General features: G+C 40.2%; 4 protein-coding genes and 2 long non-coding RNA genes across 8 annotated transcripts in view; 4 read left to right on the top strand and 2 right to left on the bottom strand.

The window, feature by feature from the left end:
- Positions 1 to 3,290, top strand: part of CPB1 (carboxypeptidase B1) — a 36,286-nt gene extending 32,996 nt beyond the window's left edge. The window contains exons 10-11 of the mRNA XM_055569398.1: positions 1,310 to 1,394; positions 3,103 to 3,290. Of these exons, the coding sequence (XP_055425373.1) occupies positions 1,310 to 1,394; positions 3,103 to 3,290 (273 nt within the window). The remainder of the gene's footprint in view (positions 1 to 1,309; positions 1,395 to 3,102) is intronic.
- LOC129644059 (uncharacterized) overlaps positions 1 to 96,503 on the bottom strand; it is a 202,455-nt gene extending 105,952 nt beyond the window's left edge. For both annotated transcript variants that reach the window (XR_008710718.1, XR_008710717.1), the window contains exons 1-6: positions 95,876 to 96,503; positions 62,059 to 62,166; positions 11,640 to 12,063; positions 11,416 to 11,546; positions 10,002 to 10,148; positions 8,248 to 8,409 (exon numbers count right to left, since the gene is read on the bottom strand). This is a non-coding gene — a long non-coding RNA (uncharacterized LOC129644059). The remainder of the gene's footprint in view (positions 1 to 8,247; positions 8,410 to 10,001; positions 10,149 to 11,415; positions 11,547 to 11,639; positions 12,064 to 62,058; positions 62,167 to 95,875) is intronic.
- On the top strand, positions 13,034 to 45,073 carry CPA3 (carboxypeptidase A3). Its single transcript, XM_055569396.1, has 11 exons — positions 13,034 to 13,110; positions 13,208 to 13,283; positions 16,344 to 16,468; positions 24,809 to 24,911; positions 25,021 to 25,122; positions 26,486 to 26,587; positions 28,731 to 28,841; positions 29,909 to 29,999; positions 31,354 to 31,556; positions 33,227 to 33,311; positions 44,533 to 45,073. Exons 1-11 carry the CDS (start codon positions 13,043 to 13,045, stop codon positions 44,718 to 44,720), a joined length of 1,254 nt encoding a protein of 417 aa, XP_055425371.1. The 5' UTR covers positions 13,034 to 13,042; the 3' UTR covers positions 44,721 to 45,073.
- Positions 89,751 to 90,466, top strand: LOC129644060 (uncharacterized). The gene is made up of 3 exons (XR_008710719.1): positions 89,751 to 89,888; positions 89,988 to 90,171; positions 90,399 to 90,466. It is a non-coding gene; the product is annotated as an uncharacterized LOC129644060 (long non-coding RNA).
- Positions 96,504 to 148,565: 52,062 nt separating the features above from the next.
- On the top strand, positions 148,566 to 188,555 carry GYG1 (glycogenin 1). The gene is made up of 7 exons (XM_055569395.1): positions 148,566 to 148,767; positions 151,454 to 151,589; positions 153,539 to 153,713; positions 154,003 to 154,165; positions 167,071 to 167,197; positions 184,728 to 184,947; positions 187,695 to 188,555. The coding sequence occupies exons 1-7, from the start codon at positions 148,581 to 148,583 to the stop codon at positions 187,866 to 187,868; spliced, it is 1,182 nt and encodes a 393-aa protein (XP_055425370.1). The 5' UTR covers positions 148,566 to 148,580; the 3' UTR covers positions 187,869 to 188,555.
- Positions 188,556 to 201,451: 12,896 nt separating this feature from the next.
- Positions 201,452 to 264,037, bottom strand: HLTF (helicase like transcription factor). Of its 2 annotated transcripts, none has more exons than XM_055569394.1 (25): positions 263,820 to 264,037; positions 262,484 to 262,691; positions 253,219 to 253,385; positions 249,974 to 250,107; positions 249,342 to 249,439; positions 247,803 to 247,877; positions 247,448 to 247,639; positions 244,346 to 244,441; positions 238,444 to 238,519; positions 237,132 to 237,222; positions 235,449 to 235,531; positions 235,319 to 235,363; positions 234,352 to 234,438; positions 226,972 to 227,069; positions 222,416 to 222,559; positions 220,914 to 221,052; positions 220,095 to 220,230; positions 218,396 to 218,575; positions 214,232 to 214,356; positions 213,588 to 213,766; positions 212,307 to 212,432; positions 211,886 to 211,998; positions 211,361 to 211,541; positions 205,709 to 205,789; positions 201,452 to 203,720 (listed from the first exon to the last, which is right to left on the bottom strand). In XM_055569394.1, the coding sequence occupies exons 1-25, from the start codon at positions 263,837 to 263,839 to the stop codon at positions 203,568 to 203,570; spliced, it is 3,027 nt and encodes a 1,008-aa protein (XP_055425369.1). In that variant the 5' UTR covers positions 263,840 to 264,037; the 3' UTR covers positions 201,452 to 203,567. The 2 variants fall into 2 exon arrangements, with proteins under 2 accessions (XP_055425369.1, XP_055425368.1); XM_055569393.1 differs by having other exon boundaries at positions 234,352 to 234,441; positions 263,820 to 264,036.
- Between the last annotated feature and the right edge of the window lie 24,321 nt (positions 264,038 to 288,358).

Raw genomic sequence — 288,358 nt, 5'->3', positions numbered from 1 at the left:
AACCTCACAGTTTTTCAGGCATATGTACAAGACAATTATGTTGCCAAAGTATGAAATACAGCTAGTTTCATAGCCAGAATGAATTATGTCTAATTCTCCTGCAGTAAACAATCAGATTCACCAATCTGTATTCTCCAGACAGCTAAGTCAAGCCTTGCTTTTCAAGTGATTCAGTGCACACTGGAGACTTTACAGAACAGGAAGGAGCTGCAGGCAGAGCCCTTCTCCCTGAGGAACTGAGTGTAGGGGCCAGGAGGGCAACTTAAGGTGATGCTGCTTTTAAGAAAAAATAAATAAATTAGTACTTACTACTTTCCTTAATTCTGGGATTGAAATGTTCTGCATTTTGAAATAAAATAAGTGTTCTCTAATTTTTCACTCTAAAAAAAATCTCCCACCCTAACTACACTCCTCCTTGAAATTGTCCACTCTGGTGGCTCAGATGGTAAAGTGTCTGCCTACAATGCAGACACTGGGTCGGGACTATCCCCTGGAGAAGGAAATGGCAACCCACTCCAGTATTCTTGCCTGGAGAATCCCTCGGACAGGGGAGCCTGGCAGGCTATACTCCATGGGGCCACAAAGAGTCGGACACGACTGAGTGACTAACATGCAAATTTTACTCCAACAATGATTTAAAATAAATGTAAGTACCTAATTCTCAAATAATGTGGTAGAAAGAGTGCTTATCATCCTCAGAGTTTCAAAAATATAGTTACTGAGTAACCATTAAGTGGGCTTCCCAGGTGGCACTAGTGGTAAAGAACCTGCCTGCCAATGCAGGAGACACAAGAGACAAGGGTTCAGTCTCTGGGTCAGGAAGATCCCTTGGAGGAGGGCACAGCAACCGACTCTAGTATTCTTGCCTGGAGAATCCCATGAACAGAAGAGCCTATGGGGCTACAGTCCATAGGGTCAGATACGACTAAAGTGACTTAGTATGTACACACAACCACTGAGCAACACCCCCTGCATTAGGCCCTGGGAACACTGAGATAAAGGACAGGAAAAGTCACTGAGAACTTAGAGGGTAGCTAATGGTACTGACACAATATGACTCACTCTGTGTATGAGACAAAGGGAAGCTCAGCCTGGGCGCTTGGGGAGGCTGTTAGGGAAGACATCCTTCTACCAGAATCACTTGCATTGTGTGACTAAATTCACTGCAAAATGGGGCTGGGCACTGAATAAGATTAAGACACTAACCCGAATTATGACTTATACGTCTTCGACGTCTTAGAAATAATGGACAGGCGTCTGTTGGTCAGTGTGCACTTTATTTCTTCACTCATATACCACTCTTTTGCAGAACACCCTAGCTAAAGGTGCCGTGAAAAAACTGGCCTCGCTGTACGGCACCACGTACACCTATGGCCCAGGAGCTTCAACAATCTGTAAGTCTTGGCTTCAGAACTGTGCAAAGGCAACAGACGGTCCCCAGAGTCTTTCCTTTCTATCATTTAAAGCATGTGACTTTTGCCTGAATGTGAATGTGTTATAACACATGTAATCAGTTTTCTGTTTAGAAGACAAAAGGGGGCAGGGAATATCCCTTTCAACTCATGGACACATTTCTCTGTAAACATCTACTGAGCATCTACCCCCATGCCAAGTCCTCAAGGGGTGCCCATGGATAAAGGAAGCCAGGACAGAGAGAGAGCAAGAGGGAAGGAAAAGGGAAGGAGGGAGACCAGAGCAATCTTCCAAGAGCCCACAGCAAGGAAGCAGGAAGAGTTCATGGCCACACAGGTGCAAAGTGCTGAGACAGAAGGATGTACGAGAACAGAACACACCCAAAGACTAGCCAATACACCCCACAGTATCAGGAACGGTTTCCCAGGACGGTGACACAGAAGCTTTATCTGGAAGGACAATTGGTGGGGAAAAGCAATAGAAGGAAGGTTTTCTTGGCTAAACAGATTGAAGTTTCAAAGGGCTACTTCAGGCTTAAATTGTTTTCATGGGGCGCAAGCAAATGGCAAAAGAGTTAGTTATAGGCTGGCGCCCAGGGCCTTGGGTGCTACAGTGTGATTTCACTGAGAAGGAACATACTGCAGGTTCCATTTCTAATTTCTACATATATTTGCCTTTGCATGATTTTTTTCTGCCCCAGGCCTTAAAGGACCAGAAATATAAGGGAGAAAATGGCCAGCCTCACCATCAATGGCCTTCAATGCAGTTGGAGAGGCTCCAATCATGAGGGTTTTTTTTTTTTTTTTAAGCTCCATGTAGAATACAGTTTTCTGTATTCTTGTCCTTTATTAAACTTCTCTGTGTCAGATGGGGTATACTATTTTCTTAAGGGGGTTCTATTAGAAATAACTCATCTATTCACATACTGTGAACTTCATAGAAGCTTTATTCAGGCCAGTTCAGCGAGGTTTCTTTTTCCATTATACCATAAGCCCTTGGAGGGCAGGGGCCATGTCTTTCCTTTGTCCTAGTATTTCCAAAGTTGAGCACATGGCCTGCTGCTCAATGAAAACTCTACAACTGTGGACTGAATGAATGAATGAATGAGCAAGTGACTGAATAAATGAATGACACCATAACTGTCACTGAATGAATAATTGAATGATGTCCAATCTATGCCAGGCCATATGCTGGAGCCCAAAGAAACAAAAATGAAGACCCAGCTCTGCCCTTAAGCTGCTCCAGTTTCATCATTCAGTACAGTTTCAGCGAGGCTCAGAGTCCTCTCCTCTCACCAATTATCATGCAGTTTCCCTTATTTTTCTAGAAGATACACATTATTTTCCCAGGAACTATATATATGTTGTAAACAAATCACACACTATGTGATAGTTTACCACAGCATAGAAGCACACTGAGTATATAAATATATAAAACTGATTACATCCTGAAGTATTAAACACATCACTATTACCATGTAGAGCTAAGAGGTAATCTTACCAAGAGATAAGATTGGACTAATCTTTAAAACAGCCCCCATAGCTTTTGTGATCTTGATGACTAGAAAATTTCCCTACCTGTACTATTTTGTTCAATGAAACATTTGTAATTATAAAAGAAAGCTGGCATGATTTTAAATCTCTTTCCTAGATTTAAATTGTTTTCTCCCCTTTGATTTGCTCATTTCAGATCCTGCTTCTGGGGGCTCTGATGACTGGGCTTATGACCAAGGAATCAAATATTCCTTCACATTTGAACTCCGGGATAAAGGTAGATACGGCTTTGTCCTCCCTGAATCCCAGATCCAGCCAACCTGTGAGGAGACAATGCTGGCCATCAAATACGTTACCAGCTATGTCCTGGAACATCTGTACTGAGCCAGAGTGCTAAGAGCTTGATTTCTGAATATTCTCTCTGTTTCTCTTCTATCCTGAATTCCTACTTTTGTGGGCCTGGAGGTTTTTTTTCCAGATCCTCATCTTTCTTTTAAGCTTCTGGGTCTATTATGCTACTTGGATCTTTAATATTGATCATAATAAAAATGAATCAGGATAACTGAAAAACCTGACAGACTGTCTGCTTCTTTGGGGGGGAAAGATATGAACAAATGACTAAGCAAGCTGTGCACAACCAATGAGGTAGGTCAGCCTACAAGGAGTTGAAGTCATTGGGGTACTGACAATCACAGCAGATTGCAGAGATGTCCAGGTTATAGTGGGGGGCTGATGAGGAAGAAGTAGGAGAAATTTAGGACTGTAAGATATGGTATAGGTGAGATGATCCCATCATAGTTTAGGTTTCATGTCAGCTCATTCAAGTTATTTTCTGAGCTGTAGTTACTACATGCCAAGTACTTTGCTAAGCAACTGAGGACCGAGCAACACAAAAGAAAGAAAACATACCTGCCCTCAATGGTTGTATAGGCCATTTGAGATGACAGACATGAAACAAATAATGATTTAACTTATTATGTAAACTAAGATCATGGCATCTGGTCCCATCACTTCATGGCAAATAGATGGGGAAACAGTGGAAACAGTGGCTGACTTTATTTTTCTGGGCTCCAAAATCACTGCAGATGGTGACTGTAGCCATGACTGTAGCCAAGCCTACTCCTTGGAAGGAAAGTTATGACCAATCTAGACAGCATATTAAAAAGCAGAGACATTACTTTGTCAACAAAGGTGTGTCTAGTCAAGGCTATGGTTTTTCCAGTGGTCATGTATGGATGTGAGAGTTGGACTATAAAGAAAGCTGAGCGCTGAAGAATTGGTGCTTTTGAACTGTGGTGTTGGAGAAGACTCTTGAGAGTCCCTTGGACTGCATGGAGATCCAACGAGTCCATCCTGAAGGAGATCAGTCTTGGGTTTTCATTGAAAGGACAGATGTTGAAGCTGAAGCTCCAATACTTTGGCCACCTGATGCGAAGAGCTGACTCTTTTGAAAAGACCCCGATGCTGGGAAAGATTGAGGGCAGGAGGAGAAGGGGACGACAGAGGATGAGATGGTTGGGCAACATCACCGACTCAATGGACATGGGTTTGGGTGGACTCCGGGAATTGGTGATGGACAGGGAGGCCTGGCGTGCTGCGGTTCATGGAGTCGCAAAGAGTCAGACATGACTGAGCGACTGAACTGAACTATTATGTAATAGCTAGTGATTTAATTTATATTATTGATCTAAAGTAGAGGAGAAATCTCAGGAAGTGCTGAAAACTGTAGAACGATTATCTGGATGAATGGAGTATGATTTCTAGGCACTATTAACTATGCAGAAGCTATAAGAAGAAAGCCAGAAAGGGTGGAACTCAGAGAATTGAGGGAAGATGGGGCAGGTGTAAAGGTTGAGGAGAGAGTTAGGGATCATATCAGGCAGGTTTAGAGGTCAGGTTAAGGATTTGGAACACTGGTCTAAGAACAAAGAGAAGCATTTTGGATCCTTAGAAGATGGATCCAAAAAATACTGCTGCAATTTGTGTCAAAGAGTGTGTCTATGATTTCCTCTAGGAGTTTTATAGTATCCAGTCTTACATTTAGGTCTTTAATACGTCTTGAGTTTATTTTTGTATATGTTATTAGAGAACGCTCGAATTTCATTCTTTTACAAGTAGCTGTCCAGTTCTCCCAACACCATTTATTGAAAAGACTGTCTTTTCTTCATTGTATATTCTTGCCTCCTTTGCCATAGATAAATAAGTAAAGGAGAAAGGAACAAATGGGACCTAGCTAAGCTTAAAAGCTTTTGCACAGCAAAGAAAACCATCAAAAAACAAAAAGACATCCAATGAATGGGGGAAGATATTTGCACATCATTTGACTGATGAGGGGCTAATACTGAACATATATAAAACTCAACAACAAAAAAATAAATAAGTGGGTTAAAAATGGGCAGAAGAATGAAACAGACATTTCTCCAAAGTGGAAATGCAGACAGCCAAGAGAAACATGAAAAGATGCTCAACATCGCTAATCATCAGGCAAATGCAAATGAAAACATGAGATAAACCTCACACATATCAGAATGGCTAACATCAGAAAGAACACAAATAACAAATGCTGGCCAGAATGCGGAGAATAGGGAACACTCCCACACTGCTGGTGGGAATGTACACTGGTGCAGACACTGTGGAAAACAGTATGGAGGTTTCTCAAAAAACTGAAAATTGAACTACCATATGACCCAGCAATTCCATCCCTGGGTATATATCCAAACAAATATAAATGTGAAATGATACATGCTACCTCCGTGTTCACAGCAATACAATTTACACTTGCCAATATACTGTAGTGACCTAAGTGTCCACCAACAGATGGAAAAATAAAGAAGATGTGGTACATATATACAACGGAATAGAGCTCATTCATAAACATTAATGAAATTTTGCCATTTGCACCAACATGGTAGATATGGAGGGCATTATGCTAAGTGAAATAAGTCAGACAGAGAAAGACAAATACTGTCCAATATGACTTATATAAAAAATAAATGAAAAAATACAACAAACTAGTGAATAAAACAAAAAACTCATGAATAAAATAATAAAAAATACAACAAACTAGTGAATAAAACAAAAAATAAATGAAAAAATACAACAAACTAGTGAATAAAACAAAAAACTCACAACAGACTCACAACAGAGAACAAACCAGTGGTTACTAGTGGGGAGAGGGGAGCGGGGAGGGGTAATATAAATATAGGAGGAAAAGGTGGTTATTATGGGATGATATGAAATCATGTGTGTGAAATTTCTGAAACCTGTAAAACAGTATAGAATTTAAAGAATTTTTCATTCAATTAAAAAAGAGCAATAAGTGACTATCCTGGTGGTCCAGTGGTTGAATCCATGCTTCCAATGCAGGTACATGGGTTCAATCCCTGGTTGGAGCACTAAGAACCCACATGTCACAGAGCACGGCCAAAAATTAAAAATATAAATAAAAATTTTAAGAGAACAATGAGCAGCCACTGAAGATGTTAAATTGTAAATGACATGATCAGAGTTTTGGGTTTAAAAAAAAAAAACACCAGTCAGGCTACAGTGTGGAAAGTAAATTGCAAGTGAAATAAGAAGGTGCCAGGGACCCTGACTGAACCAGTTGGGCCTAAAATAAAAGAGGCAAAAATAATTCTTTGACTTGTATATCAAATATGACTTGAAATTTTCCAGAATTAAAACTGAACATGCTAATAATGGAGAGTATTGTTGTCGTTATTCAGTCACTCAGTCGTGTCTGACTATTTGCAACCCCATGGACTGCAGCACACCAGGCTTCCCTGTCCTTTACTATATCTCAGAGTTTGCCCAAACTCATGTCCATTGAGTCGGTGATGCTATTCAACCATCTCATACTCTGCTGCCCGCTTCTCTTGCCCTCAATCTTTCCTAGCAGCAAAATCTTTTCCAGTGAATCAGCTCTTCTCATCAGGTGACCAAAATATTGGAGCTTCAGCATCAGTCCTTCCAATGAATATTCAGAGTTGATTTCTTTTAGGATTAACTGGTTTGACCTCCTTGCTGCCCAACGGACTCTCAAGAGTTTTCTCCAACACCACAGTTCAAAAGTATCAATCCTTCATCACTCAGCCTTCTTTATAGTCTAATTCTCACATCCATACATGACTACTGGAAAAACCATAACTTGGACTATATGGACTTTAGTCAGCAAAGTGATGTCTCTACTTTTTAATACTCTGTCTAGGTTTTTCATAGGTTTTCGTCCAAGGAGCAAGCATACTGTGCAAAGTTCAAATTTTAAATATAATAATATGTATTTCGATTTTAACTTGGGGGGGCATTGCTTACTTTAAAATCATAAAGCAAAACATGACCTCATTGTTTTCCATGTGGAGTCAAGGAAAACAGGATTCCATATCTAGCATAATACACTAAAGTAGCTGTGACAGTGTTCTATTCAAAAACAAAATCCACTAGTCACTTGTTCGGAAGTTGTCAAGCCAAAGAATGATTAATTGCATTAATTGTCCACTAGATGGTAGCAGTGCAGCTGCTATAATTTGTGAGGCAATCCTCTTCAAAATAATTTAATAAGATCAATACTTCATTCATTTTTTAAAAAATAAATCATTTAAGTAGGCATAGCAAAGGAGAGACCCTTAAGTGCAAAAATAGAAGTTCCCACAAAGTTTTAGGCAGTACTGATGCTAACTTTAAAAATAGATGTCATTTAGCGAAATTATCTTTCCCCCATTCTATTTAAGTTCTATCCATGTGAACTGCAAGGATAACTCAACCACAGTTACTGGAGTGGAGTTACCTTGATGGAGGTGTATCATTCAATTCATAGACAGCTCCACAGGACACTCCCTCACCTTACCTTTAGCAGATAGCATCAACCTCTGAGGGATGCTGTGGCCCAAAGTTCAGTGCTTTAAAGCAGAAATTAGGAATCTATATGGGCTTTTCTAAAATTCCAAGGAATTTTTAAGAAGAATAAAGCATAGGAAAGCAAATAAAATCCATGTATCTGAGATTTCCTGCACTTGAGACATTTTGGCTCTGACTCTTGCAACTGAAAGTTAACAGCTGGCAGGTTAGCAGTGTCACTTGCCTGAGCCTTGTAAAGAATAGTAAAGACTGAGAGAAAAAGAGAAAGAGAAGTTTCTGCATTAAGCCTTCCCAGTGCAATGGTGCTGTATACCCTCCTGCCTGGCTGACCACAGGCTACTGCTTTGGCAGACCGGATGCTGCCCAGCCTTCCCTACACAGGAGCCCCTGACTGTGACTTACTGTGACTTACTCCCACCTGTGACTTACTCCCACCCTCAGGACCTAGGACAGGCTCCAAGCTCTTCCTTCAGTCCCCAGCTCTTACCTCTCCAAAGCAGCAATTAATCAACAGCATAGGAACAGCTCCCTGGCTCTTTCCTATCTCCGATGGTGTTGCCACAAGACTAGCAAGACTGGTTTTCAAGCCTGGAGAATGGGAGTTCTGCTAGAATCACATCTCATGTATTCATCTGCTTTGCCAGATAACCTATATGGATTGATCAAAGAGAGAATTTCAGGTGTAGAAGGAAGACAGGAGGAACCATGACAATTAATAAAGTTATTTGGTGGCTATATGGGGCTGTGAGGAGCCTCTTAGGTCATCTCATTTGAGCAGGTAGTCACCCCCCTCTAGCCTGATCTGCCACTGCCTGAATCACACATCCATGTATCTGTCCAGAAACACTGCCTTTTGTGCAACTAGTAAAGACATGTTTCTCTGCAGCACTCTACAGGGCAGTTTCAGTTCCATGTTAAATATACAATATCCATAACTAAAGGTAGCAATTCGTCCTTTCTGACATTTCCTTTATGAAATATTTAAAGGTATTCCATCAGTTTACTATATTTGATTTACAGACAGAAAATTATTTGAAGAATTCTAGTAAATCACATGAGAATGTTCACTTCCATTTTCTAGGACATTTCCTTTATGGTGATAATGTTTGAAAAATATGAAGAAAAGCATACTTTAAAAAATAAAGTGATATTTTTAACTGTGTCTAGACACACAAAAATCCTAGGAGTGCAAAGACCAAGAAAGATGGAAAATTACTGTTGTGTGAAGCATTCAACTTTAGATATCTTTTTAAAGAGGTTAATTTAACCTGTGAAACACCACATCACCTTACACAGTTAATCCTAAAATGATACAGTGTCCAACAACTACTCATCCTACTCCATAAATATGCCAGTTCAGTTCAGTTCAGTCTCTCAGTCATGTCCGACTCTCTGCGACCCCATGAATTGCAGCACGCCAGGCCTCCCGGTCCATCACCAACTCCCGGAGTTCACTCAGACTCACATCCGTCGAGTCAGTGATGCCATCCAGCCATCTCTTCCTCTGTCGTCCCCTTCTCCTCCTGCCCCCAATCCCTCCCAGCATCAGAGTCTTTTCCAATGAGTCAATTCTTCGCATGGGGTGGCCAAAGTACTGGAGTTTCAGCTTTAGCATCATTCCTTCCAAAGAAATCCCTGTGGTGGATTCATCTTGATACTTGGCAAAACTAATACAATTATGTAAAGTTTAAAAATAAAATTTTAAAAAATATTAAAAAAAAAAGAAAGAAATCCCAAGGCTGATCTCCTTCAGAATGGACTGGTTGGAACTCCTTGCAGTCCAAGGGACTCTCAAGAGTCTTCTCCAACACTGCAGTTCAAAAGCATCAATTCTTCAGCGCTCAGCTTTTTTCACAGTCCAACACTCACATCCATACATGACCACTGGAAAAACCATAGCCTTGACTAGACGGACCTTTGTTGGCAAAGTAATGTCTCTGCTTTTCAATATGCTATCTAGGTTGGTCATAACTTTCCTTCCAAGGAATAAGCGCCTTTTAATTTCACGGCTGCAATCACCACCTGCAGTGATTTTGGAGCCCAAAAAAATAAAGTCTGACACTGTTTCCACTGTTTCCCCATCTAAATATGCCAAGACCTCTCATAAATCTCGATGTAGCAATATAAGGTTGTACTGAACTATGCCTGCCAAGAAATGAAACTGGTTCTGATAAACAGCTCCAAAATATTCTTAAAATCCATAGATTGGGGAGGAATGGGAGGTCTTAAAGCATCACATACCTATGTCCTACTCCAGAAACAAGGAATTGTCAATATGCAACAGACGTTAAGAAGTCCAAGATTGTTTATCACCAAAGTCTTAAGAAAAACCAGGATTCTTCTAACCTTTACTCAGATCCCCAAATAAAAGTGTCCTTCCTAGTTGACCTGAAAAACAGACATAGAAGCCTTTTCTCTATAGTTTTGAAATGAATCAAACAGAAAAAGTTTTTAACATAGAAAATATATCAGAATGCTAGAATTAAGAGTGACTTCTATTTTCTTCTTTCAACTTCTCTGTATTTTGATAAATTATTTTTCCATGTGTATTTATTAATTTTAGAATCCAAATAAAATTCCAAAAAGCAAAAGCATTCCAAATAATTCCAAAATAACAAAAAGCAAAGCTAAAACATAAAATATTTTTTACTTGAAGCAATACACACTAAAACAAATACAGAGATATTTTTGCCTTATTGGACATGGCCACCACTTTAACCTTCCACCTGATATATGCTGATACTCATCAGTTCTGCAGCCTGATAATGGCCAGTATGTCTGTTTATAGAACTTGACAATTGTGTTAATACTTAGAGGATGGGCTTCCCAAGTGGCACTAGTTGTAAACAATCCACCTGCTGATGCAGGAAATGTGAGAGATGTGAGTTTGATCTCTGGGTCAAGAAAATCCCCTGGAGGAGGGCATGGCAACCCACTCCAGCATTCTTGCCTGGAGAATCCCATGGACAGTGGAGCCTGGCGGGCTACAGTCCATGTGATCACAAAGAGTCAGACATGACTGAAGTGACTTCGCAGGCATGCACTTGAAGGACACAGGCATGTTTTTTGTCCCTACCATCTACCAAATCCCTTACATATATATTCATCTCATTTGACCCTCATAACCACTTGTTAGGGTCCCATTTGCATGCCCAGGAAACTAAGGTCTGGAAGGCAGCATGCTCAAGGTAAAGTAGCTAGTGTTTGGGAACCACTCTGAGGTTACATTTGTCTAACTTCAAAGTCAAGTTCTTCCTTTTCCTCTGTTCTCTTGCTAAACACATCCTTAGAATCAATGGAGCAAGAATCTGCTCTGGAATTTTCTAGTGCTGATACACTTCTCCAATATCAACAACATGAAGACATTTGTAATCCCCTCTTCTTCTTTACCTGCAGGATCACGGCAAGGGGACCCTCCTGAGTGACAAGTCATACTGTACATCTCTCAGATGGAGAGGAATGAAGCTGTTGCTGCTGTATGTATAACAGGAGTACCTCCCCAACAGAATTATTTTTATAATAAAAATATAAAACTATGACTCTGAGAAGTTTCATTTATGATTGTCTATACATCTGTCAATGTGAAGAGGGAGTTTTAAAAGGAAATTCTAATAAGCTATCTGATCAGACAAATTCATTCACTATATTACCTTACCTATAATTGTGGGTAAAGCTGCTGCCTTCTCCAATCCATAATTAATTGAATTGTCAACCCAGGGATCAATACCAGATCTCTTGCACTGTATGCGGGCTCTTTACCATCTGAGACACCAGACAAGTCATTTGCTAAACAAGAAAATTTGCAAGTTACAAGTGAATATAATTGGAATATTTTCTTTGAATCTTTAAGATCCAGATTCAATTGTCTGACTCCATCACCTGCAATGATAGTTGCTGTTCAGTCACTAAGTTGTGTCCTACTCTTTGTGGTCTCATGGACTGTAGTGTTCCAGAATTCACTGTCCTTCATTATCTCCTGGAGTTTGCTCAGATTCATGTCCATGAAGTCACTGATGCTATCTAACTCTCTCATCCTCTGCTGCCCTCTTCTATTTTTGCCTTCACTCTTTCCCAGCATCAGGGTCTTTTCCAATGAGCCAGTTCTTTGCATCAGGTGGCCAAATTATTGGAGTTTCTGCTTCAGCATCCATCCTTCCAGTGAATATTCAAGGTTGATTTCTTTAGGACAGGCTGGTTTGATCCCCTTGCAGTCCAAGGGACCCTCAAGAGTCTTCTCCAACACAGCAATTTGAAAGCATCAATTCTTCAGCGCTCAGCCTTCTTTACGGTCCAGCTCTCATATCTGTACATTAAATAGTTCACACATTTAATATTTAATATGTCTCTATAGTGTTATATTATCCCCTAAGCAAAATGATACAATTGTTTGATTCCCTAGATTATTAAAAAAAATGTAAATATAAAAAGAAGACTATCAATTGTTTTGAAACATTAAAGTTAAGTCATAAACCTAAAAAAAAATAAATAAATAAAAATAAAATTTAGACAGTGAACATAACGTTTTCCAGATTACTTCTAATATTTTAGTATATTCAAAATAATTTGTAATATAAACATTTTTAATTTAACAACTTACAATGGGGCCTCAAAAGCATAGTTTTTGCCATCAAGGTTCTGTGGCCAGATACCCTAATTCCTCCAAGTTTCCAAGTGCAAATTTAAACCGATTTCTTCCATCATTTACATCAAGCACATGATAGAGCAGTATTTTAGAACAAAGAATTGGATTCAAAGGTCAACTCTGTGAACTTACTAACTGCTCCCCTGGGCAAAAGTGAAAGTGTGAGTCACTCAGTCGTGCCAGACTCTTTGTGACCTCGTGGACTATAGCCTGCCTGGCTCCTTTGTCCAAGGAATTCTCTAGGCAATCATACTGGAGTGGGTAGACATTCTCTTCTCCAGGGGATCTTTCCAACCCAGGGATCAATACCAGATCTCCTGCACTGTATGCGGGCTCTTTACCATCTGAGACACCAGACAAGTTATTTGCTAAACAAGGAAATTTGCCTCCCATTCCATCTGTACAATGGGAATTCTTACTTGTAAAAGGTATATGAGTAGCATGGAATTCACCTGTCACAAAGAGGGCAATTAGTGTTAACATTGCCACCCTACTCCCCTCCCCAACTAGAAAATGGTGGGGCGAAGGGGTGGGGGGCACATTCTATCCACCAGAACCCAAAGAGGAAACTAGCTGTTCATCCAGATAAGAGTTGAGACATAAAACCAGCAGAGTGTCTTTGGACAGGCAAAGAAGAACCATGAGGTTCCTCCTGCCTGTGGGTTTGATCGCCGCCACCCTTGCAATTGCTCCTGTCCGCTTTGACGGGTAAATCTCACGACCCTGTGTTCCAGACTGTGTTTGGGAAGAAAATGAGGAAATGCTTCTTTCCAGTTCACGAGTTTCACCTTTTGTGTTCTTACAGGGACAAGGTACTCCGTGTGAAGCTCCAGGATGAAAAACAAGCAAACATCATTAAGGACTTAGCCAAAACCAGCCAGGTAAAGCAAGTAAAGGGCTATCTTTATCTTTTCTATTTCCTAAAACCTTCTTCTTTTGCCTTTTATTTTTAACACCCACAGAGCTACCAAAGACAAAGATTGGGGGAAATGGTGATAATTGGATAACTCAACTCACTGCTAATCCTTTCGTTGTTTCTGTTTATTTTTCTCCAAATTACCACTTCTTTTTCCCATCCAAAAACTTTGCAAACAACAGCATTTTCTAGGTGGAATTGTGAAATAGAGAGACATTCCTGACCTTTATCATGGCCTCTTCTTCAACCTTGACAGTTCCTGCCTACTCCATTCTCCTTACTACCATCTGGATCTATACCAGTGGTCTACTTTCTGTGGCATAATCATAATTATGATTACATCAAGGTACTGCTTAACTGATAACATCAATGCACTGTTTGATAATACCAAGAAGTATCCCTTTCTAAGAGCAGATCCATTTTGAAAGAAAACTCTTAAAGTTAGCTCTGTCTTTTAAAATCCAACGGACTAAAGTAATCATTTTATCATTTGTTCAACTGCTCCTCTGTACAAGACACACTGTTCCAGCCACCTTGTTGTTATTCAGTCACTAAGTCGTGTCCAACTCTTTGCAACTCCATGGTCTGCAGCACACTAGGTTTTTCCTGTCCTTCACTGTCTCCCAGAGTTTGCTCAAATACATCATTTCAAATTCATTAGATTTTCAATGTCTGTGTCTCAATTTAACGTGTTCAAAACAGAAGAATAGAAGTTCAAAGACAGTAAATTAAACGACCAAGATGACAAGTCAAATTTAAACCCAGAATGGAAGCTGAGATCTGTCTAGTCAGACACTCCCTTATTTCCACATCAAATCAATCTGCCTATACTAATGCCCAGATCTTTCTCAAATCCATACTTTCCTCTTCATTCCCCTGTCACTGCCAAATTCATGTCTGCTCTATCTTTTTCAGGGACAACTTCAATAGACAATTACAATTTCTCTTATGTTCAGGGTTCTAGTCTTGCCTCCCATGAAGTCAAGTCCATACTGCAACCTGATTGCTCTAAAATTGGACACCTACATTCCTCTGTTTGAAGGTTTTCAGTGAGAGGTGGCCTAGTGTGGAAAGAGCATGGTCTTCAGAGGTTCAAATCCTAGTTTTACACTAGCTCTGTGTCCTTAGGCAAGTTACTTAACCTCTCTGGGCTTCAATTTCCTCCTCTGTGAAGTGGGGACATAATAATCATACCTACTTCCTAAAGCTACTATAAAGACTAAATGAGCTAATATTGGGGTAATGCTCAGCTGGCCTGGTCATAATAAGTACTGTAGAAGCATCTTCTATTGATATCGATGTGGTATTCCAAGAACTTCATAATCTCCAACCTCTGTACTCCACCCTCTTTCTGACCCTTCAAGCACTATTAATACCAAACACTCACCCACATTGGCCCTATACACCTTTTCTCGGGAGGAATGTATTTTCCTCTTTACTTGGCTAAATGCCACTTATTCTTCAAGATCCAGCTCAGGCAGTATCTCCTGGAGAAAGTCCCTCTCTGTTCATCAACTCTCATGACCCAGATGGGTTGCTTCTTGCGCTCCTAGAAGCAACCTTGTGCTTGCCCCTGGCATGGGTAAGCATGTTGGAAATGCACAGATGGCTCTGTCTTCCACATTAAGCTTCTTGCTTCTCTTTTATTAACTGCCACAACCCTGGCATCCAGCTCTGCACGTGATGCTTATTTAGTTCATGAAAGTCCACTGAGCCCTAAACTCTTGCACTGTGCCTCCCTCGGGGCTCAGTTGTAAAGCATCCACCTGCCAATGCAGGAGACTCATTTTTGATTCCTGGGTCAGGAAGATCCCCTGGAGAAGGGCATGGCAACCCACTTCAGTATTCTTGCCTGGAGAATCCCTTGGAGAGAGGAGCCTGGCAGGCTAGAGTCCATGGGGTTGCAAAAGAGTCGGACGTGACTTCGCAACTAAACAACAACAACAAATTCATGCACCACATAACCCTGTTAGGATAGAGAAATTGCTATTGTGATGGCCTAACTCACCTTTAAATCATTCTTATACCTCACAGATGTCTACTTTATACTGTAGCCTTTTGATCAAAACAAACCACAAATATTAGTTGGTTCCCAGCAGCCTTATACTGGAACAGGACTGACCTAGAAGTAGAGTGGGATTCATCTACATAACAGCCAAGCAGACTCAGCTATGCCCACAAGTTTGGCACGATGGGTGGAAAGTGAGCATTTTCTCTACATTTCCGAGGTTGGGAAATGATACGTTTTTTGGTTTCATGATTGAGTATGATTTTCAAGAATAAGAACTGGGAACTTCTCAAATTATTTTAATCTGAATTCTATCTTTACAGTCCTATTCACCAAATTTCTGAAATTCTCAGCTAGCAGAAAATAAAGAGAACGGAACCAGCAGTTGCTAAATATTGTGTGGCCCAGTTGTCATAGCTGTCTCATAACCTCCACAACACTCCCAATGGAGGGCTGTTAGCTCCATTTCTTAGGAGGAGGACTGAAACTCAAAGAGTTTTAGTAATCTGCCCAAGGACATACTGCTGGGAAAATGACAGGGCTAGAGAATATGTCTTCACTGGACACAATCTTTCCAGGAATTCCAGAGTTTACAGGGACATCTGGTTCTGAGGGAGGCCTGACCCAAGAGCAGGGGCAGGGGAGGGAGAAGCCACATATGAATCCATATTCCCAACCAGAGGCAGATGCTGTGGCTAAATCAGTTCTGAAACAACTCTAGCTGGTGGTAGAAGAAAACAGATTAACCAAAAGCTGATCATTCTTTTTGCATCTGAATATATTATGTCCAAAAAAAATGATCATTACAATAGCTTTTTTTCCCCCACTGCCTAATATTCAACAGTTTTTAAATATATTTGCAAAAATTTCATAGGTTTATTAAGAGAAGAGCTCATACTTCAGGCATGTTGAACCCTAAATTCCTTTCATTGCATATGACACATGGTCATTTATTAATAAATATGTGTTGCATGAGCAAATAAACAACTGTGACTAACACTGAACTCATCTGCACAGCTTGACTTCTGGTACCCAGACACCACCCACCATGTAGCTGCTAACATGACGGTGGACTTCCAAATCAGTGCAAAGGAATCCCAGTTTGTTCAGTCTGCGTTGGATCAAAATCAAATGCACTATGAGTAAGTCCTATGAAAATATTCAAATGCGTTAGATACTCAAAGTCTGCTGCTGCTGCTGCTAAGTCGCTTCAGTCATGTCCAACTCTGTGCAACCCCATAGACAGCAGCCCACCAGGCTTCCCCATACCTGGGATTCTCCTGGCAAGAACACTGGAGTGGGTTGCCATTTCCTTCTCCAATGCATGAAAGTGAAAAGTGAAAGTGAAGTCACTCAGTCGTGTCCAACTCCTAGCAACCCCATGGACTGCAGCCTACCAGGCTCCTCTGTCCATGGGATTTTCCAGGCAAGAGTACTGGAGTTGGGTGACATTGCCTTCTCCGACTCAAAGTCTGAGGAGCCTTGAAATTGAAAGGAGAGTATAATTTTATATTGGGGCCCCTCAAAATGAACACTCTATCTAAGAAATAACACTTATCGTTGCCTCCAAACAGAGTATGGAGGCCTGCTTATAAAAATGATGAGCTCAAACCAGGTACTCAAGTTCTATCTTATGTTTATTATGATCTGCAAGAATGACAGTTATGGTATCTGCCATCCCTAAAACTCAACCCCTGGTGAGGACAAAGAGCATGTGAGCAGGCATGGATGGTCTGGTCACACTCATTACTCCTGACAGGTAATCAGCCCGGAACTCAGCACTACTGATGACTACCAGCATTGCATTTTTTTTTCATTATTTAAACTTTTTATTTTATACTGGAGTATAGCCAAGTAACAATGTTGTGATAGTTTCAGGTACACAGCAAAGCGACCCAGCCATATACACATATGTATCCATTCTCCCGCAAACTCCCCTCCTATCCAGGCTGCCACTCCTATCCACTGCCACGACATTGAACAGAATTCCTTGTGCCCACACCAGATTCTTATATTCAGATTCTCCTGATACATAAAAAGAGACCCAAAGTACATTGTTTATCTTTGAGTCAGAGATGTGGGAATATAAAATTTATAATAAATAATTCTTTTTTTTTATTTTATTTTTAAACTTTACATAATTGTATTAGTTTTGCCAAATATCAAAATGAATCCGCCACAGGTATTACTCAGCCATTAAAAAGAATACATTTGAATCAGTTCTAATGAGGTGGATGAAACTGGAGCCTATTATACAGAGTGAAGTAAGCCAGAAAGAAAAACACCAATACAGTATACTAACGCATATATATGGAATTTAGAAAGATGGTAACAATAACCCTGTGTACGAGACAGCAAAAGAGACACTGATGTATAGAACTCATGTATAATAAATAATTCTTTATGAAAGAAATTCTTCCTCAGAGAAAGCAAAACAACACAGTAAAATAAGACTTAAATCTAAGAGGAGAGAATTCTCAAATGGCCTAAGATGCAGAAATGAGTCACTGTGGTCCCACAGAGAAATAAGAGGAAATTAGAAATTATCGAGCACTAGCCATGGGTCATGCACACACAGTCTGGGCCCTAGGGCAACAAATAAGAAGGGAGCTCAGAGATGAATATCACGAATCAATATATACTAGAGAAAATAAAGTGTGTTTTTATACTTTAAAATATTTAGCAGTTTGGTGTACTGAGCGGTCCTGTTTGAACTCCCCCAGCCCTTGTCATTCCAGCAGCACCCTTTACAGGAACCCCATCACTCAAAATTGCTACACCTTAGTTCTTTCTTTTTGATTTAATATTTCATGCCTCTGCTACCTAACAGTGCTGTTAGCTCAAAAAACCTTCTACTTCTGATTCAAAGATCCTACAGTGTCATATTAGAGAGCGGGATTTATTGCTGCTCATCATGACTTGATTGTATTTATTAAATTGCTACAATATCCCTAACAAATTTAAATACTATTAAAGGAAATGCATACATAGACAAGTAAACAAAAAACATTCTTGCCTATGGCTTAGAGTCACAGGTTATTATGTGTGATTACTGTTGGTCACTATCTTTGTTTTTGCCATTGTTTCAAGAAGGCTGTGAAACAAACGTGTAAGTTCATGTATGGTGAGAATATATTCAAAAGTAAGTTATTCCTTGGGGTTTAATCACTGTCATATCTGACTCTTTTGCAACTCCATGGACTATAGCTTGCCAGGCTCCGCTGTCCATGGGATTTTTCAGGTGAGAATACTGGAGTGGGCTGCCATTTCCTTTTCCAGGGGATCTTTCGGACCCAGGGATTGAACCCATGTCTCCTTCATTGGCAGGAGGATTCTTTCCCACTGAACCACCAGGGAAGTTAATATATTGGGAGAACATATTCAAAATTATTCATCTAAACATTTTTAATTAATACATTGATAAGTTTTTCTATAATTTTATAAACTGTACCATTAAAATTAGAAGCAGACACTTTATAAACGTAAGATCACAGAAATTAGTAGGGCATTATGGACTCTGGGCTTATGCTGAGGTTGATATGCTGTCTTGAATATTTCTAAAAGAAATCACCCCTCTACACTATATACTTCCTGGTGACCATCTCGTGAATCACTTGACAGCCAGACTTCTAAACTATGTGCCTTGATTTATACAATCTTCACTTTACTTCATTAATACAAACCTGACCCAGATTCCTTATGATCAACTAATTCTTACAAAGTATCTAGCCCAAGATAAAATAAATTTTAGCTAACTTTGTATAATTTGATTTGAACAGCAGGTTAAAAATAACGTAGTATATTTTCCTCAATATCCTGATACTGTAGACAGGAAGCTGACTGCTTGACACTGACTGTAGTTAGTGGAATAGATCACTGTGACAGGAGACGCCAAGGCAGGAGGCTGCCAGACATCCATTTTATCAGCCCTTATTCCTCTTTGGCCTTCTCCAAGCTTGGAACAAGTCTGACTCAAACAGACGTCTAAATCCAGATCCTCATAAACAGTGTGCTTTTCGTTTTGTCATATGCCACGTACTTTCTTTCTACTTACATCAAGAAGCAAAGTCTTAAACTACCTATAAAAATTAGTTTTATCTAATTAGAATATGATTTCTAGAAATTGGTCCAAATTAGCCACAGTTGTGGGAAAGCCACATAATCAGATAGTTACCTTCCTCGGAAATACAAATATGTAAAGTGATCTGTGCAGACAAGAACTATTTAAAATCTTGTCTCCGAGTACTAATTATATAGATAATTTTATTTGCATATTAATTACATGTGTTACTTGGTGTCAGTCAGTAACAGAAGTGGGTTCTAAGCACAGAAACATCTGGTTGGGCCAGACACCAGTTTGAATAAAACCACATTAAGAGGCTGGTTTGACACAATGATTTACTTAGACATCCTTCATTAGACAGTGCATAGAAACCACTATTTAGTTTAAAGCATCTGTGTGATATATTTTTTTTAATTTCCAGAAAATTAAATTACCAAGACAGATTTTACCTTAAAGTAGCACGTTTGCTCCCTTTCCCACAGAAAAAGAGCAACAGGATAACTAGAGACTGTCAGCAGTGGCACACACGTCAGCGGTGGCACCCTTTCCCTCCTGCTGAATAAAAATTAGTGCCTTAAAGTTTATTATCTAACATAGAAATATGCCTCCAATGTTGGGGGAAATCCATGTCCATAAGTGCCGAGTAGGATACAAGGTAATTCAACTAGGGAGTTCCTGGAGAGAATCGAGATTGTGCAGAAACCTGGAATCATGCTTTTTGAGTAGACCTGCCGTCTTTGGGGTCCCACAGAGTCGGACATGACTGAAGCGACTTAGCAGCAGCAGCAGCACCCTGCAGGAATGTGGGTATCAGGGAGAGGTAGTCCAAACCAATTTATCAGGCAGCATAACATGACTCTGCCTCCCTAAAACATCCTTCCCCACTGCACTTACACACACACACACACAAACACACATACGCACACTCCAAAACTCATGGTAACACATACACTGGCCCACAGTTCTCTATTCCTTTTTTTTTTTTATTGAAGTACTTTGAGTACAATATTAGTTTCAGGTGTATAGCACAGTGTTTCCGTATTTTCATAGATTATACTCCTTTAAAATTTATACCAATGGCTGGTTCATGTTGTGGTTTCATAGAAAACAACATTCTGTAAAGCAATTATCCTTCAATTAAAAAATAAATAAAATTTTTAAAACTTATTACAAAATAATGGTTATAATTCTGTTTTATACAGTATATTCTTACCTGTTCTTATAAAAGTAGTTTGTATCTCTTAATCCCATACCCCTATCTTTTCCCTCTCCCCACTACTTTGCTTTCTAAATCTGTGAATCTCTTTCTATTTTGTGATGTACATGTTCATTAGTTTTATTTTTTTAGATTCCATAAATAAGTGATATCATACAGTATTTGTCTTTTTCTGTTTGACTTATTTCACGAAGCATATTATTATCTAGATCCATCCACTTTGCTGCAAAAAGATAATCTCATTCTTTTTATGGCTGAGTAATACTCTCATGTATATGTATACCACATCTTCTTTATCCATTTGTCTATTGATGAACACTTGGTTTGCTTCTATATCCTGGGTGTATCTTTTCAAATTAGTGGGGGTTTTTTTCTGGGTATACACCCAGGAGTGGAATTGCTGAATCACATGGCAGTTCTAGTTTCAGTTTTGGGGGGAAGCTCCATACTGTTTTCCATAGTGTCTGTACCAATTTGCATTGCTACCAACAGTGGGAATGGACTCTCTGGACTCTCTATTATGTTCCATTGATCTATGTGTCTTTTTTTGTACCAGTACTCTACTGTTTTGATGACCTAGCTTTGTAGTATAGTCTGAAGTCAGAAAGAGTGATATCTCCAGCTAACCAAATCCAACAATATATAAAAAGGGTCATACATCATGATTAAATTGGATTTATTCAGGGTTGCAAAGATGGTTCAATATTTGCAAATTACTCAATGTGATATACCACATTGACAAAAGGAAAGATAAAAAATCACTTGATCATCTCAATAGAGATAACTAGGTACCTGCGGTCACCTAATCTATGACAAAGGAGACAAGAATATACAGTGGAGAAAAAACAGTTTCCTCAGCATGTGGTGCTACAAAAACTGAACTGCTACATGTGAAAGAATGAAATTAAAACATTGCTTAGTACCATACACAAAAAATAACTCAAAATGGATCAAAGACCTAAATGTAAGGCCAGACACTCTAAAACTTTTAGAGGAAAACATAGAGAGAACATTCTTTGACATAAATTGCAGCAAAATCTTTTTTGACTCACTTCCTAAAATAATGAAAATAAAAACAAAAGTAAATAAATGAGATCTAATACAACTTAAAAGCTTTTGCACAGCAAAGGAAACCATAAACAAAACAAAAAGACAACCCTCAGAATGGGAGAAAATATTTGCAAACAAAGCAACCAGCAAGGAATTAATCTTCAAAATATACACATAGCTCATCCAGCTCAATATCAAAAAATCAAATAACCCAGTCCAAAAAATGGGCAGAAGATCTAAACAGACATTTCCCCGAAGAAGACATACAAATGGCCAAAAAGCACATGAAAAGATGCTCAACATCACTAATTATTAGAGAAATGCAGTCAAAACTACAATGAGGTATCACCTCACACTGGTCAGAATGGCCAGCATCAAAAAATCCATAAACAATAAATGCTGGAGAGGGTGTGGATAAAAGGTACCCTCCGACACTATTGGTGGGAACGTAAACTGATACAGACACTATGGAAAATATTCATGGAGGTTCCCTAAAAAACTAAAAATAGAGCTACCATATGACCCAGTAATCCCACTCACGGGCATATACCCAGAGAAAACCATAATTCGAAAAGATATATGCACCTCAACACTCAGTGCAGCATTGTTTACAAAAACGAGGACTTGGAAGTAACCTAAATGTCCATCAACAGAGGAACAGATTAAGAAAAAGTGATACATCTATACAATGGAATACTATTCAACCTTAAAAAAGAACAAAATAATGCCATTTGTAGCAACCTGGACCTACAGATCATTATACTGAGTGAAGTCAGACAGACACAGAAAGACAAGTATCATATGATATCACATGTATGCAGAATCTAAGAGAAAGGGTACAAATGAATATATTTACAAAACATAAGTAGAGTCACAGATATACAAAACAAACTTATGGTTACCAGGGGATAAGGGGCAGGAGGGATAAACTGGGAGACTGGGATTGCCATATACACACTACTGTATATAAAGTAGGTAACTAATAAGAACCTGCTGCATAATGCAGGGAACTCTACTAAGTACTCATAAAGGCCTAATTGGGAAAAGAATCTTTAAAAAACAGTGGGCATATGTATTAATATATGTATAACTGATTCACTCTGCTGTATTCCTGAAATTAACACAACATTGCAAATCAACTATACTCCAATAAAAAAATTTTTTAATTAAATTGGAAGGAAACAGGTAAAATTATCACTATTTGCAGAAGATAAGATACTTTACATAGATAATCCTAAAGTCTCTATCCAAAAACTATTAGAATAAATGAATTCAGCAGTTGCAGGATATAAGATTAATAAGCATTATCTGTTGCTTTTTTATATGCTAACATGAACTATCAGAAAGAGAGTAAAAAAAAAAATTCTGCTTTAAATTGTATCAAAAAGAATAAAATACCTGAGAATAAACTTAACCAAGGCTGTGAAAGACCTATACTCTGAAAACCATAAAATACTGATGAAGGAAACTACAGATCCTATGCCCTTGGATTGGAAGAACTAATATTATTAAATTGCCCATACTACTCAGAGCAATCTACAGATTTAATGCAATCCCTATCAAAATACCCAGGATGTTTTTCACAGAACTAAAACAAATAATCCTAAAATTTTTATGCATCCACAAAAAAAAAAAAAAAAACATACACACACACACAAATTGCCAAAGCAATCTCCATTCCTACTAAAAGCAGCAGATGGAAGGAGCCATGAAATTGTTAAAATAAGATTCGTTTTGCCTCTTCTCTGAACTAACTTGCTCCCTGATCTTGAGACTCAGGCTTTCTGGAGAGCTGGTCAACTGAGCAAACTTCGTAGAAGCCTCAGTAGACTAAGAAGAGTTTAGATCTGACAGCAATACCCTGGGCTTTCCCTCCTTATGATGGATAACTGTTGTATAATGGTTCACAGCTAGAGTATTGAAGTCAGACATTTCTAGGCTCAATTTCAACTTCTGTATTTTAGTTATATCAATGTTGGAAATCTACCTAACATCTATGAAAATGGGAGTTATAATGGTACCAAATTAATAGTGTTGATGTAAAGATTAAGTGATAAAATGTAAATATCATGCTGAACAGAATGTCTGGCACATAAGAGAGACTCAATAAACACTGGCCATTTACATCATTAAATCCTCAGGGGTGATTATCCTTTCACCTACATTTAGGAATATTTTTTAACAAATTAAGTAAATCTTGGAGCGCTAAAATAATATTTAAGAGAAAGTATTTTGGTTCCATCTACTTAAACCTGGCTGCTGGTTAGTGGAAGGCCTCAGGAAAATAACATCTGGACATGGATCTTAATTTCCAGCCTTAGGCTTAATTTCTAGTTCCCATCAGCAGCAATCTGGCACCATTCTGATGTCCTCATGCAGCTGCATATGTGGGAAGGTCGTATTTCAGCTCACACGATTTTCTTTTGCCGCTGTTATCACAAGAGCTAAATTGATATGTGTAAGTCTAAAAATATTCTTAGATACGAGCTTCCTGTGACTAATTAATACTGCCATATGTTACCAATCAACCTCTGAGACCATAAAAAATCTCTCTTTTGCCTGGTTCCTCTGCTTTTAATGCAGGTGGAGCAAAAGCCACAAGCCCTCTTTAGAGTTTAAGACAATTAAATATGGCTGCAGGGACAACCCAAAATATAATCTCCAAACTTCTCAGACTTCATGTGAGTTTTAGTGCACAACAGGCGCCCCTTGATTCCAAATGTGTTGTCAAATTTTTCTTTCTCAAAAATCCCAGATTCATCCTAAGTCAAAAGCCAAGCATACAGAGAGTTAACTATAATATGCATAATAAAGTGCTTGTCAGTGATGTTAATGGGAATCAATATTCATGAGCAGTACATGGTCTCATGTCCTAAATAAACTCTAATTAGGAGTATACCTCACTTCTGTTCTTCCTCTAAACTCAGATCAGTCAATCAGCAAGAACAGCACAGCTCTAGATAAATGGGAAGATAGGAAGCCAGACACATGACATCATGACATATCTAAAAGACACAGTTAAAGAATCATGAAGAAACAGTATAAACTTGATCAAAGACAGAGATGAAGGAAGAGAAGATTTCTGCAAATGAAAGATAACTGTTTTTCTTTCCCCTGTAAGCGTGTATTTTATCATTTCCCCCTGTCAAACAGAATCTTGATTCATGATGTACAAGAAGAGGTTGAAAAACAGTTTGATGTTAAAGAAGATAACCCAGGCAGGCACAGCTATGCAAAATATAATAACTGGAACAAGGTATCGTATAAAACGCCTGCACTTCCAAAGAAAAAAATGTCACCCTCAACATTTGTTGTCACTTAGTTGTCTTTTATTCTAATCTCTCAAAACTGGTTTTGTTCCTAAGATTGTTGCTTGGACTGAAAAAATGGTGCATAAGCATCCTAAAATGGTCTCTCGTATCAAAATTGGAACTACTGTTGAAGATAATCCACTGTATGTTCTCAAGGTAAAAGTAATTCAAGAACTACTGATTCTTACTATTGTCCAAAAATATGAATCGAAGAGTTACTTTGTGACACAACTAGCTAGTTTTTATTTATTTGTTGTTTATTTTTGGCTGTGCTGGGTCTTCATTGCTGCTCCGGCTTTTTCTCCAGCTGGGGTGAGCAGGGGTACTTTTGTGGGTTTTTCATTGCAGGGCTCCCAGGCTCTAGAGCATAGGCTCAATAGGTGTGGCACAGGGGCTTCGTTGCTCCTTGGCACGTGGGATCTTCCTAGACCGGGGATCAAACCCATGTCTCCTGCACTGGCTGGCAGATTCTTATTTACTATGCCACCAGGGATGGCCCTAGCTAATTTTTAGACAATAAAAAGTCTTATTTCTTTGAAGAACATGTAAGCTTTAGACAACCATTCAAGAATAGAAGTGACAGATGGTTTTAGGTGGGACCAAGAAAGTCTATGAATAAACCACTTGACAGTCACAGTGGACAAAACCAGACAAGTTTCTTATCCTATATCTTTATTACAAGAGCATATGATGTCCTGGTGTATAAAACAGTTTTTCATCCATTAAAATTCAGGGAAATGGACAGCTAAATGTCAAGCAGAAAAGAAATTTAAGAATCATATAATTGTAGGAGTCCAGTACAGTAAGTGAGGCATTTTAACTGTGTTGATCGGGATTTCTGTCTATGACTGAGTTGACAACTGCCGTTCAGCTGCTGCTGGATTTCTGTACATCTGAAGACATTGCTCCCTAAAGCATCCTCTCAGTAACTGAGAAGCCCTTCCCTACTCTGAATTCCCATCCATTCATGCTCTCCAACCACTCAAAACAAATATAAATTCTCCAAATGACAGCCCTTCAAATATCCAGCTCTATTCCTCCTCCCCACCGCAACACAACCACAGAGTCTTTCCTACGTCTTGTTTATGAAGTAAGAAAAACAAAAGAAAATGGCAGAAACAGAAGCAACTTTATAATCTATATCGCAGACCAAAGGATGTTAGCAATAAAATAAGAAAAACAATAGATTGTGATTTTAAAATTAATTTATTTAATTTAATTGGAGGCTACTTTACAATATTGTGGTGGTTTTTGCCATCGACATGATTTTTTAAAACTCTAAAAGCCACTCTGACATGAAGAAAAATTTTTGAAAAATATACTGTGAAATAGATGATGCATTATTATTTTAAAGATACGTACCATGGTCCTCCCCGAGAAAAATAAGTGCACACACAGTGACTTATGCAACAGGAGACAGGTGAAATAATTGCTTTGAGACTATGATTGAGTTCTTGGACAACAAGAGATCAGTGTGTGAGTTCATGTAAAATAACATCTCAAATTTATTTTTTAAAAGATTGCAGGAAAGGATAAAAGAAGAAAGGCTATTTTTATGGACTGTGGCATTCATGCACGAGAATGGATCTCCCCAGCCTTCTGCCAGTGGTTTGTCTATCAGGTAAGCCAAGTGGAACATTCACACAATTCTCCTTTGACTGTCAAGTCTCCAGCACTTCACCGGGTGGCAACACCCCTTTACAAATGAGCGCAGGTCCACTTAACTACAAGAGCCCACATTTGGTGCTGTCAGGGAATAAAACACTCCGGATTTTACTCATCATTAAGGTTTTTTTTATAAAATTGACACCTTCCTTCAAACTTCTTGAAATCCAGACGATGACTTATTAAATTTTTTTTAAAAATTGGCTATAATATGGTTTATCCTATAGTTAAGTATGGAAAATCTGGAACTGTCTTTATACTTAAAATCTACAAAATTGACCTTACTTCAGTGAATTCAAAGCACAGAACACTAGTTCCCACTTAGATATTTAGTTGGCTACACACACTTTTGGAAGTTTCATACTTAAATTTCCTTTCCAAGTGAAAAATAACTCACTTTTTAAAAAAGTAAATCCAGTTTATGGGCTTCCCAGGTGGCATAGCAATTAAGAATCCACCTGCCAAGCAATGCAGGTTTGATCCCTGGGTTGGGAAGATCCCCTGGAGAAGAAAATGGGAACCCACTCCAGTATTCTTGCCTGAAGAATTCCATGGACAAGAGGAGCCTGGCAGGTTACAGTCCATGGGATAGCAAAAGAGTCAGATACAATCTAGTGACTAAACAACAACAAATCCTGTTTATAAGTTTGTTGTTCCTCTCACTCTATTTCTACTGTATTCTGATTCCCACGATCTTTTAACTCTCTCTTTTCTGCCAACTTTTGCATATAACATGCTGCTGGAATACGGCATCACAACCACTTTCAGGGCAAGTTTATTTCCACTAGGAATGAATCTGCCAATCAAACTGATATATCCCTGCAGTTGTTTTAGTTCTTCAGCTGAGGGCTCTGCTTACTTAAGCCATAAAGGAACACACAAGATAGGCCTATAAGAAATATCTTTTCTTGGGACTTCCCTGCGACCTAGTGGCTAAGAGTCTCAGCTCCCAGTGCAGGGAGCCCAGGTGCAAACCCTGCTCAGGGAACCAGATCCCACATACCACAACTAAAGATCCTACTTGCTGCAATTAAAACCTGACACAAATAAATAAACTTATTTTTTAATAAAAAGAAACATCTTGGCTCTAGTGCAGATAAACATGGAAGAGATTGTCCAAGAATAATGAGAGAATTTAGTTAGCCAAAAAAGGCCAAATAATCAGAGAAATTTCCATCTGATGTGAGAAAAGTTGACTGGTCAATCTAAATATTCTAATTTTTTTATTAATAGAGTGTTTTTCTCTTTAATCCTACTTATAATTAATTCATGAATCCTCTCCAGTATTTACATGTTCTTATGCTTGCACACTCAACCTCTATTTACCTAAAAATGTGAGGACACCACTGAGTGACTTTCACTTTAAAGAATATTCAGTCAAAAGTTATGGCCAACCTAGACAGCATGTTGAAAAGCAGAGACATTACTTTGCCAACTAAGGTCCGTCTAGTCAAGGCTATGGTTTTTCCTGTGGTCATGTATGGATGTGAGAGTTGGACTGTGAAGAACGCTGAGTGCCGAAGAATTGATGCTTTTGAACTGTGGTGTTGGAGAAGACTCTTGACGGTCCCTTGGACTGCAAGGAGATCCAATCAGTCCATGCTGAAGGAGATCAGCCCTGGGATTTCTTTGGAAGGAATGATGCTAAAGCTGAAACTCCAGTACTTTGGCCACCTCATGTGAAGAGTTGACTCATTGGAAAAGACTCTGATGCTGGGAGGGATTGGGGGCAGGAGGAGAAGGGGACGACAGAGGATGAGATGGCTGGATGGCATCACTGACTTGATGGACGTGAGTCTGAGTGAACTCCAGGAGTTGGTGATGGACAGGGAGGCTTGGCATGCTGCGATTCATGGGGTCTCAAAGAGTCGGACACGACTGAGCAACTGAACTGAACTGAACTGAGTCTGAATAAGTGTCAATTTTTCTGTCATCTATATGGGTCATTTATCTTTATGCAGTTTAGGTGAAATATGTTTGAAATAATGTGACCGTGGGCAAATGACTTAAGGAGTTGTTGTCATTACAATTATAACCACAGCTCTCCATATGGTAACTAAACTTTATACCAATACCTTAATTTTTTCCTACTCCTCCAGGCAACCAAAACTTACGGTAAAAACAAGATTATGACCAAACTCCTGGACCGGATGAATTTTTATGTTCTTCCTGTATTCAATGTTGATGGATATATTTGGTCATGGACACAGGTACTGATCTGTAATCTTCTGTTTGAATTTAGATAATATATTATTTACTGACTTTCATGCACATTGGGGCTTCCTAGGTAGCACTAGTCGTAAAGAATACATCTGTTAATGCAGAAGACAGAGCCGATGCAGGTTTGATCCCTGGGTCGGGAAGATTCCCTAGAGAAGGGCATGGCAACCCACTCCAGTATTCTTGCCTGGAGAATCCCATGGACAGAGGAGGCTACAGAGGCAGGCTACAGTTCATAGGGTTGCAAAGAGAGGGACACGGCTGAAGTGACTTAGCATGCATGCAAGTTGATTGTTAGACATTAAGTTTAAGGTTTAGCTAACCAATTAATTCCAATTCAAAAACTCAATTTAGACTAAGGACAGCATGATTTCCTGGTTACACAGGAGTCCTTGAAATAATATGAAATTTCTGCTCCTGAAGCTAATAATGGAGAAAAATAAAATAAAGCAGTAATTATAAAGGAAATGTATGTTACACAATATGGTGAAAGTATTTATAGCTAAGAATAAAAGTCACTTAGAGACATTATGAACATACTGACTTCAGAACCAAAGTCACTGTATTCAATCAATTTGGGACAGAATCTGAGGTGAAATAATTATATCAAAAAAATCAATAAAAGAGTGACACAGGTATCTGTCTTTTATGAGAATTCTTTATGCCCTGCTGTTGCTAAGATTAATTTTGAGATTTCAGACTGATACTATCACAAAAAGTTCTTTTCTGAAAATTATGCTCCAACAATCACAATTTGACCTGTATTATATCTGAATCTGTAAATGGTAAAAGGTGTAATGAAGTTAAAATTCAAACTACAGATAATTTCAGAACATCAAGGATTACTTTTTAATACTCAGAACTAAACAACCGTTTATAATAGTAATATAAAAACAGTGTTTCTGAAAATATAAGAAAAATTTATATTTTCTTTAATGAGTCTCAGGTTAACTAGATAAATTTCAAATAAAGCTATAGATACCTGCAGAGAGAATCTGAAATAATCAAACTGAAAAACGTAAACTTGTGTAAACACTTCCATCATTCAATCCTGTAGAACCGCATGTGGAGAAAAAATCGTTCCAGGAACCAAAATTCCAAATGCATTGGAACTGACCTCAACAGGAACTTTAATGTCTCATGGAACTGTAAGTAGCAGGCAAGATCTCAAGGGAAATAGCTATAAAGAGTGTTTAGACACCAAATTTAGTTAAACTATCTACTTATTTTAGGAAAGATAGGTATTCACTAAGCGTTAATATTCTAATCTAAAAAATGAAAGATACATGTCCATCCCAAACTTCATAACTATCCCATCTCCCCAGCTTTCCCCCCAGCAACCATAAGTTCGCACTGCTGTATTCAAAATGGATAACCAACAAGGACCTACTGTACAACACAGGGAACTCTGTTCAATGTTATGTGCCAGCCTGGATGGGAGGGGAGTTTGGAAGAGAATGAATACATGATATATACACACGGTTGAGTACCTTGCTGTCCACCTGAAATTATCACAACATTGTTAATCACTATCCCAATACAAAGTAAAAAGTTTAAAAATAATAATAATAATTGTAAAAGAAAGCTATAACTAAAAATAAATGAAAGATAATCACCACTACTTTAGAAGTATTATGAATGTTTTGTTGAATGGGAGGAAGTAAGGGGTAGGATTGTTTATAAAACCATCTCTTACTTAATATATCTAGTTTGCTAAAAATCAGGTGCAACCCAGAAATTCATCTGAACAGAGGTCTCAACTCCCTTCCTGCCCTGGTCTGATAAAATTTGACAAATACCAGTGGTCAGAACCAACAAATAGGCAGTTCCTCGAATGTTTAGTGAAAAGAAATATCTGGGGCAAAGAAAGTGGAAAGGTTTCATAGAAAAGCAGAGGCCTGCTACACCAGATGATATACAGCTGCTACACAAATATGATTTTATCTACACAAATATGATTTTATGATTTTACACTCATTCAAGGAGAAACTACCAATACCCCAATTCATAAATTTCTTCTTTATCTAATACTGTTGAAAATATCACCTCAGCATCTAATTATATTCTACCATAATGAATATGATAAAAGCATATATCCCTAAGTGAAAGCTGCCTGTGAAACAGATTAAAGAAACTCAGACTCAAAGAAGGCAATGTACACCAGCCTCCAACAAGTCAAATCTGAGGCTGAACTGGAACTGACTCCAGGCCCCTAGCTACTTCTGATGCATTATTCCCATGACCCTTAGAAACGGAAGGAAAATAAATAAGGCTAAGAGTAAGAATAACAAGTGGGCTAAGTCTGTCATACTCTGTGTCATGTGTTCAAAGTACTGTATAGTGTCTGTAGCACCAGGGACACTGGGGAAGCCCTATAAACCTGGAAGACTAAAATGTTAAAAAAAAAAAAAGTGAATCTATATCAAAAGAGGTAGAGGCTGTACTGGGGGGTAGGAGGAGAAGGAGACAGATTTTGATCTCAATCCTCCATGTCCTCTGCAGCTTTCCCTAACACCAATGATCCGTGTCAGGAGATCTATCGGGGTCCTGCACCAGAGTCCGAGAAAGAGACCAAAGCTGTCAGTGACTTCATTCGAAGCCACCTAAAATCAATCAAGGCCTACATTACCTTCCATTCCTACTCCCAGATGCTGTTGTTTCCCTATGGGTATACATCAAAACTGCCACCGAACCACAAGAACCTGGTATGTAGGGAAAAGCCTGCGGTTTATGCATTGGTACCACCACTGCCTTCCAGTCTGCTCATCATTAACAACTTGGGTTATTTTGAAAAAAATTCGCATTTTAATACCAAAGAAGAAACTAGTGAAGTCTACCTTAGAGTTAAAATCAGTCTTTAGTTAGTTTTTCATGTGATAAACATATATAGAAAATAAAACCTTTTGATGTGATTTTAAGATAAAGCCACTATGAAGAAAGGTCTAACCTACCAAAGTAGAATTCCATTACTATCCAGATGACTATGTAGTTAAATGTCATAACATAAAACATAAAGAGCAAGAGCCTAAGACAACAGCAAATACATCTTGCTATTCCTATCCCAAGACATCAGATTTAAGGAGAGTCATTGTATTTTTATCTTCTTGGAAATTATATTAATTAATTAATTTTAAGCTTCTGAACCAAAAAATATACTCTCTCCAAAATTTTGATCCACTTGGACTGCAAGGAGATCCAACCAGTCCATCCTAAAGGAGATCAGTCCTGAGTGTTCATTGGAAGGACTAATGTTGAAGCTGAAACTCCAATACTTTGGCCACCTGATACGAAGAGCTGACTCATTTGAAAAGACCCTGATGATGGAAAAGATTAAAGGCAGGAGGAGAAGGGGACAACAGAGGATGAGATGGTTGGATGGCATCACCGACTCAATGGACATGAGTTTGGGTGGACCCCGAGAGTTGGTGATGGACAGGAAGGCCTGGCATGCTGCAGTCCATGGGGTCACAAAGAGTCGGACATGACTGAGCGACTGAACTGAACTGAACTGAAGCATTCTTTTCCTTTCTATGAAAACTAGTTTGACCATGTTAGCTTAAAAAAAAAAAAAATTCTGCATATGAGAGATATTAAATATGTCTAACTGCTACAGAAGAAATAAAGCAGAAAACATTCAAAGTCCCAGATCCCATGGGGCTAGCAGATATAATATCCAGTAAAAGCTGTAATTATATTCTGCCTCAAAAAAATTTTTTTTAATTTTTTAGAGGTTACAATTGTCCTTCTGACTTCAGTCAACTGTTTTCAACATTTCATTCTGAGTAGGAGCAGAGATTTGAACCAGTAATTAAAACTTTCTGTGTATATACCATAAATCTACAGGTAATATGTGGTCCATATGTGATCTGACTTTGGGAAAGACAAATATCTGATGCCAAAAAAACCTCAGAGGAAAAAGAAAGAATATATTTTTTTAGAAGGAAGGCCAGAAGGCAGAAAGGAAAGAGGAAGGGAGAGAGGAAAGAGAAGTGAGTATAAAAGAAAGACAGAAACAGAAAATGAGAAATGACTTTACTGTATATAACTAATTTCACATTTAGAAGGCCTCACATTAACAACTGGAGAAGGAAATGGCAACCCACTCCCATATTCCTGCCTGAAGAACTCCACGGACAGAGGAACCTGGTGGGCTACAGTTCATGGGGTCACAAACAGTTGGACACAACTGAGCAACTTTAACTCACTCACATTAACAATATTTGTATCTTACTTTAAACAAATTTCTTAGTCATTTGTTTTATTTTTATCTTCAAATGTCAAATAACCAGTAAAACTGACCTTTTTTAATCCCCAGTAAATTAATTGCTTTTACATAGTATCCAGTTACTCCACTCTAACTTCCTTTTCTCTCCAGGCCAAAGTTGCAAAGATCGCCACTGATGTTCTATCAACTCCATATGAAACCCACTACACCTATGGCCCAATAGCATCAACAATTTGTAAGTTTTTCCTATTACTGTGTCATTTCCCCTACTTCTCTTTTACAGATATTAAGGAAAGCTAAAGAATTCATAAACTAGAATTAGAACATATAGAATTGCTAATTTAAACCAGTTTTAACAGGAGATTCTGAATTATATGTGAACTCAGAAGATAGATTCTACCTTTTGAGAGGATAAGATTTTTCTAGAAGCAAATTATACTGAACCTTTACAAGGTGACAAGGTCAACAGGAATAATTACATCAAGACAAATTTACAGTTTAATTCTTCCACCTTCCTATTCTCTACCACCACCACCACCACCAAAGCTGTGGCAGAGTCCACCTTTTTTTTTTTTTCAATCGTTTAGCTTTGACTGGACTCTTTCTCCCTTGGCCTTGTCCCTATGCAAGCACAGTCTTTCCCCTAGCTCCTAGTGAGTAAATAGGTAGGCCAACAGTTTCGGCCACTTTGATCATGTGAAAACAGTCTCCAGTGGCTCTCATCACCGTTTCCTACTGTGTTCAGCTGAAATCTACATGGTGAATTAAGAAAGGAGGTCCCAAGGTCCTAGTTCTGCTGCCTTTTTTTTTTTAATGTCTCAGAACCACTTCTTATTCTTCACTATTTTTAAACTTTCATTGTCTTTCCATTTTGTTAATTATAGATTTAAATTTCTTACAAGTCAGGCACTGTGCATAGCCCTTGATTTTCACTATCTCGGTTACTCCTCAAAATATTCTATGAGGTATGCAGTACTTGTAGCCAGCTTAATGGGGATACAAGCTCAGGTTTTAAAAAAAAAAACAAAGTCCATGATCTTAACCACTGTACATATACTCATTTCCCATTTGGTTTTACAGCTAAAATAACTAGGCTTTTCCATTTCCAAGCAATAAAAAGAAATTTATTTGGTTTTCACCAAAGACCCTTAATTCAGATCTTAGGAAGTGAGACCATTTCTTCTTCGATCCCACCGAACTTAGTTTGGAAATTCTTTAGTAAAAACCACCTTTTCTCCAAACTATTCCCAAGCTTCAGTCCTTATGCCCAAACTTTACAAGAAATTTCTAAGAAACTGCTCATATAGTCTTAACTTCCTAACAAAATTTAATTCCTCAAAAGCAAGGATTATACTTCAGAGGTCCTCTCAGATCATATAACCTCTAGTACAGGGCATGGAACAAAAGCAGAATTGATTCTCATAAACTTACTCAATGAAATGGTGTCATAACTTGTCCAAAAGAAGTGAACATGGATTGAAACCACAACAAAACTAGACTTGATATAGAGTGACCTATATTACTCTCTAGAGCCATGATAGCCAACATTTTTAGCACAAAGACTATTGCTTAACTTTTAAACATTTCATGGATCAACTCACCAGCACTAAATACAAATGATTATTTCCAATATACGTTTGGAATGTGCAGATTGAAAAAATAAACATGTGCATTCTGTGGGTTCCAGGTAATAACTCTACTTGGCCATACATTATAAACCACTTCCCTAGCCCAAGCTGAAAGAATAAACTGTAACTAAAAGTCTATATCCTCAACAATTGCTGTGGAATTTGAAAATGCTGCAGTCATCGCAGCATTTCTAGAGCCCATTTACTGGAGGTTCCCTTGGTGGAATTGGAAAAATGACTTAAAAAGCCAGACAAGTTCCATTCTTAGAGAACATGCATCAGCAATCACATATCAACCAGCTGTGAGCTTAAAAGGGCTGAAGAGAAAACACAGCCAATCGGCAGCATCCAAATAGATCTTGCTGCAACATAACCAGGCCAGGGATTCATTACACATACAAGTGGATAACAAGATTTCAAAACAGGTGATATGCCCAGCTATATGAGTGGACAAAAGTAAGCAAAGAACTGAAGGACAGAATCTCAGCCTACTTAGTGGATACTGGGAAGTAGCATGGCCATATAAACCAGCCAGGTATGATGTAAGAGTAATTTCTACATCATAATGAGGAAAAACACACAAATATTCTTGGCAGCAAAGAACAAAGGGTTGCGAACAGGAACAAACTTTGCAAATGGCAGCTAGGGCATCAAAGGATTATTACTCTCACACTTTCAATATACATACATGTATACACACACATACATACATACATGTATATACATATGTGTATATGCAAACATACGTGTATGTGATATGTATTTGCATGTGTGAAAATTATGAGCATACTAGAGCTATGCATTTGCATTGCATCACAATCATAATAAGCAAGAATTTATGGAGCCCCTGCCTAATAGCCCAGCACTTGGACCTTTGAGAAACAGATGAAAGACACAACAACTGCATTCAAAAAGTTTCCTTCTAACTGGGAGGAGGAGATACCTAAAGATAACACAGCTCCATGCTATCAGGTCACTTTAAATATGGGAGGATAAAGAGGAATTATTATTCTATACAACTGTGTTGTATTTTAAACTTTTTATTATATATTATAAAGATTTTTTAAGCAATTCAGATTTAGAAAGAATTACCTCTTCCATATACAGGCATCAGCAACTTGATAGATGTATAAAACTCTAAGGAGTCACTCCTTTAATAAAGCATTTGATTAAATGTTAATCAAATATTCATGAGAAGCAGGGGTAGCCAAGCAGTTGACTTGGTAAGAATAGAGAAGAGATGCACCCCACGATTAAAGTTTAGTCATTCCAGTATTCTAATTGTCATTTAACATGTTCCAGGATCTGGGGGAAGCAACTAGCATTTACCAGCATTTTTCTCTTTGATTTGATGGAGACAGAAAAAGAAGACTGAGAGAGCATTTTTAAAACCCAAACTGTGGAAAGATCCCTGGCCTCCAGAAGAACATAAATATATCTGCAATTTTAACCTAATAAGCAAATAAGTTCAAACTGTAAAATCTAAAACCAGGAGGATACCTAGATGATCTAATTTATGGTTCTCAAGCCTGACTTCTAATTAACATTATCTGAGGAGCTTTTACAATATGCAGATGATCAGGTCCTGTCCCCAGAGATTCAGATTTCATTAGTCCATGATGAGATCCAGGAATCTGAATTTTCTTAAAGTGGTTGAAGCAATTCTAAGATGAAACTAGGGTGGAGAACCACTGATATAAGCTAAACCCCTCATTCATAAACTATGAAATTGAGATATAGAAAGATTTGATCCCTTAGGGGCAAAATAGGGTAAAAAATAAGCATTCCAGATCACAAACTGTAAACCATGAAGCACACAAAAATTGATATTAAAAGATCATGAAATGCTTATATTTGCATACTGACAGCATAGCCAATCCTTTACCATCTTAGAAATAACTGAACATAGTGCCTGGTTAGCAAGAATACTTCACTGAATTGATGGAAACCAAGAAGTTTGCATCAATAATATCATCTGTCTATGGGTCACATCATGAATTAAAAAGTTAATTTCAAAGTGCCGTTCTTGTTGCCTTCCTACACATCAAAATCTCTAGCTCTGCTCTTGTTTCTCAACTCTAGAGTACTGTTCTCTATACTCTTTCAGTTCAGTTCAGTTGTGTCCGACTCTTTGCGACCCCATGAACAGCAGCATGCCAGGCCTCCCTGTCCATCACCAACCCCGCAGTCTACAAAAACCCGTGTCCATTGAGTCCATATTGCCACCCAACCATCTCATCCTCTGTTGTCCCCTTCTCCTCCTGCCCTCAATCTTTCCCAATATCAGGGTCTTTTCAAATGAGTCAGCTCTTTGCATCAGGTGGCCAAAGTACTGGAGTTTAAGCTTCAACATCAGTCCTACCAATGAACACCCAAGATTGATCTCCTTTAGGATGGACTGGTTGGATCTCCTTGCAGTCCAAGGGACTCTCAAGAGTCTTCTCCAACACCACAGTTCAAAAGCAACAATTCTTTGGTGCTCAGCTTTCTTTATAGTCCAAATCTCACATCCATACATGACTACTGGAAAAACCATAGCCTTGACTAGACAGAACTTTGCTGACAAAGTAATGCCTCTGCTTTTTAATATGCTGTCTAGGTTGGCATAACTTTCCTTCCAAGGAGTAAGCGTCTTTTAATTTCATGGCTGCAATCATCATCTGTGATTTTACAGCCCAGAAAAATAAAGTCAGCCACTGTTTCCACTGTTTCCCCCATCTATTTGCCATGAAGTGATGGGACCGGATGCCATGATCTTAGTTTTCTGAATGTTGAGCTTTAAGCCAACTTTTTCACTCTCCTCTTTCACTTTCATCAGGAGGCTTTTTAGTTCCTCTTCACTTTCTGCCATAAGGGTGGTGTCATCTGCATATCTGAGGTTATTGAGATTTCTCCCGGCAATCTTGATTCCAGCTTGTGCTTACTCCAGCCCAGCGTTTCTCATGATGTATTCTGCATATAAGTTAAATAAGTACAGTGACAATATACAGCCTTGACGTATTCCTTTTCCTATTTGGAACCAGTCTGTTGTTCCATGTCCAGTTCTAACTGTTGCTTCCTGACCTGCATACAGGTTTCTTAAGAGGCAGGTCAGATGGTCTGGTATGGCCATCTCTTGAAGAATTTTCCACAGTTTATTGTGATCCACACAGTCAAAGGCTTTGGCATAGTCAATAAAGCAGAAATAGATGTTTTTCTGGAACTCTCTTGCTTTTTCCATGATACAGAGGAGGTTGGCAATTTGATCTCTTGTTCCTCTGCCTTTTCTAAAACCAGCTTGAACATCTGGAAGTTCATGGTTCACATATTGCTGAAGCCTTGCTTGGAGAATTTTGAGCATTACTTTACTAGAGTGTGAGATGAGTGCAATTGTGCATTAGTCTGAGCATTCTTTGGCATTGCCTTTCTTTGGAATTGGAATGAAAACTGACCTTTTCCAGTCCTGTGGCCACTGCTGAGTTTTCCAAATTTGCTGGCATATTGAGTGTAGCACTTTCACAGCATCATCTTCCAGGATTTGAAATAGCTCAGCTGGAATTCCATCACCTCCACTAGCTTTGTTTGTAGTGATGCTTTCTAAGGCCCACTTGACTTCACATTCCAGGATGTCTTTACCACTCTACATTTTGAAAAGAAGAAAATCAAGACCCCCGAATTTGTAGCTCAACATCCAATATCTATCCACTAAGACATTTGAACTGAAATACAAGGGGCAATAGATGTGGGGAAAGAAGAATTTCAGTCCATGCCCATGCATCTAGAGCTTCAGCTCTTGCTGAAAAAAGAATTTTGACTCTTGTTGACATAAAAGTGCATGTTTTCGTTTAAAGCATATTGATATGTTTTTAAAAACATGCAAGGTAAGCCACCCGTGTCACTGTATGTGGATTTCTTTGGAATGAAACCAGATTGTTAGTTCAGTTCAATTTTATTTTGACTTGTTTTGAGTGTATTACAGTGAGTTCCTTGTGCTTAACATGCCTTGAAAAGAGTAGGAAATTTTCTTCTTATTGTCAATATTTTAAGAAAATGTTGTGAGCAGAACAAAAGATTACCTTTTGGTTAAGAGGACTACAGATTGACATATGGTGGGTAGGACACTACAATGGTTAGTCATACAAACCCTGAAGACGTGCAGCTTGGGTCTGATTCCTCATTCAAGCACTTACTAGCTATGGGTCCTGTTTTGTAATTGAAGTATTTTTTTTACTTACACTATTAGCATCAGGCTTAAAGTATATTAATTCAGTATTTTTGCAGATTAATGGTTATTACAGGTTATTATAAGATAATAGCTATAATTCCCTGTTATACAGTATATCCTCATCACCTATCTATTTTCTACATCTATGTTGTCTTTGAGTAAACTGCTTAATTTCTCTGTGCCAAAATTTCCTCTTCTATAAAACAGCAATTGGTGCCAAATCATAAGGTTTTGCTAGGAGTTAATGAAATGAGTTACCATACATAAAGCACTTAGAAGGGTGCCCGGTATTTAGCAAGTGTTTGTTATTATATTTTATAAATATATCCACATATTTTAGTGGGTACAGATGGAGATAAATAAAAGGCTAAGCAACATGTTCAACTAAGTTGTATAATAATATATTCTTAACACGTAAAAAGCTTTCAATGTTGTATTTATTTTATGTCTTAATATAGTTTTTGTTTGCAAATTTAAGGTTTCAAAGATACAAAAAGTGGTATCATAAAAGAAAATGTATTACACTCAATAACATCACACAATTATGAAAAATCACAAATTACATAAACTCTCAATCACCACCATTAATCTTAATGAGAGATGTCACATAAAGTAAATTTGTAAAAATGGAATATCTATATTCTTTAACTCTTTGAAATCACAGCAGTTTACTTAACTGCAAATGGGAGGCTGGTACAGCTAGAAATTGGCCACGTTTATTGAAATGTCTAGCACACATTGGAGAAGGAAATGGCAACCCACTCCAGTGTTCTTGCCTGGAGAATCCCAGAGATGGGGGAGCCTGGAGGGCTGCCATCTGGGGGGTCGCACAGAGTCAGACACGACTGAAGCGACTTAGCAGCGGCAGTAGTAGCACCTCTAAATCATCATGCAAGACACAACCCCTATTTTCCCTACCTCCATTGCTATAGAACTCTTACCTTTATGTTCTTTTTTTTCTAAACTTAAACTCAACTCTAGCTGAAAATGGCAGCCTTCTTGATTACTAAAGCTAGTGTATTTATCTCAGCTAACATGCTCCAAAAACTCCCTGCAACACTGAACCTTGTTGATATACCATTCTTGCCACTCCCTTGGCTTCCTTGACACCAAACTCACCTGGTTTGCCTCTTCCTTCTTCTTTTCTACTCTGTCTCTGCTGACTGCCTCCAAAGCAGCTATTTTCCCCAAAATAGATATTAGATATTTCACCAGGTTCTCTCTTCAGGCACCCCCTCTTCCTTCTTCTTTCCTAGAGAGGGAAGTGCTCTCTACCCTCACAGGCTGGAGCCTGCATTTGCCACCTAGAGGCTTCAGATGCCTAGCCAGGAGATCACCTTTCACTCATGTAGCAGTTACCTATAGGGATCAGTGGGAGCCCAGCAGCATCAGAGGAACCAACGAGATGAAAACAGCAAGTCAAAGGCTCTGAAAACTATATTAACACTGGAACCAGAAGTCACTAAAGAAGAATAGAGCCTGTATGCTAAACCTAAACAGGGTGACTGCCTGCTAAGATAGATTTCCATTAAGATTTGACATAGTAGCCAAAGTGTCTAAGATACAGTCAAAAAACACTTACCTTGACAAAAATGAAAAAAAAATCATAGCTCGAATGAAAAAAGACAATCAACAGATGTCAACACTGAGATGATTTCAGTGTTAGAATTATCTGACAAGAATTTCAAAATCATTATCATAAAAATGCTTCAATGAGCAGTTACAGATAGCCATGAAACAAATGATAACATAGAAAACCTCATCAAAGAAATGCAAGATATAAAAAAGAAGCAAATAGAAATTACAGAACTGAAAAACACAGTAACTTAAATTTTAACAACTCACTGCAGAGGATCAATAGCAGAATGAATATGATGGCGAGAAGAACCAGTTAACTTGAAGACAGAACAATCTGAAGAGAGAAAATAAGTTGAAAAAAAAATAAACAAAGCCTAAGGGACCTGTGGCATAATAACAAATGATCAAGCATTCATGTCATCAATTATCAGAAGGAGAGGAAAAAGAAAAGGTTGGAAAAAATTATTTGAAGAAATAAAGACTGAAATTTCCCAAATTTCCTAAACACATATACCAACATACTTAAGAAACGACTGAACCACAAACAGAATAAGTTCAAAGAAACTCACATCAAGGCACACCATAAGGAAAGTACTGAAAACTAAAGACAAGTAAAAACTCTTGAAAGCAGTGAGACAGAAATAATCTAAGGGAGAGAAACAATTCAAATGACAGCAGATTTCTCATTTGAAACCTAGAAGGTCAAAAGGAACGGATAACATTTTTCAAGTGCTAAAAGAACTATCGATCATAAATTCTATATTCAGCAAAGACATCCTTCAGAAATGAAGAGGAAATAAAGACATTCTCAAAAGAAAACTAAGAGAATGTGTTACCTGCAGACCTACGCTTTAAAGATGGGTAGGGAAAGCTCTTCAAATAAGAAATAAATAATAACAAAAGGCCTGAAACTGTGGAAAGGAAAGAAAAACAACAGATTAGGGAATGAATGAAGGATAAATAGACTATCTTTCTCCTTATGATAGTTGAATCAATATAACTCCATCTGATGTGAAGTTTAATATATGTAGAGAAGTAATTGAAACAATTACATTTTAAAAGTGGTAAGGGGGAAAGAATCTAAAGGCAAATAGGATTTCTATATATTACCAGACATGCTAAAACACTGATACCAGTAGATTGTGATAAATTATGTGTATATATTGTAATATATAGAACAACCACTAAGAAAATTATGCAAACTGATACACTCAAAAACAATATTATAAATACATCAAAATGGAATCCTAAAAATATTCATGTAACCAAGAATAAGGCAATAAAAGAAATAGAGGAATGAAAAATGGAGGGATCAAATAAAAATCAAATAGTAAGATGGTAGATTTAAGGAATATCAATAATTTACCTACATATATTAATTAAAAGGCTGAAATTGGCAGGGTGGGTTCAGAAAAATATGACAATACATTGGCTACAAGAAACCCACGTCATATATAACATAGATTGAAACCAAAAGGCTGAAAAAAGATATATCATGCAAACATTACCCAAAGAAGTGCTATACTATACATCAGATAAAGTAAATTTCAGAACAAAGAAATTTGATAGAAACAAAGAAGAATATTAGTGATAAAAGGATCAATCCACAAAGAAGACATAATGACCCTGAACAAGTGTGTGTAAGCCAATTTCACTTAGGATGCTTCTGCTAATTAATTTCCAAATCCACTTTCCCAGACACCTTCCTTTAAGACAGTAAATCAGAGAAAGGTGGCCACAACCCCTGGCTTTCATCAACCTCCCAAACTTTCCAACTCACATGTCAATGCAGAAGCAAGGCTTCACATATCCTTCTGTGTCAAACACTGTGTATTTGGCAGGTGCTGTGCACAGAACTGAGAGGGAAAAGCACACAAAGCCAACTATTGCCTCAGAGATCCTGCACAAGCCCCGCCCAGGAGTGCCCCTTACCTTCTACCCCAGGGCTAGACAGGGTTCTTACATTTTGTCAAGGCTGGACATCCAATAGTATTTCTCTGGCTGTTTCAGGCCACGCAGCTCCCCAGTGTTCTGCCACCGGTTCCCAGATCCCTAGTAGGAGGAACCTATCCCCTAACTGATGCTAAACATATCCTTTTGTCTTCCTTGCTTTACCCTTTCTTTTCCCCATCACTGCTCTCTCTGAATTTCTGTTCCTGTTAATAGCATGTGGATTTTTTCCAGCTACCCAGATTGAAATATCTATCATTTTCTTCAAATTCTGTGACTCTTCCATTCCGGCTTTTCTTACAACAAGCCCCACCAATTCTGTTCCCTGTGTGGTGACTCTATGCTAGTTCAGGCTTTCACTCCACAATACCTCCTAACTGGTCTCTTTCCAGTGCTGTTGGAAGTACAGCACTGAAATGGCTATAACTGGTTTCCAAACAAAACATTTTTCCTGACTCACCAGGCTTTCTGAACTTTGCCCACAAATTCTTGCTGTTCCTTTTTCTAGTCCAGCTGGATCTCACCCTGGTCCCTAAACCCTTCCATGCTTTCCATCCTTGTGGTTCACTGGCTAGAATGCCTTTCTTCAATCCCCATCTAGAAAAATACTAGACTTTCTTCAAGGCTCTCTCCAAATACAATCTCCATCATGAAAGTGGTATTTCAACAGGTATTGAGCATGAAATGTCATCCCCTTTACCAGGCCTAATCTCTTTCTTCCTCTGAATCTTTACAAGATACTGTACCTTTTCTATGATTCTTTAATAGTCTGCCACATCTCTGCTGCTGCTGCTGCTAAGTTGCCTCAGTCGTGTCCAACTCTGTGCGACCCCATAGACGGCAGCCCACCAGGATGCCCCGTCCCTGGGATTCTCCAGGCAAGAACACTGGAGTGGGTTGCCATTTCCTCCTCCAATGCATGAAAGTGAAAAGTGAAAGTGAAGTCACTCAGATGTGCCCGACTCTTAGCAACCCCATGGACTGCAGCCTACCAGGCTCCTCCGTCTATGGGATTTTCCTACTGATTTGCATATTTGACTTCTTTCCCCACCAACTCTAAGTTCCAAACACACCAATAGTATCTTCTTCATCTCTGTACCCTGTACCACCCACCCTCTACAGTTCCCAGTAAAGTCCATTGCACATATTAAAGGTTTGGTAAATACATATTGAATAACTTTAAAGCCAACCCTACCTCTCTAACAAAATATTCTTTCTCTAGAATGAATTCTCTAGAATTCATCACAACTTTGAATTCTTATCTTTCAAATCTAAAATGTTAGTATCAGTTAAACTCATTACTTTTTCTAAAACATAAGTAATTTTATATACAAAAAATATATTTTTTTCTATTATGTAAGTCAAAATGTACAAAAATGTATTTATAGCATTTATATACACTTATATAAAGCTTATATATAACCTCTAGATGTTTATATTTTTGGTCTTTTTAACAAATAATATTCTTAGTAAAATTTCACAAAAACTGACATAGAAATGTTGGATTAGGGGGATTAAACACATTCCTTAAAATAACCGATTTAAACTTTCTCCTAACTAAGAAATATTTTATCCTAGCAACATAAATGGAAACAGACCTGAACTATTAGAAGGAATCTAATTTCTCGAATCTTGTATGTATTGTCCTCCCTGTGGGTTTTCAGTGACCCACCCACTCCTGAGTTAGTCTCCTCAACTGCTTGCATTTGCTCAGACCACCTCCATCTATGACAACATGCACCCAGAAGACGAACTCAATTTAGACTCAAAATGATCCAAGCAAAATGTAATCCTGAATATACAGCACATATTTAAAGCATGTGGTGGATTCTAAAGCCATGATTATTTTTTACTCAGCACTGCAACCTCCTACACAGAGCAGCCTGGCGGGCTGTCGTCCACAGGGTCGCAAAGAGTTGGACATGGCTGAACACACAGGCGTGCACTACACTGTGCAGACCACTGTTCTCATTCATTACTGCAATTAATTGTACATATAATCATTTTTCATTGCTAATTTTACACCCGTGAATTTCTTTTTCAAAAAAATGTTAACATTTGTTTCTAATTAAATATTTACTGCTTATGTTTTACAGACCCAACATCAGGTTCTTCTTTAGACTGGGCTTACAACCTGGGCATCAAACACACATTTGCCTTTGAGCTCCGAGATAAAGGAAGATTTGGTTTTCTCCTTCCAGAATCTCAGATAAAGCCAACATGTAAAGAGACCATGCTAGCTGTCAAATTTATTGTCAAGTATATCCTCAAGCATACTTCATAAAGAATTGCCCTCTGTTTGGAATCAGCCAGTTGATTCTTCCCATGCCTTTCACTAGAAAGTCACATCTTTGCTTATACCTAGATTGGTTTCCATATCACCTGAACAGATCCTTTCTTGCTCACTTAAGTCCTATGTTATTTCTTTTTGCTTTTATTTACTCTCCATAACATCCTAACAAATAGCTTTAGGTGAAAGTTTAACCAAGTTAAGTTGTAACACAGCATAAAGTATTATTTTGAGTATTTTGAAAGGTAGTAGACTCTGGATCATGAGACGAAAATGAGAACCTTCACGTTCTTCAGAACCACTTTCACCATGTGGCTTCATCATTTCATGTGCCAATATAATAAAAATAAAACATATTCTAAAACTTACCTTCTGTTTTTTATAAATTATGTTCTCTACATTCCTCTATTAGTATTAATAATCATGCATTAATTCTTTCTATGCATTCTGTTAACACAGAAGAATATCTTCAATTTTTAAAAAACATTTTGCCTACATATATTTAATACAAGTAGACCATGTTTATATCTTCACAATAGCAAAAGGATGTTCTAGAAGGAAATAAAGTAGTTTATTTAGAAATGAATCTCAATGCCTTAAACAACCAATCCAGTTCTCATCAACATAATGTACATTAAATTCAAAACAGTTTAAAGTGTCATAATCAGAGGAATTACCTACCAAAACACCTCTTGGCAGTTACAGACAGTCAGAACGTCTGATCAGCTGTAATCCCTATCTAACAATGGACAGAAAAGAAGCCTGGAAATATACTACAAATTGGAAAGAGAAAGTCATGTCAACTAAGGTCAATTGGAATAACTTATTACCTTTATACGTCTATAACCATATTGCTTAAGATAGTGCTACAAAATACCTTTTCCCTAACTTTATTCTTCTATATCTCATCATATGATAACACTGGTATCCACATACTGGAAATTCAGAAAGAGATGGTCGACGAGAATTTAAGGGAGATGTAAGTAGAGAGTTCCTTGACTTTCTATAAACTTCTCAAAACAATCTGTATAAAAATTTAGAGGATCTTAAAAGATTCCGAGAAACCAGGTTAACAAATAATCTGAGACATTCCTTATGGCTCCTTTAAGGCCCCACAAAAGAAAGAGTGTCATTAAATCTATAAGGTGATGGTGTATCTGATAGTTAGAAGGTAGGTAAAAGTTTCCCATGCAAAACTGTCTAAAACCTATATGCTGCTGCTGCTGCTAAGTCACTTCAGTCGTGTCCGACTCTGTGCGACCCCAGAGACGGCAGCCCACCAGGCTCCCCCGTCCCTGGGACTCTCCAGGCAAGAACACTAGAGTGGGTTGCCATTTCCTTCTCCAATGCATGAAAGCAAAAAGTGAAAGTGAAGTCGCTCAGTCGTGTCTGACTCTTAGCGACCCCATGGACTGTGGCCCACCAGGGTCCTCCGTCCATGGGATTTTCCAGGCAAGAGTACTGGAGTGGGGTGCCATTGCCTTCTCCGCTAAAACCTATATAGGGAAACCTATATAAAACTAATAAAATTGCTCTACAGATAGAGGAGGAAAATGCTACAGAGACAAAAAAAGATAAAATATAAAGCCCTGATTATAAGACTAAACTGTCCTTTATAAAAAATATAATATCTATACATAAATATTTAGCATTCAAAACTGGCTCAGAACACAGGAATGTAAATGTGTTCCATTAAATTTGCCATATGAGAATTACACACTCATTCACAATTACTCAACTGATAAAGGACTGAAAGAAATCATAATCTTAAAATGTACATAAAATATTTCTAATTCTATTAGGCCTTAAGGTAGTAGAGATGGAGAAGGCGATGGCACCCCACTCCAGTACTCTTGCCTGGAAAATCCAATGAACGGAGGAGCCTGGTAGGCCGCAGTCCATGGGGTCGCGAAGAGTCAGACATGACTGAGCGACTTCACTTTCACTTTTCACTTTTATGCATTGGAGAAGGAAATGGCAACCCGCTCCAGTGTTCTTGCCTGGAGAGTCCCAGGGACGGCGGAGCCTGGTGGGCTGCCGTCTATGGGGTTGCACAGAGTCAGACACGACTGAAGCGACTTAGCAGCAGGTAATAGAGATAAGAGAGATAATCCCAATTGTTGAATATCATCCAGTGTTCACCCAGTTTATAAAAGGCATAAAAGTTTTACTCACCATTTTATTTGAGCCTTTATATAGCTTAATATTTCTTTTCTCAATTAGAAAGCATTTGAGTGACAAAAAATAAAAAATCCTTACAAGATCATTCATATCTTAATTAAATACCTTTTGCATGATATCTTAGATATTTGCTTGACTTCATGTGAATTGTGAAAATAAATATGTGAAGAAAATACCTACATTAAATTTTAAAAACTAAAATTTCATTGTATTTATGGAAAAGTTTGAGTAGTCAATAGTTGATTCTTCCCTTGTCATTTCTCATTTATCAGTAAAATGACTGTGTATCCAAGTTACAAGTAGAGCTGTCTCTTAAAGTATTCTTGACAATGTCTCACAAAAAATCTTCTAAATTATCATTCCTATTCTAGTGTTCATACCACCAAATTCACTCAAGAAACATTGTTTTCTATTCTGAACATTTTTATGGCAATGATCTAGTAGCTGAGACATCTGTCTTCATTACAAGAGAAAATGAAATATCTTACTGATTATTTTTAGTAGTGCAAATAAACTTTAGTTTCCAATGGGCATTATGACTTCAAACTGATTTTAAAATGCCACATCAGGGACTTCCCTGGTAGTTCAATGGTTAAGAATCCACCTGCCTATGCAGGGGACTCAAGTTCGATCCCTGGTCCAGGAAGATCCCACAAGCTTCTGGGCAACTAAGCCCAAGAACTGCAACTACTGAGCCCCTGTGCCCCAGAGCCCATGCTCTGCAACAAGAGAAGCCTCTGCGATGAGAAGCCCGTGCACCAATAGAGTAGCCCCGACTCACTGCAACTAGAGAAAGCCTGTGTGTAATCAAAATTAAATAAATAAACTTTAAAAAACAGTTCTAATGAGGTGGATGAAACTGGAGCCTATTATGCAGAGTGAAGTAAGCCAGAAAGAAAAACACCAATACAGTATACTAACGCATATATATGGAATTTAGAAAGATGGTAACAATAACCCTGTGTACGAGACAGCAAAAGAGACACTGATGTACAGAACAGTCTTATGGACTCTGTGGGAGAGGGAAAGGGTGGGAAGATTTGGGAGAATGGCATTGAAACATGTAAAATATCATGTATGAAACGAGTTGCCAGTCCAGGTTCAATGCACGATACTGGATGCTTGGGGCTGGTGCACTGGGACGACCCAGAGGGATGGTATGGGGAGGGAGGAGGGAGGAGGGTTCAGGATGGGGAACACATGTATACCTGTGGCGGATTCATTTTGATATTTGGCAAAACTAATACAATTTTGTAAAGTTTAAAAATAAAATAAAATTAAAAAAAAAAAAAAAAGAGCCATAACAGAAGTATCTTCCCCACCCCCAACACACTGGATACATTCTATAGCTACATAAGTACTCACTGGCTAAATAAATATGAGACTTACTGACAAGAGTTTGTTTCTCACTTAAAACAAACATTTACGCTTTATTTTCTCTAGATGAAATTCCCAAAGAAACGTGCAGGAGATCACTGAAAATGTACAAGTTCTCTTTATTCTCAGGTTCTGCTGACTTGTTCTTGCTAAGTGTTTAAATTATGCTGGTCATTCAAATGGATGAATGTTGGGTTTCTGCAGACATGGGAAAAGATCAAAGACAGAGAACTTGTTGATTTCACCATGTGGTTCTCAGTACTATAAACTAACCTTTTGCCTTTAACATAGAAAATGTAAATGAAAGTTTTTCTAAAAGAGAACATGCCAAAAACCTACAATGAAATATGGTAGTATTAAATTGATGCTAATTTCCCAGGACACAAATAATAAAAAGCAGTAGCAGTAAATAATCTCAGTTGAATACTCATTTATACAAATGTCTATAAGAAGTAATAACATCTAGAAACTGTGCCCAAGTTTATAAACTGCTACATGTGAGTTTGTGTGTTCAGTTGCTCAGTCATGTCCAACTCTTTTCAACTCCATGAACTGTAGCATGCCAGGCTGCTCTGTCCATGGGATTTCCCAAACAAGAATACTAGAGCAGGTTGCCATTTCCTCCTCCAGGGGGTCTTCCGAACCCAGGGACAGAACTCGTGTCTCCTGCATTGCAGGAGAATTCTTTACCGCTGTGCCACCAAGGAAGCCCAATTTAACGGTTATTGATCCTCAAAAGTTTATAAGCACAACTGAAAACAAAATCCAACATAATTTGAAAAATACATGCACACATAAAAGTAAAACTTAACTCCAATCCAGGGATCTCAGAGTTGCTATACGCAAGTATAGCAACTTGCGTCTCTTTTGTAGTTGTTTGTTACTATTGATTTTCTCCTTTTTTTTTTTAAACAATATTCAGAAAAAATACATAAATGTATATTAGATAGCTGGAAAATGTAAAACATTTCCAATTATCAAAAACAAGTAAATTAGATGTCCTGAAATTTTACAAAATAATTATAGCATGCCAATGCATTTGTTATAATAGGTGGCCTGAATGTCTCCCTGCTCTGAAGTGCCACCTACAGCTTCCCTAGTTGTTCTGACCCTAAGCTGGTGCTTGTTCAAATGTAATATATGGAGAGTGAAATTACCAAGATGGCCAAATAAGATGTCCCTCACTAACACGTCCCCCTCAACAACAATAATTTGACATCCATCCGGGGACAAAAGTGCCTCTGTAGGAGCAGCAGAATCCAGCTCCATATGCCAAGGGGAATAGACATACAGACCCCAGTACCAGCTGTGGACCCTGAATGGCCCATGAACTGGCTCTAGCCCCTCTTGGCCACAAACCAGGAGTCCCTATAGAATAGTGACTTGAATAATGAGCTACTTACTTTATGGAAGCCCAGGAGTTCAGTGTAGAAGCTCCAATATACCACCTGCTGCTGCTGCTAAGTCGCTTCAGTCGTGTCCGATTCTGTGCAACCCCATAGACGGCAGCCCGCCAGGCTCAGCCATCCCTGGGATTCTCCAGGCAAGAACACCAGAGTGGGTTGCCATTTCCTTCTCCAATGCATGAAAGTGAAAGGTGAAAGTGAAGTCGCTCAGTCGTGTCTGACTCTTAGCGACCCCATGGACTGCAGCCTACCAGGCTCCTCCATCCATGGGATTTTCCAAGCAAGAGTACTGGAGTGGGGTGCCATTGCCTTCTCCGAATATACCAGAGAGGGGGAAACAAATCCAAGACTGGAGACATTGGAGAGCAAAAGAAACAATCAACAAAATGAAAAGGCAACCTGTGGAAATAGAGAAGATATTTGCAAACCATCTACCATCTATCTGATAATAAGTTAATATCCAAAATATACAAAGAATTATACAACTCAAGAGCCAAAAAAAAAAATTAAATTAAAAAAATGGGCAGAGGACCTGAATAGACCTTTTCAAAGAAGACAACATTTCCATTAGTGATTAGCAACACTAACCATGAGGGAAATGCAAATCAAAATCACAGTGAGATATCACTTCACACCTGTTAGGATGGCCATTATAAAAAAGACGAGAGAAAAAAAAGTGTTGGCAAGGATGCAAATAAAAAGGAACTCTTGGACACTATTGTAGGAATGTAAATTGGTGCAGCAACTATGGAAGGCATATGGAGGTTCCTCAAAATATTAAAAAGAGAACGACCATATGATTCCCCTTCTCTGTACATATCCAACATGTGGTGAACCAAGGACCAAAGAGCAGATAAAACCAAGGAGAGTCTTGGAATGCAGGAACAGAAAAAAACAGACACTTATCATCTTTCCCTCCTCCATGTTGTAACTATTAATGGATTTCAGATCCTCCTGGAGAAATATCAATAACCTCAGATACACAGATGACACCACCCTTAGGGCAGAAAGCAAGGAAGAACTAAAGAGCCTCTTGATGAAAGTGAAAGAGGAGAGTGAAAAAGTTGACTTAAAACTCAACATTCAGAAAATTAAGATCATGGCATCTGGTCCCATCACTTCATGGCAAATAGATGGGGAAACAATGGAAATAGTGAGAAACTTTAATTGGGAGGGGGTCTCCAAAATCACTGCAGATGGTGACTGCAGCCATGAAATTAAAATACTCTTTCTCCTTGGAATAAAAGCTATGACCAACCTAGACAGCATATTAAAAAGCAGAGACATCATTTTGCCAACAAAGGTCTGTCTAGTCAAAGCTATGGTTTTTCCAGTAGTCATGTATGGATGTGAGAGTTGGACTATAAAGAAAGCTGAGCGCCAAAGAATTGATGCTTTTGAACTGTGGTGTTGGAGAAGACTCCTGAGAGTCCCTTGGACTGCAAGGAGATCTAACCAGTCCATCCTAAAGGAAATCAGTCCTGAATATTCATTGGAAGGACTGATGCTGAAACTGAAACTCCAATACTTTGGTCACCTGATGGGAAGAACTGACTCACTGGAAAAGACCCTGATGCTGGGAAAGATTGAAGGCAGAAGAAGAGGACGACAGAGGATGAGATGGTTGGATGGCATCACTGACTTGATGGACATGAGTTTGAACAAGCTCCAAGAGTTGGTGATGGACATGGAAGCCTGGCGTCCTGCAGTCCATGGGCTCACAAAGAGTTGGACACGACTGAGCGACTGAACTGAACTGAACTGAGCAGTATAACCTATCTCCCCTCCTATCCCATAGAGAGAATGTATTTGCCTTACTCTTCCCCTCACCCAGTATATGTGCCTCATCAAATCAGCAAATGACCTGTAAGACCCCTATCCCACTCCTTGTACCCTGGGTATAAAAGTGGACTAAGGACCCCTTGTTAACGTCAGATCTCCCTTGAGTTGGCTGGCTACTTTAACAGCATCTCCCACTCTCCATGAAAGTTTATTTCCCTCTCATTCTGTCTCATGTCAGAAAACTCTTTTCCAACCTGCACCCAGACCATGACGCAAAGAAAAAGAAATCAGGATCTCAAAGAGATATTTGCACCCCCATGTTCATAGCAGCATTATTCACAATAGCCTAGACACTGAAACAACCTAAGAGTCAAGCTATAGATGAATGGATAAAGAATAGTATTATTCAGCCATAAGAAAGAAGGAAATTCTGCCATTTGTAACAACATGTATGGTCTTGAAAGCACTATGGTAAGTGAAATAAGTCAGATAGAGAAAGGCAAATAATATATATCACTTATATGTGAAATATAAAAAGCCAAACTCATAGAAACAGAGTAGAATAATGAATGGTTTCTAGCCATGGGAGGTTGGGGAATGGGGAAATACTGGTCAAAGAGTACAAGCTTTCAGATTTAATATGAATAATTTCTAGAAATCTAACATATAGTATGGTGACAACAGTTAACGAAATTATTTATTATTTTTTTTTATAACTCCACTCGCTCAGCCCGCGGCGACCCCTCAGCTGGCGCTTTGTGGGCACCGAGTGCACCCCGGGGACCCCAAAATTATATTCTATACTTCCAAGCTAAGAGAGTAAACCTTAAACGTTCTCATCACAAAAAAAAGCAATTATGTGAGTGATGAAGGTGTTAACTAACCTATTGTGGTAATCATTTCACAATATATGTATATATCAAATCAACAGGCTACACACCTTAAACTAACATAGTGTTAGGTCAATTATATCTCAGTAAAACCAGAGGGAGAAAAAGAAAAAGTATTTGGTCCTTATAGATGCTGTGATATTTTTAATTGCACATGTTACCATATTATGAGACAACTTTACATACTTTCCCTAAAGGGAAAAAAAAAAACACTGAAAAGAGAGAAGAAGCAGTATTCTACCACTCCAGGAAGAAAGAACTTAGATAATTTAAGTTCAGATTACCTCTTGTTGCAAAGGATGCCTTCTTTTCATTCCACTAGTGACAAATAGAAAATTATTAGTGAAACTCAAATTAGGAGAAAGAAATATATTCAACCTTCTAAATTAGAAAGTTTTATTATGTAAAACCATTTCAAAAGCAATAAAATTTACCAAATAGTACAGCTAATGAATACATGGCAATTTTTCAGACTATCCTTTATGCTTCTTTCTCCTTTTTTCAACACAATTGTATCTCATGATTAAAATACCAAGTCACTTTTCTATAATGAGTAAAAATGAGTCATAATAGCATCTTGAAAATTTCGGCAGCATATAGGCTACTGACAGAAATTCCTTAGGCAAAGCTTTTGGGAGACTTCCTTGCATTTCATTGTCACAAAATCCATTATACCAGGACAGATCTCACCCTGCCTGAGTAACATCTATTTGAGGGTTATAATTTTGTCATAAAAATGTACTCTCACATGAACTTAGCATAAAAGGTCTCCGTCCAGAAAATAGGAATTGAAATGGATATATTATCACTTGAACTGCTTTTCTGCTCACTTATCCTTCAATTACAAGCCTTAAGTTCACTGGTGTCAAGAGAGGTTAAACCAGAAAAATGTAAAACAATTTTTGAAATATGTGAGGGGATTTGACACTTAACGTTCCAAATGCATTATTATTGCCATGGTATCACCTAAGTGTGCTACTGATTCATTTTACATTGTGGATTAAAGGCTTAAAAGACTGTTCATGAAACAAAGAAAAAAATCCATATGTATCATTTCATATATAAAAGAAACTGCAAGATCGCTGGTTTCTTTTCTAATTTGAAAAGTCTCCCTTTTCTTTTTTTTAATCTCTGCTTTGCAAAACAAATTTCAAGAGCAATCAAATTTAATGGGGCAAAGAGGGAGAAGGTGAGAAGGAAAAATCTGGGGTATTGTAATCATACTGGCAGTAATGATCATACGAGAAGTAACATTTGCATAGCATTGGATAATTTAAAAATTGCCCTCACTTGCATGTCTGCATTTGATCACAATTCCTCTATGAGACTGAGTTGGGGAGAAGCTAGGATTATCCCATTTTATGTATTAGAAACAATGGCTCAAAGTATTTAAGTGACTTGCATACAAAAAGTTATCACTTAAAACTAGACCTTCATACTTAAAATTCGAATTCTTTTTCTTAGACCACAACTGTCCTATGGTTATCACGATCTTAGAAGGCAGAGAGAGAAAGAGGTTGTCAAATTTGTGAGTCATCAATTTAGGTTCTAATTCTTGAACCTTGCCAAAGGTATATCATCTTAATGACCCATCAGACACTCTTCTAAATGGTTTAGACTTGAACCTGTACTGAAATCACCTCAGAAGTTTAAAGGACAGACTGCTGGGCCCCTCCTCCACAGTTTCTGAAACTAGATCTGGGTAGAACACAATAATGTTCACTTTTAAGAAATTTCTAGATAATGCTGATGCTGCTGGCCCAGGAATCACACTTTGAAAAACACTCTGCTGCTGCTAAGTCACTTCAGTCGTGTCCGACTCTGTGTGACCCCATAGACGGCAGCCCACCAGGCTCCCCCGTCACTGGGATTCTCCAGGCAAGAACACTGGAATGGGTTGCCATTTCCTTCTCCAATGCATGAAAGTGAAAAGTGAAAGTGAAGACACTCAGTCGTGTCCGACTCTTAGCGACCCCATGGACTGCAGCCTACCAGGCTCCTCCGCCCATGGGATTTTCCAAGCAAGAGTACTGGAGTGGGGTGCCATTGCCTTCATATAGGGTAATTATAAATGTTCTACAATAAAAATAACTCATCTTTCAATTACTGTTTTTCTCAATAATTATAGTGATCTTTATTGACATGTGCAGTTTATTTACAAAAAGTAATTTACTCACATGTCTTATCTCCAATTAAAATTGTAAAGAAATCAAATAGTTGAAATGGGGGAAATATTTCCATTTCACTTTCTATCTTTCCAAAAAATGTTTGTAAATAAGTATTTGAACAAAGATTTACACATTTCAAATCCATTACACATTAAAACAGTTTAAAATATAGGAACACATGTATACCTGTGGCGGATTCATTTTGATATTTGGCAAATCTAATACAGTTATGTAAAGTTTAAAAATAAAATAAAATTAAAAAAAAAAAAAAAAAAAAAAAAAAAAAAAATAAAATATACATAAATAAAATGTATAATAAAGAGTCCTTTGTTTGAAATTTCATTGATTCTACAGATTTTAAGATAACTGGCATCAATATATTTTTATTACTTATATCATATTTTTATTTATTAACGTATTCAATTTTTAAATGTTTAAACGCTTTTATGTTAAAGTCATGTCCAAATCCATTTTTAGAACATAAAAATAAGACTTCTGCCAAGGCCCAGATTCACTGTGGCTACATCCAACTGAGGAAAACTGGTTTGGTTTGGAGTTAAAAATTCCTTCAGCAATGACAGTAGCTTTCTTAACAGTAAAACTGAGCAAATTCTATGCTCAGTATCTGCAAAAGTCTTTTTGGAGTTAACAGCATTTGTTTCAGGGAAGACTAAGGGGAGGACTCCAGCTGACATGGTTCTTTGGCTGTCACATAAAAAGCTCAGACAGGACGATGGGATAATCTGAGGACTTTCTTATGCCCGGGCATCTCTTGATGTTGCCACTGGACAAAGCTCAATTGAATCTGCTCCAATTAATCTTTTACAAAGACAGAGAAATGAAGAAAGATAAGGAATACATGTCTGGTCATTTTTACAGAAGACTAGGAAAAAAGGGTCAGGAAGAAGAAAAGGAATAAAATCAGATTTTCCCTAGCTATTTCCTCAAACACCCACCCTCTCACGGGATTATTTAAATATTCTGCCTCTAAGTTTCATCTTAACCCAACTGTCCATTTCATTTGGTCTACAAAAAGCAAGCCTCTGAGATGAGTCACCTTTCCGCAGACTGGGGATCAGGGTAGCCTCATGATTCTGGTGTGTCCAGTGTATTTCTATTCACTACTTACTGGTTTTTTATTAAAATAACCTTACGGAAGTTAACGATCTTTTATTCCTTTATCTTATTCTAAACCAAATAGGCTTCTTACATATATTTTGAAAGACTAATAATACAGGAACATTTGAGCATACAACAGATGTAATGGAACTTAGAAGGACTCTGAAGAAGGACTCAAAGGCAGGTCTGAAGAGAGGTTTCACCACTTACTAGCATGGCTCATCTGTGAAATTCAGGTAATGCTACCTGTTATAAAGTTACTGTGAAGATTTCAAAAGAAGTATATAAAGCATGTGAAAGTGTTAGTTGCTCAGTCATGTCCAACTCTTTGTGGCACCATGGACTATAGCCTGCGAGACTCCTCTGTCCATGGAATTCTCCAGGCAATAATACTGGGGTGGGTAGCCATTCTCTTCTCCAGGGGGTCTTCCCAACCCAGGGATCAAACCCAGGTTTCCCATACTACAGGCAAATTCTTTACCGTCTGAGCCATGGGTGACCAATTGCTCTTATTTGCTCAAAAGAAAGACATCTCCTGGGATGTGAGCCTTGCATTGCTAAAACCAGGACTGTTCTGGGAAAACTGCGACAGTTGGCCACTGAAACACTTCTCAGGCAAAAGTAAATAAATATTAGGATGCCTTCCCCTGCCTCTCCAATTCTTGAGAAACATTTCACCAGATAAAATCTCTATCAATATTTATCAGTAGTTATCATTTTGCTATTAGGTGTTAACTACTTTACATGAACTGTAACAGTTGTTCTTTAAGTGAACACTTAGAGCGAAATACCATTTTAATTACCATTTTGACAGATGCCAAAATTGAGAGACAGAGCAACTGAATGCCCTACTCAAAGTCACAGAACTAAGAAATGGAACAACAGGCATTCAAGTCCTAGCAGGCACATTTTAAAATGTGCAGGCTGCACACTTCCTACTCAGTGTAGTCCTCAGACCAGTAGCCTTAGCATCACCTAGGAGCTTGTTAAAAATGCAGACTCTCAGCACCACACCCACCCTGGACTAACTGATCCACAATCTGTACTGAAACACTAATGCCTGAGACATTTACAGCTTAAATCATGAGCTTTAGATAACATGAGCAAATTTCTTCATTCCGTGCCCCTAATTTGTGAGGTCACAAATCTGAAGTCTAGAATCTCTAAAAGCCACACAGAGACTTAGCCAAGGAAAGTAAAGTTGAACTAAAGTAGAACTTGCATCTCCGGAAGTAGACAAATACACTAGGCACTCTTGAAACTGAAATAAAGCCAAATAGTGCTTTGTTAAAGCATGGGTTTAGGGAGATTCCCCCAAAAAACACATCTATTTAGAATAGAACCAAAACTAGACCTTTCTTCTGGTATAAGTGCATCAGGAATTGAAGAGAGCAAAGACCAAAATATCAAAGCACTTTGCAAAGGAACTTTGAGCTGATCTACTCTTTGTGCTGTGCAAGTTCTTGGCTTTCACATAAAACTGAAAATAGAAAGAAAATTCATAATTAGGAGTCTAGCTTATGTTTAGCACAGATTTAGACTTTTGAATATAAATATAAATTAACCAGTATTTAATGTTCTTTTCAAAAACAGGAACTCAGCAGAGATAGTCTATCAAGCACTCTTACAGAAAGCTGAAAGCACAGCAATAAAATCTCATTCCAGGCTGAAACCAGACACACAAAGTCAGAAGTGATGAAGTCATTATCATTTGCTAGATTAAAAACATTCAGTCTCAATAACAACTCAGACCCAGTTCAGAGCAACAGCTTCAGTCTATCAGAGTAAATATTTTATGTGCCAGAATATGTTGGGTACACAGTCTGTACCAAATTATGTGTTTAATTAGCTGCACTTCATCAGATGCCTTTATACCAAGGCCATCTCTTCTGTATGACATATTTCTTCCATATAAAAATGAATAAAATAGTCACTGAAAATAACTGCATTTAGGAAATAAGGCTATAGTTCCACCTTCAAAATTCCTTGGCTTAAATCTAAATATTTTTCTCACAGTGTTTCTTTTTAAAATAATTCATTAAATATCTTAGTTTTTCATTAATTTTAAACTGGACTTTTAAGGCTTTAGCTTCAGGTATCACATATTAGTCTGTATGAGAAAGGAATTGACATTTCTGGAGCTCCATGCCAGGCACTTTATATCATTTGATTTAATCTACCAACAGTGTTATGAGACAGGTATAATTAACCACCATATAAAGAGGAAATCAAGACTCAGAGAATCTAAGAGAATTACCCATGGTTCATGGTTTTCACTGGAGGGGCAGCATTAATATTTGAACCCAAGTCTGAGCCTCAAACACAATGCCTTCCAAAAGTGACCCTAAGTTCTTGTGGTACATCATTCAAGGCCTTTGGAGCTTGCAAGTGAACTGTTTCCTAACCAGTGAGAGTTTACAGACACCACAGGCTCACAAGGAATGAGCAAAGGGAAGGTTTAATGCTCCTCCCAGCCCCCTTAGACCCTCGGCTTCATCCCATGATAGCCATGGAAAAGCAAATGGTTACAGTTTTTTCCTGGAGATGAAGAGCGGGAAGTTTGGCTCCAGAAGGTACAGGTCCACCCAGGAGCTGGTCAGTGTCATCACTGGGCCAGGGACAGCAGTTTCCCCAGGAATCTGGCTGTCTCAAAGAGCAGGCTGCCAGGTTCCTGCTCAGATGGGTCCCACTGAATCTACGACCCTTATTTAGACTTTCCATACACAAGTAAGCCACCAAGCCTCTCCAAGGACACTGCTAAATAGGTCAGTCACCAACCTCTTTGGCAAACATACACTCAGACCTACATTCAAACCTCAATCCCACAACCAAGTTGCCTGCTCGTAAGGTCTATAGACTTCAACTAACTTACCAGACAATGTGGTGACCAGAGGGGAATAAGATCGAATTTTAAAATGGCATTTGCTTAGAAGGCCCAGGTTCCAAAAGAATGTGTCCTAGGAGTCTTTATCAACATCACTGCCCCAATTCAAAACCACTGCTCAGATCTGGGCCCCTTATGGAAATTTTCTTAAAGGTTCCAGTCTATATGAGCATCCTCCTTCGCAACTGCTCCCAGAGTTTGACTACCCCTTGTGCAGGGTTACTCCTGAGCATACAGCTATACTCCTGGAAATCAGCTGCTATTGAAGACTTCTTTTTTCTTCCCTGTAGGACCTAACACATCTACGCCATAGTAAAGGAGAAGACCAATGCTGGCTGCTTCAGCAGGGTCTCCAGGGATGGCAATGCCTATGTGGAGGGACCAGAGTTTAGAACCCAACGTGCAGAAGTGTGATGAGGAGTGAAGAGGCTCTGCTAAATGAACGCATGTCAACCAGACTCACTAGGGTCTGACTTCTACAGTGAGATTGCCAAATTATTAATTGACAGTGGGCCAATAGGGGTCTGGAGTGAACTAGAGAATGCAGAGTAGACACACTTCGGAGAGACAGGCAATATCCATCCCAACCAGGTGATGAAGAGGCAGAAATGTGAACAAAAGCTAGGGGAATACATGTCACAAGATTATGCTAAGTCTCAACCTTATGCATTTTGGCCTAGCAAGTATCACGAAAAAAAACAAAACCAGCAGAGCACCTCCCAGCAGCTATCGCTCTGTCTTCATCATCATTCTTTCCCTTTCTTTAAAACAATAAGGGTGCTTCTGCTTTTCTCCCTAGAAAAGCCTGGAAACTGGGGTGCAAGGGACAGTAAATATCCCCAGGGGTGACATTAATGCCCCTAGACCACCTGCCTTCAGAGACCACTTTCTAAATATGTTCTCTATGCACCCATGTCCTTGTCTCAGGCTCTGCTTTTAGGGGAACCCAAACTAAAAGGGAAATAAAGGCAGGAGAAATGGCCAAATCATCCAGAAGAGATGAAAGAGCTCATGCAAATAATCCATGCACCACCCAGGATTACCCTTAAGGCCCTAAGGATCAATTTGTCAGAAACTTTGCCGATTGGGAACAGAAGTTGCTTAATTTCTAGCAACATGTGATTCAACTGAGGAAATTAATAAAACTAGTTGTTTATTAGTCAAACAGAAAATGCTAAAGAAACCCCAGTGATGACACTATCACTGATAAAGGTGCTAAAGAGGTTAAGCAGCCTACCATGCAGGCTCCACATAACACTGAGCAGAGTTCCGAGTGCTTTACAGTAGGTCCTTGTCGGTTATCCATTTTAAATATAACAGTGTACATGTCCATCCCAAACTCCCTATCGATAAGGTTGGAGGAGAATGGATACATGTATATGTATGGCTGAGTCCCTTTGCTGTTCACCTGAAACTATCACAACATTATTAATCAGCTGTACACCAAAACAAAATAAAAAGTTTAAAACAAAAAAAGGAACCTAAACCTATAAAGCTATGCATAGTTGCCAATAACTGTATTTGTCATGGGAAGGCAAAGCTGTTGTTATACTTAACTTTTCATAGACTTTATTCTTTAGAGCAAATTTAGATTCACACCAAAATTGTGCAGAAAACACAGAACATTCCTATATAACTCCTGCCCCAACACATGCAGAGCCTCCCTCATCAATACCCTGCACCAGGGTTACATTCATGACCACTAGTGAACCAACACAGATACATCTCTGCCACTCAAAGTCCTTATTTACATTAAGGTTCACTCTTGTTGTTGTACATTCCATTGGTTTCATATTTAATTGCAAACTGCAAAATGATAATGACAAAAATAAGCTCTACCCCCAAAATGTTATGGTATGTGCTCAAGAAACATGAATGGTTTGCCACTGAGCTAGCTCAAAGTCCTCCAAACAGATTTATCCAGAAAATCTACCCAACCCATCAATTAGGTTAGTTCTTGAGACATTGCAGAAATGTGTATTAAGATGGGTAAAGAATAAGCTCATTGAGAAGGACAGAATCTCAGTTACTCCCAGTGGCCTAAATCCTCACAGACCATTCAAGTACTCTTTGAGGATATAATAGAAGATGAGTTGACATAAAATCCAGATTAACTCCAACCAGAATGGCAGAGCAGTTGTTAGCAGCTTGGAAGGAAAAAGACAGGAGATAATGACGGAGCACTCTTTTAAGAAATGATCTGTCACCAATGCTGATGGGTGGAAAAACACAGATACTGGGGCCTCTAAATGGATAAAAATGATTCACAAGAGCAAAATTCTGAATATGAGGTTATTTCAGGAATAACAGCAAATTGACAGTGCTCATATTTGCATCTTTATGTATGTACAACTGCGATATATGTTTTTTAGCACACATGTTTTTGAGAGCTGTCCAAATAAGTCTAATAATCTTTTTTCCAAAGTGTAGAATAAAAATCCTCAGAATTAAAAAATTTTAGCTTTTTAATGGTAGCTTTTTTCTTTCTTAGTGACACCATGGATGGCATCTTAACGTCAGTAAAATATAATAAGTGCTTACAAAATCAGGGAAACCACCGCTGCTTTCAGAAGTGAGAAGACTTAGCATCATGGAAAAACCTCTGCTGATGGCCCATCTCAGCTGCCCCCAGCACCAAAGCAAGTGATTGGGAAAAGTAGCCGGAATTCAAAGTAAATTCATGCTCTTTGCCCTTTACCTGCCCACCTGCTGACAGACAATGTCCTCTAATTTTCAACATTGCATATCCCAATTAAGTGTTTCTCATTAACAGAATCTGACCCAGTAGGCTAGGGGTTTCAGAAAATATTGCTCTTGGGTACTATGGTCTGAAATGTGTCCCCCCACAATTCACATGTTGACAGCCTACCCCCCAAATGTGATGATATCTAGAGACAGTCCCTTTAGGAAATAATTAGATTTAATAAACAAGGTCATTAGGGTGGGCCCCCCATAATGGAATTGGTGTTCCTATAAGAAGACACCAGAAAGCTTGCTCCCTCTCTCTACCCACCACATAAGGTCACTGTGAAAAGGCAGCAAGCCAAGCAGAGAGCTCTTACCAGAACTCAACCATGCTGGCACCCTGATCTCAGGTTCCCAGCCTCAAGAACTGTGAGAAATAAATGTCTGTTGTTTAAGATGGCCAGTCTATGGTATTTTGTTATGGCAGCCAAAGCCAATTAATATGAGAAGCTTCTCCCTCGAAATGCAATGCAATCGGTACCTTTAATATAAGGGCCAGGGATGAAGGTGAGTTAACAATAGACAATCTACACAGCTGCTTTGAGGCTCATGATATACAAGATCATTACTCTCAATTCTTCACTCACTTCCTAATAAAGTTACACATCCTCACTCTTTGCCATGTGACTTTTCACTGCCTCCCACTGCAGGCAGAGTATATATCCCAGCCCACTACAGTTGGGCTTGGCCAAGTGATTTGTATAGGACAACAGAATGTGAGCAAATGTGATGCAAGCAGAAGTTTTAAGTAAGTCTGTGTGGTTTGGCCTGCTGACTTACATTTCTGTGGTCTGCAATGAGAATAGCATGCCCCAGACAGCCACTGGTACTGGTGAAGCAGACGAGATCCCAATCCACAGACTTGAACCAACCTAAGCAACAGAAAACCTAGGGAGAAAAGGAATGTTTATTATTGTAAATCCCCAAATCTTTGACATTGTTATGCAGCAAAAAGTAATGCAGGGGTTAACACAGAGAATCTAAATTAGTGCTTACCACATAGTAACCATAATTATTTCAGGAATCCTATAAATTATACTGAACAATAAAAATGTAAGCAAGATATTCAAAGTCTCTGTTTAAAGAAAATAGCAGGTGTGAGTAGCAGGCCTTCACCGTGTAAAAATGGTACCTTTTTGCATTTTTCTAGATCAAATTAAATCTAGTTTGAGTACCAGGCTTCAGAGTTGGAAAGAAGCCTAACAGCTGTTCTTTTCAATTCCCAGCCGTTTCTTACATGACACAAAACCCCAGGACTTATATGGTTCTAAACAGAGGGGGAGAGTCATAATTTCAGACAACTTCTGGAAGTAACACTGACTGCAAAATATATTTTCTACATTTCTGGGAGATCTAAGACTTCAAACTATAAGAGTAATATGTGCTCTCTATATTGGTAGAATCTGAGGGAGTAAACATCACCCATTGCCTTAATTTATATTTATATTCCTAATTACTTAAATTAGAATTAGAATTAAGAGGATTTTACAGGGCTATTTGGAAGTAATAGTGGTTTAAAAAAAAGAGAGAAGATGGTCTATCACCATTTTAATTTAATGTATCCTTAAAAATGTAATCAGAATAGTGTAAAAAAGACAGAAGAGGATTTGTCTTAAGTGATATACAACAAGTCTGTGCATATGCAATTAAGTATACATCAGAATAAGTGTATAGAAAACCATTCAAAGAATAGCATCATTCTTTGAAGGGCAATTTGGCAATATTTATCAAGAGCCATAAAGCTTTCACATCCATGGACCTTGTAATCTCATTCTAAAAATAAATCTAAACCAATAAATCAAAAGAAAAAGATATATTTTTAAAGATGTTATACTTATCTCTAGTAGTAAGAAGTAAAAATAACCTAAATACACTCAAAAAATAATCTAATCATAACACAGCTTTAATAAATTTTAGTATATAATTTTTAGAATATTATGTACCATATTAAGAATAAACACTAGAGCCATTAAAATAAAAAGAACAAAGCAAAAGAAGTACACTCAATTTAATAATATTAAAAGCTTGCAGGATAAAAAAATGTTATTGTATATGGTTAAAGATGGGGGATGGAACACAAATAAAGAGCTTTGATATAGTATTTGATATTCTATGTTTATATTCTACACACTTTGTAAAAATAAAATCATGAGACAAAATTATATGTTACTTTGTGCTGGGGGAAAAAAAAAATTTTGGCCCCTAAAAACAAAAGCAAAGGGTGGTGGATCCATTTCCAGGTCCTACTAGGAAAGTGAGCAGGTAGTTATTGGATCTCACACCCAAGATCAACCAAAGACACCAAAAAAGATATAAGAAATCCTTGAAATAAAAGACAGAAGGCTGTTCTGAATTACTGCAAGACAGAAGGAGTGGCTTCAGCCAGCACAAGGAGCAGCCCAGTATAATGTAGAAAAATGTACTCTTGGGACAGGGAATGCCTACCCTACTTCTACAGCAACTCAGACTTGGTCCAAGTGTTCCTCCCCATCTAGGCAAAATCAAAGGTAGAAGCCGCTGTGACATGGTGCAAAAAAAAAAAAAAAGAATAAGGTAATGACTTTTAGAAGTTGTTACATTTAAGAAAGATCCCCACTAAAACAGAGGCAAAGAGCAAAACCCTGCTTTCTTTTTTTAGAGTGAGGAGTGACAGACTCAGTTTTTCACTGCCTGGACCTCTCCACACTAGGACTCATGCATATACCCTACTTTAACACCCTGAGCTGGTTGCAGTGGTAGACAGGGGTCTGGCCTTCCCATACATGCATGGCTTGATAAAGTGAAACATACCTCCAGGAAATACAAGCCCACTAACCAAGAAGATAAGATATTTAAGGAGTACAGTTATCTGTATTCTAGATTCCATCAGAAGCAAAAGGATTTAAACTTAATAATTTTAAATCACACTAATGAAATATATTTTTAAAAAAGAAGAATGTATCAATATGGTAAAAGAAAAATACATTATAAAAATAGTCAAGCAGATACTTTAAAGATAAGATTACTGTAGAAACAAAGAACAGAAAGATAAGATACATTTTTAAAAGGACTATGCTGAGAAAAGAAAGAAAATGCAGAGAAATTAGAAATAAAAAGAAGTCTATAGGTATAAAAAATAGACATAGAAGTGCTAAAATCCAAATAATATAAATCACAGAAAGAAACCTTGGACCACTGGACAAAACTCCGAGAGGGATTGTCAGAAGATCCTCTGACCAATCCTGAGGAAATCTGGTACACTGATGGAAGCAGATTTGTCTTGGATGGAAAAAGAAGAGCTGGGTATGCAGTAGTCTCCAATTTTGAGACCATAGAAGCTAAGCCTCTGCCACCAGGTACTTCAGCCCAATTAGCTGAGCTCATAGCCCTGACTCAAGCTTTAGAGCTGGGAAAAGGAAAAAGAATAGCCATTTACACTGACTCCAAGTATGCCTTTCTGGTGCTACATGTACATGCGGCTGTTTGGAAAGAAAGGGGCCACTTGACCACCCGAGGGTCCCCAATCAAATATGGTGATCAGATTCTTCGACTCTTGGAGGCGGTCCATCTGCCTATTGAGGTCTCAGTCTCCCACTGTAAAGGACACCAAAAAGGGAACACGGAAGTGGCACGAGGGAACCAAGCAGCTGATCAGGCAGCTAGGAGAGCAGCATTACAGAACCATGACCTAATAGGGATTGCCACCTTAGTTCCACAGACTAATTTGCCAGAAACTCCTTCATATACTGAAGGTGAGACTCTTAAAGCTAAGAGCGAGGGCTTCCAAGAAGATCATATGGGGTGGTTCCAAAAGGAGGGACTCCTTTTTCTGCCTGGAAACCTCCAATGGAAGTTGGTTAACTCCTTACATGCCACTACTCATTTAGGAGAAAAGGCCCTCCAAAGATTACTAGAAAGGTCCTTCCGAGGAACAGGCCTCCAAACAACTATAAGACAGGTGGTCTCCTCTTGTCCCACTTGCCAATTAAACAACCCCCAAGGAGCTCGAAGACCCCAGCTAGCCCAGCCCGTCCAACGACGTGGGGCCTACCCAGGAGAGGACTGGCAGATGGACTTCACCCAGATGCCAGTTTCTCAAGGGTATAAATACCTATTAGTTATGACAGATACATTCACAGGATGGATTGAAAGCTTTCCCACCCAGACCGAGAAAGCTGAGGAGGTAGTTAAAAAACTGCTCCATGAAAGCATTCCAAGATTTGGTCTGCCCAGGTCATTACAAAGTGACAATGGGACATCATTTACTTCTAAGGTCACCCAAGGAGTCTCGAAAGCATTGGGCATTACTTATTATCTCCATTGTGCCTGGAGGCCTCAATCTTCAGGAAAAGTAGAAAGAGCCAATCACTTCTTAAAATCAGCGATAAAAAAGATAACCCAGGAGACCTCCCTGGGATGTAAGGCAGCTTTACCAATAGCTCTCCTCTGCACCCGCATTGCCCCTAAGGAACAGGTTGGTCTTAGTCCTTATGAGATGCTATATGGGAGACCTTTTGTTTATGTCAATGACCTCTTCCTAGATCCAGAGGTTCAGACCCTGCAGTCTTATACCATGGCCATTGGGCAATTCCAACAGGATATACGCTTGTGGGGTATGAACCAGGACCCAAAAGATTCTAAGGAGTCATCACTATATGCTCCAGGGACTCAAGTCCTAATTAAAGTCTGGAAAGATGGGTCCCCAAAGGCTCAACTCCAGCCCACATGGAAGGGCCCCTACCCTGTAATACTTTCTACCCCCACAGCAGTCAAGGTACCAGGACATGACTCCTGGATTCACTACTCACGAGACAAGCCATGGAAGAAAACAGAAGAGGACACTCAATACACCTGTGAGCCCCTGGGAGATCTCAGATACCTATTCAGGACTACCAATGAGTGCCATTCTAATGAACACCCCCAAAATCTGGCTTCTGGGGATAAGATTTCTCAGGATAACTCTAAGGAGCCAACAGAGCTTGACAGAGACTGTACTCCAAGACAGACAGGAGATAGATCTTCTGATCCCTGAACAAGGAGGGACTTGAGCTATCCTGGCGAAGTGAATTTAAAAATGACTAATGTCCCTACTAGTCCTTGTTATGCTATATTGATGATGCTTATGATTATTCAATGTACTGTCAATTGTCTAACCTGTTTTGTCTCTGCCCAGGTCAACCAGCTACAACATGCAGTGCCAGTTCAACAAAGATATAGAACTACAGCTGACCACGGAAAATATCACACAACCTTGGACACCGCTATAAGGACTCTGAGGATTGAGACTAGCAAGAGGGGGAGGACCCAATACCCATCGCTGTCCCAGTTCAGCAGGAAGTAGCCAGAAAGACCTCGACGCCCCTATTCCCAAAGAATTGGGCCTCCCGTCTCTTAAGGGGGGAATGTTAGGTAGGTAGAATAGGGAAAAGGAGTCCAAAATGGCGGTGGCTAAAAGACAAGGAAGGTCAAAGGAAGGTCTGAGGACCAGAGTGAAAACTTCAGGCAGAACAAACAGCACTCCTGGCTAAGCCCAATTTGCATAGGGCAGGCCCAGGTGGAGGAAAAAACATATAAAAGGAGCCAAAGCGCTTTCTCTTGGACTCTCTCTCCCTTGTGCGTGCGCGCACTCTCTCGCTCTCGCGCTCTCTCTCTCTCTCTCTCTCTCTCTGGCTCTCTCTCTCCTGTGTGTGCGCTCTCTCCCCACCCCACCACCACGCACTCCTCCACTCTCTTCTCTTCAAGTCTTGGATTCTCCTGCTATCTTCTAAATAAAATGGAGCTGTAACACTGAAAAAAAAAAAAGAAAAGAAAATTTTTAAAGAGGGGTAAATATTTGAGGAAATAATGTAGATAAATATCCCAGATTTTTTAAAAGATAACAAGACTAAGATTGAAAACCCCTACAGAGTGCCAAAGAGGCGAAAGAAAAATTTACACATGATACTAAAATTTAAGAATAAGAGAAAATTCTAAAAGCTAATAACAACAACAACAACAACAACAAAATGTATGTGTTAGTCGCTCAGTCCGTGTCTAGCTCTTTGTGACCCCATGGACTGTAGCCTGCCAAGCTCCTCTGTCCATGGGGCGTCTACAGGCAAGAATACTGGAGTGGGTTGCCATTTCTTTCTCCAGGGTATCTTCCTGACCCAAGGATCGATCCAGGTCTCTTATACTGCAGGCAGATTCTTTACCATCTGAGCCAGCAGGTATTCTTCAAGAAAAGCAACATTGACTGCAAGAAGACTATAGGAGTAAAATTTACAAAATATTGAAGGAAAATAACTTAGAAATTTGCATTTCGTATCCAGCCCAACATAAGTCAAATGTAAAGGCTTGATAAACACGCTATGTCTGTTCTCTCAAAAAAGAGAGCAAACAAATACAAGAGATGCTGTGATGTATGAATAAAAGATACCCAATATCGGCTATGACCTTAAAGTTGGTTGCTATTTTAAGGAGAGGGCAAGAAAGAATTTTATTTTCAAGGTAAAAAAGAAACATATTCATAACAACCCATATTTAAAAGCTTAGATACTATCAGGATGTTGAAGGTTGGGCTCTCACAAAGGATGTGAATACACACTAAATGTTCTTTCTCAAAACGTAGTCCACCAAGCTGGTCTGTGAACTGTTCAGCAGTTCTTAACAAGAGAAACGAAGAAGGCAATGGCAACCCACTCCAGTACCCATGCATGGAAAATCCCATGGACGGAGGAGCCTGGTGGGCTGCAGTCCATGGGGTCGCACAGAGTCGGACACGACTGAAGCAGCAGCAACAAGAGAAAGATTTTGCATCAGACTATACACGAACCATGTCACCAACCACACTGCTCTGTTCAGAGCACATGATTTTCACATACTTTCTCAATGAAGGGAACAGTGCTTTAATTTACATTCAGATATGAGGTCCTTACCTTGCTAGATCAGTAACAAACAATTCCTGGATCAGCATTTTGAGTAGATAGAGCTATCAGTTTAAAGATGGGAGAGAAATGAAACAGGTGAAAAGAAATAGAAATGAAAGAGAAAACAGAAATAATAAGCCGAGATATTTAAAATTGGTCCGAGTATATTGGTAATTAGCATAAATAAATACCAATTAAAACTTTAATAGATAAAAATCACAATTTGGATTTTATAAAATTTAAAATAGGCTATTTATAAAAGATATACCTAAACCATAGGAAAACACAAAGGGTAAAAGTAAAACGATAGAAAATGAAATATAAAGCAAATACAACTAAACAAAGTTGTTGGAACTATATTAATAACAGATAAAATAAATAAAGTATATTACTAGGGACAGATAATTCAATTCACTACTTAATTCAATTTTCCAAAAAGATGAAGTAATTCTAAATACACAGTTACTAATAAAATTGCCTTAAAGCATATAAAGTTAATTTTATTGGAACTGCAGGGATAGAGTAATAAATCTACCATCATAGTAAGAGATTTCAGCATACCTCTCTCAACTTTTGAGAAGTCAAATAGACCAAAAAAAAAATCAGCAAGGATATACAAGATCTGAAGGACAGAACTAAAAATCTTAATGAACATACAGTGAATTCTGCATCCACAAAATAGAATCAAAATGTTGTTTTCCATAAGACTGTTCTATACATCAGTGTCTCTTTTGCTGTCTTGTACACAGGGTTATTGTTACCATCTTTCTAAATTCCATATATATGCGATACAGTATACTGTATCGGTGTTTGGGGTGGGAAGATTTGGAAGAATGGCATTGAAACATGTATAATATCATGTATGAAATGAGTTGCCAGTCCAGGTTCGATGCAGGATACTGGATGCTTGGGGCTGGTGCACTGGGACGACCCAGAGGGATGGTATGGGGAGGGAGGAGGGAAAAGGGTTCAGGATGGGGAAGACATGTATACTTGCGGCGGATTCATTTCGATATTTGGCAAAACTAATACAATATTGTAAAGTTTAAAAATAAAATAAAATTTTAAAAAAATGTTGCTTTCAAGTACATATGACTATTAATAAAATTTATCATGAATTCAGTTCAGTTCAGTAGCTCAGTTGCGTCCGACTCTTTGTGACCCCATGAACCGCAGTGCTCCAGGCCTCCCTGTCCATCACCAACTCCCAGAGTTGACCCAAACCCATGTCCATTGAATCGGTGATGCCATCCAACCATCTCATCCTCTGTTGTCCCCTTCTCCTTCTATACCCAATCCCTCCCAGCATCAGAGTCTTTTCCAATGAGTCAACTCTTCACATGAGGTGGCCAAAGTACTGGAGTTTCAGCTTCAGCATCATTCCTTCCAATGAACACCCAGGACTGATCTCCTTTAGAATGGACTGGTTGTGTCTCCTTGCAGTCCAAGGGACTCTCAAGAGTCTTCTCCAACACCACAGTTCAAAAGCATCAATTCTTCGGCGCTCAGCCTTCTTCACAGTCCAACTCTCACATCCATACATGACCAATGGAAAAACCATAGCCTTAACTAGATGGACCTTTGTTAACAAAGTGATGTCTCTGCTTTTCAATATGCTATCTAACTTTCCTTCCAAGGAGTAAGCGTCTTTTAATTTCATGGCTGCAGTCACCATCTGCAGTGATTTTGGAGCCCAGAAAAATAAAGTCAGCCACTGTTTCCACTGTTTCCCCATCTATTTGCCATGAAGTGATGGGACCGGATGCCATGATCTTCATTTTCTGAATGTTGAGCTTTAAGCCAACTTTTTCACTCTCCTCTTTCACTTTCATCAAGAGGCCTTTTTAGTTCCTCTTCACTTTCTGCCATAAGTGTGGTGTCATCTGCATATCTGAGGTTATTGATATTTCTCCTGGCAATCTTGATTCCAGCTTGTGTTTCTTCCAGCCCAGCGTTTCTCATGATGTACTCTGCATAGAAGTTAAATCAGCAGGGTGACAATATACAGCCTTGACGTACTCCTTTTCCTATTTGGAACCAGTCTGTTGTTCTATGTCCAGTTCTAACTGTTGCTTCCTGACCTGCATACAGGTTTCTGAAGAGGCAGGTCAGGTGGTCTGGTATTCCCTCTCTTTCAGAATTTTCCACAGTTTATTGTGATCCACACAGTCAAAGGCTTTGGCATAGTCAATAAAGAAAGCCTCAATGATTTTATAAAGATAAGTATGCAACTAGGTTAGACATTAATAATACAAATTTTTGATCCCCACTTATTTGAAACTTTATTTTAAACCCTGATCAATAACTCAAGGTTATAAAGAGGTCATAATGAGAATTTTTAAATATCTGGAATTGATTTAAAAGCTTTTAAACTATATAGCAAAATTCATGTGTTACAGTAAGAGAAGTAAACTGAGGGAAATTTATAGCCTCAAATATGAACATTAAAGGAAAAGATGAAAGCCCCCTAAGTAACAAATTAATTGCCCAAATTAAGAGGTTGGAAAAATAACAGGATAAAAACTAGAGAAAACACAAGACAAGGGATAAAAGAAAACAAAGATAAAATAGAGAAGACTAACAAGGCAAAAAAAAAAAGATGGCTATTTAGAAAAACTAACAAAATTAAGCTTTAGCAAAATTAAGTAGAGAGACAACACACACAAATGATTTTATAATACAAGCTAAGACAATTACTACAGAAAAAGAGGGGCTAGAATTATTTTAAAACACTCTACTTTCAAACAAGATGGGGAGTCAGGAACCAGACTGACTCACTTGCCAAAAACAACCCAAAAAAAAAGCCCAAAATAAAGAACAGTAACTTATATATTGGTTATTAGACAACAATTGCCACTGAGTAATGCCCGAGAGGGGAAAATTTGAGGGAGCCCCATAATTACCCCAGCTTACTGCCTGGAGAAAGTTTTCAAGGTGCTGCTCAGTAAGGATCTGTAGTATCGCTAACACATTATTAGTGGTAACATTAAATTTCTGAGACCACTATAAAAAAGAATTTAGCATTATTTTCTATAATTTAAGATTTACATAATCTGTAGCCTAACAATTCCACTCCTAGATCTATTTCAAGAGAAACTTTAGCACATGTAAGACAGGATGCATGTAAAAGATTGCTCACACCATCATTACTCACACTGGAAACATCACAAATACCCATCCACAGGCTACTGGATGAATAACACAGTATATATACACAGCAGGCAGATCTAATAAACTACACTGGGATATGCTGCCTTCTGGATGACTCCCAACAGTATGATATTAACATGAAAAAAAGTCCCTGAAGAATAAGTTCAGCATGAGACTCTTTCTGTAAAGTTAAAAATAAGTAAAATAAATTCTAAGTAAGTAGAGATACAAATAATCTATATAAAAAGAAAAGCAGCTTCCACTTCCAGGAAGATAGACTAGATGTATTTTTACCAAATCTTCCTATTAAGTACAACTACAAACCTTGGATATAATACACAAGACTAATATCATGCTGTATGTTACATGCCCACGACCTTTAATTTATGACTGGAGGCTTTTTACCTTTTGACCCCTCACCCATTTCAGCCACCTCCTCCCGCATCCAGAATATGTCTGGTGTATTGATGACCCCTGCAGCACCCAATGGTGTCCACCTGCTCACCCCAAAGAGACTGGTATAGAATTTTCACTGCTCAATCATATCTACTTACACAAGCTGTCTGGAAGTCAATAATGAAGACTGGTTTGCAAGTGCATCCACATTTTGTTGTATGGTGGACAAGTTGGCCATCCCTTCACCTCTGCTGGCTTTCAGGTACAGGGTGGGTATCCAAATGCAGATGGGGCCACGGTGGAGGCAGAAGCCTGGAACAGGGCAGTGGAGCCTCCAGGGGGCAAAAGGGGAGGGGAGCAGGAATGGAGGGGACCTATGGCCTGGCCACCTGTCACCCCATTCCACAAAGTATGCTACAGCAGAGAAGCCCACGAGAAGGCATAGCGTCAGGAAAAGGCAGGCCCAGAGGTGGTCACAAGTAGTTTGGCCACACATGCCGGCCAGTGGCCAGGGATCAAAAAGTTACCAGTTTCAGCCTAACAGAGCCAGAATACAGCCCAGGGGCCAGGCAAACTGGATAGGCAGCCAGGAAGGGATTCACGTCTTCAATGCTGACTCCAAACTCAGTGATGGCCAAGGCCACCTGTGTGGGGCGTGGTCCCCTCCAGCTCTCGGTTCACCTCTACGTGTTTGGAGATTAGAGGCAGCTCTACCAGATGGCCCTGGGCAGGGCCAATCCATGGCTGGTCTCTGGCTGGTGCTGGGCTTGGGTGCGGCTGCAGCTGGAATAGGTAGACAGCCAGGTCGATCAGGGCTGGGGTCCCCTGGGGCAGAGACACAACCAGGCACACCTGGCAGCTGGAACTGACCCGGAAAGAAACCAGGCCCTCAGAGCTTTCCCAGGCTCACCAAGACCACACGCAGCCGTGCCTTCCTTGCTCCACGCATGCATGCCTAGGGATCCTGCTCCTCTCCCTGGTTGCCCGTCACAGGGCAGGGCAGGGTGGCATGGTCCTGGTTTGTGGCTGCGATTCCTGCAGGGCAGTACTTCCTCTGCCTCCTCCCACATCTGCTCAGAAGAGTCTGAGCGCTCCAACTTCTTCCACAGAGAGTAGTACCCCACTCACGCCATGGACCACTTGTGTGCCTTGTTGCCCTTGATTGTATGGAAGCACTGGGGATTCACAGAAGCCATATTTAAGTTAAGCCTGCAAGGGACCTCAAGCACTGAAACCGCAATTCACCAGCACATCCTGCGCCTGTTTGCTCTCTTTCACTTTTTCTCCCTCTGGGAACTGAGACACAGCCTTCTCATTTCATCACTGGTTCGCCGCCAGGTGCAGCAACTTCCGTCTTGGGGAAGATATTTGGGTCCCAGAGCAGCTGGTCTTGGTTCTCAGAGATCGTCTCACCTTAACGGTTCAAGTACAGATCAATGAGGTCTACTTATACAGTGTGATGTATAGCATAGTGAATATAGTTAATAATACTGTATTGCATATTTGAAAGTTGCTTAAGAGTAGATCTTAAAAATAATCAGAAGAAAAAAATTGTATGACTATGTGTTGATGTGTAATAATTAGACTTATTATGGTGATCCTTTCACAGTATATCCAAATATGGAATCATTATGTTGTACACCTGAAGCAAATGTCAACTATTCCTCGGTTTTAAATACATATGCATATAGACATACATGCAAACATCAGAAGACCCAAAGTGTGGAGAGAAGAAGGCGGATCATATGCAGATGTTGAGACACAAGGAAGGATATGCTGATGAGTTCCCTAGGTTTTCTTTTTTGCTTTATGTGTACCAGACTTCAAGCTGCGGAAACCAACAATATAGAAATACCAATAGACACAGAGTAAAAAAGCCCCAACAATAGCCTACTCTCCCTAATGAAGGAACCAGGAAAGAGGCAGCTTAACAAGACAGAAAATTTTTAATCACTCAGTCATGTCCTACTCTTTGCCCTCCAGTCTCCTCTGTCCATGGAATTTTCCAGGCAAGAATGCTGGAGTGGGTCACCTTTCTCTTCTCCAGTGGATGTTCCCAATGCAGGCTTCAAACCCAGGTCTCCTGCATTGCAGGCTGATTCTTTACCATCTGAGCCATCAGGGAGACAGAAAACTTTTAGGCAATTAACACTCTATTTCAGCAAAACACTACATAAAAACTGAGGCCTGACCCATGCCAGCAAAGACTGAGAGGGGAGTCTAGGCTTTTATCCCCCATGCTCCCACACCCCACACCCAACCCCACCCACCCCCATCAGGCTATAACAAAGAACTCTAAAATACCCACAAATATGGTGTCAAAGACAGTGCAGTAGGGATCTAAAACTTTCATCTCCACATGAGGTAATGAGGTCTCCCAGTGGGTTCAGTGGGAGACAACATGGGAACCAGGATTTCCCCTGGAGCCAGGTGCTCACAGAAGGTTCCTTCCTCTCCCCACAGTGGTGGGTCAAGCCTTGGAGAGATTTAGGACTTTATCCGCTACCCAGCAGTGAGGAGGCCACTCCTGCCACCACGGAGTCAGTGGAGGCCACATGAGGAGCAGTAGTGAGGCACTCATGCTCCTCTCTGCCTGGGAAGTATCAGTGGGGGCCTAGGAAAAAGCCAGAATTCCCAGTTTCGGCAGAACCCCAGCCCTGGGTATCAACAAAGGTGAGGTGAGGAACCTGGACTTCTGCATCTACCTGGCAGTAATGAGACAGTGCCCTCCTTTACCCCGTCAAAGAGGTGTCAGGGGAAGCCAAATAAAACAGAAGATTTAAACAAGAGCCAGAATCTCATAATACCCCAAATGTCCAGGTTTCATTTGAAAGTTACTCAGCATATCAAAAACTGAGATGTAGAACTAAATGAAAAAAGACAATAGTTGAAAAGACAGAGACAAAAGAAATGTATTATCTGATAAAAAAGAGTAAAGCAACCATGATTTTTTTTTAATGTTTCAGTGAGTGATTAGGAGCACACTTGAAACAGATGAAAAATAGAAAATCTCAGCAAAAAAAAAAAAAAAAAAAAAAACAGAAAATATCATCAAAGAAGCAGAAGATTAAAAAGAAGAACCAGTGGAAATTTTAGAATTCAAAAAAAAAAAAAAGTTTGACTAAATAAAAACCTCAGTAGATAGGATCAATAGCAGAATAGATAGACAAGTAAACAATAGAATAGAGTAAGTAAAAATTACCCAATCTAAACAATGGGAAAAGCTGACTGAAAAAATTAACCGAATTTAATACCAATTCTAAAAGTCTCTTCCAAAAAAAGGCATAGACTAGCAGAGGAGCAGATACTTCCCAATTCACTGATGAAGCCAGTAAGGCCTCCCTGGTGGCTCAGTGGTAAAGAATCCGGCTGCCAATGCAGGAGATGCAAGAGACACAGGTTCAATCCCTGGCTCAGGAAGATGCCCTGGAGTGGGAAATGGCAACCCGCTCCAGTATTATTGCTTGAGAAATCCCATGGACAGAGGAGCCTTGCAGGCTACAGTCTACAGAGTCTCAAAGAATCAGACCCAACTTAGTGACTAAACAACAACAAAGGTTATCTGTTCTCACCACGCTTATTCCAGATAGTACACGAAGGTCTAGCCTGCAATAATGCAAGAAAATGAAATAAAAGCATACAGATAAGAAAGGAAGATATAAAAGTGTCTCTATTGCAGAGGACATGATTGTCTATATAGAGGATCCCAAGGAATTTCAAAATCTCCTATAAATAAGCAAATTCAGTTAAGTTTACAAAATATAAGATAAACACAGAAATATCAATTGTATTTCTATATACTTACACCATGAATATATGTGGACACTTAAATTTAAAATATATCATTAAAGTTGCATAAAATAAATTAAGTGTAAATCTAACAAAATATGTACTGGACTTGTATGCTGAAAACTATAAAACTAATGAAATAAATAAGATCTAAATAAGAGTTATACCAAGTTCTTGGATTGGAAGATTCAGCCTTCTCCCCAAATTGATATACAGGTTGAATGAAATTTCTATCAAAGTCCTAGACAAGTTTATTCTAAAGTTTATCTGGAAAGGTGAGAGAACTAGAGTAGCTAGTCTAGGTAAATTAGTATACACTTATTGGAGAAGAGCTACCCCAGAAAGCCTCCTTACCAAGAATGTCTACATTGCCACTGCAGAAGCTAGAAAAACCTTCACTGAATTGAGCCAGTAAGGATTTGGGTGTTAAGTACTACAGAATCATCAGTCTAGCCTACTCAGACTAAAACAGATAAATACTTTAAGAGGCCCCCAGAAGATAATGGAAACTCATAGCAGCAAAAACTAAAACTGACAATTAACTGCTGAAATCTGAGAGAAATGGCCACTATTTGCAAAGCGCTTAGAATTGGACGGAGAAATAGAATCGGTGACCCATGAATGTGTTGGCAGTGGACGGTAGAAAACCCGATGGCTGAAAAGAAGGTAGAAAGATGCTTTGCTCCTCCGCACTGTCTGCCCTGGCTCCAAAATGCAAAGACTCTGCCAACAAAAAAAATGGAGCAGCCATTCTACTACAGCAATGTTTTCAACAAAGACAGTTCTCCCGTCTCACACTCTATCCCACCTTCAGCAGATTTAAGTAAAAGAACATTAGAGTCATATTTGAAAGTCCCTTTGTAATCTTCCCAAATCTTTCATCCTTCCTTATTCCTCTGCTCTGAATATCGTTTCTCTCTATATTTTTATACTTTCACTACATGTGCATTTGTCCCAAAGTGAAAATAATAATGTGGGGTGTTTTTAAAAATTTACATAAACACTAGCTTATGCTGTGAATCTGCAACTTATTTTTTCACTTAACATTATGTTTTCTGTATATATTCACATTGATACTTATAATAGTTAATTCATTTTAACTGTTCTATATATTCAATATACCATAATTTTTACTTCTCTATTAATATGTTGGAGAAGACAATGGCACCCCACTCCAGTACTCTTGCCTGGAAAATCCCATGGATGGAGGAGCCTGGTAGGCTGCAGTCCATGGGGTCACTAAGAGTCGGACACGACTGAGCGACTTCACTTTCACTTTTCACTTTCATGCATTGGAGAAGGAAATGGCAACCCACTCCAGTGTTCTTGCAGGAGAATCCCAGGGATGGGGGAGCCTGGTGGGCTGCCATCTCTGGGGTCACACAGAGTCGGACACGACGGAAGTGACTTAGCATAGCATAGCATATTGATATGTTTTATATACATTTTGCTGTTACAAGTAATTGTTATATGTCTATGTATATTTTATGCATTCTCTAAGACATACATCTAAGTATATAGAGATCTTTGATTATACTAGATACAGTCAAATTGCTCTCACATGGTATACCAATTTATATTGCCATCAGCAGTGTATGAGTTTCTACTTCTCCTCATTTTCCATAATACTTAATATTTTCAGACTTTTGATGAGCATGAATTGCTCATTTTAAATAATCTCATTTTTCAATTTTCAGTTTCACAATCATAGCTGGGCTATTTTCTTGCTGGCATATTCTCTAAGTACTTCTTCTTTAAAAGAAAATAGTTTGAAAAAAATGTATTGAGTTGCTCCCTGCTTTTCCTGCCAGTATTCTAATTGACTATAACTAGGCTCTTTTGGCTTGATGCATAATGTGCCAAGTTTTCAGACAAACTAGTAAAGAACTGGATCTGTCATGCATGTGGTGGTGGAGGGAGATGAGTGACATTAACTTTTCAAGTTTCCCAAGGATGAGAAGGCTGGTATTTTTCCTGTTTTGCCATGTGTCATTATGAAGCAGACAAACCCTGTGTATTTACAGACACTGCTCAACCAGTGTAGGGGCTTTCTGCCTTCCTGGCTCTTTGCCCCACTGAATGACATCCCATCAACAGAATTTTTTCAATCACCGCCTTGAACTTTGTGTGGATTCTCACTAATTTACTTTGAACTTTTTTTTTCCTATCACTCTCTCTAATCTTTAAAGTTTTTGTTTCTGTTTTCTCTTTTTAAAAAAATCTTTCTTCATAACCATTTTTATTCTCCTGAGGTTTTTAATCTTCAGTTTTATCTTGTTTCCAATTCCTTTTCTCAGTCCTTTATCCCCTCTATTTTAATATTCTAAGCTTTTATATCATGGGTCTTAGTCTTTTATTTGGACTTCCCTCATAGCTCAATTGGTAAAGAATCTGCCTGCTATGCAGGAAACCCTGGTTCAATTCCTTGGTCGGGAAGATCCCCTGTATAAGGGAAAGGCTATCCACTCCAGTATTCTGGCCTGGAGAATTCCATGGACTGTATAATCCATGGAGTCACAAAGAGTCAGACACAACTGAGCACCTTTCACTTTCACTTAGTCTTTTATGTGCATCTCTGTTTCTTCTGTTATATTTTTAATCTCTGATTATTTGTATCTTTATTTTAAATCACCTATTTATGCATAATTTTAGCTCCCAATCATTTGTCTGTATGGAAATGTAATTGTCATGTTTAGTTTCTGTTTTTCCTTTTAATTTCTTCCTACATTTCACATTTCTTTTTGTAATTTCATAATACTTTACAGTAATAGGTAGGGATCCTTCTATTGCATATGACAGAAGCTCTTGCTAGAAATGACTGGAGCAAAATAAAGGTTTGGATTAAAAAAGTGGAATATATTAAGTCACATTACTGAAAATATCAATTTGGAGTCTTGGATTCAGGCATAACTAAGTTAAAAATTCAAAACCTTTCATCAGGATGCAGCTCTCTCCAGGCTTCCACTGTGCTGCTATATTCTAGACACGCTCCACCATCGCTGCTCACTGGGTGGACGTCTAAAACTGTTGCAGGACTTCCATGGTGGCACAGTGGATAGGAATCCACCTGCCAATACAGGGGACACCAGTGCGACCCTGGCCCCCGGAAGATTCCACATGCCGTAGAGCAACTAAGCCCGTGCACCACGACTGTTGAGCTTGAGCTCTAGAGCCCCTGAGCTGCACCTACCGAGCCTGCAGGCTACAACTACCGAAGCCCCTGTGACTGGAGTCTGTGCTGGGAAACAAGAGAAACCACCACAGTCAGAAAAACAAGACAGTTTCAGCCTAAGCATCCTTCCTTATTCAGATCCCCCAGAAGAGAGAGAGTACCACTCCTTACTAGTCAGCCCCATTGCACAACCAGGACTTCACTCTAACTGGTTCCACTTGAGCACCGTGCCTCTCCCTGACATCTAAAGCAATCACTGTGACCCCGGAGAGTTTATTAACTGACTTAGACCTACATCAAGTGCCCATTCCTGGAGCTGAAGAGGGCCCAAAGTACCTTAATTGACAGTAGAAGAGAAAGATTCCCCAGAAGGAAATTGGGAATACATTACCCGTAAATGAGAAAAAGGGTGGCATTTAGGCAAAAGATAATCAATATCTGCTTCAGCTCCCCTCTATTGTCTTATATTGTTTTTAAAATGTTCAAAACAATGCTTGACCTCAGAATGGGCAAATGCACCTATATCACATCTAGGCAGGCTGGAGACCCTGTTTCTTCCTTCTTTCCTGGAAGCTTCTTCTCCAGCTCTCTATAGTGGATACTCTAGCTTTTTTATTGATGATTCTCCAAAACCAAATATTTTTGTTGGATAAAAATCTACCTGCTAACCCAGGGGAGGTGGGTTCAATCCCTAGTTCAGAAAGATCCTGCATGCCTCGGGGCAACTAAGCCTGTGCCCCACAACTCCTGAAGCTCACGTATCCTTGAGCCTGTGCCCCACAACGTGAGAAGCCACCGCAATGAGAGGTCCGTGCCAGGCAACTAGAGATAGCCCCTGTTCACTGCATCTAGAGAAAGCCTGAGCACAGCGATGAAGACCCAGCTCAGCCAAATAAGTAAATAAGTAAATGTCTTTAATTTAAAAAATAAAATCCAATGGAAATAGTGTGTATACTGAGCCAAGAGGAATTGGTATTCAGTCCTTCCTTGGGGAGACACTCTGTATGCAACATAACTGGCCTGACACCATCAGAGGCAGTGGCCTGAATGAGTAAGCATCAAGATAAGCCAGTAACTGCACTTTTTTAAGCTCCAATAGCCTCCTTGGAGTGTGCTCCTCAGTGGCAAAGACTCCATATAAAACAAGGCAGAAACCCACATTTTTAACTACTTATCTTACGGTTTTCTAGTTTGTTTTTCCCCCCTTTCATCTCTTTGAATATAGAGGAAAAAGAACTGTGCCAGGCACTTGTGTGAACTAGCTGCATTGGTTGTACCCACTCTGATGTCCCGTTTTGCACTCAAGTCATCAGAACTCCTTCTGTCCAGGCTTAACTCAGTTCCAGGAAGATGACGGGGTTATCAATCCACTCCTAAACCACTATCTGTACACACAGAATGGGGAAGATTTCACAATTTTTGTGATGATTTCACTTTTATTTACTCAACACTTCGAGAATAGAATTAATCATATGAGGGGAAATGAATGACCCATGCATAAACTTATCACATGTGTTAACATAAATGACCCCTCTCTCTTCCCTTCCCGTTTTGCAGGAACCCTTTCCTGGTATTTTGGCAGTGATGTCTATTGCTTGAACATATGTGTGAGGAATTCTATCAAATGTCACTGGCCAAATCATTGTGCATTGCCTCTTGACTTAATGCCTTCCACAATATATAAATCCCAAGCCCCAAGGTTCTGCACTGAGCCAAAAATATGCCACATCTACATGACACAAAAGGGCTTAACCTTGAAATGCATGATACCAAATGGAACCCCATTCCTTGCCAAATTCTTTGCAGGCATCTGTCACAACATTTATTTCCCTTCAAGCAACAGCATCAGCAGTTCATATTGTTTTCTAACATTGGAGCGCTGGGCCAAGTCTCTCTTATTCCATCTTCCACAGATCTTTCTCCAAATGCTTAGAAAAGATTTTCTCTGCACACCAGCAAACCTCACCTTCTTTCCATCACAATTTCCCTGCATTAACTTACAATAATTTTTTCCCACTGGTGATAAACTACTGTAGTGTGTTTGGAATTAACATGCACCTTTATGGGCAATTTCTTAATTCAGCCCTTACTCTATGAGTATCATATGATTCTAATTAGTTTTAATTGTTTGTTTTTTAAGTGATACATACACATGGTATTTTTTTTTAAGTTCAAAAGGGTATGGAGGGAACAGTATATTTTCTTCCCACACCAACTCCCATCTTGAATTTCCCTTTCCCAGAGATCATTGTGAAAACAGTTTACTGTGTTTTCCAAGACATGCTCCTTTATTTATATAAAGAGATAGATAGCCAGTTTGTTGGGAAATATCAACTTGGTGGAGTTTAAATTGAGAGAGCTTTATTTTTTTCAAGCACTACATTCAACTGAGAACTTTCCTTTCTCATCCTATACAACTGCTTAGGCAGATCCTATAACTTTCTTGCCTCTTTTAGTTACATTTCATTTTAATTTGTTTAAAATCCCCACCTCATTTTCAATTTTAATCTCTTCTTCTCTCTCCTCCCCAGTGAAGGCCTAGCATTGGCTCAAGGGACTTAGAATTGGGAAGAAGCTCTTTCATTGGATGGAGGAAGCAGGAGTCCAGTTCCTTTTCCAGATGAGGCATTTTGGGTTAAGGGTCAGGGGGTAGGAGGAATAAGAAAAGCAGAGACTCTCTTACATTATCAGCAATGTACGGGTGTTTAGGAGGCCTCTCTCTTTAGGTCTTTCTTTTTCTGACTCAATTTAGTTCCACTTGCTACTGGTAGCCTCTGCTGATGGGGAAGTCTCCCTGTGAGAGGGATGATTTCTTGGAATGGTACTCAGCTTCCCCCTGCTTTCCTCCATTGTTGAGCCACCTCAGAACGTGGCAGCCCTTCAGACAGCCCCATAAAAGACTTGGTTTCTGCTGAGTGGAACTATGTCCCCTGCAAAATGTATGTATGGAAGCCCCAAAACTCCTATACCTCAGAATGTGACTGTATTTGTAAATAGGGTATTTTTAAAGATATTAAGCTAAAATGAAGCTCTTAGGGTGGACCCAAATCCAGTATGAGGTGGTGCTCCTTTAAAAAGAGGAAATTTAGACACACAGAAAAACACCAAGGCTGCACACACACTAAAAGAACACAACGAGAAGGTAGCCGTCTGCAAGCCAAAGAGAAACCTCAGAGCAAACCAACCTGCCAACTCCTTGATCTTGGACTTCCAATCTTCATAATTGTGAGAAAATAATTTCTGTTGTTTAAGCTTCCTGATCTTTTTGTTATGGCAGCCCTAACACACTAATACAGTCCCCAAACCTTACATACTCACTTGGACCAGAGGCTGCCAGACAACGCCATAGCCCACACTCTTAACTCTCTCCTTCATGCTCTTTTACATGAAGCCCCAAATCTCTGTGAATTCATCTTCCATTTTTCCTGAGGGCATGGAGAGCTACAGGTGGAGCAGCTGCCTTCCTCTTCCCAGGCAAATGACCCCCATTCCTTCTCACTTCTCTGCAGCGGATGACACTGCAGGCCTCCTGCTTGCAGAATCTCCCAGCTAAGCAGTAATCCCTGGGTTCCGATTACCTCCAAACCCCGGGAGGAATTGTCAAGCTCTCCCAAGAAGGAAACGTCACTCCAGTGGCAACACCACAGTGAGTCCTGGATGGAACTACATCCAACCAGGAGAGGGAATGCCACTTCTCACAGGAGCTCCCACCCCTAAGATGGAGTCTTCGGGAGCCCCACCATATCTTGGGAGACAGAACCATGACCACTGGATTTATTCTGTAATCTGTTCATCTACGCATGTGGAGGTAGAGGAGATGATCAAGGGGACAGCCCTAGTTCGGCACCTCTTGGGAAGTGCAGGCATGCTAAGTTGCTTCAGTTGTGTCCAACTCTTTACAACCCCATGGACCGCCGCCTGCCAGGCTCCTCTGTCCATGGGATTCTCCAGGCAAGAATACTGGAGTGGGTTGCTATTACCTCCTCCAAGGGATCTTCCTGACCCAGGAATCAAGCCCGCAACTCTTATGTCTCCTGCGCTGGCAGGCAGGTTCTTTACCACTAGCACCACCTGGGAAATGTCTGATCTTATTTGTTGACAGCTTTCTTCAGCATGTGAACACTTCTTTTTTCTCTACTTTGAAGCTTATTCATTAATTTGGGAGAAATAAGAAAAGTTGAACTGCACACAGGTGTATGTTCCAAGTTTTTACTCAGAGGTGCCAAGAAAATGTAGTTTTGACTCCAATCAATGTGGTCTTCACATCAGCCCCCACTTTCTAGGAGGTGGTAAGAACACAGGGCAATTTTTATTCCTGTCCAGTTTGAGACTTTGTACAATTCCTTAAATAGAGCTTTCAGGTAATTCTCAGTCTCTTGGGAGACCTGCTCAGACTTCACACAATGAACAATGTTCAGTGGCTCTCAGTGTTTATGGCACTTTGTACACTTGTGTGTCATAGAACTAATTCCTAGAAGTAGAACTGCTGAATCCAATACCATTCAGTAAATTCAAAAGAATATCCAATGACTATTTTTAAAATGTATTTATAAATACATATTTTTTGACAGCTTGACAAGCACTGTCAATAAACAAAACAGAAAAATTCATTTCTTCCCTTATGGAGCTTACATCCTTATGGAAAGAAACAGACACAGCCAAAACAAATGAGTCGGCCATCGAGTAGGTTAGATGCTAAAATAGCTGTAGAAATAAGTAGAGAAAAGTTAAAGGGAACAGAATCAAGAGTTTGCTATTTTAAACTGAGTGATTAGTGAAGGCCCCATTGAGAAAGTAATGTTTCATCAAAGACCACAAGGATGTGAGAGTTTTGATCCTGCAGATATCTAGGAAAGACTGTTCTAAGCAAAAGGACCATCCATATAAAGATTCTACAACAAAAGGATCTCTGGAATGTTCAAGGTAAGCAAGTAGGCCTGTGTGGCTAGAGCAGAGGGAGCAAGAAGGACAGAATAAGACATAAGATCAAAGAGGTGCTGGGCCCAAGTTATGTAGGGCCTCACTAGCCCATTATGGGAATTTGGGGTTCTGGTCTTAATTAAATGAGAACAAATGGAAGGAAGCCAACAGAAGGCTTTGAGAAAGACATGTGACATGATCTGGCTTCTGTTCTAAAATATTTACTTTGAACATATTGAGAACAGAGAATGTGTTAAGGATAGAATTTGGGAGGCAAGAGTGGAAGCAGGGAGACGGAACAGGGGGCTCCTGCACAACCCAGATGAGAGACACGGTGACTCAGAGCTGAGCAGCAGAAGTGGAGGTTCTAAGATGTGGTCGGAGTCTAACTAAAATTTGAATGGACGTGGTAGAGGTTGCCAAACTGCCCTTCAGAGCAGTTGCATCAACTTATTTTCCCATGAGCAAAGGAGACTTCCTGTTTCCCCACACCCTGGTCCTGCCAACACAACACAACACAACACATGGCAAACCCTGGGGCTTTGCCACACTAGGAGTTAAAAACAAATAGGAGCCACACAGCCCCCAGTAGCAGTTGCCCCCGGCCATCCTCATCCATCACAAGTCAGGTGGGGTCTGCAGAAGTTGTTGCTGAGACCTCAGCGATGACAGCATAGAGAATGGCAGAAAATTGGAACTGGAGGGAACCAGGGCTAAGGGAATGGATCCAAATTAGGCTGGTCCTCAAAGAGGTGTACTGAGATACTGAAAGACAGTGCCCAGCAGAGATCTAATAGAATGGCACGGTGAAGGAGGGGCAATTCTACCGCAGGGCCGAGGATGGCCAGCATTGTTTAAAATAGGGCTTCAGACAGGAGCACAGGCATCAGGGAAAAGAGACCAACTCAGATGGTTAAAGAATCTGCCTGCAATGCAGGAGACCAGGGTTTGATCCCTGGGTCTGGAAGATTCCCTGGAGAAGGAAATGGCAGCCCACTCCAGTATTCTTGCCTTGAGAAGCCCATGGACAGAGGAGCATGGCAGGCTACAGTCCATGGGATCACAAACAGTCAGATCCACCTGAGCGACTGACACTTCACTTCAGAAAAGGTAGATGAGCTAAGTGGTTAAAACCAAGAGCTTTGGTGCCTCCTTGTCAGGGTTCAAATCCTGGTTTCACCACCAACTGCCTGTGTGACCACAGGCAAATTTCTTATCCTCTCTGGGCCTTAGATTCCTCATTCCTAAAAAGGGACTAAGATGGACTTCCCTGGTGATCTAGTGGTTAAGAATCCATGCTTCCACTGCAATGGGCATAGGTTTGATATCGGTTCAGGGAACTAAGATCTCTCATGCCATGCAATGCTGCCCCAAAAAAAGGGGGGGGGGGAGTAATAATATAAGACTAAATGAGCTAGCATCCATCAAGAGCTTATGATGGTGATGATGTTGGTGTTGATGCCAGGTGTTCAAGAACAGCACCTGACATAAAGTAGAGATTAAGGAGAAGCAGTTCAGGCTCAGGAGAAAGCAGATATCCCATGTTTTCCTTTTTGATTTTTTTGTTTGTTTTGGAATGACCCGAAAGTGGGGAGAAAGGTCCTAAGTTTAAGCACAGCAGGATACAACAGATTCAAATTAATCATTTCAGTTCAGCTAGATGCCTACAACCAAAGGACCAAAAATAAACCTTTTAAATACTAACTCAGCATCAAGACCACTGCTTTCCCAGATGGTATCTTTTCTGCAAATTGGAGGGTGAAAGGGAAGCCCCTTCTCAAAACATTTCCAGGCTATTTGTTAGGGAATTGTTGTAATAAGTATATAAATGTACAATGGCTCTGATGTGAATGCAGTCCCCAGCATTGTGTGGTGTGCATTCTCTACAACACCCCAGCCTTCTGGCTTCAGCTCAAAGTTTGTTTTATTGTCTTAATGTAATATGTTGCATATTCTTTATCATGAAAAGTTTTAAATAACAAGAAAAAGAAGAATGATCTAAGCCATGTTAATCCTTTTTCCTGTTGGGGTAGACTGGAATATTTTCATCCTTATCAGATTTTAAAATAAATTCCTGCAAATCCATTTGACACAAGATGAGACTACTTACATGTGCAATTTTGAAAAGAAAAGCTAGAGAGAGATTTGGTTCCATAAAGTTCAAGTTGTTTAAAAGTAGAGAGTGTTGAATATGATCTAATGTTAGGAAAGCTATGTTAGTAACTCCTTCATCTCTAAATAAACTTCTGGGGAAGTTTAACAAAACCTGAAAGGCTTTAAAAACATTTCTACAACAATCAAGGTCCATAGACATATATGAGAGAGCTGGAAGCAGTTTAACTGAAACAAATACAAACTCAACTTCTGGTCTGGGTAGGGTTTTTCCCCCCAAATTATTTTTCCTTTCATCACAAAATAGAAAACCTCTTTGTTTCATGTATCCAGCTGAGCACCCATGGGCATTCATTCTGGTTTGGTCTCGGCTAAATGCAGAAAAACACAGTGGGTCTGTTTCAAGTCGACGCTCTGGAGGCGTCATGAATTCATCACTATACTGTCGCAAATGTCGTCCTACAGAGCTTTTCATTGCCCAGTGGTACCAGAAAAAAGGAGCCAGTATTGTTTATGAAATGCCTGTGAAACAGATATTTGATTCTTTTTTTTTTTCCCCTCTGAATCTTATAAGCAAGGAAGCAAAGGAAGAAGGAAGAAAAAAAAAAGAAGGGCAATCATTTCAGTAGCGTCACACAGAGCAAAAGGAAAGGGGGAGAAAGGAATGGAGGGGGCGAGTTGAAAGAGAAAAGAAGAAAGGTAAAAAGAAGGCGGGAAAAATCTCAGCTCTCCAACCTAATACCTGGATTATAAACGGACCTTCATGTGGAGGAAGTTTTTTGTATTTTTTGCTTAAATGACAAATGTTTACATCTGGTTTAAAACCTGACCATATACTTCTGTGGACCTTGATTGTTGTGAAAATGTTTTTAAAGCCTTTCAGGTTTTGCTAAACTTCCCCCAGAAGTTTATTTCAAGATGAAGGAGTTACTAACAAAGCTTTCCCAACATTAAATCATATTCAACATTCTTTACTTTTAAACAACTTGAACCTGTAGAACCAAGTCTCTTTTTATAAAAAAAAAAAAAAAAAAAGAAAGAAAGAAAGAAAGAAAAAAAATGCATTTGGAAGTAGTTTCATCTTGTGTGAAACGAATTTTCACAAATTTATTTTAAAATCTGATAAGGATGAAAGTATTCCAGGCCAACACAACAGGAAAAAGAATCAACAGAGCTTAGATCATTCTTCTTTTTCTTGTTATTTAAAACTTTGCATGATAAAGAACATGCAACATATTGCATAAAGATGAGAAAACAAACTTACAACTGGAACCCGAAAGCTGGGATGTGCTGTTGTTTACGCTGCACACCACAAAATGCTGGGGACTCCATTCACATCAGAGCCATTGTACATTTACAGATGTATTACAATTCCCTAGTGAATATCTTGGATATGCCTGAGAGAAAGTATTCTTCCCTCACCCTCCAATTTACCGAAAGGTGCGTCATTATTGTTTACTATATTATAAATCCAGTATTCATCTGAGACTTTCCTTCCCAGAGTTTAGCTATTTTGATTTTTATCAGAACCTCTGGGTAACCAAAATAAGAGGTAAGCTTGAAACTGTCTTGTTTTGGAGAAACCAGAATCTCTCTTCACTTTACTCTGCCCCCAAGACCTGAACTAGGATGTACAAGCCAAGCACCCAAGATGCAAAATTTAAGGAGGCACTGTCTCTCAGATGCCCACCCTGCATCCACATGAAGCTGACAGTGAGTGCCTTCTTAAATTTAGCGCCTAGGGGCCTCCTGCCTCCCATATAGGCCCCCACTGCCAGCAGCCCAGAGCCCATCCACCCTAGGAGTAACTTCAGTACTCTTTTTCTTATTTCCACCTAAAAGCCAGTTGCTTTAGCACCTTTCACTTCCAAATCTCCACCCTATGGCTTCCCATCAGAGAAGGCAATGGCACCCCACTCCAGTACTTTTGCCTGGAAAATCCCATGGACAGAGGAGCCTGATAGGCTGCAGTCTGGGGTCTCTAGAGTCGGACACAACTGAGTGACTTCACTTTCACTTTTCACTTTCATGCATTGGAGAAGGAAATGGCAACCCACTCCAGTGTTCTTGCCTGGAGAATCCAAGGGACAGGGAAGCCTGGTGGGCTGCCGTCTATGGGGTCGCACAGAGTCGGACACGACTGAAGCGACTTAGCAGCAGCAGCAGCAGCAGCATGGCTTCCCATAACACCCAACCAAGCTTCAGTCTCACCTTTCTTATCCAATTTCTTCTGTCCTTAGACATCTATGGCTGAGTTTTAAACAAGCCACCAAGAATTTTAGTTAATTAGTTAATAAGTAGTTTTGGGCCTCATTTCAAAAATTAAAAAAAAAGAGAGAGAGAGAAAATTTTTCTTTGTTATGCTCTAAAACTGTAAAACCACATCTAGCGACATCATGCCTTACCTAACATCCACAGATCTATTCAAAACAGATTTTTATCTAAGGATAAGGTAGTCTAACAAGATGGACCTTTCTAGTTAGTTATGGAGTATGTGTGCTAAGTTGCTTCAGTTGTGCCCAACTCTTTGCAACCCTATGGATTGTAGCTTTCCAGGCCCCACTATCCATGGGGTTCTTCAGGCAAGAATAATGGAGTGAGTTGCATGCTCTCCTCCAGGGGATCTTCCCGACCCTGGGATTGAACCCATGTCTCTTAAGTCTCCTGCGTTGCAGGAGAATTCTTTACCCCACTAAGCCATAGGGGAAGCTTGACATTGAGTATGCTGCTGCTGCTGCTGCTGCTGCTAAGTCGCTTCAGTCGTGTCCGACTCTGTGTGACCCCATAGACGGCAGCTCACCAGACTCCTCCGTCCCTGGGATTCTCCAGGCAAGAACACTGGAGTGGGTTGCCATTTCCTTCTCCAATGCATGAAAGTGAAAAGTGAAAGTGAAGTCGCTCAGTCGTATCCGACTCTTAGCTACCCCATGGACTGCAGCCCACCAGGCTCTTCCATCCATGGTATTTTCCAGACAAGAGTACCAGAGTGGGGTGCCATTGCCTTGAGTATATTACTGTGTAATTAATTTGCTTAGATTCCTGACTGGGGTTTTCTGGAGGAAATTGTGATGTGACAGAGGCACCTGCTGGGGGCTTGCTTCAATCATCTGGAGCCTTCAGGTCTCCCCAATCCTTCTTCCTTCCCCAGACAATTGCACTGTTAGGCAGAGAGGTGCATCGTATCCCTCATGTGTATTGAAAAGCACGATTTTTGCTGGAGAGAGCCAGATGACTCCGGAGAGAACAAGATGACATAGCTGAAAGCAACAGGGCTTCAGGGAAGTCCTGCAGGCTAGCTGGCAGGGAGGCAGAGTCCTTCCTTGGTGAGAGGCGCTCCTTCCCACCAAGTCATCACCATGGGCAGCTGGGGCTCTCCTCACTTCCTCTAGAAGCAGTCTCTGATCCTAAAACACCATTCTTCTTTGGATGACAGATTCTTCTTTGGATGCAAAATGCTGTGGCAATCAAAACTGTCTGAAAACACCATATTAACTGTTCAGAGTTTTAATTGAGTTAATCAAGGAGACGTAAGTGCAGCTGCTCTCCGCAGCCTTCTCATAGAGATGAAATCTTCATGCTGCGTTTTTGAAACCTTGTGCCTTCTCACTCAGGACTCCCTCTGGCAGACAGGTCTGGGGATTCAGGGGAGTGACTTCCACGCAGGATGAGGGCAAGAATGAAGACATGCAAGCTATTTGCAGACCCTCTCTCATTTAATTTTCTGAAGAACCCTGCCAGACACAAACCTGTGTCACTATTTTGCCAACAAAACTGATGCTCAGGGAAGTTCAATGGCTTTCCTACGTTTACTCAGTTAGAAAAGGTTGGCATTAGAGTTGGGTTTCCCAGGTGCTAGTGGTAAAGAACCCACCTGCCAACGCAGGAGACAAAAGAGACTCAGGTTTGATCCCTGATCAGGAAGATCCAGAGGAGGAAATGGCAACCCACTCCAGTATTCATGCCTGAGAATCCCATGGACAGAGGAGCCTGGTGGGCCCATAGGGTGGCGAAGAGCCAGACATCACTGAAGCGACTTAGCAGGCTCGCAGGGCACTTAACCTTGTTGGACTTCACACTCTTTGTTTCTCTTCATCCCTCCTCCCACCACTGTTTCCTCCCATAATGCAAAGTGACCAATACTCTTCTCAGGAGTTCAAGAACTTGATTGGCAGCTTGGTCTATTTGTAAATACTGGATATTGGCCTTTCATTTCTGAGCTCTAATCATTGGACTAATGTCGAGCGAAACTTTTAACACTGCATTATGCAATCCCTTTCAATTAGGATGAGAAAATTTGTGCAGTGATTGAAGTACTATGGCCCCAGTGAGCCACTGAGTCAGGACCAGCACAAGCTCCAGGGCAGTATTGCAACACCACGTGGTGCTACCAAGATCATTTAAGGAGAGTCCTGTGTCCTAGATGTGGGGTGCTGATTCTCTCAGCCCCCAACTTTTCTGGGGACACAGGTGAGTGGTGAGGTCTAGAGTGACCCCTTGGTCCAAGTCAACCCAGTCTATCTATAGCAGCCTCCACACTTGACTTACCTACTCCCAGTTCTGGCCCAAGTCTCACACGCTGCCTCCTGGATCACTGCCTCCAGCTCCCTTCTAGGCCCCCTCCCCCAGTTCCTCTAAGCCAGGATTGCAATCACAAATGTCTTGATTCCTCTGTAATTTTTCCTGATTTATTATAGGTACTCCAAGCCTACACAGCAGAGGAATGGATAATTTTTCTGTGACTGGGACCGGGAAGGTATGAGAAATCTGCCACATGCTGGATGCACAATGATAGGGGATGTTGGGAAATGCATCAAACTAAAAAGTACACATGCCCTACTTAAAGAAATTCAAGTTGAAAAAATCTGAACCATTCTGCTGATCAAAGTACTTCTGCAGTGGGATTCAGGGGCCACCAGTTTTCAACCCCTTTAAAGTCTCCTCTCTAATCTGTAGGCATGACTTTCTTCAAATCCTGAGTCAAGCTTAAATTTACTATCCTAGAATTTTCTTTACTAATCACTACTCCTTTACATCCCATGAAATACAATTTGAATCATATTGGCTTTTGATTTCATACCTTGAGGGCAAGAACGGTTTACCTAGGTTTCATATCTCAACTTCATATTAGACCCTGCCTCAAATTTACGTAATCAGAACTTCCAAGGATATATAGTACATAATGTGCCAGTTTTATGGGGAAAAAAAGAAGTGTTTGATGCAAGTCCTATTCCTAAGTGTGTAAATTTGTGTCATGAGCATCCTCAGAAACTCCTAATAATGGGGCAGAAGTTAATTTTCTGCTTCCCCATAGTTTGGAGAAAAGGGAAACATTCTGTTTTTAATTTGCACTAATACAAATAAACCATATGGCTTTCTGAATGACAGAATCACTGTGACACCCAGCCAGCTCTGCTCAGATCATTTCTCATCCCAAAAGCTGTCAACACTGGAAGTTAACCTTAATGGCCCGTGAATCTTTCTATCATCTGCTGCCCTCTAGTGGAGAGAAGGGATAGAGCAAACAGTGTCCTGCTGAATCCAGAGTACCCTGAGCCTAACTCCGGAAGAGAGTGAACAGTCACAGAAAAACCGTTCCTTCCTCTGTGGTGTACAGCTAGAGTAATTATAATAATTAAAAAAAAAACAAGCTACTTTTTTCCACTGTGGAAGGCAAAGTGTGAGTTGAAGTAAAATAATTATGAGTCAAATACAGACACCAGCAAAACATCTGAAAAAATGCTCAACATCGCTCATTATTAGAAAAATGCAAATCAAAACTACAACGAGGTATCACCTCACACGGGTCAGAGTGGCCATCATTAAAAAATCTACAAACAATAAATGCTGGAGAGGGTGTGGAGAAAAGGGAACCTCCTTGCACTGTTAGTGGGAATGTCGGTTGATACAGCCACTATGGAGAACAGTATGGAAATGTCTTTAAAAACTAGGAATAAAGCTACCATATGACCCAAAAACCCACTACCGGGCATATACCCTGAGAAAACGAAGATTGAAAAAGACACATGTACCCCAGTGTTCTTTGCAGCACTATTTACAATAGCTAGGACATGGAAGCAACTAGATGTCCATTGACAGATGAATGGATAAAGAAGTTGTGATACATATATACAATGGAATATTACTCAGCCACAAAAAGGAATGAATTTGAGTCAGTTCTAGTGAGGTGGATGAACATATAACCTGTTATATAGACTGAAGTAGTCAGAAAGAGGAAAATAAATATAATAATACGAATATATGGAATCTAGAAAAATGGTACTGATGAACCTATTTGCAGGGCAGGACTAGAGATGCAGACATAGAGAACAGACTTGTGGGCACAGTGGGAGAAGGAGAGGGTGGGACAAATGGAGAGAGTAGCATTGAAACATATACACTACAATATGGAAAACAGATAACTAAGGGGAAGAAGACACAGGGAGCTCAACCCCATGCTCTGTGACAACACAGAGGAGTAGCGTGGGGTGGGGGTGGGAGGGAGGTTCGAGAGGAAGAGGATATATGCATACCTGTGACTGATTCACGGGTTGTATAGCAGAAACCAACATAATATTGTAAAGCAATTATCCTCCGATTAAAATGTTTTTAGAGTATGAGTCAACAATTCAACAACATGTCATTTTTTAAAAATCACTTTTAGTGGTTTTTCTACAATAGAAAAGTATATAAGCTTTATTGTACACATTTATTATACAAATATGTGTTCATCTTGGAAAGTATAAATAAGCCACAAAATAAAAATGAAATCACCCAGAAACCACCCTCCATTAAAAGAATACCTTTACCATGAGGTATCATTGTGAATATATCATTCTAGACATTACTGGATGAACACGTAGAAAAATGATTTTGACTTAACAAATATGGATCACATTTTGCATCCCATTTCACAATCTGCTTCTTTACTGACATATTCTGAGGTCATGAAAGTGTTCATGCTTTCTGAAGTCATCCCTAACCTGTGTTTCAGCCACCAGAGAGCAGGCTCGCGAGGGTGCCATAACAAACAGAGGTGCAGTTTTCCTCCGGAACCATCTCTCACCTGACTTTCCAGCTGGCTTAAGCAAGTGACCAATCAAAAAACATATTATTTTATTTTTTTAGATGGTAGTTAAAATAATATATCTGAGCATATGGAAAATAAGTTAACATTAATATATTGAATATAGCTGTATTCAACATAGTGAGTTGTTTAATTGTTTAAGATCCACTACAATATTGGATTTAAACTTTGTGGATATGGCAGTTCATCCCTGCTTTAATAAATATATATTTTTTATATTTTTTAATATTTATTTTTAATTATATCTATGTGAAAGATTTTTCCCCCAAATTATGGGAGATATTTAACTTTCATGAGAGAAATTTTCAAATGTAACCAATCTGCACGTCTCTCAGAAGCAAAACATCATCACTTCTCCAGGCATGTGTAGCTTGTCCCCATGTTATAAACACAAGGAAAAGAACAGCATCTACTTAAGAGAAAGCCCTGATGATAGGAATGAAAGACAGCATGACCAGATTTAATGGTAAAGGAAAACTTAAAACTCCAGGATGGTACTTAAGTGAGCGTGATGGGAACGTACTGTTTCCTTATAATGATTTTAAATGGAAATTACAATTCAATCACAAATAGAAGTAAATTGTAGACAGTGAGGCGAACAAATCTGTTTCACTCGGATTCACGGTGATTATCAAATTAGCAGCTACTCATTCACCACTAACCATTTTCAGTCCTCTTGTTCCCCCTAACAACGCTGAACTGCAGCTTCCTGGTGATTGCAATGGTCGTGGCTCATCAGGGCTGTGTTTTCACTGTGCTTTTACCTTCCCTGTTTTTCCTTCTCGTTGCTTGGCAAGGTAAGAGGCAGAGGAGAGAGCATGAGAGGAATGAGAGTGCATGTGTGCACTTGTTTGGAAAGTTGTGCAACACCAGTTGAAGGCCTAACATCTGGCTACCAGCCACCTCCTGACCCACCTCCCCTCATCACCACCACCCCAGCCACACTCATTTTCTTGCCGGTTCTCCATACCAGGCACACGGCTGCCTCAGGGCCTTTGCACCTGCTCATTCCTTTGGTAGAACACACTTCCCCTGTACATCTGCAAAGTTTACTGCTTGGCTTCAACAGGGTCTAAGTTCAGATACCTGCTCCTTGGGGCGGCTGGTCTTCCCTAATTGCCCCTTTCTAAAATAGCCCTTCCTGTCAATCTCTACTCCCTCATTCTGCTTTTTTTTTTCCTTCCCCAAACATTCATCACTACCTGACATGGCATTACATACCCATTTTATGTTTCTTTATTGAATGAACCCAGTATCACACAGGGAATTCTGATGGAGAAAGTCCAGCATGAGTCTGGGAGGACATATATTGAGTTCACCAGGAGATTAAAATGCATAGCTTGGTTAAGAACCACTGGTTTAATGGAAATTATAGTCTTTGGAGTCAGACGGTCTGGGTTAAAATTCCAGCTTGGCAAGCAGGACACTACAGCTGTAGCCCCCATGAGAAGTGAGAAACATGGAAGCGATGATCCCCAGCACCAAGGGTTGTATCAAGATCATACCAGGACCAGATTTAGGACAACCTCTTGAACTGGAAAGTGTGATTAAATATGTTCTTATAACCTATTCTCTGAAGGTGAACTACTTATATTTTGGAGAAAAACATTTTTTAAAATAATAATGAAATTATGTTTAATTAGAAGCACAATCTAACCGAATCAGATTGTTCCTTTCTTGTAAACTCCAAATTGTATATCCATTTTTATCCCCGGAGGCAGTGCAAAAGACAAACGGATGGAATTTGGCCAATCTTCATAACTAATGCAAATAATTCCAAATTCTGAAATTCAAAATTGCTAGCAGCGACTTTACCTGCATTAGGCCATAGCGACTGCCATGAAGAGGGGATCTCTCCAACTCCCACCCCTACCCCAACTCCCCTGGGCTGAGCGGTCTCTGAACGTCCCCATTTGGGGGCTCACTCCGTAGGGGAAAGTGGCTCAGGGCGCGCTGGGTGCCCGGGAGCGCGCGGAAATGATGGTCGCATGGAGTAGGTCAAAGTCTCCCAGTCTGCAAAGACTGGGAGACAGCACTTCAGGAAGCAGCAAGCGGAAATGGGGCCTTTTAGAAACATTTGGCTCTCATAGTCCACTGTGATCTCCAAAGGAGCTGGGTCCAGTGTCATGAAAAGCGATGGATGAATTCAGGAAGCTCCAACTCAAGCGGCCAGGCTGCGGCTCCCAAGAGGTCTCAGAACAAACCTCTGTGATTGGAATGAGTTCTCTGGAGAACTGATATACGGTCCCCTTTTATGACAGAAGTCGCCAGCAAAACACTTAAGAACACACAGGTGGGGACATTTTGTTATTCATTTTTATGTAACCAAGGAAATAAATATCTTAAACGTACTTGTTTTTATGATCACCGTTAGCCAGGTTTAGTTGGATCAAGAGTGACACCTAGTGGACAAGCTCTGGTAACCTCTATTTTCTGTTCCCTCTAAAGCAATTTCGTTTCTAAAATTATTCCACAGTAGAAGGAATGATGCTAAAGCCACCTCACGCGAAGTACTTTGGCCACCTCATGCGAAAAGTTGACTCATTGGAAAAGACTCTGATGCTGGGAGGGATTTGGGGCAGGAGGAGAAGGGGACGACAGAGGATGAGATGGCTGGATGGTATCACTGACTCGATGGACATGAGTCTGAGTGAACTCCAGGAGTTGGTGATGGACAGGGAGGCCTGGCGTGCTGCGATTCATGGGGTCGCAAAGAGTCGGACACGACTGAGCGACTGAACTGAACTGATAACCAAACTGTCATAAAGCCAATGCCTTTGAAAACCTTACCCCAAATTTTATAACTTCTATTCCTGTAAGAACAGCAAAGGGACAATGGCAGACTAAAAATAGTTTTGAAGCATTTGTGAGTGAAGAAACAGATAAGAAAAGGAAATAGTAAAAGATGTAAAGACATATCTTTGTCTCAAGTTTCTTTAACATAGTATGAAAATTTCCCATCAGATGGAAAGAGGAAAATTTGAATTTTACTAGGAATCTGTGAGTAGGACTTTTTGGACTGGAAGCAGGTGAAAAACAGTAGCTACTGCCTCTGGAAGCCTGGCCTGGGGATGTTGGCCCCCTTACCTTGTGGGATCCAAATATCCACTCTTGCAGAATCTGAAAGGTTCAGCAATTCACATGTTCCAGCTTACACAGAGCAGGGTCATCTGGTAGGCACCTTGGGCTTCTGTCCTCAGGCACTTTCACCATTTTTTTTTTTCTCAAATGTTTACCCTAAAATCAAGTAACACTAGGACCTCTCCAACCATCCAGTGGTTAAGACTCCAACTTTCCACTGCCTGGGGCACAGGTTCGATTCCTGGTTAGGGAACTTAAGACTCCACATGAAGCGAGATATGGCCAAAAAAAAACAAACCTAAAGCAAAATAAAATCCGGGAACATTACCTAACAGTCAGTCACACCATAGGACAAAGCCATTGAACTAAAGGCTGCCCCTGGGAAATTCAAAATATGCGCTTGCTGTAACACATAGATTCGCCCATTTTGATCATAAAAAATTTATTCTGCTTCCTAAATGTCCTCTGGGGTAATATCTTGCTCCCCTTCACCTCAGGAAGAACCATTTGCTACTATTCAGACAGATTTTACCAGCCCCTCTGTAAAGTCACTGAGCCTCTCAACTGCTACCAGCTTCCTGTCAGTTCTTATCCTTGCCTAGCACAACTGCAGCTTCCTAGTTTCTCACCCCTCCTCACCCGCACGCCTCCCAGTTACCTTCTCACAAGACTCAGGTGGCCCCAGCCCAGGGTTTCCCTCCCAGAGTGCTTCCACCCAGGACCTCCCTCCCAGTTGCATCACAGTGATTCCTCTGAAATTCCCCAAAAAGTGTTAGTCACTCAGTCGTGTCCAACTCTTTGCAACCCCATGGACTGTCCCGCCAGGCTCCTCTGTCCACGGAATTCTCCAGGCAAGAAAACTGGAGTGGGGAGCCATTTCCCTTCTCCAGGGGAATCTTCCCAACCCAGGGATCAAACCCAGGTCTCCCACATTGCAGGTAGATTCTTTACCATCTGAGCCACCAGGGAAGCCCCGAATCTCCCTGAGTAAACATAAATTTGCAGGGAAATAGCTCCCACCTGAGCACCTCCTCCCCACCAGAAACACACACTATTACTCCCATGCCTGGGCAGCACCAAGCCGTTGGTTTGCTCTAGCAGCTCCGTTGAGCCTAATGGTGTAACTCACTCCTGTTTGTTTAATTGGTTAAATCAGATAATGTGTTTGGGGCTGGGATACAGTGTGCTCACTTGTGTGTGTTTAATTGACACTCACCCCCGATGCTGAGACCCAGAAGCACAGTTTAAAAATTAAAAGTTTTCAAAGCCACGTTGATGTCAACAACAGTTCATAGACTTCACAGCCAGCAAATACTTCAGATAGGTTTAATTATTGAAAACAACTGATCTTCAGGCCCAAGGAGGTATCACTTCCTTCAAGTTTCCCAAACCTGGCTGCATCCAAGTCATCAGAAAACCATGATGAAAAGACAAAGCCCAGGGCCCCACCTCAAATCTCCTGCACTAAAATGTCTAGGTAGGGACCGGGAATGTGTTTTCACAAGCCCTCAGCCAGCCCCACATCACTTGAGTCTAGTGTTTGGAAGCCCTGCTTTGAATCACAGCTCAAACCTCACCTCATTTCAGAGAAGTCTAATTAAGCAAATTCTGCTAGTGTTTCCTGGTATAAAGTCGTGTATGTCATCTTGATTTTTGCCATATCCATGGACCACCTGTACTGCAATTTACATAAGATGTCTATATCAATTGGCCTGCATTTTTGCATAAATAGAGTTCAGGTTTTTTAAGTTATATCACTACTAGGAAATCATGGCTTTGATGGATGTTAGTATATTTTTTCTAATACACAATACTTGTACACCATTAAAAACTGTTTTAAAAATGCATTTGCCTGTAGAACTAAACTAAGTTTGTATTCCAGTGGGTACACTTCATTAACGGAGAAGGCAATGGCAACCCACTCCAGTACTCTTGCCTGGAAACTCCTGTGGATGGAGGAGCCTGGTGGGCTGCAGTCCATGGGGTCGCTAAGAGTCGGGCATGACTGAGTGACTTCACTTTCACTTTTCATTTTCATGCATTGGAGAAGGAAATGGCAACCCACTCCAGTGTTCTTGCCTGGAGAATCCCAGGGACGGTGGAGCCTGGTGGGCTGCCGTCTCTGGGGTCGCACAGAGCCGGACACAAGCAGCAGCAGCAGCAGCAGCAACACTTCAATACTGGAGAAAACACTGATAAAAAGAAATAATTTCTGATTCTACCCTTTCCTTCCAGGAGACTTTATTGTGGTCCCTGCCGCAAAAGGGGGGATGTTAGAACAAACAACAGATTCCCTGACTTGCTAGCTCCCCAAGGAGCTAGCAAACTGGTTGTTTCTATGGGGTGAGGGTAGAGGTGTGTCCAAGGGTCAGGTCGAGGGGTGGCTTAGGTGTTTTGTCCACCCCTTAGTGGTGGGGGGATGGGGCATGCCCAGTACCCTGCTTTTGCTCCAGGCTCTTCAAAAGTGGCAGTTGGGGTTTCTTTGGTCTCTTTCTATCTTGTGTCCAAAATTTATCTCAACTCTTGCATGTCTGCAGGTATTTTTAATCTCATAAACTTTCTTTGTATTTTGTTGCCCAAGGAGAGGTGCGTCCAGGTGCAAGCATTGCGGCACTGCAGCTGAGGGTCCCAGCCCGTCTCACCTTGACTCCAGAATTCCAGAGAACGCCAGCCTCCAGGGATACGATAAACGCACACTACACCAACACAGCTAAACATCCGCTGCAGAAGGCCCTGGTTTCTTCTTTCATGTTTTCTTCCTTCGTATCCTCTGTTTTTTATTTTATTGGCTAAAACTAAATAACATACTTTTTTTCTTATTTTGAAAGCAAATGTAAAAGTAAGAAAAATTAGAGGCAGACTGTTATCAGTCTGGCTTCACCCTGCGATGCAACGGGTCAAATACAGGGTGTGGGGGATGGGACAGGAGGTGTCACGAGCTGGGCAACACTGCCACTCACCCAGGTTGAGGTTAAGAACCAGCCCACGAGCACTGCAGGGGGTAGAGTTGATCCAGATAAATGCTGCATGTTGTTCTTGACAGAACTGAATGCTCCCAGCTATTAAGGCACCGTTTCCGAGTGGTCAACATGAAGGGAAGGAACATCAGCAATGACACAGTCCTCTCGGATCATGTGGTCCTGGGACCCCCAGGAGAATGGGTCTTCACTGCTGTGTCTGTCTGGTTTACAAGCAGGACTGGCGCTGAATGAGGCAAGCCCATTATCAGCAGCAGTTATGGAGACCATTGTGGCAAATTCACACCGGAGTCTTTCCTCAAAAGGTAAAAAGTTTGGGACCCCACGGCTGGCACGTGTCACCAGGCTGAATGGGATGGCTGTGTGCCCAAACTCTGCGGGCAGCTGTCTTGGAAGTAGAGGAGGAGATGGAAGCCTTCTGGGAATTTCCCAAGCAGAGTTTCAGTTCAGCGATGCATGTAGATTTCACCCCTTCCAGTTCCAAAGCCCTGAGCTGTGAGATTTAGGTTTAGGGTGACTTTTCCTTCTACCTGTCCTCTATAATTCTAGGAGGTTTATGTTTTGATCAAATTTGAACCCCATTTGGGAAACTATTTTTGGTGCTATGAGAGGGCCATCAAAATTTTAATTTAAGGATAGCAAACTGAGAATTTAATGAAGACAAAAAATCTGGTAAAACGACCAAGTTTACAGTATTAGAATAGAGTATCAGAGAATCTTTAAGTGAGGTTGAAAAAGAAAAGGAAAAAAAAAATGGATTGCCTCCACCTATTTGAGCCCAAGCCCAGATTTGTGTGGGGTGGCATCGTCATGGCTTGTGTTTTCACAGCTCCATCTCTCACCAAGACAACCAGAGGCTGGCATATCCATTAACCCTCCCACGTGGTACATGTCAAGCTGGTTACTGGGTGCCAGTGTCCTGCTCTGGCTCCTTAAAGGGCAATAGTGGAAAAAAGCAATAGGGAGAGAGTCACTTCTCTGTTAAAATGTGGCCATCTAGATGAGCTGCAGGGCTGGGTGAGAGGTTATCAGAAATCTGAAAATCTGTGCCTGTTAAAGTCATCACTAATCTCTAGTATGAGAAAAGCCCATCTGGAGTTGCTGAATGTTGTGCTCATTCTGCTCTTTGCTTACAATTGGATAAAAATAAAAACAATGTGTGGATGGGAAAAATAAAAATAAGCAATATATATAAACTTTTTTTTTTTTAGTTGCATAGTGTGGCATGTGAAACTTCCGCAACCAGGGATTGAACCTGTACCCCCAGCAGTGAATGCATAGAGTCTTAACCACTGGACTGCCAGGATTAAGGTAAACATTTTTAATGATCCATAATATCACCATGGCAAGACATCCACTTTTAACATTTTAGGATACACATTCAGCTCTTTCTAGAATGTGTGCCAGCATGCAATTCACAGATTGATGTGTCCTGAACTCACTGCTGTAAAGGAATGAGTGGTGATTTTTCCTCCTTCATTCCCAAGCCAAGTCTATGTTTGGCAACTGAGCGTCCCAGGCTCAGCAGGTTATTACATTCTAGTAGCAGAGCTAGAAATAGAAGCTAGGAGTGATAGAAAGCTAACATCTCACCCATCCTGAATGAGGCTGGTGCTGAGACGGGAAGCCTGAAGCAGGATAGAAGGCTCACTAGGGAGGAGGCCAGTGGCAGCAGGTCCCACAAACAGGGAAGACTCATGCCCCAGTCCCAGAGAGCCCTCGAGGAGTGATCTGGCTTCTGAGAAACAGGGACTGAACCCAAAATCTTTGGCCTTATCCTGCAACCCAAGGTCCTTGTAACCAGCTTGGCACAGAGCAAATGAAGCTGCCCTCTTCCATAACAACACCTCAGTGGCTCCCACAGGGGCCCTAACAGATGGGGCCCCGTGGTTTGCTACACACCATGTAAAACTCAAATGGGATTTCTGGCCAGTCCTGGTGGGTGGGAGGGGAACAATTTTATCTCCTTTAGAATCGAAGAATTGATGCTTTTGAATTGTGGTGTTGGAGAAGACTCTTGAGAGTCCCTTGGACTGCAAGGAGATCCAACCAGTCCATTCTGAAGGAGATCAGCCCTGGGACTTCTTTGGAAGGAATGATGCTAAAGCTGAAACTCCAGTCCTTTGGCCACCTCATGTGAAGAGTTGACTCACTGGAAAAGACTCTGATGCTGGGAGGGATTGGGGGCAGGAGGAGAAGGGGACGACAGAGGATGAGATGGCTGGATGGCATCACTGACTCGATGGAGGTGAGTCTGGGTGAACTCCAGGAGTTGGTGATGGACAGGGAGGCCTGGGGTGCTGCGGTTCATGGGGTCGCAAAGAGTCGGACAGGACTGAGTGACTGAACTGAACTGAAGTGATTGACTGAAAGCATCAGGAATACACGTGGAACCTCTCAGTAAAGAGGAATTTGGAGAAGTTTCTTATAGGATTTGGGCTTTTTATAGGTACAATAGTCCCACCTTATCCACGGGGAATACAATCCAAGACCCCTGGTGGATGCTTGAAACCTCAGATAATATGAAGCCCTATATATACTATATTTTTTCTTATACTTACATAGCTATGATAAAGTTTAATTTATAAATCAGGGACAGTGAGAGAATATCTGAATTGCCAGCATCAATAACTGCTTTTGAGCTTTGGGGCCATTATTAAGTAAAATGCTTGAACACAAGCACGGTTACTAAGTGACTAATGGGCAGGATACGCTGGACGAAAAGATGGTTCACATGATCTGCAGGGCCGAGCGGGGATGGGGAGACATTGCATCATGCTACTCAGGACGCTGTGCAATTTAAAAGTTATGAATTGTTTATGTCTGGAACTACTCTCATTTAATCTTTTTGAACATAGATCTACCTTGGTTAACTGAAACCACAGAAAGCAAAACCATAGATAAGGGGGACTACTGTACTTTCAAGGAGAAATCAAAGAAGCAGAGATAAAATCTGGCTAGGATTCCATCAAGAAGAAGAGGCAAGCTGGTGATAAATATCTTAATTTTTATCTTGCAAGGGGAAAAACTAAAGAGGGTGACAGTTGTCATTAGTTTAAAAAGAAAGTAGCGGTCACTTGTGTTGAGAGATACTGAGAAGGTAAGGTCAGTTTTCATTCCAATCCCAAAGAAAGGCAATGCCAAAGAATGTTCAAACTACCACACAATTGCACTCATCTCACACACTAGAAAGTAATGCTCAAAATTCTCCAAGCCAGGCTTCAATAGTACATTAACTGTGAACTTCCAGATGTTCCAGCTGGATTTAGAAAAGGCAGAGGAACCAGAGATCAATTGCCAACATCTCTTGGATCATCAAAAAAGCAAGAGAGTTTCAGAAAAACATCAATTTCTGCTCTACTGACTATGCCAAAGCCTTTGACTATGTGAATCACAACAAACTGTGGGGAATTCTTCAAGAGATGGGAATAGCAAATCATCCTACCTGCAGCCTGAGCAATCTGTATGCAGATCAAGAAGAAACAGTTAGACTGGGACATGGAACAACAGACTGGTTCCAAATTGGGAAAGGAGTACATCAAAGCTGTATATTATCACCCTACTTATTTAACTTATATGCAGAGTACATCGTGAGAAATACTAGACTGGATGAAACACAAGCTGGAATCAAGATTGTCAGGAGAAATATCAATAACCTCAGATATACAGATGACACTACCCTCATGGCAGAAAGTGAAGAACTAAAGAGCCTCTTGACGAAAGGGAAAGAGGAGAGTGAAAATGTTGGCTTAAAGCTCAATATTCAGAAAACTAAGATCGTGGCATCCAGTCCCATCAGTTCAGTTCAGTTCAGTCACTCAGTCATGTCTGACTCTTTGCGACCCCATGAACCACAGTGCACCAGGCTTCCCTGTCCATCACCAACTCCCGCAGTCCACCCAGACCCATGTCCATTGAGTCGGTGATACCATGCAACCATCTCATCCTCTGTTGTCCCCTTCTCCTCCTGCCCTCAATCTTTCCCAGCATCAGGGTCTTTTCCAATGAGTCAGCTCTTCACATCAGGTGGCCAAAGTACTGGAGTTTCAGCTTCAACATCAGTCCTTCCAATGAACACCCAGGACTGATCTCCTTTAGGATGGACTGGTTGGATATCCTTGCAGTCCAAGGGACTCTCAAGAGTCTTCTCCAACACCACAATTCAAAAGTATCAATTCTTCTGTGCTCAGCTTTCTTTATAGTCCAACTCTCACATCCACATATGACCACAGGAAAAACCATAGCCTTGACTAGATGGACTTTTGTTGGCAAAGTAATGTCTCTGCTTTTTAATATGTTGTCTAGGTTGGTCATAACTTTCTTTCCAAGGAGTAAGCGTCTTTTAATATCATGGCTGCAATGACCATCTACAGTGATTTTGGAGCCCAGAAAAATAAAGTCAGCCACTGTTTCCACTGTTTCCCCATCTATTTGCCATGAAGTGATGGGACCGGATGCCATGATCTTAGTTTTCTGAATGTTGAGCTTTAAGCCAACATTTTCACTCTCCACTTTCACTTTCATCAAGAGGCTCTTTAGTTCTTTTCACATTCTGCCATAAGGGTGGTGTCATCTGCATATCTGAGGTTATTGATATTTCTCCCGGCAATCTTGATTCCAGCTTGTGCTTCTTCCAGTCCAGCGTTTCTCATGATACACTCTGCATATAAGTTAAATAAGCAGGGTGACAATATACAGCCTTGACATACTCCTTTTCCTATTTGGAACTAGTCTATTGTTCGATGTCCAGTTCTAACTGTTGCTTCCTGACCTACATACAGATTTCTTAGGAGGCAAGTCAGGTGGTCTGGTATGGCCATCTCTTTCAGAATTTTCCACAGTTTATTGTGATCCACACAGTCAAAGGCTTTGGCATAGTCAATAAAGCAAAAATAGTTTTTCTGGAACTCTCTTGCTTTTTCCATGATCTAGAGGATGTTGGCAATTTGATCTCTGGTTCCTCTGCCTTTTCTAAAACCAGCTTGAACATCTGGAAGTTCACGGTTCACATATTGCTGAAGCCTGGCTTGGAGAATTTTGAACATTACTTTACTAGCATGTGAGATGAGTGCAATTGTGCAGTAGATGGCAGCCCACTCCAGTATTCTTGCCTGGAAAATCCGATGGACCGCAGAGCCTCGTAGGTTACTGTCCACGGGGTCGCAAAGAGTCAGACACGACTGAGCGACTTCACTTTCACTTTGAGCATTCTTTGGCATTGCCTTTCTTTGGGATTGGAATGAAAACTGACCTTTTCCAGTCCTGTGGCCACTGCCGAGTTTTCCAAATTTGCTGGCATAGTGAGTGCAGCACTTTCACAGCATCATCTTTCAGGATTTGAAAGAGCTCAACTGGAATTCCATCACCTCCACTAGCTTTGTTCGTAGTGATGCTTCCTAAGGCCCACTTGACTTCACGTTCCAGGATGTCTGGCTCTAGGTGAATGATCACACCATCGTGATTATCTGGGTCATGAAGATCTTTTTGGTACAGCTCTTCTGTGTATTCTTGCCACCTCTTCTTAATATCTTCTGCTTCTGTTAGGTCCCTACCATTTCTGTCTTTTATTGAGCCCATCTTTGCATGAAATATTCCCTTGGTATCTCTAATTTTCTTGAAGCGATCTCTAGTCTTTCCCATTCTATTGTTTTCCTCTATTTCTTTGCATTGATTGCAGAGGAAGGCTTTCTTATCTCTCCTTGCTGTTCTTTGGAACTCTGCATTCAAATAGGTATATCTTTCCTTTTCCCCTTTGCTTTTCGCTTCCCTTCTTTTCACAGCTATTTGTAAGGCCTCCTCAGACAGCCATTTTGCTTTTTTGCATTTCTTTTTCTTGGGGATGGTCTTGATCCCTGTCTCCTGTACAATGTCATGAACCTCTGTCCATAGTTCATCAGGCACTCTATCTATCAGATCTAGGCCCTTAAATCTATTTCTCACTTCCTGGTCCCATCACTTCATGGCAAATAGATGGGGAAACAATGAAAATAGTGAGAGACTTTATTTTTTGGACTCCAAAATCATTGCAGATGGTGACTGCAGCCACGAAATTAAAAGATGCTTGCTCCTTGGAAGAAAAAACTATGACCAACCCAGACAGCATATTAAAAAGCAGAGACAGTACCTTGCCAACAAAGGTTCATCTAATCAAAACTATAGTTTTCCCAGTAGTCCTGAATGGATGTGAGAGTTAGACTATAAAGAAAGCTGAGCACCAAAGAATTGATGCTTTTGAACTGTGGTGTTGAAGAAGACTCTTGAGAGTCCCTTGGACTGCAAAGAGATACAACCAGTCCATCCTAAAGGAAATCAGTCCTGAATATTCATTGGAAGGACTGATGTTGAAGCTGAAACTCCAATACTTTGGCCACCTGATGTGAAGAACTGACTCCTTTGAAAAGCCCCTGATGCTGGGAAAGATTGAAGGCGGGAGGAGAAGGGGACAACAGAGGATGAGATGGTTGGATGGCATCACCAACTCAATGGACATGAGTTTGAACAAGCTCTGGGAGTTGGTGATGGACAGGGAAGCCTGGCATGCTGCAGTCCATGGGGTCACAAAGAATCGGAAGCGACTGAACTGAACTGAACTGAGAGTAACTTTGTCTTTGTCTTCCAAACTTGATCAGACTGGCCTTGTCTGAACATTGTTTATGTTCTGTGAATATCATTAATACTCACTTGGGAACTTCATGATCAGCTGCCAGCATTGCCAATTTCTTTCTTTCCTGAACAAAAAGCAGGTATCATCTCTTAGGCCAAATTAATATTTGTTATGTATGTATGTGTATGTGTGTATATATATATATATATAAAAAACAAATATAGGATTATACTACACACACTGTTTGATCATTTATATTACCTAATGATATATCTACAACAGTCTTCCCTGACAGTATTCATTTGTATCACTTCAAATGGATGAATGGAGTTCCATTGTACAAATGAACCACACATATTTAACTAATATCCTATTGCTGGCATTTAGAAGGTTTTCCTTTGTGTGTGTGTGTGTATGTGTGGTGTTTGTGTCTCTGTGTGTGTGGTGTGTGTGTGTCTGTGTGTATGTGTGTATGGATATATGCACTAGGTCTGCTATGACAAAGTACCACAGACTTAAACAACAAAGTTTCTTTTCTCACTGTTCCTGAGGCCAGAAGCTCTAGACCAGGGTATCCACAGTGTTGGTTTCATTCTGAAACCTCTCTCCTTGGTTTACAGATGGCTGTCTTCCTCCAGCATCTTTATACAGTCTTCCCTCTGTGTTTGTCTGTAACTGAATCTTCTCTTCTTATAAGAACCATTCATATTGGATTAGGGCCCACTCATATAACCTCATTTTGCTTTGATTTTCACTCTAAAGGCTCTATCTTCAAATATAATTACAATCTGAGTTACTGGGCACCAGGACTTCAACAGATGCATTTGTGAGTTGGTGGGGAAATTAAGGAGGAGACATAGTTCTACCCAGAATAGTGTGTGTGTGTGTGTGTGTGTGTGTGTGTGCTTATAAACAGAGCTTAAATGAACATCTCTGTATCTAAGATTTTGTTTACATCCGTAGTTATTTCCTTAGGGTAAGTTTCCAGAGATGGGATTGCTACATCAAAGTAAGATCACAGTTCTAAGGCCCATGGTAATATTATCAAATTACCCTTTAAAATTTATTACAGGGACTTCCCTGGCAGTCCAGAGGTTGACTCTGCACTTCCACTACAAGGGGACCTGGGTTTGATCCCTGGTAAGGGCACTAAGCGGAGAAGTCAATGGCACCCCACTCCAGTACTCCTGGAAAATCCCATGGGCGGAGGAGCCTCGTAGGCTGCAGTCCATGGGGTCGCTAAGAGTCGGACGCAACTGAGCGACTTCACTTTCACTTTTCACTTTCATGCATTGGAGAAGGAAATGGCAATCCACTCCAGTGTTCTTGCCTGGAGAATCCCAGGGATGGGGTCGTACAGAGTCGGACACGACTGAGCGACTTAGCAGCAGCAGCAAGGGCACTGAGCTCTCACATGCCTGCCACACAGCATGCCAAAAAATAAAGCTATTACAATGCACACTCTCACAAAGCAGTATAGGAGACTGATTTTAGCCCCATTTCCTTCAGTGTGCTTCATAACTTATCTGCTCCATGTGAATTCAGATGGCCCGAACATGTTAGTGAGACCAAGACTATCCATTTAATTGCTTTAGGAGGTAAGAGTTTTTCTAACTAGTTAAGTAAACCAAGCAAAGGGAATGTCCTATTGATAGGAAATCAGAACCCTGCCATTTCCATACACAAAGGACAACATATTAAAGTTTTTTTTTTAACTGACAGACATAGTCCCTTGATTTTTATCTTAAGCATTTAAAAATCTATTTGTACTCTATGAATCTCAATAAACACCTATTGATTTTCTTTTAATCACCATCTGATTTGATGAGATATCTTTGGGTGGCAAGTGGTAGAAAATTCTAAATAGCTTAAGCAAGACATAATAATAATAAAGCAATGTATTGACTCATGTAACTGCAAACCCTGGAAGACAGTGTAGCCATAAGTGAGGCTTCATTCCACGATTAAATGCTGCCACCAGGACCCATCTCTGGCTGACTGCCTTTGGACTGCTCGATGCCTAAGCTATCTGTGGTGGCTTCTGGCAGCTTCAGACTTTGTCATAATAGTCACAGGTAAGTGCAGGAAAATCAGAAGGAAGTCATCATGGATGAAAGCGAAAGTGTTAGTCTCTCAGTCGTGTCTGACTGTTTGTGACCTCATGGACTGCAGCCCGCCAGGCTCCTCTGTCCATGGAATTCTCCAGGCAAAAATACTGGAGTGGGGAGCTATTCCCTTCTCCAGGGGATCTTCCTGACCCAGGGATCGAACCTGTGTCTCCTGCATTGCAGGAAGATTCTTTACCATCTGAGCCAACAGGTGGGCAGTAAAACAACAAATACCACCATTCTGAGTCTCACAGAATTCCGGAGCATGTAGGAAAGTAGGAATCATCTGGTCCAAATATTTTTGAAAGGTTTTTTTCTGGGACTGAGGGTCATCTTTTGTTTTGCTGGATCAAAAAAGATCTTTAGCTTTCCTCAAACAATATCTTAGGATGAAATCAAATATTTAAAACAGAATAAAACTGTGCTGTTCAGGTAGAAAGAGATGGGGACCCCCTACTTCCAACCATGTTGCCTCCCATCTGCCCCTCCTCCTCCTTCCTGAGGTACCCCATAGCAGCATACTACTGATAACTTTAAAGACAGGAAAAATGATCCCCAGAGCACACCCATGGCTGACTCCAGGACCCACAGCCCATGAGCGACAGAGCCAGAGGAACTCAGGTTCTCCCCAGTCTACTCTGTCCCGCCTCTCCCCTCACCTCTGTTCACTTCTCACTGCCATTTTGAGTATTGTGTTTAAATTCTATCCTTAATTTAGAACCTCTGCTCCTACCAAAAGATGGTAAACATAATTAAAAGGCTTAATTGGCACTTCCCTGTTGGTCCAGTGGTTAAAACTCAGTGCTTCCAAAGCAGGGAGCAGAGGTTCAATCCCTGGTCAGGGATCCCACATGCCTGGAGGCCAAAAAACCAAAAATATAAAACACAAGCGCTATTGTAACAAAATCAGTAAAGACTTTAAAAATGGTCCACATGAAAAAAAATAATCTTTAAAAAAAGCCTTAATTGTCCACCATCAGTGTATACACACAGCCTTATGCCTCCAGCCATAGTGGATCATTGAAACTGGCTAAGGACAGAGCAGGTTCAAAGCTACATGGAGTCTCAGAGCTCCTCGAGTCAATTTAAGGTTTTTATTTCAAGTCAGCACAGTTCAGTTCAGTCATTCAGTCGTGTCTGACTCTTCGTGACCCCATGAACTGCAGCATACCAGGCTTCCCTGTCCATCACCAACTCCCAGAGCTTGCTCAAACTCATGTCCATCGAGTTGGAGATGCCATCCAACCATCTCATCCTCTATCGTCCCCTTCTCCTCCCACCTTCAATCTTTCCCAGCATAGGGGTGTTTTCCAAGGAGTCAGTTCTTCGCATCAGGTAGCCAAAGTATCAGAGTTTCAGCTTCAGCATATGTCCTTCCAATAAATATTTAGGTCTGACTTCCTTTAGAATTGACTGGATAGATCTTGCAGTCCAAGGGACTCTCAAGAGTCTTCTCCAACACCACAGTTCAAAAGCATCAATTCTTATGCATTCAGTTTTCTTTATAGTCCAACTCTCATATCTATACATACATTTGCCATGAAGTGATGGGACAAGTAAGAGGAGAGTGAAAAAGTTGGAGAGTGAAAAAGTTGGAGAGCGAGAAAGGAAACAAAAATAACACTCTGAAAAATGCATTAATAAATTTTCCAAATAGAACAAAATAAAAGGTTAAGGGTCCCTGGGGCCCTGGGTAATGGTCAGAACCACATATGTACAAGGCCTTGGGTTAGAGCCAGTGAGTAAATGTCACAAGTGAACGGGGGAAGGGGCAAGCCTCTCCCCGTGAAGAACCATTTTTGGAAGGACTCATTAAGTACAACTCTCCTTTTCTGTGAAGGAAAATAATTTCTACCAAAATTATGACTTCTAGCAAAACCCATACATAACTTTTTTCAATGTACAGTGGTGTTCTGCAAGAGGGTAAAGCATCTGCTTGCAATGCAAGAGACCTGGGTTTGATCCCTGGGTCAGGAAGATCCCCTGGAGAAGGGAATGGCAACCCACTCCAGTATTCTTGCCTGGAGAATCCCATGGATGGAGAAGCCTGGTAGGCTACAGTCCACTGGGTTGCAAAGAGTCGGACATGACTGAACAACTTCACTTTCTTTGTTAATTAGTTAAAACTAGAGACACTGAGTCTCTCCAAGTGTTCAGGTTATAAAAAAAAAAAAAAATTTCCCTGGGACATTTGAATTATAATGATACCAGACTACATATTAATGTAACCCTTTCAGATCTGAAATCATTCCTTGGATTAGTAATACAGAAATATATTAAATCCATCATAACTTGTTCATAGAATCTTGAGTTCTAGTGCATAGGAGAGATGTTACTGTCAGGAGAAAAAATTCAGGTCAGGGAGGCTTTCATTGTTTTCATCTTTGAGTTTGAATAACCAAAAAAGTTCATTCCCCGCTGACCACCCACTTCACTGTTCACACCTCAATATTTGTCTCCCAGTGTTAAAACTTGGCTTCCTCATCCATCTTTCCCATCACCCTCCGAGCTCAGCAAAGACAAGGACTGTACCTTTTTCATTTAAGATTCTTAAAAAGAAAAAATTATTTATTTGGCTGTGTCAGGTCTTAGTTGTGGCAAGTGGGATCTAGTTCCCTGACCAGAGGTTCAACCCTGGCCCCCTGCACTGGGAGTGTGGGGTCTTAGTAGCCACTGGACCACCAGGGAATTCCCTCATTTAAGATTCTGAGAGGCCTCAAGCATTCCAAAACTGAGTAGACAATAGATGTAATAGAAATGAGGGGCAGAAATTGATCCAATGAATTTTATCAATACTCCCTCCAAGCCTTGAATTGCCGTCCTTTTTACCTTTATTTATTTATTTATTTATTTTTCATGAATTAGTAAAAGCTTAAGTGTAAATCCCAAAGAAAGGCAGGGCCAGAAGATTCAGAAACCATGGCCAAGTAAGGATGAGGACTGCTCATGAAGGCTCTAGAAACATTGGGTGAAATTAATTTATCCCAACAACAATACCTTTTGCTTTTCTCCACCAATTTATTTAATGAAATGATAAGGAAGCAATTGCCAAGGCAAGGCAGCCAATGACAAATAGAGCATGCCAACAGAGGGCACTCTTTCCACAGATGTTTACCATCGACGCCTTCTTTTTTTTGAACGTTTGCCCACAGTGGGGGCAACAGAGAAAGCCCAGCATTCTTTCCTAAGGAGCTCATCATAATTCTCACAGCCAAGCAAGAAGGAAAAGGGAAAATACCAAGGGTAAAATATTAGTAGAGAAGAATGCCAAAGGTGACTGCTCCATTGCACTCTGGAGGCAGAGCTTTATATGGCTCTCAAAGAACTACCCGTCCTCCTCACTGAAGCTTAATCAACAAAGGAAAAGGTGCCAAGAAGAAGCTGTACCAAGCCAGCCCACATTCTGGACTGTATTAACCCTCCCCCTGCAATGCCTTTCGTGTCTTTTTATTTCCACTTGTTAGAACAAGTCATTTCATTCGAGACTTAGACCAAACCAGGATGTCTGGGACATTTGCCAGGCCTGTAGTGATAAGAAATAGAGTTGCTGTATCTTTCCGGGGGAGAACATTTGTGCTCTCTCCCCATGGAGACTACCCAGGCTTCTGAGCTGTGGAAGCAAATGAACTCTGTCTCTCCCTTCATCCTCCTCTGGGACATTCACAGACTGATGTGCTGAACTTTGGGAGAGAGAGAGAGAACTGTGGTTCTCCTCCTTCTCTGACGACTGCCAGCACACATTATCGATCCAGAGATTGGGAAGTAAGTACCCATCTCATTCTGTCTCAAAGCCCTTTATTCCCGCAAGGCCAGCTCTGTTTGGGGACTTCATTTGTGTCCTGGTCCAAAATACCCCTATCTCCTCAGTATGACTCTACAATTCCAAGTCCATTGCTCCTATGATGGCTCAGACCCCATCATAGGCATATAGCAGTCCCCCCTTCCAGTCTTCATCCCCAATCCATCCTTCACACTACATTGGAGTTCCCTTCCTGGAAAAGATCTGATCCCTGACTCCCTCAGCCTCACTGCCCACTATTCTTCCAGTTGCTTACTCCGCCAGATTGGCCTGTGTTGTTCTTTGAATGTAACTGTGTTCCTGCCTCAGGACCTTTGCACATGTCTTCCCTCTGTCTATAGCAGATGACCCATGATTCATTCTCTGACTTCATCCAGGATTCTGCCCAAATACCAGGCCTTTCCTGACCTGCATCTATACCAGCACCTGCCGTATCCACTCTGCACCTCACACTGCTTTACCTTTCATTGTAGCGCTCAGCACTCTCTGACACTGTGTTCTATTGACACTGTGTTCTGTATCTGAGTGTTTATTTCTGTCAGTTCCATGGAGGGCAGAGACTTAGTTCCATCCTGTCCTCAACTGTATTTGCAGCACTTGGCACATTAGATGTTCCTAATAATTAATTAATGAATGAAAACATACCCTCCATCCCCTGGTGCTCCTAATTTACTCTGGAATTAAACCAAATCCTATGGTGGGGCATTCCAGAATCATGATCCAACTCTTCCCCCCTTTTCTGGTCTTATCTCCTATCATACAATTCTCACATGCAGTGTACCCTGAACTCTAGCCAAGCTTTGTAACACACCATCCACTTTCACCCCTGCCTACCTTAGCTTCTGCCTTCTGTTCCATCACTGTTCACTGAAATCTTCTGAATCTCTTAAAACCCTTCGACATGCTCTTTGCAGAGTGAAAACTTCTCTTCTCCCTTCCATGCCCCCCATTGACAGTTCTGTCCTTTGATATCCGTTTGTACATCTCTTACATTGCATCCTGTCACAAATGATGTCTCCATTTAACTTTTTCCCCACCAGTAGACAAAGCATAGGACATGGATAGTCACTTTTAACTCTCAAGGACATAAAGCAGGAATCTCAAGCTCGAATGCCCACAGAAGCGAGGCACAAAGTAAACGAGGCACATGGGTGTGTCAGTCTGCTCAGGCTGCCAAAATAGAATAGCACAGACTCAAGGGCTTAAACGACAGATTCAGTTTCTTACAATTCTGGAGACTAGAAGTCCAAGGTCAAGGTGCCTCCAAGTTGGTTGCTGGTGAAGCCCCTTTTCCTGGCTTATAGGTGTTGCCGTCTTCCTTTGCCCACATGGAGAGAGCAGACAGCTCTCTGGTGTTTCTTCCTCTTCTTAGAAAAGAATGCTAGTCCCTTGGGATTAGGGCCCCACCCTTATTTTTTAACTTTATTTATTTGGCTGCAATGGCTCCTAGTTGCAGCACTCAGGATCTTCCATCTTCATTGTGGTATGTGGGACCTTTAGTTCAGCATGAGAACTCTTAGCTGCTGCATGTGGGATCTAGTTCCCTGACCAGGGATCAAACCTGGGGCCACTGCATTAGGAGTGTGAAGTCTTAACCACAGGTTCCACCCTTATGATCTCGTTTAACCTCATTGCCTTCTTAAAGGTCCCTTTTCCAAATATAGTCACATTGGGCATATGAAATGAAAATATCTCCTGCCATACCAATAAACAAGAAACGTCACAGCCTTCAGTGATTTCTCCAAATATGAATGAGGGCTCCCAAAACTGATTCAGCGGATGCCGCTGGTGATTGCAAAGGACTGGGGGAATGCAAGAAGCAGGATGAACAAGGAAACAGGATTGGCCCCAGATCGCTGAGGTGCATATGAAAGGAATGAATTCAGTAAGTCCAGAGGCTTGCATCTTCCCATAGGTAGAATGCTAAATTCTTTAACTTGATACCTGATATTTGATGTTAAGACTGCATCCCTTTGTTGCAAACTTGTATATAGCCTGATTTCCCTTCCTGCCTCCTTGGAGCAGTTTTCTCAGAGCTCCTGAGATGCTGTTTCCCTGGCAAATAAAATAACTCTCTACTTTCTGGTTGTGATTACATTTCTTAGTCAACAGGGGTTAGGCCTTCAACATATGAATCTGGGGGACACAGTGCAGTCCATCACAGTGGGTGAGGTGGGACTTAGGAGAACTAGAAAGCAGTTCCCATTCACATGGCGGGGGGAGACGTGGAGGGGCAGGCAGGCAGGTATGAGAGCCACTACTCAGCTTTAGCACAATTCCAGGCCTGACATGCCAGTCTAATATTCCCAACCTACAGAATGTGAAAGAAGTGGGGTTCCCTGGTGGCCTGGTGGTTAGGATTCTGTACTTTTACTGTTGGGGCCCAGGTTCAGTCCCTAGTCGGAGAACTGAGATCCCATAAACTACATGGCCAAAAAAAAATAAGTAAAAGAAGCTAGAAATCTGGATAATTCTTAAGTGAACTATCCTAATTTTAAAACGTCAGCAGCTAAATAAAACATCGTAAACTAAGTGAAAAATACAAACACTGCCCACAGGCAGCTTTCAACCTGAGGACCAAAATCTGGCAGTTTTCTGAATTCCCACAGAAGTACTGAGCCCACAGCTAAGCCTTGTTAAATGCTTTGTAAGGAAATAGTTCACTGACATCGTTTGGAAAACTCTTAAGTGTAAATGATAGGGTGGGTAAAACGTCTGACTTCTAACTCTCACACAAAGATGCCTACTCCTCTCCTCTTTCCCACCTTGTTTGTCCACTAACAAGCCGTTTGCAGTCACTGCCCGCCAGTCCACTCCCATATCCCCTGTTCAGCCTCGAAAACCTGGGCAGACCTTTCCTGAACACAGAGTCTGGTTCTGGTGCCTGCGATTAACGGGGAAGTGAGAGAAACTGCAGTCAGTTCAGAAGCCACGGGAGTGATTAGAGAGCTGAAAACTAAAGAACAGGAAAAGTCAAAGGAACCAAGGTAATTCTGTTTGGAGGCAAGAGGGTTACAGGGTTAGCTAACAGCAATTTTCAAGTGTATAAAAGGCTTATAGTACCTAGGACAGTATGAGATCTTCTCCCTGCTGAGAACACAACAAACAGAAAACAGACTCCAAAGGCAGCATGGGGACTTGGAAGTGCCTTTCCTTACCTTTGTAAGGACTTTTGTATTTGAATAGCCATTTACAGTGGAAACGTTCTTTTTTCCATTCCTTATCTCCCTTCTGGCTGTAACAGTTTGTAATTCTAGGAAAATTCTGTTAGAAAAGGTTGTTAATAATGAAAGAAAGAGCCATAAGGTAAAAGAAAATTTTTCATCTAAGAAGCTGGCAATGTGATAGTGCTTAATGAAAAACAATATTTCTGTGTTTACCCACGTGATCCACTTCAGACAGGAAGCAACCAAAACCCAGATGACTTTGAAAACAGGTTCAAGGTCACAAGGGACGATAACAGCCACATTTCCCCCATCACATTCTTCCCAAGTTACATACTAAGATAGCTGGATTTTCTCCAATAAATGAGGACAGTGAGGAAGCTATAATAAGTAAACAGATGTACAGAAACAACCAGAGAGCCTGCTCCTTTGAAAGTGCATTGTCATGGCCTCTCAGGGCAGAGACGAGCTGCCCTCACAGGACAGCTGGACCTTCCCCAGGGCCTCTGGGATGACTTGCATTTTATTAATTTTCTAAGTGGAAGAAAGAACAAGGGTGAGCTTTTGTCTCTGCAAACTTTGGCAGGGCTAGTGCTCAGTCAACTGGCCTCCGAGGAAGTTCTCGGCAGGATGGCAACATTGATAAAGTCTTAGATGTTTCCTGTGGGTCTCCTTTCCCCCTGGGACCCAGAGCCCTCCTCATCTTGGACATATCCACCAGCATCGATTCCTTTCTGTCAGTTGCCCCCCAGCCTCCGCAGAGAATGCTAATCAGACCCAGAGACCAGCCTGAGTTATCTGATTTCCTCACAGCCTCTCTCAGTATAGGAATTCCAACCAAAGCAATATGGTCTTATTCCTCTTTTGAATAATGACAGGTGGTGCAGTAGTAAAGAATCCACCTGCTAATGTAGGGTCCACAGGTTTGGCTCAGGGAGATTCCCTGGAGAAGATAATGGCAACCCAATCCAGTATTCTCGCCTGGGAAATTGCATGGACACAGGAGCCTGGAAGGCTACAGTCTATGGGGTCACAGAGTCAAACACAAACTGAGCACAAACACACACACACACACACACACACACACTGTCCATAATTCACAGACATGAATTTGTAGGGTTTCCACCCAGCAGATAAATACATGCCCTTGCATCCCCTCTTCACTGCAGGTTTTATCTGCCTGGTTATATTATGGTCCTCTCTCCTCCTTCCACCACTTCCCAAGATTTACTTCTATACCCTGATATTACCTAGTTATATATGTCCTCTTGTTGTACATGTAAAGGCCTTCAGTATCATATTTTGATATGCTATTCATGAATAAGAATAAGAATGATTGTCAACATTCAATGGAAAAGAAGTGTTTTCTGTTGCTCTGTTTCACGTGGTAGGACTATATCTACAGGGTCTGATAAGAGCAGAGTATCTGACAAAGGTCCATCTAGCCAAAGCTATGGTTTTTCCAGTAGTCATGTATGGATGTGAGAGTTGGACGATAAAAAGCTGAATGCAGAAGAATTGATGCTTTTGAACTGTGGTGTTGGAGAAGACTCTTGAGAGTTCCTTGGACTACAAGGAGATCCAACCAGTCCATCCTAAAGGAAATTAGTCCTAAACATTCATTGGAAGGACTGATGTTGAAGCTGAAACTCCAATACTTTGGCCATCTGATGCGAAGAACTGACTCATCTGAAAAGACCCTGATGCTAGGAAAGATTGAAGGTGGGAAGAGAAACGGGCAACAGAAGATGATATGGTTGGATGGCATCACCGACTCTAAGGACATGAGTTTGAGAAAGCTCTGGGAGTTGGTGATGGACAGGGAAGCCTGGGGTGCTGCAGTCTATGGGGTCACAGAGAGTCAGACATGACTGAGCGACTGAACTGAACTGATCCAATTTAATTTTAGGTGGTATATTGTTCCTGGACATTTGGAATCAGGAGCAAGTAGCCCAGGAACTGGCAAGCTGACACATGTGAAGAAGGTTTTCTTGAGACTGTGAATTTGGGAATAGCTAAAGGGGCAGCTTTTTAAAACTATTTATTTGGCTGCACCTGGTCTTAGTTATGGCATGTAGGATCTAGTTCCTTGACCAGTGATCGAACCCGAGGCGCCTATGTTGGGAGTTTGAAGTCTTAGCCACTGGACCACCAGGGAAGTCCCTAAGGGGGCAGCTTATCTTATTGCTATTACTTCTTATCGTGCCATTAAGTGCAGTGCTATAATGTTCTCAACTTACTTAAAGTATAAAAATTGGGGGATGAGGGCATTGAAACTATTTGTGAGTAAATATCAAATTACTTATTTGGGATTCTGTCACATAAATTTGGAGCCAAATAAACCTCAAATCCCACATCTGCCATTTGCTATGAGAATCTGGTCAAGAAATGTCTTCTCTAAAAATTAAAATACCAACCTCCAAGTTTTTTTTGTAAAAATTAATTTCTATAAGATACATCATAGAGCAGTTTTTAGCACATGTTAAACTTGTGATGAGTAGTAGCTGTTACTTTGAAAGGAGAGATCTGGACAAGATTACTTCTAAAATCCTCAGATTACACAGAAATTCATGGCCAAGTGTGAACCCAAGGTTTACCGGCCTTCTGGCAGGAGAGTTTTTTCAATGACCCCCATCCCCACTTAATTTAATCCCCACTAATTTAATCTTTGTTGGTAGACTATGGGATATTTAGATCTATCTGGAGTAACTGGGTCACCCCCAGCCCAAACACAAAGGCAAACAGTATTAACCTCCTCACCACCCCACTTTGGAAAGGTAGCTGGCCCCTGTCCCACACACAAATATGGCTAGAAGATTAAAATTAACGTTACTACCTGTTAAGGATATTTATAGACAGTCAAAGGAAGCAGGGGGCCACTTGATCCTGGAGGGAGTCTTTGATCAGAAGCTGTGACCTCAGGTTATCAGAAGAATGACAGCCTTGTTAAGCAGACTCTTAAGAACAGCCCAGGCAGCTGAGGCTTCTGATAACATCTGCCAGGTTCAGGCTAGGATGAACTGACCTGAAGAGTGCCATTTAGGCAAGTTTGGGATTTGATGGCTGGTTTGTCAAGCACAGGACCATTCATGGGACTGATGGTTCCATAAGAGCCCAGTAATGGAATTACGGGCCTAAGGTACACAGCTGGCAATTATACTCTTTACAGATTACTTCAGGCAGCAATAAAGATAAAGTGCTTTATAATGTATTCATTCATTTCAATACAGTCAATGGTAACAGTCGAAAGCGGTTCATGGCAAGAAAAGGCTGAGCTGCATTTGAAAAGGAGAAATGTGTTTTCTTAAAGGGATTATTTCAGAGAACCAAATGAATGTGCATGAACTACTTCATTAAATCAGAAGTCAGTTTGGGAGATGATCTAATCTGCTCCTGGCAGAAGTTTGAATTGAAGCAATTGAAACAGTGGAAACAAATGAGCTAAAGGTGTGCTTTGTTTTTGTTTGTGGTTTCATTTGGATTATTACAGGGTGCATCAGGTATATTTCCAATAGTTTGCAGTAAATCATTGTGATAAATTGATTTGGAGTCCCTAGAAACATCAGATGTGTATTTGATGGACAGTTTAAGAGAGAACACTTGGTTTCAGGGTTGTCTTCACAGAAAGGCAACAGCATCTAGGTCCACCCTCTATTCCAAAGCTCTTCTCCTCTCCTCTCTCCCAGGAAGAAGGTAAGTTACAAGGGAAGTGGGAGGGTGGACTCCTAAAGAAAGTTGAAAACTACTGAGACAGCCGCCCAGAGAACAGGACTGTCCTAAGGGGGCTGTCCTGATGCTTCAAAAGGAAATGACCTTTGAAGGGCACAGAGCTGAATCCCCCATCCTTGAGATCCTGCCGATTGCCATGTAAAATATCATTTCTTCTACGACGATCCCTGCTTAAAACTAACTCATCAGGAACTAAAAGTGTTTTGTGTGTTCAGTCGCTAAGTCGTGTCCAACTCTTTGTAACCCCAGGGACTGTGTAGCCTGCCAGGCTCCTCTGTCCATGGAATTTTCCAGGCAAGGCTACTGGAGTGGGCCATTCCTGTCTCCAGGGGATCTTCCCAACCCAGGGATGGAACCCGTGTCTCCTGCATTGGCAGGCAGATGGATTCTTTACCACTGAGCCGCCAGGGTAGCCCAACACAGTGTTGTAGGACAATCATATTTCAAAAACAAGCAAACTCATAGAAAATGAGGTTGGATTTGTGGTTAGGGGGTATTATGGGATGGAGAGAGAATTGAATGTAGCTGGTCCCAAGGGACAAAGTTCCAGTTTTAAGATAAATAAGTACTAGGAATGTAATGTACAACATAAAACACATAATTAACACTGTGGTATGTTATATATGAAAGTTAAGAGAGTAATCCTAAGAATTCTCTAAATCAGAAAAAAAATTTATTTCTTTAACTTTATACCTAAAAAAATTTTTATTTCTTTAACTTTATACCTATATGAAATGATGGATATTTACTGAGATAACGTAATAATCACTTCATGATGTAAGTCAAACCATTAAGCTGTACAACTTGTACAGTGCTGCATGAGTATATCTCAGTATTATGTCTCAATAAAACCAGAATTAAAAAAGGAAAAAAACTAACTCATTATCTTCCACCTCCTCTTCTCCCCAAATTAGCTCCTTGTTTCATTTATTTAATTGAAATATATTTATGCAGAACCTACTATGTGCCAGGCACTGAATTTACCTGGTATTTTACTGCATTAAAAAAAATAAAAATAGAAACATAGTCTCTGCTCATATGCCCTTACATACTGAAAAGAAAAAACATAAACTAACTGAACAAAGGACTAAGTACTTAACACATTTACTCAGCTGAGGAAACATGTTACAAGGAAAAATCAAGCAGGATAAAGGGAAAATTTGAGGTTGAGCAATCAAGAAAGGCACCTCTAATGAGGGCATATTTTAGCGGTCTCTGTAACTTAAGCCCTCCATCTCTGCACCTGCAAGAACTTGCAGAAAGAGGAATATTTTCATAATTAGAGGACTGGTTAAAAATTCCAGTGTTTTTGAAGACAAATGAGTGGAGAGGGCCAGGTAAAGACTGAAAATGAAGAAACAAATCAGGTAGAGACCTGGGAGAAGAGTGTTGAGGATGGAGGAATTGGCAAGTGTCAAGACCCTGAGACGGGATTATGCTTACCCTGTTTCAAGGAACAGCATGGAGATCTGTATGGCTAGGGAAAGGGAGCAAGGTGAGATGAGGAGCAAGACACAGACTCTCAGTTCTTAGTCCCTTCCACATTGGAAACTGCAGGTGAACTACATTTACCTTTTATACCTCCTGCCCTCTCCTTGATCCAGCTGTATTTAGTTATCTTATCTTTATATTATATATAAAGAATTCCAGTTGAGCTATTTCAAATCCTGAAAGATGATGCTGTGAAAGTGCTGCACTCAATATGCCACCAAATTTGGAAAACTCAGCAGTGGCCACAGGACTGGAAAATGTCAGTTTTCATTTCAATCCCAAAGAAAGGCAATGCCAAAGAATGTCCAAACTACCACACAATTGTACTCATCTCACACACTAGAAAGTAATGCTCAAAATTATCCAAGTCAGGCTTTAATAGTACATTAACTGTGAACTTCCATATGTTCAAGCTAGATTTAGAAAAGGCAGGGGAACTGGAGATCAAATTGCCAACATCCGTTGGATCATCAAAAAAGCAAGAGAGTTCCAGAAAAACATCTACTTCTGCTTTATTGACTACACCAAAGCCTTTGACTGTGTGAATCACAATCAACTGCGGAAAATTCTTCAAGAGATGGGAATACCAAACCACCTTACCTGCCTCCTGAGAAATCTGTATGCAGGTCAAGAAGGAACAGTTAGAATGGGACATAGAACAACAGACTGGTTCCAAATTGGAAAAGGAGTACGTCAAGGCTGTATATTGTCACCCTGCTTATTTAACTTATATGCGGAGTACATTATGTGAAATGCTAGACTGGATGAAGCACAAGCTGGAATCAAGATTGCCAGGAGAAATATCAATAACCTCAGATATACAGATGACACCACCCTCATGGTAGAAAGGGAAGAACTAAAGCGCCTCTTGATGAAAGTGAAAGAGGAGAGTGAAAAAGTTGGCTTAAAACTCAACATTCAGAAAACTAAGATCATGGCATCCAGTCCCATCACTTCATAGCAAATAGATGGGGAAACAATGGAAACAGTGAGAAACTTTATTTTGGAGGGTTTCAAAATCACTGCAGATGGTGACTGCAGCCATGAAATTAAAAGACGCTTCCTCCTTAGAAGAAAAGCTATGACCAACCTAGACAGCATATTAAAAAGCAGAAACATTACTTTGCCAACAAAGGTCCGTCTAGTTAAAGCTATGGTTTTTCCAGTAGTCCTGTATAGATGTGAGAGTTGGACAATAAAGAAAGCTGAGCACAGAAGAATTTATACTTTTGAACTGTGGTGTTGGAGAAGGCTCTTAAGGGTCCCTTGGACAGCAAGGAGATCCAACCAATCCATCCTAAGGAAATCAGTCCTGAATATTCATTAGAAGGACTGATGCTGAAGCTGAAACTCCAATACTTTGGCCACCTGATGTGAATAACTGACTCATTGGAAAAGACCTTGATGCTGGGAAAGACTGAAGGCGAGAGGAGAAGGGGATGACAGAGGATGAGATGGTTGGATGGCATCTCCAACTTGATGGACATGAGTTTGAGTAAGCTCTGGGAGTTGGTGATGGACAGGGAAGCCTGGTGTGCTGCAGTTCATGGGGTCGCAAAGAGTCAGACACAACTGAGCGACTGAACTGAACTGATATATATATATATATATATGTATATAGTCTAATTGCTTTACAATGTTGTGTTAGTTTCTGCTGGTGCAACAGAGTGAATCACTATATGTGTACATGTATCTCTTCCCTCCTGTATGTAGAATCTAGAAAAATAGTACAGATGAACCGGAGCAGGTTCATGAACTGGACCAGTTCCAGAGCAGGAATGGAGATGCAAACATGAGAACACAGGTTGGGGGGCGGGGGAACGGGAAGCAGAAAGGGGAAAGTAGGCTGAATTGGAAGATTAGATTCATTTATCTTTTCTAAAGAATAAGTCTCTAAAAGCACCCCTCCCTGCTTCTCCCTCCCCTCTCAGCTAAATTTAGACTCCACTTACTTTCTGCCTGGATTATTCAAGAGCCTCCTAACCAGCCTTCCAGCCTCTAGCAGCTTCTATTGCTCTAATCGCTTTAAGCTTCCAGATTAATCTTCCTAGAGCATTACTTTTGTCACGTCTTTTCCTTTCTTTCATAATAATGGCTTAGCATTACCTGGAGAATAAAGCAGAAGCTCTTCCACCTGCTCCTCCCCACCCCTGCCTAGAAACTCCATCACTCTGTAACTCTGTTCCCAACTTCCCAACTCCAGTGACCTCCACCCATCATGTCATACACTGTGTCCTCACTCTCAACTCTTTTTGAAACCCAGTCTAAGACCCAATTTTGTCTGCCCTGAATGGCCCAACCCAAAACATGCTACCTCCACTCTCAAACAGCTGGGGCACTGTCCACTGATCTGTAAACCTCAGGACAAACTTCCTCCCCAGTGTGAGGTCTTTTCCAGGCACCTTCAGATTTGGAGATGACATGGATGGTTCCTGCCACAGTTAGAATCTCTCTCTAAACCAGCTAAAAAGGGTCAAGATTAAAGCAAATAGGGTCAAGGGCATGGGCCCTCCCCTGACAGCTTGGCCCTGAGGAACCCTTTACTTCTCTAGAAAACACTGCATCCCTCACACCCCAGCCAGACACCTTATAAATGTTAATAAAAGCGTGTCCAAATTAGAACTGTAGTTAGATCCACTTTTTCACATATCAGATTGGCAAAATTTTTTAAATATATTTTATATATCCCTCCAATTTAGTGCTTAATATACAACAGTACATAAGGCCCATCGCCTCCTTCTTTGGTCCTGGCTCACTGACTGAATTCACTGAGGATAGGAACTGCATCTTCTACATCCCATGCATCATTTGAATCCCATATACATACAAACCACAACCTATATACTATGCAGACAATCAATATTAACAAAGAAAGATTTCTGGGATGTCAGGCATTGAATTGGGTAGGAAAAATGAAATGCAATGACTATATTTTGTCCTCAAAGCCCTCCTTTTCCTGCAGGCAGAGGGGGGCTTTTCAGGGCACAGTCTTCTTCTTACTAGGAAGGATGGTAAACTCAGCAGCATGGTCACAAAATCTTACTTTGTTCACCTCCTATATTCACTAACTAGCTACCTAAGTAATCATATTCCTCATACATTTATATTAAGTACTAAATATATGTAATTATAAACTCTCTAGGGAAACACTACCAACATGGTGAAACCAAATGTGAAAAATGTACACACCTACTTGGACTTCTAGCAGTTAAGCTAATAGATCTGAAGAGCTTTATAAAAGTGAAAATGAGGGATGAGGGACTTTATAAAAAAGAATGAAAATGAGGGACTCTTCTGGTGATCCAGTGGTTAAGACTCTGCTTCCAAAGCTAGGGGCATGGGTTCAGTCCCTGGTCAGGAAACTAAGATCCCATATGCCCCATGCCGCGAAAAAAAAGTAAGAATGAGAAGTTGCATTTCTTCAATTTTCAGCACCAACATCAAAAGCTGGGCCACAGCAATATTTTGCCCACACAGAAAGCTCCCATGGGTGCCAATAAAAACAAAGACAAAGTTTAGAAAGCCTTCATTGTTATGGAGAAAATAGAAAACCTCATTCTTAAATAGAAAGGCTTCCACAAGGAGCTAAAATAAAAATCCTTTTCACATTTGGATGTCTGTTGGGCTTGCACAGAGTCACCCAATGGAACTCAACTGTCAGGACAGCGTTATATGTTTGTTCTTTGAAGGTAGCACTTGCCAGCTTCCTTGAAGTTCTGTCTTTTAAAATAATAATAGTCACAATACAGTTAAAAAGAAGAGATGCATATAATCTGTATTCAATTCATATTCATACTTCACCTGGTTTTGGCAGAATGAAGCATGGACAGTAGGGCAGGTGAGATTAGGTGGCAAGTCGCCAACTTCCACGGCCTCTCCTGATTCGCATTCTACCACCTTTATCCCTGCAAAGTCAGGCTGTCCTGGCCACACCATTCATGTGAAGCTTAGGACAAACCTTGCTCACAGTGAACGTAAGCAAAGGCCTCACCCAGCGTGAAATGCTGAAGCCCTGATGTTCTTCATGCCTTCCCAATGGCTGAAGCCTGTAATTCCATTGTTGTTGTTGTTCAGTCACTAAGTCGTGTCCGACTCTTTGCAACCCCATGGCCTGCAGGACACCAGGCCTCCCTGCCCTTCACCATCTCCCGAAGTTTGCCCAAGTTCATGTTCATTGCTTCAGTGAGGCCATCCAGCCATTGCAGCTGTTGCTGCTAAGTCACTTCAGTCGTGTCCAACTCTGTGCGACCCCATAGAAGGCAGCCCACCAGACTCCCCGTCCCTGGGATTCTCCAGGCAAGAACACTGGAGTGGGTTACCATTTCCTTCTCCAACGCATGAAAGTGAAAGTGAAAGTGAAGTCGCTCAGTCGTGTCTGACTCTTAGTGACCCCATGGACTGCAGCCTATCAGGCTCCTCTGTTCATGGGATTTTCCAGGCAAGAGTACTGGAGTGGGTTGCTATTGCCTTCTCGGATCCAGCCATTATCATTGTATAATTACTACAGCTTTCTTCCTTTTCTGTAAACCTCCAAGAATTTTGAGGAAAGATAATGTTTTAAGCTATCATGTATATCTTAGCACAAAGATTTGAAATTCTCCCATATTTACAGGGCCAGGCAGGGCTGGGAGGGGCTGAAGCAATGGCTCCACTCACCTCCAGCCAAATGGAGCTGTGTAATACCGGCCCAGTGCTACTAGGCCTTCTGATTTTTCAAGGGAAGACAGAAATCCAGATTTTTATGTGAAACCTCCCATTTATAAAAAAAAATGCTGGCAACTACAATAAATTCCCTATATATGAACTTTCAAGTTGCAAACTTTAAAAAACAGGAATGTACATTCTATCAACGTCAGGCTTGAGTGAAATTGCAGCTTGTCCTCCTCTCCTATTGCTGACGAAGCTTCAGCTCTACCATCTCCCACCTCCTCTCCCTCCTCCAGTCTGTAACTCTTCTTGCCTGTTCGTTCAGTGCCAGACCCTGTTTTCCAGCTGTTGTACTGTACTGCTGTGCTTTTCAAGGTTCTGTACTGTAGGATTAAAAATGTTTTCCTTATTTTTTTGTGCTTGCTTTTTATATATTATTTGTGTGCTGTGCTGTGCTGTGCTCAGTCACTTCAGTTGTATCCGACTTTTTGTGACCCCATGGACTATAGCCCACCAGGCTCCTCTGTCTATGGGATTTCCTGGGCAAGAATACTGGAGTGGGTTGCCATACGCTCCTCCAGGGGATCTTCCCAACCCAGGGATCGAACCCTCATCTCCAGTGTCTCCTGCATTGCAGGCAGATTCTTTGCTGCTGAGCCACCAAGGAAGCATATTATTTGTGTGAAAAGTATTATAAACCTATTACAGTACAGTACGATATAGCCGATTGCTTTACTTGGGTCCCTAGGCTAACTTTGTTAGAAGCTACAAACAAACTGGAGTTATGAACACACTCTCGGAGCAGAACTCATTCTGATGTAGAGGGCTAACTGTATTCTGATTTGTTCAAACATTGTACTGACCAGACCAGACCCACCTGCAGGCCAGCAGTGAAACAGGCTTGCCTCAGTACAGGGCAGGGGAGAAGAGAAAATTTCCATGCACCCAGTGACCAAGGCAGGGGCCAGGGGCAGGGGGAGTGGCACTTCCAGGAGAAACCAGAGGTTTTGATGCTGTGTTGAGCCAAAGATGGGCTATATGGCAGCTTTCCTGGGTACCACCCTGCAGAGAGGAGGAAGAGACCAGATGGGAAGAGCAGCTTTGTCCACGCCTATCAACTTCTACTCCAGTCAGGCCCACACTACAATGTTCCTGGGCACCTTTTAAAATATATAAAGTATAGATTATGGCAATGCTGATATAAACAAATATGATCCAGGCTAAATTATATTTGGGGTTTTTCCTTCTGATTTTAAAAGAAACTAAAACATTTTCTTGGGCCCCTGAAAGTATCATGGGTCTTAGACCCTGGCCTCCTATGCCTGACAGATAGAACTGAGCTGCCTCCAGCTCAGCAGTGCTTGGGTTAAACACTGGTTACTCTTGGTTACTAAGTGTGTGTCACTGTGAATATGACAAATGGGTAGTCATGTTAGAAGGTAGCTATGTTATTGCGGACGTAAGCATGGGCCTTAAACATAGACCACACAGGTTCGAATGCCAGCTCTGTCATTTACAATTTAAGTGAAATTAAGCAAGTCATTTATTTTCTCTATGACTTAATCTCCTCATCCATGCCATAGGAGTAATAACAGTACCAACCTGAGGATTGCTGCAAAGATTAAAAGAGTTAATATATGTAAGAGGTTTAGAAAAGTACCTGACAAAGGAAAGAAACAAATGCTAGATATGTTCTGTTGTACCCTGGTGGCTCAGACAGTAAAGAATCTACCTGCAATGCAGGAAACTGGGTTTGATCCCTGGATTGGGAAGATCCCCTGGAGAACGGAATGGCAAGCCACTCCAGTATTCTTAACCTGGAGAATCCCATGGCAGGCTACAGTCCAGAGAGTTGCAAAGAGTCAAACAGCATGGCTGAGCAACTAACACTTTCACTTTTTTTCCCTCGTGACTATAACTGACTGGCTTTAAGTTTCTGATATTAACAAAATTATTGAGTTACTACAGAAAAGCTCTTGAAGAACCAAACATTCTCAGGTCATTAAGGCAATAGCTTTATCATGATTTCCTAAAGGTAGCTTAATGATATAAAATTCAAGAGATAGAGGAATGACCATGCAAGCTGGATTAATGTTTTTTGGGGGGAGGGGCCATGTTTCATGGCGTGCAGGATATTAAGTTCCCTGACCAGGGATCCAACTCACATCCCTTGTGGTGGAAGTACACAGTCTTAATCACTGCACTCCCAGGGGAGTCCCAGGCTTGGCTAATTTTTAATAGTTTATCTACCTTCTATCAGCTTCCCTCATTTATCTATGAAAGAAATTCAAAGTGGAGACTTAGGCTTAGAAACTTACCCATGAATTTGTCTTACATCCTGAAGAATTGAGATCTTGCAAGAAATACACTTTGCATTCAAGTGCCTAGCAGCTTTCAAAGCACTTGAATATTAGACAACGGTAAAATGTCCATTCAAAGCATCTGAAAACCAGAGAATTTTGAAAACTTCATGCCCTTGGGAAGACTCAGAGTATCAATCTCTCCTATTGTGCTGGTATCATTATTATTATTATTATTATTAGTGATTCAACAGTGATTTATGTTGTGATTCACAGACTTGTTGAGTGAGAAGGAACCTCTCAAGTTACCAATCAATTCCTCATTTGGCTGAGGACACTAATGCAGAGAGAATTCAGTTGTTTCTTTGAGGACCCATTGGTTAGTCTCAGGCTCTTTCTCTGTCCTTCTACTTCTGTCATCATTTTGCATATATAGTTTATTCTGAATTCTTTTGGACAAATTCCTATCTCTAATCCTAGAATTGCTGTAACTAAAGACAGTTGTAGACTTCTGTGCAAATTTTGCATTTCTCTCTGGGTGGAAAACAAAAACAGTCAGTGCACAAAAATACTTGTTGAATGAATGAATGAAAATTCTTAAAGCTTTTGTTTCATATCATCTTACAATCTCTTTGTTGAATTCCTAACCTTTTATAAAGTAGGAGGAGGAAATGGAGACCCTGGTGTATGATCATATCAGCCTATATATAGTCCATATGGTTGAAACTACATGTGGTTCATGTATTGTGAAACCATGCAGGATTTCTATTTCCCAATGTTTAAAGATTATATTAAAATGAGTGTTGTTTGATTTCAAAAGAGCTGACAAAGATGTATCCAAAGCCACATGATGCTGTGATTCCTGAAGACAAGAATAAGGGTGGTCTTGTGAACTTGTGGGCTAAGCTGAGCCTGCATTCCTATACTTAACATAATGTACCCTTAACTGCTCAAAATTACCAACAAATTATTATTCTCATCTAATCTGGAGGAAATGGCCTTTTAACTCTCTTCATCAGCCAAGGACAAACTCATTTTTCAAGATATATCTTTTATGGCATAAGTTTCCATTCCCAAAAAACAGTCAGCAAGATATCTCTTGCAGATTTGCAAAATACCTTAAAATTGGTAATTCCCTCCCATAGCACTGTTAGCTTATTTGATAGTAAAGGTGCCAAAGAAAGTTAGAGGCATATTATGGGATTTTAGGTAACTCACATTCTATTTGCTTGTCAAGTCCAGTGAGCCGTACTGTGTTCCTAATGTACAAGTAGATGTCCAAATCTTTCTTTGGGCCAAAATAAACCAATGAATTGCATCTAAAATAGCTGCTTTGTTAAAAATCAGAGTCATTTGTAAACAGAATGGTTATTTCCTTATGGCATAAGAACAAAACCCATTTCTAACCTATGCTCACATCTGATGTTCAGCTCTATGGGCCCAAATGCAATTCTGGAACATAAGCCATGTCAGCATTAAGTGCTGAATATAGGCTAATATATTAGGCTTTTATAACTGGACTATTAAGTCCACTAACATTTAATGAAACAATTTTAACTTTACCCACAAAAACACTCACAATGAATTTCCATCAACTCCCTAAAGGCAAAACAATGTAAATTTGAAAGAAAAATAACTGTGAGGCTTTGCTAAGCATGGATAATTTCCACTGGACAGGTTAAGTCCTGGATTTCTGTTTCAATGCAGTCCACATTTGATTTTTACTGCAAAGATAAACCCAAACTGGCAATTACCCTTGGGTTACCCTACCAAGTAATCTCAGCATGAAAACTGGTGTTTTTCTTAATACAATGTCACATATAGTGAATCAACTAATGTAATTTCACTAAAAGTCTTAGTAATCCATTTCAAAATTGTGCTGTGAAACATTATCTTTTAAAATATCACGTTAATTCCTTTCCCTTCATAACCGTCTCCGAGTAAAATTACATTCACTTTGGTTTGAATGATTAATATCTAGAAACCAAAGTCCTTTATAGAGATCCAACTGTCACACTGCCACAGAGAGATATATATGGAACACAAATAAAGTATTCATTCAGTTGTTCTTTACTCTGCTACCTTCAATGCATGTACACTAAATTTAGGTTCATTCTGAACCTCTACTCTGAACCTTTTTATAAATATATTTTTTTCCCAAGGCCTATTTGGAAACTTCTAAGGTAGACAGAAGTGAATTTAGTCCTTTTATCAAGCTCTTAAAAAATAATAATAAACTAATCTAGTCTTCTTTTCCTAGTGTGATGCTACTACCTGGACTGTTACATAGATTTAACAATCCGATATCCATGCGTGCCAAACTTGATCCTTTTGAAAACAGCTCTCCATCAGTTAAAAATAAAGAAAAAGCTGCAAACATCCATGACTTGTAGTCGTGTTTTTGGCAAACTTGTTTAATAATCTAGTGATTAAAAAATAAGTCACTTTTTTAAAACATCTGTCTTGAAAAACCTCACATGGCAGCTTCAGTGATTTGAATACCTTTGAGAAACCTGAACATCTAAAGGAGTTAGTGGAACTGACGCGGTCAAGGCACTGAACATTTGACGAGGCAATTGTAGAAGTTGTAAATGCACCGCAGTAGGAAGCAGCTTTCCCTGGACTTCAAAGCAAACGGCAGTTAATTATCTAGCTTTCAGGAGCAGCGTGGACCTACCGTGACAGCTGTTAGGCGAGGATACACGGGCATCTCCACCACTGAACATCAGCTCGTGTCATTGTTCAGCTTGGATCTCATTGGGAAGAAATGCTTAAGGTCTCAGCTTGGCTCAATTCAAATTAGTTGAAGAGTTTTCCCAGATGGTTTCTCAGCACAAGCTTATTTCTCAGCCCAGAGCCTATGCTTCACCATCATCTCAGAGCTGCCATCGACTTGCTATTTGCATATGCTTAAGCTTCATTTTTAATGCCATGCATGGGATACATCTATTTGAACTTTCTCCACCCCATCATTATTTTGAATTCAACCTGGAGGTCTTAAAACTTCGGTTAAAGAAAAAAATACTGCTTCTTTTTAATCTCTCTCTCTTCCACTCCTTCCCACACACTCCCCTCATTTTTTAACTGATAGACAAGATTGACTGTTTCTGCCTGGTGCCTAACAGGTGGGGTGCCTTGGGGTGTTCTCCATGGCTGGCCAAATATAGTGGATCCAACCATTATTTGCCTTACAGGACTCCTGACGGTCTGGCTTGGCCGTGCGTTCCCAAAACATCCACTTCTATCTACGGCTACATCAGGCTCCAGGTCAGCCATGAGAAATGCTTAGAGCCACTGATTTCACTCTTGACCTTTCCTAATGCCACCTCCCAATCAGGGATTGTGGTCAAAGTTGTGTACTTTGCTGCATCTGGCATTTTTTTTAGATCCCAAACTCATCCTTCTTCAATAATATCAAGTGGTCCATAAGCACAAGGAGAAGGTGATGGCACCCCACTCCAGTACTCTTGCCTGGAAAATCCCATGGATGGAGGAACCTGGTGGGCTGCAGTCCATGGGGTCGCTAAGAGTCGGGCACGACTGAGCGACTTCACTTTCACTTTTCACTTTCATGCATTGGAGAAGGAAATGGCAACCCACTCCAGTGTTCTTGCCTGGAGAATCCCATGGACGGGGGAGCCTGGTGGGCTGCTGTCTATGGGGTCACACAGAGTCGGACACGACTGAAGCGACTTAGCAGCAGCAGCAGCATAAGCACAAGGGATCTACCCTTGAGGAGAGAAAACAAAAAAGAAGTAAAAAATATATTCCTTTGATTAGAGCCTCTCAGAGATAGGAGAGCACAGAATTTAAAGGTGGAGGGGGGCAATGAGAGGCAGAGTTATGAGGATCAAACAGCTAATTAGGAGAGTTGAGAGAAGGAAAACTTTTCTTAAAAAAAAAGAAAAAAAATGAGGAAAATTGAAGTTCCAATCCATATGACCTAACCTTATTATTTCATTCCTTTTAGAAAAGTTCTGTGTTTAATCATTCTATGTTAGGGAAGTCTTGCTCTTAAACTTGAAAAAAAAAAAACTTGAACAAAAATCCTTCAGCAACTGCTGACGTCACATTGGCATTTGCTTCATTCGGCCCCATACTGTTTCTTGACACGTCCAAAATCCCAGTGAGGCCTCGCTGATTTCCCACGGTTGGTAGCTATGTGAGTATACGCTGAATCATCTGGGGACTTCAGAAACCCAGGACTCTTCTTCCACCTCCAGGAAATAAATATCGAATGCTTTCATCTTTCTAGTGTGCAAAATGTTTTCATGCTGCCTGTAGGATGTGTGGTACAAGTGTTTCGACAAAACTATCATACAAACATATTATCTTTAAACATGTTTCTTTGCAGTTTTCAGTTCATCTTACAGGAAGTGCTGAGCAGAAATTGGCTTTGTGTCTTAACAGCCAAATTACACAAGAGGCATGAATCTTTAATGTTCTTGGTTTCCTTTCATGACTTTGCTTTCTTCATAAAAGGGTCTAAATACCTCTGAAAAGCATGCTGGATAAATTCCCAAAGTGCCAGGCTGCTAGCCAAAAATACTCAAAGGTGAGAGGCCACAGCTGCTTCCTCCTTTCTAGGGGAAAGGGTACAAAGGTGCAGGCCACTGGATACTGGACAAGTACGTGCTTCCCAAGTGTTCTGGCTTTGTCTTCTGAGGAGATGCTGGGTAGACTGTGTTTCAAGCAAACTGCTTTATATGGAGAATGCAGAGTTAGCCTGACCTAGGTTTTCTAGGTTAGGTAGAAAGTGAAGTCGCTCAGCCATGTCCAACTCTTTACAAGCCCATGGACATTAGCCTACCAGGCTCTTCCGTCCATGGGATTTTCCAAGCAAGAATACTGGAGTGGGTTGCCATTTCCTTCATCAATAAAATATAAAAGCTGAAATTGGAAATATACTTTAAAAGTCATATGGTCCACAGATTTGATCCAAGAATATCTGATATAAAATTCTTATCAAGGGATCTTATGTTTGAACACCATTGGAGCAGAGTATATGCTCTTTGTTAAAATAGTCTGTACATATATACACTCAATTGAAATTTATATCAGATAAATGGATAATCTTCATAACATGTGAAAAGCTACTATACCTCACAAGAAAAATACCAATAGTCCAATAGAAAAATGGACAGAGGATGTAGAAAGAAAAAGAAACATAAATGATTCATATATAAAAAGATAAGATACACTCAACCTTGCTTATAGTAAGAGAAATACAAATCAAAACTAGACTGAGATACAGCTTTTCAAATATTTCATATATGGTATGAGTATAAATTGGTACAATTGCCGACACTGTCAAGAGAATGGAAACACAGGCCACAGAGTGGGAGTATGAGTATAAATTGGTAGAATCCCAGTAGAGAGTAATTTAAAATAAATTAAATAAAGTAAAGTAAAATAACAAATTATTGTATTATTCAGTTCTGTTTGATTCTTCTTTTAACTCTATTAAACTTGCTGTGTTCATCCATTCTTTTCCTGAGTTCTTTGAGCATCTTTACAATCATTTCCTTGAACTCTTTATCAGAGTACTCTATTTCCACTTAGTTCTTCTGGGGCTTTTATCCTGTTTGTTCATTTGAAATATATTCTTCTGTCCTCTCATTTTGCCTAATTTGCTGTTTTTATTTCTATATATTCAGCAGGTTGGATACACTTCCCAACCTTGGAGAAGCTGCCTTTTATAAAATCATGCTATGCATCCCAGAAGCATACTCCCCTCTGTCACTACAACTATCGACTCTAGGCGTGTCCCTTATTTAGGCTGTGAGGGTCCTTCTGTTGTGGCAAGCTGACGACTATGCGCAGTCTGGAAGTTGTGGCAGGTCCTCAGTTCAGTGGTTGCCAAGCTCTACCCTATATGGAGGCTGTCGGTTGCTGGTGGGTGGGGCTGGATCCTGGGACAAATGTAAGCCCACTGGAGAGTGGAGCTAGGTCCAGGGTCTCTAACTGCAGGGCCCTGGGGTAGGTTTTGGCCCACTGGTGGGTGGGGCTGGGGCCCAGGTGGGCCTAGAACTGGTGACCACCCCCTTGTGGGTAGAGCTGAGTCCCAGGGCTTCTGACTTCGGGTCCTGGGGGTCAGGGACTACTTCCATGTAAGTTTGCAGACCAGGTGCTGGCCCCCTTGTGGACAGGGCCAGGTCCCAGGGTGGCTGTAGGCTCAGGGATCTTACAGTAGCAGGCCTCGTGGTGGATGGGGGTGGGTGGTTCCTCAGCTTTACTAGTCACCTGGTCTAAAGTGTCCCAGCTCAGGTGCTGACAAGCTGGTGGGTGGGGCTGGGTCCCAGTGCTAATAAACCAGAGAGAAGGTTCCAAAGTGATGCTTGCCAGCACCAGTGTCCTCATGGTATAACACGCTCCCCAAAGTGGCTGCCTCCAGCATCTACATCCCCAGGATGAGCCCCAGCTTTTTGGTACCTCTCCAAGAGGCTCTCCAATATCAGCACAGGGGTCTGACCAGGCTCCTTTTAAATTGCTTCTTTCTACCTGGGTCCAAGTGTGACGTGTGCACCCTTTAAGTGTGCAATCTATTTCCCACAGCACTCTGGTTCCCCTGAAAATAAGTCTTGCTGGCCTTCAAAGTCAAACATTCTGGGGGCTTGTCTTCCTGGTGCAAGACCCCCAGGCTATGGGACCCAATGTGGGGCTCAGACCACTTCATCTTTGAGGAAAAATTTTGCAATTTTAATTATCCTCCCATTTGTAGGTTACCTACCAGTGGTATGGGTCTTGACAGAATCAAGGCTCCACCCTCTCCTACCTGTATCATTGAGGTTCCTTCTTTATATATATATTTTTCAACTGAGACAATTACACAGTGGTGTATTTATTTTTAAGGCTTCCCAGGTGCCATAGTAGTAAAGAATCTACTTGCCAATGAAGGAGACTGAAGACACCCAGGTTCTAGCCCTGGGTTAGGAAGACCTCCTGGAGTAGGAAATGACAACCCACTCCAGTATTGATGCCTGGAAAATTCCATGGACAGAGGAGCCTGGTGGGCTACAGTCCACGGAGTAGCAAAGAGACACAACTGAGCACACACGCACACACTATTTATTTTAACCTTGAAAGCGTGGACTCAATTTTCAATCTTCTTGAAACCAACAAAAGTATAAAGAAAATCCTGTAAATTCTCCAAAAGAGAAAAATCAAATCTTAAATCAATGGGGATTCCTGTATTAACCTCTGCCTTCCATTTTTTTCCTTATGTAAACTTCACCTTTAACATCAGCCATGCCTTGATTACTTGGCTTCCATTTAAGGCCTTAAACTTTTAAGCCTCCAATCCAAAAAGATTCTGTGAGTAGGGAATACATGGTGCTGTGTCCCAGGTGTGTCAGAAACACCCAGCTGTCCTTATCAGCTGAGCATATTTCTTGGGAACTGCAGGGCTTTCTGTGCTGTGAAACATTTTTCTCCTAACCTCGAAAAGTATCTAAACACCTTTTCTAGGTAAATACTTGGAGAAGGCAATGGCACCCCACTCCAGTACTCTTGCCTGGAAAATCCCATGCATGGAGGAACCTGGTAGGCTGCAGTCCATGGGGTCGCTAGGAGTTGGATACGACTGAGTGACTTCACTTTCACTTTTCACTTTCATGCATTGGAGAAGGAAATGGCAACCCACTCCAATGTTCCTGCCTGGAGAATCCCAGGGACGGTGGAGCCTGGTGGGCTGCAGTCTATGGGGTCGCACAGAGTCAGACACGACTGAAGTGACTTAGCAGCAGCAGCAGGTAAATACTATTTCTTTCAAAATCTGTTTGTCTAGGTCTGTTGGCCAAATTTCGAGAACCGGTATCTTTGATATAAGCCATTCTTCTGCTTGCCCCTGGGGTGGGTATTGCCTTTCTTACAGACATCGCCTTGTGAGTTTCACTTAACAGTGGTCACACACTTTTTTCATGAATTTGATTCTAGCCTAACACCAGAATCCTAAGCAGTATCACTTCAGGGCAGGTGCTGGGCATCTTTGCTCATCTCCCTTTGGGAGAACCCACTGGCTTCCAGAAAGGGCTGCCCTCAGTTGACACCAACTGAACATGCCAAGCAGCTCACATGCTGATTTTCTGATATGCCCGGGGAGGTTAGATACTGTCACCCCTCCTAAACTTTTGGCCAGGCCAGAAGCCGGGTGAGTCCTAATGATGTACCATGACAGAACGGTTTTGGCTATGGGATCCTGTTTGGCACGGAGAGGTGTAGTATCAAATTCTGACGACAGCTTTTGGCTCTGTAACAGTCAAGGAAGATCCTGGGCTGTGGGAGGGATTTTCCTGATGCAAACTGGCCTAGAAAAATCTTCAGTTCAAGGTCAGTCTGTGCTGCATGGAGCCAGTTCACTCACACACCCTTCAACTACTAATTGCAAGTCTTTCTGAAATACAGATGTTAGGAGACTATGAGTCCTAAATCTTTGCCAATGAAGGTTAACATGGTGGGTACTTGAGTATATTTTTACAGCTGTTTAATTCCAAATCAAAAATTATCTCAATCATCCAACAGAACAAAATCTGAAATGTTTGGGGAAATGTTTGCTGCTGCTGCTAAGTCACATCAGTCGTGTCCAACTCTGTGTGACCCCATAGATGGCAGCCCACGAGGCTCCTCTGTCCCTGGGATTCTCCAGGCAAGAACACTGGAGTGGGTTGCCATTTCCTTCTCCAATGCATGAAAGTGAAAAGTGAAAGTGAAGTCGTTCAGTCGTGTCCGACTCTTAGCGACCTCATGGACTGTAGCCTACCAGGCTCCTCCGTCCATGGGATTTCCCAGGCAAGAGTGCTGGAGTGGGGTGCCATTGCCTTCTCCGAGGGGGAAATGTTTATCTGGTCACAAAGAACTTGAAAATTCATCAGAAGCAAAAGTGAAAGCAGCCAGCTGCATAACTTTAAGAGCCATGGCAAACAAACCACTACAATATTGTAAAGTAATTAGCCTCCAGTTAAAATAAATTAATTAACTTTTTAAAAATAGAAATGAGTTAGTATTTTCTAGCTCAAGGACCTTATTTTTCTGTACAAAATAATAGTAAGTCACTTTTTCTTGCCTTACTGGGAAAAAATTGTTTAAAATACATATTTGGGGGGAAAAAAACTTAAATAGTCCTTAAAAAGTTTTAGTACCAGGACTGAGGAAAGGTCTGCTTGTACATAAACACCTTTTCAATTTACAAATGGCAACAATAGCACTAGGTATTCATGTTTCTAACAATCATATGTTACTATAATTGCTCTATGTGCAAAATAGTGATACCTCAATCAATGTATCCTCTGAAAACGTGTTGCTTTACTAGGCACTTTGTTTTAAAAAATCTTCAGCAGTCATTTCAAGCCAAACCAAACATACTCATATATGACAAAAATACCTCTGGACACAGAGTCTTCTTTACTGGCTCACAAAAGGCAAAGACACACATTGAAAGTTATCAGTCTCTTAACCTCTCGGTTTCATCATTTTTGTTTACCAAATGGAGCTACTAGTCTCTTGCACAGGCTGCTAAAAAATTAAATGAGATCATATATGTAGGACTTCTTCTTTACTGTGCCTGATATTAATTAGCACTCAAAATAAGTGTCTCTCCTCCCTCAATCAGAATTTACTTTTCTCTCTAACTGTAGGTGACATATTTGTCATCAAAAAGAATTTCAGACTCGTGGAGGTATTTCAGGATTTTAGGACACTCCAAGAAATCATTAAGCCTTCATTTAAATGACCCCTCCTTGGAACCAGAAATATGCAACAGGATCTATTCTAGCAGCTGCTTGGGAATCATAGGGAGGGAAATCATGTATGTCCTTTAACAGCAGCTTTTCCAGCACCTTGGAGCTTTCTTTACTCTTAACTCACCCCTTCTCCTTCTCTGCCTGCCCATGGCCTTGGAGCCTCTCTCAAGCTCCTTCTTGCATTCATCCATCTTCTTTTACTTTCTACCTTTATTTTTATTCTTAGAGATCTTAGAGAGCTTCTTCAAAGCTTCAGTGCCCATTCATTCCTCCACTTTCCTTACGTCAAAAGCAGCAGCAGATGGTGGGGTGCTGTTGACGTATTGATTGTCTTCATTGGAAATGAGTATCTCTGAGGTCCTAAATTCTGTGGAATGCTTTGCTTCCCACTTACATGGCAGTGAAGCAGCACAGCTTAAGGAGACCCAGATTTGCTACTCTCTACTAAAATGACCCTGAACAATTTCTTCTTTTCTCCATATCTCTGTTACGTCATTGGTCATATACATTCCACATGAGCTAAAGAAAGTCATTTTCCTGATGGAAAAGAAAAAGACAGGACAGAAACCAAAAAATGAAACTTTTTGTTTTCAAACATTGTGCTTGATAATACATCCCTCACCCTCATCCTCACCTTAGAGGTTCAAGGTTGAGACTGAATCAGAGATACAATGAGTCTGAGGGATGAGGTATAGTTCAATGATGTGAAGATGGCTCTGAGTTAGGTGGGGGTGCTTGTTACAGCCTTTAATATTTTTAAAACTGGAAGCTTAGTTTTTAAAAAAGAAGACTAAAACTGTTCTAGATTCCCAGAGTGGCCTTGTGAAAATGTCATGTATCCCGCTGGATTAACGATTGGCTATTTTGAGGATCAAAAGACACAATCCATGGGAGAAAACTTTCTATAATATATATTGTGACCTTGAGGTTTGGTAATGTTTTCTATCTCTATCTTTTCTGCTCTTTGGGCAAAATCCCTGCAGTTGACAGAGCACTAAGACTTTGGATTGTAATGAACCTTGGGGTCATCTTTTCCAGTCCTTCTCAAATGAGGCCCCGTGTGTACACATGCTGGACAAGTAGAAGTGAATTGCACTGCCACGCTTATAAAAAAGAAATTCTCCAGTGATACACATGGGGATTTATGTTCCCTTTTCTCTCAGTGAACTATGAATGGACATATGATCATCTTAAGACATAATTGATTTGTATAAAAACAATAACTTCTGTTCTTCATGATCGTATCTAAATTTGGCAATGACCTTTGAAAGTTAACTGCCATTCCTATAAAGCTAAATGTTTCTTTATAAAATTAAATATACCATACTATACAACCCAGTAATCCCACTCCTTTGAATATTCCTGGCAGCTTTATTCATAAAACCCAAGTAGAAGCAGCTCCAATGTCCACCGGCTGAATAATTACATTGTGGTATATGCACGCAAAAGAATCCTACTCAGCAATAGAAAGGAATGAATCACTGATATTCAACCACATGAATAAATCTCAGAAGCATCATGCTAAGTAAAAGAAGCTATATACAAGAGCCTACATACTGTATGATTGCATTTCTATGAAATTCTAGAAAAAGTAAATCTATACAGATGGAAATCAGAGCTGTGTTTGGCAGGGGAGGAGAACAGAATTGACCACAAGATGCAATAAGAAAGTTTTGGAGATAATTGTGGTGATAGTTATATGATTGTATATTTGTTAAAACTCATTGAATTGTATTCTTTTAAAAAGTGAAATCAGATCAGATCAGATCAGTTGCTCAGTCGTGTCCAACTCTTTGCGACCCCATGAATCGCAGCACACCAGGCCTCCCTGTCCATCACCAACTCCTGGAGTTCACTCAGACTCACGTCCATTGAGTCAGTGATGCCATCCAGCCATCTCATCCTCTGTCGTCCCCTTCTCCTCTTGCCCCCAATCCCTCCCAGCATCAGTCTTTTCCAATGAGTCAACTCTTCGCATGAGGTGGCCAAAGTACTGGAGTTTCAGCTTTAGCATCATTCCTTCCAAAGAAATCCCAGGGCTGATCTCCTTCAGAATGGACTGGTTGGATCTCCTTGCAGTCCAAGGGACTCTCAAAAGTCTTCTCAAACACCACAGTTCAAAAGCATCAATTCTTCAGTGCTCAGCCTTCTTCACAGTCCAACTTTCACCTCCATACATGACCACAGGAAAAACCATAGCCTTGACTAGATGGACCTTTGTTGGCAAAGTAATATCTCTGCTTTTGAATATGCTATCTAGGTTGGTCATAACTTTCCTTCCAAGGAGTAAGCGTCTTTTAATTTCATGGCTGCAGTCACCATCTGCAGTGCTTTTGGAGCCCAGAAAAATAAAGTCTGACACTGTTTCCACTGTTTCCCCATCTATTTGCCATGAAGTGATGGGACCGGATGCCATGATCATCGTTTTCTGAATGTTGAGCTTTAAGCCAACTTTTTCACTCTCCACTTTCACCTTCATCAAGAGGCTTTTTAGTTCCTCTGCACTTTCTGCCATAAGGGTGGTGTCATCTGCATATCTGAGGTTATTGATATTCTCCCAGCAATCTTGATTCCAGCTTGTGTTTCTTCCAGTCCAGCGTTTTTCATGATGTACTCTGCATATAAGTTAAATAAACAGGGTGATAATATACAGCCTTGACGAACTCCTTTTCCTATTTGGAACCAGTCTGTTGTTCCATGTCCAGTTCTAACTGTTGCTTCCTGACCTGCATACAAATTTCTCAAGAGGCAGGTCAGGTGGTCTGGTATGGCCATCTCTTTCAGAATTTTCCACAGTTTATTGTGATCCACACAGTCAAAGGCTTTGGCATAGTCAATAAAGCAGAAATAGATGCTTTTCTCGAACTCTCTTGCTTTTTCCATGATCCAGCGGATGTTGGCAATTTGATCTTTGGTTCCTCTGCCTTTTCTAAAACCAGCTTGAACATCAGGAAGTTCATGGTTCACATATTGCTGAAGCCTGGCTTGGAGAATTTTGAGTGTTACTTTACTAGCATGTGAAAAAGTGAAATAACTGTATATAAATTATGCCATCATAAAGCATTTTAAAGAAAAGGTAACCACCAAAGAGATTCTCCTAATTTCAGCCTGACAATTAGCTAATTTAAATGGCAATCCATCAACTAAAAGATCATAAATATGATAACTAGAACTTGAAAGGTGAAAAATATTTGAAATATATTTGAGAAACTGGACAACCTTATCCCTCCCTTTTGACCATTATCATGTTGTTATTATATTACTGGTTAGAATAGATAATAAAACTAAGGCTGACAAATCAAGCCATTACTGTGTCTTTTTAAGATTTTAAACTAATTACAGGTTATTCCCATGTCTGGATCAGTTAAGCCTGTCTATGAAATTTTCATTTTACTGACAGATCACTGCAAAAAACTCCAGTCACCCAAATTGAGCTGAAATGTCATCTTCCCTTCTCTACTCCCACAAAAACTCTGATCACTTAATTATTTACTAATTAATTCCACATTCTTTCCCCACTTCCAAAGGATCTCAGCAACTTCAGAAATAAATCAGGCAGGGTAATAATGGAGAAAAAAGGTTAAAGGATAAATAAATGCAGGGTGAAGAGCCAAGTAACTAATGGAAAGTTACAAATTTTGCTCTAAGCCTCTTGCTGCTGCTGCTGCCAAGTCGCTTCAGTCATGTCCGACTCTGTGAGACCCCAGAGACGGCAGCCCACCAGGCTCTCCCGTCCCCTGGATTCTCCAGGCAAGAACACTGGAATGGGTTGCCATTTCCTTCTCCAGTGCATGAAAGTGAAAAGTGAAAGTGAAGTCGCTCAGTCGTGTCCGACTCCTAGCGACCCCATGGACTGCAGCCAGTGGCCTAAAAAAAGAAAAAAAGAATTAATATAACTCAAAATGTCTATTAGATAATGAACAAAACTAAGTATTAAGGCGTACAACACTCTTTCTGATACCAATACCAAGGTGAAAATTTTCCCATGGAGCCTCTGAAAGAGGAAATTCTATGACACCAAGAAACATCTACAAGAGCCCATAGGAGGGACCTATTAACCCTGGTGGTCCAGTGGTTAATATTAGGAATCTGCCTTCCAAAGCAGGGGTCACAGGTTTGATCCCTGGTCTGGGAACTAAGATCCTACATGCCTCAGGGCATCAAAGCCCACATGCAGCAACTATTGAGCACGTGTGCCCTAGGGCCCATGATTAGAAACCAGATGAAGTCACAGCAGTGAGAAGCCTGCGCACTGCAACTAGAGAAAGTCCATGTGTAGCATCAAAAATAAATAAAATTAAAAAAAATAGCATCCATAGAATTGATGCTTTCGAACTGTGGTGTTGGAGAAGATTTTTGAGAGTCCCTTGGACAGCAAGGAGATCAAACCAGTCAATCCTATAGGAATTCAACCCTGAATATTCATTGGAAGGACTGATGCTGAAGCTGAGGCTCCAATACTTTGGCCACGTGATGTGAAGAGTCAACTCACTGGAAAAGACCCTGAGCTGGGAAAGATTGAGGGCAGGAGGAAAAGGGGACAACAGAGGACGAGATATTTGGATGGCATCATTGACTCAACGGACATGAGTTTGAGCAAGCTCCAGGAGATGGTGAAGACCAGGGAAATGTGCTGCAGTCCACGGGGTTGCAAAGAGTCGGACGTGACTAAGCAACTGAACAGCAACATAGGAAAAGTCACAACAGTGAGTTTTTTGTGACATCCTTAAAACCATGGGAAAAGTCAAGAAGATAATGCCATTCTAGGAGGGGAACATGGTAGCTGGGCTGGGGGGAAGGTAGCAGGCAAGACTTACTTTTCACATACACGTATGTTTTTTAGTAGCGCACACCTACACGCATTGCCAAACAGAGGTTAGTACACAGACTGGAGAGGCAAGCCACCTGGTTCAAATCCTGGCTGTACAAATTACTAGCTGCAAAATGTTGGGCAAGCTCTGTGCCTCACCTCTAAAGGAGTAGAGACTACCTCATCAGATTGCTGGGAAGGTTAAATGATTTAATATGTATAAGAAGCTCAGCATCAAGTACGTGTCAGTCATTACTAACAATAAAGCCAAAGTGAAGTTTTGTCAAGGTTGTCCTGTGATGGGCCAAGATATTGTTGCATGTATGAAGTTAAATAATAATCAGATTTTAGCCAGGAATATAAATTTAGAGTATCTAGCAGATACGAAAATCAGCTGCCATGCCTGTGGGATATATATAGCTAACAAGCCTGAATTGTTTGAGTTTTGTTATATGTTTTAAAAGGCAATAGAATAGTAAGCATTGCTGAAAGAAATTAAAGAAGATTTAAGTAAATGAAAAGACATCCTACGTTCATAGTTCAGAAGGCTTAATTGTTATCAATACTCCCCAAATTGAGCCACAAATTCAGTGCAAGCTTATCAATATTCCAGCTTCCTTTATTGTAGAAATTAATAAATTGATCCTAAAATTTATATGAAAATGCAAAGGATTCAGAATAACGAAAACAATCTGAAAACAGAATAAAAACAGAGAACTCACCCTTCCCAATTCTAAATGTACTACAAAGCTGCAGAAATCAAGAAACCATGGAACTAGCATTAGGATAGACATATATGTCAATGGAATAGAATTGAGTCCAGAAATAGAACTCTCACATTTACAGTCAAATGATTTTTCAAAAGGTGCCAAGACAACTCAAAAGAGAAACAATAGTATTTTCCACAGATGGTGCTGGGACAACTCAATGTTCACACAGAGAAGAAAGAAGTTGGACTTCTACTTTAGATCACACACAAAAAATAACTCAGAATGGATTACAGACCTAAATTTAAGAATTAAAACTATAAAACTCTTAGAAGAAAACTTAGGGGTAAATCTTCATGACTTTGGATTAGGCAATGGTTTCTTAGATATGACACCAAAAGCAAAAACAAACAAACAAACAAAAAAAGAAAGAAATTTGATTATGTAGAAATGTAAAACTATCTGCTACAAAATATACTAGCAAGAAAAGTCAACCCATAGAATGGGAAGATACATTTGCAAATTATATACATGTAATATATATCTGAAAAGGACTTGTATCTAGTAAAGACCTCTTTTTTCCCAGATTTGTTAATTGAAATATAGGTAGTTTACAATACTGTGTTAGTTTCCAGTGTAGAGCAAAGTGATCTGGTTATTTATATCTATATAGTATATATGTATATACATATGTGTGATTCAGTTTCCTTTTCAGATTCTTTTCCACTGTAGATAATTGTAAAGCATTCAGTATAGTTCCCTGTGTGATACAGTAGCTCCTGTTGTTTACCTATTTTATATACAGTAGTATGTATAAATTGGGCTTCCCTGGTGGCTCAGCTGGTAAAGAATCCTCCTGCAAGTAGGATACCTGGGTTCGATCCCTGGGTTGGGAAGATCCCCTGGAGAAGGGAAAGGCTACCCATGCCAGTATTCTGGCCTGGAGAATTCCATAGACACTGAACAGTGCATGGGGTTGCAGAGTTGGACACGATTGAGTGACTTTCACAGTAGGTATAAGTTAATCTCAAACTCCTATCTTACAAAGAACTCTTACAACTCAAGAGGGTTTCCCTGGTGGCTAAGTAGTAAAGAATCTGCCTGCGAATTCAGGAGACTCGGGTTTGATCCCTGGGTCAGGAAGATCCCCTGGAGAAGTAAATAGCAACTGACTCCAGTATTCTTTCCTGGGAAATACCTTGGACAGAGGAGCCTGGGCGCTACAGTCCACAGGGTCACCAAAGAGTCAGATGTGATTTAGTAACTAAACAAAAACAGTAACTTACAACTCAAAAATAAAAAAACCAACTCCTTTAAAGGATGGGTAAAGGGTTTGAATGGACCTTTCTCCAAAGAAGATACTCAAATGTCCAATACCACTCCAAACCCATTCGAATAGCCATAATAAAAAAAAACAATAACGAGTATTGGCTAAAAAGTAAAGAAATTAGAACTCTCCTACTAGTGGGAATGCAAAATGATACCTATACTTTTGAAAAGTCTAGCAGTTCTTGAAATGTTAAACACAGAGTTACTAACTGATCTAGCAATTCTACTCTTGGTATATATCCAGGATAAAGAAAAACATATATTCACACAAAAGCTGGGAAACAAATATTCATAGGAGCATTACTCATATAGCTAAAAAACAGAAATTACTGAAATGCCCATCAACATGTTTATCCATGATATGAATAATTAAAACTGGTATATCCATATAATGAAATATTATTTGGCAATGAAAAGGAATGAAATACTAATAATGCATGCCACAAGAATGAAGTACCACAAAAGCATTTTGCTAAGTGAAAAAACCCAGTTATAAAAGACTACACATAGGCAAATCTCTATAGACAAGTCTATAGAGACAAAAAGTAGATTAGTAGTTGACTGAGTGCTGAGGAAAGGGGAAAGAAAAAGGAATGATTGCAACTGGTTATAGGTTTCTTTGGGGTGATGAAAATATTCTCTACTTAAATTGTGGTAATGTTTACACAGCTCTGTGAATATACTAAAAACTAATTGTGTGCTTTTTTTTTTTTTTCGGTCACACTTCATGGCACGTGGGATCTTAGTTCCCAACCAGGGATGGAACCCATGCCGCCTACAGAGTCATAACCACCAAATGCCAGGGAAGCCCCTAATTATGTACTTTAAATAGCTTGATTTCACAGTATGTGAATTATATCGCCATAAAGATATAATGATACTACTTTAATGGCAAAAGCAAGAGGAACTAAAGAGCCTCTTGATGAGGGTAAGAGAGGAGAGTGAAAAAGTCAGCTTAAAACTCAATATTTTTAAGGGTAAATGGTGGAAGTAGTGACAGATTTCCTTTCTTAGGGCTCTAAAATCACTGCGGAGGTGACTGCAGCAATGAAATTAGAAGACAATTGCTTCTTGGCAGGAAAGCTAGGACAAACGTAAACAGTGTGCTAAAAAGTGAAGACATCACTCTGCTGACAAAGGTCCGTATAATCAAGCTATGGTCTTTCCAGTAGTCATGTATGGATGTGAGAGCTGGACCATAAAGAAGGCTGAGAACCAAAGAATTGATGCTTTTGAACTGTGGTCCTGGAGAAGACTGAGTCCCTTGGACAGCAAGGAGATCAAACCAGTCAATCTTAAAGGAACTCAACCCTGAATATTCATCGGAAGGACTGATTCTGAAGCTCCAATATTTTGGCCACTTGATGTGAACAGCTGACTCATTAGAAAAGACCTTGATGCTGAAAAAAATTGAAGGCAGAAGAGGGTGACAGAGGATGAGATGGTTGGATGTCATCATTGATTCAATGGACATAAATTTGGGCAAACTCCAAGAGATGGTGAAGGACAGGGAAGTCTGGCATGCTGCAATCCATGGGGTCACAAAGAGTCGGACATGACTTGGCGATTGAACAACAACAAAACTTTCTTTTAAGGTAATGTAGCTGGTTACCAAGCTCTTGCAACTTGTGGGGTTGGAACTCCAACTCTTGAGTAAAGAATGGACTCCTTTGGGCCTCCAAGGATAATATATCTTGAAACTAAGCTTCTAGTTAGATATGAACAGGGTTGTGGTCACTGGCAACAATTCCAGGTATGGATTTATGTATTATCAATTAAGGGAAAACTTTTAGGCTGTCAGTTACCTAGTTAGTTCCTGTGTTTGGCCAGATGCGGTATGTTTATTCCATGGACTGTCTGTGGGAACTCTTTGTGTCTTAGGGCCACACATTGCCCTCTGCTCTTGATTATATTTCCAGGTCAGTTGTTCCCACCATCAATTAGCATGTGTGCTCAAGGGAATGCAAACTGATTTCAGCATTATCTTAAACAAAACATAATCAGGAAGGTACGTATCCTGCCAAAAAAAATTACATAATGCATTCCAAGGCCAACTAAAAATTAATTTGGACCAACCATGCTGAGTATATGGATTTAGCAAAAGTTTAAATGGTTAATAGTTCTGGGTACTCTTGTACAATACAGATTTTTTTTTAACCTTAAATCTTTTTTTAGGAATCAGAAATTCTACAAGTTTAAATTTCACAGAAAAACAATAAACAAATGAAAGTCTCAAACATCTGTCTCGATACATGTATCAAGGTAGTATTTGCAGGTAGTATCTACCACCTGCAAAGCCTTATAAGCCAGATTCTGGCTTGAATACCTACTTGGTCCACAGCCTGGGACATCACCTGAGAGATCCACCCCAAACCACTGAGTCAGAATCTGCATTTCAGCAAAATCCCCAGGCAATTTGTGGTCACATTAAAATTTGAGACGCTTTGATCTCATAATTCATGAAGCTCAATGTGGAATAGCGTCAGGAAAACTGGTCAGTGGGTCACTATTAGTAATCTCAATTAAGACAACATCTAAGAAGAGATTGTAGCAACCTCAAAATGCCCCTATTTGACTCAATGTGGTAGAAGCTGCAAAGTCTCTGTTTCTGTAACTCTGTTTCATGTAAATGTTTTTCTCATATGAAACACAGGAAAGGAGGCTATGGTGACTGCTTTTACTGAAACACTGCGGGTTGGTGGGGTGTGGGGTGGGGAGGGGGTCGGGGGGAGTGTGGAGCCGAGAGGAGCTGTTCCTAAGGAAAGCCTGCCAGTTCTAGTTGTCCACAGCTCTTCCTCTAGGCTTTGCCCTTCTGGCCCCAGAACCACACCCTGTGGGCGCCCAGTATGAATACTTAGACTTCAAGCAGCAGGTGCTTAAGTGTCATAAGTGTAGGAGGGTTCCTGGGTGAAAGAGGAAAGCCTCACTCTCTCGAGTTCACGTATCAGTATGGAAAAGAGCAATTCAAACCTGAAAGCACCACTCTGTTTTCCCTTTCCCGGTGCATATGTGTGCTAAGTCATTTCAGTCGTGTCCAACTCTTGGCAACACTGTGGACTGTAGGGTGCGAGGCTCCTCTGTCCATGGGCTATTCCAAGCAAGAATACTGGAGCGGGTTGCCATTTCCTCCTCTAAGGGATCTTCCTGGCCCAGGGATTGAACCTGGGTCTCTTACATGTCCTGCTTGGCTGGCGGGTTCTTTACCACTAGCGCCCCTTTCCTCTCCTCAGGTAGGTGCAACTCAACCATAGCCTTTTATCTTCCTTGCGTGCTTGCTAAGTTGCTTCAGTTATCTCCAACTCTTTGGGATCCAATGGACAGTAGCCCACCAGGCTCCTCTGTCCATGGGATTCTCCAGGTAAGAATACTGGAATGGATTGCCATTTCCTCCTCTAGGGGATCTTCTGACCCAGGGATTGAACCCTTGTCTTTTTTATCTCCTGCATTGGCTTGCGGGTTCTTTACAAATAGCACCACCTGGGAAGCCTTATCGTCCTTAAAGAGCTCCAACTCTTCTAAACTTGTAGGCTTTGAGTAAGTAGTAACACACTTACTGCACCTTCTCCCCACATTTCCACTTCCTTCAAAGGAAGTTTAGAATGCCAAGTAATCAGGCGGTGTTCCGAAGTGAATGAGTGGTGTCAATTGCTATGGTCAGGATGGGGGAAAGGATTCAAGAGTCTCCCAGAGATGACATTTAAAATGCTGATTCCTGGGTTCTATTCTGATTCAGGGGTCTGGGCTTAGAACCAAAAATCTGCCTTTTTAACAAGTGCCCCCAAGTGATTCTGATGTAGGAGGTCCAGGCCTACACTTGAATAAACAGTGATATAATTAGTTTGGGCTTCCCAGGTGGCACTAGTGGTAAAGGATCTGCCTGCCAAAGCAGGAGACACCAGAGACTGGGGTTCGAATACTGTGTCAGGAAGATTCCCCAGTGTGGGAAATGGCAACCTGCTCCAGTATTCTTGCTTGGAAAATTCCATGGTCAGAGAAGCCTGGTGGGCTACAGCCTACAGGGCTGCAGAGAGTTGAAAGGAGTTGCGTGACTGACTAAGCACACATACATGATTGGTTTGAGAACAGCAATATCACCTTTACAAATAAATTACCTATTCTAAAGCATCTGTTTGGTTGTTTCAACTGATGTTGTCAACTTCCTGTTTGGTTTCCATTCAGCAGATACTGAGCAACTATTGTTTGCAGAGAATTGTTTCAATACTAGCTGCTGCTTTCCTGTGTGATTGGACTAGATGGAAGAGATGGGGAGAGAAGGGTATGATCACATCAGAGAACTATTTCTCAACTTCCTAGAAAAATGACAAACTCACCTTTTCATGATTTGTGAAACAGATTAACCTAAAAGACTGTCATAGTTTACTAACCTTTTGGGCACCAGAATACCAGAGATGTCATGGTCTTGCTTGCAAGGTCAGTTCTGTAACAAAACTGCTGCTGCTGCTGCTAAGTCGCTTCAGTGTGTCCGACTCTGTGTGACCCCATAGATGGCAGCCCACCAGGCTCCCCCGTCCCTGGGATTCTCCAGGCAAGAACACTGGAGTGGGTTGCCATTTCCTTCTCCAATGCATGAAAGTGAAAAGTGAAAGTGAAGTCGCTCAGTCGTGTCCGACTCTTAGCGACACCAAGCTCCTTCGTCCATGGGATTCTCCAGGCAAGAGTACTGGAGTGGGGTGCCATTGCCTTCTCCGGATGTAACAAAACAGCTATGGTTCAAACCCTACTTTCTCCACTTACATGATACGACCATAGACAAGTGACTTTTCTGTGACTCAGCTTCTTCATCTGTAAAGATTATAGAACCTACTTCATTGAGTTAACGTTTGACAATTCAATTAAACACTGAAATATCTAATTGATGCAGAGGACTTCGAGAATCTATACGTACTGAAAATGTATTCTGTTTTTAGGTTAAGGCCACAAAACCGCTGTGAGAACACTGAGAAATGCTTCCGGAGGGTGATTTGGAATTCCAGGTGAAGAAAGTGCAGTTAAACTTTATGTTTCACACAAACAGTTCAGATGAATTATTCTAACTTAAGTGATCTGGGGTTTTTGTTTTGTAAAGTTCCCTAATGCTTGGCTTCTTTGGGAGTTTGTCCCTGGGATGCTACACTCTGCCGCTAAAATCCCCCTCCGAAGCCCCAGCTCACAGTCTCAGGCAGGTGCCCCGCGGGAGCCGGACCAGGACTAGAGCGGCCACGGGAGGTGGACGCGGAGCCCAGCCCCCCAGTGGAAACGCTGGGTGAGGACCGGGGTCCCGCAGTCCCGGGGCCGCCTCCCCACAAGGATGCCGGCGGGCGCGGGGAGCGTGCGCGGCCACGTGACGGCCGCTATAAGAGCGCTCCAGGCGGACGCTCGGCTCCCGCCGCGCCTCCTCGCCGGCCGCGCTCGCTCCCCGCGCCCGGCGTCTCCGAGTCACGAACTTGCGGCTGCGGCTGTGGCGACCGCCCGCGCCCCCGGCTGCACCATGACAGGTACGCGCCGCCCGCCACTGCCGCAGCGCTTCTCCCCCCGCCCCCGGCCCTCCGCCCCGGGGGAGCTCCCGACAGGACGAAGACCGCCGCGAAGTTGCAGGCTGGCAGCAGCCGGGCATGTCGCTTCCTGCGTCAGCGGCTGCCCCGCCGCCCCGGGGGCCCGAGCTGCCGTCCCGACCCGGAGCGCAGCCGAGGGGCCCCCGCCGGCAGCGCCTGGGCCCTCCGCCGAAGCCCCCGTTCCTGCTTCCGTCTCCTTGCCCTTCCTCCTGCGCGCACCGTGAAGGGCGGGCGGGCGGGCGGAGCAGCTGCGGCGGGTTGCGTAGGGGCGGGGAGCCGGCTCCTCGGGGGCGCCCGGCCCGAAGCCCGGAGAGCGGCGGGGTCGCGGGGCGCCGCCTCCACAGCCCGCGGGTTGGAACCTCTGGAAAGGGGCGGCCGCGAGACGGGCACGCCGGCGGCCCCGGCCCGGCTCCTCGGCCGTCAGTCCCGGCGCTGGCCGCCTCGCCGAGCCTATTTTTAGGCCTTTGGGGCTGGGTTGCGGGAAGCCGGAGCCCGGCGAGCGCCCCCGGGGAGCGGGACCCGCGCGGTGGGAAGACGCCGGCCCACTTGTTGCAGGGTGTCCGGGCCGCTCGGCGAGTCTGCCCCCGAGGACCGCAGACCGTGCTGTTGAGTCTAATAGTGGGGTTATTACAGCCACTGAACTGCGGAAAGATTGCAGAAGTCATCCGGAGCTCGGCCATCTCTGGGAGGTTTTAGCCTTCTCCCCAGCTGTCATTGGTCTTTCCTTTGCTAGGTTTGCCTTGCAAACCTCAGTTCCTAAGGTTGTCCTGCCTCCCTCTTCCTTTGGGAAATCATCCATAGCCTTGCTTCCTGAAAGCCTTGAATCCTACTTACCTGTAAACTTTTCTCTTTGATCCCCCGGTGTGTGTATGTGTGCTAAGTGGCTTCAGGCATGTCCTGCTCTTTGGGACCCCATAGACTGTAGCCCCTCTTGTCCAGGGATTCTCCAGGCAAGAATACTGGGGTGGGTTGCCATGCCCTCCTCCATGGTCCTGGAATCAGGACCATCTTTGAGTTGAAACATCATTCATCATGCCCCAGGTTAAGCGCCCTTGTGGTGGGCTGACTATCTTATGACGGGTTGAAGAAAGGATAACAGGCAGAGGTTGATGGGTATGTCAAGGGATGGGGGCCCTGTTCCGAGCTTTCCTAGAAGCAGATGACCCTGGGGAAGGGCGGGGTGCAGGTAGAAACTCTAGACCTTCTACTGCTTAACAGAGAATCCAAGGCTATGTGTGAAGGTTGCCCTCAAATCTGCGGATGGGGACTGGGCTGGCTCACTGGACAGCCTACAATCTCCTCTTCTCACTGGAATTTGCCTCCAGGCTCTACTGGAAAATGGGCAAAGGGAGGAAGAGCAAACCTAAGACAGAATCAGAGTGACTTCGTTACAGTGTCCCAACTGCCTAGTTGGGCAACAGTGACCCACGTGGCCCCAGCAGCACTGGATCCTTTGTGTTTAGATACCCACCAACCTGTTTTAACGTTAAAATCCCTTTCGAGAGGGAATGTGTCCCAGAAACATCCTGGGAAGGACTAAAGAAATCCTAAAGGCTTGGCTGGTGGCCTTGGAAGGGTAGGGCTTGTTCAGGAGGGAGAATAATTCATGTATTTGCAACTAAGTGATTATTGGAGATTGATATTTGAATGTGTGGGTGTGTGTGAGAGAGAGGGGATTCCCTGGTGGCCAGGTGGTAAAGAATCCACCTGCCAAGCAGATGTGAGTTTGATCCCTGGGTCAGGACAGTCCCTGGAGGAGAAAATGGCAACCCACTCCAGTGTTGTTGCCTAAAAAATTCCATGAACAGGGGAGCCTGGCGGGCTACAGTCCAGGGGGTCACAAAGAGTCAGACAGGACTGAGCGACTGAGAACAAGCATGAGTGTGAAAGAGAGGGTTGGGGGGCCCCAGGGTACTGGGTAGGATGTAGTGCTTGCTTCTCCAAGGAAAAGGAGGCGGGTTTGCTAGAGCTTGTGAGGTAGTCCCTAAATCCATTCAACAGTGATGGGCCACTATTTAGATGGAAGCATCAAGGAGGGAAGGCTTCTTTGGGGAAGTGATGTTTAAGAGAGACTCAAAGTGACTCTGGAGAGGTGGTTGGGTGACTGTGGAGTCTTTGCTCCAGGTTGAGGAAAGAGTTGAAAAAGCCTGAGGCTTGGCACACGTGAGCACCAGGATGAAGAATATGGGCTCTGCTTCAGATGCTCTCAGTTGAGGTTGTTGGCTGGGTTTGTTCTTGACTGAGAATACTGTCTATGATACCTTGTAGGACAAACAGAAAATACACTTCTTGATCTCTTCTCTGCTACCTGGTAATTGCCCTCTGTGTGTTAAGCTACTGTGTAGTCTGAGAATTTTAGCATGTCTGGACTCTAAATTAGATTTAATTTTTATAGCCTCTTGAAGGTTGCCAATGATCTCCTGCTAAAGAATAGTATTGAGACACTCTTAAAGTGGGCACTGGGTTCTCTCTCCCACCCTCCATCCCCCAAGAGGCTGTTCCTTTATTAATCGAGCAGGTTGATCACAGAGGAGTTGATTTTGCCCAATTATTGGTTGACCAGGGTCCTGGGGTCATGTTTTCTAGTTAGAATGATGTAATGAATACCTTCTGTTTTCCTTGTTTTAAGATCAGGCCTTTGTGACACTGACCACAAATGATTCTTACGCCAAAGGAGCCCTGGTCCTGGGCTTGTCTCTGAAACAGCACAGGACCACCAGGAGGCTGGTCGTGCTCATCACCCCACAGGTCTCGGACTCCATGAGGTGAGGACCTTGCTGCCGGGCCATTGGTTGGGCTCTGACATCCCCTCCCCTGTTTCTGGCATCAGTGGACCTTAAGGCCACACCCTTTCCAGAGGTTGAGTGCTGGTGGAGAACGATGAGAGCTGCTGAGTGAAGGATTCCTGGGTCTGAAACCTCTTCCTGGCTCTTGGAAGATGTTCCACACAAGCTCCATCTGGGAGGTGGAGTTCTGGCCCTTGTGCTTACTGATCCCAACCAGGAGTTGGGCTGTCTCGTAGGCAGGTCCTCTCTGGGTGATCCAAGTGAGTGATTCAGTCCAGCCGTTCCCTCTGTGTCCTCCTCCTTCACCTGCATACCTTTCCTCCAAAGGGAACAGGGGCTATTGTTCCTGTTTCCAGCCAAGCAAACCTCCCTTGCCTTTGAAAGAAAGTAGCAGTTCTTGCCTGGAGAATCCCAGGGACCTGGTGGGCTGCCGTCTATGGGGTCGCACAGTCGGACACGACTGAAGTGACTTAGCAGCAGCAGCAGCAGCAGTTTTCTCCACCACATCTGACTACATCTGACCTAATGATCTTTATTTACAATTCAGCAGACTAGATATTTTCCAAAGGGCTCTCTGAATTAGGGGTCCTGCTAGGAGAGACCCTGAGGGGCACAAGCTGCTTGTTGATTGGGTTAGTTCATGTTACTTTTTTGGAATTAAATTTTGAAGTATCTGAATCAACTGCCTAGATCCTCATACTAACTTATTTAAGAGTGTCTTGCCACACTAGCACCTCTGTATTGCGTTTATTTTTGCATTCATTTATCCCTTTTAGCAGTTGAAAATGCCCCTTTTGTGACTCTTTTCAAAAAATATAAGCACATCCCAAGGACCCCTGAGAAAGAGGCATTTATATATGCATATGTATATCTCACACACTAACAATCTTGTTCCTAAAGGATAATTTAGGAAAACCAAATTACCCCCAAACTGTCTCCTATGTGTATGTCCTAATCTGTAATCACTTTAGTGAGGATACTGTAAGAAAGTGGGTGTAGTCTTAGAAATCAAGAAACTAAGCCCCCTTTCCTGTGGTAAGGGGTACACCAACCATTTCTTTCAAAGAAATCAAGTTTACAGTGTGAACTGGAACATATTTTTGTACAGCTTTGGAGATTACTAGCACAATACCAGTTTTGTTCACCATGCTTGATATTGTTATAAACTTTCAGTGATGATCTGTCTTTATCCTGTGTTTTTTCTTGTGCTGAGTTTAGTGTCTCACCTAAGAAGTACACCCCGACTTCTCTCACCTCTGGCTTGCTTTCTAAAGGAAGTCTTTAGTTAATTTTGGGCAGAGATAAGTGTTGTACCTCACAAACCAAAGTGAGTCTCTCATGCCAGGGGTGCTAAGCATATAATAAATGCTGGTTATATTCGATGCAAAAGAATGGAAACCGAGTAATTGAGTCACTCAACTTCTTTTACAACACACAGTTTCAGGCAGTTGTCAACTGCTTTAGCAGAAATTATTAGTTATAGGCGTCAGTGCAGATATTGTATGCCTTAACTCAGCATCACTTGGAAAAGTATTCAGTGGTCAGCAAAGAGCAGTTCTAATAAAATATTATCGTTAAAGACATCGGCTGTTGAAAAGACGTCTGACCAAACATCAGTTACATTTTTACAGGCTGTTTCACAATTTGACTGGTAGTCAGTGGTACAATAAAACATACGGAACTTCTTCTATGATAGTGTTTAAGACAAGTAGTTCATCCTCACCATAAGTCTTGGCAGTTTAGTAAAGTTAACTGCACATGCAAATTAAAAGTTTGTGCTGAAGTCAGAACATACTTAAGAGACTAACATACCAAAGTAATAGATTGCTGTAGTTGTCGATAGGCTAATAAGAATGCAGTCTTATGTTGTATGAGTCACTTGTTCTGAAGAGATGCTAAGAGCTGTTTTCTGGATTTTATTTTGACAGGAAAGCTCTAGAGACAGTCTTCGATGAAGTCATTATGGTAGATGTCCTGGACAGCGGTGATTCAGCACATCTAACCTTAATGAAGAGGCCTGAGTTGGGTGTCACGTTGACTAAACTCCACTGCTGGTCACTTACACAGTACTCAAAATGTGTATTCATGGATGCAGATACTCTGGTGAGTATGACTTTGATGGCTGGAGAGATGGATATAGTAACTGAAACCGGTTAGGCATGTGAAGAATGCTGTCAGGACTTGACAGTAAAGTTCAGATAAAACTGCTGTTGTGAAAAGTGTCAGGTGTTGAAGGAGAGTAGGAGCAGTCTGCCTCACAGGTGTCATCTGAAGAGTTAAAGACCAGCAACAGATTGCATCTTGTGTGTTGGAGAACTTAGGAAGGGTTATGCTATAGAAGAACAGTTCTGAAATGCTTTCCCTTCTCCCCACCCCCTTACCCTTGAATCAGGTCCTAGCCAATATTGACGATCTTTTTGAGAGAGAAGAATTGTCGGCGGCACCAGACCCAGGGTGGCCTGACTGCTTCAATTCTGGAGTCTTTGTTTATCAGCCTTCAGTTGAAACATACAATCAGCTGTTGCATCTTGCTTCCGAGCAAGGTAGTTTTGATGGTACGTATCTGTTTTCCTTGTATCAGATAAGCTGTGAATAACTTCTAGGGGCTGCTGTTCTCAGGGAATTGCTACGTTCCTTGTGTCTACAAGATAGTGATACATGTGATAAAGTGTTTTAAGTCGTGTTGTTCTGGGAAATAGTGTGTTTTGTGTGTGTGTATGCATCTTTTTCCTATAGGTACCTAGGTTGTTTTACAGACTTGCCATTCATTGATCTTCCTGTGCCTAAATTGGAGTATGATTAAAGCAACCATGATTATTCAGGAATTCAAAAGATCACTAAACAGATAAAAGAGTTTAACAGCTGTCTTAAGCCTGAGTAAACTGAAGTGCAAGAACAGGAGGACCCAGAATTGTTTCTGTGGAAATTTGAGGAATAAATTTAGGGTCTCATTCTCAGAACACAGGCTCTGTGAGTAATCTTTGTCTCCAAATTTTCACTGTCTATAAGGCAGTGCATCAGATAGAGTGCTATCTGCAAAGCTAAAGCATAGAACCTTGGCAGTCACCATCCATTTTCCGTAAGGCGTATGTGTATCTATCTATAGCTGTCAATATATGTTTATATAGAAAGGTTATGACTGTGATTTAGGGCTTCAGATCCTTTGGAGAATTTTGGTTAAATTAATTAGTTAGGTATACTTCTGTTTTGGCACCCCACTCCAGTACTCTTGCCTGGCAAATCCCATGGACGGAGGAGCCTGGTGGGCTGAAATTCATGGGGTCGCTTTTCACTTTCATGCATTGGAGAAGGCAATGGCAACCCACTCCAGTGTTCTTGCCTGGAGAATCCCAGGGACAGGGGAGCCTGGTGGGCTGCTGTCTCTGGGGTCGCACAGAGTCGGACACTACTGAAGTGACTTAGCAGCAGCAGCTTCTATTTTAGGCCAGTCTCTAAAATAATAAATAATAAGTCACTTTTGTTTTTAACAGCACAAACCACAAAACTAGCAGTTAGTATGCAAAACAGCTTTTTTGAAAATAAATGTTGATGGATCCTTTGAATTAAGAAAAGACCCAGTTGTATCTAGGAAGAAGGATTTGTAGAAGGAGACCCCCCTCTCAGCAGTGACTCTCTGTCAGATACTTGACACTGTGGCAGAAGCCAGGGCCAGGAACATGGGGGTAGGCCAGAGCCCTGAGCAGACCCCAGGCCCTACTTTCCACTCCAAGAGCAGGTATGAGATTTGCAGTGAGTAGATCTTTTGACACCAGCAGGAATGACCATCCTCAACTGACATAAAGTTCAGCCCTGGATGCAGATATGGGGATTCATCTCCATTAACTAGTTGTAAAGTTAAAAATCACAATTTCAGATTTAAAGTTTTTGAATTAAAAGTACATCTAGACGTCCATGGGATTGCTGAAATTAAGAAATTGGAATTTAAGACATTTTTGTGTGTATTAGTCACTCAGTCATGTCCAACTCTTTGTGACCCCAGGAACCTTACCCTGCCAGGCTCCTCTTTCTATGGAATTCTCCAAGCAAGAACACTGGAATGGGTAGCCATTCCTTTTTTTCAGAGGATCTTCCTGATCCGGGGATTGAACCCAGGTCTCCTGCATTGCAGTCAGATTCTTTACCTTCCCCACCAGGGAAGCCCAAAACAGTTTTAGCTAAATATAAAATTGAAATTGGGTTTTTGTTGTTGCTGTTCACAGAAATTGAATTCTGTTTAGTCATTTGAGGATTTGAAACAGCAGCTATTTGAAATGTCATTGAAAAGGAAGGAGAAATTTAAGTCTCAATCTTGTTTCACTCTTTGACTAGTTTATATTCTGTACCAGTAGTGCTAAACCTGGGGTGATTTGGCCCCACCCCCTGGGGACTTTTGGCAATGTCTAGAGACATTTTTAGCTGTCACAAGTGAATGGGAAGACAGGACTGGCATCTAGTGAGTAGAAGCCAGGGATGCTGCTAAACATCCTCCAACGCACGCCCCCACACCAAAGAATCATAGGCTCAAGAGGTCAGTAGCGCCAAGGTTGAGAAATTCTGCTCAGTGCCAAGTCATTATGTGCCCTTAAAACAGTGAGCAAAAGTATCTGAGCCGTAATAAGTGGAAGCCTCCGACAGGAAGTGCATTCTTACTTTAAGCAACCTTAAGTGAGAAATAATGCGCTGAGTGCTCACTGTGGTTATGGCCAAATGTAACTTCTTCACTTCACTGACTTATTTTGTAGCTCCTGCTATTTTCCTTTCATATAAGGAATGAAAGTTATATTGGCATTTGAGTTCAAAACATGTATTTCTCTTGCTCACACAAAAATAGTTACCTTTGCACAGAAGGAAGATAAGAGTATTTTTAGCAGAAGTCCACTGTTTGTTTTAACTTTTGCGTCAGATTGTGGCTTTCTTCACCTCCTCTCATTAAATTTAAAGGAAGTAGCATAATCCTGCCAGAAATTTCATATAAATTATCAGATCTAGTGAGTGAGTCGCATGCTACTGTAGATCTAGCTGCCTAAAATGCACACAATTATAATTGCGTAAAGAGAATCCACTTTCTAATTTTGAAGAATACTAGATTCTGTTGTCGCAAGATGAAAGTTTGGATGCCAGTGTGCCGTGATAAATTACTGGGTTACAATTTCAGAATATAAAACGGTTTAATTAGCTGGTAGAAACCAACCTGGATCATGCATTTTTTTCTGGAACCAAGAGGTACTAAAGGAATTGATGGTCCCTTGTTAAGAAGCAAGAACGTGTAAAGAGGACTCAACTAGAAAGCACTTTCTGCTCTTTCAGCTAGAATCTGAAACCGCAGGCGATTCTCTGTGCCTGGGAGCACATTCATTATTCAGCAGCAGGGTTTCCAGGAGCTGGCCTTTCTGGAGGGTGCTCCATTTACTGGCTCGTTGGTGGCAAAGGATTTGAATTTTTTCTGTGACTTGTAGAAATACCTAGTTGAAAAAGTTGAAAATTCAACTATGTAGATAGGAGCTTATGGTTATTCTTTTTTTAAATGTTATTTATTTATTTATATTTTTGACTGTGTTAGGTCTTCACTGCTGCATGGGCTTTCCTCTAGTTGTGAAGAGAAGGGGCTACTCTCTGGTTGTCGTGAGAGGACTTCTCATTGCGGTGGGTTGCAGTGGCTTTTCCTGTTACCGAGCACAAGCTTCAGTAGTTATGGTCCCTCGGCTCGTGGTTTCTGGGCTTAGTTGAACCAAGGAACTGACGTCAAACTCTCAATGCAGACGTCACGCCACAGGCTCTGAGATGAGCACTTTCAGGCATTTCCTTTCACTTTACCATACATTTTTTAATACCCACAGATATCTCCCCCTACCCCCAGCCCCCAGGTGTACTGAACAGGGGTCTTCAGTCCTAGCATTTTTAGACTGGTATTAAAGAAAACCTGTTTGCAGATAACTATAGCTCTGTCTGAATGTCTTGCAAGTTCTGCTTAATCTCCTCATACGTTCAACAAAAATTGATGGGGCCCGATGTCCACTGACAAGCCACGTGGGCTGCTGATGGCTGAGTATTTGCAGCTGCTTCTGCAGCCCTTCTCATGTGAAAGAATGTGGCTGTCAAGGCTTCTAATCACCAGTCCTCTAATCACACTGAATCACCAGTCCTCTAATCACACCGCACCCTTGCCTCTGACCAAGAGGATATTCCTAAAATGGCAAATCATGCTAGGGACCTTGACATCTTTTTTCTTCCCTAATATCTATAGAGTGTTAGAAATTTCGAACTAGTGACTTCATACCTAACTCATGGCTGGTGTTTAATTTCCCACAATGAAGTGTCTAACTTCCTATGCTGTTAATATTTGTGGACTGTCTTGCCCTTACTTCATAACCAACATTACATGTTTTCTGAAGAGTTGTACAGTAACTGTTGCAAAACACATATACAGTAACATTTTATAGACTCTGACAAGATAAGGTCAACTTCAGGACTTAACAGTGAGAAGGAAAAGAGGTGATGATTTTGTAGATACTAGTCAGCGGTTTTATCTCCACACATGAGAGTACAGTAAGGCTGATTCACTTGACTCTTCATTTGATTAAATTAATCTGGATGCAAGTTGAGATTTTTATTTCCTTTTCTCCCATGACTCCAGAGTATCCTAAATTAAGGATGCCTATACAGTTGAAATCATTGTATGGCATCACTGACTTGATGGACATTAGTTTGAGTAAGCTCCGGGAGTTGGTGATGGACAGAGAATCCTGGTGTGCTGCAGTCCATGGGGTCGCAAAGAGTTAGACACAACTGAGCAACTGAACTGAACTGATACAGTCGAAAAGTTTAGTGCTTGACAGTTGCTGTATATTAAATTTTGTGTCCATGTGTTACCTTCAAAAACCTAAGTGAAAAATTAGAATTGATATTTTCCAATTTCAAGTACCCATCTTTAAAAAAAAAGTGGAATTCATTAGTGTAATCTAAATATCCTAAACTTTTTTTGAAGTCATGAAATTTTGGTCTGTAGTTGAATTTAAAAAAAAAAAAAAGAACAGAGTAAATTGGTGTAGAATGTTAGGTATGGTTTTCCTTCAGCAGAATCTAAAATCTGCTGTGAGGTCATTAAACTGTGTGTTCCCTATTCTGATTTTAAGGGGTCACTGAGACCCTTAAACTGAATTTTTTTCTGTGCTTGGAAATGTAAACTGGGAGAGTACAACGAAGTTTTTAAATAATTTTAAAAGAGTTGGTTCTAAATTCTAAATTTTAAAGTGTAAAAGTGACCCCAGTGCTACCTTCTCTAACCTTTGCGATTAGTTTGGATTCAAACTGTCCAAAAAAGTAGTGAAGGAGAGAGGTATTCCCAGATAGTACTTGTCTTGTTCAAACCAGAGATGCTCAGAAATTCAGATGTGCCTCACCTGGTCCCCTGACTTGAAAGGTTCCACTTTGACAGGTGCTCATGGTAGGCTTTCCCCAGTTGCCCACAGACTAGGCTACTTGTGGCTATATAGGCCTTAAGCTGTGTTGTCAGTTGCTTTGAAAATTACTCTGTTCTCTTGTGTTTATATCATTCAGTAAGTAAATTTTAATTGATAGTTTGGGTAGTATCTTGAATAAAGATGAAAAGCAAAAGTCATATCATGTAGCAAAATAAATGAGTACACACAATTTTTAAGAGCTATTTTTATCTCACTGTACCTACCCATTAGTATTTTTTTTTTAACTTAGCCATCTGTTTCTAGCCTCGTAACCAGCAGAGATCATGAACTCTTGAGAAATAGAGATGGAAGGAAGAACTAACGTGTTCATGTGTACAGGCTCTTAGGGGAGTCATTTTACTTCTTCATTTATTCCTTAACAGTTTTGTGAAGTAGTCATTTATTTATTCATTAGTATATTAATTCAATAGATATTTATTGAAGGCCTGCTGTATGGCTGTACTGGGCACCGGCATCGATACAGTTTGGACAGCCTCTTGCCAGACAGTCTGGCAAGGTCTGAAGCAGACAGTCTTTCTTGAAGCTATGACTGGGTTGTATGAGTGTAGTTTTATGTCTTCTCTTCCAGTGGATCACCACATGCTGCAACATTCATGAAAATATATCCTGGGAATGGTACAGGATGGAGGAAAATATTATACTGGCTTTATTACAGATTAATTACTTAAAATTCATTGCCCTGACTAGAGAAAGCAGTTGATATATTCCTCATTTTAGAGATGAGGACACTTAAGTCTTCTATCTCTGCAGCTACTGTTTCTCCCCTCTAAACCACAATGTCTAGAAATATTTTGTCTTTTTATTGTTAAAATAGTGGATGTGTTTTATTTGATGAATGAGATATGGTTGATTTATAATATATATGTTTCAGGTGTACAGCATAGTGATTCACCATTTTTAAAGGTTACACTCCTCTCATAGTTACTACAAAATATTGGCCATATCACTTGTGCTGGACAGTCTATCCATGTAGCTTATTTTATACATAGCAGTCGGTACCTCTTAACCCCCTGACCCCTATCTTGTCCCCACTTTCCTTTCCCCACTGGCAACCGTTAGTTTTCTGTGTCTGTAAGTTACTTTGTCTTTTTTAATCAGCAGCACAGTTGATAGTCTCAAATTGTTTTGTGGGTTTAGAAGTATTTTTGCAAACGATTAATTTTGTCTTTGTTTTTGTAATCCATTCCTATAGTATTGAAAAAAAATCATTTGAGCTCCTCATCTGGGGAAGATACGAAGTTTAAGGGCTAGGAATAGATAAGTAAATAATACAGTTTTTTTTTTTAATCCCTACCTGTATAAACCTTGTACACTGTACATTTTATGAGACCTTACATTTAACACCTAATTACACAATTATGTAATCATGAATCTGATAAATTCAGAGTGCTAAAAGAATCTAGACTTAGGAGGAGCTGCCTTAAATTGAGAAAGTGAAATTTAAACCACAAATAAGTGTTCCCTTGCATCTGTGTAATTATTTAATAGCTTGATTATTTAAAATATTTTTTAAAGTGAGAAACAAAAGCTGAACATGAAATGGTAAAATAAATCAATCATTCTTGGTTTAAATGGATTGAGGCCAGCGAGATGCAGTGATGCTAAGACCAGGGCTCAAAGTACCTGGATTCCCATGAGCCACCTGGGTTAATCCGATGATCCTTAGTAAACCTGATGGAAATATCCCCAAGAGATGGAACACTCACAAACAGTAACTTAGTATCCTTGGCATGCTCTCTGTCGACAAGAGTGATAACACCTGCCGAGCATGTTATAGGAATTCAGTGTTAAGGACTGAGTCACATTTTCATTTCAGCATTTTTCTATCTCTTGCTTATGTTGTTCAGTCACTAAGTCATGTCCAGCTCTTTGTGACCCCATGGACTGTTATTTGCCAGGATCCCCTGTCCATGAGATTTTCCAGGCAAGAATACTGGAGTGGGTTTCATTTCCTTCTCCAGGGAATCTTCCTGACCCAGGGATCAAACCTGCATCTCATGTGGATTCTTTACCACTGAGCCACCTGGGAAGCCCATCCCTCTCCTATAATATTAACCATATTTTGCTTTAAATTGTTTGCTTGGTTTATGCTCTTCTACTCCCTGATTAGGTTGAAAACCATTTGAAAGCTGAAGCCTATTTTAGTCGTCATCCTATAGTACCTATATGTAACTTATACAACCTCAGACATTTTCTATAGAAATGACATTTCTAAGAGTTACATTCTCTAATATAATAAAATTTTAAAAGGGTCATTCTCTAAAAGACCCTAGACCAGTGCTTCTCAGATTTTAATATGCAAACAAAGCACCTAAGGATTCAAATGAGCATTCTGATTCTGTGGGTCTGGTGGGATTGGGGACTTACTATTCCACAGTTCTGTCAAACTTTCATGTGATGCCCCTACTTCTGGATCCTTGTGTTGAGCAACATGGTTTTAGGAGAACATTTCCTTGGGGCTGAGAAATTCAGGTTCATGTTTAAACCAAAATTCATCCCCCTACTCCTGCCCTGCTATTCACAGTAGGCAAGCTGGCTGCCAACAAACTATGGGAAAACACACAAAATACTTAAGCACTGAGTGCTTCTGCTGCTGCTGCTGCTAAGTCACTCAGTCGTATCCAACTCTGTGTGACCCCATAGACAGCAGCCCACCAGGCTCCCCTGTCCCTGGGATTCTCCAGGCAAGAATATTGGAGTGGGTTGCTATTTTCCTTCCCCAATGCATGAAAGTGAAAAGTGAAAGTGAAGTTGCTCAGTCGTGTCCAACCCCATGGACTGCAGCCTACCAGGCTCCTCCGTCCATGGGATTTTCCAGGCAAGAGTACTGGAGTGGGTTGCCATTGCCTTCTCTGCAAGCATTGAATAGTGCACACATTAAAAAACATAACAGCACTCAATTCCATTTCTGTCTCATAAAATAATGGACACAGTTTCTGATAAGTGCTGTGATATGTTCATGTTTATCAGGTTCATGAGTCTGGTCAAAAGACCTGGAAATACTGAGTAGTTGTAACGTTATCACTAGCACTTGGCCAGCCTGGGGGAAGGAAGATACAGAATTCTGATGTTTGCTTTTGTTGCAGAACAGGTGCCATGCGTCTCTCGTTCCATTTCCTTTCTCTCTGTCTCTCATCTGTGTCACCACACCCACGCTTGCTGGATCACAGCTGCTGGCATTTCTGCTAGTCATGCTTGTTGGTTCTGAGCTGATTGAGACGAACAATGTCTTAACCTGTCAAAATAAATAAAATTGCCTCTGGAAGCCCGACTAGAATGTACTGGACAAAAGTCCTGGGGTTTTCATTGGGAAAATTCAGCAGCCTTCATTACATCCTTGTATGTCTTGTAGCACAGACCTGCTTAGATTTGCATTCTGCTTTAAAGTGTGCTCGAGTTTAGGGACTTTAATAAAAGGATATTGATAACACCAAACACAGATTTTTCTAGTGAAACTAAAACATAGTTTTGCATGATCTTGAAATGTGCAGTTGTATATTTGGGAGAAGATGGTTAGATGGCTGAATTTAAAAATTATATAAGAAGCCATAGACTTCTAGGTGATATTTAATTCTATTTTTAATCCACAACTTTTGACTAAAGGGTCACTCTTCATAGTCACATAATGAAGTTAGTAGCCATGGAAGTTTCATGGTCTGTATGTTCTGTGCCCTGAGAGGTAGGGTCCTTGTTGAGGGTTTAAGGACTAACCAGTTGCATGCGTACCATTGACACACACGTCTGCTGCCCTGTCTCTTCCACTTCTTGCTTGTTTCCTGGTCTAGCAGAGCTTCTCAGCCCTGCCGTGGCACACAGCTGAGGGACTGATGGTATTCGGAGGGTACCTGAGAGTGAACGGAAGCGGCCGTTTGTGGCTGGAGGCAGCTGGCCAGGGGCTCTGAGGGATCAACAAAACTCTTGACTCCTGTTTCCCAGGCTCACCCTATCAGACTGGGGAGTCCTGCTTTATACTTACTCTTCTGACCTTGGTGGAATCGGATTTCTTTGCATTACAATGTCGTCAGTAGTCATTTTTAAGTGGAATTGCTTAATTTTAAAAGAAAAGTCTTTAGATATGGCAGGAAAAAACAAGTAGTAGAAAAAGATATGTAGTCTGATGCCTAGTTTTATGAAGTTCAAAAACAAGTGAAAATGCATGTATTGTCTGGAGATACACACACATGTGCTAAAGGAAATCACGATAATTACAAACAAATTTCATAATAAATAGTTCCTTCTGGGGTCGGGGGCAGTGAAATTGGGTAAGGGAACCCCCACAGAGAATTTAAACAGTGTTGGTAATGTATGAGTTTTTCAGTTGGATATTGGGTATATTTAGTGTGGTTGTTGGAGAAGGCAATGGCACCCCACTCCAGTACTCTTGCCTGGAAAATCCCATGGACAGAGGAGCCTGGTAGGCTGCAGTCCATGGGATTGCCAAGAGTCGGACACGACTGAGCGACTTCACTTTCACTTTTCACTTCCATGCATTGGAGAAGGAAATGGCAACCCGCTCCAGTGTTCTTGCCTGGAGAATCCCAGGGACGGAGGAGCCTGGTGGGCTGCCGTCTATGGGGTCGCACAGAGTCGGACACGACTGAAGCGACTTAGCAGCAGCAGCAGCAGTGTTGTTGTATGCTTTATAACCTACACATATATTTTTCTTTCGATAATATATTTCATACTGAAAATAAATAAGTGAAAAATAGAAAAGGTCTTGGCACAATTCTCATTCTTCCCAAATTGTATTATTAATATGCTAGAATTACAAAAATAATGTAACAATATTAAGGAAAAGTTGGAGTGAGGGAACATGGGTAACACCAGTCCCCTCACACTGCTACTGTTGTTGGATTTATTATCTTCTGGTAGGAATGTGTATGTTCTTGGGGCTTCCTCAGTGGTAAACAATCTGCTTGCCAATACAAGGAGGCCCAGGAGATGAGGGTTCAATCCCTGGGTTGGGAAAATCCCCCAGAAAAGGAAACGGCAACCCACTCCAGTATTCTTGCCTGGAGAATTCCATGGACAGAGGAGCCTGACGGGCTACAGTCCATGGGGTCACAGAGAGTCATACACGACTGAGCACGCGCACACACACGCGCACACACACTTATGTTCTTAGTTATAATCATAATGTGTCATTGTTTATTTTTATATTACACAGTATATTGATGGTCTTTATAACCACTGATTTTAATGGCTGAATAATGTTCAGGGAGTGGTTCAGTTCAGTCGCTCAGTCGTGTCCGACTCTTTGCGACCCCATGAATTGCAGCATGCCAGGCCTCCCTGTCCATTGCCAACTCCCAGAGTTCACCCAAACTCATGTCCATCGAGTCGGTTATACCATCCAGCAATCTCATCCTCTGTTGTCCCCTTCTCCTCCTGCCCCCAATCCCTCCCAGCATCAAAGTATACTAACCACTCTTCTATGGTAGAAAATTCAAGTTGTTTCAGCTTTTCTGCCATTAATGTCCTTCTTCATGGTTCTTTTTTTCATTCTACAAATAACTTACCCATGTGTAAGGCATTCTGCCAGCTGCTAGAATTATAATGATAAGCAGAAAGAGCCATAATCTCTGTCCTTGTGGAATCTAGAATCTAATGACTAACAGTTCTTGATGGCGTTTTCACATTAATCTTTGAACTTTAAAAAAAGTTTTTTGAGTGAATTGTAGATTTACATGCAGCTTTAAAAAATGTATAGAGAGATCCCATATATACTTCATTCACGCTGTTTCCCCCAATGGTAACATCTCATAGAATTGTAATTCTGCAACAGGAATTGATGCATTGACACAGTCCACCAACATTGATTCTTTGTTGAGCTACTTGTCCCTTAAGTAATGGGGGCCTATCAGAGCTTTCTGATACAGAGAGATCACTCCATGTGAGGTCACTCCAGACAGTAGCTCAGTGATGCCTTTGATCCATAGAGTTGATCGAAGGCATTTGGAAAGGATGGAACACACAGCGGATAGGTAAGGTACGTATGGACTTTAAGCCTAATGCCCTGATCTTACTACTTAGCTCTCAATATTAAATACATCTCCAGATCTTTAAAGTCATTTTCAGAACCAAGAAAAATCAAGCAATAATGACACCCAATTCGGGTATGTTTAGAAAGGAAACTAGGTCTTAGTGCAAAGCGAACCAGGGAGGGAAGTATCTGTGCGGTTTACCAGCCTTGCACTTTGAAAGAGCAGGATTCTGCTTGCCTGTCACCCTCCCTCCCTCCTAAGCACACATACACACACCTGCACACACCTATGAACACCTGCACACCTGAGCTGCTGTTCTGATTCACGGGAGACTCTGGTTCTGGGTGTTTCTTAGGCTCATGAGCCTAAGGTGAGAAGCACGTGGGCCTTGTGGTTGAATGTGTTTTGAAGTGGCTTAGTGACTTTTTGGTTACTTGTGTGTTTATGATTTAGGTCTTGCTCTTAGCTGTTGAGATTTTTATTGTTTTATTTTTTTTTAATGAATGGCATGGTCCTCACTAAGGGAAGTGTGAGGTCCAGGAACCCCCAGGGTCTGAGCAGTCATTGTGCTGGGTGTCTGTGGCTGCTGTTGACGTTAGCCCAGTGAGGACTGACCTGCCTGGAGGTGTGGTTGGTGGCGGAAGGGTGCACCAGGGTGACAAGGCCTGCTGTCCATCAGCCTTCCATCAATGCTGGGGGCTTCAGAAGCAATTCTACTAAGTTTGCTCTCTTTTGCTTTTGACTTTTTCTGTACCATTTCTCTTTCTTTAAAAAAAATTTGCTATCTGACCTTTTAAAATATTTTTACTTATTTGTTCATTTGTTTATTTTTGGCTGCGCTGGGTCCTTTTGCTGTGTGGGCTACTCTCCAGTTGTGGTGTGTGGGCTTCCCATTGTGGTGGCTTCTCTTGTTGCAGGGCATGGGCTCTGGGGTGTTCAGACTTCAGTAGTTGTGGCTCCCAGATTCTAGAGCACAGGCGTAGTCGTTGGGGTGCACGAGCTTAGTCGCTGGGATCTTCCTGGATCAGGGTTCGAACCCATGTCCCCAGCATTGGCAGGTGGATTTTTTTTTTTTTTTCAAATCACTGAGCCACCAGGGAGACCCTGTCCCATTGCTCTTTAACCTAAAGTCTAAAATCTTTAACCAAGAACAGTCTAAAATCGAAGCCTGGTGTGGTCTAGTTGCTGCCTACCCCTTGGAGACCCACCTGGTGCCAGGTGACCCCCGCCCTACTCTGCAGTCCACTTACCCAGGCCGCCTTCCAGGTCTTCTTTCCATAGCTGCATGTTTTGCCCTCCAGGTCTGTGGTGCTATGTATGTGTTCTGCCTGGATCGCCATCTGCCCACCTTCTCTCCAGCTGCAGTTGTCAGGCCGCCTGTGCATCCCTCGGACACCCTATGTATGTAGGCAGTTCTGGCTTACATACAGCATCCGCATGGAGGCCCTCCGCAGCCTGTCAGACCAAGTCTCAAGCCACTGCCACGTGCCTCATAGCACTCAGAACTTTCCATTTACGATGGTGTTGTGGATTCTTGATTTGCTGATAGTGGTGCCTCCCACCCTACCCAGACTGTCCTAGAGATGATGGCTCTGTCTCTGCTCGCAGCTGATTCTCTAGTGCCTGGGCTGGTGTCTGGCACATAGTAGCTTCTCAGTGAATATTTTCTCAATTAATGAATTAACTCAGGGAGGTGGCTGCCCTCTAAAATGTCCTTCGGGAGCCTGACATAGAATTCATTATTTTAAAAATGGAATTAGTGGGAATTTCCTGGCAGTCCAGGGGTTAGGACTCTGGGCTGTCACTTCCGAGGGCCTGGGTTCAATCCCTGGTTAGGGAACTAAAATCCCACCAGCCTTGAGGCACGGCCAGAAAAAAAAAAACCAAAACAAAAAAAATAGAATTAGCCTATTTATAAAGGTCCAGTTATATATTCCTATAAAATTACTGACCTGTCCTTGAAGTCCGTGACTGTAATTTGTTTGTTTCTTTCAGGTGGGGACCAGGGTTTACTGAACACGTTTTTTAGCAGCTGGGCAACAACAGATATCAGAAAACACCTGCCATTTATTTATAACCTAAGCAGCATTTCTATATACTCCTACCTCCCAGCATTTAAAGCGTAAGTGCAAAGGATTTAACCGTGGTGTGGGATGGTGAGGGCAGGGGGTGCGGTTCATATTTGGGGAGGGGGGTTCCTCAGTGTCATTCTTGGGGCAAAAACAGGTGGAGACTTTGAGGAAAGTCCTTTCTTTCATAAGAAACTTGGCTGTGATGGGGAGGGGCCTTGCTGGTATTCATCACTTTACGTTTGGAGGAACCCAGAGGGCACTTTGCTACCTGTGGGAAAAGGTTCCCATTGGTTCCTGGAAGCCAGGCCCTCTGATGAAGCATCTCTCTGTCATGGTCAAGAACACTTCTGCCTTGTACAAGCTGTTGAGCCTCAGCTCTCTAAAATGAGGGTGTGAACAGCTCCCTCCGTGGTTGGGGTGGGGATGATATAAGATGAGTGGTGTCATGGTCAGGCTCGGGGCCTGTGGAGCTGGCCTCCCTCACTTCACGTCTTGGAGAAGCCACTTCCTGGATGGTTACTAGTTACTGAACTCGCAGCTTAGTAGAAGTTGCGCTTGTTACTGAACGCTCATCCTCAGTGTCCTCCAAAGGTTATTGTGAGCACTAAGGGAGGTGGATCAGTCAAGAGTCTGCCTGCAATGCAGGAGACCAGGGTTGAGCCCTGGGTTGGGAGGAGTCCCTGGAGAAGGAAATGGCAACCCACTACAGTATTCTTTGCCTGGGAAATCCCATGGACAGAGGAGCATGGAAGGCTGCACAGTCCATGGGGTCACAAAGAGTCAGACATGACTGAGCCACTCAGCCTACCTAAGGGAGGCAATCATGTGAAGAGCTGAGAGAGGCTGGCCTCCCTTTGTTGTGGTTCAGTCACCAAGTCGTGTCTGACTCTTTGTGACCCCATGTACTGCAGCACACCAGAGTTCCCTGTCCCTCATTAACTCCAAGAGTTTGCCCAAGTTCATGTCCAGTGAATCAGTGATACCATGCAACCATCTCATCCTCTTGTTGACCCTTCTCCTCCTGCCCTCAATCTTTCCCAGCATTGGGGTCTTTTCCAGTGAGTCAGTTCTTCACATCAGGTAGCCAAGGTATTGGAGTTTCAGCTTCAGCATCAGTCCTTCCAGTGAATATTCAGGACTGGTTTCCTTTAGGATGGACTGGTTGGATCTCCTTGCAGTCCAAGGGACCCTCGAGTCTTCTCCAACACCTCAGTTCAAAAGCATCAATTCTTCGGCCTCCCTTAGCATTTAGTAATAGCAGGAGATGCGTCCTCTCTATCTGGGAGGTGGTCTAGCAATGCAGGCAATCTCCCAGCCTGAGGAGCAGCGTGTGTGTTCTCATTCTGCCATTTCCCTGCAGTGTCGGGAAGGCTCTTGGCTTCAGTCCACCATATGTAAAAGGAGGAGGGAAGTAATAACCTCCCTCGTCAGGCTGTTGGGATAAAGCAGTTCATAAACACAAAGTGCTCAGTGGACATTTGCTGTTTTTGCAACGTGCTCATTTCACAGTGTTCCCTGTGTATTTCTAATTCAGCAGCTAATACAGCCCAGTTAAAAGTGCTTGTCTCCCAGTGAGGGCCGGAGCCCTGTCCTTTAGGCTCTGACTCATTCGTGTGCAACCAAGATGATGATTCAGGCTTCTTGAGCAGAGGCCAAGCTGTCAGGTTGATCCTGAGACAGCCGTGAGCAGTGACACTCTCTGCTGAGTTGGGCTAGGCTCGTGATCTCTATATCCCGCATGGGCATTCCTGAGTGAGCAGAAAACAAAGGGTCTTTCACTCCTTGTGTTTCATTATCCAAAGTCCCCTCTAGATATCTTGCCCTGCGGTAATGAGCATGCCTGGCTTTTTGAGGCAGAAATGTTTCCTTTTGTGTTCTTTTCTGGGCAAACGCTGTCAATGTTACCCAGCTAAAGATTACAAGTATTTTGTGTTCTTTCCTCCCTAACTGTTCTCTTAGAGTGTGTGTCTCTGACATATTGCAGCCTCTTCCTTTCTAGAACAAAACAGACAGCCTCTCAGACATACCAACTGTGGTCTGAGTAAGCAAACAGAACACAATTCACTGTCAAGGGATGAAATAGGAGATGCATTATCTTTGCCTCTAGTCCTTGGCCTTGTGAGGTACAAGCCTGTCTTGCTTTGAAGTGTGGACTTGATTTTCTCTAGTTTTGCTTTTAATTTTCAGATATACAGCAAAGTGATTATTTTTTTCAGATTATATTCCAATAAAGGTTATTACAAGATACTGAGTATAATTCCCTGTGCTTTACACTATATCCTTGTTGATCTTTTTGATGTAGTTTGTTAATCGTAAATTCCTAACTTGTTCCTTCCCCTCCCTGTTCCCCTTGGTAACCATAAGTTTGTTTTCTATGTCTGTGAGTCTGTTTCTGTTTTGGATATAAATTCATTTGTGTTATTTTTTAGATTCTATATATGAGTGATAACATAGAATATTTGTTTTTTTGTCTGACTTACTTCACTAAGTATAATATTTTCTCTGTGCCTAATTCTTATAACCCTTATTGCCTCATAACTAAAAGTGTTCCTACAAACTGTGGTCACTTGGTGGTTGTTCAGTCACTCCATCATGTCCGACTCTGCAACCCCATGGGCTGCAGCACACTGGGCTTCCCTATCCTTCATTGTCTCTCAGAGTTTGCTAAAACGCACGTCCACTGAGTCAATAATGCCATCCACCCATCTCATCCTCCGTCATCCCCTTCTCCTCCTGCCTTCTATCTTTCCCAGCATTAGGGTCTTTTCCAGTGAGCCGGCTCTTCGAATCAGGTGGCCAGAGTAGTAGAGCTTCAGCTTCAGCATCAGTCCTTCCAATGAGTATTCAGGGTTGATTTTCTTTACGAGTGACTGGTTTGATCTTGCTGGACAAGGGGCTCTCAAGAGTCTTCTTCAGCACTACAGTTTGAAAGCCCTCTAGAACTGAATTGCTCTATAAGAGGGCAGTTGCTTAATTTAATTGACTAGCTTCAGCTGGGCAAGCAAAGGTGAGCGTACAAAAGAGAAAGAATCATTAGTGGTGTGAGCAATTCTGGGCCTCTTTCCACTCAAGTCTGCTCATCGAGCTTGTATCCTGAGATGACTGTACTGGGGAAACATGAATTTGACATCCTCCCAATTGGACTCGGTTCCCAAACCGTGTTGATGCAGAGTTTAAAGATTCATATTTTTCATGTAACATGGCCTTATTTCCACTATGGTTCATTCAGAGATTCCCTCTGATTTTCATTTTCCTACCAACGTTGAACTTACTGTCCCTTTAGTGATAAGCCTGGTTTGCACAGACATTGCTTGCATTCATTTTATTTTTGACAAAGAACAAGAAGCAGGTAGAGCCGAGTTAAATTATTTGGGGAGAAGATAGACTTACTTGCTGGAATCTTGGCCACCTCTCTCAGAATCCCAGTGGTTTTTATATCCTCTAAATGAATTTCCCAGCACAACAGTTTGGGATCTAAATTACCAAAATGGTTAGGATGGTTTCTTCTTCCTGACTCTAGAAATGAGTGCTAATTTTGGACATCTGCTTGGTGTATTGCCATAACCGTAGTGTGGATGACGCACTGGGAGGTTAGGAGCAGCCCCATCACTAGCTCGACGTCAGCTGGCGTGTGACCTGACGGGAGTTAACACTGCCTCCGTGCTGCTCTCCCTGGGAGGTGTCAGCTCCACAGTTTGGTAATGAGGCTTCTCAGAGAGATGCCTTGCCTTTCCCCATTGCTAGTTATTTAGGGATGTGGAAACCAGATCACAGAACTCATTTTCCCTTCCCTTTGCCAGAAGATTCTTTTGTTTTATTTTGCAGATATCCGTCTCCAGAGAAATTTTTCCTTACACTTTTGTTACAACTGGGAATGGCTAAAAAGGCAGGCAGTTACATTTTCTTTTTTAAGTTAATATAAAATTGTGGCCCAAATCTTTGAAGCTTCCCTGGTAGCTCAGTGGTAAAGAATCCGCCTGCCAATCCAGGAGATGTGGGTTTGATCCCTGAGTCAGTAAGATCCCCTGGAGAAGGAAATGGCAACCTACTCTAGTATTCTTGCCTGGAAAATCCCATGGAGCTTGGAGGGCTGTGAGTTCCTGGGATTGCAAAGAGTCTGATACAATTTAGCAACTAAACAGCAACAGAGACAGTCATGAACTCTTGGGCTGCCATCGCTACCTGACCAAGAACCCTGTGCACAGCTGAAAACTCAGAGTGAATTCAAAGCCCCACTGCTGGGCGCAGGATAACCTTGCTGGCCTGCAGGACCGAGTGGCTCTGTGGTGCTGGCCTTCCCCGGGGCAGCACAGCTGGTGGCAGGTGGAATGAAACTAAGGAGTGGTTTAGAGGCTTCATGGAAGAAGTCAAGAATTTGGCTCACCACTCCTAGCAACCGTGTGCCTTGAGAATGCCGAGACAGTATTTAGATGCCCCAGAATCTCACCACCTTGGATGTCTTACAGCAATGTAGCCTTTGCTCTTACATGAAGTTTCTGCAAAAGGACAGCCTGACATGAATCAAAATTAACATGAATTTGAGCCCCAGGGGTAGCATATCTAAAGCCTTTCTCTGCAAACTGTTTGGACAGAACAGAGCACAAAGGAAGCAGATGTACTAGTTTTACCACTTTGAATGGATTTTCAAACATAGCTTCTGAAAAACCAAATTAATAATATTTTCTGTAACAAAAGATCCTGTTTAATACTGCATAACTTGAGAACCAAAATGCTTGGCTTAGAACTTTTCGATTAATTTGTAATATATGTGTTGAAAAACAAGCTCATAAATGTATTTCTTAATGAAATAATATTTCTGAAAGTGCCTCGCATAATGTTTGGGAAATAGCAGGCTCCTAGTTAATATTCGTTTCTTTATGTTTTCTCCATCTGGAGGGCCTGTTTTATCCAAATAGCATAGATTTTGGCTTGTACATAATGCTGGGTGAAATCTCATTAGTCTTTTTAAAATCAGCCATTTAGTTCCATTTTTTCTTTCTATTAAATCCACTGACTAAAAGCTGTTTCGGTTATATTATGCTATATAAAATTGACCTAAAACAAAGATAAAGAATTCTATGGTATTGTTTCAAACTGCCATACATTTTAATTGGTCGAATTGATTGACTAAAAAAACTTGATTTGTCAAATAATTTCCAAATAAATATTTTTAACTTACCCTTTTTCAGTTCAGTTCAGTCACTCAGTCATCTCCGACTCTTTGTGACCCCATGAATTGCAGCATGCCAGGCCTCCCTGTCCATCACCAACTCCCAGAGTTCACTCAAACTCACGTCCAGCGAGTCGGTGATGCCATCCAGCCATCTCATCCTCTGTCATCCCCTTCTCCTCCTGCCCCCAATCCCTCCCAGCATCAGTCTTTTCCAGTGAGTCAGCTCTTCGCATGAGGTGGCCAAAGTACTGGAGTTTCAGCTTTAGCATCCTTCCTTCCAAGGAAATCCCTGGGCTGATCTCCTTCAGAATGGACTGGTTGGATCTCCTTGCAGTCCAAGGGACTCTTAAGAGTCTTCTCCAACACCACAGTTCAAAAGCATTAATTCTTCCGCACTCAGCCTTCTTCACAGTCCAACTCTCACATCCATACATGACCACTGGAAAAACCATAGCCTTGACTAGACGGACCTTTGTTGGCAAAGTAATGTCTCTGCTTTTGAACATGCTATCTAGGTTGGTCATAACTTTCCTTCTAAGGAGTAAGTGTCTTTTAATTTCATGGCTGCAGTCACATCACTTCATGGCAAATAGATGGGGAAACAGTGTCAGACTTTATTTTGTGGGGCTCCAAACTTACCCTTTAACTTGAGTTTAAATATGATCTAAGACCTGGCCTAGTGATCTAATCTCAGAAACTATATCTACAGACCCAAAATATTTCTTTCCATTTGTTTGCTGCTTTAGATGTTTCAGAGGATGTTCATATCCATTATTTATTTCCCAGAAATGTAGCTTATTCACTAAAACCTTTTCTAGCCTCTTTAAAGTCAGTATTTTCTGAAAGTGAAATTGAACCTTTGGTGTCCTCATTTCGGTTGTGTACACATATTTCTGATGTGGTTGTTTTTCCTTGATCCCTAAGAGACCCCTGGCTCCAGTTCTGCCTGGGACTGCTGTCATTGAAGATAGAGACCATCTGTGTTCATTTCTTTCCACACTCCTCCATCTTCACCTAAAACCCTGAGGAGCTGTACTTGGTATGGCTCTTATTTTTTCATCCATTTGTTGTCTTCTTACTGATTATCCAGCATGGAGCATATGGAGGGTGCCTGCCTTCTGCTCACAGAGGACCTGAAGAATGAATGAGGGCGCTGTAATCTAATCAATGTGGCAAATGCTTAAGCATGCAGAGCTTCCTGTACATCCCATGGTACAGTCCAGCATGGTTTGAGTGTCGAAGAATCAAGTCTGTGGTTCCACGGATGTCTTCTTTCTCCTTTCTGGGTGTCAGGGGTGCCTGCCGGGCCCCAGGTGCCCCATGTCTCAGCATAGCCATCGGGTTGTTCTGACTTCACCTCTAAGCACCTGTCGGGTGGTCTGTCCTCAGATCTTACTGCTGCAGCCCATTCCGCTACCCGGGTCCTCATCATGAAGCGGGAAGCTTCCACGACAGTCCCATTGCAGCCTTCAGAGGCTGCTCTGACAGTAGGCACAAAAGGGTCTGAGGACATGGGCAGGACTCGGACTGAGAAATGCCGTCTCACAGGAGAGGGAGCTCGTGGGAGGGGAAGAACGTGGGGATTGAGTGGAAGATGCGGGCGCTTCAGAGGTCTCAAGCTGGTGGGCTACAGACTGTGTTTGTCCCACGGATATGTTTTGTCTTCCTAACATAATCTTCTTTTTTTTTAATTTTCTCAGTTATTAATGCTTAAAATTAGGGAATTTCACATGAAATGCAAATTTCCAAGTCCTTAAAAAAAAAGATCTTTAGCAGGATGTAGAAGAAGAGTGTCAAAGATATTGTTACCAGCATGGGGCCTAAGCAGCTGGAACAGAGGAGCTGCCATTTCCCAAGATGGGAAGACTGTGAGCAAAGCCGGTTATTAGGAGCAGGGACTGACCAAAGATGTATCCAGTGTGTAAAGTTGTAGGGCAAATATTAAGTTCAGGATAGAGATCGGGTAAGACATTGCCACAGGAGTATCAGCATATAAGTGATATTTATAGCTGGGAGACAAGATGATATCAGCAAGAGAGTGGTTATGATACAGAAGAGTCCTGGAGACTGAGCTCTGAGACGGGAAAATGTGGAGCAATAAGAACAAGAGACCAAGACCAGCAAGGCAGCAGGAAACCCTGCAAAGTGAGGTTTTGCACAAGGCAAACAAAGAAAACATTTCAGGAGAGGGGGCAGTGATCCATCCATGTCAGATGCTATGGTAAGCCAGGTAAGAGGGCCGCTGAGAAGTGGTCCTGGACCTAGAACGTGGGGTCACCAGTGACTTTGGCAGGGACACGCCTGGTGGAGGGTGGAGGAGAAAACCTTACCACAGCAGATCCAAGGGAAGGGAGAATTGGAACCTTTCTGAAGCATTTAATTAAAAGAGAGAAGAGAAAGGGACTCCTAACTGGATGGGAATGTTGGACCAAGAGACAGTGGTGGTGGTGGTGTTTTAAGATGGAAGCAGTTACAGCATGTTTGTGTGTTGATGGAAATGATCCAGGAGGGAGAGAGAGCCCTGAAAAACCTGGAGGGAGACTTGCTGAGTGATGCCCTTGAGAAGGTGAAAAGGAATGTGTCTGAGTGCACAAGTGGAGAGGTTGGCTTCAGACACGGGGAGGACGGTTGTGTGGGCATGGATGCAGGTAGGTGGCTGTGGTTTTTTGATCGAGTGAATGAATGAGCAGTCAGCCAGAAGAGACTGAGAGTGACACGCTACCCCCAGGAGAGTCTCCCTAGTGACCTTACCTCATGGGGCTCCCTCTGCTACTTTGTGAAGAGTAGCCAACCATGTAGGTGGCGGAGTTGACAAGGTCCAAGTTGAGGTTATTTTTTTTTTTTAATATTTGTTTGTTTATTTATGGCTGCACTGGGTCTTCATTGCTGCGTGTGGTCTTTCTCTAGATTCAGTGAGCGGGAGCTATTCTTCATTGCGGTGTGTGGGCTTCTCATTGCAGCGTCTTCTCTTGTGGAGCACAGGCTCTAGGGTGCAACAGGCTCAGTAGCTGCAGTGCTTGGGCTCAGTTGCCCCGCAGCATGTGGGGTCTTCAGGTATGGAACCTGTGTCCCCTGCATTGGCAGGTAGATTCTTAGCCCCTAAACCACCAGGGAAGTCCCAAGTTGAGCTTATTAAAGTCTGGGTTTGAGTACTGATGTTGTTGGCATTTCCAGGGCACAGTTGGAAGGGTTATTTAATTTAGCTTGAAAGGCAAAGAAAGATTGGGTGGGTCCCTGGAGGCTGCAGTTGGTTGTTTCTGGGTAGCAGCTGTCTTCTGGTGATGGGAAAAGCACTCACCCCATGATCCCCCCTCACCAGCTCCACTCTCTACATGACCAGCCCACCCCATGGGCACTTGGCTTTATAACTCTTGATCTACATTGTGAGTGGGCAAGAGGAGGAAATTTTTGGTGAGAGAGGAGAGGTGGCTGGCTGATCGACTATGGGAATTGGTTTGGGTTTGTGTGTGAGAGGGAATCCGAGAAGACACGAGAGTGAGTAGCCACAGATCAGAGAGCATGAGTCACTGAAATGGTCCGAGGATGATTGGCACGGCGGCCACATTTCCTGGGGAAGGATTGGGCTGGCAGTGCTGCGTGTCTCTTCTTGGAACCTGCATGAACAGTGCACGCAAAGAGCTTCGTGAGAATTGAAATTGCTCCTGTGTGCACCGTCATGGGTTAGTTCCCATTCTGCTCTGGCCAGTCCTGTCGTCTCATCCACACCTTACCGGCTGCATTTCTCAACTGCTAAACTGGTCGTGAAAATTCTATCTGATCTTTTGGTAACACCAGGTCACAGGGATTATTTTAACGGCTAACCTAAGCAGTATTATTGCTGGCTTGGGTTCAAACTATGTCTTGTGATCTGGACGTCACTTTTGAGATTCTATCAAGTTAAAATTAGAACACTTATTTTAAGAGATGTGTGCAAGCTGAGACAAATCCCCAGTAGTGGGTCAGAATGAATGGCTCTCAGTAATTTAGAGACAATTGTGATATGTACCCATTTTTTTTTCCTGGCTGGTAAAATTTGGTGGATAAATCGGGCAGTGAGTCAGTGATTCTTCTGGTTATCCTTGCACTGAATCGAGGTCAGTTGAACTTGATCTTCTGATATCAGCATGTCCCCTTCTTGTTCACTGCCTACTTTGCTTTTGACTAAAAAATCGACCTACATTTTGACTGTCGTACCTGTTTGGCCTTTGGTAAGGGAGAGAGATACCACCAGAAAAACACTCTGGATTTCTCTTCTCTAAGAAACACCCCTCCCCCAAATTTGCTTTTAAGCTAAATTGTTCTTTTAAGCAGAAGTAATTTTCCCTTTTCTTATGACCTGTGCCCACTCTTATTTCATTTCACATGGTTATTTTGGACTTTTTATAAATGGCTGAAGAGTAAATTGGTTAAAATGATAGAAAATGATTTTTAAAAACAGTCCTCAGAGAACATGATTGTGACAAACATAATTACATGAAATCCATATCTAGATGAATGGAAATTCCGGATACAGAAACTGAGACCTTTTGCTCATCTCTTTTGCAGACAGACTGTTCTATCATGAAAGCTAATAGAGCAGACCGTTCAGGCTACTGTGTTTTGTAATTAAATACCATTCTGTTTGTGCAGTGAGACCATGGTTACATAAACTATGTAACTGACAAACCTTCATATGTGGTGGTCAGGGTTAGGCCTAATGAGGCCGCCCGCCCCTTTCGTGGAGCCCAGGGCAGCCTCCGGTGATCTCCAGGAACATCCTTTGGGTGACTACCTTTTGCACAACTGCTGAGTCTGTCTTCACTTCCTCCCACCTTTCTGTCTGAGCCCCATGATTCCCACTCAGCAGCTGCTTCTCTCCCCACCCTCGAAGGGCCCAGGGCAAAACCTTCAGTGACTCACCAGGCCTGTTCTTCTGTTCATCCTTGCTCTGAAACTTGTTTTTCTCCCACCCCTGTTCATTCCCACAGATCTGTCAGGTAGGTGGCACTGAGGTTAAAGTAATACCTCAGCACCTAAAAAACAAGTTCTGATTCCTGACTGTGCAGAAATAGGGCTGACTGTAGAATGAACCTGTGACATCGGAAGCCTCCGCACCATGGGCTATAAGCCCAGCATCTTCCTCTCTCACGTATCTCTCTGCTGTCACCTCCTGGATCCTCGTGAACTCTTTCCAGTCTGCTCCCCAGTACCCTGGACCCAGTCATTTTTTTCCCAAGAAACACCTCACATTGGGCATTTTGTGACTTGTTTTGTTGCTGGAATTTGAGTAGCTGTTGGGGGAGTACGTCACACTGGGCAGGCTTCCACAGTTCTGCTCACCTCTTGACCCCCACCCTGCCACCACCGCTTACCAGCAGCCAAGGGATTCCTCACCTTTGAGCAGAAAGAGCAGTTCACCCCACATTTAGGACCCTTTTGGAGAAGGAAATGGCAACCCACTCCAGTATTCATGCCTGGAAAATCCCATGGACCGAGGAGCCTGATGGGCTACAATCCATGGGGTCGCAAAGAGTCGGACACAACTGAGTGACTTCTCTGTGTGTTAGGACCCTTTAAGAGCTCAGTTTCTACCTCTAACAGACTTATCAAAGAACTCTCTTAAAACCAACACCGCTCTATCTAGGCAAGGACACTCCAGTGAATAGAATTTTTCACATTGTTAGGGTGGAATGTGAAGTCCTAGAGAAAAGAAGTCCCTCCCCTGGCCACAGAAGGTAACGGTGACTTAGCATTAAAGAAACACTCAGGCACCGTGGATTCATGAAGGAAGAGCCCAGGCCTGAACCACAGTGAAATGCAGGGTATGGTCTGTCCCCAGTGGCATTCCTGTTGACTAGAAGGCCATGGGCCACGTGGGCAGGAATCCAACGGGTGGGAGCTGGGTGTCCAGGGAGGTGGCAGAGGGCTCTGAGCCACCTCGGGGCACAGGCAGAACCAATGTACGCTTCTGCCTCCCACAGACAGTGGGCAGTCCTGCAGGTAGGCGGGTTTGCTGCTTTGCAGTGGCATTCTGCTGTAGAATAGACCATTGTGCCTTCCTCTGCATGTGCTCTCATGGCCCAGTTCATGGAGTGAGGTGCTGGGAAGGCCCCTAGGCACTGCCAAGCACAGTCCACCTGAGAGTCCCTAAGAAGCACCATCCACTTCTTGCTCTTGTTTTCCCCTTTCCCCCTAAACTTTATGCAGACTGCATCCTTCTGAGAACAGTTTTCAGACAGTGCTAAGTTGCTTGCTCTCTAGCTTCATTTCCTGTTAATTACTTCCTGCTGCTATGTCCTTGACTGTATTGGGGATATTTCCAGGGTTCGTTTCCAGCTTTGATATTGACTGTCTGTTGTATTAGTTGCTTAATCATGTCTGACTCTTTGCGATCCCATGGACTGTAGCCCGCCAGGCTTTTCTGTCCACAGAATTCTCCAGGCAAGAATACTTGAGTGGGTAGCCATTCCCTTCTCCAGGGGATGTTCCTGACCCTGGGATCAGTCGTGGGTCTTCCGCATTGCTGGCAGATTCTTTACCATCTGTGCCACCAGGGAAGCCCAACTGTCTGTAGGCAAGGGGTTAATCTGTGGAGTGATACTCTGAGATTATGTCCTTAATAATTCTGGAAATGTCTTACAGCCTGGCTATGGTGGAGAACCTTGGCTCTAGAGCCAGACTGCTTTGCTGAAATCCTAGTCCTGTTATTCACCAGCCACATGATTCTAGACAAGTTAATTTCTTCCTACCTTGGTTTCCTCACAAAGTTGTTTTGGAAATTAACTGAGGTAAACCAGGCAAATGTTAACCAGTGCCTGGCACACGTGAGTACTCAGTGCATGCTCAGTCACTTAGCTGTGTCCGACTCTTTACGACCCCATGGACTGTAGCCTGCCAGGCTCCTCTGCCCATGGAATTTTCCAGGTAATACTCAAGGGAGTTGCCATTTCCTCCTCCAGGGGATCTTCCTGACCCAGGGATTGAACCTGCATCTCCTGAATTGGCAGGTGGATTCTTTACCACTGAGCCACCTAGGAAGCCCTGATAGAGGTTAGCTCTTCCGATTACTATTGCCTAAGCATGTGTGAACTATGAGGAGAGTGGGCTGGAAAGGAATAAAGTTCATGCTGTATTCATGTTTTAATATTATTTTTCTTAGTGTTGCTGTCTCTCATGTAATGACTGTACATGACATTTAAATTAGGCTCAGCAGGTCATGGGTTGAGACATTGGTTGGTTAATAAAGGAGAAGCCTTTAAGTGCTATTGCTTCAGGCAGGGAAGTCGGGGCAAGAGGGGTGAATATCAGAGGAGGTGGGAGGGGGCCCCCCTCTCACGGGTGCTCTATTCTGGTTTTAGGCTTAAGTGTACTGCTAGGCTGAGGCAGGGCCTGTTGTCCCTGCCTGGCCCCCGCTGCCCCAGAACACAAGTATCAGGTCTCTGGGATGGGTTGCCCCCTCATCATTAGAACATTTGTTGAAGGCACTTCTCTTAATCCTGCTCATCTTTCTCAGGCCTTGACTGAGCCTCTTCCGAAAATCCCCACCTGCAGTAATTGCTTCGGAATGTCCATAGCACGTAATGTCAGCACTGCCCTGCTGGCTCTGATGTGTTGCCTGCTTGTTCTATTGTTCTTATTTTTATGTGGATGACTCATCTCCATGTTTGGATAAAGGCTCTTGGGGCTGCACACTGACCATAGTAGTGGTGCCTTACATGGAACTGTTGGTTATTTAATTGATCGCCCTAGTGGTGGTTTAGTCGCCAAGTCATGTCTGACTCTTGCGACCCCATGGACTGTAGCCTGCCAGGTTCCTCTGTCCATAGGATTCTCCAGGCAAGAATACTGAAGTGAGTTGCCATTTCTTTCTCCAGGGGATCTTTCCAACCCAGGGATTGAACCCAGGTCTCCTGCATTGCAGGCAGATTCATTACCTGCTGAGCTACAAGGGAAGCCTGTCTATGCACAAATTTGAGCATTATGATTTATCCCTTCAATAACATTGAGAGTTCTTGTGTGTGATGTGCCCAAGTATGTGAATGCATGTAAAATATACCGCATGTATAAAATAAAGAGTATGCTTGGGAATCTCAAGTATCTACTCCATCATCAGAAGAAGTGCTTTGAGGGTAGATAGTTATCCTTAGGAGGAATTAAACAGTAGACTCTTTTTGTGCTTGGTTTTGGAGTAGCAGCATGGCAGGATGGTAAGAACTTAGGCTTAAGAGAGGGACAAGACCCCATCACTGCCACTAAATAGCCCTATGACTCTAGACAGCTCAGCTCTAGACCTTCCATTTAACACATTAGTAACAATCTACCTGGCAGGACTATTATTATTCCCAAATATGTCCTGAAAGAATTTGGACCCCAGATGTTGTTGTTCAGTTGCTCAGTCGTGTCCAAGTCTTTGTGACCCCATGGACTGCAGCACCCCAGGCATCCCTGTCCTTCACCATCTCCTGGCATTTGCTTAAATTCATGTCCATTGAGTCATTGATGCCATCCACCCATCTCGTTGTCTGTCATCCCCTTCTCCTGCCTTCAGTCTTTCTCAGCATCAGGGTCTTTTCTAATGAGTCAGCTGTTCGCATCAGGTGGTCAAAGTATCGGAGCTCCAGCATCAGTCCTAATGAATATTCAGGACTGTTTTCCTTTAGGATTGACTGGTTGGATCTCCTTGCAGTCCAAGGGACTCTCAAGAGTCTCCAACACCACAGCTCAGAAGCATCAATTCTTTGGCGCTCAGCCCTCTTTATGATCCAACTCTCACATCATTACATGACTACTGGGAAAACAATAGCTTTGATTAGATGGACCTTTGTCAGCAAAATGTCAGATAATGATAGCTATATAACAGGTCTCTGACATTAAAAACAAAACAAAAAACCTGTAGGAGATAAGAAAGGTTACATGAATAGAGTTTGCGTTGTTTTGATCTGCCCATCATGCTCAAGTACTTCTGTTGCCTACAGGATACCTCCACTAAAATATGACACTTGAACCCAACACCCAAGGATCTGTCCCATGTTACCTTTCCTATTAGAGCTTCCTGAAAATGACAGTCACTCAATCATGTCCAACTCTTTGCAACCCCATGGACTATACAGTCCATGGAATTCTCCAGGCCAGAATACTGGCGTAAGTAGCCTTTCCCTTCTCCAGGGGATCTTCCCAACCCAGGAATCGAACCCAGGTCTCCCACATTGCAGGTGGACTCTTTACCAGCAGAGCCATGAGGGAAGCCCTCAGAGCTTCCTCAGTTCAGTTCAGTCGCTCAGTCGTGTCCGACTCTTTGCGACCCCATGAATTCCAGCACACCAGGCCTCCCTGTCCATCACCAACTCCCGGAGTTCACTCAAACTCATGTCCATCGAGTCAGTGATGCCATCCAGCCATCTCATCCTCTGTCATCCCCTTCTCCTCCTGCCCCCAATCCCTCCCAGCATCAGAGTCTTTTCCAATGAGTCAACTCTTTGCATGAGGTGGCCAAAGTATTAGAGTTTCAGCTTTAGCATCAATCCTTCCAAAGAACACTGAGGACTGATCTCCTTTAGAATGGACTGGTTCCTTGTAGTCCAAGGGACTCTCAAGAGTCTTCTCCAACACCACAGTTCAAAAGCATCAATTCTTCGGCGCTCACCTTTCTTCATAGTCCAACTCTCACATCCATACATGACCACTGGAAAAACCATAGCCTTGACTAGACACACCTTTGTTGGCAAAGTAATATCTCTGCTTTTGAGTATGCTATCTAGGTTGGTCATAACTTTTCTTCCAAGGAGTAAGCGTCTTTTAATTTCATGGCTGCAGTCACCATCTACAGTGACTTTGGAGCCCAAATAAATAAAGTCTGACACTGTTTCCACTGTTTCCCCATCTATTTCCCATGAAGTGATGGGACTAGATGCCATGATCTTAGTTTCCTGAATGTTGAGCTTTAAGCCAGCTTTTTCACTCTCCTCTTTCACCTTCATCAAGAGGCTTTTTAGTTCCTCTTCACTTTCTGCCATAAGGGTGGTGTCATCTGCACATCTAAGGTTATTGATATTTCTCCCGGCAATCTTGATTCCAGCTTGTGCTTCTTCCAGCCCAGCGTTTCTCATGATGTACTCTGCATAGTAGTTAAATAAGCAGGGTGACAATATACAGCCTTGATGTACTCCTTTTCCTATTTGGGACCAGTCTGTTGTTCCATGTCCAATTCTAACTGTTGCTTCCTGACCTGCATACAGGTTTCCTGCTTGTCTCTAATTGGAGGACACTCAGTCTGGCATACACATTCTCTGCAGCCCCTGCCTAGCAGACCCTGTATTACCACCTGCTACCCAATGCCTGTCTGCTGTACAAGTTTTTAAGTCACATCCTCTATCTCACCACCACCTGCCCCACTGACCTTAGCTGTCAGTGACCTCTTTGCCTCTGAACTCCTTGCTATTCCCATCTTCCTTTTGGCACTTGTATTCACCTTTATCATTATTTCGTTTTACATGTATAGAGTCAGACACGACTGAGCGACTTCACTTTTACTTTTCACTTTCCTGCATTGGAGAAGGAAATGGCAACCCACTCCAATGTTCCTGCCTGGAGAATCCCGTCCCCCAGGGACGGGGGAGCCTGGTGGGCTGCCATCTATGGGGTCACACAGAGTCGGACACGACTGAAGTGACTTAGCAGCAGCAGCAGATTATATACATAGGACAAACAGAATAGGACCATTCTTAACTCTTACTTTTCTTATATTATGATATATAGTGTGTGTGTATTGTGAAATATAGTATATACACAAGAGGATATACAGAAATGTTCAGTTTTAAGAAACATCCACCACTCAAGTTCAGAAGTGGACTATAGCCAGCATCTTAGAAGCCTCTTTTTGTCTCTTTCCTATCACAGCTTCCCCTCTCTTCTCAAGATAACCAGTATCATGAAATTTATATTGATTACGGTTTTCTGCTCTTTAAACAGTACTTTTTTTGTTTGTCCTTATGTAAGTAGATTCATATGTATGTATCCATATTTACATACATATGAATACATACCTGTATTCATATTTCTATTTGAATTTGTATAGTTTGTTCACATTTTAAAAATCAGTCATCTGTTGGCTACAGGATGTGTATAGCTACAGTTCATTTATTTTGGTTGCTGTATTGTATTCTATGATATTAGAATACCAGAAGTTGTCCTTAAGAAAACAGAATGGATGAGGAACCATCAAATTTCAGTGACATTCAACAGTCAGCAATGTATTTCTTGCTCATATGTTAGTGACTAGATTGGGACAGCTCTGATTGTCTCAGCTGAGTTAGGAGCCAGGCCACAGGTTTTGATCCACATCTGTTGCGATCATCTCATTCTTCTGGAACATTCTTCTTCTGGCAGAAGTTGTAGCTTCTCAGGGAGGCTGAACAGAAACAAGCAGTGCTTTTAGAAGGCACACTGTCCCTTCTGCGCATTTCATCAGTGAAAGCAAATCATGCAAACACACCAATATCAGGGAGGCAGGAAAGAGATTGGGCAAGAAAGTGAACGTTTGCAGAACAGTAAACTAACCTGATGTGTGGCAGTTCTGGTTGTTTCCAGTTAATGACTATTTCAGACAGTGCTGTGCCTGTGAACGTTTTATGTCTCCTGTTGTGCACGTGTAGGAGTTTCTCTGGGGTTCATGCCTCGGAGGTGAGCTTGCTTCTGGGTTGTAAAGCGTGAGCATTTTCAGCTTTCCTGGGTGATATCAAATGGTTCTCCAGGTGGTTGTACCTTCTCTGTCCTTGCATGGGTGCTCAGTCGTTTCAGTCGTGCTGACTCTGTGCAACCCCGTGGACCGTAGCCCACCAGGCTCCTCTCTCCATGGGATTCTCCAGGCAGGAATACTGGGGTGGGTTGCCACGCCCTCCTCCAGGGGATTTTCCCAACCCAGGTATCGAACCCACATCTCCTGAGTCTCCGGCATTGCAGGCAGATTCTTTACCACTGAGCCACCAGCTCTATCCTTGGTGGATCAGTATTTGGTTGTTGCACTGATCCACTGTTACTTTGGGATTTTTGTGTATATTTAACATACAATTGAGGACTTCCTGGTGGCTCAGTAGCAGAGAATCTACCTAGTGTAAGAGCTGCGGGAGACTTGGGTTCAGTCGCTGGGTCAGGAAGATCCCCTGGAGGAGCGCTTGGCAACCCACTCCAGTATTCCTGTCTGGAGAATCCCATGAACAGAGGAGCCTGTCCGGCTCCAGTCTGTAGGGTTGCAAAGAGCTGGACAAGACTGAGGCAACTTAGCACTCAGGCAATGTACAGTTGAATAATTTTAGAAGTAGGTCTAAAGTTTTTTCAGTGAGCTCAACTTTTCTAACCACGACTGAAGGATGGAAGGCGCACTGTCAGTGCTCAGAGTTCACTAACTGTGTCAACTTGTGTTCCCTTGGCAGATTTGGTGCAAATGCCAAAGTTGTGCATTTCCTAGGACGAACCAAACCATGGAATTATACTTACGATCCTCAAACAAAAAGTATTCAGAGTGAGTCCCACGATCCCAATATGACTCACCCAGAGTTTCTTAGCCTGTGGTGGAACATCTTCACTACCAGCGTGTTACCTGTGCTTCAGCAGTTTGGCCTTGTCAAAGACACCCGCTCATATGTACATGTGGTAGGTTCTCTTTTTTTCCTTCAGGTAATTTGGTGTTTTGTTTTTAAAAACTCGGTATACGAGTAGAGACAGACTTTTTAGTGGTATTTTGAACAGAGAGATAAGCAAGACTTTGTGGAAAGAAAACAGTGTTCATCTTAGAGGGGGAGAAATATTACCAGCAACGATTAAAGCAGAAGTAGATTTTGTGGCAAATTTCATTAGACTTGGGAGCACAAGAAAGGTTTTTAGAGGTTTAGACTGATAGATGTATCTGTATATATATCCATATGTTATAACTATAAAATTCTTAGTCCATTGTCCTAAGACTGTGAGATTATTCCTAAAGTAGTGGTTTACAAAAACAAAGAATGCCCCAGTTCATGTTTTAGAAGCCGAAAAATTTTAAATATACCTATTTTAGTTTTGCCATTTGTGTAGAAGAATATTTTTCAAGTGAAAATTACAATAACAGGAACATACAATAAATACTTTTCTGGGATTATTTTGAGTTGGTGTGTTTTACTCCTCTGGTTATATAGGATTTTAGAAAAATCCCTTTGTAAGAAGAAGATTACATAGTAACATTTACAGTTACATCCTGCTTACCATCTTTTCTGACTTTAAAGGTCTTCCTCTGAGGTTGGTTCTTTTGGAAGAGTTGGAGGAGTATAGGAAATTAAACTTTTATGTTACGTATTAAGATATAAAGAATAAAACTAAATGGGTGAATTATAATCAAGTCTAAAAGATCAGTTAATTACCTTGCTATAATATAAGAGACTATAAAGTTAGATTTTAGTCATTTCACTTATGAGCACTGGTGCAGAAATATAAAAAGGAGAAAGTGAAAAACAACACATTCTTAGACTATTTACTTTATATGGACCATGAACTAATATTTATACAGTACTTGGAATATTGCCTTGTACGTAGGAAGTACTTATGAAAAGTTATCTATTCTTATTTAACCCTTATAACCACTCTGGCAAGTAAGTATTTTTGTTAATATCCCCTTCTTATATATTAAAATTAACTGAGACTTGGGAGAAGGCAATGGCAACCCACTCCAGTACTCTTGCCTGGAAAATCCCATGGATGGAGGAGCCTGGTGGGCTGCTGTCCATGGGGTCGCTAAGAGTCAGACACGACTGAGCGACTTCACTTTCACTTTCCACTTTCATGCATTGGAGAAGGAAATGGCAACCCACTCCAATGTTCTTGCCTGGAGAATCCCATGGATGGAGGAGCCTGGTAGGCTGCAGTCCATGGGGTCGCAACAGAGTCGGACACGACTGAGGTGACTTAGCAGCAGCAGCAGCAAAGAAGTCCCACAGCTTCTCCTAGTTATGTAACAGACTAGCAGTAGCAGAGCTGGGACTCACACCCAGGCCTGAGGGACTGTGGTCCTTGTGAAGAGCCTTGTGAGAGGGGGACTCTGTGAGAGGCTGCCTGTGTCGGTCCTGTGGCAAGTGGAAGGCAGAGGCAGGACTAATCCAGGGGAAGGACAGGTGTTGCCGCAGCTATATAGAATCCCATGGAATATACCCAAATACCTTGGAATTCTAGAATATTTAAATTTATACATATATACTCATACTTACACATATAGCAACAGAAATAGGTAATAACACGTTCTGCTCTCCCATTTTCTCTGTTAAAAGCAATACCTGTATGTATGCATTTGCCTTCCTTTTTCTCTACTAATGGTTCTAGTCCTGTCACACCTGAGAGCTTTATGAAGGATAACCTTAAATGTTCTCTTATGCTACCGCTGAAGTTAATTGCCCGTGTGGTGTGTGCTCAGTCGTGTCCACTTCTTTGTGACCCCATGGACTGTAGCCCACCAGGCTCCTCTGCCTTTGGAATTTTCCAGGCAAGAGTACTGGAGTGGGGTGCCATTTCCTACCCCAGGGGATCTTCCTGACCCTAGGGATTGAACCCGCATCTCTTGTGTCTGCTTCATTGGCAGGCGGATACTTTACCACTAGGGCCACCTGGGAAGCCTGAAGTTAATTCCCCACCTGTATGTAATGAGATTTGAGCTTAATGCAGAGGAGGCTTGCTCCATTCCCTGCACAGTTACCTTGTTCCTTCCACACAAGCCAGGGGCTGAGGGTTATGAACCAAGGGAAGTAAAGATGGGAAATGAAGATTCATTCAAAACTAAGCAGATTAACAGAAGCTACAGGAATAGATCCGACTTGGCAATAAACTTGAACAGGAAGATAAGTTCGGTGTATAGTCTCAAACCATTTAGCTCGCTTTTATAACGTGACGGCTGTATATGTGGTGCGGCTCTCTGCTTAGGTTCTTAGCTTCTGAAGTACCATTTTGTTTAAGTTCTCAACCTTTCTGAGCCCACACAGATCAGGAACTTATCATGAGACTTCTGTTCCCTTGTCCATCCATCTTACGCTTTCTAATGAACTGTTGCAGCTTTCAGACTTGGTCTATACACTGGCTTTCTCTTGTGGCTTCTGTAGAAAGGTATGCAGAACTTAAACATTAACCCTACCCAGTTAATTTGTTCCCCCAATGTTTTCACCAAGTCAAGAAGTCTTCATTTTGTTAGGGAAAAAAAAAAATCACATGATCCTTGTATTTCCGTGTCTTTGTTTGTTTTGTTTCATGTAATACTTTTTGGTTTTTGCTACTTTGCATGATAATTCATCCTGGTTTTAGTCACCTTCCTCAATTTATTGCATTCTTTAAAATGGTCCGACTTTAAGCTCTAAAGGAGCCTCTACTTACTCTCTCCTTTCTAGGAAAATGTCTCAGGAGCCGTATCACAGCTGTCCCTTGGGGAGATCCCAGCTCCGGCACAGCCTTTTGTATCCTCAGAAGAACGGAAGGAGCGGTGGGAACAAGGCCAGGCTGATTACATGGGTGCAGACTCCTTTGACAACATCAAGAGGAAACTTGACACTTACCTCCAGTAGAAACACTGCTGTTTTCTGTGGACACATCCACGTCACAAGCACTTGTTTCGGATACTTAGTACCTAGAGCTGGGTTAAGAAAGGTCTGTTACAGTTGCTAGAGGCTTTCACTGAAATTCATCAGATGTGGGGTTTTTTGCAAGACAACTGGTGAGAACTGGGCAAAAGTTGTTTAAGTAGCAATTCTGTTATATGAACAACAGTTCTGCTTTTTAACCCTGAGCTTATATTTCAGAAATTCTCAATTAAGCTGACTGCCAGTGTATATGGTAAGGGAAATTCAATCTTATGTTGTTAAGATAGCTGTATCAACTCTTAAAATGTGCCAAGCCAGGCTTCAGATCAGTCTCCTTTCAGAATGGGACACGCATGGTACATGTCTCTTGCTTGCTTGCTGTACCCCTCACTAGACCTGCATTTTAGAGTCGCCCACAGGCTGCCAGAGTGATTGTAATTCTGCTTTCAGATAAAGACAGCCTGTAATAGCACTGCTGAGTGATTCATAAGCGTATCAACAAATGGTGTTAACCCATTTCCTAGTCTTAGCGTCTGAAGATGTTCACCAGTTTTCTGTGTACGGTAAGGCGGCATGCTAAAATGCTTTGTTCCGTTCTGTATATCTGAAAACAGCAGTGTGATGGTTCCCTGCAATGGCACCCTGTATGAAAAATAAACACTTATTGCCATATCTTGGTTGTTTCATTAAGGACACCCACTCCTCATGGGGAAAAAAAGTATCAGGGAATTTTTCATAATTTGTAGAATTTGTATTTTAAAAACCAGTGTAAAACTTGACACTGAAATGTATGCTTTAGAAGTTTTTTTCTAGATACCTAGGGAAATCTACATCTAGTGCTCTCCAGTGATGGTGACGTATCTGATATGATAGATAGAGGAAAGGAAGATCAAGTTTATCTCATCTGTCACTCACATTTCATCTCTAGATTAAGTGGGTACTCAAATTTTAGAATATTGTAACCTTAATGAACCTAGGTTCATTGTCAGTCTCTAAACATACTCAGTAATCTTTCAGGACTATTAGAATCAGTATCAGACCCAGTGTCTTCTAGCATTTTTATCCGTGGCTTAAAATGATAGAAGTGTCAATATAAAACATACTCATTAAATGTGCAGGTCATTCCAGGTTGCACGGATGGCAAGCTAGTAAAGGGCATGATTTAAATGACCTTTTAAATCTGAAGTGAGTAATCACAAACTATTCTGTTGAAGAAAACAAGAGAGAAGACCATGACAAGAAAAAACTTTAGAGATTTAATTGGCCAGAAGCTCCAGTGGCTTTTAACCTTCAAGATCAGGAATAAAAGATTCCTTTATTTCCACAGTAAGGGTGTGAATGAATGTTGGAATATGGACACTTGGAGGCAAGACTGGATTGGGGGACCACCTTGGATGTTGGCTACCAGAAGAGCTTAAGAAGAGCCTGAGGACTTACCTCAAAGTGTAAACTGTTAAATAACAAATGATTTCTGAAGGTAAAATAGGCTGGTTAGTTGCACTGGTGGAAAGTGAGTTGCTGTGGTCTTCAAATACGTGAAGCACTACCAAAGATTTAAGTGCCTCTGCGTGTCAGGTCGGAGAAGGCAATGGCACCCCACTCCAGTACTCTTGCCTGGAAAATCCCATGGATGGAGGAGCCTGGTAGGCTGCAGTCCATGGGGTTGCTAGGAGTCAGACACAACTCAGCGACTTCACTTTCACTTTTCACTTTCATGCATTGGAGAAGGAAATGGCAACCCACTCCAGTGTTCTTGCCTGGAGAATCCCAGGGACGAGGGAGCCTGGTGGGCTGCCGTCTCTGGGGTCGCACAGAGTCGGACACGACTGAAGCGACTCAGCAGCAGCAGCAGCGTGTCAGGTGCAGCCATACAAAGACCCTGCAAGACCCTCCCAGTCCAAGAATCTCTGCATTGAGGGGTATGAGAATCTCTTCCAATGAGAATCCATTGCACAGAAAAGTCTGGCAAAACTGAAATTAAATTCATTACAGTGCAATTTACAAGTCAAACAAGTATTTCTGGACAATCTATTTGTATCTAATATTAAAAAATTTTAATTGAAGGATAATTGCTTTACAATATTGTATTGGTTTCTGCCATACATCAGCATGAATCAGCCATAGGTATACATATGTCCCTTTCCTCTTGAATGTCCCTTCCCAAACCCCTTCCCACCCCTCTAGGTTGTTACTGAGCCCATTTGAGTTCCCTGAGTCACATAGAAAATTCCCACTGGCTGTCTATTTTACATATGGTAGTATGTTTCCATGCTACTCTCTCCATTCATCCCACTCTCTCCTTTCCTGCCCCTGCCGTCCCATGTCCATAAGTGTGTTCTTTATGTCTGCGTCTCCATTGCTGTCCTGTAAGTAGGTTCATCAGTACCGTCTTTTTAGATTCCATATATATGTTAATATACAACATTTGTTTTTCTGACTTACTTCACTCTGTATAATAGACTCTAGGTTCATCCACCTCATTAGAATTGAGTCAAATGTGTTCCTTTTTATGGCTAAGTAATATTCCATATACCACTGCTTCTTGATTTATTAATATGTTGATGGACACCTAGGTTGCTTCCATATCCTAGCTATTGTAAATAGTGCTGCAGTGGACATTAGGGTATATGTGTCTTTTTCAGTTATGGTTTCCTCAGGGTAATGCCCAGTAGTGGGATTGCTGGGTCATATGGTAGTTTCATTTCCATTTTTTTTAAGGAATCTGTGCCTAATTTTAAAGTTGGTTTCAGCCCTACGTTGCTTTCACAGTCTCAATGGTTATAAAAATGTCTGATTTCAAGGAAAAACTTGAGCTTGTTCCAGAAATTACATCTACCAAAGCATTTATTCAGTCCTCTTATTTTCACATCAAACACAATTTGGGTTGACATATACATTTATACAACACAACTCTGTCAATAAGCACTTACTAAGTACTGACCATATCACACATGTGATGGACAGTAGATACATAGGAATGTATAAGACAGACATATTTCCTTATATTCTAGTGGCAAACAGACTGAAAGAAACTAACATATATAATTGCAAATTATATTAAATAAAATACACCGACAAATACACTTGCCCTTGAGCAAGTCCAGCCCTAGGGTCTTCAAGAAAAGCCTCCTACAAGATGCTGATTAAGCCAGAAAGAGACTCTCCAGAAGCCAAAAGGGAGTGAGGAGAAGAAGACTATTCTGTTCAGAGGAAATTATGGGAACGGGAGAACTGGGTGGAAATAAAGGCTTTCAAGACAGGATGGAGAGGAACATATTAGCTTCATAGATGAACGTTTGGGCTTTGGATTTTAAATTCAATAATGACTGAAGTTTTATTAATGTTAATTTATATGTAATGTTTTATTAATGGGAACTTACATACCAAGGTAAGCAGAATAGTATAAAGAACTCCCATCACCTACTTTCAACAGTTGTTTCATCTATGTCCCTATATCCCCATGAACTCTTCCCCTACCAAACTATTTGGAAGCAAATCCTAGATGAAAAAAACTCACATGAAATACACCCACTATCTTTAAAACATAGGGACTTCATAAAATGCTCACACCAAGAAACTTAATTCCAAATGTCCTCCATTATGTTGTGTTTTACTTCCACTTGATCTTATCAGGATCCAAGTGATAGCTTAAGGTGAAGGATGTCAGATTCTTGATCTCTGAAGAAGATTGAGCTTCAGGACCAGGGGACCAGATTTGATCACTCAAGAGCTTTTGTGTGGCAGAGTTTTATTAAAGTATAAAAAGGGACAGAGGAAGCTTCTGATATAGACATCAGGAGGGGGACAGAGAGCCCCCTAATCGCTAGTCTTATCAAGGCCTTATATACTTTTACCAGACCCATTCCCACAACATACATCTTAAATTAAGATTAGAACTAACAATAGAAAGGTCTCACCAGACCCACTCCCACAATATACCTAAGATAACAAAATTAGTCAGAAGGTTCTTCTTAAGGAGAAACATGTCCTTCAGTTCAGTTCAGTTCAGTCGCTCAGTCGTGTCCGACTCTTTGTGACCCCATGAATCGCAGCACGCCAGGCCTCCCTGTCCATCACAAACTCCCGGAGTTCACCCAGACTCACGTCCATCAAGTCAGTGATGCCATCCAGCCATCTCATCCTCTGTCATCCCCTTCTTCTCCTGCCCCCAATCCCTCCCAGCATCAGAGTCTTTTGCAGTGAGTCAACTCTTCGCATGAGGTGGCCAAAGTACTGGAATTTCAGCTTTAGCATCATTCCTTCCAAAGAAATCCCAGGGCTGATCTCCTTCAGAATGGACTAGTTGGATCTCCTTGCAGTCCAAGGGACTCTCAAGAGTCTTCTCCAACACCATAGTTCAAAAGCATCAGTTCGGGAGAATGGCATTGAATCATGTAAAATATCATGTATGAAATGAGTTGCCAGTCCAGGTTCGATGCATGATACTGGATGCTTGGGGCTGGTGCACTGGGACGACCCAGAGGGATGGAATGGGGAGGGAGGAGGGAGGAGGGTTCAGGATGGGGAACACATGTATACCTGTGGCGGATTCATTTTGATATTTGGCAAAACTAATACAGTTATGTAAAGTTTAAAAATAAAATAAAATTAAAAAAAAAAAAAAAACACAAAACAAAACAAAAGCATCAGTTCTTCAGACCACCTGACCTGCCTCTTGAGAAATTTGTATGCAGGTCAGGAAGCAACAGTTAGAACTGGACATGGAACAACAGACTGGTTCCAAATAGGAAAAGGAGTTCGTCAAGGCTGTATATTGTCACCCTGCTTATTTAACTACTATGCAGAGTACATCATGAGAAATGCTGGGCTGGAAGAAGCACAAGCTGGAATCAAGATTGCCGGGAGAAATATCAATAACCTCAGATATGCAGATGACACCACCCTTATGGCAGAAAGTGAGGAGGAACTAAAAAGCCTCTTGATGAAGGTGAAAGAGGAGAGTGAAAAAGTTGGCTTAAAATTCAACATTCAGAAAACTAAGATCATGGCATCTGGTCCCATCACTTCACAGGAATAGATGCGGAAACAGTGGAAACAGTGTCAGACTTTATTTTGGGGGGCTCTAAAATCACTGCAGATGGTGACTGCAGCCATGAAATTAAAAGACGCTTACTCCTTGGAAGAAAAGTTATGACCAAACTAGATAGCATATTGAAAAGCAGAAACATGTCCTTACATTGTTTATATTGACTAAGACAAAGCAATGTAGAATAAAAAGTTTGTCCTTTTCTCCTCCTTGAGAACTCCAGACACCTATCTCCTCCTCGAGAGCCCCAGACCCCTTTCTCCTCCTCGGGGACCCCAGACTTCCTATCAACCTGCCTAGGAATTGACTCTATCACAAGTAAGGCCCTTACAGTGCAACTGGTTGATATCTCTGATTCAGCTGTGTTTCCTTACACTCCCTTGTTTTGTTGTTGCCTTGCAATTTACTGAAGAAACCAGATTATTTGTCCCTTAGTCTCTCCCGCATTCTACACTTTACTGATGGCAGTTTGTTTCCTTGTATTCTGTATTTCTTATAAACTGATTCAGAGGACCAGTCAGATTAAGGTGTGATTTAATCTCGTTATGATATTAACTGCCATTAATGATCATTGCCTAGATACATTATCTCACTGGGGTTACAAAATGGTAATACTCTCACTAGCTGAAATATTTCTATATACTTCCATTCATCAACAATCTGGTTATCCTGAGTTTTTCCTATTAAAGAGGCAGGATAAATGCTTTGTTCCTTCCCTTTACTCACTAGTCAGTATATAAAATATGCAACTGGTTTCATAGCATCCTCCAAAGGTGGTTTTGAGGGGGTTGGTTCTAGTATCATTATGAATGAATTAATTTTAATATAGTTTGTTTCAGTCCAATGCCAGTCATCTTAAAGAAGGTCTAATTGTCTTACCTTTGTGATTTACATTTTAAGAACACTGCTTCTCTGAAGCTGGTGGAAAACAGCTTAAATGAGAACAAGAGTTGATTAGAAGGCTAATTAGTTTACTGTGGTGGTCCTGGAGAGAGACAGTGGTATTCCAACACACCTTCCACCAGGCTGAAGGCATAAAGCTGCTGATGGATTGGATATGAAGAGAGAGGACAGAGTAAATAAAAACTAGAGGCTTAAGCAACAGAGTCTCCAACCTGGCTGCTCCTGAAAGACACTGGAGTTGTAAGTACAGTCTCTCGGGCTTATCACTATAGATTATGATTCAGTAGACCTTGGTTGAGGTTGAGGCTATAGTATTCTATTCCAAGTACTATCAAGCAGTGACTGTGACCCAAGGGACATCTGAGAACCATTTGATACATTAAGAAGGTATTTACACTAAATAGGGAGTCAGAGCTTTCAGAAGATGCATGGTGCAATGTTGTTATATAGCAGGGGATTCAACTTGTATTTAGTAAAGGCTTTCCAGAAGACAAACTTCGCCCCTTGAGTGAAATAGGCAATATTATCATAAATAACATCTATAAATGAATTGTAATGTTTACCTCTTTAATGTCACTGAAATGTAGGGAATTAAGCTAAGGAAGCGGAGAAGGCAATGGCACCCCACTCCAGTACTCTTGTCTGGAAAATCCCATGGATGGAGGAGCCTGGTGGGCTACACAGTCCATGGGGTCGCTAAGAGTTGGACACGACTGAGCGACTTCACTTTCATTTTTCACTCTCATGCATTGGAGAAGGAAATGGCAACCCACTCCAGTGTTCTTGCCTGGAGAATCCCAGGTACGGGGGAGCCTGGTGGGCTGCCGTCTATGGGGTCGCACAGAGTCGGACACAACTGAAGCGACTTAGCAGCAGCAGCAGCAGCAGCAAGCTAAGGAAGACTTGGTTTCCCCTTAAATAAAAGTCTGCCACAGTCTGCATTCTATTACATTCTAGTCCATTCTATTACAAATGGATTATTAACTATTTTTGCATTTGGGTATGTTATGTGATGGGCTTCCCTGCTGGCTCAGCCTTTGATAATTTATTTCTCTGAGTTTCTGATGCTGAAATTTAATCTTCTTTAAGTGAAAACAATCTGTAAGAAAGCAATGAGGAAAGACAATATTTAGTCGGTACTTATAGCTCAATTCTCATATCAGCCCTATAATGTATATATAGACTTCTCATTTCTCTGGTAATCAGAGAATAAGAAAGGTTAAAAACTTTGATTCAGATCTGTGTATGTTCTAAATCTAAAGCTATGCTCTGCATTAAACAAATGAATGATCAATACAGACAATGAGATCAGGGAAATGGGCCAAGAGATCAAGAGTATTCTCTGTATATACCCATAAACGCCAGAAACAAATAATGGAAAAGCTTTCATTTTCCTTGCTATGAAGATAAGGACAATGGCCTTGAAATAGGACTTGGAAAATACTTTTTACAAAAAGGCATTCCTAAATAGGCTGCCTGAAATTGTAATATAAAAATGAGTGGGTAAGAAAATTCAAGGATAGGGTTAAGTCATGACTTTTGGCTTGGACACAATTCAGCTTCACAATGTATAGACTTTGTATCTTAAAAGCCTATATAGAATTATCCTGTTTTCACAGTTGTTTTATTGGCCCAGAAGAGAGAAAACTTCTATGATATGACTATATAATACTGTGGTGTATTCAGGGTCAGCATCCTTTTAGAGATAAGGGCTGCGCAGAAGGAACCCTGGGGCCCGGTGTCACCCCTTCCGACCCCCCTGGCAGGAACCCAATGCTAAACCATCCAACACTTGCTAAAAGGTCATTCTTGTGTCTCCTTTGCCTCCTCCAAGCTAATTCCCAGCCATCCCTGCCCTTTCCCATTCACAACATGGACGCTCAGCCCCGTCTTGGTGCAGGGAGTCAGTTATTGCCCTCAGGCTTATTATCTTTTCTCTGTCTCCTGCCCACCTACCCTCAACACTTATCCTCCGCATTCCTTTCAGGCCGGTTGGTTCCTTCTTTTGTCCATACCCCCCACCTAGGCTCCCTTTCAGACTGTCCTCTACCTCAGCTCCCCCCACCCCACCATCAGTCGTGCAGGTCTGCCAGAAATAGGAAGATCTGTAATCCATTGCTCAAAGAGATGGGACTTGCTAGCCATCCCCTCCCGGTGCGCTGGACCCTCCCAGCCCAAGTGGTTGTGCGTCTTTCCTGTGCTGCAGAAACCCCTCCTTTACCCACCTCCGTTCATCCACAGCAGGACAGTACACCTGGAGTTGAGCTTTTCCTGGTGCTTAGGAGACTGAATCAAGATCCAGAGAAGGCAGGGGACCTTGATCTTGAGAGTTATCGGAGAATGAAGACATGCAGGCTTTTTTTTTTTCCTCCTCCAAGTTCAGATGCTCTTTTTTTTTCCTTCCAGATTTATTGGGATATGATTGACATGTAGCACTGGGTAAGCTTAAGGCGTACAGCATAGTGATTTGCCTGGAAAATCCTATGGATGGAGGAGCCTGGTGGGCTGCAGTCCATGGGGTCGCTAAGAGTCGGACACGACTGAGCGGCTTCACTTTCACTTCTCACTTTCATGCATTGGAGAAGGAAATGGCAACCCACTCTAGTGTTCTTGCCTGGAGAATCCCAGGGGCAGGAGAGCCTGGTGGGCTGACGTCTATGGGGTCACACAGAGTCAGACATGACTGAAGTGACTTAGCAGCAGCAGCAGCAGTGAACATTATCTTCTACAGATACAAAACTGAAGAAATAGAAAAAAATACATCCTGTTTTCCTTGTGATGAGAACTCTTAGGATTTACTCTTGTAACAGCTTTCATATACAACATATGGTGGTATTAATTAGGTTTACTGTATATTGCATCCCTAATACAGGCTAGTCTTGCATACAGGAAGTCTTTCTTGGGATCTGACCACATTCCCTTAGGGTACTTTATCCACTCTGCCAGTATTTGAGCTCTTGCCCCATAGGGGCTATGTTTTTTACTGAGGCAACAGAGTAATGGTTAAGAGCACGGACTCTGGAGCCAAGTTGTTGGATTCAACCCCTGACTACACCCCACTTAACTAGCTTACTGGCAATATCCCTTCCATGTGTCTTGCTTTCCACTAATAATTCCAGAATCAAATATGGAGTTAATAGAAACGTGCTGATGGCCAACATATGTGGCCATCGACAGTACCTATTTCCTAGTATTGTTTTGAGGATTAAATTAATTAATCCAGGTCAGGTGCCCTTGGACTAGTGCCTGGCACAGAGTAAGGTGTCACACAAGGGATTCATTGTTATTATTAAGGTGGATATGTTTTATCTCCAGTGCCCGGCAGTAGTGCTTCTAAAGGTCTTTTAAGTAAGGACTGACTTCCACTCCTCAGTGATGAACACTAGCAGGTGGGGTTAGGGGAGACCACTGGACAGGCTGCTGGCAGGGAGGAGGCACAGTCACCCCCCAGTCTTCTCTTCTAGATTATAACTGGTGGACTAGGTGGAGTATTTTTCTTTAAATAAACTTTTTATTGTGGAATAACTGTAGATTGACCACAAAGCTGTAAAGACAATACAGAGTTCCCGAGGAACCCCTCAGTCTCCCCCCTCCATGTGGGCACCTTGTGTTACACTGGTGTTTGTCACAACTCGGGAGCAATGTCAGTCTGTTTCTGTGACCTCCCCCTCGCCCACCCTATCTTCTGATTTCACCTGTTGTTCCCTAACCCCTTCCTCTGTTTCAGGATCCCCCCAGGATGCCGAGTTACACTTAGTTTTCACGTCTCCTCAGCAACCTCTGGTCTGTGGAGGCTTTTCAGACTTTTCTTGTCTCCTGTGACTTTGATGTTTTTGAAGAGTGCAGGCCGGGTATTCTGTGAACTGTTTGTTTGGTTTTGTCTCATAGACTGAAACTTGGAGAAGGAAATGGCAACCCACTCCAGTATTCGTGGCTAGAGAATCCTGTGGATGGAGGAGCCTGGTGGGCTGCTGTCCATAGGGTCGCACAGAGTTGGACACGACTGAAGCGACTTAGCATGCACAGCACTTAGCATACACCTATACTAAGCCACTCAACTCTTGTGATTTACTTATTCTGTGTTCACTTTGAAGTTTCCTTCTATAATGTCCAGTCTTCCAACTACCACTTCTCACTACTGTTTGCCTAGAACAAAAATAGCAAGAGTTAAATGTTCAATAACAGAGCCTTGAACACTAGGTCCTTTTATATTAAGTATATGGATGTATTGAACTTTTATTTATTTTAGGTAGTTAGAAGCCTTTTAAAAGGTTTCTGTGCTCCTAGTTGGGTTGAACAGAAACCTAGTCTTCAGATAACTAATACTGCCTTATTGTTGTGACCATGTAATATGCAATCCAAATAATTTGGAGCTCTCCACCTGTATCATGAGATCACAAGACTCAAGTCCTTTTTTTTATAAAATTGAGGATATCAAAGCATCTTAACTAGGGAGTGAGGAGAATTAAATATATCATCTACTACAGACTTTTTATGTTTACTTATTCCCTTTGGTTCCCTATTTTTTTACACTGCATAAGAGAAGAGCTCTAAACGTAAAAGGCTTACGTAACTTATTTTTGGCTGTGCTGGGTCTTTGTTGCTGCACACGGGCTTTCTCTAGTTGCAGAGAGTGGGGGCTGCTCTCTAGTTGTGGTGCGCAGGCTTCTCACTGCAGTGGTTTTAAAATCCTATGATGTACTATTAGGGAATAGCCCTTCCCTACCCTAACAAAAAGGGTAAAATAGTTTAAACATTCAGGAAACTGTAGCCTAGTTAATTTTATCTGCCTTTCTAAGACACTATTGACAGAATGCTGAAAAGATGGCAAACTTACTGAAAACGTTTCAAAACACTAGTCCTATCTCTCCTTTAGCAAATGACCCACATATTTTAACAATATATAATCTCTGATGACCTTTAATATCACATTTATCACATTAAATATCCTATTGGAATACTAGACTGGGTTTCAACTGTGCAAAGACATGCCCTAGAATTTATCTACCAATTTAAGAAATCATTTTGACACTTGCTGTTCTTCTAAGTGAAGTCCCAGTGTAGCCCAGTTATTATATCTTGGTTCAGATTAATAGAGGTGTCCTGTTCGATGTACATTTGAATCATAAGCATTATTAAAATTATATTTTCATGTAAAAATTAATTTTCATATTTAAAAGTAGAAGCAGGTTTAAATCTGTCAGAAAATTCTTGATCAAGAAGGTTGAACACGGAGCTGGAAAAGAGATTTTTTAAAATCCCATCTTAGGTATACATGTGTTCCCCATCCTGAACCCTCAAATAAAATTAAATTAAATTAAATAAAAAAAAAAACAAAAACAAATAAATTCCCTCCTGGGGGGGGAAAAAATCCCATCTTAACCTTTCAAAGATCTGACTGGAAATAAGAAATCATCTGCCCTTTCAAAAGCAGCATATTATTATGGCTTCATCTAGAAGACTGTTCTCCCTTATTACCACACAGTAAGTGTAAATATATTAACATGGAAGAAAACATTATGTCTGCTAACAGGGTTTCTAATTAACAGAGTTTCTCCCTCTGAAGTAGACATTACTGCAGGGAAGCCTCCCAACCATTATTCACAGCTATCAGTATCTTAAGATCTTTTTATTTAGAAGTAACATAAAAATGAGGTACTGAATTCCAGAATGTAGAACTTGTAAGGAAGGTTATACATACTTATTGGTGAATTAAATGAAGGAAAGCTGTTGTATTTCACCTTTTGAAAATATTTTCAAGTTTAATATGCTGCTGCTGCTAAGTCACTTCAGTCGTTTCCGACTCTATGTGACCCCACGGACTGCAGCCTACCAGGCTCTTCCGCCCATGGGATTTTCCAGGGAGTGGGTTGCCATTGCCTTCTCCACAAGTTTAATATAGTTGAAACCTAAGGTTAAGCATTTGAATTCTTATTAATAAGTCAAACATATCATTGTCCTCATGTTTTTGATGAATCTTCTTTCCAAATACTAATGAACAGACCTTTGTTAAGGAATAAAAAACACACCAGTGAGTGGGAATGCAAACTACTACAGCCACTATGGAGAACAGTGTGCTGCTGCTGCTGCTGCTAAGTCGCTTCAGTCGTGTCCAACTCTGTGTGACCCCACAGACGGCAGCCCACCAGGCTCCCCCGTCCCTGGGATTCTCCAGGCAAGAACACTGGAGTGGGTTGCCATTTCCTTCTCCAATGCATGAGAGTGAAAAGTGAAAGTGAAGTCGCTCAGTTGTGTCTGACCCTCAGCGACCCCATGGACTGCAGCCTTCCAGGCTCCTGCGTCCATGGGATTTTCCAGGCAAGAGTACTGGAGTGGGGTGCCATCGCCTTCTCCGTGAGAAAAGCTGCTGCTGCTGCTAAGTCACTTCAGTCGTGTCCGACTCAGTGTGGAGATGCCTTAAAAAACTGGAAACAGAACTGCCATACAACCCAGCAATCCCACTGCTGAGCATACACACCAAGGAAACCAGAATTGAAAGAGACACATGTACCCCAATGTTCATCGCAGCACTGTTTACAATAGCTAGGGCCTGGAAGCAACCCAGATGTCCATCGGCAGATGAATGGATAAGAAAGCTGTGGTAAACATATACACAATGGAATATTACTCAGCTATTAAAAAGAATGCATTTGAATCAGTTCTAATGAGGGGGATGAAACTGGAGCCTATTATACAGAGTGAAGTAAGTCAGAAAGAAAAACACCGATGTATATTAATTAATGCATATATATGGAATTTAGAAAGATGGTAACGATGACCCTATATGCAAGACAGCAAAAGAGACACAGATGTAAAGAACAGACTTTTGGACTCTGTGGGAGAAGGCAAGAGGGTGGGATGATTTAAGAGAAAAGCATTGAAACATGTATATTACCATATGTAAAACAGATCACCAGTCCAGGTTTGATGTATGAGACAGGGTGTTCAGGGCTGGTGCACTGGGATGACCCTGAGGGATAGGATGGGAGTGTAGTTGGGGGGGGCGGAGGGTTCAGGATGGGGAACACATGTACATGGCTGATTCATGTCAATGTATGACAAAAAACACTACAATATTGTAATTAGCCTCCAATTAAAATTAATTAATTAAAAAAACCACACCAGTGAATGCCTTTGATATCCCCCAAAAGAAAATATGCATTACCTGAGCATAATTTTATTGGTACTTAACTGGTTTTAAACATAAGACGATTATTTTCTTGATATTCCCAATCGTGGAGCTGTAATAAGGGCAAAGTCTATAATCCATAGTGGTATCTAGTATACCACTATACATAGCTGTTATCACAGCTCCTTTTTTTCTGCCTGATGGGAAAATAAAAATAACTGAAACCAATGTTTAAGATCAAGATACTTAAAATTTTAAAATATATACACTGAGTTCTAAACAAGAAAGTCAGTTAAACTGAAATTTAGTAAAATTAAAAAAGGGTAGGAATATGAGTCAATTTTTCTCAGCTACTTGTAGTACTTTTTACGTACTGTCAGTAAAAAATAATTATATAAAATAGACATCTTAACAGAAATATGAGATTTATAAAGATTAAACATTCTTTAAAGAAAAGGTACTCATTAAAATATGGCACTGCGAAAGTAATAATTTTTGAAACTTTTATTAATTTTAAATTTAAAACAAAATCCAGTTTGAACCACAAATGGAAACACAGTATTTTCAAGATATTTCTAAAGCTATTACTCTACATAATAATGAAACAGAGTTAACAGCATAAACATAATGTGAACTTTTCATTCCAGTAGTTTATGTATTCTCATAGGACGAATTTGTTTTTTATTTAACACCACTTAATGGAACTGTACAAAACCAAAAAGGTATTTTTTAAATGACTCGTCACATGAATGTGTTTAAAAACACAAGTCTGTAAATGCTTAGGTAAAGAAGCAGTCTTCACTTTACAGTGAGTTTGTAAGGTTTTGCCTTTGTAAGCAAGGAAAGTAGAGTGTGTTTTTTGCTGCAAACTCTTTTTATACTTAATCTTACAAGAGTAATGGTATATTGAGAACCCATATATCTATCATGTTTTATGAGATCCTGATCAACTTGATTTTTTGTGCTAGTTCTTCTCTATCACTCCTTATGCTAGTGGACCAACCTCAAATTATAATTCCATTCTCATCGTCGCAGCAAGGTCTATTGGTCCTTTTCATCACCTGCTGCTGAAGAGAAAAAGGCCTGGGAAGATTCTTGCTGTCTAATCCACTGTTCCCTTAGAGCAAAGGATAGGGCTCAGAGAAGGGAAGGATTTAGCTGGTGATAAAATACGTGTTAAATTTAAGATGTGTGCCCTAGAAGACAACCCTGCCTCCAATCTCCTCTTATCTTTCAGTCAAGTCACTTCCAACACTGTAAGTAAAATATAAGGTGTTCTTAAATTTGTGTCATCAAACATGAAGCTTCTCCTGTTACAGTGATCAATTTCTTCCTTCTTTGGATTAAATATAAAGTTTCCCTTAAGGAAAAAACACCACTTACTACCTAACGTGATTGATAAAGTTATAGATTGTTTTAAATATGACTAAAAGAGTTATCAAGAATTCTGTGGCAGCTACTGTTTGATTATTAACAAAAAAGTAGGAAAATGACGACTGATTCTATAAGTAGGTGTAAGGGTGAATTACTCAAGTTCCAAAATCAAACTCTGATTCTAAACATAATATCAAAGAAAATTCTCCATTTAGGGATTAAGATGTCTTTAAAAGTCGAAATAATTTTGGAGGTCATCCAGCCCAACTTCCATCCAGATATCATGCCTCTCACATATAGTAGTCTTCTGAATTATAAAAATTTATAAAGTTTTTTTTTAAAGCACATAAATAATATTATCTATATATAGAAATATCTATTCAGCAACTCCATAATTTAAATAGTCAAATCAAATTGGGCAGAACTGGTTCCTTCTCATCCCCACAGACTGTATTTACACACTAACACATCAAGTTACATTTAAATAAAAAGAATAGTACCACCTGACTAAATGGAGAAAACTGTGCTCTAACGCAAACCCTAATTATTTTTCATGAACATAAAATTGTAAGTCTTATTTGAATTTTTGAATTTTCTTATTTGAATTTTCTCTCAATGATACTGTGAAAGAAAAATAAACCAAAACACACACACACATATACGAACAAAACCAAACAAAAACCAGGTAACTTGCTAACCTGGACTTTGGTCTCTCATGTAATGTTCTGGAATGCATATATGGTTTTCAAAGGTCCAATAAAATCAATCTCTTGTCTAGTCTGTGTACATATTAATCGTTTACAAGGATTGTGAATCCACAGCATCACAAATGAGAGGCTTTGGTGACTAACCAAATGTGTCAACATAGAAAATAACTCTCTATTTGGTCAAAGTATAAAAGGTTTGACTTTTTTGGAAATATGAAAAAGCTGAGTACTTGGGAGATACATGAAAATACTCAGCATAGATAATATGAAAAGTTGAATAAAAGTAACTTTTTCTCCCAAAAAAATTATTTTAGGCCACGGCATATAACAGAACTTATTGCTATTTGAAATATCATTAAAAATAGGTTCATATATAGAAGGCGATTAGTAATACCTCTTCACTAATATAAAATATGCCCCTTTTAGCAGACATACTCTAGATATAATTTCTAGAACTGCATTTTTCTCATTTCTAAAACTTGTGTATGTATCTGATTAAACTGAGCTTACCAAATTCCACAAATTTATAAATCAATTAAAGTTCTGATTTCATTGATTTTAGCTTGTTTCATTTCACTCGCATTTGTTTTCTTAGTTCCAAAGGCTCCAGCTGCAAGTTCTCTCTTCGTGTTTTGTATTTTCAGCATGTTTTCTTCAACAGAATCCTTCACAATGAACTGTAAAAAGAAAAACAAAGTTAAATTGGTTAGGTACTTTATAGGTCACAATACTTAAATTCTTTAATTAAAAAACTGAGACCTAATGAAAAAAATGCTCTACTCTAAAGGAATCTGCTTCCTTATAGTATTATGTAGCTGTCAAAAATGATCAATAATAATCTATTATAAACTGTTTCACTATCCCTTTTTTCCTCAATATACAGTGGTAATATTAGAATATGGTATGATAGCTAGAGATGAGTGCCATTTTCCCCTATTACTCAGTATATTTCTCCTGTATAAAGAATATAGCTGTAAGGACATGTTATAACTCTACCATCAGATAAGAGCAACATATAAAAAAAGCAAACTTTATGGACAACACTGTAGCTGGAATATTAGCAAAATAAATTCAGCATATTTAAAAAGCCAAGTAAGATTTTCCCAGAAAGAATATACCTTCATCTGGTATAATTCAGAAAATTAAAAGAGAAAAAATGGGATCATCTCAATAAATACCAAAGAATAATGTGATAAAGTTCAACATTTATTCCTGATTAAAAACTTTGATTTTAGAAAGAATCCTCATTAACATAGAAATAAATGTCCTCAATATTATTAAGGACATCTACTAGAAACTTACCAAGAACACCATACTTAATGTAAAACAATAAAAGTATTTCCAACAAAGATAGGAACAAGTCAAGAATGATTACTATCATTACTACTATTTAACACTGTACAAGAGGTCCCAGTTACTGTAATGAAAAATTGTGTTATAAAATGTTACTAAGTTCTTATATGGGAACACTCCTTATTTATAAAGAATACAGTTTTCAAATTAATCATAAATTTAGTAAATCCCAAACAAGATTTTTTAAATGGGATTTGGTAATCCAAATCCAAAGTTCAATTCATAACTAAATAATAAAAACCAACACAATTTTCAAAAAGAAGGATAGTGAGAGCACTATGCTCTATTAGATATCAAGGCATACTTTATAAAACCATAGAAATTATTAAAGTAACATTGTCCTGGGAATAGGAAAAGAGATCAATGAAATGGAACAGAGTCCAGAAAGAGACCCATGTAATATATATGAATTTATGAAGACGTGACATTTCAAATTGGTAGGAAAAAAAAGATGGACTGAAAAATGGTAATGTAACAAATGATTCTTCATTTGAAAACAAGAAAGTTAGATCCATATCATGAATCATAAACAAAAAGTAAAATATTTCAAAAGAATCAGAACTACATGAGATTTTGGGGGGGTAACATTTTCCAAATTTTGAATACGACAATTTTTATTGATATTTTTATAAAACACTACTTCCAGTGGTAGATCAGATGATAAAGAATCCACCTGCAATGCAGGAGATCTGGGTTCGATCCCTGGGTTGGGAAGATCCCCTGTAGGAGGGCATGGCAACCCACTCCAGTATTCTTGCCTGGAATATCCCCATGGACAGAGGAGCCTGGCGGACTACAGTCCATGGGGTTGCACAGAGTCAGACACAACTGAGAGACTAAGCACAGCACCCCTCCAGTTTTTTTAACTTACAGAAGATTCATTTTTAAAATTTGAAGATAAAAGTCTTCTGTTCTAAGCAAGACCTCAAAAATCCAGGAGATATAAAGAAAAAGGCTGCCATATTTTAAATCATAAAAATTTATAAACTTTCATGACAAAAAAACACAAAGTTCAAAGATAAACAAGAGCCTGGGATAAAAAATTTTCAATACACACAACAAAACATTTAAAACCAGAATTTATAAAGTCCTTTATACTATAAAACTGTATTTGTCTTTATGAAAACTTGGCAAAAGATATAAGCAAGCAATTCACATAAAAACAAAATTAACAAGACCAGAATAAAGATGTCCCTCATAGTTTGCTCTGCATAATTCTATTTCAATATTTTATAACAATAAATTCACACACTATTTATGTAGTTTTTAAAATCTTACAACCTAATTTTAAATAGGTATCTTAAAAACTCACTTTTGTGATAATAACTTCTTGCTTCTGGCCAAGTCTATGGCATCTGTCAAAGCACTGATCTTCAGCAGCTGGATTCCAGGCCTAGTAAGAACATGAATTGCATCACTACCACCCTAGTCTGTATGTGTTCTATACAAGTCCTTTTGTTGCAGTATTAGTCATTCACCTTTTACTGACTGAAATCTTTCTGAATGAATTCAGATAATGACAATACTAATAAATGTTCTGGGAACAAAACAATCCACACCCCTGACTGCCTTCCCCAATCACTACTATGATAGGCAGGTGTTCTCTCCCCTGCCATTCCACTGCCTCCAGTATCTAATTGAGGGCCTGAAAAATAGAAATCACACAGTATAGATGATTGTTGAGTAGTCAACTAATATCTTTCCAGTTTCTTCTCAACCCACTTTCAAGTCAAACTATATTTGCTTAACAGAGGAACGTTATACACGCTCCGAAATAATTTACATCAGAAAAGATAGGTGAGTCCATTTAATGAAAAAGTTTTCTCCGTTTTTGCTGGTCTTTGGTTCTTTTTCTTTCATTTTCCTCCACTCATTATGTAAAAGTACAAAAAAAGATTTCAGGAGTAGTCAAAAGTCCTAAAAATTATTTAAGACTTTGCAATATAATTTTCAGTATATATACTTGAAATCAGTTTGACTTCAAAACTGATCTAAGAAAGTAACATTAACTAATTATCATAAGCATTATCATAGGGACTGTCTTATGGTAAAGAATAAAACAATGAAGCACTGAAAAGGGAAGAATAAGCAAGAAGGATATCGAAGAGCTTTTCAGTCTAGAAGATAGGAGTCAAGTGGTTTTGAAATAATATCATGAATTGTCAGGGTGGGATCATTAAATTTTAAACTAAACTATGGAATGATTCTTGAAGCTGAAAATAGGGTTTTTGGAGAAAAGGAAAATTTATACAACAAAGTACCAACAGAAAACAGAAACAAAATCATAAATGAGTAAGTAGATGACAAGTAGATTCACAGTACAATTTATACTTAGGAAGTTATTTTCTTCTTTTTAAAGTTCCCTTGAGATCACAGAGTGGGGTGCCATTGCCTTCTCGTGAGATCACAGTAATCCAAGTCTATGCCCCAACCAGTAAAGCTGAAGAAGCTGAAGTTGAACGGTTCTATGAAGACCTGCAAGACCTTTTAGAACTAACACCCCAAAAAGATGTCCTTTTCATTATAGGGGGGTGGAATGCAAAAGTAGGAAGTCAAGAAATACCTAGAGTAACAGGTAAATTTGGCCTTGGAATACGGAATGAAGCAGGGCAAAGAATAGAGTTTTGCCAAGAAAATGCACTGGTCATAGCAAACACCCTCTTCCAACAACACAAGAGAAGACTCTACACATGGACATCACCAGATGGTCAACACCGAAATCAGACTGATTATATTCTTTGCAGCCAAAGATGGAGAAGCTCTATACAGTCAACAAAAAAAAGACAAGGAGCTGACTATGGCTCAGATCATGAACTTATTGCCAAATTCAGACTTAAATTGAAGAAAGTAGGGAAAACCACTAGACCATTCAGGTATGACCTAAATCAAATCCCTTATGATTATACAGTGGAAGTGAGAAATAGATTTAAGGGGCTAGATCTGATAGATAAAGTACCTGATGAACTATGGACAGAGGTTCATGACACTGTATAGGAGACAGGGATCAAGACCATCCCCATGGAAAAGAAACGCAAAAAAGCAAAATCGCTGCCTGAGGAGGCCTTACAAATAGCTGTGAAAAGAAGAGAAGTGAAAAGCAAAGGAAAAAAGGAAAGATATAAGCATCTGAATGCAGAGTTCCAAAGAATAGCAAGAAGAGGTAAGAGAGCCTTCCTCAGCGATCAATGCAAAGAAATAGAGGAAAACAACAGAATGGGAAAGACTAGAGATCTCTTCAAGAAAATTACAGAGATACCAAGGGAACATTTCATGCAAAGATGGGCTCAATAAAGGACAGAAATGGTAGGGACCTAACAGAAGCAGAAGATATTAAGAAGAGGTGGCAGGAATATACAGAAGAACTATACAAAAAAGATTTTCACGACCAAGATAATCACAATGGTGTGATCACTCACCTAGAGCCAGACATTCTGGAATGTGAAGGCAAGTGGGCTTTAGAAAGCATCACTACGAACAAAGCTAGTGGATGTGATGGAATTCCAGTTGAGCTATTTCAAATCCTGAACGATGATGCTGTGAAAGTGCTGCACTCAATACGCCAGCAAATTTGGAAAACTCAGCAGCGGCCACAGGACTGGAAAAGGTCAGTTTTCATTCCAATCCCAAAGAAAGGCAATGCCAAAGAATGCTCAAACTACTGCACAATTGCACTCATCTCACACACTAGTAAAGTAATGCTCAAAATTCTCCAAGCCAGGCTTCAACAATACGTGAACCATGAACTTACAGGTGTTCAAGCTGGTTTTAGAAACGGCAGAGGAACCAGAGATCAAATTGCCAACATCCGCTGGATCATCGAAAAAGCAAGAGAGTTCCAGAAAAACATCTATTTCTGCTTTATTGACTATGCCCAAGCCTCTGACTGTGTGGATCACAATAAACTGTGGAAAATTCTGAAAGAGATGGGAATACCAGACCACCTGACCTGCCTCTTGAGAAACCTATATGCAGGTCAGGAAGCAACAGTTAGAACTGGACATGGAACAACAGACTGGTTCCAAATAGGGAAAGGAGTACGTCAAGGCTGTATATTGTCACCCTGCTTATTTAACTTATATGCAGAGTACATCATGAGAAACGCTGGACTGGAAGAAGCACAAACTGGAATCAAGATTGCCGGGAGAAATATTAATAACCTCAGATATGCAGATGACACCACCCTTAATGGCAGAAAAGTGAAGAGGAACTAAAAAGCCTCTTGATGAAAGTGAAAGTGGAGAGTGAAAAAGCTGGCTTAAAATTCAACATTCAGAAAACAAAGATCACGGCATCTGGTCCCATCACTTCATGGGAAATAGATGGGGAAACAGTGGAAACAGTGTCAGACTTTATTTTTTGGGGCTCCAAAATCACTGCAGATGGTGACTGCAGCCATGAAATTAAAAGACGCTTACTCCTTGGAAGGAAAGTTATGACCAACCTAGATAGCATATTCAAAAGCAGAGACATTACTTTGCTAACAAAGGTCCGTCTAGTCAAGGCTATGGTTTTTCCAGTGGTCACGTATGGATGTGAGAGTTGGACTATGAAGAAAGCTGAGTGCTGAAGAATTGATGCTTTTGAACTGTGGTGTTGGAGAAGACTCTTGAGAGTCCCTTGAACTGCAAGGAGATCCAACCAGTCCATTCTGAAGGAGATCAGCCCTGGGATTTCTTTAGAAGGAATGATGCTAAAGCTGAAACTCCAGTACTTTGGCCACCTCATGCGAAGAGTTGACTCATTGGAAAAGACTCTGATGCTGGGAGGGATTGAGGGCAGGAGGAGAAGGGGACGACAGAGGATGAGATGGTTGGATGGCATCACTGACTCGATGGACTGAGTCTCAGTGAACTCTGGGAGTTGGTGATGGACAGGGAGGCCTGGCATGCTGCGATTCATGGGGTCGCAAAGAGTCGGACACGACTGAGCGATTGAACTGAACTGAACTGAGATCTAGAGAAAAAGAGATTTTTTTAACTATTGACTTGCTATAATTTGATTTTGGGATTATTTTTTGGTATAGAAGTTAGATTTAAAGGACTTATGTAGCTTATGATTTTCTAAAACTGAGAGTCATATTCTGTGAATATTTTGTAGTTTGCAACTGGACACACTTTAAAATCATTATACTAAAGGCCAGATAAAATGTTCCTTTCTGCTGTCTGTATTTTGTCTAGAAACCTCATGGTGAAATGGCAGTATATAACAAGTATGACTAAGATGTATAATAAAATTTATTTCATGGTAATAGAAAACTGACAGCTCCCATTCTCATAGGCAGTGATGAAGGAAGCAATTAACTTTATCAAAAGTTCATAATGAAATATCAAAATTTATCTTATCTTTTATATAATACTCCATAAAGATGTAAAACATTTTCATGAGCTATTTTTTCCTCACTGAATCTTATTTTTTTGGGACCTGGCTTTTGTTTTAAAGTTAGAAACAATATTTGAAAACTTAAAATGTTCAATGAAAAACAATCAACTTACTATGAAACTATTAACATTCTGTAAGTTTTCTAAAAGTATAACAGTTCAAAGAGTTTAGTCTCTGGTCAACTTTATAATAATAATTAAATTACTGTATTTGGTATTAACAACCTCTTTCTTATCAAGTACTAAGATTATAACCAAAGAAAAAAAAATTGGGAATCTGTTCCAAAAATCAGCTTTTAGAATTATTATCTGTAGTTACAATGCATAGTTTATATAATAACCATAATACCAGAACTCCAGCAGATATTTAAAACTTCATCCACAGAACTAAGGCAAGAAAATACAATACACTGCCATCCCCATGGCATTAACATGAAATCCATGAATGCTTGAGTATGGCTTATGGCTGTGATATTACTGGAAAGGTTACCCTCAGGTGAGGAAAAAAAAAAAACCTTGGTAACAGGTATATGCTTCAACTAGATTGTCTATCCAGAATAATTCAAAATTTGGATCTTAGTAAAATTTCTTTGTTATGAATTTTCTGAGTTTCAGGCAGCAAGGTAAAACTACAAACCTTAATTAAGTCTGTGGTTACACAGAAATAGAACAGGGTTTCCTCTAGGCAAAACAGAACGCAATACAAATTGAAACTGAATTAGTTCAGAGGGTTTCCAGTCCAAAAAAGCCCTTTGTACAATCAAGAAAAAGTGCTCCTTTGGGGATGCAACTCTAAGTCACACAGTTTGATGAGTCAAGTTCAGAGTGAATTTTAGCTCCCACTCTATCCCTAGGCCTGTTTCACACACAGTGACTGAACTGTATCAGACATTAAAATTTACCCAAAACATTCCATTACTGTTATTTGTTTCTAAATTGTGATGCTGGACCACCTGCACCTATATAAAAATGCAGTTTCCTGGGTCTCATCTAGGAACTCCTAAATTTGAGGACAGAGGTCAAGCTGTATTTCTTAATTCTTATGCACATTAAAGCTTGAGACTATTAGTACCATGATGGTGGCTACTTTGTCTATTCTGTTTATAGCCAGATTCCACATCTGGAAGATTCCCTGATACAAAATAGGATCTCATTATTCATGGGCCAAATCAATGAAAACACTTCCCTAAAGCATTAGACATACCAGAACATATTCTATATATAGAAGAACAGTAGAAAAGCACAGCGCAGTACTTATGAACATGGACTCAGATCCTGATTTGTGTATTACTAGCTGTGTGATAGGGCAAGTTATTTCACATCTCAGTTTCAGTTTCCTCACCTGTAAAATAGGGATAAGTAACAAGATCTACTCACAGAGATGTTGTGAGAATTTCAGTTGATTTATGTGAAGCACTTAAAGAGAAAGCCCTCAAAACACATTTCCTAAGTTGTTATCTATTTCTAAAGTTTGTCTAAGCATTTTCACAATCAGTTACAACTATAAAGGTCTTTTTAAAAAAATAAACAAAAAACTATTTGGTAAAGAGGTAGTAACAGATCAAAAAGTCTATAAAATTACTTACTGGATCCATTAAAAAAACTCGAGAAGCTGCAGAAAGATTCAAACCAACTCCACCTGCTTTTAAGGATAGAAGCATTATAGTTGGAGACCCTGCTTCAGTGTTTTGAAAACACTGAATTGATTCAACTCTTTTTTTTTGGGCCATGGAACCATCCAAACGAGTAAATACAAATCCAGAGGATCTAATGGAGGGGATAAAAGAGACAAGTAAGTTACTACACTATAAAAACATGTAAAGTAATTGTAATCTTTTCATTAAACCAATTTTTTCATTCATTTCTTCTGACAAATATGTACTAATCATCTACTAATATGTCAGGCCCTACAGTCAATGTTTTTTCCTATAAATTCAAGACTTAAACTTTAAAATTCTAAGTTCTCAGGAATATTCTTTATTGTTACTGTTATTTTAGATAGATGAATAAAACTGCTAAAACAGAAATAATGGGGTTTTTTTTGTGATTCAAATTAAAACATTTATATAAAATCCTTTTGCTCAAAGTGAAAAAAACACTTTTTAACTTACCTGAGGGGTGTTTCTATTAAAGACAGAAATGTTGTAAACTGAGAAACAACTAAACTTTTTATGTTGGGGTTCTTCTTTCTTAAATCAATCAATGCATGCATTAGAGCATTAATCTGAAAAAGATTAGGATACCCATTAGGTTCCATTTTGAATGGGAAGAGAAAGGTTCTGACATATAACCTCCCCAAAATGCAAATGTAAAAGACCACTAATTTTTTTAAAAAATTGAGACTATCATATTTTTCATAATTTGAACCCTTTCTCTCTCCCCTTAAATTCACCACTAGATATAAACAAAAAGCCAGTAACCACCAACAAAATATAATGCTCAAGTGACAAGATTAAAAGCAGAATTATTATTTTTAAATATGATTATATAAACATAAAACAAATACTGAAATATTTGCACATGCATATTTACCTTCGAACTGGATGTCCATTCCATATTAGACTTTTTCTCAGTGTTGCATGCCAATTCTTCTGGAGGACATTCTATTAAACTGTCTCCATGTATATCATTTCTGCATAAAGGGCATTTAGCATGAGGCTATATAAGAAAGAACAAAGTACGAGTGACACTTAACAAAGGAACAGAAATATAAATTTGCCTAAAAAGTTTAAAAGGCAAGGTAAATTCCATATCCCTAATAGTCAGCATTTTATTAAACCTTTTATTAGCTTTATCTATTTGAGATAAATCTGTACATGCTGAACTCCAGGCAGGTATAATGTTCTAATGTAGGAAGTGGGATTGGTAAGAGAGCAAAAAGTAGGTAATCCTGACAAGCAGCAAGAGCTTGAAACAATAAATATTATTTTCAGCCAAATAAAGAAACTATGAATAACAGTTTCTTGAGCTAATTAAAATTCAGCATACTAATTGAAACTATTCTTTAAAAGAAAAACAGTTCCTTCTTAATAGCTTATAAAGTAGTTCAGATGTGTTAAGTCCTAGCAGGTTCATTCAAAGCAGTTATCTGTTGTGTCTATTTTGTACCAAGGCATACTAATAAGATTATCTCTAAAAGAACTACATACCAAATACCATTACAATAAAAGATTCTGAAAATATGTACAATCAAGAGGTGCATTTTCCCCTATATGTATATTACCTCTCCATAAAAATGTTTAAAAAAAATTATACTTTAAAAGGATTGCTTAAAGGATTATTCCACTTCACATAAATTTAGACCTACCTAGACATAACAGTCCAATAGCCATGGCATGGCAACTAAGCTGTTTGAATATGGCAAAGACAAATTGAGATGTGCTTTAAGTGCACAATACCACTGAATTTTGAACTCCTAAGTTTAAAAAAAATCATATAAGGCATCTCATTAATAATTTTTATATTTTAGATATACTGGATAAATAAAAATGCATTATAAAAATTGATCTGTTTTACTAGAAAATTTTAAATTACCTTTGTGTCTCACATTATGTCTATTTCTTAGAAATGATCTGAAGAGTCAGTAGAATTAGAACACTGACTGTGAACTATACCTCCAAATCTATGTCTTTTTATATGACAAGAGCTTAGTTACATGAAATATAAACACTGATAAAATTAACTATAAAAGGTGCACTAGCAAACCCAAGTTAAAAACTCCTTATAGTCTTTGTTGGGCTTGGGTTTTCATTATACTCAACACTGGAACTCCACACCACCAAACACTGAATTTGTACTAGGCATAAAACTCACCTGCTCATTCTGAATGACTTGGCAAATACAAGGTTTACAGAAGACATGTGCACAATGTGTTATGACAGGGGCCATTAAAGAATCCAAGCAAATTGCACATTCTTCATCAGAACCTGAGCTTAGAATTAACTTCATCTTCTTTATTAACTTCTTTCGTAGTTCTTCAGGTGTATCATTCCCTAGAGAAAAGGCTGAATAATTAATTTCAGAGGAAGACTTGTAATACGACTAGACAATCTTAATCTTCCTTATATAAGGAAAAGTTTTGCTTGGGTAGTTCTTAGTCTTTTATTTTTTTATCATAGGTAAAAAACATGACTTAAATTTGAATTTTTAAGAAAAATTCAGAAGTTCCACATAACATACCTTACACAGAAACAGTATTATAACACAATCTGCAGGTACTACCATAGAATAAAAGGCAATTTGATCCTTTCTTCTAAGACTATCATTGGAAATCCTGGAAAACCTCATTAATATTCCATTTCATTGTTAAAGAGGTTTTTGAGTATATTTCTAGTTCAGTCCTATACTAAAAATCAACGTTCATTTGACAAACCAAATTTAGGCCACATGAACAATTTCTTATTTTGACTTAAATATCTCTAATAAATATAATGTGTAAACCAATCACATTTACCTACCTGAGGGACCACTGGAAGACACTGCATTTGCAAGAAGGTGTGTATGACAACAAATCTGCCGCAATCTAAGCAAAAGACCCAGGACATCTGCATAGTGTGCAAGGACAGTCCCTTCATTAAAATACCTAGAGGTAAAAATGTTAAATACTATGAAGGCCTCTAAAAATGGTATTTCCTATTCTAAAACAGCACACACACACACACAAACAGCATTGTTCTCTTCTTCCCTAGAAATCACTTCAAAACAAGAATGGAAAACAGAAAAGTAAAGTCTTACCTTTAATGAAACCATGAGAGATTTACACCAATAAAGCAAAGTATATGAGAAATGGCTGCAAACTACAGGTAATGTCAAATAGGAAGATAATGAGAGATATGACTGCAGATCTCAAGCAGACCTGCCAGAGCACAATTCTTCAAAATAGACAGCATGCCCTAAGGAGAAAACCACCATCTCTTACATGCAGAAACAAAAACAGGGTGCATGGCTCATGGCTTGAACATCCCAGGTCAAGTTTATACCAGGACAGAGGGAAGACAAACTGAATAAGGAAACACACTGACCTAGTGTGTGTGTTTGTTTTTTTTCCAGAAAATACTACAAGCACAGCATTCCATATCATAGGGAACCCTAAAGCTTCTGATCTCTGTTGAAAGAACTCACATGTAACACCCTGAGTCATAATTAAACAGGATATATTTCCTACCAGTCAAGGATACAGCTATGATTCCTATCCCTTTATATGATGAATCTCTTGCAAAAAGCTAGTCCAGAAAGAACTCAAGACATTTATATAAGAGTAATAATCAGCACAGATCAAGGGAGAAAACAAATAGCATCAAAAGAAAACTCACCAGAAAAAAGTTTCCATAGAACAAATTAAAAATTATGACCAAGAATTCTGCCATGATAATACCACTCGATAAAACAGTTCCTCCTAAAAAAACACCAATAGCTTAAGGCAGAGACAAAACTTTGAAAAGGTATGGCAAAACAAAACAGAGATCAAAAACGAGCGTGGTACAGCTAAAGAGTGAGAAAGAGAAAAGTGAACTATCAGAGAAAGCCACAGGAAAGCCAGCATAAAAGAGACTGTGTGGGTATGTGCTCAGTCGCTTCAGTTATGTCTGACTCTTTGTGACCATATGGACAGTAGCCCACCAGGCTCCTCTGTCCATGGGATTCTCCAGGCAAGAATACTGGAGTAGGTTACCATGCTCCCTTCCAGGGATTCTTCCCCATACAGGTATCAGACCCCTGTCTCCTGCATTGCAGGTAGATTCTTTACCACTGAGCCACTGGACTAGCCACTGATAAAAACACAGGAAAGAATGTGGGAAACAGGATTGAAAAAAGCAAAATTAAACAGAAAGATATAAAAGATTAGAGTAAAATGATACCTATGAAAAAACAAAGACTATCCAACCTACATAGAGAAATAAAATGATGGAGCAGAAAGCAATATTTAAGAAAACTTTCCCAAAGTGGGGTACAGGGGTACCTGGAGTCTACAGATTTAAATGGTACCATCTGTTCCAGGAAAAAAAAATCAAGAGAGAGAGGTCCTCGTGAAATTGCTGGACTTTTCTTAAAAATAAAATCAAGGTTTTCAAGGGAAAGATTCAATATAAAATATAGAAAAAAGACAATAAAGTTTCTGAAGGAAGAATGAGTGATCCAAAAATTATATACCATTATATAACAAGGCAATCTGATATTTAAGTATTAAGGCAATAGAAGAAATATAGCCTAAGGGTTAAGAGGACAGACTTCAGAGCTAAACTATCTGAATTCAAAACCTGACTCTCAGTTTAACTGTGAAACCTTGGGCAGGTTTCTCAACCTGTGCCTTGAGCTTCCTCAGTTGTAACAGTGGCATAATACACACCTAATAGGATTGCTATATTAAAAAAGTTACCACATGCAAAGCATTTACAATGGTGCTGAACTACAATGAATGATATATATGTGCTAATATTATTAGTAAGGGTAGTATTATGGCAACAAATGCTTCTCAGTATTCAAGAATGCAGGCTTCCCAGGTGGCACAGTAGTAAAGAATCCACCCGCCAATGCAGGAGATGCAGGAAACTTGGGTTTGATCTCTGGGTCGGGAAGAACCCCTGGAGCAGGAAATGGCTACCCACTCCAGTATTCTTGCCTGGGCGGTCTACACAGTCCATGGAGTCACAAAGAGTCAAATGCAACTGAGCACGCACACAACAACAACATTCAAGAATGCAAGGAATAGGCAATATAAAGATTAAACTTACAAATTCTAGAATCAAACTGCCTGAGTTTAAGCACCAGCTCTGTCATTAGCTGTGTGACACAAGGCAAGTCAACTAACTGCCTCCATGCCTCAGATTCTTCCTCAGTAAAACGTAGGTAATCTTTGTACTGACTTAATAGAATTGCTGTGAATTAATACACATAAAGCACTCTCAGATGCATTAACACCTAGTAACTGCTCAATGTTTGTAAATGTATTACCTATTAAGATATTTTTAAAATACTTAAGAACAGTTTCAATAAAGTTTTTTTTTTTCAATCTTTCAAACACAATAACATTTACCAACAGTCTAACTACTTCCTGGCATCACTTCTTACACTGACAATCATTATTTCAGTTTAAGAAATTCCTTTTGAGTGCCAGATACTGAAGTAGAAGCCTCCTCCTACCTCACCAGCTACTTCTGTCTTGTTAGAACTCTTCTCTAACTTCACTCACTCTCTTGGTGATCTTATCCAGTCCCCTGGCTTTAATTATCATTTACACACAGGTGACTTTCAAATGTGTATCAAACCAAGATAATTCCTATGAACTCTAACCTCATATCCAACTGAGTATGTGACATTTCCACTTGGAAAACACACAGGGATCACAGAATCAATGTGTCCAAAGTGGAGTTTTTCATTTTCCCTGAAAAAATTCTGCTCCTCCCATAGATATATTTTGCAAATGGCAATTTCATCCTTCTAGTCACCCACGTGAAAAACCTTGCAGTAATCTTCCACTTCTCTCCCACCCCACACTATATAAATCAGCAAGTCCTGTTGGCTCTCCCTTCAAAATATAACAAAACCTAGGCATTTCTCACCCTCCTCATCACTACTACTGCAGTAAAAAAACACCACCATCTCTTACTTTGATTACTGTCACTGTTCTCCCTGTGCTCACTCGCTTCAGTCATGTCTGACTCTTTGCAACCCTATGGATGGTAGCCCACCAGGCTCCTCTGTTCATGGGGATTCTTCAGGCAAGAATACTGAAGTGAGTTGCCGTGCCCTCCTCCAGGGGATCTTCCCAACCCAGGGATCGAACATGCAGTTCTTATGTCTCCTGCACTGGCGGGCAGTTTCTTTACCACTAGCGCCACCTGAGAAGTCCCGACTGTTCTCCCTATTTATGCCTTATTACTAAAGAACACAACAGCCAGTGATACTTTAAAATAAAAATAAAATTAAAATTAAGTCACTCTTGCAGTTCAAAACACTTCAGAGGTTCATAAATCTCATAAACAGTAAAAGCCAAAGTTCCTGAAATATGCCACAATGCCTTACATAATTGTTACCCGCCCCTACTCCAACAGCTCTCTGCCATCATTACTATTTTCCACCTTGCTCATATTATCCAGCCACGGTTGCCTCTTTGTTGCTCAAGTTTCTCAAGTTTGCTCCCAATTCAGGACCTTTACACTTGCTGTTCCCCTCTGCCAGAAATGTTCCCTAGCCCCAATCTTCTTTAAATCCTTTCCCACATATTACCTTCTTGGTGAAATCATCTTCCCTGAACACTATAAAAATTTCAAGTTTTAGTCTTTAATAGGTTTATTTTCCCTATGTATACTTTTTTCAATGCTTTTAATCTTCTCCCATGTCACAAAAACAGGAATAGAAGCAAGCAAGGTCTTCTGACTAGCAATTCAAAACTTGCCATTTCACATAAACTTTTTTCCCTAACTGTAGGAGTTACTTACCTGGTGAATTATAATACTATTTCACTCCAACTATTAATTTGTAAAAAAGTAGTTTGAATACTTAAAAACAAATTATACTTCGGTGTACTGAAGGCTTTTTTAACTTACATTTTTAAAAAGGCTCTTCAATTAAAGTTAACAAAGAAAAAAACTAATTTCTAAAATGACTTTCTTTCTCCATACCTTCCAATAGTAGCTTTGCCTTCATTTTTCACAGACTGGTAAATCTTTCTCTCTTCATCTGAAAGTGTAATGTGCTGAATAAATACTTTACGTTCTGGTAACTCCAAAACAGGTTTTCCTTTAATTTTGCTTGTCTTTGTTCTTCTAAGTGTAATATTTTTAATTAGGGACTGCAAACGCCTAGTCAAAATAAAACAAATAATTATATAACTTTTTATTCCTACATAAGTTGATTCAATGAGAACAAAAATAAATATATTAATCTGTTAGTTTTATAAACTTAGTAAAGATTTGGGAAAAAAAAAAAACGTTTAGGGATTTTTATCCAATCTGATAATGACAAACATATTCTACAGAGAAAATTAGAGCAACAAAATGCATCTAAATTTGCTCTCAATTCAGTACCTGTCACAGTTTAATCTTTTATTCTGTCCTTATTTTTCTTATACTCGTCTCCCCATTTTTCTAATCACTAACCCTTTTTACTTCTCAATTCTGTCAACTATATCACCCAATGTTTGACACTCAAATTCTTAATAAGCACCTATTAAGCACAAGGCATTATAGTAAGTATCGTAAGTTCATAAATATGAGTAAGATCTTATCTTCAAAAAGTTTCTCCAGTAATATGAAAATCAAGGTACATAAATAATTTTTATAAAGTAATGAATACCAAAAATAAAAACATGATGTGACAATTCAGAAGAGGGATAAATGCCTTTTTAGATTCTACAACCTTTACACTCTCTTTTCTCAGTATCAGGGAAAAAAGTAAGCATATCAACTCTTTAAAAAAGGATATTCTCCTAACACTGAAATATAAATACAATTTCTTAAATTAGAATTCAAATAGTTGATTCTAAGGAATCAAGTAGATAATACTGCAAGCTAGGTTAGTGGCTTTTGAACCTTTTTCACAGTAACTTACAGTAAGAAGTTTATTTTACTCTATCCAACAAACACATACACAAACACACACATGAGAGAAATAAATACTTCACAAAATGATACTGTATGATACACTTTGCTGTTTTATTAAATCTTCTACTCTATTTCATTTTATGTAATGAACAGCTATAATGCTAGTTGCCATCTTTATGATTTTACAAACTGCTAATGAATCCTAAACCCTGTCTGAAACCCACCACTGTAGCAAAATATCTGAACCACGTTAGCCGAATACCTTGCTTTTAAAATGGCTATCACCAAGTTGACGTTTATGTTCTCAACTTTTATCTATCTCCACCAGAAACAACTTTCTCTCTTGTAGAAACTCGTGGTGATGCCACTGTATTACCACATCATTCAATTATCACTATCTAAAACTATCTAAAGCTTATCACTCAGTTATGAAAATTTAGTACATATTGGATTCTCTGAGCATATAATGTTTTTCCTATTACTGTTTATTAATGGTGGTTTTGAGGGTAAGAGCAACACACAAAGACCATGTAGCTCTGTTCTTTCTTCACAGTTTTGACTAAAATCAGTGGAAAGTCTGGTTAACCTTTTAGTGATAGTTAGAAATTTTCATCTCCATAAACAAGAATAATTAGATTTTGAGAGTCAAATGCATTAAGCTGTGAACATGTTTTGGAGAGGAAAGCCACAACAGTCAGGTTAAAGGGGTAATCATCAAAGTGGCAACTGGTTAAGCTGCTAACAATTACTTATAGCTATCAGTTGTGAAATTACTTACCTAAGTCCAGCTTCGTCTCCCATTGTGACAGGACGCTGTATTGTTCTATGCCACCATTCTCTATCAACAAATGGTTTAAGTTTTAAAAAGGAAAGAAGAGACCACAAGTCCTTTAAAGAATTCTGAATTGGAGTGCCTAAAGAGAACAGAAAACTCTTATAATTCTACAGCAAGAGTACACAGTCAAAATATCCACATGGCCCAATTAACTGAGACAACACTTGAAAATGGGCACTTAGTTCTAAGCATACCCACTATTAAGCTGTGACTATAATGCTTTGTTAAACATACAGACAATCTCAAAATCCAGTCTGGCTCTAACTTTAGGCTCTCACTTGCCATACTAACAAAAAGAACACAGATCCCGTAAACTTAACTTTCCCCTTATCAAGAACATTTGCTTATTAGATTTTTAAATCAGCAGCACTAGCAAGAAGAAAAAAACTAATTTTTGAGTTTATATTCTTGTCCCCATCTTCCAGTACAGTTCACATGTAGCAAACAAGCTCCAAGATGGGAAACAGAGAAATCAAGATTCTGATTGGAGAATTAAAGTGTCAAATCCAATGTTGAAAAATTATTCTGGTGACTGTTCTATAATTCAAATGTTGCTGTATCATGAGCAGTTATGAAAAAAAGTCAGTTTTATAAAATGATTTCTATAATTAATTTTTGGAAAGACTTTATATCCACTTCAAATTTACAAGTTACCTCATAACTTACTTAACAATATGTATTTTGGAATTAACTTTTCTAAAGTAAATGCTATCTCAAAATCCAGTGAGATAGTATATGTTATCTCAAAATCCATATCATTACCTGTCAAAACCCATCTTCTTTCTGCTTCTAAATCAAGTACAGCTTTTGTTTGCTGAGCATTTGGATTCCGTATGGCATGTCCTTCATCCAGGATCACTCTTAGCCACCTTATGCTATGTAATGGACTATCACCCTTAGTCTAAAATAAATATTTCATATGAATTAAAAACATGGGAAATTAAAATAATACTTTATGTAATTTGATAATAATATGAGTTCTTATCTTTTAATATCATCACTTACTATGTGGTAGGTACTTTTTTAAGCATTACATACATTAAATTATTGAATGTTCACCAACTTATAAAGTATTATTATTCCTATTTTACAAATAAGAAAACTGAAGCACCAAGGTATGGTATATGTTGCTCAAAGTACCACAGCTAGGAAGTGCTGAGCTAGCATTCAAATCCAGGTTGTCTAGCTTTCTGCTTAGATCATGGTTCAAAACACTAAGTTATCATGCCTCAGAGTCAAACATATGACATATGATGTCAGCTATAAGAATGAATATAACAGAATGACTTTTTTATGTAAAAATCAATGTTCTTACCTGAAGACCAAAATTTTTATAATAAAGTATTTTGGAGAACATTTTCACTTAACAACTGGAACTAGACAATTGGAATCCTAAATGAATTGGGAAACTCCTAAGTTTCAGATATTAAAAAAGCTTATTTTTAAATAGAGATAAACAATTATCAAATCATTGTGACAGAAAACAATATTCCAAATTAGAAAAAGAATTCATTGACCAATTGCTGGATACACGTAAATTCAAATTTAAAAATTTAAGTGGTCTAAATATAAAATATTCCTAAATTATCTAAAGGAAGTTGAACCTTCTTTTTTTTTTGGCAAAATATTAAAAAAACAATTTTCTCTTGTGGCGACTAGAGAGGCAGAACAGCAGCATCACCCTCTAAGAGGTGACACCCAGGGCCTGCCCTCCACACCTGTTCATGAGGGCCAGGCAGCCCCACACCCCAGAAGATCAGAGGACAGGGTTCCCGCACTAGCTGTGATCACAGCTGGAAGGACAGCTTGATGCTCAAGTTTCTCCATCTGTGCAGTGATGATGCGGCAAATTCCACATCTAAAGAAACACAACAACTCCTGAAACAGAGATCCTTAATTTGGAAGTAGAGCCCACAGAGGGATTCAGGGCACTCCCACCAGTTCCTGAAATTATATGCTAAATTATGTGGATACGTATGCACATGAATGGTTCTGAAAAAAGGGTCTAGAGCAGCACTGTCAAACAGGAATGTTGTGCAAGCACATATGTCATATTCAATTTTCCAGTAGCCACACTTAAGTAACAAGATATAGGTGAAATTAATTTTAATAAAATATTTTACTAAAAAATTTCCTATTTATTTCTTATATATTCAGAAAGAAAAAAGGGAAGAGTATAAAGCCTAAATTTTAGAACACTTTAGAAACCTGAAGCAATTTCTTAAATTCAACTTCTGAAAATCTCTGAGTATCAACACACTTACACCATAGTCATGAGTTAAAATATTGTATGTCGTCAAAACAATATCCTGTTTTGAAAGCAATGTTGGGTCTCTAACACGATCAGGACCATAATAAACATAAAAATTCAAGTGCACATCTGATTTTATGTGTTGTCCAAACTGGTCCTAAAAGAAAATTAGAAATACTTTAATAATAAGATTAGTATCAGGTTTAATATGTATATAAAATATACTGTCTTGGCAGTTTCACAAGTCAAACTACTAAAATCCCATAAAAACAAGTTTCACGAAATCTAAACTAAAACAACAATAACAATGCTAATATTTTATTGCCAGAGAAACTGACATATTTACAGTAATAATAAGTTATATAAATTTTGCCTGGCCCTATCACTGAGCGGCTGCTTCATCTTTAGAAGTTAAAAGCAACCAAGCTCTTTTAAGATAGTAATTAGGTTTTTTTTAATTTAGTATTCTACAAAAAGGATCTTTAATGATTCCAGTTTAATCTTTAAAAATTAAACAATAAAAGAACAGTAAGGAATATTTTCATGAATGTAGGTAGAGTTTCAAGCACAGTATCCACTTTCATTCATTTATTATAAGACTTATTTGTCAGGTATAAACTAGAAAGATGGTAGAGCTAAAGAAAAAAATAAGACCAGGTTGCTGCTCTCCTGGTTGATGTGAGAGTTGGACTGGGAAGAAAGCTGAGTGCCAAAGAACTGTTGCTTTTGAACTGTGGTGTTGGAGAAGACTCTTGAGAGTCCCTTGGACTGCAAGGAGATCCAACCAGTCCGTTCTGAAGGAGATCAGCCCTGGGATTTCTTTGGAAGGAATGATGCTAAAGCTGAAACTCCAGTACTTTGGCCACCTTATGCGAAGAGTTGACTCATTGGAAAAGACCCTGATGCTGGAAGGGATTGGGGGCAGGAGGAGAAGGGGACGACAGAGGATGAGATGGCTGGATGGCATCACTGACTCGATGGACATGAGTCTGAGTGAACTCCGGGAGTTGGTGATGGACAGGGAGGCCTGGCGTGCAGGGATTCATGAGGTCGCAAAGAGTCGGACACAACTGACTGAACTGAACTGAACTGCTGCTCTCCTTAACAATACGATCAGTTTTTAAAACTTAAGAGTTTTTTGTTTGGGTTTTTTTAACTTATGAAAACAACAAAGCTGAGAGATTCTGAGCAGAAAAAAAAAAAAAGATGAGAAAGAGAAGACACTAAGGAGACATAGCTGGGAAACCATTAGGTGAAAAATGATGAAAGATGAAGACCTAAACCAGAATGGCAAAAGTAAGTCCAGAATTGAAAGGACTGATATGTACATGGACTGATGGGGACTTGAGAACTAAGTAAATAAGGAATATGAAGAAAAGGGAGAAAACAAAAGAAGACTCTGAAACTTAAAAAACTACTAGAAGAACTGTGTGATAATGATACACAGAAGTTTCAAAAAATAAGGAAAAACAGGCATAAAGATGAGAAAGAGGTAATGAGTACTACTATTTTAGACATTTTAAAATTTTGGTCACCTTAAAATATCTAACTGGAGAAATACACCACAAAAATTTAAATATTAACCTATAATGCAAGTGTAGATATAGACTTCAAAGATATCAGTATCAGTATATGAAACCACTGGAATAAATAAGATTCTCTAAGGAAAACAAACACAATGATAAAGGTAGGTTTAGGGAAAGAGAGCAATATTTAAAGAGCAAAGCTTATGCTTCTATTGGGAGATAAGGTCATGAGGTCTGAGGTACAATTTAAAATATTTTAGTAAAGAAAAATATAAAGCAAATGTGGCAAACTTTTGATTCTTAAATCTAGAGGATTAATACAAAAGAGGAGAATGAAAAAGTTGGCTTAAAGCTCAACATTCAAAAACTAAGATCATGGCATCCAGTCCCATCACTTCATGGCAAATAGATGGGGAAATAGTCACAGACTTTATTTTTGGGGGCTCCAAAATCACTGCAGATGGTGACTGCAGCCAAGAAATTAAAAGACGCTTACACCTGGGAAAGAAAGTTATGACCAACCTAGACAGCATATTAAAAAGCAGAGACATTACTTTGCCAACAAAGGTCCATCTAGTCAAGGCTATGGTTTTTCCAGTAGTCATGGATGGATGTGAGAGTTGGACTATAAAGAAAGCTGAGCACCAAAGAATTGATGCTTTTGAGAAGACTCTTGAGAGTTCCTTGGACTGCAAGGAGATCTAACCATTCCATACTAAAGGAGATCAGTCCTGGGTGTTCATTGGAAGGACTGACGTTGAAGCTGAAACTCCAATACTCTGGCCACCTGATACGAAGAACTGACTCATTTGAAAAGACCCTGATGCTGGGAAAGACTGAAGGCGGGAAGAGAAGGGGACGACAGAGGATGAGATGGTTGGATGGCATCACCGACTCGATGGACATGAGTTTGGGTAAACTCCGGGAGTTGGTGATGGACAGGGTGACCTGGCGTGCTGCAGTCCATGGAGTCACAAAGAGTCAGACATGACTAAGCACCTGAACTGAACTGAATGTGGATCTCATTACAAATTTTTATAATACTAAAAAAAAAAGCTTAGGAGAAAAAAGGCAGACTACATATGATGTATGGAAGAGGTGGAGAAAAACAATGGTCACTAGGAGAGCAAACAAAATCTTGAGTGAAGGACCAAAGAATACCAAAGTTTCAAGAACAAATACAAGATTAATTTTTTAATTTGTAATTTATGTTCATTCCCTCTATTTACCAAAACGGTTAAAGATGATTTACAAAATAACACATAACAAAAAGTAATAAAAGGAAAACAAAGTCAGCGCAGGGGAAAAGATAAAGGGAATTCATTGGACATGGCAACAATGAAGTCTTTGACGAGACTAACGAAGACGGGAGCAAAACCCAGACTTGCTGTGGGCTAAAGAGAGAATGAAATCTGAAACAGCAAAGGCAAAAATATAAAGAAGATAAAACATGAAACATTAAAGGCGAAAATGCAGAAATTTTATCAGGAAATCTTTATCAATTATCAAGAGAATTTTATCAAGAATTTTATCAAGTGGAAAAGGAAAGGAGAAAGAGAACAGTATGAGAAAAGTCAATCAATGTGTTAGCCTTGAAATGGAACAGATAATATTTGTGGAAAGATTAGACTTGACATAAAAGAAAATTAACTCTTTTGGTAAAAGAGAACCTATAGTATTGAGTTTGTAGTCACTGTGGTAGGTTGTATGTGTGTGTCTGTCTGCATGAATGAAATAGAGGAGTTACTACTTAATTTTCCACTGAGAGGATAGGTAACCTAAATACCCAAAAAAATTATGTGGTGTATGTCGGATTGGTATGTTACTCCTTGAACTGGATTCTTTCCCACATCTGAAGACCAAGAAGGGAAGGAAAGGTTACTTCTAGCCTGCTTATTACAGTACTGTACAGTTATATCACTGGGGGTCTTGGAAGAGAGCAACTTGCAGAGATTGCAAAATTCTAATTCTTATATCCCTATATGCTCAACCATCACTCCTTTAAAATGAGACATAATCATTAAATGTGAGACATAATCAAGAGAAAGCATTTGAAAATCAAAAGGATCTGAGTATGTTTCATGAAAGAGCCAGTGGAGAGAGACTGGATAACCAGGGAAGAGGAAGAATAACAAAATGCAAAAGCAGAAAGAGATGGAATCTAATGTATAGACTAATGTACTGATCTTACAAAGAGTGAGAACTCTTCCACGTCTGAGATAAAAGGAGGCAAGTTGAGGACAGATGCAGATAACCTCACAGGTGGCAAGAATGGAAGTTCAAATCCAGTGGTCTTTATGTTCACAATGCTTCCAACAGTCATTATTTCATTATAACATGCAGCTTGAAGGTCAAACTAGAAAGGAAATAGAACCAAGCTGCTCCTACACAAAAAAAAGGCTCCATTCCAATGTAATGTTTTACAACAGAAAAGCAATCTCGAAGGGAAAAAAAAAAGACTATATTTTTCTGGCGAGTTAGAAGTATAGGCTCTAGAGTCAGAATGTTGGATACTATCTCCTTGCTCTGTCATTTATTGGCTGGATGACCTCAAGCAAGTTATTTAATTTCTCTGTGTTTTAATTCAGTCACTTGGAAAATGAGAATACTAGTTGTGAGGATTCATTGAGAAAATCTATGAAAAGAGTTTAGGAAAAACTGAGCACATAAGAGCTCATTAAATGTTTGTAATAAGCTGTTAAAATAAACAAGTTATCATTAGTGGTGTGCTTAAGAAAGAGATTTCAACAGTTCATAAATATGATGTGGTCTTAAATTATACACCTTTCCTACTTCAGGAGACAGAAAGAAAAGAGGTGGAAGTACAAGTCAAATCTTACAATAGCAACTGACAATGTTTCTTTCTCTACTATACATTTTCAGAGAAAAATTACTTCAATTCAGTAAAAATAGCCCCAAGTCAGTTAACAATTATTTGAATTTAACTATAAAGTGCTGACCAACCATATTTCTCCCAATGAATGACTCTCTTATAGTGTAAGACAAATATAAATTATATTTTTAAAGGGCTGTAAAGACTTACCATCCAGTTGCTTAATACAGAAAGTGGACAGATGATCAGTGTTGTTCTTGGTTTATCTTCAACATCAGTTTTCTTTGAACTCTCCACTGCAGACGCCCCTGAAAGAATCAATCAGCGACACATCCTTCAGCAGTTTTTCTCAAACATACATGAAGTCAATAAAGATATGTCAAAAATGTGCCTCTATGAAGAGAAATTAGGAGTAATTAAAAAGAAACAAAAAACCTTCTGTTTCTAACCATAATGAAGTATCAGGAACTAGATTTTATCTTGCCACTTTATACAACTAAAAATCTGAATAGTGATTGTTTATGGGGAATGTAGAGAATGATGACTGAGAAAGGGTATAGGGAGGAAGTATGGAATATCTCCTAATACTTGTTAGGTTATTCATAGTTATTAAATTGTTTTATGCAGTTTTCTGAATTTGTACTATAGTTAATGTGGTATCAGACTCCAATGGGCCCAAATGGTATCTATTTCCCCAAAGTCACAATCTTGTATAGCCCCCTTCCACATTCAACTAGACTTGGTATATATGATCCCCTGGAGAAGGAAATGCCAACCCACTCTAGTATTCTTGCCTGGAAAATCCCATGGACAGAGGAGCCTGGTGCGCTCCAGTCCATGGGGTTGCGAAGAGTCAGACACAACTTAGTGACTAAACAACAATATGACCAACAGGATATGGTAGAAATGATAGTGTATCACTTCTGAGATCGTTATAAAAGACACAACTTCTGACTCAGATGCCCTCTCCCTCTGTCTAGTCAGCTTCTCTCTCTGATCACTCTCTCTGGGAGAGGCCAGCTGCCACATGAGGACATTTAAGACACCCTATGGGAGGACACACTATAATTTTATTTTCCACTTCCCTACTGGACAGTACTGACATTTTTTCTAATATGTTGCTAAAATAATGTGATAAAACTATTTTTTCATATCTCCCAGTAGATATCAAGAGTTCTAAGTCATGTATCTTTGGGTTCACTGTATGGCTTACTTGTTATCCAAGGTAATTTACACTTCCATACACTGTGTGTTCCTGTTCCTTGCCTATAAACTGAGATTTGGTGGGGGGGAGGGGCGCGGGGTAGGCTGTGCCCCACAGCTTCTGGGATCTTGGTTTCCAGGGATCTAATCCTTGCTACCTGCATTAGGAGCAGAGTCTTAACCACTGAACTGCCAGAGAAGTCCCACATTTCTTAAAATTTCTAAAGTTAGGATCAAGAGTAATCTAAAAAGAATTTTCTATTTCTAATTTTAGACTAAACTTAACTCTTTCTCATCATTCTTTGCTAGTTCAAATATCACCTTCTTAAACAGGTTGTTGTTGTTTAGTTGCTCAATTGTATCCAACTCTTTGTGACCCCATGGACTACAGCACACCAGGCTTCCCTGTCCTTTACCATCTCCCAGAGTTTGCTCAAATTCATGTCCTTTGAATCAGTGATGCCATCCAACCATCTTGTCCTCGCTCATTCCCTTTCCCTCCTGCCTTCAATCTTTCCCAATAAGTCAGCTCTTCCCATCAGGTGGCCAAAGTACTGGAGTTTCAACTTCAGCATCAGTCCTTCCAATGAATATTCAGGACTGATTTCCTTTAGGATTAACTGGTTGGATCTCCTTGCAGTCCAAGGGACTCTCAAGAGTCTTCTCCAACACCACAATTCGAAAGCATCAATTCTTCAGTGCTCCATCTTCCTTATGGACCAACTCTCCATCCTGTACATGACTACTGGAAAAACCATAGCTTTGACTAGATGGACCTTCACTGGCAAAGTAATATCTCTAATTTTTAATACATTGTCTAGGTTTGTCACAGCTTTTCATCCAAGGAGCAAGTGTCTTTTAATTTCATGGCTGCAGTCACCATGCACAATAATTTTGGAGCCAAGAAAATAGTCTGTCACTGTTTCCATTGTTTCCTCATCTATTTCCAATGAAGTGATGGGACCAGATGCCAAAATCTTTGTTTTCTGAATGCTGAGTTTTAAGCCAGCTTTTTCACCCTCCTCTTTCACCTTCATCAAAAGGGTCTTTAGTTCCTCTTTGCTTTCTGCCATAAGGGTGGTGTCATCTGTGTATCTGAGCTTATTGACACTTCTCCAGAAATCTTGATTCCAGTTTGTGCTTCATCCAGCCTGGCATTTCACAGGATGTAATCTGCATATAAGTTAAATAAGCAGGGTGATAATATACAGCCTTGATGTACTCCTTTCACAATTTTTAACCAGGAACCTTAGGTCAGTATTTATTTCACTATTTTCCTTTATTTTCTTAATGTTTGCTGCTCGCTAAGTCATTTCAGTTGTGTCTGATTCTTTGCCACCCTATGGACTATAGCCCACCAGGTTCCTCTGTCCATGGGATTCTCTAAGTAAGAATAATGGAGTGGATGGCCATGCATCCCTCGAGGAGATCTTCCTGACCAAGGGATCAAACCAGAGTCTCTTGTGTCTCTTGCATTGTAGGTGGACTCTTTACCGACTGAACTACCAGGGAAGCTCCATTTTTAAAGTCCTTATTGAATTTGTTAAAATAATGATTATGCTTTACATTTTGGGTTTTTTGGCCCCAAAATATGTAGGATCTTAGCTCCCTGACCAGGGATTGACCTGAACCCCCTGAACTGGAAGGCAAAGTCTTAACCACTGCCCATAAGGAAAAGTCCCATTCTATGTCTTTTGACTGGAACATTTGGTCCATAATTATTGATATATATATATCTTCGTATTACCATTTTGGAAGTTATTTTGGATTTCCTTTTGTACGTCTTTTTTCCCCTTCTCTTATTATTTGATGACTATCTTTAGTGTTAAACTTGCACTCCTTTTTCTTTTTTGTATGCAAATTTTTTATAGATTTTGGTTTGCAGTTACCATGAGGTTTTGTAAATCCTAAAGGAAATCAGTCCTGAATATTCTTTGGAAGGACTGATGCTGAAGCTGAAGCCCCAATACTCTGGCCACCTGATGCAAAGGACTGATGCACTGGAAAAGACCCTGACGCTGGGAAAGACTGAAGGGAGGAGGAGAAAGGGACGACAGAGGATGAGATCGCATCACCATCATTGGATGGCATCACTGACTCACTGCACGAGTTTGAGTAAGCTCTGAGAGTTGGTGATGGACAGGGAAGCCTGGCATGCTGCAGTTCATGGGTCACAAAGAGTCAGACACGAATGAATGACTGAACTAATGAGGTTTTTGTACAACAGTCTCTATACATACATAATTATTTTAAGTTGCTGATCTCTTAATTTCAAATGCATTTTAAAACTCCCTTATGATAACTACTTTTGAGATATTTTACATCTAATTTTTTTGTGTATTCCTTAACTGTTTATTGTGGACATAGATGATTTTACTACTTTTGTCTTTTAACCTCCATAACTAGCTTTGTATGAGGATGATTTCTACTTTAACTGTACATTTGCCCTTTACTGGTGAGTTTTTTCTTTCCGTAATTTTGTTCCTAGTTGTGGCCTTTCCTTTTTTGCCTAGAGAAGTTCCTTTAACAACTGTCGTAAACCTGGTTTTGTAGTGCTGAACTCTTTCATCTTTTGCTTGTCTGTAAAGCTTTTGATTTCTCCATCAAATCTTTAGGAGACTCTTGCTGGGTAGAGTATTCTTGGTTGTAGGTTGTTCTCTTTCATTACTTTAAATTTATCAAGCCACTCCCTTCTGGGCTGCAGAGTTTCTGCTGAAAAATCAACTGATATCCTTAAGGGAGTTCCCTTGTATGTTATTTGCTGCTTTTTCTTTGCTGCATTAAATATTTACTCTTTAATTCTTGCCATTTTAATTACAATGTGTCTTAGCATGTTCCTCCCTGGATTCATCCTGTATGGAACTCAGTTGTTCCTCAATTTGGGTGACTGTTTCCCAGGTTAGTGAAGTTTTCAGCTATTACATCTCAGGCTTTTTCTTTTCCTCTTTTCCTTATGGGACTACTATAATGCAAATATTAGTGAGCTTGCTGCTTTCCCAGAAGTCTCTTAAAGTGTCCTCATTTCTTTTCATTCATTTTTTCTTTAAATTATTTTTAATTGGAGGATAACTGCTTTACATTAGTATGCTCCTTTCTGCCATGGATCAACATGAACCAACCATAGGTATACATATGTCCCCTCCCTTTTGAACCTCCCTCCCACCCCACCCCGCCCCCAGGTTGTCTCAGCACACCAGAATTGAGCTCCCTGTGTCATACAGCAAACTCCCACTGGCTATCTAATTTTACATAAGGTAATGTATATGTTTCGATGCTACTCTCTCAATTTGTCCCACCCTCTCCTCCTCGCACTGTGTCCACAAATCTGTTTTCTATGTCTGCATCTACACTGCTGCCCTGTAAATAGGTTCATTTTTTTTTCTTTTTTCTGTTTAGTAGCAGTGATTTTTACAGAGCTGGAGGAATCATGCTCTCTGACTTCAAACTATACCATAAAGCTACAGTAATCCAAACAGTATGGCTGTGGCACACAGATCAATGTAACAGTACAGAGAGCTCAGAAATAAACCTACACATTTATCGACAATTAACCTACAACAAAAAAGACAAGAGTATACAATGGAAAACACCCTCTTCAATAAGTGCTGATGGGAAATCTGGACAGCTACATGTAAAAAAATGAAAGTAGAACATTCTCTAACACCACATATGAAAATAAACTCCAAATAGACTAAAGACCTAAATGTAAGACCAGATACTATAAAACTCCTACAGGAAAACAGAACACTCTTTGATATGAATCACTGCAATATTTTTTGGATCCATCGCCTAAATAAAATAAAAGCAAAGATAAACAAATGGGACCTGATTAAACTTAAAAGCTTTTGCACAGCAAAAGAAACCATTGACAAAACAAATAAGCTAAATGGGAGGCCTACTAAATGGGAGGATATATTTGCAAATGATATGACTAATAAGGGATTAATATCCAACATATGCAATCAGCTCATATAACTCAACATCAAAAACATAACCCAATTAAAAAATGGAAAGAAGACCTGAACAGACATTGTTTCAAAGAGGAAATATAGATGGCCAACAGGCACATGAAAATATGCTCAACATCACTAACCATTGGGGAAATGCAAATCAAAACCACAATGAGGTATCAAATACCTCATACCTGTCAGAATGGCTGCCATCAAAAAGAATGCAAATAACAAATGTTAGTGAGGCTGTAGAGAAAATGGAACCCTCATATACTATTAGTGGAAATAAAAATTGGTACAGCAACTGAAAAAACAGTAAGGTAGTTTCTCAAAGAACCATATGACCCAGCAGTTCTACACTTGGATATACACAAAAAGATAAAAACACTAATTCTAAAAAAAACACGCTCACCCCAATGTTCACAACAGCATTATTTACAACTGCCAAGATACAGAGCAACCTAAGTGTCCATCAGCAGATGAATGGAAAAAAAAAAGATGTCTCACATACACACACAATGGAATATTATTCAGCCATTAAAAAAGAATGAAATTTGGGGAATTCACTGGTAGTCCAGTGGTTAGAACTCAGCACTTTCACTGCTAAGGCCCATGTTCAATCCCTGGTCTGGGAACTAAGATTTCACAAGCCATGTGGTACAGCCAAAAGAAAAAGTTAAAAACAAATAATGGCAGAAAGTGAAGAGGAACTAAGGAGCCTCTTGATAAAGGTTTAAGAGAAGAGTGAAAAAGTTGGCTTAAAAACTCAACAATCAAAAAACGAAGATCATGGTATCCGTTTCCATCACTTTATGGCAAACAGATAGGGAAACAACAAAAATAGTGACAGACTATTTTCTTGGGCTCCAAAATCATTGCAGATGGCAACCGCAGCCACAAAATTAAAAGACTCCTGCTCCTTGGAAGAAAACCTATGAAAAACCTAGATAGCGTAGTAAAAAGCAAAGACATTACTTTGCTGACAAAGGTCCATCTAGTCAAAGCTATGGTTTTTCCAGTGGTCATGGACGTCTGTGAGAGTTGGACCATAAAGAAGGCTGAACGCTGAAGATGGATGCTTTCGAACTGTGGTGTTCAAGAAGACTCTTGAGAGTTCCTTGGACATCAAGGAGATCAAACTAGTTAATCCTAAAGGAAAGTAACTGAATATTCATTGGAAGGACAGATGCTGAAGTTCCAATACTTTGGCCACTTAAGAAAAGCCGACTCACTGGAAAAGACCCTGATGCTGAGAAAGACTGAGGGCATGAGAAGAAGGGAACAACAGAGGATGAGATGGTTGGACTGCATCACCAACTCAATGGACATGAGTTTGAGCAAACTCCAGGAGATAATGAAGGACAAGGAAGCCTGGCATCCTGTGGTCCATGGGGTCTCAAAGAATCGGACACAACTGAGTGACTGAACAACAACAAAAATAAATAAAACAAGTAGTATTTTCAAAAAGAAATATAAAATTTTACTATTTGAAACAACATGACTGGACTTGAAGAGCATTATGCTAAATGAAATAAGTCAGACAGAGAAGACAAATATTGTATGATATCACTTATAAGGAGAATCTAACAAATACTACCAACTAGTGAATATAACAAAAAAGTAGACTCACAGATATAGAGAACTAGTGGTCAACAGTAGGGAGAAGGAATAGGGGAGCCGCAAAGGAGAGATAGGGGAGTAAGTACAAAATATTAGGTATGAGCTACAAGGATATATTGTACAACATGGGGAATATAGCCAATATTTTATAATAACTGTAAGTGGAGTAGTACCTTTAAAAACTGTACACCTGTAACATATAATACTGTAAAGCAACTACACTTAAATAAAAAATAAATTAAAAACATTTTAAATTGTTTACATGTTTATTTTATGTTTCCACCTCATCATTAGACATAAGCCCCATGAAAATAGACTTGTCTGCTGCATCTTCAATATGTAAAATGGAAGATACTAAGGTACAGAGATAAAATAATCTGTTAGATCTCCTTAACCACAGTCCAATCTCTTTCCATTTCAAATATTTAGACTCTTTTTTCTTACGATTTACAAATTACAAAGTAATAATAAATATCACTCACATTTTTAATTGAAAAACAAATTCTTCTCATACCAATAATAAATATTTACAATTCTAATTAATCCAAATTAAGTTTTAAAACGGCCATAAATTGCTCTGTGCCTTTACTGGAAACAATATCTCTGCTACTCAGATGAGTAAGAGACCTCTGCCCATCATATTTTTAGCCTAACTAAAACAAATAGAATAGGAAAATACATAAAATTGTACTTTTAAAAATGAGATTATTTTTTTTCTCTACTTTTTTCTTGTAATATGGTTTTATACTTTTGTCATTTAAAATTTTTTTATTTGAGAAACAGAAAAAGTTAACCAAACAAAAGCAGATTTACTTACCCCTTTTCAACATTTTCTTTTTTGTTACAGGGGTAGATGAAGTAAGTGCACATGCAAATTCTGCATCTTCTTGAACCTTAGAAGATCCTGCTAAAGTACAAACCACAGAATCATTAAGATATTTGAAAACTAATTCTCTCCTGTACTTAAGTACAGATAACTTTCTAAGGATAGGAAACATAATACCACTTACACACTTCAAGAGTTTGTATTATTCAATAAATATAAAATAATTTCTAGTAACCAAAACTGCCTCTTTTGACACTAAGCATCTTTCTAGCTCAGAGAAGAAACAGTCATTCATGATAAATTGAAGCTTCTCCTAAGGAAGAAATGTGAAAGTAGAAGCAGTCAAATGCAAAGTGATTCAGCTCCTAGGTGGAAGGAGAATATGTTCAATGAAACAGGTGTTTAACGTTTAACAAAGATGCTGCCAAATTTTCAGATCAGTCAAATGGTGATAAGTTATTTTCCAAATGCAACACAATTTCTTAACCTAGGAATATGATACAATTAGATTAGGAGATAAACAAAGTAAAGTTATGTTTTAAAGACAAAGGAAAAAGTAAAGATACTCAGCATTTATAAATTTGTATAATGCTAAATATAATAGCTGAGCTATATTGACAAAAAGGCAGTCTCACCCTACTTCTGTAACTACAATTTATACATGTACAAAACAGGTTTTATTGAAGTCATTTCATAAGTAGTAGATTTTCGTTTTGTCTAAAGTCAGTTTAAATATTTTCTCTTAGATTTTAATTTGAAACTATTCTTTCAATTTGCTTCATTCATTTAACACCCTTGGTAAGCTCCATAAATGGTTTAAATGTAAAAAGTAGTCAAGTTTAAGAACTATTACTAAAGAATTCCAAGCTAGATAGATACAAATCAATGAGATACAAATCAATGATTACTTTAATAATCTTTAAGTATAGATAGTGGATATTGAGATGTATATACATACCTTTTACTCTGATTTTAGTCTCTGATTGTGTTCTTTTCAGTTTGCCTAAAAATAAAACCAAATATAACATGGTCACACTAGGAAATTAAAATATAGCACACATTATCAAATCCAACTCATTTCATATTACCTTTCATTTTCTGTGGCAATTCACTTGGTTCAACTTCCTCTGAATCACTACTTTCAGTGTACTGTACAGCAGCAGGTTTTCTCCTAAAATTAAGTATACACAATTTTTTAATCAACCCAAAATAAAATGGGATATAAAATCTATGCTTAATAAATGTAATACAAATGCTTTTTGTCTTACCCTGGTTTATTTTTTGAGAAAATTTCAAAGGAAAAAAATTTTTATTTGACAAATGAAAGCCAAATTTGCTAAAAGCATTTTGTTTTCACAGCCAGATGCATTTAACTATACAAAATACAGTATCATGATTATTAAAATAAATTTGAGAAAGTAAACCTTCTAGAATAGTAATCTCTTCAACACTTTATTCAGTATTTGGTCATTCAATTAAAATACTTGTATAAAACTAGAACAAAAAAGAAGTGATTCTGATTATCAAAGAAAACCCTCCAATACAAAGTAAGCAGCTAAGAGGCAAAAATATAATTCTTTCATAATGGAAACTTTTATAAATTCCGTGTAGAAGTAGTACAGTACTATGTTTAAGTGCCTAGAAACAACGGACTGTGGAACGAGACTGCCTAGATTCAAATCTCCATTCCACCATTTATTTGCTATGTGACTTTTGGCAAATTACCTAATATTCTTCTAAGTTTCAGTTTCTTCACTTGGAAAATAGGAATAAAGTTACAATTCACTCTGTACGATAAAATGTGTTACCACATGTAAAGCCTCTAAAATAGTCCCTGTTATACACTAAGTATATATCTACTTTTTAATTAATAGTTTAATTAATAGTTTGTGTGTTGGTTGTTGTTTTTCCCATGTCATCATTATTTCCGCACCCTTGAACCTAATCTTGTCCAGCTGATAGTGCTTTGTTACCCAGACTCATGGTCAGTTCAGAGTTATATAGATTTGAGATCTAGATAAAAGGGAAACTGATGAGTCCTGGTTTTATCCTCAGTTCAGACAGGTATTAAAGACAGAACAATTAACAAAGCCCCAGATTTGAAATCTCTATTTCAAATAGAATAGCTAAGAGGGACTCAGATTTGGGGTCATACCTGCAGGTATTGATAGTGAACAACAAAACACAAAAGCCAAGTATTTAGATCTACCTCAGAGAATAAATAAAATTTATAAACTTAGCAATTCAAGTGGAAATCAGAGGGGCATTATGGGTTTTATTCAAATTCTCCTTCCAGTCTACATGAATATAATACTGTCCATAAATAACTTTATCATGCTTTATTTCTACTAAAGGTGAATTGAGAAACAACTCAGATGAGCAGACAATGCTTTTGTCAAGTCGTCCAATAAATATACATCGGTTCTCAACTCCTTAAATTCACAAAGAAAACTCTTCTAAAGTCTCAATGAAAACAAAAAACCCAAGAGTAAGATCTCAGTTCTTATGTGAAACAAATAGGAAAATAATAGAAAGATAGTGATTATTAAAAATTACCAATTGCTTCTTTTATATATTAATGTTACTTTTTAACCTATAAAATAAGAACAGTCTACCTCCCTAAGTCACAATGATTTTAGCAGTTTCAAATTAAAGAATGTATTTGAAAGAACTACGCTGTGGAGATAATGGTCATATCTTTCTTGTATATGTAAGAAAATAGAGAAAGAGTTTAAACATATTACATAAAATCAAACCATAAAAGAGTTTACCTTTTGGAGCGGGAGCTAGAGAATTCTGACTTGGGATGTTTATTCTTTCCCTTGACATCTGAAATACTGGGTTCTCCACTACATCTAGATCCTTCCATTTCAAAGAAAAGGATAAACAGTATTAGTAAACTGTCTCAGACAAGAAGCATCTTTCTTAAAACGCTGGTTTTCTAACTCAATAGATACAATTTCCTAATCTAGTATTTTCTCACAAAAGTAACTTCAACTTTTTTGTAACCTAGTCGTTTCCCCTGAAGTCATCCAGTCAGTCCCCACACTGACTGTATTTCCTGCTATACAAGGCAGCTGAGAGCTGCTGCAGAAAAAAATGAATAAACAAGTGGTATAATAAATTTACACTTCCCAATCTCAGTTGTCAACCTTGTATCACTTAGCAACTCTTCTACCTATCACAGCGCCTCCTTACCCACTACTATCATACACTGGGTCCTCTGCCCAGATTTTCAACTCCTTTTACTCGCAGCAGATGACCTACTTCACTTTGTAAAGAAAATCAGATGTCATCTTCTACAAATTAATCAATTTTCCTTTTTTTATATTTTGTAATTCTCAATTAACTGTATTTTTCCTCAGCATTACTTCCTTTCCTTCTAATGCTAACTCATCTACCTATTTTATTGATCACATTCCCTCATAAAGGCCAACAAATTATTCTTTCCATTACATACAAAATTTTTTCCTAAACCCTGCCCCCACCACAAAGCCCTCAATTCTGCCTCTCTCTCCATCTATTTTGCCCCTGTCTCAAACATGGCAAAATTCGTAACAGAACACAGATGTTATTTCTTTCTTCATCTACTAGTCTTCTTTTAAAATATTTTCAGTCTTGCTCTACTCTAACCAATCTTCAGAAATTAATTTTATGAAAGTCACTAACTGCTAAATGCAACCATATAACTGCATCCCTTTTCATTTCTCCTCTAATTTGGCTCTATCTATCTTAATCTGCTGCTATTCATGCCTGTTTATTCATATTCAATTATTTATTTACATTATAAATAGCACAAATTATTCTGAGGTCCCAGAGCAAGATACTCTGCTTTGTTTTGCTTTTAGCTGCCCTTTCCTGGGGCTTTTTTTCTCAACCAAAAATGTTCTTCCTCAGGTTCTTTAATGTGCTACCACACAATTTCATCATGGCCTCCTTCATGAAATTTTTCTTGACTACCAGTTTTCGTGAGATTCTTTGGTAAAAAATATCTGAAATTTTTGTACAGTACTAAAGCCAGAGGTGGAATTACATCATTAAATTGGAAAAATCTATGGGGTCATGTTCAAAATTAAGGTTTACCTTTGATTAGTCCAGCTGCCTTTTCACTGGTATTGTTTCCTCCAAGTTCCATAGATTCATCGTAAACATTACATTCCTAGATGAAAAGGCATATTTCTTACATAGTACTGCTGTCAGTTTTAAATAAACTTAAAAATATATCCTATTTTATACTACTTTACTTTACACAATAAAGACTACTAAAATGGCTACCCTATTCTGGAGCAATGTAAGGAGGTACATTAAGAGGAAAAATGTACAAATTGAAAAAAAATTTTAACAGGTATCTAAAAAAAGAAAACTAGTCTGTCTCAACGTTTTCAAAAGAAATAACAAAAAAGCAAAATTCAATTATAAATGGCATATTACTGTGAGAAACAGTCACGAATGAAATTTACTTCAAAATTAAAAGGAATTCTAACACTAGAAACTTTCAAACCCAAGAGTCCCTTCTCAACAGATAACAGATCTATAATGAAGCTAAGCTGCCATTGACATCCTTTTTTTCTCTGTAATTCCTAGAGTGGATAGATCCAATAGTCAGGTATCAGAGTACCTCCTCCCTTGCTCTATCAGGGATTTTCCTGCCAACTCTTTGTTCTTTTCCCTTTCTGTTTCTTTGTTTCAAAAATCCATCTATGTGAGCACAAAAACTTCTATAAAAGCAAACTTTTATTCTTCTCTGTGAAAGTATTTTCAACTGAATCTACTAGAGCAAGGTTCCTCCAATCTTAATTCTAGACTTGATTCTGTATAAAGGAATGACAAATAAAATTGGGTTTCATTAAATGAATTCTTTCAGTTTAAAAAGAAAGGTAGGTATATTGTGAAAGGAAGATCATTATTTTGAATCAAAACCTCAGAATGGGTTCAAGATTAGATAGCAGGAGTACAATGTAATTTTTACCTATAATTAAGGCCAATAAAAGATTTTATTTTATTTTTTAAAAGACAAGTTTAAACATTATATAAAATTCCACTAGAGTTTACATTTCTCTAAAAATGTGGCTGAAAAGAAAATCCATCCCCTTAAAACAGTATGAGTCTAAATAAATTAAAAATCTAAGATATACCATATTTAGAAATATGTGACTAGAAATTAGATAATTTTTAAAAGTATTAGCTCCAAGAAACAGATGTTAAAAATGCCTTTAGTCAAGACATCCTACCCAGTCTTCCTCAGTAATCAGCACAATCACTTATATTAAATAGCATGCAGAAATAATTTAAAAATTTATCTATAAAATAAAGGATGTCCTTTACATTATTCTTTTCACATTCAATGACTTTGCTCAGCAAGCCTTTTCTTCATGAAGTTCAAAAAAAATGTACATATAAAGTCTAACCTATCAAATACAATGCTCCAATCTCATGGAATTTAACATTTCACTCTGTAACTTTGCAATATCCAAATCTATCTGACATAATGAAATTTCTGTTACAGTAAATGCCTTGCTGGAAATCACATTCTTAGTCTCAATTTCAACTAATGTAGCAAACAAAATATCCTAAAGCCTTTCTACTACATAACACGTTAAATGCATGGCTGATCTTAAGGGGAAAAAAAGAATGCCTTACTGTTAAACAGGTAATTAACAATGAAGTTCTAAGTAGTCTTAGGTACTACTTTTCAGTTTTAATAACTAAAATGTAGGGGGAAAAAAAAGGTAAAAAGCACTGGAATATTCAGGGTAGGGGACTGAATCTTACATGTTATTACCATAGTTAAACTCCCAATAAAAGTATAAAGAGGAAATGCAACTAAGCTTAGAAATTAGGAAAATGGAAAATTAATAAACAGCGGTAGGAAACTGATATGCAGCATCTTTGAAAACTAAAAAATCAGAAGAACAGCAGCAGTAGAAAAGTCGAAAAGAAAAAATATTTTGCATATACACTGTACTTAAATTATTCCTATTTTAAGTTCTTTGGACTTTCAGCTGAGAATGAAGAACAACCATTTCATTCTAATACCACTTATTTGCCTTATAAACTAATTATTTATTAATTCTTCAGTTCAGTTCAGTCACTCAGTCGTGTCCGACTCTAGCAACCCCATGGACCGCAGCACGCCAGGCCTCCCTGTCCAACACCAACTACCAGAGTTTACCCAAACTCATGTCCATTGAGTCGGTCCATCTCATCCTCTGTCGTCCCCTTCTCCTCCTGCCCTCAATCTTTCCCAGCATCAGGGTCTTTTCAAATGAGTCAGCTCTTTGCCATCGGGTGGCAAAAGTATTGGAGTTTCAGCTTCAACATCAGTCCTTCCAATGAACACCCAGGACTGATCTCCTTTAGTAAGGACTGGTGGGATCTCCTTGCAGTCCATGGGACTCTCAAGAGTCTTCTCCAACACTACATTTCAAAAGCATCAATTCTTCAGCACTCAGCTTTCCTTATAGTCCAACTCTCATATCCATACATGACTACTGGAAAAACCACAGCCTTGACTAGATGCAACTTTGTTGACAAAGTAATGTCTCTGCTTTTTAATACGCTGTCTAAGTTGGTCATAACTTTCTTTCCAAGGAGTTAAGCGTCTTTTAATTTCATAGCTGCAATCACCATCTGCAATGATTTTGGAGCCCAAGAAAATAAAGTCAGCCACTGTTTCCACTGTTTCCTCACTGATTTGCTATGAAGTGGTGGGACTGGATGCCATGATCTTAGTTTTCTGAATGTTGAGATTTAAGCCAACTTTTTCACTCTCCACTTTCATCAAGAGGCTCTTTAGTTCTTCTTCACTTTCTGCCATAAGGGTGGTGTCATCTGCATATCTGAGGTTATTGATATTTCTCCCGGCAATCTTGATTCCAGCTTGTGCTTCATTCAGCCCAGCATTTCACATGATGTACTCTGCATATAAGTTAAATAAGCAGGGTGACAATATTCAGCCTTGACGTACTCCTTTTCCAATTTGGAACCAGTCTGTTGTTCCATGTCCAGTTCTAACTGTTGCTTCCTGACCTGCATACAGATTTCTCAAGAGGCAGGTCAGGTGGTCTGGTATTCCCATCTCTTTCAGATTTTTCCACAGTTTATTGTGATCCACACAGTCAGAGGCTTTGGCATAGTCAATAAAGCAGAAATAGATGTTTTTCTGGAACTCTCTTGCTTTTTCAATGATTCAGCGGATGTTGGCAATTTGATCTCTGGTTCCTCTGCCTTTTCTAAAACCAGCTTGAACATCTGCAAGTTCACGGTTCACGTATTGCTGAAGTCTGGCTTGCAGAATTTTAAGCATTACTTTACTAGCATGTGAGATGAGTGCAATTGTGCAATAGTTTGAGCATTCTTTGGCATTGCCTTTCTTTGGGATTCGAATGAAAACTGAACTTTTCCAGTCCTGTGGCCACTGCTGAGTTTTCCAAATTTGCTGGCATAGTGAGTGCAGCACTTTCATAGCATCATCTTTCAGGATTTGAAATAGCTCAACTGGAATTCCATCACCTCCACTAGCTTTGTTTGTAGTGATGCTTCCTAAGGCCCACTGGACTTCACGTTCCAGGATGTCTGGCTCTAGGTGAGTGGTCACACCATTGTGATTATCTGGGTTGTGAAGATCTTTTTTTTACAGTTCTTCTGTGTATTCTTGCCACCTCTTCTTAATATCTTCTGCTTCTGTTAGGTCCATACCATTTCTGTCCTTTATTGAGCCCATCTTTGCATGAAATGTTCCCTTGGTATCTCCAATTTTCTTGAAGAGATCTCTAGTCTTTCCCATTCTATTGTTTTCCTCTATTTCTTTGCATTGATTGCAGAGGAAGGCTTTCTTATCTCTTCTTGCTATTCTTTGAAACTCTGCATTCAAATGGGTATATCTTTCCTTTTCTTTTCGCTTCTCTTCTTTTCACAGATATTTGTAAGGCCTCCTCAGACAGCCATTTTGCTTTTTTGCATTTCTTTTTCTTGGGGATGGTCTTGCTCCTATAGAATGTCATGAACCTCCATCCATAGTTCATCAGGCACTCTGTCTATCAGATCTAGTCCCTTAAATCTATTTCTCACTTCCCCTGTATAATCATAAGGGATTTGATTTAGGCCACACCTGAATGGTCTAGTGGTTTTCCCCACTGTCTTCAATTTCAGTCTGAATTTGGCAATAAGGAGTTCATGATCTGAGCCACAGTCAGCTCTCAGTCTTGTTTTTGCTGACTGTATAGAGCTTTTCCATCTTTGGTTGCAAAGAATATAATCAATCTGATATTGGTGTTGACCATCTGGTGATGTCCATGTGTCGAGTCTTCTCTTGTTTTGTTGGCAGTGTGCTCTCTTGGCAGAATCTATTAGCCTTTGCCCTGCTTCATTCTGTACTCCAAGGCCAAATCTGCCTGTTATTCCAGGTGTTTCTTGACTTCCTACTTTTGCATTCCAGTCTCCTATAATGAAAAGGACATCTTTTTTGGGTTTTACTTCTAAAAGGTCTTGTGGGTCTTCATAGAACCATTCAGCTTCAGCTTCTTCAGCATTACTGGTTGGGGCATAGACTTGGATTACCATGATATTGAATGGTTTGCCTTGGAAACGAACAAGATCATTGTGTCGTTTTTTAGATTGCATCCAAGTACTGCAATGGCACCCCACTCCAGTACTCTTGCCTGGAAAATCCCATGGATGGAGGAGCCTGGTAGGCTGCAGTCCATGGGGTCGCGAAGAGTCGGATACAACTGAGCAACTTCGCTTTCACTTTTCACTTTCATGCACTGCAGGAGGAAATGGCAACCCACTCCAGTGTTCTTGCCTGGAGAATCCCAGGGACAGCAGGGCCTGGTGGGCTGCCGTCTATGGGGTCACACAGAGTCGGACACAACTGAAGCGACTTAGCAGCAGCAGCAAGTACTGCATTCCAGACTCTTTTGTTGACTATGATGGGTACTCCATTTCTTCTAAGGGATTCCTTCCCACAGTAGTAGATATAATGGTCATCTGAGTTAAATTTACCCATTCCAGTCCATCTTAGTTCGCTGATTCCTAGAACGCTGACATTCACTCTTGCCATCTCCTGTTTGACCACTTCCAATTTGCCTTGGTTCATGAACCTAACATTCCAGGTTCCTATGCAATATTGCTCTTTACAACAACGGACCTTGCTTCTATCACCAATCACACCCACAAACAGGTTTTGTTTTTGCTTTGGCTCCATCTCTTCATTCTTTCTGGAGTTATTTCTCCACTGATATCCAGTAGCATATTGGGCTCCTACCAACCTGGGGAGTTCATCTTTCAGTGTCCTATCTTTTTGGCTTTTCATACTAGTCATGGGTTCTCAAGGCAAGAATACTGAAGTGGTTCTGAATATAAATATATTATGTGTATGTACACTATATATAAAAACACATATAAGTTAAGTATCAAGAATAGTCACCCATATGCTCATCAATAGGACAGAATTATCACTATTAACATTTTGGCACATACAGTATGTGTGACTACACTTAAGACATATACAAATATGTATTTACAAATGAAGATTCAAATTCTATAGAAGATGTACCTGGCCTCTTTTTTTTAACTAAAAAAGACCATGAAAGTATTCTTCAAAAATAGGATTTTATAGTTGGATAATAAGTTAATTCTCATCTTATTGAAAGGTATTGCTTTTCTGTGTTTAAAATAATGCTGTGGCAATAAAGCTGTATTTTTCTCTTTGGAATAAATACATTTCTGATAACTTCTTCAGACAGTTTTTTTGAAATGGCATTACTGAGTCAAAGATTATAAATGCTTTTAATGCTTCTGACACATATTACAAACTGACTTCAAAATGTAGTATCAACTTTCACTCTCATCAGCAATATACAAGGCCATTCATCATACCTCTAAAAATTGGGTATTATCAACTTTTTGCCAATAAGTTTTTAATGACAAAATTTAAGTTTTACAATAAACCAGAGAGTTTAGGAAAAAAACACTAATACTTTACCTTCTTCAGTTGATTTTTCTTAATTCTTTCAACAGGAAGAGACTTGCCATCATGGAAGTTGGTGAGAATCACTGCAATGGCTGTCAGAGTTTTGCCCTATAAAATGTTTTACAAAGAAAAAAGGTCAGATTCTGAAACCCAGATGACCAGAAAACATTTCAAAACCAATTTTTAAATAAAGTAAGAAAATATCAAACAGCATTTAGGGCCACAGAAGTGTGCTGATTATTATGCTAAATAATATACATATTAATGAAGTTATTTCACTGATTACATTAGGAAATGTCTTACCATTCCGTATTACTGGGAGTTATTAAATAATTTACTCTAAAACACTATAAGCATCTTTGAGAAATGTTATTTTATTGAACAACTGCCATTTAAAATTTCACATTTAACCCTGAACTAATAACTTTATCATGACACCACAACTATTTGCCTGACACATAATTCAAAGCTAACTTAAAATGATTAGTAATTCCAGTATGAACATAAGGTCATTATTTTATTAAACTTAATTTAATTTCAAAACTTAAAGGCTGTATCTTACCAATAGAGCATAAACGACAAGATACTTCTTTTGTATTTTTTAAAAGCAGAAATATAAAAATTTTCATTATTTTCCACTATTTAGCTGAATTTATAGTGAGCAACACAGAAATAAATCTCAAGTTGGAAGCAGTGTAAAGAAGCCATTTTCAAAGTGTGGTCCATAGCTCCTAGAAGTACCCCTAGGACTCTTTCAGGAGTGTGTACAGTCAAAAATATTTTGATATTACTCAAACTTTGTGTTGGATATTTGTAGTAATTCCACAAAATGCAATGGTGGGCAAAGCTGCTGCTGCCTTAGCATGAAACAAAGCAGTTGACACTGTACTATACCAGGAGTCATCATATTTCTAACTAACACATATAGTAAAAAGAAAAAAAATGTTTTACTTTAAGAATGCTCTTGATAAAGCAGTACACATTCATTTTACCAAATCTCACCTCTTAAGTATGGATCTTTTAACTATTCTTGTAATAAGATGGGAAGAACACAAAATACTTCTTTTCCATACCAAAACATGAATGTTATCTAGAGAAAAATCACTTGAGACTGAATTGCAGCTCAACTAATTACCACACATCATTTCCAAGTATCACCATTTTAACTTGAAAGAATGACTGACAACTAGTTATTTATGATTGAGCGTAGACATTTTCTTGAAAAATGAATAAAGTGGGCCTATGAACAAAGTAAGCCTATCAATTCCAAAGGAAAAAACTGACAATGTTTGTGGTTAATGATAAAATTTGAGCTTTTAAGCAAAATTTATATTAGAAAACTTGTATCAACACCATAAGCATAGAAGCTTCCCAAATGTAAATGCCTTTCTAATAAGATCAGAATACCCATGAACATAAAATTTTTTATATTATATAATGAAATGTATCAACATTTGGCAGATCTGTGTAACTCAGGGAACCAATATATTCCAAATGAGCAATACCTAATGTTACAAAATCATGCATGGGTAAAATATCCATGCAATGTGCAAGCTACACCAATGAATTTTAACAGACTACAAAAAGTTCACTGACATGATATTTAAGTTTTACATTATCGGAATTTCCCTGACAGTCTAGGGGTTAAGGCTCTGCACTCCCAGTGTAGTGAGCACAGGTTCAATCCCTGGTTGGGGAACTAAGATCCTGCATGTCACATGGCACAGCCAAAAAGAAAAGTTCCACATTATAACTATTAACCTTTAATAGGGATTTCACTGGTGGTCTGGTGGTTAAGAATCCACTTTCCAATGCAGTGGATGTGGATTCGAGCCCTGGCTGAGGAAGTAAGACCCCAAAGGCTCAGGGGGATCTAGGCCCATGCCCCACAACTACAGAGCCCATATATATATAGAAATTATATATAATGCCACAACTACCACTACTAGACAGAAGCCCACAAGCTGTAACACTGGAGTGGGTAGCCTATCCCTTCTCCAGTGGATCTTCCCGACCCAAGAATCAAACCGGGGTCTCCTGCATTGCACGTGGATTCTTTACCTGCTGAGCTACCAGGGAGGCCCTTTAATAAACTAACACTTGCTTAATTTGATGTTCTGGCAAAGAAGATCTAGTTATCCAAAAAAACTGCTAAAGTACACCTCTTTCAAATACATATCTATGTGAGGACTAATCTTCTCTGTATATCTCAATGAAAACAACAGAATGAATGAAAAAACAGGTACAAGAAATCAGCTATCAACTATTAAGCTACACATTAAAGAGACTTGCAAAAATGTAAAACAATGCCAGTTTTCTCATCAAAACTGTTTTTGTTTTGGAGTGCACTTTTCACTGAAAAATATGCTAGTTCTATTAGCAAGTAATGAGTTAAAATGAAAAATTTATTTTATTATCAAAACCAAAAAGTATAAAAACTGCTGATGTAACAAATCATATCTTTCCTTTAATAAAACCTATAAAAGATAAGCAATCTTAAATTTCAAAAGAAATTGAGAAACATGTTTATATCATTATTGCCAATTATTTTAATTGTACCTTGGGCAAACAAGCCAAAAGAAAGAAAAAGAAGAAAAATTCAGCATTATTTTAAGCAAAAACCATAGGAAAAACTACATTCTACACTAACAGTGATATCTATTCCCATACTGGCACCAATATATTCCCATCTCTATCTACTTTAAGATTACTTCATATAAATCTTAAGTTACTGAACTTCCCTTATGCCCAGAGGAGAAGAGCCTGCCTGGAAATGCATGGGACACAGGTTCAATCCCTGGACCAGAAAGATGGCACATGCAGCAGGCTTAGCTAAGCACTACTAAGTCTGTGCTCTGAAGTCCACAAGCTGCAACTACGTAGCCTGTGTGCTGCAATTACTGAAGCCCGTGAGCTCTGGAGCCTGGGTTCCACTACAAGAGAAGCCACTACAATGAGAAGCCTGCTCACTTCAACTGGAGAGTAGCCCTTGCTCACCACAAGAGAAAGCCTGTGTGCAGCAATAAAGAACCAGTGAAGTCAAATAAATAAAGTTAAAAAAAAAATCTTAGTTCAAAAATAAAATGTTATTAACTTAATAAAAAATGTAATTACCAAACCCATATCATCAGCTAAAATTCCTCCATGAACATTTTCTGGTCGGTCCTTTTCAGAAAAATTTGTTATTGTGTTATAGTATAAGTCACTTCGCTGTTCCCAGAATGGCGGAAGTTCTTCACTGTTTTCCCGTGAAACCATCCAAGCTAGAGCTTGTTTTTGATGTGGAAGCAATGGTGTTTCAATAGCCTATAAGAAATGTCATAAACAGAAATATAGTAAGTCCTTTCTTATAATAAACCCCACAAAGAATCTGGAAAACAGTTGATCTTCTGATAAAAAAAAAAAGTATACATTAATACTACATTTTAAAATTTCGAATAGTTTTAGATAGAAAATACTGGCTCAGTACCTCAGCTGGTTCCATTTCCTGAGTTTTATCATCTTCTTTTAAATCTTCAAACAATTTGTCAAACTCAGTCTTAAGCTACCATAAACAGCAACAAGAAACACAGTGAAACAAACCAATTAATAACTGCACTTAATTCAGAGACTTCAAGTCATTTAACTAAAAGAGTTGCATACCAAAAGGTACATAAAATATATTAATTCTTTGAGATACTACACTGCTCTATTATAGTTGAAAAAATATAGGCTGTAGTTTGAAGTCCTGGGTTTCAGTCACAGCTCTGTCACAAATAAACCTTTATATAACTTTGGGCAAGACATTTAACTTATATGGCCCTGTATCTTATTACTGCAAAACAAACAGAATGAACTAGATTTAGAGTGTATCTAAGGTTCCTTCTGCCATTGAAATTCTATGATTCTACTAGCTGTATTCAAACCATTTTAGCAGATCCTATCAGGTATATTTGACTTTTTCAAGTAAATGACATTACATTGATTAATACTATAATCAGAAACTTGCTATGTGCAACAAAATATTACAATAATTTCAATCTTAATGCTAATTTAGTTGGTTCTTTAAACTGATCTTGTCCCAATTTATAGTAACATATATGTGTTATAATTACTTTTGTAAATTAGCAAATAAATACAGAGCATCAGTCCAGAAGAAACCATGCCAAGTCTAAAAGTAAGGAGAAGTAATCTGGGGTTTACCCACCAGACACAGGCTCAAGCCCTTCTAACAATGAACAGAGAAAACACACTAACTACCTTAGAATATAAAAAGGCTAACACTGGTGAGTAGACACAAAAATTTTTTTTAATGTAATTGTGTAATTGGAAGATTGATTTCACTATTTTATATCCATTTTCCCCCAAACTGCTGCTGCTGCTAAGTCGCTTCAGTCGTGTCCGACTCTGTGCGACCCCAGAGACTGCAGCCCACCAGGTTCCGCCGTCCCTGGGATTCTCCAGGCAAGAACACTGGAGTGGGTTGCCATTGCCTTCTCCAGTTCCCCCAAACTAAACCAATGTAATTCCCTGGTGGCTTTGACGGTAAAGTGTCTGCCTGCAATGTGGGAGATCCAGGTTCGATCCCTGGGTTGGGAAGATCCCCTGGAGAAGGAAATGGCAACCCACTCCAAGTACTCTTGCCTAGAAAATTCCATGGATGGAGGAGCCTGCTGGGCTATAGTCCATGGGATCACAAAGAGTCAGACACGACTGAGCGACTTCACATACTTCACATAACCCAATATAATAGTATCCTGGATCACAAAGTAGAGAAAAGTAAGAAAAAGACTAAGGCCTAAGATTCAGAACTAGTTTTTTTTAGCACTGAATTTGCAATCTTACTGAAGGAATAAGTTTCAAGCTTCAATTTTTTAAAAATTATGGACACTTAAAATTTTTCAAGTAATACAAAAACATCAAAACATAAATCACTAACACTAGCACATGCATACTTATCTCATTTTTAAGCATCAATCTTCAACATTTAAAATTCACTTTCAGGTTACAAAATTTTAAAAAAGAACACCTGTTCAGTTGTCATCTGTACTGCAGTATGAACTGGCATACTGTAGCTTGGTCCAGCTCTTCCAGAGCCCCAACCACTTTCCAAACTGAACCCTAAAGCTGTAATTTACAAAATGAAAAGCATACAAAATTATCTTTTAGTAAATTGTTCTTAAAGCTTGTCTAATAAGCTGAATTAAAACTTTCCTTAATACACATTTTAAACATTTTAAAGGTAAATTTCTTAGGTCATTCAAAAAAATACATTAAAAGAATTGCACATGATTTGAACTTTTGAAACACAAATAATACTTTTTCATTCTCTATTAGGAAATTCTTTTTGTCTATTACTTATTAAAAAGAATGTTTAAAATCAGGGATTTCCAGGTATTATCACTGGGGGAAATCTGGGGAGGGCCCTCCCTATACATTCTTCTGTGTATGTGTGCAACCTCCTATGAATCTATTGTTACTTCAAAATAAAGAAAAAAATTCAGGGATGTCCTTAAAAATAGTCCTAAAAAAGAACTTGGAGGCTTCAGCAATAATTAATTTAGTCAACCAAACTCAAAACTATTACTTAAGAGAATAAATGTTTTATAATTCTGGCATCTTACAGTATCAAAATAATAGTATATTAAACCCTAAACTTACATTTTGGTGCAGGTCCCAATTTAAATCCATGTTTCTTTAACTCATCTAAAACTGCTTTTCTATTTTCTTCTTTTCCCCAAAATGTCATTTGCAGAGGCATGGTAAAAGTATTGTTTGCACCAAAAGGAACTACCCTATTATAATTAAGGGAAAAAAACGAGAAGTTAGTAGAGTTATTTTTTTACATTTAATTTTAAGTCCCATTAAGAATCATGTTAAATAACTGTCACATGCAAATTTTACACGGAAGTAAAACAGAAAGAGGTTGTGGAGGACAGAGAAGCCTGGAGTGCTACAGTCCACGGGGTTGCAGAGTTGGACATGAATTAGCAACTGATCAATAACAACAAAAAGGAACTAACTGGGCAGACTAGCAAGAAAAAGAACACGGAGGAGGACCAACAATGAGAAGGAAAGGGCAATTTTTAGGATCAGAATACCAGAAGAAACTAAGATGGGATAAAAGTGTTTAAATACATAAGATAACCTATTACCAAGGTTGTAAGATAAGTAAAATAGTAAGTTTACTTGAGACGGTACAGCTTTCACTAACAGAACCACTGAGTGTAGCAACTCAATCTGAGAAAATGGGGAATGATTTCAAAGAATTATTTCTGATTTAGGATTCACTGAAAGTTTACTCTCAACATCCAAAAAACCTGAGAAAGGAAATGAACTGAAAAAGGAGAAAACAAGTAAACAAGTGAGAAGACACTGCTAAGTATTTATCTTCCAAACTCACCTTTAAATATTCTAAACAATCTACACTAAAATTTAGATCACAAATACAAATGCATATAAAATATAACCAAGGACACTGAATTTTAAAAAAGAAACAGGTGGTAAAACTAAGAAGGGATATGCCTAATTAATGCAACAGCTACTACCTGCTGCTGCTGCTGCTGCTAAGTCACTTCAGTCGTGTCCGACTCTGTGCGACTCCATAGACAGCATCTCACCAGGCTCCCCCGCCCCTGGGATTCTCCAGGCAAGAACACTGGAGTGGGTTGCCATTTCCTTCTCCAATGCATGAAAGTGAAAAGTGAAAGAAGTCGCTCAGTCGTATCCGACTCTTAGCGACCCCATGGACTGCAGCCTACTGGGCTCCTCTGTCCATGGGATTTTCCAGGCAGGAGTACTGGAGTGGGGTGCCATTGCCTTCTCCGACTACCTAGCTCCAGTCAAATGATGTCAAGTGGAAATGAGTATCCTGCATTACCAGATCTTCCATTTATCAAGAGAAAACTTTGTAAATAATGTTTTATAATTAGGGAAAAAATAATATGCATAAAATGCAGAATGTCCAGATATTTTAATACTGGAAATAACTGAAAAAATTTAAACACTGTGCAGGCAAAATCAAACTCATCTGGAACTGATCACAGCCTATCAGCTTACAACCAGATTTAAACAAACATTCCCAAACTTCTAAAACCAATACACTAAAAGGCTTTTTTTTCTCCTCAAAAAATCAGAGATACCAAGGGAACATTTCATGCAAAGATGGGCACAATAAAGAACAGAAATGGTACGGACCTAACAGAAGCAGAAGATATTAAGAAGAGGTGGCAAGAATACACAAAAGAACTATACAAAGAAGATAACCACCAAAGATAACAAAGAAGATAAACCCAGATAACCACAATGGTGTGATCACTCACCTAGAGCAAGACATTGTGGGCAAAGTCAGGTGGGCCTTAAGAAGCATCACTACAAACAAAGCTAGTAGAAGTGATGGAATTCCAGCTGAGCTATTTCAAAGACTAAAAGATGATGCTGTGAAAGTGCTGCACTCAATATGCCAGCAAATTTGGAAAACTCAGCAGTGGCCACAGGACTGGAAAAGGTCAGTTTTCATTCCAATCCCAAAGAAGGGCAATGCCAAATAATGTTCAAAATACTGCACAATTAAACTCATTTCACACATTAGCAAGGTCATGCTCAAAATGTTCCAAGCTAAGTTCAACAGTATGTGAACCAAAAACTTTTGGATATACAAGCTGGATTTAGAAAAGGCAGAGGAACCAGAGATCAAATTGCCAACATCCACTGGATCGTAGAAAAAGCAAGAGAATTCCAGAAAAACATCTGCTTCATTGACTATGCTAAAGCCTGTGTGGATCACAACAAACTAGAAAATTCTTCAAGAGATGGGAATACCAGACCACCTTACCTGCCTCCTGAGAAATATGTACACAGGTCAAGAACCAACACTCAGAACCAGACATGAAACAACCGACTGGTTCCAAACTGGGAAAGGAGTACATCAAGGCTGTATATTGTCACCCTATTTATTTAACTTATATGCAGAGTACATCATGCAAAATGCCAGGCTGGATGAAGCACAAGCTGGAATCAAGCTTGCTGGGAGAAATATGAATAACCTTACACATGCAGATAATACCATCCTTATGGCAGAAAGCAAAGAGAAACAAAAGAGCCTCTTGATGAAAGTGAAAGAGGAAAGTGAAAAAGCTGGCTTAAAACTCAACATTCAAAAAACTAAAATCATGGTGGACAAAAGTCCATCTAGTTAAAGCTATGGGTTTTTCCAGTAGTCACATATGGATGTGAAAGTTGGACCATAAAGAAGGCTGAGTGCTGAAGAACTGATGCTTTTGCACTGTGGTGTTGGAGAAGACTCAAGAGAGTCCCTTGGAGAGCAAGAAAATCAAACCAGTCAATCGTAAAGAAAATCAACCCTGAATATTCACACTGGATGAACTCATGCCAAAGCTGAAGCTCCAATACTTTGGCCAACTGATGCGAAGAGCCCACTCATTGGAAAAGACCCCGATGCTGGGAAAGATAGAAGCCAGGAGGAGAAGGAAACAGCAGAGGATGAGATGGTTGGATGGCATCACTGACTCAATGGACATGAGTTTGAGCAAGCTCTGGGAGGTGGTAAAGGACAGGGAAGCCTGGCGTGCTGCAGTCCATGAGGTCTCAAAGAGTCAGACACGACTGAGTGACTGAACAACAACAAAAAGGCTTTTTTCTTAAAAGATTGTGTGGACTTTCTAATATTTGAGCCAAAGTCTCTTTTTCTCCATGGTAATAATTTACCAGGAAAGTGAGGGAATAGCTATTTGATGGCTACGGTAGTGCAGGCAGATGATAAAATATTTACTGAACATATACTAAAGGTGTGGTGACAGAAGTTGTCAGAGCAACTATACATATCCTTCAATTCCAAGATCACCACAATTCACAATTATTAAAACTAAACTCCAAAAGTGCATTACCCTTCAATTTGTGCCAATTTGTTGTCCATGATATAGGCCAAGGCAGCTGCAAGATCTTTCTTTATATGACCAACCTGATTTCCATTCACATTGTTTACTTTAATTGCATTCTTATCATACGGGTTAGTCGGCTCTCGTTGTAATGCAACCATTTCATTATTATTAACCTAATAAAAATAAACAGATATGTTATAAATAATATATGACAGATTTCTTCATTGTACTTTATCTGGGATTTCCATTCATTTTTTTAATGCTTGCTGAATAACACCACACATAAGAAATGTACATTTTCTTAGACTCATATTTCTATAGAAATATTAGAGAATATATTTTAAAATAATTCTTTTGCAGTATTTTCCTAATGTACATTAATTGGAAAGTTAACAAATCCTTGATATATAAAAGGTATAATCAAAACTAACAGATATACATTATATAAAATTCCCAACCTAACTTCAAAAACAGATAATCTCTTGAATGCTTATTACATACCAAACACTGTTCTAAGTACCTTATACAGATTGGCTTTCAAAATTGTCACAACCCTACTGATAGGTCTTATCATTATCTCCATCTTGCAGATGAAGACACTAAAGCACAGGAAAGTTAAGTAACTTGTCCAAGGTCATAAAGTTAATAAGTAGCAGAGCTTAGAATTTGAATCCAGCAGGCTGGTTCCTAAGCCTAAGTTCTCCAGAATCCGAAAGGGGAAAAAGGTATTAATTTTAAGTCCGAATGGAAGTGAATCAAGAAAACACATCCAGCCTTCAACCCCTGCCATTATCTGATCCCACTTAATTAAAAACTGCCAATTTTCTAATTGAAAGATTTCCAAAAATTGTCTCTTCCATAAAAGCAATAAAAAATCTGGCAAAAACTGAATCAACTTTTTCAGAACTCTGGAAACTAACCTAAGTATCACAGAAACCTGGGGAGTCTTAATTCAAGAAAACAGCTGAATATGAATGCCCTAGTCTCATCTCCAGCTCTCAGTTCATGACAGCCTTTTAAAATAGAACAACCTGCCAGAATTCTCAGTACAGCCTGGTAGTTACCAGAGTAAGCATACTGAAGCAGAATCTTTCAAAGATTCATTTCTATAGAATTGTCATTTGACCGGTATGGTGGTTCCCTAGAAGACTTCCACTTACAAAGCTGTTTCTGCTTGACCTCTGAACTCACCCAGTACATAAAACCTTCTTCCTTGGGTGGATGTTTATAAAAAACAATTTTACAGGGACCTCCCTGGTGGTCCAGTGGTTAAGACTCCACACTCCCAACACAGGGGCCCAAGTTCAATCCCTGGTTAGGGAACTAACCATGCCACAACTAAGAACTAGTACAGCCACATAAATAAATAAAAATATATATTTTTTAAATTTATAAGCAATGATTAATAGCTGAGGCAAACAAAACAATAACCAAAGAGTTTAAAAGGAAAAAGCGGAAAATAAGATGTCCCTAGGGGCTTTGAAAAGCTCCAGCATATTCCTGGAAATCAAAAGGGCAAAAGCAAGCACATGGCTATTTGCATGCCCAGCATTGTGCACATGTTCAAGAAAGACCTGAGAGGCCCTCAACTCTTACCTCTGGCTAAACTTGAAGATCTGAACAGGCAGAAAATAAAGGCTAAGGCACAGCCTTGTCGACTATCAGTCTGAGTGTTGAAAGAGTGCCCCAAATGCACACAGGTCCTCTCAGTAAAGACTGGGAAATTTACTGGTTCTAGTTCAATCATTAGCTGACCACTAAGCTAACCAAATTACGGCTATCAGTCACCACAGACAGCAAAAACTTTTACAAGGTTAATTTAGAAAAGTTACTAAACAAACAATAATTACTAAAATCAATAACAACCAGCAACTATGGGGAGAAGGAAGAATATGATTTTGAGAGTTGCCACATTATTTTTGTTGTTGTTCACATTCTTTATCTCACGTAGATTATTCTTTTAATTGAAGTCTAGTTGATTTACACTGCTGTGGTAGTTTCAGGTGTAGAGCAGTGATTCAGTTATACATATATATGTGTGTGTGTGTATATATATATATATATATATACATACCAGAGAAGGCAATGGCACCCCACTCTAGTACTCTTGCCTGGAAAATCCCATGGACAGAGGAGCCTGGTAGGCTGCAGTCGATGGGGTCGCTAGGAGTCGGACACGACTGAGCAACTTCCCTTTCACTTTTCACTTTCATGCACTGGAGAAGGAAATGGCAACCCACTCCAATGTTCTTGCCTGGAGAATCCCAGGGACGGGGGAGCCTGTTGGGCTGCCATCTATGGGGTCGCACAGAGTTGGACACGACTGAAGTGACTTAGCATAGCATAGCATAGCATAGCATATATACATACACACATATTTATATGTATAAAATCTATTATTTTTCATATTCTTTTCACTTAAAAGTCATTACAAAATATTGCGTACAGTTCCCTGTGCTATATGGTAGGTCCTTATTGGTTCTATAGTAGTGTGTACATTTTAATCCCAAACTCCTAATTTATCTCTCCCCCAACTTCCCCTTTGGTAACTATGTCTTTGGACCTATTTCTGTTTTGTAAATAAGTTCATTTTTATCTTTTTTTTTTAGATTCCATGTATAAGTGATATCATATGATACTTGTCTTTCTCTGTCAGGTTCACTTCACTTAGTATGATAATCTTTAGATCCATCCATGTTGCTGCAAATGGCATTATTTCATTCTTTCTTATGGCTGCGTAATATTTCATTGTACAGATATACTACATTTTCTTTATCCATCCATCTGTTGATTGACATTTAGGTTGCTTCCATGTCCTGGCTATTGAAAATACCGCTGCGATGAACATTAGGCCACACAAATCTTTTCAAATTATAGTTTTCCTCAGATATATGCCCAGGAGTGGGACTGCAGGATATGATTTATAGAGTTGTCACATTATACAAAGTGTCTAATTTTCAACAACCAAAAAAAACATGAGACATGCAAAGAAATGAGAAAGTATATCCACACATAGGAAAAATGCTATCAATTACCCATCCCTCAGGAAGTACAGACAACAACTAGAAAAAACTTAAAGTTTTAATTTTAAATATGTTCAAAGACCTAAAGCAAACCATTTCTAAATAACTAAAGGAAAGCATGAGAAATTTCCTGACATACAGAAATCTGGAGTCAAAAAAGTACATAGTTAACGAAGTTTAAAATTCACTAGAGAGGACCAAACAGCAGATATGAGCAGGCAGAAGAAAAAATCAATGAAGCTGATGATAGGTCAATTGAGACTATAATGTCTGAGGAAAAGTTAGAGGAACAGAAAGAAAAAAGAATGAACAAACATAAACAGATCCTATGGGACAATAGCAGCATACCAACACCAAGTCTCAGAAGGAGGGAAGAAAAAAAGGTAGAGAATACATGTGAAGAAGTCATAGCCAAAAACTTCCCAAATTTGATGAGAAAAACATTAATCTACATATTTAAGAAACTGAACAAATTCCAGGTAAAAAACATAGACTTCAAACCCAGACACATCATAATCAAACTGTGGAAAGAACACTGAAAACAACAGAAATAAGCAACTCGTCACATACAGGGGCTCCTCAAGAAGATTAACAATTGTTTCTCACCAGAAACCATAGAGGCCAGAATACAGTGGGATAACTTCTCAAAGTGCTAAAAGGAAAAAATTCAACCAAGAATTCTTTATCTGGCAAAACTATCCTTCAAAAATAAAGAAGAAATTAAGACTTCCCAGACAAACAAAAACTGAAAGAATCTATCACTTGCCAACTGCTCCACAAGAAATATTAAAAGACCTTCAGGCTGAAATCAGAGCCACTAGACAGTAACATTTGTGAATATATGAAGAAATAAAAAGCACAAGTAAAGGTAAATGTAAACACAGGTAAATGTAAAAGGCAGTATGAAATTTCTGGTTGTAACTTTTTTCTCCTTACTGATTTAAAAGGACATATAACAATCATTTTAAACCTGTATTGATGAATATACAAGGTATATAAAGATTTAATTTGTATGATAACAGCACAGAAGAGTGGGGAAGAAGACAATGGAACTATTTTAAAGCAAAGTTTTTGTAAACAATTAAAAGTAAGTTGGCACAACTCCAAACTTAAGAATTAAGATAACTGCAATTCCCATGGGCATTAGTAGTTGGTTTCTTAGTAGTAGGAAACAACTCAAAATATAGAACAAAAGAAACAAGAAGGGAACTATTATATATTTAACACAAAAGAAGACAGTAATGGAGGCCAGACCCAAGGGTTATATATTGCATGATTCTTTTTATATGAAATGTCTAAAGTAAGTAAATCCACAGAAACAGAACATAAATTAATGGATGCCATGGGCTAAGAGAAGAGAGAAATAAGGAGTGATTACTTATAATAGTAATGCTGCTGCTGCTAAGTCACTTCAGTCATGTCCGACTCTGTGCGACCCCATAGAGGGCAGCCCACCAGGCTCCCCCGTCCCTGGGATTCTCCAGGCAAGGATACTGGAGTGGGTTGCCATTTCCTTCTCCAATGCATGAAAGTGAAAAGTGAAAGGGAAGTTGCTCAGTCGTGTTCGACTCTGTGTGACCCCATGGACTGCTGCCTACCAGGCTCCTCCGTCCATGGGATTTTCCAGGTAAGAGTACTGGAGTGGGGTGCCATTGCCTTCTCTGTGTAATAGTATACTATAAAAGTAATAGTATAAAGTTTTTTGGAATGACGAAAATATTTTGGAATCAGACAGTGGGGATTCAACCTTGTGAATATCTAAAAACCACTGAATTGTATACTTAAAAATGATAAATTTTATGGTATGTAAATTACCTCAATTCTTTACATTGCCTGAAAAATATGCAGGAAAGCTGCTTAAATCTCCCAGTATCTGTCTACTGACTTAAGAGACTACAGTCTGACTATCCAGATTATCAGACAAATATTACTCCTTCAAGATATTCTGTGAAGCATAACTCTGTTTTCTACCAGCCCACCTTCCCCATGCCACTCTTAAAGCATGATCTTCTTTAAACCATATTAATGCAAATTACAGGAAATATATAACCAAAAAGTAGGGCAAAATGTGGAGACTATAAAAACAAAGAAAATATGATCCAAGCACAAGACAAAAAAGGCTATATTAAAACAAGATTAAGACAACAAAAAGAATAAGGACTAATTATAACAGTATTTGTAGACAAGAAATAATCTACTTTATTATAAAGGCTTTGAAGGGTCAAGAAATAAAAAATGTAAACAGAAGCAAATGGAAAACATTTTAAAAAGTTAAAAATGTATAATGCCAATATTAAATAACAAAACCTAGGAGATACAGCCAATGCAGTACTTTGAAGAAAATTTAAAAGATTAAAAGCTTTTATTATTAAAATTAAGCGTTCAAATCAAGAATCCAAAAATAAAATAAAATGAACCTAAGGAAAATAGGATAACAATATATAAATCAATGAAGAAAGATGATAATCATTAAAAAAAAATTCAAGAAAGATTACATGAAAAGATGAAACAGATAAATCTCTATTGAGGCTAATCAATAAAAAATAAGAATAGACACAAATACATAACACAAACAATGAAAACAGGAATACAACCATAAACATAGTCAAAATATTTTTAAGTATGACTATTATGCAAATTTTGTGGCAATAAATTTGAAAATATAAATGGACGCTTTTCGATAAAAATATAAATTGCCAAAACTGACTCAAGAAGTATCTTAATTATGTTGTTTGAATGAAACCAGACTTAAAAAGTACATATTGTATGATTCAACGCATATGAAGCTCTTGAGAATTCCCTGGCAGTCTAGTGGTTAGGACTCTATGCTTCCACTGCAGGGGTCACAGGTTTGATCCCTGGGCGTGGAACTAAGATCCCACATGACTCAGGGAACATCAAAAAAAAAATAAAATAATGTATATGAAGTTCTAGAACAGGCTAAACCATCTACAGTGATAGAAATCAGACTGGTGGTTCTTAGGGCAAAGGCAGGGATGAATGACTGCAACAGAATACAAGGGAACTTTCAGAGGTAATGGAAATGATCTATATGTTGATGGGGTAATGATTATTAGGTATATATATTTGTTTAAAACTCAGAATCATGTATTTACAATGTTTGCATTTAAAAAATATATATAAATCACATCTCAATAAAGCATAAAAAAGTTGAAAATAATAAATAATAAAAAAGTATACAAAGATAAATACCTCAATTTTTATTTCAATATTTTTATCAGTGATCAACTCCAAAATGTCCATCAAGAAAATAAAAGATACAATAAATATTTGTATTGAAAAGACATTATTCCCAATATTTTACTTTAAAAAAGGTGGTAATATATATAATATGATCCTCATTTTTGTTAATATATAATAAGATTGCAATTTATATGCATATGCTCTCAAAGTAAAGTGTGGAAGACATAACAAAGTGAGTTGTGGTTCTGGACTGAGGGAGACTTACTACTTTTTCTTTTAGCCATTTTAAAATAATAAATGTGTAGTACTTATAAAATAATACACACTTTATAAAATTAAAAAATTAAGCAATAATAAATTTTAGTCAGTCCAAATCAGCCCATCACATTTTTAATAGTTTACCAGTGTCACAGAAATTATTCTAAGATCAACAAACAGTGATTGTTCTATAATAAAAAACAACCATGATTTAATGGTTGTTTAAATTTAAAAACAATATTTAGTTTGGAAAAATTTCACAAATCTAAAATAGGAAAGTTCTGAAATGAGTATGAGAGCTGGAGAACAGATGGGATACATGAACTGATAACTGATAGACTTCAGGAAAAAAACAGAAAAGAAAAACTACTTCAGAATTAAAGAATAGGGACTTCCCTGGTGGTCCAATGGTTATGACTCTGTGCTTCCATTGAAGGGGCACAAGTTCAAAGCCTGGTTGGGGAACTAAGATTCTGCCTGTCACACAGTGCAGTCAAAAAAAAAAAAAAAAGTAGTATACAGAATTAAAGAATAAAGTAGAAAGAACACAAAAGTGAACACATCTTGTTAAGAAAAACATGGTAAGGGAAATAAATGATGAAAAGAGAAAAGTGAAAAAACATGATAAAAATGACCTCAGAGGAAGTAATTGGCATATGTATATGCACAGAAGATCTAATACAGAAAGAGTAGAATGGAGTACTCTGAAGAAAAAAACAAGCTTTGAAACAAAAACCATTTAAAACTATAATTAGGACTTCTCTAGTGGTCCAGTGGTTAAGAATCTGCCAATGCAGAAAACACGGGTTTGATTTCTGGTCTGGGAAGATCCCACTTGTTGAGGGGCAACTAGGCCTGTATGCCACAATTACTGAGACTGCACTCTAGAGACTGTGCTCCTAAACAAGAAAAGTCACCCAGTGAGAAGCCCAGGTACCACAACTACATAAAGTCTATGCACAGCAACGAAGATCCAGGGCAGCCAAAAAAAGAAAAACTATAATTAAAGTTTTCTGAAATAGAATAAAACAGTTACAGAACAATCAACACTAAGACATTCCCTAATGAAAATTACGGGACTTCTAATTCACTTATATAGGAGAGAAATTATATTGGCATTTCACCAACAGTATCTTATACAACGTCAAGATAACATGGGCTTCCCTGGTGGCTCAGTAGTGAAGAGTCCACCTCCAATGCAGGAGACACAAGTTCAGTCCTTGATATCAGAGCCCAGGAACCACAACTACTGAGCCCACTTGCCCCAGCAATTGAAGCTCATGCATCCTACAGCACATGCTCTGCAATAAGAGAAGCCACCACAATGAGAAACCTGCACGCCACAACTAAAAAGTTGCCCCCTCTCTCTGCAACTAGAGAAAAGTCCATGCAGCAACAAAGATATTTCACAGGCAAAAATAATTACAATGTTTTAAAAAAGATATCATGGATAGAAAATGAGTCAAGGATTTTATATTCAACCAAACTGTCCTTGAAGCGTATCACAATTACAAATATACAAAATCTCAGGAAATATTGTTGCTTCTTAAGGAATCTCCTAGACAACACACTTCAACACATTTCAGACAACCACAAAATGATTTGAGAAGCTCTAATATTATAAAGAAAATATGAGAGGACAAAACACTGGACAAATGGAATTCTTCCCCAAGGAATCTCCTGCAAAACATACTTTACACAACCAAAAAATGATTTGAGAAGCTTCAACATAAGAAAAATATGGGAGAACAAAAGAACTGGTAAATCAAATTTCCATAGAATATAAGCAGCTTATGCAATAAATCAATGACATAAAACAAAGAGTAGGGAGGTGATTTACATAACAACCAAAGATACTATTATTAACTTGTTTTGATCCTAATTCAAAAAAAATTAATTATAAAAAGACATTTTAACCAATTAAGAAAACTGGTCATATATTAGCTATTGGATATAACAGGGAATTATTATTAATTTTGCTAAGTACAACAATGATGTAAGAAAATGTCTGACATTTTTTAGAGATACACACTTAAATGTGTAAAGTGATACAGTTGGAATTTTTAGTACCAAAGGAAAAAAGTGATGAAGCAAATGTGCAAAAAAATTGTTAACTACTGAATCTGGATCATGGGTACATGGAAGTTTACTGTATTATTCTACTTTTATGCATATCTGAAATTTTTCAAAATTAAAAAAACTAGAGATATACCATGCAGATAACACAGAGGCATACTAGGCAACCATAACAAAGACAACTGCTTTCTCTGTCTTTGTCTCTGTTCTCTCACACACACACACAAAGCAGAGAACAGAGACACAAAAAGAGAAACACAGGAAGAAAGAAAAGGACCTAAAAAAGACAAGTCCCATATCTAGCATGAAATGATCTTCCTAACTTAAAAAAAAAGTGTAGAAATGGGCTCAGGGACAGGAGAAGAGAAAGCAATTAACTGAGTCAGAAGTCACTTTGCAAACAGTTATCTATGCTTTTTGGGCAAATCATTTAACCTTCCTGAGCTTTAGTTCTTCAGTTCCTGAAATGGGATAATAGGTGTTCCATCTACCACACAGAGTAGTGATCAAATGAGACTACACAGGAAACAGTTCTTTGTATACTGTAACCATGATATAAAAGTAAGAGAACATTAATAATTAAGTATTTGTTATCTCTTGCCCAGATATATTTCAATTATTTAAATATTTACTGCACATATCACCTAATTCTTATTTTCTAGGTTAATAACATCACATCACATCAACGTAATATCTAATGCTATACTCACTACTCCTGTGTAATAGCGTAGTCCAACGACATGGCCTCTCAAAGTTCCAAATAAAACTGAATCTAACTCTTCATCACTTGTTAGGAAGTCATCTGGAGGAATAATATCTTGAAATTCAAAACGAGGAAAGAAAGTTGGATATGAGAGGCGTGGAAAATTTCCATGGACTCCATACTGGACAGTCTGCAAGTACTTCCAAACAGGATCTCTATTTAAAAAAAAAAAAAAGGCACAAAAATATAATATTTAACCAAACAGTCCCCAAAGACCATACCATATTTAAAGGCCAATTGCTTTCTCACACTTTATTTCAACAAAAAAAGTCTAATATGGGAAGTGCTGTATAGAGATGAATCTGCTCTGGCTATAAAGCAAGGATTGGAGTGAGTGGGGGAGGTTTCTAGAAACCCTACCTGTTCAATAATGCGTCTTCTACCCACAGGTATTCAAAGTGAAAACACCAATAAGGGTTCACAAACCTTTCTTAGTCACAATCACTTACTTAAACTGAAAAATTATGTGATGTCTGTAATTAATTTACACCAAAATTTCAATATTGAGCTAGAAGAAACTCGAAAATATAGAACTATTTTTTACATGAAGCCACTTACAGCTTTACAAATAATACATTCAGCTTCCATTACTTGAATTCCCTTCGAAGAGAACCCTTCTTTTATTCAGGTATCTAAGCCGTGCCATCATGGGAAGCTTACCCCAAGCCTCCCACTCCCGTTGGTTAAAGGGTAACCTCAACCCCTAGATCGAGAACTGTTTCCGGAACGAATATGTAAACCGAATCGGACAATGAAAAGTAACAGGCAGTTGGCTGGGGCCTTCCAGAAAGCTTCCACTTTTCTGGAATGGATAGAAGCTATTTCCCCTGCGTTTTCCTCGAACGTCGCGAACACCGCTTTTGGCTCCTCTGCAGATAGATATTTGCACGTCTGTGCATACACATCAACTGCGAGGTGCTTGGAGAGAAGCTGTCTTACCCAGCCCTTTCTGCCGAGCACAATGCCCAGCGCACAGTGGGTAGCTGATAGGTGTTTCGTGGAATAAAGCACAGGTTGAGACCCCGGGTAAGGAGTGAGCTTAGAGCCCCAGATTCCCCAAATCCCTTGACAGATATTTCCCCAAGGCTCTAGCAGGATACTCGCCCGAGGATCCTCCCCTCTGCATTTATTTCTCCCGCGGCTACAGGAGCCGCCAGCAGGACGAACAGCAGTTGCACAGCTCGCACCCCGAAGGAGAAGGAAACGCTAGGAAGGTCAGGTTCATTTCAGAACTCCGCTAGACGGTTACCGCCGGCGCCCCACCCCCCCTCCGCCCCCTTCACCTCTTGAACATCCAGGACATGGCGCTGAGTGCGTGACGAGCGAAACACTCAGACGCCCAGGATCGTTCTCAAGCCGCCTAAATAAGCCTCCTTCCAGGCCTCGCGGCCGAAAAGCCGGTGACAAGTTCCGAGCGCCGGAGCGACAGCCTACTCCACGAGAGTAAGACGCCCCGAAATCTGGTCAGACGTCTACAGTACCGTCTGCTTCCAGCAACAATTTGAGTGACTAGCGACGCATTGTGACTGGCATCCGGAAAGTCCAATCCCAAGGAGGGACCTACGTAGGCAAACCAATCAAAGCAAAGGAGGGAGGGTAACTCCGCCCCGCGCAGCGATTCAAAGACTGGGGGGTGGTCCCAGCTGCAAGGGTGGTTCCATCCGGGTTCTTCCCCGCCTGCAAGACAGGGCGCGGGAAAGCCACGCGGCCCCAGTAGCACGAAATGTGGTGTTAAAGGCATCCGCGGTTCGACTGATTAGCCACCTCAAACAGAGGGCGACAACTCCCCTTTCCGCTATTTTCCTCAAGCCGTAAGCCTCGGCCCCATTTTTCAGGCTTTACCTCATCCTCATCCTAATTTTCTCTTCATCTAATGGTATCACTGACTCGATGGACGTGAGTTTGCGTGAACTCCGGGAGTTGGTGATGGACAGGGAGGCCTGGCGTGCTGCAATTCATGGGGTCGCAAAGAGTCGGACACGACTGAGCGACTGAACTGAACTGAACTGAATGTGACATGTAGTAGGGACTTCCAGTCAATAAGCTCCTCACTTTACGAACCCTACCAGCCAGATCCTTCACTTCGTTTTCTGTGGTGAATCCGGGTAGTTGCCCTCAAAATATGCCTTTTAAGCCCCACGAGCGAATCAATGAGACACACCGGGTTCAGAGAGTTTAATTTCAATTTAGATTTATGGAGTTTCCATTTCTCTCTCGCTATCGCATTTTTTTTTCTTTTAGGGAAAACTTTCACTTCTACTAGAGGAAAATCGTAGAGAGCAAAAGAAGCTCGTGGGTGACTGCTGGAAGTATCCCTGCTTCCCTTGAAGGCACGTGACTATCCCTGCAGTAAGGGAAGAAGCTGATTTTCCTCAGGGAACTGTAGGAAGAGCTCCCACGTGCCCAATAGCCAGCTTTTGAGAGTCTGAGGAGACTCGGTAGAATTCAGCTTTGAGTAGGTGGGCGAGTGGGCCGGTGCAGCCCAGGTACTGACCGGACTGGTCTCTGCGCCTTGTCAGCCTTTTAACTGGGGCAGCAGCAGCACCAGGGTAAGAAGCTGGCCTGACCTGCCCTTCGGATTAGGTGTAAATGTCAAGACAAGTGCAGGATTAAAAAGGAAAGGTATTTGAGAAAGTTATTACTATTGACCGTCACCCTTCAAAGAGTGGTCCATTTTATACTTCCATCAGCAGAGGATTTGGAGAAGGATATGGCAACCCACTCCAGTGTTCTTGCCTGGAGAATCCCATGGACAGAGGAGCCTGGGGGGTCTTCAGTCCATGGGGTCGCAAAGAGTCCGACATGACTGACGTGACTTAGCACGCACAGCAGAGTTTTAGAGGTGGTCAGTGAAACAGGTTTTTAGGAGGCATTTGTTTATTATCTTAAACTATCACAATCTGTAAATATGAACCCGGTGTAGAATGAGAAGTAGAATTTGCAGCAACTCAATACTTCATTTTACTGAACATGCAGGGCATGTGAGCTTCCCTGGTAGCTCAATGGTAAAGAATCCACCTGCCAGTTCAGGGATGTGGGTTCAATCCCTGTGTCAGGAAGATCCCCTGGATGAGGACATGGCAACCCACTCCAGTATTCTTGCCTGGAAAATACCAAGGACAGAAGAGCCTGGAGGACTACAGTCCATGGGGTTGCAGAGAGTTGGACACGACTGAGCACACGCGTGCACACACACACATACACATGCACACAAGACATGTGGGATCTTAGTTCCCCCACCAGGGATCCAACCCATGTTCCTGCAGTGGAAGCACAGTCTTAACACTGGATGGCCAAGGAAGTCCCTCAAATTATTTCAGTTATTTACTTTCTTCTAGAAGTCTTAGGAGGCAAATGGCAGTATAGTTCAATTTGGGGTGTGCCAGATCTAAGTTCTTGGAAAATATGCCCCAAAATGCCCAAATTGAAGATGTTTTGTGTATAAAGTTAATGAGGAAGTTATGCTCATCAGATTGAAAGATAAAATTTCAAATGTCACAATATAGGTAAACCTGATCCTCTCAAGACTTGAAACCTGTGAGCAGTGACTATACCATGGTTAAAGAATGTGGATTGAATGAAGTAAAAATTTGCTAAAGTCAACATTTTTGTCCATATTGTCACTATTTTACATCTCAGATCTAGCAGTTGAACTTCAGCTTGAGCACTCTTTCACTTAATCATTATTATTTTAGTGTTTAAAAAGTACAATGTGTACTAGTTTGATTAAAATGTTACTACACTTATAAATTCATAACTATCACATAAGATAATGTTTTCTGAAAAATGAACTTGTAGCTAAAAAATAGAATGGCAACTGTACAACGGCTTGTGTGTTAGACTGATGTGTAAGGAGGAGAGTGTCACAAAGAGGTAACAACATAAGAGCCAGATGATATAGAAATTCAAGGTCTATGGTAGCTGCTGCTGCGTCACTTCAGTCGTGTCCGACTCTGTGTGACCCCATAGATGGCAGCCCACCAGGCTCCCCTGTCCCTAGGATTCTCCAGCAAGAACACTGGAGTGGGTTGCCATTTCCTTCTCCAATGCATGAAAGTGAAAAGTGAAAGTGTAGTCGCTCAGTCGTGTCCAACCCTCGTTTATATTTTATTTTAAATGTAATAGCCATTAAATGTTTCGTGCAGGAGAATGACAATCTAAATTAGGCTTAAAAAAATTCAATCTGGCAGCTCTGTGGAGAATGGATTATAGGGGAAAAGAACAGAAATGGAGAGACTGGTTAGTTAATCAGGAAATGATTGTGTCCAGGTAAGAGATGATAATACCTTGGAATGGGAAAGTGATGAAGCTAAGCTGACCAGGAAAGTTTGCTAATAAATTTGGATATGGGTGCTGAGGGAGGAGAAGGAATAAAAAATTCCTCTAACCGTCTGCCTCCTAGTTACAAACATGCCTGCTCATCCTTTCCCCCTCTATGCAAATTAAATATGTCACTTCCCTGTTTGATGCTATGGGCATGAAATCAAAGAATGGCATGTGTGGCTTTTTATAATCTGTCCCCTACTTCCCACTCCTATCACTTCCCAACCCACGCTGCCTATAATGACCTTCGCATACATAACCACAAGACCATTCTCACACCCAACAAAATTAATAAATCAATCCTTGGTGTCTTCTAATAACTAGTTCATAATCCAATTTTCACAATTGCCTTTCTCCTGCATAAAACATCTAATGCCGTTTCCTTCTCCAGGGGATCTTCCCAACCTAGGGATCAAACCCAGGTCTCCCGCATTGCAGGTGGATTCTTTATTGTCTGAGCCACCAGGGAAGCATCTACATCATAAATAATGTGGCTTGGCAATATGCATATTAGAGCCTTTCAGAGATTGCCAGAAATAAGGGTTTTTCTCTACACCCCAAACAAGAAAGTAAGCTAAAAATGTTCTTTCACAGGTTCTTAACAAAACAGAATTTTGAAGCCCCTGGCAAAGAAGAGTCTGACTTTTCAAAAGCCTGGCTTAAATACAAAAACTTCTAAGTTTATGTAATTAACTAATGGATTCCAGAAGAATATACAAAGCTAGGACTTCCCTGGTGGTCCAGTGGTTAAGGCTCTGTGCTTCTAATGCAGGAGGCACAGAAACTAAGATCCTGCGTGCCACGCAGTGTGACCAAAAGAATATATGATGCTGTAAAAACTTGTTTTTTCAATTCATTCATCCAAAAGAAGATAAAGACAAAAATTCAGTATAACAGAATTTTCAGGAATGATGTAGAAGAAAGAGTTCACAGAGCAAATCTCTGAGTAGCTTTTAGGGTCCAGCACCACAGAGGGCTTTCCAGTGTGGTGTAGTGGTAAAGAATCTGCCTACCAATGCAGATTCAATCCCTGAGTTGGGAAGATCCCCTGGAGGAGGAAATGGCAAGTCCCACCAGTATTCTTGCTTGGAAAATTCCATGGACAGACGGGCCTGGCAAGCTACAGTCCATGTGGTCACAAAGCACCACAGAAGGAGGGATGCAAAACAACTTAGCAAAGTTCCTGAAAATATAAGAAAAGGAAACTCTGCCTTGTTTTCCAAAGAGTAGCCTCAAGATTTTGCAGATCTTAGAGAGAGCCTCAGAGGTCTGAAGCGTGCCACGGCAGTAAAGGAGTAATTGCTAATGCTAATGAGGTGGCTCAGTTAAGGGGCCCAGAGGCAGTCCTGGAAATCCTACAGGGGTCTCTTATGAGTCTCCAGGATCATGGTTCTAGCAAGTAGAACAGCAGACCGGTGCCTAAAGATGAGGTGAGATAAATTATACCAGCTGTGGGTGGCTGCAGAAGACGAATGAATGAAGCCCCAAAATTAAGTCCCCTAAAGGGTAAAAGAAATAAAACTGAATTTTGAAATTTGAATTTAATTGGTATTAAGGATTCCCTGGTGGCTCAGTGGTAAAGAATCCGCCTGCAACGCAGGAGACGTGTGTTTGATCCCTAGGTCAAGAAGATGCCCTGGAGAAGGAAATGGCAACCCACTCCAGTATTCTTGCCTGGAAAATCCCATGGACAAAGAAGCCTGGCAGGCTACAGTCCACGGGGTCACAAAAGAGTTAGACATGACTTAGTGATTAAACAACAACAAAGTCTTAAAATGACTGAAGTACCTGGAAGTGACTAAATCATTACCTTCCATTAGGCAAACTGATGGGTGAGACAAATTAAACTCAATAAAAAATTATAAAGTTTTATCTTCGTGAACAGTCAGTAATTGAAATTACTACATGCTATACATCCATATACACACACATCTCAATGAATTTACATCTAGGTATTTTTGGCAGATAATTCTTGGTTGAATTAGGGGATTTACATTTTCTTCTTTTTGCCTATATGCATATAAAATGTTCTCTATATTGAATATGTATTGCTTTTTTAATAAGAAAATAATTAAAGCTATAAACTAAATTCTTGTAAAGAAATCAAAATTTTTAACTTGCTATTTTAATAATTTTAGACTTATAGAAAAGTTGTGAAATTAGCACAAAAAGTTACCTCATATCTCTTACCCCATTTGCTTTTACAACATACATAATCATAGTACAATTATCAAAATCAGGAAATCAACATTTGTACAATAGTATTTCTGAACCATTTTTTCAAATAAGGCAGAGGAAATGATAGAAAATAGTCTTTTGTAACTTACTTATTTACCACCAAATTTTCTTACACTTATTTGGGACCCCTATAGATTTTGGGGCAGATATGTGAGTACAACAAGAACTGATAGAGTAGAGGAAGTAAGGTAAAATGAATGCCAAATAAAATTCTTTTTAATTAAATACTGCAATGAATATCAAGTGCCTGCCTTGAAGTAAACACTCAATAATTGCTCTTAAAAGCCCATTCTTATTACTGTTATTGTTGTAATAGAGTTATTATCTAATGAGTCTTCTAGCACTTAACAAGGAATATAGTTGATTGAGGGTGATTTCCTGATGTTCGTCAGCATGTTGCTCCTAAATAACAGAATAACACTGTTTCCAGAAACCAGTGATTTTTCCCAGGTGCAAGTCCTTGAAACAGACTGAAAAGTTTCATCAAGAACCGGGAGACACTCTTTTCTCAACTCCCACTCTGAGAAATCTGTGGTGTTCCAGATTACAGAGGCCTTTCCCAGGAGATAATTGTTTCCTCCTCCTTTAGGCCTTGGCTCAGTTTGTGCTCCTAAGTGCCGGAAGACCAGAGTGGCTAAAGCATTAGGCCTGCCCTGTGATCTGTCTCTGCCTTTGCCTCCTGCCCAGGATCCTCATCTCAGGTTTAGGAAAGCATCGCTTTGGTCTGTGAAAAAGAAAACCATAGTCCCCAAATGGTGTCACTCACGCTAAAAAAACCTATGATACCAATCCTAGTTTTAATACCTGATTTAACTGCAGTTTTAACCTCTCCCATAATGTAATCTTAATCAACCAGTCTGGAAATTTCGCTCAAGCACCAGTTATCTGTCACCCTGGCCTTCTCAATCCTCCGGAGAAAAAGGCAATCTGCATGATAAAACCCTTGTGGTTCCCTACCCACTCCACCCAAGCCCACACCCAAGAAAGATGGGCCTAAAAATAATCCTTTCTTTTCTTTTGCTAATAACTTCCTTGCTACCTCACCATTCTTTCACCCCTCACATTAAACACCATGCAAACCAAAAAATTAAAGTCCACATCAGACTAAAAATCCTACCATTATACAACTGTATAGCTAGGATACTGTTATCCCAGTAGGATTATATCATATACAAATAGCTACCTATTCACAAAATATCCCCCTTCAAAGAGGAAGGAAAGCATTACACATATTGCTGTTTCAGATTTCTATCCTTGAGGTGGTTGGAAGTCCCAAAACAAACACAAAAAAATTACACATTTTCCTTCATCATCACTGAGGATTTATTATCCCAAAAGACCTATGGTCTAAACCCTCATTTCCTGATTTCCAGACTAGTGTAATGTTTCCCCCAGATCATACAATTTAATCTAATAATTGAAAATATACAAAGAGAGATAAAAAGTCACACAAGAATCCAAAGTTTTTAAAAATGCCCCCCAAAAGGGGAGGAGGGTGGATATGTGGCATCACACTACAGAACTAAACTTAGTTAAAGACACATAACTGTTTTTCTTAACTACAGGTATTTTAGAAAGTACTTGAAAAATGAACAGTTTATAAAAATGAGGTAAAAAATTTCAGGTGGGAGCAGAAAACTAAAACATGTCATACTTTGGCAAAGTCTTTAAAATTGTCACGTCCTTAAAATGATGTTTTATGAGATTGTTCTGAGGCTGAATCATACATGAGATAATTTTCAAGCCATTTCACTTTGCTTTTTTCCTCATATTGACTTCAAAGTTGTCCCTGTGTAACAGGAAGGAAAGAAAGGGGCAGGGCACAACCGCATGGGTTCAAGTCCCAATCTGTGGTAAATCGGGTAAATCTGTTTCACCTGGGGGACAAAATTATTCTCAGTTAAGAATCATTGTCACGAATATGCATGTGTGCTCAGTTGCTAAGTCATGTCCTACTCTTTGTGACCCATAGACTGAAGCCTCCCAGGTTTTCCAGGCAAGAATACTGGAGTGGGTTGCCATTTCCTTCTCCAGGGGATCTTCCTGACCCAAGGATCAAACCCATGTCTCCTGCATCGGCAGGCAAGTTCTTTACTGCTGAGCTACCTGAGAACTATCTGTATACTGATCACTCCCAAATGTGGATCTCAATCCACCTTCTTCTCTGAGCTCCAGAATCATATGTAATGGACATCTTAAATTTACAAACCTGAAATAGGACTATTCTTTTTTTTTTTGGCTACGCCTCACAGCTTGTGGGATTTAGCTCGCCAACCAGGGATTGAATCCAGGCCCTCAGCAGTGAAAGCACAGAATCCTAACCAGTGGTCAGCCAGCAAATTTCCTGAAACAGGACTCTTAATTCCACCTCTCCCCTTCCTCAACATGCTTATTCTTCTGGTTTCCCCCATTTCAGTAAAGAGCATGCCGAAAAAACTTGTTGATTCTTCCCTTGCTCTTACACCACACATTTTATCCCTCCTATTAGATCTACTTCCAAAATATAACACAAATTTGCCTAATTTTCTCCATCTTTATTATATCACTGTGTCTAAGTCACTGTTCTCTCAGCTGAACTGTAATACTGCAATGGTCTGTCTGAACTCCTTCCTATTGTCTGTTTTCCTCATCTAACGCTACTCCTAGTTGCAGAAGCCAGAGAGATCTTTTTATACCATCAATTATATCCCATCATCCACCTGCTAAAAATGTTCCAATAAATTATCTTTGCCTTAAAATGAAATCCAGATTCTCCCACAGTACATTATCTAGTCCTGCCTCTCTCTTTTTTATCTTATTTCATTCCACGTTTTCCTGGGCTCCTGATGTTCTCGGAATACCGACCCTCTTTTCATTTATGGCATACATACTGCCAAGATTGTTCAGGCCTCCAGGCTTCTGAAATTCCTCTTTCCTTTGTGTGGACCCCCAGACCTTTCCCTGCTGGGTTCTTATGTTTCAGGTCTCAGCTCAAAACCACCTCCTCAGAAAGGCCTTCCTTGACTTTCTGATCTAAAGTACTCATTGCTCAGTTACTCTCTCTCCCAAGAGTCAGTAAACTTTTTCTGTAAAGGGCTATAGAGTAAATATGTTCACCTTTGCCTACATCACTCTGCTGCAGTAAGAGAAACGCAACCATAGACAATACTTAAATGAGTGGGAATGGCTGTCTCTCAATAAAATGTTATTTACAAAACAGCAGGACTTGATTTGCTTGTCCCTACTCAGTCATATTATTCTGCTGTGTCATCTTCAGAACTTACACCTAACTGGAATTACTTTGTTTTCTTGATTACTTCCTGTCTCCTTTCCCTAGATAAGCTCCACCAAAAAAGGGACTTTATGTTGTTCACAGTTTACATCCTGCAATAACTAAAAGACAGTCTGGGTGCTCAGTAATTTTGCTGACTGAATCTATATAGTAAATAAACTTTCCTTGCATTTTGTATAATTTATGAAATCACTTTAAGGCAGGAGGAGAAGGGGATGACAGAGGATGAGATGGTTGAATGACATCACTGACTCAATGAATATGAGTTTGGTCAGACTCCGGGAGATGGTGATGGACAGCAATGCCTGGTGTGCTGCAGTCCATGGGGTCGCAAAGAGTCGGACACGACTGAGTGACTGAACAACAACAATGAAACATTTAAAAGTCAAATTCTATTCTACATAAAAGACACATTCTCTGGGCTTCCCTGATGCCAATTCAAGAGACACAGGTTTGATCCCTAGTCCGGGAAGATCCTACTTGACAAGGAGCAACTAAGCCTGTGCACCACAACTTCTGAACTTGTGCTATAGACCCCAGGAGCAGCAACTACTGAGGCCTGCATGCCCTAGAGCCTGTGCTCTGCAACAAGAGAAGCCACAGCAATGAGAAGCCCACCCACCTCAACTAAAGAGTAGCCCCCGCTCTCAGCAACTAGAGAAAAGCCAATGCAGCACTGAAGACCCAGAGCAGCCAAAAATAAATAAATAAATATTTTTTTAAAAGGGATGCTTTCTCTTGTAGATGCTTACATTAATATAATTGAAAGAAGGTAACTGGTAATCCCCCCAAAACTACTCAGAAACTTACCTTGAAACTTTTTTAAAGATATTTCAGATAATTTATCCAAATCACTTCTGATTTCAATCAGATATTTTACTATTCTTTTATATAAAACACACCTATATTTTCATTTTAAAGAAAATAGTCATATAAACCTGACAACCTTAACAAAAATTATATGTCTAGAACAGAGCAAGGGAGGTCTCCTTTACCAGAGAATCTTTGAGATAAATCACATCCCCTTCTCACCCCATAACCAAATAGTCTCACAATTCATATCCTTCTTTCCTTGTCCTCCTTCTGCCATTCCTTAAGCTCTGGCACTTAGAATGTATATATTTCTGCATAGACCAACTACAATAAGCTTTCGGCTCATTCTGTACTTTTTATGGCAGGTGCTACTGATGCTTTTAAGTTTCTCGGGGGCATTTTTAGTCCTCCTCAAAGTGTTCCTCAGAGAAGGCAATGGCACCCCACTCCAGTACTCTTGCCTGGAAAATCCCATGGATGGAGGAGCCTGGTAGGCTGCAGTCCATGGGGTCGCTAAGAGTCGGACACGACTGAGTGACTTCACTTTCACTTTTCACTTCCTGCATTGGAGAAGGAAATGGCAACCCACTCCAGTGTTCTTGCCTGGAGAATCCTAGGGACGGGGGAGCCTGGTAGGCTGCCGTCTATGGGGTCGCACAGAGTCGGACACGACTGAAGTGACTTAGCAGCAAAGTGTTCCTGGAATTAAACTGTTTACATAACATGGAAGTTTTGAATCAAAGATCCCTGTGTAACCAATGGCAACCCACTCCAGTACTCTTGCCTGGAAAATCCCATGGACGGAGGAGCCTGGAAGGCTGCAGTCCACAGGGTCGCTGAGGGTCGGACACGACTGAGCGACTTCACTTTCACTTTTCACTTTCATGCATTGGAGAAGGAAATGGCAACCCACTCCAGTGTTCTTGCCTGGAGAATCCCAGGGACAGGGGAGCCTAGTGGGCTGCCATCTATGGGGTCGCACAGAGTCAGACATGACTGAAGCAACTTAGCAGTAGTAGCAGCAGCAGCAGTGTATCTAGCAGTAAGTATTCTGACTTTAAAGTTTCACATTATCGTTTCGGGGAGAGGAAGTAGTGAGGTGGTTTTGGGACTCTGGATCTAAAACTCATTCCACTTGCCTTTCAAATGAAAATTTATAAGACTCTTAAAATAGGCACTGACTGCTACTACATTTTTATCTTCTGAAGCTGGAGGTAGGAAAACCTGAGAACACATGCTAAAGGAAGAAGTAATAAATAAAGGCTGCTGCTGTTGCTGTTGCTAAGTCGCTTCAGTCGTGTCCGACTCTGTGCGACCCCATAGACGGCAGCCCACTAGGCTCCTCTGTCCCTGGGATTCTCTAGGCAAGAATACTGGAGTGGGTTGCCATTTCCTTCTCCAATGCATGAAAGTGAAAAGTGAAAGTGAAGTCGCTCAGTCGTGTCCGACCCTCATCGACCCTGTGGACTGCAGCCTTCCAGGCTCCTCCGTCCATGGGATTTTTCAGGCAAGAGTACTGGAGTGGGGTACCATTGCCTTCTCCGAAATAAAGGCTACACTAAGCCTATTCAAAAAATATTAAGTCAGTGGGCATAATGGATGGTGAAAGTATGATTCATACAGGATTTGTCAAAGTTAAGAGAGGTCGCTTCTCCCCAGGCAAGAACATACCTTTATTTCCCCCCAGTTCAGTTCAGCTCAGTTCAGTTGCTCAGTTGCGTCTGACTCTTTGCGACCCCATGGACTGCAACACTCCAGGCTTCCCTGTACATCACCAACTCCCAAAGTTTGCTCAAATTCATGTCCACTGAGTAAGTGATGCCCTCCAACCATCTCATCCTCTATCTTCCAGTTCTCCTCCTGCCTTCAATCTTTCCCAGCATCAGGGTCTTTTCTGATGAGTCAGTTCTTCACATCAGGTGGCCAAAGTATTGGAGTTTCAGCATCAGTCCTTGAAATGAATATTTGGGACTGATTTCCTTTAGGATGGACTGATTGGATCTCCTTGCAGTCCAAGGGACTCTCCAGAGTCTTCTCCAACAGCACAGTTCAAAAGCATCAGTTCTTCAATGCTCAGCTTTCTTTATGGTCCAACTCTCACATCCATACATGACTACTGGAAAAACCATAACTTTGTCCGCAAAGTAATGTCTCTGCTTTCTAATATGCTGTCTAGGTTGGTCATAGCTTTTCTTCCAAAGAGCAAAAGAATCTTTTAATTTCATGGCTGCAGTCACCATCTGCAGTGATTTTGGAGCCCAAGAAAATAAAGTTTGTTGCTGTTTCCATTGTTTCCCCATCTATTTACCATGAAGTGATGGGACCTGATGCCATGATCTTAGTTTTTTGAATGTTGAGTTTTAAGCCAGCTTTTTCACTCTCCTCTTTTACTTTCATCAAGAGGCTCTTTAGTTCTTCTTTGCTTTCTGCCAGAAGGGTGGTGTCAACTGTGTATCTGAGGATATTAATATTTCTCCTGGCAATCTTGATTCCAGCTTGTGCTCATCCAGTCCAGCATTTCTCATGATGTACTCCGCATGTAAGTTAAATAAGCAGGATGACAATATACAGCCTTGATGCACTCCTTTCCCAGTTTGGAACCAGTCTGTTGTTCCATGTCCAGTTCTAACTGTTGCTTCTTGACCTCATACAGATTTCTCAGGAGGCAGGTCAGGTGGTCTGGTATTCCCTTTAAGAATTCTCTTGAAGAATTTTCCACAGTTTGTTGTGATCCACATAGTCAAAGGCTTTGACGTAGTCAATGAAGCAGAAGGAGATGTTTTTCTGGAACTCTCTTGCTTTTTTCTAGGATCCAACGGATGTTGGCAATTTGATCTCTGGTTCCTCTGCCTTTTATAAATCCAGCTTGAACATCTGGAAGTTCACAGGTCACAAACTGTTTGAAGCCTGGCTTGGAGAATTTTGAGCATTACTTTACTAGCGTGTGAGATGAGTGCAATTGTGTGGTAGTTTGAACATTCTTTGGCATTTCCTTTCTTTGGGATTGGAATGAAAACTCACCTTTTCCAGTCCTGTGGCCACTGCTGAGTTTTCCAAATTTGCTGGCATATTGTGTGCAGCACTTTCACAGTATCATCTTTTAGGATTTGAAATAGCTCTACTGGAATTCAATCACCTCCATTAGCTTTGTTTGTAGTGATGCTTCCTCAGGCCCACTTGACTTCGCACTCCAAGATGTCTGGCTCTGGGTGAGTGATCACACCATCGTGGTTATCCGGGTCATGAAGATCTTTTTCATATAGTTCTTCTGTGTATTCTTGCCACCTCTTCTTAATATCTTCTGCTTCTCTTAGGTCCATTCCATCTGTCCCTTATTGTGCCCATCTTTGCATGAAAAGTTTCCTTGATATCTCTTGTTTTCTTGAAACTTTTTGTTTCCCCCCTCAGGCCTCTATTTTATTGCATTAGCTAAGATAGCAATGAATAATGTTTGTATTCAATTATTCATTTAGATATTTGAAAAACAGTTACTGGTCACCTCCTATGTGACAGAGCCTTCTACTAGATAGAAGGTGTCAAGTAGCTGGCAACCTAGTTTATGTGTGGAGGCCACAGTACTGTCAGATTGAATCAATTCTCATTTGTTTGTCAGAGGAAAACAGATTGGGCTGCCCTATTGATCAGTCACTGGGAAGAAGGGCACTTTAGAAAAATAAATGTTATAGGGCTACAAGGGCTTCTCAAGCATTAGCTATATGGGAGGTTCTGCTGAATGACACCCCTCCCCCCTCCACTGCCCAATGCAGCCTCAATCCCTCCTTTCCCTAACATACCCAACACAACCTGAACCCATGGATAGGTCTGAGACACTAGCAGTAAGGAAGGCCTTTTCTATTGGGGAAGATTCCTCTACAAGAGGAAATCCCTCAGGAACTTAAAAACCTCATACAGTCTCCAGAGTCTACCACCCTCTCCTCCAAGCCAAGAAGCCAAGATTTACCATGTTATAAGCTCCTTTTAGTTACCTCACATCTGGGAGCCAGCCCAGAGACAGCTGGAGATTTAGGGCCTCTAAAATGCAAGCTCCCTCCTCTCTGTTCAACCTGAGGTCTCCTCCGTACTCTTCTCTATGGTTGATTGGAATAAAACCATTAGTCTAGTTTTCACTTCTCTGTCCCTATGGGTAAACTAGATCCCTTCTATTTTCCTCATGCCAAGGACGTGTGCTTCTAGCCCTGTGGAGCCTCTTCTCAGCCTGGCCAACAAGAATCTGCTTAACTGGGCTCTTCCCTCCACTGGTTCAGCCTAGCGTTGGCTGTGGCCCCATCCTGCCTCTGGGAGAGCCTGAGATGAGAAGAAAACTTTTTGGTTTCTCTGTCATTTCCCAGTTTGTCCCTCCGTGCCCACATCAGTTCTGTGATTAGATGAAAACTGGGTTTGTTAATTTCATCACCACACTTTCCATTCTGGTTAAATCACCAGAAGTGAATCCTGACCTCCTGACCTCACCCCCTCACCTCTATATTTGCATTTCCAAAAGTTGAAAGATGTATTATCTCAACCCTTCTTTCTACTTCTCCTTAAACTGACATGCTGAGTTCCTCTAACTAGCATCTCTGAGCTCCAGGTGCCATCAACCATGAACAGACACATTAGTGACTTTAGTATTTACAAGTCATGCTTAAAGTGTCACACCCTCATTACAAAGTCACTCCCTAAACAATTGCCTTTTGGAAGCTAAACCAAGAGAGGTTTAAAACTAAACTCAAGAACACACAGTGAAAAGGAACAGACCCTGCTATGTGTAAGGGGAAGGGTGAGGAGCTTAGATCCTAGAGCTGGGAACTAGGTTTGATTCTTTGTGTTCTTCCTAGTCTAACACAACATGTTCATCTGTGTGAATGTTTGTTTATCAGGACATTGCAAATGGGTATAATTATTATTATGGCTAGGAACAGGTGGCTCGGTGATAAAGAATTCGCCTGCCTATGCCGGAGATCTGGGTTTGATCCCTGGGCTGGGAAGATTCCCCCAGCGAAGGAAATGGCAACCCACTCCAGTATTCTTCCTGAAAAATCCCATGGACAGAGGAGCCTGGCAGATTACATTCCATGCAGTTGCAAAAGAGTCGGACATGATTTAGCAACTAAACAACAACATTCTTCAGTATATTTTTTACTATGAGATAATTTATAAATATCCTCATTTATATCATTGTATAAAAATGTTCAGGTATATGAAATGTTCAGGTAAACGTATGTGAATTTCCCTATCCTGAAATGGGCAGATTCAGACCCTTGGAGGCACAAAGTAATTGATCATCCCTCACACATTAATACCCATTCTTTTTCTAGCCCATAATTTCATCTTCTATCTATTTCCATTGCTCCTACTCTAGCCCAGATCACTATCATTTCTTCCTACGAATCCCTGAATCCCAACTTCACCCCTCCAATCTGTTTCACAGTGGTGCCCAATATTCCTAGTATTTAATTCAGAACAGGTAAGGCCTCTGCCTCCTTGCTGCAGTGCAGATAATGTTCAAGCTGCTCAGTGCCACTTTACGTGGTCCTTCTTCCCTATGCCTCTCCGCTTAATTTCATCTCTCTTCCTACAAGATGGTGAAACTCTGTTGATTACCTTCGCTCTGGTCTCTGGACCTGTGGGTGATTCCTCCACCACAGATCCTGGCCCAGGCCGTACGCTTTGCCAGCTTTTTGCCTACAGGTCCTTCAGGTTTCTGCAAGAACCTCAAGTGCTTCAGGAAACCTTCCCAACTCGTGCACTGCCGTCCAGAGCAGCAATTAAAACACGTGCCCTTACTAACATGGTTTTGCCAGTTTGCTTGTTAGCTCTTTCCGGATTGTGAGCTTTGGGGGAAATAAGCTTGTATTGTAGGAAGGTCAGATAAGGCCTCCATTAAGAGACAGAGAAAGAAGTAAGAACGCCACAAGCCTGCCAGCCTGCCTGCAGGCTGCACAGATCCAAGCCTCAGGGAGCGACCTCACGTACTTGCCTCTTGTGATCAAGCGCCAGGCTCCAAAGCTCAGTGCGCATGCACGGAGTTGGATGCGTTCGATCGTTAGGATCACTTTGCCTCCATACTCCAGTCCTCTTGCCTGGAAAATCCCATGGACGGAGGAGCCTGGTGGGCTGCAGTCCATGGGGTCGCTACGAGTCAGACACGACTGAGCGACTTCACTTTCACTCTTCACTTTCATGCATTGGAGAAGGAAATGGCAACCCACTCCAGAATTCTCGCCTGGAGAATCCCAGGGACGGGGGAGCCTGGTGGGCTGCCGTCTATGGGGTCGCACAGAGTCGGACACGACTGAAGTGACTTAGCAGCAGCAGCAGCCCCCATACACAAGAGAGCTGGAAATGCATAGGAGTTTACATCCTAGGCCATGACTTTGTCCAATGACAGGTGGGCCTTAACTCACATTCCAGAGTCCACTGTGGGATGGGGCAGAGACTACCTTCTGTGGGATATTGCCTGACAGCACATTTCCTATTTCTTCCACTTTCCAATGCTGCTTCCCCGACTCTCGCCAGTTTCTCCTCTAAATATCCACTTCCTTAAAAAAATCCTTTTCTTAAACAATGCTCCCTTAGTATACCATCTGTACATGAAGCCTTATATCAGGATCTGCTTCTGGAAACCAGATCTAAGTTAGCATTCAAAACACAGCCAACTCTTGCAAATCTATCAGAAAAACAATCCAATGGAAATGTGGGGTAAGGATATGCACTGACATTTTACAGAATGGTAAACTGGGTGCCAAATAATTTCCCAACCTTGTTACTAATCAGGAAAATGGAAATGAAATAGTAGTAACATAACATTTCACTTATATCAAACTGCAAATTCCCAAAGACTTATAACACCAAGGGTCAGCTGGGATGTGGAAAAGTGGGAAGGCAGTGTCCTGCTGGCAGCAGTGTGAACTGATCAAAACACTTTAACTTTCACTAAGCTGGCAGCCTGGTCTGTTTTGTTGACCACTATATCCCCAGCCTCTAGGGCAATGTCCAGAACATATGGATGACCAAACAGTAAATATTTGTTGAGTGAATTAATATTTGGGCACACTGTATTCCTCAGGAAGTGAGTACTGTCAGAGGGGACACACAGAGAGAAGCAGTTGCAAAATAGGGGAGAAGGAATTTCCTAGACAATTAGTTGCTTAAACAAATCTGTCAAATCAATCAAATAGATGGGGAAACAGTGGAAACAGTGGTTGACTTTATTTTTCTGGGCTCTAAAATCACTGCAGATGGTGATTGCAGCCATGAAATTAAAAGACGCTTACTTCTTGGAAGGAAAGTTATGACCAACGTAGACAGCATATTAAAAAGCAGAGACATTACTTTGCTGACAAAGGTCCGTCTAGTCAAGGCTATGGTTTTTCCAGTGGTCATGTATGGATGTGAGAGTTGGACTGTGAAGAAAGCTGAGTGCCAAAAAATTGATGCTTTTCAACTGTGGTATTGAAGAAGACTCTTGAGAGTCCCTTGGACTGCAAGGAGATACAACCAGTCCATCCTAAAGGAGATCAGTCCTGGGTGTTCATTGGAAGGACTGATGCTAAAGCTGCAACTCCAATACTTTGGCCACCTCATGCAAAGAGTTGACTCATTGGAAAAGACCCTGGTGCTGGGAAAGATTGAGGGCACGAGGAAAAAGGGACAACAGAGGATGAGATGGTTGGATGGCATCACTGACTCGATGGACATGAGTTTGAGTAAACTCCGGGAGTTGGTGATGGACAGGGAGGCCTGAAGTGCTGTGGTTCATGGGGTCCCAAAGAGTCGGACACGACTCAGTGACTGAACTGAACTAAACTGAATCAATGGGATGACAGCATTATGCCAACCACATTGTTCATGTAGTGGATTGATCTAGCTGGTGAGTAAATCTGACAGGCATTGCAGCCAAACCAGTTGAGAGCTAGGACTTGTACATTTATAGTGTACTCAAGTTTCTTTTATTCTTTTTTAAGGATGCACTCGATTAAAAATTCATATATTGGTATTCCCCATGAAAACCTGTGATCACTATATTTTGGGTTTTTCCCTGGGGCACTGTGTTGTTTTTTTTTTTCTTTTTTTACATTATGATTAAATATTGTGTGACCATCAAAGCTTCTGCAAATGTAATTTACTTGACTTCCACTGAGAGCACATATAAAAGTTCAGTTCAGTTGCTCAGTTGTGCCTGACTCTTTGCGACCCCATGGACTGCAACATGTGACCCCATGGACTGCAACAGCCCTAGTGGGCTGCCGTCCATGGCTTTCCTGTCCATCACCGACTCCTAGAGCTTGCTCAAACTCATGTCGATCGAGTAGGTGATGCCATCCAACCATCTCACTCTTTGTCATCCCCTTCTCCTCCTGCCTTCAATGTGAAGGGACCATAGGTGTTAAAAATCTGCAGAAACTTGCTCCCCAAAATAGTTAAATATATGTGATATATTAAAATGAATATAGAATCAAGATCAGACATATTAGGTCACATTCAGAAGACTTCTGAGATGAGATTCTGATCATTGGTGTGAGATGGTTGTATGAATTCTGGCCTTAAAACAGAATGAATTTATTCCAGGGATGTTTCAGAAGGTCTGGGACACTCAGATCCTTACAGAAGAATTCCTTAAAATTTTCTCTGTAATGTCCCCAGATTTCAAGATTCACCGAAACAAGCAACCAACACATTTGACTTTTGCACAGTCGCTGGAGGCTTTAGGAAACTGCCCAAAGCTTTAGCTGTTGTTCACAGGAAGCTGCTCACACACTCTGTTAATGGCTCATAGATGGCTCATAGGTTCTCTGGAGCCCTTCTATTGACCTGAGACTGCAACATTTTCCTACAGGCTGTCTTTTGAAAGGCTTGTGCTTAGTTGCTCAGTTGTGTCCGACTCTTGGAGAACACATGAACCAGGCTCCTCTGTGTATGGGATTTTCCAGGCAAGAATACTGGAGTGGGTAGCCTTCCCCTTCTCCAGGGGATCTTCCCGACCCAGGTTTCCTGCATTGCAAGCAGTCTTTACTATCTGAGCCACCAGGGAAGCCCTGGGTCCCCCTCAGATATCTTACCTGGGTAATGATGATGTGACTAATTAAATTATGCTGCTGCTACTGCTGCTAAGTCACTTCAGTCGTGTCTGATGGAAAAAATTAATTTATGGGATTAGCAGAGATTAACAGTCACCAAACTCTCGAACGCTAGCCAGAGAATCCATTTATGGAATTAGCACAGAGTGAAATAAGAGTTTCAGAGAGTGAGAACAAGCGAAAGATGAAGGGAGAGCGGTGAGTCGATCACATTCTGTGCAGCATTACAGGTCCTGGAGAAGGTGGGAGTGTGAGCTGAGGAAGGGCAAGTGTGGGCAGTCTCCTTTACAAATCTGCTGTGGGCTTTGTTCCCACAACAAGTGAAGAAGGTCAGTGCCATCCCACTATTAATTAACATCATGGCTTCAGCCATGTTTCTAGTGTTGTGGAACTTCAGTTTCTTTACATGTAAATTGGGATGTTACAATTTTTTTAAAAAAGGAGGGTACAATTAAAGGGTGGTGAAGCTCCAGGGAAATGACTTATGTAGAACATTCAGTAATTCAAAGGTGGTCAATAAATGATCATTTCCGTCTTTTTTCCTTAAGCTTTCTCTTCTCTTCTTCCCAGGCCATGTTTTTCTCCACAGCACTCACCACCACCTAACAATATAATGTCATTGTCTCTCCCCATTAACCTGTCAGTGCTGTGAGAGAAGATATTTTTGTTTCTTTAGCACCTAGCTGGAGAAGGAAATGGCAACCCACTCCAGTGCTCTTGCCTGGAAAATCCCATGGACGGGGGAGCCTGGTAGGCTACAGTCCCTGGGGTCTCGAAGAGTCGGGCATGACTGAGCGACTTCACTTTCACTTTTCACTTTCATGCATTGGAGAAGGTAATGGCAACCCACTCCAGTATTCTCGCCTGGAGAATCCCAGGGACAGAGGAGCCTAGTGGGCTGCCGTCTATGGGGTCACACAGAGTCGGATACGACTGAAGCGATTTAGCAGCAATAGCAGCAGCAGCAGCAGCAGCATAGCCAGATGATTTTGAGAATGTATCTTTCTCATCCAGGACTATATTTCACAGAAGCCTCTGGCTTCACTCAGAGTTTGAAGGTTTTTCTTTCATAGGGGATGAAAATGGTAAGATCAACACGCATCTTTCCCTTTACCTTGGAAACCGAGGCAGTCCCCACCTTCTTTGGGATGCCTTTTATGAAGCCTCCTTTGGTCTTGTTACAATTTGTTAGATCATGCTGGCAGCATTAGAAGTTCCGAGAAATGGAAATTGGAGAGGCAATAGAAGAGGTGAGGTTTGCCACAGCAGCTCCTGAAACTGCTTATTACCTAGTGGAGGCAGGTGCTACAAGAGTAAGGGGTCGGTCTTCCTCCAACTCATGCCGGCCTGAAAGGTCTCTTGGTTCCCAAGGGTCCTAGTTCCCTAGGCATTACACGTTGGTGGCCACTGAGCATCTGTTCCCGAAGGAGAGGTCAAGGTAGTGGCACCACTGGCTGTTCTCAGTCTCCAAAGAAACTACTTGAATGGAACTCCAGACTCCCATTCTCCCTTGCTCTTGATCTTCAGTCACAAATTCCATCCTAACTTTTTTTTTAAGTTTTTTTTTTTTTCTTTTTGGCTGCATTGGGTCTTTGTTGCAAGAGCAGCCTTCCTAGTTGTGGCATGCTGGGTTAGTTGCCCTGGACTGTGGGATCTTAGTTCTCTGATCAGGGATGGAACCCACATCTGCTGGATTGCAAGACAGATTCTTAACCACTGGACCAACAGGGAAGTCTGTCCACTCTATTTTTGCTTCAGGGATTCAACTGTAACAGTCTGTGTGTAAGGATCCACCCCACCCCCACCCTGCAGTCCCTAAATCTTCAGCCTCTACTGATATCCCAGCTTCTCTTTCAGACAGTTCAACTCCATACTTTGTCCTTGTACTCCAGCATCACTCCTCATTACTTTATATTGAGAATGCCACATCTCTCATGTCCCATTAGTGTTGGAGCTACAGATTTGCCAGGGGCTTTCAGAAGCCTGCCTGAAGAGAACAGTCCATGGGCTTAATTTCCCCACTTGATATGAAGTGTGTTGGAGTCAAGATGGAGAGAAAGAAGTATGATGAGATGGATGGTGTAGGTAATATTTCTCATTGAACCTTATTCTCTTTATTTGCAAAATGGTTATCCTTAACCAGAAGGCCCAGTCCATCAGACTTCCCTTACCAGCCCCACACCCTTTGCCTCCTACTCCACAGGAGCAATCAAACCGGAGGGCATAGAAGAGAGAGATCGTCACTCCAGGCACTTCTGGCTGATATCAGTTATGTGACCACTTGGTATTTGCAAGAATCAAGGTCATGCTTACAGGCTAGAAATAGAATCTGGAAGCTATTGATGCACACTGGTGGTGCTCATACTGGGAAGTTTTAAAGATGAGATCATTCTGAGGGAGGGTGCCCTTGAGAGGAAGGGGAAGTTGAAAGACCAGTCAAGTTTCAGTTCCATAGCTATCAATGATTCTTGTGTGATATTGGGTCAACATACTCTCTAGGCCTTGATTTTCCTTTCTAGATAATATTTGTATGTCATAGAGGGGCATGGAGTAGTGGAGAGTGGTCACTGACACCTTTTCTCTGTGTTAAGAGTATTCCTACTTTGTCCTTCACCTACAAAGGTCTATATAGTCATACCTATGGTTTTTCCAGTGTTCATGTAGGGATGTGATAGCTGGACAATAAAAAAGGCTGAGTGCTGAAGAACTAACTGATGCCTTAGAACTGTGGTGCTGGAGAAGACTCTGGAGAGTTCCTCGGACAGCAAGGCTATCAAACCAGTCAATCCTAAAGGAAATCAACCCTGAATATTCATTGGAAGGACTGGTGCTGAAGTTGAGGCTCCAATATTTTGGCCACCTGATGTGAAGAGCTGACTCACTAGAAAAGACCCTGATACTGGGAAAGATTGAAGGCAGGGGGAGAAGGGGATAACAGAGGATGAGATGGGTGTATGGCATCACCAGCTCAATGGGAATGAATCTGAGTGAACTCCGGGAGATGGTGAGGGACAGGGAGGCCTGGCGTGCTGCAGTCCATGGGGTCGCAAAGAGTCAGAGAGGACTGAGCAACTGAACAAAGAACAAGAGTATTCAGGTAGGAACAAAATTAGATTGTTATTTTAGGTTCTCAGCACACCACCAGAGGTCACTGTTGACTCTTTGTCTGATGAGCAGTTAGTCACAATTGAAAAACAGCCCTGTTACTTTCAGTAGCTTAATACATATTACTTAGAAAGATCAAACGATGTCTTAGGTAAAGGTTTTGATTTATACAGTACGCTTAATCAAAAAAGACAGAGAAGTCTGTTAAGACAGTGGTTCCCAAACTTTGTTGCACACTGGAATGTTTAAAAATACTGAAGCATGTGAAAAGATGCTCAGTGTCACTAATTCAAGAAATTCAAATCAAAACTATAATGAGGTACCACTTAATACAGGTCAGAATGGCCATCCTCAAAAAGTCTACAAATCATAGGTGCCAAAGAGGGTATGGAGGAAAGAAAACCCTCCTATACTGTTGGTGAGAACGTAAGCATAGTGCAGCCACTATGACACATGGAAGTTCCTTAAAAGTCTAAAAATAGATTTGCCATATGATCCAGCAATGCCACTCCTGGGCATATATCCAGAAAATATGAAAACTGTAATTCCAAAGATACATGCATCCCAATGTTTGCAGCAGCACTATTTATAAAAGTCAGGACATGGAAGCAAGCTAAATGTCCATCAACAAATGGATGAATAAAGAAGATGCAGTATGTGTGTGTGTGTGTTGCCTGTGTGTGTGTGCAGTGAAATATTACTCAGCCATAAAAAGGAATGCAATAATGCCATTTGCAGAAATGTGGATGGACCTGGAGATTATCATACTAAGTAAATAAGACAGAGAAAGACAAATATCATATGAGATCACTTATATGGGGAATCTAAAATATGATACAAATGAATTTACTTATAAAACAGAAATAGACATACTGACATAGAAAACAAACTTATGGTTACCAAAGGACAAAAAGGGAGAGGGACACATTTGGAATTGGGGATTAATAGATTTATTGTTGTTGTGAAAGTTGCTCAGTCATGTCTGACTCTTTGTGACCCCATGGACTGTAGCCTGCCAGGCTCCTCTGTCCATGGAATTCTCCAGGCAAGAATACTGGAGTGGGTTGCCATTCCTTTTTCCAGGGGATCTTCCTGACCCAGGAATCAAACCTGGGTCTCCTGCATTGCAGGCTGATTCCTTACCATCTGAGCCACCAGGAAGCCCCTTAATAGATATACCTTATTATATATAAAACAGTGAATTGGGCATGGCGTGATTTTTGAGAGCAACTCTCCATTTCTGTAGAAGCCATCAAGCTGATCTAAACACTAAGAGTAGTAAGACTTACTTGAGTAAGAGATTAATATCTTATGTCACCTTATTGTCCAGGTGCCAACCTCTGAATGCCCTAGCTTTGCCCATTCTGGTGGCTAAGTGCCAGATCATCAGTGGAGGTAAAGAATGCCCAGTGAGTCCCTAGCAATCTTCCAAGATCTCTACAGCTGAAACTCACTCCTGCTTGAGGCTTCTAAAATTCCTAATAATAGCAAAGGTTCTATTAAGATAATACATGTCCTAAGGTTTCAGCTGAGATTACTGCTCTTGCATTCAGCAAACCCATAGAGAAGAAAAGTTAGTCTATATAGTCTTCAGGCTGCCATCTACTAATATGTTTGTTTTCCCCATTGATTTTCCGCAGTCGGTCCTTTCCTTGTGGGTATGAGGTTTTTCTGATGCTATTTCCATCCTTATTTCCTTTCCCTCCAGTCCAGGACTGTGGGAAACCAGAGGGGCTGAGTATGGCCCCCATCACCTCCCCACTATCCTTGGTGGCATGGGGTACACACGGAGGCATGAGGTTGCTCAGACCCCATTGTCTGTCTATCCTCACCTCAGAACCACTTCTGCAGGGCCTTTGGCATCTCTGCCTGCCACCTCTTTATTTTGTTGTTGTTTTCTAGTCCTTAGCTCTTAGATTCTTTAAGTCTCAGATTTTTGTTATTTCATCCTTTCCTGCACCCCTCTTGTGTGATGCTGCAGAAGGTGGGTTTGAGTAGAGCCAGTATCCCTTCAAAGGGACACATACCTGGTTTTAACTCCTTTTTCCCTTCAAACCCTCTCTCTCACCTCAGCTTAGCACACTTTGAACAGTCAGAGTGGTTTGGGAGGCAACTGGTCCCGCCTAATGGCATAATTTCCCACATCCTTTTGTACTACAAATCCATCTACAATTTTAAAACTTAAAAGATATGAATTAGATTCTCTGGTTCTTCTCTCATTCTTTCCCTGAGGGCAGTCAGTATATAATTCCCTGGTTTCTGCTGCCTAAATTGGGGGAAAGAGTCTTGGTCACAGAAAAATATCAGAAATAACCGTTAAGACACCAACATGTAATAGAATAAAGGAATGTGCGAGACATCTACCAAATGCCAAGCACAGTGCCAAATATCCACTGAATGCAGAGCTCCAAATAGCAAGGAGAGATAAGAAAGCCTTCCTAAGTGATCAATGCAAAGAAACAGAGGAAAACAATAGAATGGGAAAGACTAGAGATCTCGTCAAGAAAATTAGAGCTACCAAGGGAACATTTCATGCAAAGATGGGCACAATAAAGGACAGAAACAGTACAGACCTAACAGAAGCAGAAGATATTAAGAAGAGGTGGCAGGAACACACAGAAGAACTCATGACTCAGATAACCACGATGGTGTGATCACTCACCTAGCCAGACATTCTGGAGGGTGAAGTCAAGTGGGTCTTAGGAAGCATCACTGCGAACAAAGCTAGAGAAGGTGATGGAATTCCAGCTGAGCTATTTCAAAGACTAAAAGATGATGCTGTGAAAGTGTTGCACTCAATATGCCAGCAAATTTGGAAAACTCAGCAGTGGCCACAGGACTGGAAAAGGTCAGTTTTCATTCCAATCCCAAAGAAAGGCAATGCCAAAGAATGCTCAAACTACCGCACAATTGTACTCATTTCACATGCTAGCAAAGTAATGCTCAAAATTCTCCAAGCTAGGCTGTAATAGTATATGAACTGAGAACTTCCAGA

This window comes from Bubalus kerabau, chromosome 2, assembly GCF_029407905.1.
Source record: "Bubalus kerabau isolate K-KA32 ecotype Philippines breed swamp buffalo chromosome 2, PCC_UOA_SB_1v2, whole genome shotgun sequence".
Lineage (NCBI taxonomy): Eukaryota > Metazoa > Chordata > Mammalia > Artiodactyla > Bovidae > Bubalus > Bubalus kerabau.
The sequence above is the reverse complement of the archived record's forward strand: the minus strand, read 5'-3'. Positions and strand labels throughout refer to the sequence as shown.

Bases quoted from the DNA above. Each gene is read 5' to 3' on its own strand.
- CPA3 (XM_055569396.1), top strand. From the start codon at position 13,043: ATGAGGTTCCTCCTGCCTGTGGGTTTGATCGCCGCCACCCTTGCAATT. The intron at 26,588-28,730 runs GTAAGCCAAGTG...CTACTCCTCCAG, and splicing joins GCCAGTGGTTTGTCTATCAG to GCAACCAAAACTTACGGTAA. The intron at 33,312-44,532 runs GTAAGTTTTTCC...TATGTTTTACAG, and splicing joins CCCAATAGCATCAACAATTT to ACCCAACATCAGGTTCTTCT.
- GYG1 (XM_055569395.1), top strand. From the start codon at position 148,581: ATGCCGGCGGGCGCGGGGAGCGTGCGCGGCCACGTGACGGCCGCTATA. The intron at 151,590-153,538 runs GTGAGGACCTTG...TTATTTTGACAG, and splicing joins CAGGTCTCGGACTCCATGAG to GAAAGCTCTAGAGACAGTCT. The intron at 184,948-187,694 runs GTAGGTTCTCTT...TCTCCTTTCTAG, and splicing joins CCCGCTCATATGTACATGTG to GAAAATGTCTCAGGAGCCGT.
- HLTF (XM_055569393.1), bottom strand. From the start codon at position 263,839: ATGTCCTGGATGTTCAAGAG. The intron at 234,442-235,318 runs GTATGTATATAC...TTTGTACTTTAG, and splicing joins GACTAAAATCAGAGTAAAAG to CAGGATCTTCTAAGGTTCAA. The intron at 212,433-213,587 runs GTGAGTTTTATG...TTTCTTATATAG, and splicing joins AAGTCATTCAGAATGAGCAG to CCTCATGCTAAATGCCCTTT.